Raw genomic sequence first — 287,394 nt, 5'->3', positions numbered from 1 at the left:
CCAAGCAAATGCTCCACGCGTTGCCGCTCTAGCGTTGCAGCCACGGAGAAAATTTGTTTTCAGAACGCGCGCCGCGTTCTAGAAACGCAGCGCTCCCCCATCCACCGCTACCATCCGACTCTCGTGACGTATTGACAGGGGAGAGGAGGTGATGCGAAGGCCTTACATTTTTTTCTTGGTGGCTTTGGTTGAGGCCCTTGGCGCGTTTAGATTTAGCCTTACCGAGGCGAAACTAGAACGCAGGCGAGAGCGTTCGCGGCAAAGGTGCGTGCGGAAAACGCAAGCATTGAGAGTGTACAACAGGGGGAAGCTTCTGGACAGGACGCGTTGGAACGCATGTGAGGGCGTCGGCGGGCAAATTATGCGAGAAGAAAGAAAGCGCAGCATTTCATTCATTTTGCAAAGACAAGATTGGTGGTAAATACGAGTTTACTGAGGAGTTCGTGATAATGTGCGTGGTATTCTGTGGAATTGCCTTATCTCTTGAAATACGACAGACTTGGTTTCAAGGGTAGAGTATAAGCTTCATAGTTCGCGATACTAAAGAATGATACGCACTGTACTACGATTGCCCAGGGGGGGAGTTACTGTTCAAATTTTCCTCATATGCAAACTGATGGCTGGTCTGGTGTATACGCGCGCGTTTCTTCGTTATGGCATGAGCACGGGGAAGTGTTGCTGCCCGCCGCCCGGGGTGCTGTGAGCCTTCCCTGGAGAAAGACAGAGCATTAAACGACAGGTTAAAAACGCGGAAGGTAAAAATTGGATAAGTTCAATGGAAAAGAAGCATAGTGTTGAACTATATCGATACTGGAAAGAGCAGATGAGTAAGGAAGCGTTTTATGATAACTCAAGAGGCAGTGCCCTACTTTTTGAAGCTAGGTCAAGATGTCTTAGAACGCGCAGCTATAGAAAGAAATTTAACGAACAAGAAAACACACCTGTAGTGTGTGGTAAATCTGTAGAAACAATAGGACACCTCATACTAAAATGTGATGGTATCCATCCCGATGTCGGTGCGGGCACAGTCACGCTTCCTGAGGCCCTATAGGGTTTAGAGATAACAATAGTCGTGTAAATAAATATGCGCTGGAAATGAGGAAATAGCGATTGGAAGACTGGTGGCTCAAAAGCTGAGAGGTGACATAAAGTTAAAAGTGTAGGACGACGTATTTAAAGAAAATGGTGAATTTTAATAACTTACAATACAGTTAAACAAAAATAAAGAAGCTGAGCACGGTGGCAACTGCCATCACCCCGTTTCAAAAAAGACGATCGATCGACCGATCGATCGATCCATCCATCCATCCATCCATCCATCCATCCATCCATCCATCCATCCATCCATCCATCCATCCATCCATCCATCCATCCATTTATCCATCCATCCGTCCGTCCGTCCGTCCGTCCGTCCGTCCGTCCGTCCGTCCGTCCGTCCGTCCGTCCATCCATCCATCCATCCATCCATCCATCCATCCATCCATCCATCCATCCATCCATCCATCCATCCATCCATCCATCCATCCATCCTCTAGAGCACCTTGAGGCCACAACATACGATGTGCTGCTTGGAATCTGGAAAGGAATAATGGTGCCAGCGCTAACTTCTGTAAATGCCATTCTGTGCGTAAAATTGGATATTTTCTCGGGGCTCGAAGTTAACAAAGATGTGTAGGCTGGTTGGCTTTTGGGAGCCCGTGTTAAAACCGCAAATGAGGCAGTGCAAGGTGACATGGGTTGGGTCTCTTTTGAAATCAGAGAAGTGCAGAGAAAAATTAGTTTTGAAGAAAGGCTCAGGAACATGGATAAAAATCAATGGGCGGATAAAGTGCACAAGTATCTCCACCTGAAGAGCGTGGGCACAGTATGGCCGAAGAATGCAAGAAAGTCGGTAACCAAGTACAGGGTAATTGAAAGTGTAAATAGACAACCAGAAGTCGTCGGAAAGAAAGTGAGGGAAACAGAAACAGTGAATTGGATGCAAAAAATGGAAACAACAATGTCCATGAAGATTTACAAAAATGAGAAAAAGAAATTAGAAGGGGAAATTTGTACGATAACGTGAAGCGAAGTGCCTTGCTATTTGAGGCTCGAGCTGTTCTCTTAAGGGCAAAAACATACCGGAGGAAATATTCGCGGCGAGATGAGACATGTGCATGCTGCAGCAAAAATCCCGAGACCACTCAGCACATCGTAATGGAATGCCCCGGAGGTAACGACATCTTCCAGAAGCGCCTGGATTTCAAGTGGACGAACGCATCAACCAGTCAGCAGTCAAGAGAAGCAACAAGACGTTTAGAGTAGTGCTGGAAAAAAAAAGCAGGGAAGAAATTGATACGCTCGAATCCTCTACAGGTATAGGTAGCGATACAGAGTAGATAGAAAAGTTCTGATCAAAGAAAAATATTGTGCTGACGTATACAAACTTGCTAGAATGAAAGTCATGCACCGTTTACTTGATTTAATCAAACAGGCTAGATGACCATTCGTATCCGCTCCGTCTCAAAGGGGATGCCAATAAGCTATCAAGGTCATCATTCTCATCATGATCTTATCTGTAGGAAACATACATCAAGGCGCTTGCATGCAGGCTCCCTAGCGCTCTCTGCACACCACGGGGGCCGCTGTCCTGTTCACGCGATTGATCCTCGGGGTACGGTTTTAAACGCCGCTCCATCTTCACAATGCTTTTCTTTCATAAGAACTTTTCTATCTACCTTGTATCGCTACCTATACCTGTAGAGGATTCGATCGCATCAATTTCTCACCTGCTTTTTTTTTTCCAGCACTACACTCGACGCAAACTTAACGACCATGACTTGTGCAGCCAAAGCTGTAGGCGCCCAAAGGTCTGTGCATCCATTCTTTGCAACTTGAGGCATACAGGAAGTGCAGCTATCGCGCAGAAGCGCCGGACAGATGTAAATAAATAAAGAAAACCATTTTTAAGCAAGAGCATTACGAAACAAGTATTTAAAATGCAATGGCCAGCCTTGATTGCACAGGTACTTAAAAATAAAGACTACACTTCCGTGTTTGCGACGTTATTCGAATCCAAGCAACCTGTCTCACTGCTCGATCGGAGAGAAAGCGTAAGCTCTTTAGGATTCTAACAGCGTTGCACACAAAAGACTACAAAATGTATGAGGCGCTACTTGCAATACAATCCAAAACATTGTCGCGAAGCTCTTAAGTTACAGCGGTGTCGCCGGTCGGAAATCCCGTCGCGTTGACATGACGGATCACACCGTAAGGCTTTGTGCATACCGTTGTGCTGTTGAAGGATCATTGAAGAACACTTTCAGAAATTACATGTAAGGACGCCTATTGCCGATAACCACCCAATAGTGTACGTCACGTGAATATTCAATGAAGTATCGAATGTTGACGCTGCGAGACTTTTTCTTCATGGTCGATGAGTGAGTTCCTTAAATAAAAGAGAAAAAAAAGGAAACGTCGAAATTGTTTCCAGCAGTGCTTCACTCTTTGAATTTGGATAATGACGACCACGAGCATTTCGCTCATGCGGAAGGTTTTACAAAGGAGTGACTTGTCTTTTTCGTCGTCACGAGGGTGGCATAAGTATCAGACGCAAGATCACTGAGGCAATGGCAGTATAGCCACCTACATACACCAAGCCTGAATGAGCAACAGAGACTCGTAGAGCTAGAGATTGTTGCCTAAAAAGCGTCAGTTCTTTAACTACTTTTGGTTGAGCAGATGCAGTTGCTTCTTCGAGGTTCTTCGATATGCATATTTGTGTGTTTTGGCAGCAGTTTTCCTTACCATGTGATCCAAAGTCGCGGTCGCGACACTCGCCCCCAGCGCGTTGTCTCTGTCAGACAACCGTCAGTTGTCTGAACAGTCCCTCCATGGGATAAGTACTGAATTTCCTCCTGAGGGTACGGATGACGCCTCTTCTCACCAGAAATTTTACTGTCGCCACTGTGGTCCTTGTGGAGATGAGGCCAGTGCATATCTCCTCTGAGAAGCTGCCAGAACGAGCAGCGATTGAACAATCTTGAATGTTAGTAACATAGCCGCGAAATTCGTTTTGTAGCCTCAGTAGTTGGCCGTCGTCCTGAGGGGGAGGGGGAGGGCGTGGGGGCGGGGGAGGGCGTGAGGGCGGGTGAGTGTCCATCTCATCTGCTGGTGAGGTGCTCCTTGGGTGGACTGCCTGCCTCCTTCTGACGCGCACCCCAGCCCAGCCAATCATAACTTCAGCAGCAGACGAACTGGACATGTCCACTAGACGGACTCTTGCAGAATGGCCCCCCCCTCCCCCCCCTCAGCTTTGATATGTACATTTCTTAGTTAATTACATTTTAGGTAATGCAATGAATGTAGGACCAACCGTTCATAGCTTTGATAAAAGTTGATTGTGCGGCTTCCCTGAAAACATAGTTGCCTCGTGAATTCTGAACTTGTTCTAGCGCTGCAATGACGTTTAGCGAGCACGACAGCACCGCAAGCAGAACTTGTGCTGCAGTAAAGTTGGATGAATATGCTTTTCTTTTTTTTCTTCAGCGGGGGGGGGGGGGGGGTGGGAGGGGCGTCTGGTTAATTGTATAGTCATTCCTTTCTAGCGTACCAGAACGGAATGACTATAAAATGAGCAAGGCCTAGAGATACGCCACAAATGTGCCATTGATGACTGTGTTGTCGGCGAGTTAACGTTCCAGAAATTGACTGCGGTCATTTTTGAGAACGCGGCGTGAATTAAAGCATGAGAAATGGCTCTGTCATTGTGCGAGAAAGGGTGGTGAGCCGCTCACAGAGGCCAGGCCGTTGCAACGGGGCAGCGGGCGGTGGTCACTGCGGTTGAGTTGAGATGCGGCTAGGTGCAAGCTCGTCACCCGCAAGATAAAAATGCCTCGGTAGGAGGACGTTTCATTTCGAGCTGCAGCGTGGAGAGGGAGGCTCCTCAGTTCCAATAAAGGGGAAAGAGAGGAAGGGGTGCCTTGGCTGCACTCTTAAGCAAAATTACACCATTTTGGCACACAACGATAATTGTCATCAGTCTTGTCCGCATTTCCTTTTATTTAACGTGGCGAGCCCGGTACTTTCCAGGAACGAACGGCATGTGTGTTATCAGCATGCCATAGCATTCCCGACAGGAAAGTAGAGGGCGCGTCGTATTCAAGAAAGGAAACGCAAACAAGACAGATGACGATTATTGTTGTGTGGCAGAGATACACCCCAAAAGGTGTACCTTTGCCTACGCTCTTACACTCTAAAAAATGTTTACACCCTTTGGGGTGTGTATCTGCCACACAACAATAATCGTCATCTGCCTTCTTGCGTTTCCTTTTTTGAAAACGCCGCGCCCGCTACTTTTCTGTCGGCAATGCTATGTCATGCTGATACACTCTTAGAAAAATCTACGCCCTTTGGGGCGTACCTTGTCCCACAACATTAATCGTCATCTCTCTTGCCCGCGTTTCCTTTCTTTAACGCTGCGAGTCCGGTACTTCCCAGTCACAAACGGCATGCGCGTTATCAGTGTGACACAACATTCTCGACAGGAAAGTAGCGAGCGCCGAGTTTTCAAGAAAGGAAACGCAAGCAAGGCAGATGACGATAATTGTTGTGGGACAAATATACACCCCAAAGGGTGCAACCGTTTTAAATGTGTAGGCGTAGCTACACTCTTTGGGGTGTATCTCTGCCACACAACAATAATCGTCATCTGCCTTGCTTGCGTTTGCTTTCTTGAAAACACCGCGCCCGCTACTTTCCTGTCGGGATGCTCTGTTATGCTGATAATGCGCATGACGTTCGTTACTGGAAAGTACCAGACTCGGCGCGTTAAAGAAAGGAAATGCGGACAAGACCGATGACGATTATCGTTGTGTGGCAAAAGGGTGTAATTTTGCTTAAGAGTGTAAGAGCGTGCACTCTTACATTCTAAAAAAATGTTTACACCCTTTGGGGTGTATATTTGCCACGCAACGATAATCATCGTCTGTCTTGCCCGCATTTCGTTTCTTGAAAACGCTGCGCCGGCTACTTTCCTGTCGAGAGAGCATTCTCGACAGGAAGGTAACGAGCGCAGCGTTTTCAAGAAAGGAAACGCAAGTCAGACAGATGTCGATATCGCTGTGTGGCAAATATACAGCCCAAAGGGTGCACATTTCTTCAAGAGTGTCTGGCGTCGTAGCAATAATCGAAAAGAAGCGGGAACAGCGAAAGGTGTCCTCTCAACGCCACACTTCGCGTGCGCGCGCTTAATCATCACGTGACAACCACCGCGCTGCCACCTCAAAGATGTTGAAATGCGTGTGCATTTCCACAACCTCGCCATTCCACTTCGCAGACCCACCCAGGCATGAAAAAAAAATAATGCTGGCGTGAGTGGTGTTCATCGTGGCCGTGGAGTGTTTCGTTTCACAACGCACAATGCTGCCCATCTTTACGCCACCGACAGTATTATTAATTGCTTAATTAATTTTTTCATGCCTGAAATCTACCAACAAATGGGACATTACATGATAGGTAGTAATAAAGAAATATGGTTGGTCACTTTAGGCGTTGGGACTTGAGAAATCTTCTTCCTCAATGTCAGTGTCCAAACGACAAACGGCGATAGTGAGGGTGACGTTAGAAAGTCGAGTAATTCATTCGCTTCTTATGTGCGCGAAAAAGGAACGATGATATGTAGAACGATGATATAACGCAGAATGGACATGTGGTTGTTAAACAGCATTAGGAAGCGTTAGGCGGGAGAAACGACGTGCTGGATCGACGACGTGGTTACCTGGAGGCAATGAACGAGAGACAAAACAACCCGAAAAATAATAAAGAAAAATAAAATAATAAAATAAAAGGCGTTCTCCCGACTGTTTGCCTTTCGCCCACAGTGGGTATAGGCCACGGTTACTGAGGTCACTGCCATCGTCATCGTTTTCAGCGTTGGAAATCGGCCGCCGACCTCTCTGATCCACACGACTGTTCTTTTAAGTCATGGATTCTGCGAACAAACCTGGTGGCGAAACTTCGATGTCGGCGCAGGAGCACACGGAGACCAAAAGCCGGAAAAACAAAAGGAAACAGAAGCCGCGAGACGGCAAGCGACGAAGCACGTCGTCCAGCGACGATGGAGCGGGAAAGTGAGTCGCGATAGTCTTAAGCGGTTGTCCTGCCGAGCGCTCCGCTGAGTTATTCCTCGCGAGCGAGCGAGCGACAGATTCGGAAGGTCAACATAGGCAGCACAGCCTGCATGTTCGACGTTTCTCTCTTTATTTTTTTTTTCGGATGTATTTTGCAAAACTGGGGCCCTATAACGCAAAACTATTCCAATCTCTTTTTATGCCAATCTGCTGATGCCAAACTTCTGACGTCAAGCGTTATTTTAACCTCGCTATCAAACGCTCTCCTCGTTTATAGGCCCTTCTTAGTTTCAGTTCAGAGCGAATAGCACTGCATACCTTGACAATTTTTTTTCGTATCTAATTGGCTGACTAGAGGCTAGGAGAACGCAGAAGTGTAAAAGGTTTCGTTGGGGACGAGTTAGCGTAGTGAAAGTGTAGATAACCGGATGAGGAGGATGGTGACGGCGTCTGCGATTGGCCCGCTCCCGCTTGCTCAGCTTGCAGTGGCTGGTCGAAAATCGTGGTGGCGTGGAACGGAAGCTTAAATAATGCCACTAAAACGGATCCCAAAGTTGGCAGAGTAATGTCGTATACATGTCGAAAGCGCCTTAACAACGTTATACTGCCACGTAAAAAAAAAAAAAAAAAGGAAGGAAAGAAAACGGGAACGAATTTTTTTCTTTCCAGCCGCTCAAGTAGCCAGTGTCAGAGCAATCGATGGATAGGCATCTATTCCTTCGGGAACGGAGTAGTCTCGGGCTATGCTGTAAAAAAAATTGTTTTGTTCGGCATATTATGCATTCTTAATGCGTAAACGTAATGCGTAAACGTAAGGTTTGTCACGTCGCGTGACAGAAAGGCAAAGTGGGGCAGCCCGAAAGTTTTTGACCAATAGCGGCGGTCTGATGGAGAAAAAGGTGTGCAATAGGAAATTTTTCTGTTCTTCGGTCTAATTATGCGTAATCAGTATGTACTCGTGATATACGGTATTCGTGACGTCGCGTGAGAGATAGGCGAAGTTGGGGTAGGCCGAAGCATTTTTGACCAATCGTGGAGGACTAGCTGATTGCAGAAACGGAATGAAAAAAAGTATTGAATAGCTTTACATTATAGCTCGCATGACATACGAAGACACAATGTCCGTTCCGATTCTGTATAATTGGTTAGCTGCGTCTTCTGGGGATTTGGGAGGGAGAGAGCGAGGAGGGAGGGGGTCTCTTTTGACTATTGAATGATGCTTCAGAATGCGGGTTCTTCATTCTACTCCTATATTTTCCATAGTATTTCCGCTAAATATGACAGCAGCCAAGGTGGGTGGTCGAAACTATTTGAGTAGACGGGAAATACGGCGGGCTCTGACGTTGCACGTGTATTCAGCTGGTATGGTAGTTATGGGCAGAATATGCTTTTGTCGAAGCTTCGCGCTTCACTTGAAGCGTTCGTGCTGATTACTTTATTGCGCGTTAAATTTATAAATTACCATGCGATCATATCTTCATAAACAGATGAATGTCTGAATGCATGCATAAACCGTGCATGGTTATATTGCGCTCAGTTTTACACAGACGATATAAGTGAAGGACGGGACGTGGACGGACGTAGCACACGTCCTGTCCTTCACTTATATCGTCTGTGTAAAACTGAGCGCAATATAACCATGAACGTTCACCAACTAGCCCCCTTCATTGCTTTACTAAGTGATAAACCGTGCAAACTTCTGCATTTGTAACGCGATTTCCTGTTGCAAATATTCAACTTGCAAAGTCACAAATTAGTTCGAAGACAGAATAAAGTGTTTTAGCCGACTACACGTAACGCCCCTCATTCACATACTGGCAGAACGGGCGTGTTTGCAGCTTCCATTGAAGTGGCACCAGACTGCCGTTTGAAAATTTGTCGGTTGAAATTTTTCCGCAGTCAACATTTCAAATGTTCGGAGCGAGCATTACTGGCATCTGTATACTCTTGCCCAAACACATTGATACGATCGATAGCAAGTCTATGGGCTGTCTTTCATGGAGTCTATAGATTTTCTAATGACAGCCTGCAGAATTGTGGGCGTACACTTTCCTCCACAGATGTATATAGACCGTTTGTAAACAAGGTGTTCGTGACACTGTATGAAACACATCAACAAAAAAGCAGAAAATTCTTAAAGAGCTAACGTGCGGAATATTGTGTAATAAGTAGTGTATTAACAAACTAAAACTGTTTAACGTCTACTGACGATCAATACATTGTGCATACTTGCATTTTTAAAGGTATGCAGCAAGACGAGTAAATCTATACGCAGGGATCGAACCAAGGTATAACTGCGCCTGTTTTCTGCAAAGTTTAAATGGCAGCGCTTGACGGACGTCGCTTTCTCGACCCAGTCCGCCATTTTTGTACGTGGTATCCTCCGAGCTAACGCGGAATCTTTTTGTTCACAAACGTTCCGGTATGTATAACTATGAGACTACTACAATATGCGAGCCTGAATTCCGATTTGCGCATATATCGTGTTTCCTGTACAATTAGTGACAGTTCATTCATTAAGATTTAAAATATTCCTTTGTTTTGTCTAATACTTCGCGAAAAAGTTATTTAAATTGTGATTGAAAATGCGGTCATGGAATTTGTATCCTGCATCGTAGGCAGGCGGTAGTGAGGTGCAAGCAATTCAATACGTTGCTTTCTATGAAGACATGGCAAGTTTCTCGCATAATCTCGTCAAAACAATTATTTTTCAAAGGTTAGATAGTTAATCCTAACTAATCATAACTTTACAACAATACAAAATTTTGATAGTCGAAATAGCAAAAGCGAACTGTTAGCAACATGGCAACAGGCTTATCCCTCTTCCTACACTGCATTAGTCTCTATACTATACGGTTTTGAAAAATTCGCTCTGTGTATTATAGCATACCATCTGTAGCGTTCGTTGCAAGCGCTGCATTCTGACGGATGCCACTGGCGTTTGCTTTTCCCAGGAGCGCCGACTCTGCCGCGTCGCACACGCCGAGCTCCAGCAAGACTCGGAAGCACTCGAGCTCAGACAAGGGGGCGCGAGAATCTCAAAAGCCTCCAGAAGCGGCCCCTGCTTCTACCGCGGCGCTGCCGTCCCACACCTCTACCACGCAGGATGCACCGAAGCCTCCTGCGGCTAAAGTGAGCACGGTTTGCTGAGGTCTCGCATTGCGGTAGCAAATATATGGACGATCCCTGAGCATTTTTGCCGTCGCCGTCGCCGTCGTGTTCCGCATAAAGCTCAGGGGTGATAACACCGTCGCCGCGTGGCGTATGCTGCATGTGTGAGTGAATGCGTGCGCGGCTAATTCGACGGCCGTGACTCAATCTCGCGTGCGCAAGTGAAGAAAGAGGGGAGGAAGCGCGCCGTCTTTCCTTAAGTGCAAGGAACCGGGGGGAGGGGAGGTAAGGGGAGGGATCGTTGTACTTCAAGAGCAACGCATGGCCGCGCGTGGTCGCGTGGTCCTTATATCGAAAGATATATACTTTGGAGACAGAGTCTGGGTGGGCCGACGGCTCGTAGATTTGCGTGCGCTGTGTTCTCGCCGCTCAGTTTGCCCTGAAGCGATAGACAGCACGAAGGTCACTTCGCTCGCTGCTGCTGCGCGCGCTTCCTCACGCCATCGTTTTGACAGCGCGTCTCCGCGGTCATCAAGGGTGACGTGTGCATGCTTGCGTGTGCGTCCTGACGTCATGCTTGTTAATTTAGTTAGTAAAGCGAGTGTTCACAATTTTACACGGCCGACAAAAGTACTATCGCTACTTCGTGTGGCTGTCTACTAATTTGCCATCGCAGTCGATGCTTCACCTCTTGGGCAAAACTGCGGCTTTTTTTTTCCGGAGTGTGCGAGTCTTCATAGAATTACCCGTGCGCTTGGGAAAATTGTGCGGACGCAAATTCAAATTTGCGTCCGCTCCGTTACTTCTTACCTCATTCGACACTCCTGTGCCGCCTAATTGCAAATGAAGTGTTGACAACTTGTCTTTCTGCAGTAACTGTTGTTTTCTGTCTAACTCCCTTTTTATGCCTGTAATTCATTCTCACAGGGTACTCTCTCTTCGCTTCCTCGTAATAGTTAAAATTATGTGCCCTGACTGTCCCATACCTGCAATGTGCATTATGGGGGACGTCGTAGTGGCAAGCTCTGGATCAGTCCGAAGGCCTGCTGTTCTTTAACCTAATGCATCATAAGACAAGTTGCTTTCGCAATCAGTCTCATCCGGAATCCTGGTCTACGTGGTGATAATCGAACTCACAGTGTCGCTTTCTGGATCAGAAAGCCAAAACTATACTGAACTACCACAGTGATTCTCAAGGAGATTGGATAGTATTCACCGTGGAGAACAAAACTGTGTGGAAATATTTGAAAAAGCATTTCTCCAAAGGAGATAATTGGCACTATAGGTGGTCACATGGCGTAGCGCTCAAAACTGTGCGCACGTGAAGTCGTGGCCGTCCGAGAGAAGTGACTCAAAGGGCCACGACCTGTAGAAACGCTATAGATTACAGGTTGCATTATGTGGCGAGTGGTTACTGATCTTGATGACAACTGAGAAGGGCTACTTACGCCGCCATGCTTTGTGCTTACTGAAACAAAAATGAAAGAGATGTGGTCCACTAAAAAGAATTGCTGTCATTGACTAAGTCAGAGGTGAAGAGATAGATCTTAGTATACACATGCGACTCCAGAGATTACATTCTTATTTTACCGTAGCATCTATCATTTCGTTGTTATGATCAATATGCGACATGCAAGGCGTGCAGTAATGAGTGTGAATACATTAAGCCCCTCATATCGCACCTTGCACGTGCCTATTTCCGACTGATAGTACATTACGGTCTAGAATGTCGCAGGGATTCCGGAAGCATCATATGACTGATGATGTTTTCGGTGTTCGGTATTGCAGTGTTTTAACAGGCTAGTAATTTAGTACATCCTTTCAAAATAATTATTGATAATAACTACATGTGCAAGTAATTCTTCTCAGGTTTTAAGTTGCTGAATGACGGCTCCATTCTTGGCGTTGGATAGCTGAAACAAAGCTCGGCACTTACCATTTTCCCCAATAAGTTATTCGTGATGACTATAAGTTGCATTCTTTTATTTATTATATTCATCTATTAGAACACAGCTTACGGAAGGATAGCACGTTGCAGGCATACTTGATTCCAAATAAGTTTATTTGAGCCGTTATTCCTACGTAGAACTTTGGCGTACTGATTTCTGATTACTCCAAGCATGCTTACAAGTACATGATAAGCGCTGACACAATGCCTGCTCGCATTCTCTGGATACAATGTACAGCGCACTTTCCCCCCAAAATGCATGGTGTGCGAGTAACATAAAAATTAAATTAAATTATGGGGTTTTACGTGCCCAAACCACTTTCTTATTATGAGGCACGCCGTAGTGGGAGACTCCGGAAATTTGGACCACCTGGGGTTCTTTAGTAACACTACATTCGGGCCTAGCTGGTACATAATTCTGAACTGAACGTTACAGCGCAAACATCTAGGACGATCCACAAAAAGAAAGACACGACACACACTGGCGCTGACTAACTTCATTTTTTCTTTCGTCGTCGATGCATATATATAACTAGGCCACACCACCGCGCAGGCGCCGAGAATACATTACTGACATCTGCCAACTTATACGCAAACGTAGGAATTCAAATTCTGATGGGTGCACGGACAAAGATGTGTCACTAATGCAATTGTTGCCTTGTCTTTTTATGTGGTAGGCCTCTAAGGCAAGCCGCGCATGTTCATTCTTGCTTTTTCCAAGAACGTGCCCCTAAATCTAAGTACACGGGTATTTTCGCATTTCGCCCCCATCGAAATGCGGCCGCCGTGGCCGGGATTGGATCCCGCGACCTCGTGCTCAGCAGCCCAGCACCATAGCCACTGAGCAACCACGGCGGGTGCGAATAACATACGTAATGCAATATCACGCTCGTTTCGCCAACTTTGAGTGGTCGTCTTTCGCGAACAGAACTCGGTACGAGATTACATCTGGAAGTGAGTTAAGGTTCGGATGTCGGCGACCCCGAAGCACGAAGCAGAAGTACTGAATGTCACGAGATAATACCAAATGGCGTAATTAGGTATTAGAAAGCGGTATGTTAGATGGCCGGGAGACCGTAATAATGATCATAGCGAAGCCACGAGCGAATCGAAACGACGCAGAATCGGAGCGTCGCGCAAATTAACATAGCTAAAACGAAGCTTGGGCAGACTTACTAACAACAAAAAAGTGAACGCTGAAATCTGTAGGAGAAGCTGCTCATGGCTTCATAGTTCTGAACGCTGCGAAAGGCTTGAATATGTGTCACATTCTTTTACTGCTTCGACAATGCGTCTTATGCCTCGCACCTTTTTTTAAGATGCAGCGTCCTCCTCCAGCGGGTACTGGGCCATCGGCGACAAATGTTCGCGTTGCCCGCGCCAGAAAACACGCTAGGTGAGTCGAAAACGCGAAACCGGCGCAAGAAAACACGATAGGTGAGTCGGCCAGGAGAGGCACTCAATCCAATCCAATCCAGTCCAATCAGGGCCGGTCCGGAGCGTTGACAGACGCTGGACGAGCGCTGCAGACAAGGCGTGGTCCAATAATGTGATAGACCAGCACAGGTGTAAACGTGTGCTATTTCAGGATGACTACAGCACGAATAGAACCTTAATGAAAATACTTGCTTCGCTCAATAACGAAACTGCAGTATAACTAAGACGTGCATCGATCAGTACAGCACGCAAAAGAAACACAATACCAAGCTCAAAACAGTAACGCAACCGACCTGCGCGTTCTCTCGGCAAGATGTATGCTCAAAGACCCCTAAAAAGCAGTTCACTCTTCGATTTTCTTTAAGAGAGGAAAACACAAGCAAAACAAGTAATGATTTATTTCAAGGAAATCGTTAAGTACCAGCCACAAGAGTGGCAGCTGGCTAGACAAAGTACGACGACAGTTGCCCGGATACTACGATCATAGGTGACAAAGATAACGATTTTGGTACGAGGGCCTTAACTGGCACGAAGGCTCAGTGGTTATGGCATTCTGCCTCGGAGCAGGAGGTGGTAGGTTCGACCATAGACCGCAAATTGAGCATTTCTATAGGGTTCAACGTTATTCAAATGCGATAAAATTGCTTTTTATTTCTGAAAATTTGAAAGCCATTTGCTCACTGCCCGGACAACATCGTTTTTCTTTGTTTTTTAATGCTATTCGGCATGTACATGTAAATGTCATACTTTTGCACCGAATGGTGACCAATAAGCTAAATATGCGGCTTTTCCTTTTTTTTTTATCTTGTCTGCACCACAGACATTTCGCGTACCCGACTGCAGCTGTGTCCCGAATATAGCCTATCCAAGTTTTTTTTTTTGATAGATCGACTGCATTGTTTCTAGCCAAAATATGGTTGCTCGATGCTTGGAGTCACATTTCGTTGTCATTCATTCGCCGTGTGAATAATGTTCATTTCGGGTGCAGGGCATTCCTGGCGACTGTGGTGACCACCGCCGTGATCATGATGGGTGTCGCACTGGCGCTGGTGGGTGTCATGCTCGGGGCGTCACCGCCGGACGTCCAACACGTTTGCCCGCCACCCGACAAGCCTCTCCCTGAGGACACCGTTCTGGTGCGTTAAACTAGCCTCGAACGATGAAGCCTTCGCCTAATCAAGATTTCAGAGCGTAGCCACATGGCACCAGACAGATGAACTTCATTTTTGACAAACGACAATGACAGTGTCCAAGTCAAGAAAAGAAACTAAATGAAATGGAAGACCCCGCCATGTCCCTTGTTCAAGGTTGCAGACACTGTTGTTATTGAGGATGCAATTAAAGCGACAATCAAGGTGGACTATGCTCTAGGCGCATTCGCTTCATCGCAGTCCTGCAATCGTTGGTGCATATGCGTCGCGCTCGTGGAAGGTTGGCAGGCTTCCAGCGCCGTGGATTGGATTTTGCTGCAAAAACGATGAATCCAAATTAATGCACCGTCACGCTCTTATCAGTTAGCCCTGCCGAAGCCAGCGCAGGGTTTTGGCTGCAGCTGCTGGCGTCAATGTTGTGCGCACACCGCTCTAAGGACGTTAGCGTTTCTCTTGAGCTGCACTGTGCATGCACTGCTCCGAGCGGAACGGGCAGTGAAACGTCAAGCGCACGTCATCCAATGGGCAGTCTTAGCAGAGCGTTGCTCGCGTTCGTCTCCGCTCACATTTCAGGTGCACCGGTGGCTGCATGAAGTGCGTAGGTTTTGCATCTTTAAAGGACCCCTTACCAGGCCTGGCCATTTTGAGCCGACAAGCGCAGTGTATACAATGTACGCCAGCGATCGTGTCTGCTAAGTATTACATGCCTGCGCGCCGCGGAAAGAGCTCATATTACCAAACGCCGTTTGCTCTTCTTCTCGCGGGCGCCGCGCTCCCAGTCGGAGAGTCGACGTCAGTCGTACAAAAGCGCCTACGTGCATGGCAATGCTTTGACGTCATTCGCAGTGACACGTGACTTTGAGAATTATTCAAGGCAACATAAGTTATTTAATATGTTGCATACGTAGACCAATTGAAGTTTAGAGAAATAATAAAAATGGCTGTGGATTAGCTAAGGTTAAGCCCAGGATGCGAAGCATACTAGCCTTTATTTTAGTTGTTGAACCGCTGTTTAGCCTGGTGAACTGCTGTTGCTGGGCTATATTTGGTTCGGCTAGACGAAGAAACAACTCATGCGTTACTCTGCTTCGCCTTCAAGAGTGGAACGCGACAGCGTTCCCGTCGACCCGCCAAGGGGTGTAAGACAATGGGCTACGGCGCAGCGACTACGCGCCCCGCATTGGACGCGGTGAGCGTCGAGCAACGCAGCGGCCTGAGCAAGCGACGCACGCCTGAGCCTTAGAAACAGCTCGTTTCTAAGGCAACACCGCATTCACTAGAGGCGCTTTTGTACTGCTTTGAAGCATCGTACTCGTGGCTCAGTGGCAGCGTCTCCGTCTCACACTCCGGAGACCCTGGTTCGATTCCCACCCAGCCCATCTTGCAAGAGTTAAGCCAAAGCCACCTAGAAACAAGCATAGCTGCTTATATACCGCCGTGACGCCGCGAGCGACGGCGCGAGTTGGAGCCCCGTTTCTCCTCTGTCGTGACGTCACGGTGTCACGTGGTCAGCCTTGAAGGCGACGCCGCGAGCGACGGCGCGAGTTGGAGCCCCGTTTCTCCTCTGTCGTGACGTCACGGTGTCACGTGGTATTGAAGGCGACACCGCCGCGCCTGAGGAGCTGGGTTGAGCTCTAGTAATATATATGCTTCGCATAAAAGATAAACACCAAACTTCTGCGTGTTTTTGTTTTGCTTTGTAGCGTAGCGAGATGTACTTCCGTTTCGTCTGCTTGCTCCCACGCTTGCGCGCAGAGAACGAAACTATGTAATTTCTTACCGGGTTGCAGCGCTGCTTTCATGCGGTTTCATCCTGTCGCGTCTGCCTGAGTGCCCGTGACACTGGCATTGACTTATACCGCTCATCAGGTGTTCTCATGCAGAGCCCGTGTTCCCGTGTTGTTTACGCGACGAGGAGTCCTGCATTGCGACAGTGGCTTGACAGCTGCCATCGACCCATATGCCGACACACCATTGCGCAGATACGGGCTCTGCATGAGAACACCTGATAAGTCAGATAACACCTGATAAGTCAGATGCGCAAACGCGCAGTGCGCAGATGCCGCTTTAGTGGTCGCAAATTCGTTTAGTGTTATAAATTCAGTAGCACGTTATAATTAAGTTCTTGTTCATGGCTGGTTGGTACATGCGCTGAACGTGCCCATGTGGCACGTACTCCTCCCGACGCCGACGACCCTGCCTCTGACTGAGGGCAGAATACACGCTGTGAAGCGACAAGCCTTATTTGCGCGCGCGCCCCTGCGACACGAGTCAACGAATGACGACAAAAACTGGCTCTTCGCCATTACCGACTCTGCATCGGCTACTGTGATCCCGTTTGGACGGAAGCTTACGCGGCCCACGAAGTAAAGCGCGTCCTCCTCTTTAGTACCTAGGCAAAGGCACGTTTTGAGGCGGAAGAGAGGCCAGATTAGCCAGCAAAAAGTTTTCACATTTTTTCCTAGGGAATTTTTTGGTAGGGCGAACGCTAGAAAGAAGTTCTTGTCAGTAGCGACCAGCTTAGGAGAAATTCTACGCCTGAATTTCAATATCAACCTACCGATATGTACACCGATATTTTAATGCGACAGCGTTAAGGAGCTTGTGTCGCAGAAAAGCCGGTGTGGTCGCTGTCGGCGGCGTTGGCCATGAGCAAAAAATCCCGGAAGGCAATTCATAAATAAAAACAACTTGCATGATGGGCTGGGTGGGAATCGAACCAGAGTCTCAGAAGTGTGAGACGCAAACGCTACCACTCAGCTAGAGGTTCGATGGTTCAAAGCTGGACAAAAGCGCCTCTAGTGAATGCGGTGTTGCCTCAGAAACGTGCCGTAGAAAGTTATACTGCGGTGTATATCGGCAATTATGAGCATGTAAATTACAGAAGTCGCAGTTAAACGAGTAGCGGAGTACGTTTCCGCTACATTTCTTCTGCGCTTGGCGCACACGCAGAGCCATCTTGCGGCAAACACAGAAGACCGCCTCCTCGCAATGTACGGCGCTGCCGCGACAGGTGGCGCACCACTCGCCTGCTTCTCCCCTTCGTCTCGTTTGAGCGCATTGGGGCCGTGCGGGGACCGGTGCGAGGATGCCACAATAACCTTGCGTTTAATAAGTTTTCTCGCACTCTCCCCTTCCAACTTCCAGCGTGCGTCACTCGAACCCTCGTGTTTAGGCGACGCGGCTCCTCTTTCCTCACACAGCGCGATTTCTGGGTGCAGCGTCCGATGCGGGACGCCTCTGACGTGATCGCTGCGCCGTAGCGCGTCTGGTGGGAAAACGTCCCCTGCGATGTGTGCCGTGCTGCTGGCGAGGAGTCATGCGTCTGCGTGGTGCTCCCAGGCGAGATAGGGGACGATCCCATCGAGGCGTCAGCCCCATGATCGCGTTCGCCTTCATGGCGCGTCGCGAATGATAGGGCGGTGCGAACGGGGTGCGATAACGCTATCGCGTTACACTCTTGAAGGTGAAGCTTAAGCGTCCTCCGATTTTTTCACAAACATGCTTGGATTTACTTTATCGGCATGTATTACCTAAAAAATTCGATCCTCTTTCTGTCAACAAAATTGACAGCACGCTGAGAACCTTTTTTTTTGTTTATTGCAATAAACCCTGGTTTATTGCAGAGCCCTCGACAACAAAGCGAGTATCGGCTGATTGTGGAGGGCGCCGAGTCACAATGTAACACAACCATGTAATGAAAAAGTATGGAAGCCAGTCGCGCTCGTGGCGACGATCCATTAAATGTCCATCTGCACCTTTCGCCCCTTCGTAGCCCTGCTCTCTCCCAGGCATTCATTGAGGCAGCCCCCTGTTTGCCCATGGTTGGCGCACGTTTAAGAAAATAATTGCATTTTCTTGAGCGTATGCGCATGTGATCTTGTCTAACTGCACGCAGTGATGCTATTCTGGCGTGTCGACACGTGGTCCATAATTCGTGGTCGCTCAACTGCATAATTTCCCCCAAAGGTCTTTTCACATGTACGCTTCTTTGCTCTTTTTACTCTTTTGACGATGTAATAACTGAGTTCATATTTAACGTCAGCCTGCGTTCCAATAAATTTAGTTGAAAGTTAGCGCTTCTGTCTGTCCCGTCTTTCTCTCGTCTTGTATTCCTCTTTGCGGTAGTCCCAACTATGGAATAGTACCAACTAGCCAGTTTGAATAGCATGTTTTTGTTTCAATGGAATCTCCAAGACAGTGTGGTGAATGGGGTAGAGCTGCCTTTTCGACGATGCCAGACATTTAGTATCACTACTCATATACATTTCTTTCTCTAACTATCGTCTCAGGCTCATGCAAGCACCTAAACGAAGGTCGACCCCTAATCACATCCATGCAACGGCATCGTCTTGCGTGCAGCTGGCTACGAAGGGAGGTCGTCTAGTCGGCCGCACGGTGACCGTGGGCGGCGTGGCCCTAACGCGCTTCCTGGGCGTCCCGTTTGCCCAGGGCACGGCGGGCCTTCGCCGATTCTTGGTGCCGCTGCCTATGGGTCCCCCTCAGGACCCGTGCGCGGTTCTCGAACACCTCGAGCCGCGGCCTCCTTGCGCCCAGTGGAGCAACGGCAGCGTCATCGGCTCCGAGGACTGCCTGCACGTGAACGTGTGGATGCCCGCGGCCACGACCGGAGGCAACGGCACTGGCGGAGGACGGGCCTTGGTGGTGGCGGTCTCCGGAAGCTGGTTCGAGACGGGCTCCAACGACGACCCCGATTGGCCACAACTGGCTGCCAAGGGTGAGCGTTTCGCGACGGCGTATCGTGAAGTACTGTGTGTAATGCGTTGTCACCATGTTCTTTTCATGTCTCTGTAAGGAAGTGGAAAACTCAGGGTATAGACACTTTTCTAACGTTATGGGGACCGTTTCCTTGCAAGTTTCTGAACACTTTTGCGCCAGATGATGCCTCTACACAAACAGGAAAAATGTAGGAAGGCTACAAGAACAAATGAGCACAAATATCTCGCACTACGCTATAACGTTAGTAAGGAAGCCAACATTTTGATACTTTGATACTTAATGTCCACCGAAACACGGCTTTAAGGAAGAGTTCATTGTAGTATATGACGCGTTTTCGTACGTCACCAACCGGCCCTGACCACCTGCTTTGCGCTGGTGAAAGAAAACTAGCCATATGACACCGAAACAGTAAGCTTATCCGCTCTGTACTGCTGAGCCTCAAACTAATTGTCCCGTTGTGGTGGTGGTGAAGAACAACAAGGAAGTGTCATAATTGGGCGTCACAAATGTATTTGTTGGGCGAACGCAGTGAGTACGGAATGTCAATTACCGAGATGGCCCAAATGAAGGAACTAGTAAAGGAGGGCAGCTTACTTTTAGGAAGGAAACTCATAAGAACATCAGATGTAGGCCTCGTTCCGAGCGTGAGCCCTCTGGTTCGTCGCATTTGGGACGTGGTAGCAGGGGCCTTCCTCTAAACAGTGTTGTTTCGAAACAGAATTGTGTTCAAGCTTAACGGCGACGTAACCGATTAAAAAGTATTACTCATCTATTTGGAGTGAGCGAAGTTTAAAGCTAGGCCCGGAATTTTCATTCCTATTTCGTCAGTGACTGTTTAGGAAACTGCGCTCCTAGCAGTAGAGCTGATTTTAGAAGTAGTTATCTTATTGATTTACAATCACGCAACCCTCGCACGTAATGCTTCACGTTATCACTGTGACTTCCACTGAGTAGTATATATATGGCTCTGAGGGCCGATGATATAGTCTCGCTTGATTATGGCACGGTGGATAGGTCTCCGCCAACCAAGACATTTGGGACTACACGGAGGAGCTGTTTTGTACCTCTATCTCTGCCAGACAATTCTTTGCTTTCAGTAACTAGCTCATGCCCGTAGCCAGTAGCAATTTTGCCCGTAGCAAAATTGTAACGCGCAGTATGCATAACAGGCATATATCTGTCGTTGTTACCTGGCTAAACGTAAACTTGCGGCAGCCTGCATTGTATCGCAGACATTCATGTGGTCGGGTGTGGCAGTGTGGCGCGTTTCTCTACCGTGTTGGCTGATTTCTGCGCCATGTGCTTGCCGTCAAGTCTGTTGCGCGTATCTTGTCGAGATGTGTCATTGCGCCTTGCCTGTCCATCAAAGCTTCACTTGAACTAATTCCGCCAGTGCGCTGAATCTGTATATTTTTTTTTACTGGCATCACAGACGATGTTTAAAGCTCATTGATGGCTGGACAACGTCATCGTAAACCGCTTTCGTCATTTTCATTCGGATTCCTTCGCTTCCTCTCCGAGCTGTATATAAGCTGTGGGTCCTGTACGACAAGACTCACCGTTTCTTATTTGATTACTCGATCAGTTCTTTTCAATGGCATTTGCCCCACCCTCGATGGCGAAGGAGCCGCAACCAAGTGACTTCCTTGTGCCTTGTCATCATGCTATAGCATTGATTTCTATATGGCACACTATATATGATTTCTACATGGCACATGTATGATTTCTATATGGCTGTCGCAAGCACAGTCATGTGCCCATGTAGACTCATCATGACTCAAGAAAGAACGCGAACACAGAGGAACGATTCCTTTATTGTTATGCTGTTCGTCCGTCTCTGCGTTGTTTAGATACCGTGGTAATCCATAATAAACCCGATGGGGGACATCGCGTGCAGGAAACGTGGTCGTGGTGGCGCCCAACCATCGGCAAGGCGTGTTGGGATTTCTGCACCCGTCTCCAGTTGCCGGCGTGGTTCAAGACCCGGCCGTCGATGACGTCGTGTCTGCCGTGCAGTGGGCGCTCGACAACGCCAAGTTCTTCGGCGCCGACCCAAAGGAACTGGTGCTGGTAGGGCGTGGGTCTGGTGCCTATCTGCTGTCAATGGCCTCCAGCAGCATGCCCAACGGTATGGCTCTCCGGGCATTCTACCATGGCGTTGTCTATGGATCACTGCTCCCACTCGATCCGGTGGGTGGTACACATTGTCATAGCGTTGGCGTACCTGACCGTGATGTAGTATAATCTTCGTTGGGAAAATCCTTGAAAAAAATTATACAGCTATGTAACACATCATGTGATACTCAGATTCAGATTACCGACTCAAGGGATCATTGATGATGCATTGATACTTAAATAAATGAATGAAGGTATGAACTGCTGAGCTGATATGTGCGCGAAATACCCAACAATTGCCTCAAAATTAAAAAAAAAAGAATCTTGGCAAATTTAACTGGTCTAAGGATTGGCCAGATTAGCAACTATAGACTGACAACAAACAATATGATTAGCGGAGCGCTGTAATGTCGCATTAAACCCGCGGTCCTTTCACTGACGTGTGGGGCTTAAGGCGCCACACTTACCGTTGCAGTAAAAATAATTTTGCCACCTTCAAGACTTTCCTGGCAGCTTTCTAACTTGCCTAGTCAGTAGCCTGCGTTCGGAATCGTCGCACCGGATGGCAATTCCCTCGCCGAAGTTTGCTCTCACTGTTCTCAGTTTTCCTTAGCGGTTGCCATCTGCACAGATGAACCGCGATGCATCGGCCCAGTGCGCCTTGATGAGCTTTCCACCGTGAGAGTTGGCCTACGAGTATGAACGAGCCGCTCGTGTCTGAACGATGCCCTTCGCATCGCGGAAGTTTCGGGACGACGTAAGCACCCATCATCGCTAAGGCGTCGAATCAGAAATAACTATTTTTCTGTTGTTTGGTCAAAACATGCATAATCTGTGTGTACACGTCATATCAGATGGGGAGCCATCGCGGTTTTCGTGACGCCGCGTGACAGACGGTTGAAGTGAGGGTGGTCCGCAAACGTTTTTGACCAATCGCGGAGGGCTGTTTGAAGAATTGGAATAAACAAATTTGGAATAGTTGTACATTATAGTGCTGCATGTCTACTATAGACTGGTCAAGCCGCCTGGGTATATTTGTAGCATAAACGACACCAGTTTAAACACAATGTATTTCATGGGGTTGTAAATTGAGTTTTCATGCTTAATACAGCAAAAATTTAAGGGGAGGGTGTTCAAGTATTTGTGTTTATGAGCCTTAATAACGAATTCTGGTATATCCGAGTGAAAGTACGGACCACGTGAAGAAGGCACGGACACGTCTGCCGTATCTATCTGCAGAGGAAAGCGATGACACAGCAGCTTTGACGCGGACGCGTCCCATTGTCCGCGACTTTGACGCGACGGTTTAGAGCGACACCGCGTTCTGCCCACATGTATGCGCACGCAGTTGGACAAGAACGAGCCGTACCGCAGCCTGGCTTCGGCGCTTGGCTGCAATGACACCGCGGACAAAGGCGCGAACGTGTCGGCGTGGGTGCCCTGCTTCCGCGCCGCGACCGCCGCCGACCTGGTGAACGCCGCGCGAAGGTTTTCCGAATGGCCGCTGCGGTTCGCGCCACACGTCGACGTCCAGTCGCTGCTGACGAATCCCGCTTCCCGGACACGCACGGTCATCGCGGGATTGGACGTGGCCGACCTGCGGGACTTCTTTGCGCAGCGCATCGTACCGCTCGCGCAGGTACTGCATAGCTTTTTGTGGTAGTAGGGGAAGGTCCACTCATTCAAGCGTCACTGGTGTCTTGGCCCCTGCCGCGAGAGCTGCGAATCTGGCGGCTAACGATGAACCAGGGACCGAATTCACGAAAGCGTTTCTTTCGTTAACTGCCCTTTGCCATTGGTCAGCGGCTATCGCTAATAATATCACCGACATAAAATTGGCTGAAATTTTCTCTTGCGAACGATTCTAGCGTAGGATCCTTTTGCGAATACGAGTCTAAAGCTTATTATGTGCTTTTGAGAAAGAAAACAATATCCATCATCTGGGCAAAACTATTCTAATACATGTGCCATGCACAGGGACAAGCGGATATTGAAGATCTGCTCTGAATGCTTAGAAGCCGTCGCGCGTCTTGAGACGATAGTATAATCTGTTCAAGAATCGAGCATTGCGGAGAAATACTGGCTCCGAACCCCGGATAGCTCTTTCGGTCAACACTTGTGCGGGCCTTACTCCCGACGCTTCTTTCTTGCGATAAGAATGTATCGCTCGCAAATGGAGTGACAACAGCTCTCACAAGATATGACAAGAATTTTCGCCGATTTCTCCACAATTTTACGCTGATCTGCGGCAGTAATTGAACACGTGGTAACAGTTTTCACAGGCGCAACCTGAAAGCCTGCTTCTTTGCAAAACTAGTTATTATGGGGAGAAGCGATCTTATAAACACATTGGACCAGCCGGTGTTTCAGGAAGTTACCTTTTTGCCCATGTGACTGGGAACGTTACCATGGTCCATTAGAGAGGTGCACCAGCAGGTATCGAATCTAATTCCTCTTCATTCTGTAGTTTCAGCTCAACCCATTGCATGAAGAGGACATTTATAAACCTGCATGCGCTAATGATGGTATCGACATCTTAATACTATACCATATACAGCGTGTAATACGTTGATGACTCGCTCCAGCGTCATGACGATTATCACAAAGCTGATATGAGAGCTGATATAGGTTATAGGAGTTGTTCCGGTGCTATGATGATTATATCATTTATTTGTGTGCAGTGGAATTGTCGCAGTGAACATTAGTAAATTGTTAACACAAGTAAACTTATTAGAATGATAACAAGTAGAAGAATCAGACTATGGCAGAAATGAGCAATCAGTAAAGCAATGTGGGAATAAAAGTTTTGTGCCAGGTGAACCACATTAAACGCAACTATTGGCCATGTGATCGAGTTATAGATGGCAGCACCGTTGCCGCATTAGTGTGGATATGTGGTCCTCAGAACGCACTGAAATGTACACGAGGGCGCTTCGTTGTGAGCGCTTTGAGCCGATTGTCTGCTAATGAAATGCGCCGAATGTAGTGAACTGATAGCGTATTTATTGACCTCCAGTGCCGCATTTCCGCACCAAAACAGGCAGAACTTTCCAATTACACGCGATAGAAGTGGGAGCTGTTATTCAGCAGTATACGGCTGCTCAGCCACAATGTTTCTGTTCCGGCGCCTCCTTGTTGAGCCTAACCCGTGTTCGGCTTGCATTTCGCCTACTCTTTTTGCGTTTATGCTGCATTGTCTAACTCACGCCCTATTTCCTACTAATCTTGCACTAGCTACAAAAACACCGGTATTCCTGCACAATAAAACTAAAGTGGCACTTAATAGAGACTCTGCTTTGCTGCCCAAATTTATTATATATCCGCTTTTTGTGTGTTTTTTTTTAATTCTTTGTGAAACGCGAAATAGTTATTAGGTTCGTAAATAAGCTACGGTATCATGTACTCATGAAGCTGTCTTCGAACGCTTGACTGCACAGTACTATATTGAGAGCAAATGCTGGTATGTTGCTTTCTTTATTCAGGCTATACATAGGCTATACATGACCGCTATTTGTTGTCAAAGTATGATAACCACCGGCAACTAATGTCATTACGTTCTGCATCTAGCGATTGATATGCCACATTATCCTCATGTTATACTCTATTTCTGGCTTTCCTTATGTATCATAGAAGCAAAGTACAAATGTGACACAGTTACTTGCGAGGCAGGATGATTTTCACGTATTGGGATCATAACAACATAATAAGGGTCAACCCCAGGCTCAGCTAAGGGTCATCGCGTAACTGCTAAGCGATAGTCTCGCAATTATACGCCTACAATCAAATGTGGCTCCCGATATGATGGGGACAGATTTGATGGGGACAGACGCGACGCGCCATCCGCTCATCGCGTCTTTTATATAAAAACATGTGCCGTAATGTTTGTAACTAAGAAGTTAGGTAACTCATTTAATCAGTTATTGGACTGCGTTGGCTTTTCGAGCAAATATTATTCGGTTTGGCAAGATAGTTAATCTTTAGTGACGTGATCCGTCTAACCTTTCAGGGCACTCAAAAAGTGTTTAAAGTAGCAAATTAAAAAAAAAAAGGAAACTGTATATGGCAAGTTTTCTTCCCCCCCGCCCCCCCCCATTTTTTTACCAATAGCTATACTAATGGGAGACGTCGTGGCAACAGAGTTCCACCTCTATCGAAGTTCTGCAATCGTACTGTCAGTCGGACCTCCAAGTTCATGACCATCACGAACGAATTTCACGCTTACAACTACTGCGGTAGGGGGACAAAGAGCACCTACCAATATATTATCTGCGGTCATCCTTGCTTTATTTACGTTCGAAGAGACAAGGACAATGATTCTCCGTCTGTTTCCTTTTTCGAATGCCTAGCGCGACGGAAATGCTTCCACGCCGGAGGCACTTCTCGACTACGCGCTGAACGTGTTCAACGTGCCGAGCTTGGAGAAGTCGCTTCTCAAGAGCCGGTTCAAGATTGCCAGCGTGGAAAAGTTGGTGCGCCTACTTCCGTGTTCGACGCTGCGCGCAGCCAAAGCTGCGGTCGAGGGCTACCACTACCTCTTCGACTCGGCCATGGCCAGCGGGCTCCTGCATCCGCCCGTGGATATCCCACAGTTGGCGCAGTTCGTCAGCCTCGGGTAAGCAGTGTGATTTCAGTGAAAAACATGTTTATGCGCACTGATACGACGAAACACGCGGGAAAGCACTACACGTGGAGTACGACTTGTCGCATCGACAAGGTTGTCCAACGAGCTTCCCTGAAGTTACCAACAGCGGAGGTCTTTTCCGGAGCGCGCCCTCTCGGGGATACGACCACTTTTGCGAGTTTGTGGCATGACTCACGGAGGGCACGTGAAGGTATACACTGCGGCGCTTACGCACTGTGCAAAGACAGCGAGCTCGGCGCATCACCGGGAACGCTGTCGACCGTAAAAGCCGGCGCTTCCTACGGAGTCATGCAAAATCTCGCGAAAGTGATCGTATCCCGGACAGTGATCTCTGAAAAATTAGGGCTGAGTGCCATATATTCTGCTATATACGTAGTCTCTTTCTCCAAAATAAAACACTGCTGTAAGTCTGCGCTCGTGTGTGCCAGCCTCTTCTTCGCCCTCGCCTTGTGCGCAAAAAGCTGAATTCATGTCCTACCAACATGCCCAAACCGTCACCATATCGAAATTACCGTTTTGGGGGTCACTCCCTCCATTACGCCTAGTGACTTACCCTATAGTCTAAAGAAAAAAAAAACCGCAAGAACCGCAAGAAACGCAGAAATATCTCGAAAAATGAGCTGATGCATCATACCGCTACCGAAAAGTCGCAGTTTCACCCGAAAGGCGAAGTGCTGATAGCGATAGCCAATTATTCGACAACTGCTCGAAGTGACGTTCGTATTTTCATCGAGCGTACAAATTGCAATAAACATTCGCTCACTAATACACTTGACAGACATGATAGCACGCGTACACAGGCGAACATGGACACTCGATGATCACGAACTCTCGCTAACCCAAGCTGGGGTGATGAGAGCGCAGCCAGAAGGGAGTGAACGCTTCGTGCTACCACTCGCTTCAACGTGTTTCCAAAACCTAAATTCACGACCTCCAGCCATAGGCGTGCGGGAAGACAACGCACATGAAGCCACTAGTAATCTCGGCTTGCCCAACATTTGCGTCTGACGCCGATTGCTTCCAAGATAGGGCGCGCGGGCTGCGTAGCCGCTCTACGGCATTCGCGGCAAGGCTAGACAAGAAGACGGGCGCTCTCCTGCTCTCCCCCCCCCCCCCCCCCCCAACCTTCTTGCGTGCGCTTCGCAGCGTTACCGTGCCCTCACCTCTCACCGCTTCCTTGCGCACTCATGATCACGTGACCTTCAACAAAGGCATGTTATAACGCAGGAATCAATGCGCATTTAAGTAACAAAAGCGTGACACCCGAGACCGTCGTCTGTTAGCCGATTTCCAGGCCGAAGAATGTGTCACTACTATTGACCTCTTCACGTCGCTATTGAACCAGCCCTGCGTCTATTCAAATACATTGGGCAGTCATACCACGGTTCTAGGTGATGGGAATTATTTCGATAAATGATTGCAGTGTAAGTGGACTTTGTGTGCCATTGACAGCGAATGCCATTGTTTTTCTCGGTGTGCATCAAGCACGGCGCCCCCGCTGGCCGACAACAGCCCATGGCAACCTCTGAGCGAGCTCAGCAAGACGCGCTTCATCGGCAAGGACGGTCACGAGAACTTGACCAACTTGGACAGCGAGTGCAAGATTTAATATATTAATGCTTGCGGTTTATGCCGCCATCGCACTGACGAGCCTGTTTTGTGCATATTCCGGTTCCTTTAATAAATATTGAAAAAGTTCATAAAGATCCAGCACAGTATGCATTGCTGAGCACTTTTCGGGCAAAAATGTGTGTTAAAGCTTCAAAATCACGTCCAACCTGGTCTGTCACCCACTGCGTGGGAATAAATCAAAGCAACATTATACTGATAATCAGCTTACTGAGCACAAGACACACTGGTCCTTTTTATGGTTGATCATTCTATGTTGTTATTTCACTTTTCGTAATGCAGTTTCTAGTACAATGTCTCACTGGAGTAACGAGTGTGCTGTCAATGTGTTCGACAAACATTGCGACGTAAACGTGTTGGGGAAAGGAGGAGGGTGGGTGTATAGTTTAATAGTATCCACGAAGGAAGTCAATAAGAATTGTAGCCACCCCTTACGTAACTTCTCTTGATTTCCTGATGAATCAGATGGGAAACAATAACTTCAAGCGCATCCACACTTATTGTGTTTCCTGCGCTAACGTCCCGTAGAAAGGCAGATGACATCAAAATGTTCTCAATTTTGTGTTCTTGGCTATATGTTGACCAGTTTTGCTAAATAATTTGAATATCTGCAACCTCTACGAACAGCTTCAATTCGTAAATGCTAGGAATAAATTATAGAGGGCTACTTCGCGTGCGATATTAGGATCACTGTGTTTACGACTTGCTATCACATGATCTGCATCTTGCATTAACATGCATGTTGTTTACATGCAAGTTCAATTATAACATTCAAATATCCACTGAAGTTTCACTGATGCTGCTGCCGCAGAAAGAAAGCAGAAGCACTTCAGGTGAAGAATTTTAAGCACTTTAGACTCATAAATGACTTCCTTTCTTCAGCCTCATCGTGCATAATTAGTGTGTACACGTCATATCAGATCAGAATTTTTGCGCGTTTCGTTACGTCGCGTGACCGACAGATGAAGTGGGGGTGCTCCGAAAAATATTTTACCAGTCGTGAATAGGGCTAGTGGCAACGATGGAGTACATACAGATTGAAATAGCAACTGACAAAAACAATGCGGCGACAAGGCGCTGGAAGTTCACGCTGCGATGCCCGCTTCAGCGGAGTCAGTCGATAAAACAGAAATGCAATACGGAGCTTCGTGGAAGTTTTCGCTAGCTTTTTACAGCGAATCTGAATACGGCTAGCCGGTCCGTCCATCCGTCTGTCGCCTGTACGCCAAAAACTCCTCCAGCGCTACTCCATGCCTATGCGCGAAAAAAAGGAGACACGCTATTGGCTGCGCCAGTAGTGAACGGGTTGCTCTGCGTGGCAGCCGAGCAGGCGCGCAGCAGTTTCCGCCCGGCTACAAAATGGCTAGGCCACGCGTCATACGTACTCCTGAGGAGCAGGGAGCTTTCGATCACCAACGTCGCGAGCAGAACCGCGACCGAGCTCATCTACGCCATGCCGATGCTGCAGACCGGGTACAAGAACAGGCTCGTGCAGCCGAGCTGAATTAGCGACTGGGTGCCGAGGATCCGGCAGCGTATACTAATCCGTCGTTCAATGAACGATCGGGATTAATCCCCATCCAAATCGAAGTTTTTGCAATTATACACCGCCGCAAATATCGTGTTTCACAGTGGGAATGGAAGGTAATTAAAGAACAAGTTGACGACATGCTAGCACGAAAGATTATACGACCTTTATCCAGTTCCTGTGCTTCTCCTGCCGTTAAATTAATTATTATGGTTCCGTTGGCTTTTGCCTTGGTTATTGAGCGCTCAATAAGATTACACGCAAGGATGTGTATCCTATTCCTCGAATTGGCGACGCCTTAGATCCACTACAAGGAGTGGAATATATTTTCCAGCCTTGATCTGCGATCAAGATATTGACAGACTCCCATGAACGAGGCTGACAAAGAGAAAATCACTTTTGCCACGCCGGACGGACTTTATGAATTTGATGTAATGCCATTTGGTCTCTGCAACGCTCCAGCCACGTTTGAGCGTATGATTGATACTGTTCTTCGTGGCCTAAAATGGGAGGCCTCCGGATTAATACTAAAAAGTGCACATTTGCCAGCAGAAGCATCAAAGTCCTGGGTCACGTCGTTTCAAAAGACGGCATCTAACCAGAACCTGAGAAGATTGCTGCTGTACTTGAATTCCCTTGCCGATCGAATCAGGAAAACATTGCGCAGCTTTCTCGGCCTGGCATCTTACTTTTGCCGTTTTATACGCAACTTTGCTACAATAGCAGCTCTTCTACATAAGCTACTGGTCCCCGGCGCCTATTTCACATGGTCTGAAGACTGTGAGTCGGCATTTCAAGCCCTTAATAAGCACGTCACTTCAGGACCGGTGCTTCGCCACTTTGATGAGAGAGCGCTCACAATACTCCACACTGACGCAAGTGCACAAGGCATCGGAGCAGTGCTCCTGCAACGGGGTCCCGCATCTCAAGATCAGGTTGTGGCGTACGTCAGCCGGACCCTGTCGCCAACTGAGCGGAACTGCACCATGACAGAGCATCAATGCCTGGCTATTGTTTGGTCCATTCAGAAGATTCGGCCGTAACTCTACGGTCGCCACTTGACTATCGTCACCGACCATCATGCTGTGCTTTGACTGTCATCTATGAAGAGCGTGTCAGGACACCTCGGACCCTGGATACTAGCTGTGCTTACAAGAATATGAATTCACAGTAAGGTACAGGCGTGGCAAATGTAGTCATAATGCAGAAGCACTGTCTCGATGCCAACTTTCGCCCTCTCTTGATCCTGCCTGCTCCGCGTCTACACCGCCCCGCTCTGACGCAACGCCTGCCTCACACCAGCTCTCGCTAACGTCACTGGATCAAGCTCAGCTTTCTTCACGCTCCGATTTCACTTTCCTGCAGCGCGCAGACTCCTACTGCCGAACTCTCATTGATCGACTTCGCGGCTTAACTAAACCACCTAACAGCCGCTTGCGACGCCAGCTTCGCCAATTGCGCCTTCAATATGGGGTGCTTCGCGGTTATATTTATCATCCAACGGGTAACAAGTGGGTCCAGTCCTACCTCGCTGCCTTCATCTTCGAGTTTTAGAAGCTTTTCAAGATGATGTTACCACCGGCCACTTAAGCTTCCACAAGGCCTACGACCGCATCAAGACCCGTTGCTTCGGGCCTGGATTGTCCACAACGGCAGCCAAATACGTTGCCTCATGCGCCTCGTGTCAGTATCGTAAACTCTCCACATCCCCTCCTGCCGCGTTTCTCAATCCACTCCCATGTCTGACCGAGCCTTTCAAATTCGTTGGTACTGACTTATATGGTCATTTGCCGTTGACGCCCTCCGGTCACCGTTGAATCATTACTGCGCTAGACCAAATGACAAGATACGCCGAGACTGCGCCTCTTCAATCTGGTGCTGCTTCTGAGGTTCCTGACTTTTTCTTGCAATCCAGAGTCTTGCGCCATGGTGCTCCTCGCGTTCTTTTGACTGACCGTGGCAAGCCTTCATGTCCCATGTTCTGGAGGAAGTCTTTCGGTCGACGAATTTGAAACATAAAACCAATTCTACATATCACCCGCAAACGAACGGCCTTACTGAGCGCTTGCACCATGCGCTCTCTGACGTGATTTCTGTGTGCTTACGTCCTGACCACACAAACTGAGACAGCATTCTTCCTTTCGTTAGATTTGCCTACAATACTGCGACCCAACGGACTACCGGCTACAGTCCTTTCTTCCTGGTGCATAGACGATCTGCGTCCTCGGTCTTCAACACAGAATTCTTTTGCTCTCCTGTTTCGCCTAACGCCTCCCTCCCAGAAGAGGTTGCAGCTCGAGTCGCGCATTGCCATGAAATTTCTTGTCGAAATGCCGAAGCTACTTAAGAAGGAAGAAAACGTCACTACTGCAGTAAACACCACGACATCGCCTTCTATCCTGGAGACCAAGTCCACCTATGGACACCTATTCGAACCTCTCAACTTTGCGAGAAATTCCTTCACCGGTACATTGGGCCCTACACCGTCCTACAACGAACTTCCGCAGTGAATATCTAGTCACTCCGCTTCACGCGGTCGCAGACCGCTGTCGTCGTAGTGCAGAATTTATCTCGTCTCCCGCATAAAGCACTTTATTCCCCGTTCGGCCGATCTTTAGATTGCGGCCAGACTGGCCGCTTCCGTGATGAGGAGGGAGGAATTAGTGTAAGCTCATTTAACGTACTTCATCGTTCTCATTTGTATATAGCCACCATCATCCCTTTTCTTTTTCTTCAGGATGGAGCCTGGGCAGTGTCTGCGGTGTAAACGGGTGTGCTAGCGCTGCCTGTCCTGGTCGTCTTCCGTCTTGCAATATATAGGTAGCAAGGTCCTAAGACGCCAACAAACACGAGACACGAAGGACGACATAAAGGGAATTACCTGTATGTTTTAAATGCATTGATGAAATGATAAATTATTCGATGTGAAAGCGGAAGAAAGAGGAACAGGCCGCAGGCGGGATACGAACCCACGTTTTCGCATCATACGTGCGATACTCTTACCAATTGAGCTACTGCGGTGCCATTTTCACATTCACTTTCTAAGCTGCTTATGCCTGTCTGCAAATTGATGTGAAAGGGGCAGAAAAAAGAACAGGCTGCAGGTGGGATACTAACCCACGTTCTCGCATTACGCGTGCGATACTCTTACCAAATGAGTTACTGCGGCGCCATTTTCACATACACTTTCTGAGATACTTATGCCTATCTACTAGAAGTAACCCAGAGAGTGTTATCCAGCGCTAACACTCACGGCCATAGCAGTGGTTGTAGAACAGCCTGTCTAACCCAGGCGTCATGTAGTAGGTGAACGTTTTGGGTGAAGCCAACTACTCAATAAACTCACACATGCTACCTATAGGAATCCAACCCGCCAGATTCGAGACCATTGCTATCTATTGAACGAGAAGACAGGGAACCGAGAACCCTGATTTTTATCAGTGAGATCATAAGCAGCCAACAAGCAATGACACAACAACATAGGGGAAGCTATTTATTATTCCTAATTGGATTAAAGAAATGCATAGACATACAATGCAAATGAAGGTGACCTGCGCCGGACCTCAGCCAGTTTCAGTTCACTCAACGAAGTGCTGAACGCGGTTTTAATTGTGGATCCGGGACCTCAAAGAGGTGCGACGTAATGCTAACGCATATCTCGCACATTTACCGCTTATTCACCACTACATTCTTTTGTTCAGTGACTGCTGTGGTCTCACGCTCAGCTGCAACAGCAGTTAATGCCGCCGGTGTAGAGGGAGAGACGCCAGCAGCAGAGTAAGAGCACCGTACGGGACACTCGACGGTGGGGTGACCATCCTTGCCACGTCGAGAGGGGCGTTGGCATACTTCTTTTTCTTCATTATGAGCGTCACAGTCACCCTAGAACAGTGCGTTGCACTTTGTACGATAATGACCACTGGAGCCACACCGACCACACGCACGTTGTAAACCGCGGTAGACGAACGTCACTGGATGACCAGATATTCGCAGGTAATTGGGGACGGGATTCGTGGCGCTAATGATTACCTTGCTAACAAAACATGTGCCCGTGAGAACCCCAAGCCATGCGTCATAAGACCACTGTTAAAGAGGCAACAACTTGCCACTCATGACCAGGCAGGCCGCCTCTTCGATGAGAGTCATAGAAACCATGCTCTTGACGGTATCGTGGAATTTCAGGCCTCCCTTGTGCTGAACGCAGTAGGCATCCAAAAGGACAACTATTGAGGCAATCGCGTCGACGACAGTCGCTGGACAACTCCCACAGGGACGACAATATCGAAAGCTTCAGTTTTCGTTTCAAGCAGACGCTTTAAGCTCCAAGGTGTGATGCGGCTGGTGTCAACAGGAGCTCACTGTCGTCGGGCGCAGTAGAGAGACATGAGGCGACTTGCACCAACATTTAATAACGAAAAATAACGAGAAAAACTAACGATTTATATCACGTGTTAATAAACCTTCCCTAAATGCTCGAACAACGTACCTAGGTCACAGGGGTATGATCCCCCAACTTCACGCAGCTGTCCGAGCTCGGTGGCGCTTGGTAGACTAGTGGTGCGACGTATAAATAAAACCTCCTTTGCGGCACCGCTATCAAAGTACAGGGTGAACGCGAGATACGCCAGCCGCCTCGGATTAAACCGGTGGCTCGCTCGCATTCATATTTCATAATGGGCACGTTTTAATACGGCGGTCGAGTGTATTACTTGCCTGCAGACGACCGCTTACTGCAGCGCCTTAGCAGAACACGTAGAATCTGCTCGAAGAAACAGTGGCGCCGCCTGACACGGTGGTGGTGGTGGCAAACTTTATTAAAAGGGGGAAGGGGAAAGGGGGAGATGGCTGGGGGATCTGGCTCAAGTAAGGCCCTGGGCCTGCTTGGCCTTCTCCGCACCAGTTCAAACTGTCGGTCGACGTCCCCGGAATTGAGCCAGGCTGTCCAGTCAGTCTCGCTGCTGACGGGGGGATGAGAAAACGGGAGCGAGGTGCATTCCCACATTATGTGTGTGAGTGTCCCTGTTTGTGAACAGAGCCTACCTAGGTCGCTTTCCTTTCCCCGTGTGATTTTGTTAATGTACTTTGGGTGTGGGTATGTGTTTGTCTGGAGTCACCTAAACGCGACCGCTTGCGTTTTATCGAGTTGCTTGGCCGGTGGTGGGAGCGCACGATGCCTCAAGCGATGCCTATGGGCTATTTCGCGATGTCACACAGGGATCCTCGTCTCTCTCCTCCTCGTTCACGCCGCCTGCATCCGCGGACGAGGCTCGGCGCGCGAGATCTCAAGCCAAACTGTGAGCCGAGGCGTTGCCGGGCACAGCCCCGTGAGCGGGGGTCCACACGAGGGTTTTCAAGTCGCTTAGGGGGCGCCGCGTGAGGACATGGTACACCTGTTTGGAAATTCTACCGTGGACGAAATTGCCGATGGCCTGCTTGCTATCGCTGATGACGGTATTCGCTTCCGTATGCATGGCCATGACAATCGTGGTTTCCTCCGCTTCCACACTGTGAAGGTGAAAGCATATATTCTCTGGGGGAAACAAGGCATGCGCCATGATCTGCTGTTATAAGAACATATGGTACTGTGAATCCGTTCCCGCAGTTTAAACACTTTTCACTTTGCTAAGAAGTAGGCAACGTGTATGTAATCTGAACGAGACAAGTAATAGTGCATCCAAATGAGGCATGCAAATGCATGCTGCAAGATTTGCTTCGTTTGTTTGAAATTTGACCGCGAACGCATGAGCAGCGAAGCAGAAAGAGTGATATATACGAGGTACTCATTTAAACAACATAATCTGTGATCTTCACTATACTACCTTCATTTCGCAGCAAAAGACACAGGTAAGAATGTGGTGAATAAAGTTTTTTTTTTTATGTGGTAGTATGTGCAGGTATGATTACGGCTAGGCAATTTGCTTAGGCGAACTTTAGACACGTAAACAAAAAGTGTGTGAACTTGTAAGAAAGCTTTCAGACATCCAACTCTTATGCAATACACCAGGCGGGCATACTGATGCGCACCATGCTTACGCGAAAGTGATAGTTTCAGCAAGACGAGTTTCTGAGATTGAGCGGCAGTATATCAGCGATTAGCACATCCCAATTTGCGGTATAGTCAACAATTCCCGAATTACCTTCGCTTGTACGGGCAGACTGCGTAGAAGGCATGCTGCTGGGTAAACATGTATGCTACGTTAACCTACGACGATACCCACACACAGTGAACTCCGTCACATGCAATCTACACAGCCGCCACCGACGCTTTCAAGCAGCTGGCTGATTTAAGCACAAGTAGGCCTACCGCTACCACCGAAACACTGGGACGTTTCGTCTGCGCTTTTAAACTCAAACACTCAACACGTCACCGTCAGAGCAGTGCGACAAACGCATGCACATGGCACTGCAATTTCAAATTTCCGTACCGACAGGTCACAGCACAACGGCACAATTACCACGTAGCGTGGTTGGAACCGCAGACAGATATGCCGCATCTAGCGCACGTCCGCTGTGTTTGCATTCGGCGACCCGACGACTGTGCTGCATGGAAAAGCTCCTTCGTTCCTAAAGATCTCGTGTGATGCATTAGGTGGCGTACGAAATCATTCCAACGTCTTTGGTCATCAAAAGAAAGCCTTTCAGTTGGTGTGAGTGTGGCGAAAGGATACTGATGCACAGAACAGATTGCGGCGATTGACGGCGCCGTTAAAAGGGCCAACTGTTCCCTTTTCGAAAAGAACCCTACTGCTTGATTAGTAGAAAGAATGTCACACAGACGCATAACAGCATAAAGAAAAACATTTGTTTAATCACACAACTAGAGCACGCGCTGTGTCGTTGCTCCTGTTGCTTAGAAAAAATTGAATTTAGGCCACCCCCAGATTTAAGTTCGCTATGTGTATTCTATCTCTATCAGTATTTTTATATTTTGTCTTAGATTGTTCCTTATCGCTTATAAAGCTACAAATCATCTGCGCTTACACTATTATAATGATTAAATGTCTTAACTTTGCAAATTAGGCATTTTCTGCAGATACACTTCTCGCGCAATGGGGCGAGGTACTCGCGAAAGAATGCTTACGCCTTAAAAGATAACCATAGTTTTGCCAAAATGTTTTTTTTTTCTCGTACAGGAAGGCATGCTTTGCTTCTAAATTACCACACGGCGATATCACCGGTTCGTGCTAAGAAGCTTGACCCCTGAATTCCGCAGTATTCTGCATTAAGAGGCGACCTTTTCAAGTGAAATGACCCTACGAATATTAATACGATAGCGTTAAGGGCCCCATGTCACAGAAAATACGGTGTCGGCGTCCCGCGCCAGGCGTACTGTGAGCGAAAATTGCCACATAAATTTAGGTATACGTATATCCAAGGCCTTGCTATATGACGCGCGGTATATGCTGGTTATATTGCACACCATTCTATCACGAAAGTTGCTCATACCTTAGCTTACGTTCTTGACAAAGTTATTCCTCGGAATTTTGAGAATGACAGTCCACCAACAAATTTCAGAAACTACCGAAGCACATGCCTTTTATGTGAAACATTCTTAGGCTGAAACACCAAAAGTGCAGAACGATAACAGGAACCTCAAAATGAAGCAACAATTTGGCGCGGCTGTGCACAATCTCCAGGATCGGCCCACGCAAGAGGCCGCGCATTTACCAGAAAGCTTGGATCCGTGTAAGGCCTTCGCCGCAATCGTTTCTCCGTAAAGATTATGGTCACATAAGCTTCAGTTGCCAGAAAACACGAGAAACATGTCACGGATATTTGAATGCTGTCGCGTTCCACTCCTCAAGACGAGTAAAACTTTAATTCCCAAAGTAAGGGTCCCAAAGGACACTCGGCTCGGAGTGGAGCTGGTCTAGGTCTGGCCGTCGCCGTCCGTTGTCCGGTGTCACGCAGGGGGGCAGAGCGCGCGCCGAGGTACGGGGGAGGCGAGGGGTATAGGAGCAGGTGTTTCGCCGGCGCGCGCCCTTTCATCCCATGGAATGATGGAAATCAACCTTATTCGAGGTCCTGCAGGCTACGAGAGCTTTGGGCTCTCATGGAGTGGGCGTCTCCCACGAAGGAACCGGGAGGTTGAGTTTCCTGGCGGCGTCGTGGACCTGCTGGACGGCCCACAGTTGGGGAGCTAGTTCTTCGCTCCGGATTGCTTCCTTAAACTTGCGCTTGTCCTGTTCGCAGTTTATGTGAGCTTGCGAGCACGGCCAGAGTAAATGATTGACGTTAAGGGATGTATTGCAATTGGTGCAATAAGACTTGTCGTAGAGCTCAGGCATGTAATGATGTAGTCTGTTTTGCGTGGGGTATGTATCTGTTTGTAGCATTCTGAGTGTGACCGCTTGAGCTCGAGTGAGCGTGCGGTGTGGCGTGCTATACTCTCTACGTTGTAGGTAGTAGTGTTTCGTGATTTCATTGTATGTAGTGGGGGCGTCCTTGTTCCCATGCATTCCGCTCGGAGCGAGCGGCAGCGCCGACGTCGCGCAAATCCCGAGCTTTGAGAGCGAGAAGCGCAAGCAAAGCGCCAGTGGAGGGAAGCCGCTACCGCCGAGGATCGAGAACGGGAAGCACAAGCCAAGCGCCGGTGGAGGCAAGCCAAACAACCCTTCCAAAAGAATCCAACCAAGTTAAGCGCCAGCAGAGGCAAGCTAACCCTCAACTTCGATAATAGGAGGCTGAGCAGAGAAATCGACGCAGAGAGAGATTCCTCCCACGGAGGGTGCTGATGGACGATTCAAGAGAGAATTCCTAGACCGTGAGTGCGGCCACAGCTGCAAGGTGTCTGATAGACTTTAGTTTGATCACAACCTCACGCAACTGAAGAGTGCGCGCAATCCGGAATCGAAGCTCGAATCTAGCAAAACAACGACAACGAGACAAAAGGCTCATGAAAATCGCGCTAAAAACGAGTTCAGACGTGACTAGCTTCGCTGTTTTGACAGGTTTCACTGCGCGGAAGTGGCTTTACTTTTTTTATTGCGGTAGAAATTATATGGACATTCCAGGCGGATTTCTGCTGTCGCCGTCCACGTCACCGTGAGGTTCCGTATGAGTGAAAGCGTGTGAGCCGGCAAAACGCGGTTCAATATCGCGCGTGCGAGCGTGGAACACGGCCCGGATGCGTATTTCCGATTGCTAGTAGGTACAGCGGGGCGTGGCACTTGCGAAGTCGACGGACATTTGCGCGCATGCGCGAGTAAGAGTGGGGGCGAGAGAGGATATGTGGGGACTTTTGCTTGAATATACGACTCTGCTCAGGCACTACGGAGGAGTTTCTTAGCGCGTGTTGTATGCGCTTGTCCCTAGACGTGCCGGCAGAAGTCGTGGGGCGAAGTAGTGCTGAACTTAGCATTGCAAGTTGGTGGCTCGACGCAATTATATTTATTCAGTCGTGTTTTTACTAATTAAAACAACTTGTCATTATTGCGCGTTATTGGCGGTGCCTCCAGGACACCAAAGCGGCAACGGGGACATCAAAGCTAGAACCCGGACGGGTCCGTGGGTTGGGGCTCGCAGAGGCCTGCGCGGCCCCAACCAAGGGGCCGCCCTGCTTCCAGCTTTTATCCCCCTGCTACCCCTTGGGTGCACCGGAGATCGTGCGCCGCCTGCTTTATTATAACCTCAGGTGCTCTCCTGAGGCCTCCGTTTGCCGGTTACATGTGCCCTCTTGGAGTAGTGCTTGTAAAAAATGGTATCTATCGTCGCGACTAAAAAACAAACCCGCGACTTATGCAACACCAGTCAGAACCTCACCCCTACAGACACAGTGATTACCAAATGGGGTGTCCGTACCCACCACCTTACCGCGCGCGCAGCCAGCGGCGGAGCGTAAACAAACTGGACCGCACTCCGCAATGCCGGCATGCCTAGGGGACAAACGCATGCAACACGCGTAAAGAAGCCTCCGTTGTGCCTAGGCAGACTCACATCTTCAAGGAGGAAAGGCCAACAGATTTTCTCTCTCGCACCCGCTCTTAATCGCGCCTGCGCAGAAACGTCGAGCGCCGTGAAAAGCGCCACGCCCCGCTGTACCTACAATACACGCGGACATGCTCGCGGACAACTTTTCTTGGCTATGAAGCGAAGGCTACGGTAACAAAGCTCGCCTCATTCGCCGCTGCTGGAAGTAGTCCCACAGTTTTGTTCACGTTTTCTCACGTGGGAAGTAGAAATCAATATTATTTTTTTTTACAGCACATAATTTGAAACGATACGTAACCTTCACCAGTCAGCAATTGGTATTTTATTGTATTTTTAATTTGCTCTTTCGAGTTTGCGCACACGCGAAACTGTCGCAAGTTTTACACATTCATCAAACGCAAAATGGTGCCCGTGTCTTCTGGCGAGTGTTTGCCGCTTGTTGTCCCGCCAATCAACTCCCCTGGGAGGCTGTTGACCAGCGTTAGCAACAAAATACTGTTGAAGCATACACACACACACACACACACACACACACACACACAAACACATACAAAAACGTGCTTGCAGCGTCTGCGCAGAAACCAAGCGAACCCATCTGGAAATCGCAAACTTCGGAATGTACAAACGAGTGAGCGGGCGGGCTGATTGTGCGCCGGCTCTACCGACGCCGGCGTCGATTGCGCTTCCAAGTCCTAACCGATGCCATACGGCTGCTTCGGAGCTCTGACGCAGGCTGCGATGCTCGCTGTTCAGAACTTGGCACATGTCGGATGTGAATAAACATTGATTCAGGCATAGTTAATTGTATGTGCCTTCACTGAAGTAGTAACTGGTGCGGCGGGCCCGGGAGACAGCAAGAGCCGCAGGAGCCCTGGACTAAGGGCGCCTCCCGCACAAGCAGAAAGGCACCTGCTTGTCCTTTCTTTTTTTTTTTAAATAAATATTTCTTCTCCTCCTCCTCGTTCACTGAAGTAAAGAGGCGCGAGGTTGGCGAAACCGAAACCGGTGCCGAGCGCGCCAGGAGTACGTACATTGCGCACGAATACAGTCATGTGCAGTAGCTGCGCCCCCGTAGCTTCACTTCATAGCCAAGAAAAGTTGTCCGCGAGTATAGCAATTGTAAAAAATTCGCAGTGGCTTAGCTCGGCTATGCCAGGATATACGTAGCGAAAGCTAAGGCATAGCATGGTTAGCCTTGGTTAATCTTGATTGCAAGTCCAGGTTAGTCTGGTTGTCTAGCTGTGCTGCGGCGTTTAACCAGTCATTCGGCGCGCTGTTCGTCTGCTTCCTGGGCGTTTCGTTTCCTCTTCATCTCGTTCCGATGTCGATTCCAGACCTCCTCCTGCTTATCAGAATTGTCGCCGTCCATACTGCCGTCTCAACTGTGGTTGCGGCGCACGCGAGCTCTCCTTTTCAATCCTCCAACATGCTATGAGGCATGCAACGCAGCTGGCGAAGCGAGCGGAGGCGAGCGCAACGACGAGGAACGCGGTACACACACACACACACACACATACGAAACGGCGGTGGCGGAAAGGTGCGGCGCTGAGCAGCGGCGGAACACCTGTGGCTCGGTGCTGCTAGTGGCGCATGCGAAGTAGTTACTAGGGAGCGAAAGTGAGAGAGAAATATCCACGTAGAGTCACGCGTTCTGATGCCACGTGCCTCCTCGGAGTATCGCCATGGCGAAATCGCAAGTTCGTGGCCAGCAAAGCTTTCGCTTTAATATCCGCGGCGAGGCGCGCGTTGTAACCTCATCTGCCTCCTTGGAGCACCGTCACGGCGAAATCGCAAGTTCGCGGCCAGTAAAGCTTTCGCTTTAAAACGTGGCCCGGATGCGTGCCCTCTCCTGTGGGGCGCGACGCAGGGGAGCGAGGTGAAGGAGGAGGGGCGTTCGTCTCCGGTGGCTGCTATGAAGCCTCGATTACTCCTCGCCCACCGCTCCGTACAAAGTGGACACAACCGCGGCAAGTACCACGGCGTTGCCACGCGAATCGCGGACGCCGTAGTAGACGCCTTTGGCGGACGTCGTAGGGACGTGTTGCCGTGTGTCTTGAAAGCGGTCTGCGACGTGGTTAAAGTGCGCGCCCGCGTGGGCCTAATTTTCAAAGTGATCTGCGATGCTTACAGAGTTCGCGGAGTGCCGGTATCTTCGTATGTGTTGTGCTTTCGACGTTTCGTACGCGTTGAAGTGACATATGCACGGAGGTCAATTGGCTCGCGGCTGCTGCAGCGGTTCCTAAACCCAGCGTTTTGACAGACAGTTTCCGCCGTCATCGACCGATGTGTGTTCATGTTTACCAGTGCGCGCGTGACACCGTGCTGGTCAATTTAGTTAAAACGCGTTGACCGGCTACTTGGTTGGAATCCATGATAGAGTGTGTAAGCGCGACCCAACAAAGACGTAGAATGAAGCAGACACACAACAACAGTGCTGTCTCCGTGCGTCTGTTTCTTTCTACGTCCTCGTTAAGTCACGCTTACGCATCGTATCATTTTTAATTCAGTTAGTAAGCGAACGTTTACAAGTTTATACGGCCGATAAAATTACTATCCTTACTTCGTACAGCTATCTACTAATTTGCTATCGCAATCGATGCTTCACCTTTCCGGCGGAACTGTGAATATTTATTAATTTGCTGGCTAGGTGCAACGCGGCGGGGATCGAGGGGGCGTTTAACAACGCGTTACTTCAATCGTCGTGCGAGCCAACCATGGATTCTGTACAACAAAGAGTGCTAAAGCTAGAACACCGCAAGAGTTCGTGTTTCGAGTTGGCTGCATCTTTCAGAAGCTCCCTGGTTGTTCAAGGAGGCTGGACAGATTTTATAATTATATTTCACGAGAGAAGGGGAGAAACCTAAGGTTTTGTATGAAGAAAAATAAGCCATGCATACTTCGCGCAACTCTTAGTGCGATAATAAAAATTGCAAACAGGAAGATAGTTTTTTTATTCTAATTATGCTACAGGAAAATGTCGCGGAGTTCGTGGACAACTCCTTTGTTATGGTGGCGACGGCGCGAATTCTGAGTGTAAACCATATAGATGCATGCATGGCAGCTTAATCAAGCACGCACGATGAGAATCGGTCCATGTCAACCTCCATTGATGTAATTTTGTTTAATCACATAGCTAACTGTGTTGTATCGATGTTCGGTGGGGCCACGTTTATGTAGAAGTTATGTAACATTACATGATATGCCATGTTTACGCTATTTACATGCTACATTTATGCACTGACGTCGCTTGTGTTGAAGCAATGCACTAGAACGAATTAAGTTGGCTGATTAATTTCTAGAACGTGGCGATTGTCACTGCTACGTTCGAGCATATCTATACCAGTTACAGGTGCGAACACAGCAAGGGGTAGTTGTTCTCGCAGTGGAGGCGAAACTCCGGTTAGGGGCATAAGTGTTTCAGGTTTAACCAACTCCCACCGATCGCAAGACCACGATCAAATGAACCCCCTGATTGAGACTTTTGTCGTGTATATTTTGTTGTTCCTCTAAAACAGAATTAGTGCCGCATGAGCTCTGTTGCGAAAATTTGTCCCCGCTTAATTAACGCATTTAAACCAAGTTTGTCGAGCGATAGCATGGTTTTGCTTGCTTTATTTGGGAAAGGACACAGACGCTGCTCGGCGCCGTCAGCAACTATACCGCATCTACAATTTCGCTACATCACACAGACGCGCCTCGGTGCGGCAGCAGCTGCGAGCCGAATTAATCTTCATGCTGCGTCTCGCTTCAGCGTGAACTGTACCAGCACTCGGAGAACTTTGTATACATCGCAGATCGCTTTGAAGATATCAGTTTGACCTTGGCTGAGCTTGAAGGTCAGATTTACGGAACCAGGCGTTTTCTGGGTTTGTACCTTCAGTAGTAGAGCTATTGCTTTAAAAACCAACGTCTTCCAATTTCTCCCAGAGTAAAACCGGCGCGTTTTTCAACACTGGGGCGCTGTAGCGTAAAACTATTTCAAACTTTTCTATTCCAATTCGGCAATCAGCCCACCGCGATCGGTCAAAAACATTTTTGAACCGCCCCCACTTAACCTGTCTGTCACGCGAAATCACGAAAACCGCGATAGCTCCCCGTCGGATATGACATGTGCACATTGATTATGCACAATTTGACCGAACTAAACAAAAATAGTTATTTCTGATTCGACGCCTCTTGACAGGCTATTGGTCAAAAGTTTTCGGGCTGCACCCACTTGACCTGCCTCTCACGCGATGTCACAAAACCGCAAAAACTTGCCGCGTCAAAGTGACGTGTGCACGTTAAAGATGCATTAATATGTCGAATAAAACTGAATTTCCTTGTGAATAGCGGCAGGCTGCCCCGTTCCGAAAAGAATAAAAGCTGGCTGCCGCTTATCGCTCCGGCACTGGTTACTCGCCCCTGTCGAAGAGCATGGGCTTATTTGCGTGCAATAAAACTTTTTGCGTGGCCGTGTAACGATTTCGTGAACTTTCGGCACGTTTACGACCTCTTTCTTCCAACTCTTTGCTGAGGATCCGTTTTAGCGTCATTCTTAAGCTTCCGCTGCATGCCGTCGCGATTGTCGACGAGCCACCGCAAGCTAAGAGAAAGCGGACCAATCGAAGACGCGGGCACCACCCTCTTCATCCGGTTATCGATATTCAGTGCAGTGGGTCGGCCCCATCGAATCCCTCTCCACTTGAGCATACTCCTCGCCTCTTGTGAGCCAATTAGATAAGACAAGCCGCTCAGTGCAGGCAATGCTATTCGTTTTTAAAGCAAACAAAAGTGACCTCCTATGAACGAAGGGAGTATTTGATTGGTTGGTTCAGACAACCCTGCGGGTGACCGCCCGATGCTTGTGTAGGCGGTTACACAAATTTGACGTCAGGAGATTGGAATAAAAACATATTGAAATAGTTGTACGTTATGCGGCCCCTGGATTGCACGGGGCACGCTGGTTCTCGATGAGAGTCACTGGAACTCCGGTGCAGACGTTGGAAGTGTTTTGGGTCGCGCTGGAAGAGAACTAGGTTTACCTGCAATGGCTCTGAGACCTACGAGGCGGTGCTGGAAACACGCTGGTTCTTACAGGAGTGAGCTGCCTCGCACTATAGAAACTGCGCTGGCTGAGCTTCTCTCGCACTGGTTCCAGTGCATTTTCAGCCAACGTAAAGTGCCGGCAACGCTGAATATTCCCTTCTTGATTCGATGTTATCCCAGGACTGATGCCCTAAAGAGCGCTATATTTTGAGGTCACAAATGTCTATTCCGTTTTGCTGCTTGGAATAAAGATTCATGAGCTGGTCTACTAGGCTTGTGCAAGCTTATGACCTAGAAAGTCACATTCGTTTGTCGCGTTTCCCTTTTGACTGTGTGGATAAGAGGATTATCGAACATTCTAAAAATAAGAACGTCAGGGTATAGCGTTCATGGAACATCTATTGAAGCCAGAACGTAATTAACCTTTTACAAGTTTTTTCTTGTAGTGGCGTAGAGGACCTCAGAATATTTGCAGCAAATACTCTATTGAATGCACAAATGCTATCTGCATCGACGACGAGAACTCTGCGATAGAACGGCGCCGCGGTAGCTCAATTGGACAAATCCTCGTCCGCGTAATGAGAAGACTTGGGTTCGTATCCCACCTGCGGCCAGTTCTTTTTTCGTCCTCTTTCATGGAGGCGGCACGCTCCGCCGTACAAAAATTGGTTGGGTACCGCTTTATCTCGCTGCGCAAGGTTCGTCACGCCATTTCTGGACCGGTCGTATCGAATGCTCTGGGCCACAGCCGAGCAAGCGTGAAATTTCTGCCTGAAACACACTTTTAGGCCCTATAACTCCTTATGAGTACCAGTATGAGTTTGATAAATTATGCCTATAATATGGCGCAGTGAGCTCTCTCAATCGGAATACATCCTGCTTGGACGACCAAATGTGCTGTTGAGCCAGGCCTCCCTGAACTCAGCGCGAGGCTAAATTTAGCTCCGCTTGCGTCATGCGTGGCGCGACAACGGCTCCATCTGCGCACGTGACACATGCGTGATCGAGTCATGGCTTATTGCTTCTACACAACGCTACCAAAGTAAGGCGCATGACTACTATTCGCGCATTCGAAAGCTTACATGCTTAACTTATGGTACAGCTACTGAAGGCAATATACGGTGTAACCTTATATTCATGCTCGCGTAGTGGGCACGCGTAGGGGGCGCGCATAGCATAACTGGCATAGCTTTTTGGCTTGCTGCCCGAGTCTTAGAAGGGTTTGTTGTGCCCGACTCTGTTGACGTCCTTTCTGGACGTCAAACGCTGGCCTCCGTGACCGAGCCAGCACGAAATTTGTATAAATATTGCGCACTTTTAGCCATTACAATTCCTGGTGTACTGCCGCTCCTGAGTACGAACGTACTCCGGAGCGGTAGTACGTTTTTACGACAGTAGTTCTCTCAACTTCAAGCGACAGGCTAAGCGCAGATTGTGTCATGCACAGCGCGACAACGGCGCCATCTGTGAACACCACACATCAATGATAGAGTAATGGCTTCTTTCTTCTACACAAATATGCCAAAGTAGGAAGCGTGGGTACAGTCCAGTTGCAAATACATAAGCAATAATGCTATAACTTGCTTTCGTTACACGCAGGTATAGCAAGCCACACTCTGTGACATATCTTAAAGACGTTGCACGCCAAAATAGCAGTTTCGCGAGAAAGGCGAGGCACTGACAGCGATAGCAAGGTTTAGCTTTACGTTTGAACTCCTCGAAAGTTGTTTTAACTATATGCTGGTATTGTGGCCAGAAGGAAAGGTGGAAGCATCGCCGGCCGCAGAGCGTAGTAGCAGATGAAGCCAGCATCAGCGGCGCTGCTGTAGCTACTTAGTTAATCCTTTGAAGTCAGGAGAACGCAGAACAAAATTAGTTTTGGACAAAAACTCAGGAAAATGGATCAGAATAAAAGGGGGGTTAAGTGCACAAGTGTCTGTACTTGAAAAGCGGGGACAGTAAATGGAGGAAGAGGTCAAGGGAACTGGCAACTAAGTACAGAGTAATTGGAGGCGTAAATGGACAATCAGGAGCCATCAAAAAGATAGTGGAAGAAATAGAGACAGTGGAATTAATGAGAAGAATGAAAAAAAAGAACGCCACGGAGATTTCCAAGAATGAGAAGAACGAAATTAGAAAGGAAAATCTGTACGATAACAGAAAGGGGAGTGCCGTACTATTTGCGCCTACAGCTGGTTTCCTAAGGGAAACAGAAAACCCGAGCAGTCATTCCTAACAAGATGAGGCATTTGTCTGCTTCAACAAAAATCCGAAGAACACTGAGCATCTCCTATGGGAATGCGAAGAGATTCACACAGTGATGAGACCCGTACGCAACGTACATCTTGCGAAAGCGCTTGGCTTAAAGTGGACGGAAGCACCAACAGGTCAGCAATCGAGATAAGCTAGAAACATCTAGAATCATCATCATCATCATCATCATCATCTTATTTTATGGTCACTGCAGGACGGAGGCCTCTCCCCGCAATCTCCAATTACCCCTGTCCTGCGCCAACCGATTCCAACTAGCACCCGCAAATTTCCTAATTTCGTCGCACTTCTGTCGTCCTCTACTGCCCATCCTGTCACCTTAATGGTCCAACGGTTATCTACTCTACGCATTACATGACCTGACCAGCGCCATTTTTTCTTCATGTCAATTAGAATTTTGCCTATACCCGTTTTCTCTCTGATCCAAACCGCTCTCTTTCTGTCTTTTAAAGTTATGCCTAGCATTCATCGTCCCATCGCTCTTTGACCAGTCCTTAACTTGTTCCCAAGCTTCTTTGTCAGTCTCCAAGTCTCTGCCCCATATGTCATCACCGGTAAAATGCACTGATTGTATACCTTCCTTTTCAATGATAACGGTAAGCTTCCAGTCAGGAGCTCACGATGTCTCCCGTATGCGATCCAACCCATATTTATTCTTTTGTGAACTTCCTTCACATGGTGAGGGTTCCCTGTGACTAGTTGACCAAAGTAAACGTACTCCTGCACAGACTCTAGAGGCTGACTGGCGATCCTGAATTCTTGTTCCCTTGGCCGGTTATTCATCATTATCTTTGTCTCCTTGGTGGAAAAAAAGTAAAGCCAGTTCTACGCAGTGAAATCTGTCAAAACAGCGAAGCTGGTGGTCGTTTTCTCAGGTTTGAATTCATGTTCAGCGCGATTTTCATGAAAGTCTTTTGTCTCGTTGTCGTCGTTTTGCTGCATTCATGCTTCGGTTCTGGATTGCACACACTCTTTAGTTGCGTGAGGTTGTGGTCAAACCAGAGTCTATCACATACCTTGCAGCTGTGGCCGCACTCACGGTCGAGGGACTTTCTCTTGAACCGTCCATCGGCACCCTGCGTGGGAGGAATCTCTCTGCGTTGACGTCATTGCTCGGCCTCCTACTCTCGAAGTTGGGGGTTAGTTTGCCTCTGCTGGCGCTCGGCTTGGGTTGCCTTCTCTTGAAAGCGAGGGTTGGCTGGCCTCCACCGGCGCTTTGCTTGCGCTTCTCGCTCTCGAAGCTCGGGATTTGTGCGACGTCTGTGCTGCCAGTCTCGTGCGAGTTCCCGCCAAGCAACTCCGGCTGGTCATCTTTTGAGCACAAGAAACAGCACCCAGTACACTAGCAGGCGTCTCACAACGGCGGCGTGATTAGCGCTGCACGTGCTGCTGCAGGCGTCACACCTCAATGGCGCACGACATGCGACTGACAGACAACCGTCGGTTTCATTCAATGTCCAGTGACATATCAGATAACGCTAACTTTACTGCTCAGAGCAGAGAATGCGCACAGCAGCTCAGCAGGAACGTTACTGTGCTATAGTGTCCGTGCGCACAGCGCTCATGCCAGGAGCAGAACGCTGCCGTTTTACCGTGACCGAGGCGACTGAGCAAAGCCTCTGTATGTCACTAAATGTGCGTCACAGGGTATGTGCCTATGTTCAATTGAACCTCTTTCACGCCAACTTGTGTCACTGGGCGTGAGCTACTGCGTATCTGTGAACCTTCAGTAACCCTCCTTGACGCCAACTTGGGTGTCTGGGTATGTGCCGCACTTCCTTGACACCAATTTAATTGTATAGCTGGGTATAGGACGCTTTGCAATGAACTTCAGCCACGCCAACTCGGTTCACTGGGTATTTGCCACTATAGGTATGTGTCGCTGTTCAATCAATCTTTGTAAAAGCTCGTCCTAAATGAAAGAAACCCCTTACAACTTATCCGGTGCTGGTCGGAGTCCAGCTCGCGTCAGATGTGTTAATATGCGCGTCATATATACGTTTGCATTTCCAGGCGGTGCCGCTAGAAGGCGCGGCGAGTACAGAGGGATGCGCGAGAGAAAATTCCGGCTGCATACTCGCCTCACACATGACATGTTTCGGCATTTGCAATACTGTGTCGGGCTACACTGCTTTAGTGCTGATCGCGTTAACGTGGACATTCTTAGTGAGAGAGGTTCTGCCGGAATTTTTTATAGCGATAGCTCTACTAGTCCATGTACAAACACAGAAATCGCCTGGTTCCATAAATCTGACCTTCAAGCTCAGCCAAGGTCAAAATGAAACGCCCAGAGCGCTGACGGCGCCGAGCAGCCTCTGCGTGTTTTCTGTTAATGCCATCTCGTGCGCCCCCGAGGGGCGCCGCCTGTAACGCTACTGGCACGCTCATCACGCCAACCCCCTGAGACTTGATTGACACTTTAGAAGCTACTCAAAATCATGCCTTCCGTTATATCTTATCGAATTATGACAACACTATCAGCCTTACTAACTGGAAATTATCCATTGGTCTGCCCCTTTTAGCATCAAGACGTATAATTTTGCAACTCTGCCTATTCCATAAATTGTACTATTACTTTCCTGACCTTCAATCCTCGCTTTTATTTTCACCCGTGCGCTCATCACATCGTCTATTCAATTATTTAAGTATCCAATGCCTTCATGGTTCTACAAACGCTTTCAACAAATATTTCCTTCCCTTTGCAATAGAACAATGGAACTCGCTTCCGGAATCCGTTGTTGTAGAGCGACACCCTTCGAAATTTCGAGAGTTACTAACCGCCCATATTTTCAACTAATTATGCAAAATCCTGTGTGTTTTTTTCAGTGTCATTTGAGTTGGTTTTTTTTTGTTGCTTTGTACATGACCATTCCTTCGACGTTCGTATTATTGTTTTGTATTGGACGTTCCTTCGACGTTTGTATTATTGAGGCGATGCGCCTCAGGCCGCAGACGCTGCACGGGTTTACAAACTGCAGCTTGAGGAAGCCGCACTCGAAGTCCCGGTCGGCTGTCGCCTACGGGTAACGTACGTTGATAAGGGGAGTGCCAACTATAACTCAGTGCAACATAGTGCAACCAATAACGACCATCCAAATCATACTAAATGCATTCTTGGAAGCCACCTGAGTTGGTTCTTTATAATGTTAGAGCGAAAGCACTACTACGCCATGTCTGGCAAGGTCATTCATCGCGTCGCAATGACCTTGAGCCGCCGGAGCGCAAGGGTGGCACGTGTGACGTCACGCCACCTGGTCCACTGCGGAGAGGCGTCGCAACTGCTCTCGCTCGGGGTTTCGCCGCTGCGGTACCACGTGACCAGGCCAGGGTTTAACGGCTGTTTCGCCGGCGCTTGCTCGCTCAGCGTCGCCATGGATGGCGCGCTGGCTGGGCCGTTTATGTGAGCGCTTGTGGCAGGCTGAATCTAATGATCCAGTCAATATAGCTAGACGGCAGGCTGCGAAATCTCAAGCAAACGCAAAGTTGCCTGCGGAAACACAGGATCAAAGGGAGGCCAAATTAGGACGTTATAGATAAGCTCACCAAGCGCGGAAGCGTGCCAAGATCGAAGCTACTGCAGCCGCCGCCGTCGTTCAGCAACACGAACAACAACAAGGAGAAGGGGATGAAGCCGTGGATACATGCAACAGCACCCACAACGAACGTTTGACGAGCCACACCCTTCGGCTGGTGGCAAGCCTCACTGCGACGGCCAGGTTTCACCGCGAATTCATGGACACCCTGTTAGGCAGCGTCTGTTACGTGTGTGAAAGATTGTAGCCTAATTTTAATCAAACACCATGCACATAGCCTTTGGAAAAGCAACTCGAACATACCTTTCGCTAGAGATAACCAGGTTTACAAGAGTTAAACGTCAGCGAATTTGTTTTTCTCTTATTTGCGGTAAGTTCGAACGTGATGATAAATCCAGAGTGTGATTCCCAAAGCATAACGCTTAGCTATAGAAATATACTGCACTTCCACATAAATTTTTTTAATTCGAAGAGGCATTCGCTCAGCTGGGCAGGCACCTCAAAAGAATCAAAACAACAAAATGAGTGTAGCTGCGAGACGCTTGTGACAAACGAGTGGAAAGAATAAGAAAAACGTGTGAAACGCGTTTCATTAATGTAGTGATAAGCTTTGCCGCTGCTCTTTCTGTAAATTCTATTGTTTGAAATAAGATTCAGTGCTTCTTACGGAACGTTGTCTCGCGGCTTCCCATGTGAGCAAAATTTTCCACGTTCAGATAAGTATTTACATAAAATTTTCAAAAGAAACTGGTGATACTCTTGTGGTTGAAACGGAAGAGCTCTACGTGGGTGTACTGTACGCGACGTCTTCTTTCTAAGTGCACCAAGTAGCACAGTCTACAATAGTACATAAATTATCTTACTGCCATTTTGTAATTTCAAGAGTTATTCTAATGAAACGGTAATTAGCCTCTACGCATCGCGAAACAGGTTTTGTTTGGTAGAGCATTACTGCTATTAAAGCGAAAGCTTTACTGGTCGCGAACTTGCGATTTCGCCGTGGCGGTACTCCGAGGAGGCACATGACGTCAACCGCGTTCCTCGTCGTTGCGTTGGCCTCCGCTCGCTTCGCCAGCTGCGTCGCATGCCTGATAACATGTTGGAGGATTGAAAAGGAGAGCTCGCGTGCGCCGCAACCACAGTTGAGGTGGCAGTATGGACGGCGACAATTCTGATAAGCAGGAGGAGCCCTCGAATCGACATCGGAACGAGATGAAGAGGAAACGAATCGCTCAGGAAACAGACGAACAGCGCGCCGAACGACTGGCTAAACACCGCAACATAGCTAGACAACGAGACTAACCTGGACATGCAATCAAGATTAACCAAGGCTAACCATGCTATGCCTTAGCTTTCCCTACGTATAACCTGGCATAGCCGAGCTAGGCCACTGCCAATGTTGTGGACAGCTACTAAGCCGTAAACATCCATGTTTTGTGTTGGGTGCAAATTTCAGGAGCTCCCTTGTTGTTCGACGAGGCTGTACAGATTTTATAAGTATATTTCATGAAAGACTGGACAAACCGAAAGGTGTGTATGCGGAAAAACAAACAATGCCCGTATTTCGTGTGCAATTTAGTGCAGTAACAAAAACTGCAATGAGGAAGATAGGTTTGCATTCTAGGTATGCTGCATGAAAATGTTGTGTAGTTCAAGGATACCACCCTTGTTATGATGGCAACGCCGCGAACTCTGCGTGGAAGTCAGCTGGATGGGTGCACGGCAGTTTAATCAAGAACGCCCTATGAGAACCGGCCCATGTGGAGCATCATTGATGTAAGTCCTTGTTTAGTCACATAGCTAACTCTATTGTAACACGAGCTCGGTACGAGTGGCGTTTATGTAGACGCCATATAACGTTTGTATGTCATGTTTACGCTATGTACACACTGCGTTCATGTGATGACATCGCTTGTGTAGAAGCAATGCACTAGAGTGAATTAGGCTGGCTAATTTATTTCTTGAACGTAGCCATAATCACTGCTACGCTCGAGCATATCCGTCCCAGTGAGAGGTCCAAACACACCAAGGAGTGGTTGTTCTCGCCGTGCAGGCGAAATTGCGGTTTGGAGTGTAAGTGCTGGGACGTGCTATACGTAACGCTTCAGGTTTAATTAACTTCCACCCGTTGCAAGAACATGATCAATTGAAACTCCAAATTGACACTTTGGCATATGCGCTTTCGTGTTCTACTAAAATAAAGAAACACAATTTGTGCCGCGTAAACCCTCTTGCAAAAACCTGCCTCTTCCAGTGTCTCCTAGCATGAAACCGGCGCCTTTTTCAACACTGGATCCCACGGTGCACACCGGTTCTCGATGAGAGTCGGTGCGACTCCGGTTCAGTCGGTGGAAGCGTTGTGAGTGGCGCCGGAAGATACGTAGGTTTACCTGCAATGAAACTGGGCCTTACTCAGTGGTGCCGGACGCTGGTTCTTACTCAAGTTTGCTGCCGCGCACTGTAGAAACTGCGCTGGTTGAGCTTCTATGGCACTGGATCCAGTGTATTTTCAACCAACGTAAAGAGCCAGCACTATCGAATATTCGGTTCTTGATCCGATGTTCTCATCAATTATTAACCCTTAAAGGCCCTTTTCGGGGTATTACGTAAGGGAGGGGGGGCAAGAACAGAAGTGGTATGGAAGTTAAAATTAATAAAATAAATACATATTAAGAAATCAATCTTATTCCATGATTCTAGTCACGCGTACCGTATGTATGCTTTTAGGTCGCAAATGTGTATTCCGTTTCACTTCTTCAACTAAAGATTCTTGAGCTGCTCCACTGCGCTTATGCATGCTTATGACTCAGAACGTCATTTTCTTTTCTCGCATTTCCCTTTTGACTGTGCGGATAAAATGATTATTGAACACTTTAAAGAATAAAAGCGTCATGGTATCGTACATGCAGCACCTACTCCAGCAAAGACTGAATTACTCTTTTACACCAATTTTTCAAGAGGTGGAGTAGAGGGCCATAGAGCATTAATTCGTAGCGAATCGTCCATCGAACGGGCGAAGGCTCTCTGCATCGACGGCGAGAACGCTGTGATAAAAACCGCACCGTGGTAGCTCCATCGGTAAAAGCCTCGGCCACGTAGTGGGGAGACATGGGTTCGTATTCCACCTGCGGCCATATTGTTTTTTTATTGCGAAAGCAATACTGCTCGCACTTTCGGCCCATCGGTGGTCGTGGCGCTTCCTTACGCAGCTGTGCGTCACGTGACCATGTGACGTCACGCCAGACCAAGAGACGGGGCCCCAGCTCGCGGCATCGATGGTGGAGGCGAAGCCTTGCGCGCCGCTGCTGCGGCGCTACCGAGAGAGGTCGCTCGCTGGTGTGACGTCACGCCAGACGGGGCCCCAGCTCGCGGCATCGATGGTGGAGGCGAAGCCTTGCGCACCGCTGCTGCGGCGCTACCGAGAGAGGGCGCTCGCTGGTGTGACGTCACGCCAGACCGAGAGACGGGGCCCCAACTCGCGGCATCGATGGTGGAGGCGAAGCCTTGCGCGCCGCTGCTGCGGCGCTACCGAGAGAGGGCGCTCGCTGGTGTGACGTCACGCTAGGAGGACAAATGGGGCTACAGCTCGGCTCCTCGCAGTGGTCGGCGCGCTGCCTTGCGCTATGTCGGATGATGTATAGCAATAAGTTTAACAAAGGGCAACCATGTCCACACCATCAGCCGAACCAAGGCGCAGCCAAGGGTATTGCTTTCGCAAACTTCCAGGCTTAACCAAGCTAAGCCTTCGGCCAATCTTTTCATGCGCTTTTGGTTCCATTCATTTATGTTTTTCAATTAAAAGCACTATAGTTTCCCTAATGCCTTTCATGATCACATTGTGTGCTAGCTTTTTTATGAATGTTATTTATATTGTCACGTACGAGTTTATGCCGCTGTGGACAAAAGGACATCGTGAGGTGAAGAGGAGGTTGAAGTGTCTCGACGATCGGTAGATGGTGCCACCTTGACAACTGAGCGGCAACCTCGTAACTGTGTATATTGTAAATACATATATTTTCTCCCCCTGTTACAATATATATATATATATATATATATATATATATATATATATATATATAATGCAGTGTAGGAACCACGCTGGCGCAGGCAGGTGCACCATCCGAAACGCCAGAAATATATTGGGCAAAACGACGTTTGTCGTACTTCTTTCTCTAAGATTAAATATATATATTCAGGGCGAGAAATAAAGAAGTAAGAAAGAAATCGAGACATGTCGACGTATTAAGAGAGCTGGCAATGTCTGCGTGAGCTTCCTTCCCTTCCCCCTTCCCAGGCATTAATATCAGTGATCACCAAGAATTGAAGCTTCAGAATGATCTTCATTAGAGTGACTATTTTTGTATTGAACCGATTTCTGCTTCTATGAAAGTTGGTCTCACGGAATATATAGAAAGAGCTGCTCAAAGGAAGGAACGGAAAACCAGGGAAATTAACCAGGCTGCACCTGGTTTGCTAACCTACACTGGAGGAAGGGGAAGGTCAATCATCTTCAAAAAGTGCAGCAGCGCTTTTGCCGCTCGCAGCACTGATGACGATCTAGGTATTTCTTTTTCTTCTGTAAATACTCTGTCGTGCGGTCGGCTTTAGGCACGGCTCAATGTAAGTTTTAAAACGGGGGCAGGTTATCGGGATATGCTGTATGGTCTCGTCGCAGTCACAAAAGCTAAAAGAGGCACTGTGCATCATGCCTATACAGAAATAGTAAGCGCTCGCGAGAGTGACGACCAACCCCAAGCGACGCACATTCTTGTGAATTACAATTTTTGAAAGTACTGTTACCAACAAGTAGTAGAAATTTGCACGCTGCGTCAAGCCTTGACAATGACACACGTGCACGCTGGACTTGTTTGCAGGTGGAACGTGCCACTTCACCGGCTCTTTCCTTGCCAATGAAGCCGCAGTGACTCGGTAGCTACTGAAATTTGATTTTGGTGCGTCGTTCAACGTGCGGTGGTGACATTATTCGATTTCGGATATCGCTGTTCCTGAGGGCTAACACAGAGTGATACCACTGTTAGTGAGTGGACTCGACTGCAGTATTGGAGAGCTGCATTTTTCTCTGCGATGTTTCTGCGCCCTCACCCCCACCCCCACAAACACACACGCACGCAAGCATGCACACGGAGACGCAAAACGAATAGCATATCAATGGAGCACACACGTTTCTAAAAGGATGTTGGAAAAGAACAAAAAATTAAAAAGAAACGAGCCAGACGTCTGAGTTTACGCCCAGGCTGTCGTGTCCGCTAGGCGCGTGTCGAGGGAGCGGAAGAACGAACGGAAGCTTGGCGTCGATACCACGGACGTCCTTCTTATATTTTCCACAACACGCAGTATAATATAGGTCACGCAGGCCGGCACTTCGTCGAGGTCGAGGTGAGTAAGTCACTGTCTCCAAATCTACTCGCACGCTGCATCTGCTCATGTAGTAGCCAGTGTACGAGAATAGTCACTTGATGCGCATGCGTCCTCGTTAAAGTTCACCTGCTGCTTGTCCCCTCAAAGTATGCGTCATGCCCCTTCAGGTGGCAGTTGCTAGCTTCCTTGTTGCTTAACTCATATCGTTCTATTAAGCGCATGTACGTTTTTCTATCAAAATAATACTGCCAGTAATAGTCATAATACTGTTGGATCATTGGTATTGTAGGACGATCAACGATCTATTTCGTCATGAATTTTCTGCGGTACATAAATTCTGAGTGGCGCACTATGCATAAGGCACCGAATTCCAAAGGCGCGTCCTTCGTAAGTGGCCTTTGCCATTGGCTGGCCGCCTTCGCTAATAATATTATAATTACGTATAATATAATGAAATTTTATATGGCTGCGGACATTTATTTGTTTGACCAAGAGCAGGCTAATCATGATTGAGTAGACGATGAGGACGGCAACCTTATAACCGGGTGAGGACTGTTCGTTCTGGGCATAGCTATATATGCATATGCCCTTGTAAATAAACCTGTATATAGTCGTTCCCGTTCCCATTTTTTGTACACGTAACACGTTTGGTGGAGGTTTCCGGTCCCTGTCGTCGCCACGGTGCTCCGCAGCACACGCTCTTTCTCGAGGTTTTCACCATGATCTCCCGTGAATCGATTTCGAAGACACCGGCTGCCCTACCTACCACAACGGCTTTCGGCACGCTTTTCGTCCTCAACATATCCTGGCTTCTTCTCAGGCCTGAAGGGTAACGACGTCGATGACTGGTTCAACCAACGCATGAGAACCAACGCATGAGAACTAACAATATGTGGCAGCCTACTATCATGCTCACGAGCGGTATGTTTTACCTCAATGGAACGGCTGCAATATGGTTTCAGACCCATGAACACGAGCTCACAGGCTGGGACAGCCTCAAGCAGAATATTTGCGGCTTATTTAGAAACTCCTCGGGTCGACAACTCGCTGCCAAGGAGGAATTACCCACTCGTGTGCAGACATCAAGGGCGCCATATGCCACTTATATAAAAGACGTCTCACCTCTCTGCCGGAATGCCGACGAAAACACGAGGCGGACAAAGTTGTGCGCGAGCTTAATTAAAGTTGTTGCCTATGACGCCTCCAACTTGCTTGTGTTTGCCATTGTTGAGGCTGTTGACCTGATAATTGAAGAATGTCGCTGCCAGGGACAAGCCAAATGCCGACGTATCGCACATCAGTTCCAGCGCCTGCCAAACACCGCAGCGACATCATAGTGTGAGGTCTCTTTCTACCCAGCCAGCACCTTTAATAACGTTACGCGTATCGTACGGCGTGAACTCGAGGCGGCCTCTCCAAGTACTCTGGAATCTAAGTCTTTGGGTCCTTTTTGAATTCCAATATATGCCTTATCCAAGTCGTCGTCCGAAAAGAGATAGCCACCATGGGCATCTACTATGTTTTCTCGGTTCCTAGCTCCGACATTCAGCCACACTTTGCAACTCTACATCGACCTACATCAGACTTTCCTCCTCGATTTTGGAATCCCCATGCATGGCGAACACTCGACGACAAACCTAAATGTTTTCATTGTCACAACGTCGGCCACATATCCCACCACGTACTGCTGGAGTTGCTGGAGTTCTACATCACAGATAACTTTTCCCAAATTCATTATTGTACCTGGCCACTATGTTTCCTACGTGCCCAGCCCTGACCACATTTCCTCTCAAGAACATGTGTCTGAGCCCGCTACTCTCACTCGCCTTCACCCCAACATATTCTCAGGCGTGGGCAGCGCAACCCGGACGAAGGCCAAAAGGAAGTGCACGATATGAGCGCGGACTTATAACTGGTTTATTTTTTCAAACAAGTGAATAAATATTTAAAAAATAAACAAGCTGTTAGTCTGCGCTCGTACCATGCACTTCCGTTCGGGTTGCGCTGCCCACTCCTAGGAATATATTCAGTCACCAACTCGCTCCTCTTGCTGTGTTAATTCACCCCAACGTCGCCAGTGTAGCTATCCCTAGCGCTGCCGACCATCTCCTGCTGATCATACTCCCCGACCTTTCTACGATGCTGTGATGTGGGAAAATAAGCAATGCATCTCCTTGAGGTGGCGCTGTATTGCTTCAACCGACCAAAAATCCTCTGTTGGTGATCCCTACAAAACAGAACCTCCTGGATGTAGTGATCGACGGTATACAAGTCAGTGCAGTCATCGACACGGGGGCACAGCTCTCTCTCTCTCTCGTGAGGGCTCATTTTCTCCGAAGGCTCAAGAAAATTCTGACGCTTGCGATGACTGAAGTCGTCCGTGTCACCGATGGCGGAACAGCTGCCGTCGTCGGGATGTGCATCGCCCGTGTTTGTGTAGCTGATCGCCATACGGTTGTTTTATTCGCCATCCTTATGACATGCTCACATGACATGATCCAAGGCATTGACTTCCTTGACACCTCAAGTGCTGCCACTAGGCACCTCATTCGCCTTGCTTACGCCTTCGATGAACACGAAGTGGAAGCTTTCCCGGCGGCTGCTTCCCTCGGTTCACCAGCTTATCAGCAGTGCTGTCCTTGCGCTAACAGCGCCAACAAGTCGATGATCGCTTCTGACTTAACACCTCAGCAGACAGAAGATCTCAGCCAGGTTCTGCTTTCCTACATCGACATTTTCGACATTAGCGGCCATCTCATGGACCAAGCTACTGGTGTGACTCATCGCATAAATACAGGCGATGCGCTTTCTATTCATCGGCGCCCATAATGGAAGTCCACCGCTGAGCTTCAAATTAGTCAAAGTGAAGTCGACAAGCTGGTCGCCAAGAACACCACTGAGCCATCTTGTAGTCCTGGGCATCAACTGTCGTGCTGGTCAGAAAGAAAGCCGGCACGTGGCCATTCTATGGGGATTATCGACACTTTAACAAAATTATGAAACAGAACGCACACTCTCTGCTAAGCGTTGATGATGCCCTTCACTGCCTGTATAGTGCCCGCTTTTTCTCCTCCATCGTCTTTCGCTCTGGGTAATGCCAGATTGCTGTTGATGATATCAACCGTGAAAAGACGGTATTTGTAATACCTGACGACCTTTACCAATTCAAGGTCATGTCAATCGAACTTTGTAACGCTCCGGCCAGCTTTGAGCGCATGGTGGACTCTCTGCCCAAAGGCTTTGAATGGCCCGCACGTGTTTGTTATCTGGAAGGCATCATTTTCCCCCGACTTTCGAAACTCATATAGAGCACCTCTCAACCATCCTCGACGTTTTACGTCTAGCCGGACTGCAGCTGAGCTCGACAAAATGTCAATTTGGCCACCGCCATATTACAGCGCTTGGCCATCTCAAAGGCGCTAATGTACAAAGAGACACTGGGGAAATCTGCGCAGTCAAAAACTTCCCGGTTCCCCGATCTGCGAAGGATGTCCCTAGCTTTCTGGAGCTATACTCACACTACCGCCGCTTCGTAAAGAGTTTTGCGGACATAGCCAGGCCACTTTCTGACCCTTTGAGGCAAGGCGTTCCTTCTTCCTGGGGCCCGGATGAGGCTTCTGCGTGTTCGTACAACATCAGCCTGGTCACGACTCCTCCGCTACCTGGCCACTTAGACTCGGCTGCACCTACCGAGCTCCGTACCGATGTTAGTGGCCATGGAGTCGGCGCAGTATTAGCCTAACGCCAACGTGGTCATGACAGTGTCATCGCGCATGCAAGCCACCTCCTATGTGCCATTGAGCGTAATTATTCCTTTACTAAACGCGAGCGTTTTGTCCTCGTGTGGGCGGTTGCGGAATACAGACCCTACTTATATGGACGACTCTGCTCTCTAGTTACCAACCACCACGTGCTGTACTGGCTGTCCTCTGTCAAATATAATCTCGGACGGCTTGTTCGCTGGGGCCTGCGCCTACAAAAATGTGGTGGTTTACAAATCCGGCCGCCTGCTGCAGGTCGCAGATTACTTGCCTCGGTATTGGGTCGACAACCCTGAGAACGCTGATGAGGACACCAACCACTCAATTTTTTTCGTGTTGGACGGGACTTACATCAGTGAAGAACAAATCTACGGTCCTTTGTTGTGAGAAATCATCAGTCACTTGAAATCATTGCCCAATGACACGTGCACCCGCAAACTTAGGCTTCAGGAGAGCCCTACACAGTCGCAATTTTAAACATCACGGACCGGACTTCCTATGGTTGTGTCTAGACACAACGATAAGAGAGGGGGTCATAAGAGGGAGTGTCCTCATCGAACTTCACGATGCCCCCACTGCCGCACGCTTCGTCGTATCTCGCATCTGTAAGCGTGTCTGGCTTCGTTTCTTTTAAACAGGCCGTGCACGCCCCGTCCGCCGTTACCACAAAACACCTCCGCTGTTACATGCTGGTCACCTTCAGTGAATCGACATAGTCGCGGAACCATTCTTTCGCATTGGACAATACCATCTTTGCCCTTTTCCCACATATACGTGGGCAAATAAATGAATAGCCGCGGCTACTATTTATGCTACGCGCTACGCGATTACTCTAGCTCTGCTGACCACCTGTGCAACTGATGTCGCAGACTGCTTGTTACCTGACACTATATTGCTTCACGGTGGCCTGAGAGAATAACTTACTGACCATGGCCAGTACTTTCTCTCAAGTCATCGCCAACATCCTGCGTTCCTGTTCTATTCAACCCAAACTGACCCCTTACCTTCCCCAGACCAACGGCCTCGCGGTACGCTTGAACCAGGCTCTCACAGATACGCTCGCTATGTATGTTTCACTGGACTACCATGATTGTCACCTTGCTCGTTCCTACGTAACTTTCGCATATAACGCATCACTGGAGGCATAAGTATACATAATCGTGCTGGCGAGTAAGAGGTAGGCCGTCAGTGCAGCAGGCGGAAAAAATTTTGCAGGAATGTGTCATCCAGGGCGGCAGCGCATTCTTCATTGGGTATATGGATGCCCGATCGACCTTCCAAAGTTATATGCTCATCGCGCAAGGGGTTCATTACGCTCCAAAACTTTTTAACGTTAGTTTTTAAAATAGATGGAAACACGTTGCATAGAAAGAAAAATTTTGCGTTCTTTAGCGCTGTCACGTACGTACGGAAGGCGGGCTTGTAAGCAGACCACCATGTGTCAGTTGGCGAATGTTTCGTAGAGTGATATAGGCATTTTTTTTTTCGGTTTGATAGGCGCTTCAAGTGGGCATTGTACTAAGCAGGATCAGAATTGGAGCTATTGATGCGAGGTGGAATGTACTGTTTACGTTGTTCCTGAGCTTTATCGGCCAACATGTTCCAATTGTACTGAAGCGAATGATTCTCGAAATTCGGCAGGAAAGTGTCAAGAAACGCAGTGAATTCGCTATTTATGGCGGTAAAGTGTTAAAAAATTATGTTGATTCACTTGCCAAAACCAGTATCTGATAATGAGGAACGCCGTAGGGGGGGCTCCGGAAATTTAGACCACCTGGGGTTCTTTAACTTGCACCTAAATCTAAATACATGGATGTTTTCGCATTTCGCCCCCATCGAAATGTGGCCGCCGTGGCCAGGATTCGATCCCGCGACCTCGAGCTTAGCAGCACAACGCCATAACCACTAACCAACTACGGCGGGTGACGGTAAAGTATGCTTTTAGTTATTCTGTGTTTATTTGCTTTGGGAGTAGAAATGTTAATTGAAAATACAAATATGCAGTGATCACTTATACCACGCAGGTCTGTAATCTTTCAGATTGTATCCCGATCGGATGTCAAAACCAGATCAAGGGTGTTTGTGGCGTTAGACGATGCAAGTGTTGGTTGTGTTACTACTTGCGGCAATGAAAAAAAAGTGGAGCAGGAGTCTGAAAAGTCACCTAGCTTGTGTTAAAAAGGAAGAGAGTGAAGAGGGTTTATCGTTCCAGGTTATGTCTGGAAGAATAAGATTTCCCGCAAAAGGATGAAGGAAATCCTATGCGAACAAAAGCAATACTATCGCGTAGTTCATGGAAAAATGCAGATGGTGCAGAGGGTGAGCGATAGCAGACGCCTATGATGATTTTTTTTTCGTTACCAAGAGTTACGGAAGACCCGACATCCTTTACAAGCGTGTAGACAATTGAAGACGGAACCATACAGAAAGATGTTCACTAAGAACGGACACTCCCATATAGCCCAACGGCCGAATTAACTTAGGCGTGACGATTAACACTAGGCGTGACGTGTTTCCGGCTGCGAGTTTTTGCCGAGTGTCCCCTCTTGTTGAATTTCTTTCTGTCTGACGGAACGTCATCTGAAATTGCCAAAAGGATACCACCTCCTCAACGCGCAGTACAATCGCAGCAATAAGCACGAAATTGCACAGCACCACGAAACACTTCCATCTCGGTGACATGAGTAGGCAACCACGTTTCAGTGAGAGCAGTGATTTTCGCAGAACATGTGTCAGTCGCAGACGCTAAAAATAGTATTTCTTGGAGGCACTTCTGACGTTAGATTATAAAACTGAAACTCGAGGAAATGAAAAACACGATCTACTGCGAAGTACGTGGCGGAACAGGACTGCACGCTCTACGTTATCACTAGGGGCCCTATAACGTAAAACTATTCCAATATATTTCTATTCCAATCTCGTGACGTCAAATTTGCGTAACCGCCAACGCAAACACCGGGCGGTCCCCCGCAGGGTTGTCAGAACAGACCAATCAAAAGCTTTCCTCGTTCATAGGAGGTCACTTTTGTTTGCTTGAAAAACGAATAAGATTGCCTACACTGAGCGGCTTGTCGTATCTAATTGGCTGACAAGAGGCGACGAGAACGCTTAAGTGGAGAGGGATTCGATGGGGCCGAGCCACTGCACTGAAAGTCGATAACCGGACGAAGAGGGTGGTGCCGGCGTCTACGATTGGTCGGCTTTCCCTTACTTAGCTTGCGGTGGCTGGTCGAAAATCGCGGCGGCATGCAACGGAAGCTCAAGAATGACGCTAAAACGGACCCTCAGCAAAGAAGAGTTAGCAGAATGAGGGGGTAAACGTGCCGAAAGTGCTCGAAAACGTTACACGGCCACGCAAAAAGCTTTATTATACGCAAATACACCCATGCTCTCCGTCAGGTGCTAGTAGCCAGCGTCTGAGCGATCGGCGGCAGCCATCTTCTATTCCTTTCGAAACGGGGCAGCCTGCGGCTATTCCGAAGAAAATTCAGTTTTGTTCGGCATATTAATGCATCTTTATCGCGTACACGTCACTTTGACGCGGTGAGTTCTTGCGGTTTTGTGACGTCGCGTGACAGGCAGGTGAAGTGGGTGCAGCCCGAAAACTTTTTACCAATAGCCGAGGGCTAATGGCGAAAAGGTGTCAAATCAGAAATAACTGTTTTTTTTTTCTGTCAAATCATGCATAATCAGTGTGTACACATCATATCAGATGGGGAGGTATCGCGGTTTTCGTAACGTCGCGTGACAGACAGGTGAAGTGGGGGTGGTCGAAAAAAGTTTTTGGCCAATCGTGGAGGGCTGATAGCAGAATTGGAATAGAAAAATTTGGAATAGTTTTACGTTATAGCGCCCTTGGTTGCTTCAGTTCTTAAATTTGTTGACAATTGGCATTGTACCCGTATGATTTTTCGTTGAGGATTAACTTAACACAATGCAGTTTGAAAGTTTGGTAACTTGGCTCCTACCCAATGCTATCAGTTTTCTTCGCGTGGTTAGTGAAGCAATTGACAAATTCTCACTTATACTGATGCTTTCATGCTTGAATTGGCTGAGCAAAGATAGTAGTCTTTATTTGGTTTTGAAGCTTAGAAACTTCACAATAACAGGGCTGGACTTACTAGGCATAAACTTACCTAAGCGGTGCACACGTTTGATAGCATCTGCAGGAAATGTGCCGGCAATACTACTTATAACTGTAGTTATGTTCGATTCTGTTTCCTGCAATGTCTCATTACTATCAGGAAGACCGTGGAAAACTAGACTGTAGCGGCGCTACCGATGTCCCAACTCATTTAAACGAGATTCCACAACTACATTTCGAGCGCTAACTTCTTCAATTGTTTTCCTCTTGCAGGAAACTTTCAGACCGATATTATTAACGTTTTCAGACTTTTCCTCTATAGTGCCTTTAGCCTTCTCACAATACCAGAAACATTTGACGGAAGCGATTTTTGTTCACCTCTCATGGCCTTAAGAGGAAGCTTTAGCTCGGGCCCAACTCCGACGCGGCCTATTCAAATACATGTAAAAACGCAAAAACGTTTTTCTGAGATAACCCCTGGACCGATTTTAATGAAATTTGTTGCATTCGAGAGAGAAAGTTAAATTCTAGTGACTGTTGGAAGCGGAATTTTGATTTAGGGCTTGAATTTTCTTAAAAAGATTTTCAAAAATTCAGACGTTTGAAAAAAATAGAAGCACGAAGTTTACAAGCTAATAGCTCTGCATCAAGAACAGATATCGCGATTCTGTAAACGGCATCCATTAGACCATTCAAAGCGGACAAATTTGATACGTCAGTTTACATCTTACGTGATTTTGTTACGTTGTTTACGAAGGTTCTGCAAAAGTTGTAATTACACATTACTCCATTTTTTGAGGTTCATGTGTAACATATCAATTTTGTCCGCTTTAGATGTGCTATCAGGTACAGTTCACAGAATTGTGATATCATTTTTTCTTGCTGAGTTACGGAGTTGTAAACTTGATAGTTTCGTTTTCTGAAAATTTGCGATTTTTGCCAAATTTTTATAAAAATTTGACGACCTAAATCGAAAATTCGAAACCAACAGTCACTAGATTTTAAGCTTTTCTTTTAAATGCAGCAAACCCCGTCAAATTCGGTGCAGTGGTTGCCGAGAAAAACGAATTCTCCTTTTACATGTATTCAGATAGGAGCACCCGAGCTAAAGCTTCCTCTTAACATCAGCAGTAATCCCCGTCTGGAGATTAATGCTGTCCGTCTGGATGGGAAAGGCAGGTTTCCCTGCCTTTTCTAGCCTTATTTCTCTCTCTTTCTCTCTCTCTCCGTCTGGAACTCGTCTCACACGCGTGCCTCGCGCGCGACAGGAGAGGGCGCGCTTCCGGCCCGTCTTCCTCGCCCGCCCACGCGAGATTGAGCCACGTCCGCCGGCTCAGATTCGCACGCGTTCACTGGCACATACAGCATACGGCTCGCAGCGACAACTTTATCGCCCATCGACCTTATATGGAAGCTCACGTCGACGGCGACGGTAGAAATGCGCCTGGGGTGTCCATGTAATAGCCATCGCATTAACACACTTTAAGCCTTACAATTGTTGGGGAGCTCAGGTTTGAGTTTGAAGAACTATAGATAAGACAAATGCTCGGCCGCATTCACATTTACATGCGCCCACGCATGCACACACGCACACAGAGCTGCATGCGCACACAAACACGCGTATGCTCGCACACGCATACACGCACTCGTGCGCACGCATATTCAAATACTGAGACGCGAACATGCGCGCTCATGCAAATACAAGTACACACGCACGCACGCTCAAGGTGTGCACACCCATATGCACTTCCTCTCCTTCCCTGTTGCGTCACAAAAACATGCGCTTGAAAACAGGCTGAATGACACTCGCTCTGCAATTACCGTTCAAAACTCCAGCTGTTATAAATCGCTTTGCGGTTTAAATTTCGGGCTTCTTCAGGTCGGCTATACTTTCAGGCCTGCTATAGAGCAAGTGCAGTTGAAAGGTGAAATTGCATGCTAAAATGAAAGCAATGATAGTAGGAAAGACCAGTAATCATTAAGTGAAAAGCGCGCGCACGCACGCACGCACGCGCACGCACGCACCACCCCCCCACAACCCCTCCACCCCCGCACACGGAAAAGATACAAGCTTAAGAGGGCGTTCGGTTGGACTCCATGAGAAGTCTCTGTACTACGGAGCGCACATCCCTATGGGTGAATCCTAGAGTAGAGGCCACAGACGAAAGGGTCGAAGTGAAATGCGATCGCTGTAAACGCTTCGCACTTCTGGCTAAACTGTGACCTTTGTTTTTAATCTTTAAAACTGGTAGCCTCCTTATCGAGGCCATACCAGGTAGGCTTGTTATAAATTGTGAATATATAACTTGAAATCACACAGTTCAATAAGGATAGTCAAATATAGGTCATGGCGACCCGGGAAGAGTCTATGTAAAGTATATTCTATTTGCAAAATATACGTTAGCCGATAAACTGCTTAAAGAGCTAAAATTTTCCGAGTTGGTTGTTAAAAAAGACTTGTGCCTCACACAACCCCGCCAAAAAAAAAAGAACAATCTGCAGAGGCTCTTAAGATTGCTCATGTTTGGGAATGCAAAAACATTATAACGTCATGCTAAAAAGGTAGGAGCTAAAATTTTCGGTGGGTTGGTAAAAAAAGCTGTGCCTCACACGTCCCGCGCCCCCCCCCCCCCCAAAAAAAAAAAGGAAAACTAAAGTCAGCAACTGCAGGCTGGTTACGTGTGCGAATGCGAAAGCTTTAATTATAACGTCACGAACGAGCTCATTTTATACATTCATGATGTGGCGCCGATAAAGAAAAAGAAATGGACATGGGCAGGACAAGTAATGAGGAGGGAAGATAACCGATGGTCATTAAGGGTTACGGACCGGATTCCAAGGGAAGGGAAGCGTAGCAGGGGGCGGCAGAAAGTTAGGTGGGCGGATGACGTTAAGAAGTTTGCAGGGACAACATGGCCACAATTGGTACATGACCATGGTAGTTGGAGAAGTATGGGAGAGGCCTTTGCCCTGCAGTGGGCGTAACTAGGCTGATGATGATGATGATGTGGCGCCATCTCCTCCCCATTGGCTGCGCTGTCACGTGCCGAATGACGCATTCACTAGGCTGCACCTTTAGTCAGCCGGAACCATGGAACCGCCGTGACGTCGGGGAAGCGTGCTCGTCTCCCACCCGGGAGGCCCGGGCTCAATTCCCACCCACCCAACGCCATTAATTTATTCGTTTACAGGAACCTCTCTGGGAAATTAGACGTCAATCCGAGCATTTTTTGACGTGCGTTGACTCCTTTGCGCCGTCGGCCATTTTTGGTGCCATCTTTCGGTCTCGCCGACGCCGGCGGATTTTCGCATAATGGGGCATATATAATACTTTCGCTTTAAAAACACTTGCTCTTGTGGGCTAAACAGGTATTTGTCAAATAACTTTTCTTGCGGAAGCTACCATTCCCTTTGAGCACAACTTTAAACGATCGAGGCTTATGCCGCGAAAGAACAGAAACAAAATTTTTTTTGGGTGCTACCGTTGTTTTGGTTGTACTGAAGAGACGAGGGAAAAAAATGTCATGTAAATGCTAATGCTACGTACGAATAGCAACACCCTGCTCGCAAATTTGTCTGCGTTGGCCCATGTAGAAGTTACAGACGTACCTAAGTCTCCTTACTGCATTGAATGCGACAGCATCCTTACCCTTACGCGCGGTACTTTTCACTTGATCATGTGCTCGAATAGGACAAAGTCAATTTTGAGGCTGGGCCACTGAGATTTTAGGGGTGAGTAAAGTTAATTTTGGGGTGGGTCAGGTTGGCTTTGAACGTGTGTCAACTCAATTTTCGAATTGGGTAAAAGCAATTTTTGTGGTGGGCCAAGTCAGTTTTGGGAGTGGGCCAGGTCGGTTTTGAACGTGAGTCAACTAAACTTTCGAATTGGGCAAAGTCAATTTTTTGGGTGTGGGCCACGGCGTCCGTCCGACGACGCGGCCGTTCACCGTCGGGTTTCGCAGTGCGTGTCGCAGCAGGTCCAGCACCCGGAACGTGATATCATCCCTTGGTCACGTGGGTTTTCTTGCCATCGGATGGTAACAGCGGGCGCTCGCGGGATTTTCTGCTTCATGGGGCATATAAGGCTTCCAGAGAGAGAGAGAGAGAGAGAAAGGCAAAGGAAAGGCAGGGAGGTTAACCAGAGATTATCTCCGGTTGGCTACCCTGTACTGGGGGAGGGGAAAGGGGATGCAATAGGTGAGAAAGAAAGAAGGATAAAAAAAAGGAAAAAAAAAACCTAAGCACACACACGCACGTACACACGAACTATTTCTGTGGGCACTGTCACGCAACCCGCAACGCGAACATCAGCGCGATCCGCTATGAAGGCGCTGCTGCGATACTTGAAAGACACGGGACTTTCTCACAAATTGTGACAGTACACTGTGTGGCGCAGGACTGTGCGGTGACACTGCGTAAGACTAGGAATGCCATTGCGGTTTGCGTGATAAGGCTTCCACCTTAACAAACAACCCTACGTTGTTGCCTGCATTACCACGAATACTTTGGTTCGCTTACAAAAGCGAAGAGAAGTGGGAGGACACCACGGAAGATGGGTGAAAACACCCATGCTCGCGTGCAGTAATGTTATAGCGCGAGCAGTTGCGGATGGCGGCTAGTGCTTTGCGGCAAGTTCACAGATGGCTCTTGACATTTTGAATCTCTCCTACTGCAAACACGTACCCGAGCGAGAAACCCAAATGAATAGCTGGGCTGTTCTGGGTGTGAGGGGCATTATCTCTTAACTCTGAAAAAAGAGGCGTGGCGAGCAGTACCACAGGCGCGTACACAGCCAGGCGTGGAGGCCTAAATCAGACATTCGGTACCAACAGTCACTAGATTTCGATTTTTTTCTCTTTTAAATGCAACAATCCTCATGAACGTTGGTGCAGTGGTTGACGAGAAAGAGTTCCCTTTACCGTGTATTGAATTAGGACACGCGTGTACACGACCAAGACCAACAACCCCCGCCACAGCTGCATTAACTAGTTCAACTCACAATTTATCTAACACATTGAATTGGTATAAGGAGTCACAACAACTGTCAACTCAGTTCCTACGAACCGAATGAAGCGTGTAGACCGTTGTCGGAAGAATGCGTTTTTGCCATGTACAACAAACTACCTGCTAAAATGGTCCAGAAATGCGCACTGCAGCCGCAGCAGTAGCGGCTACATAGCTCTCCCTGGCCGACCTCGTCGAACGGCCACGCCGCGTCCCTTCTTCAGCATGAACGTCCCAACGCACAGACGGACGGTCACGAAAGCGCCACGATAACGCCTGTTTGCTCGGCACCTTACCTGAAACATGCGTGCTACTAACTGCCAGAACGTTCGGGAGGCGGCACGTTCAAATGGCGCCTCTTAGATCGTTTCTCTATGGCCACAATGTGGGCGTGAGGCAGAAGGTACCACGTGCCAATCCGCTAGTCGGTGTTTATAGACAGCAGCGCTTGCCACCCGATGAAGCCACCCAAAATTCCGTACCTCCGGTGGCTGGTACAGCGACGTGAGCGTGTTCCATTGACGCTCTTGAGCTCGAGCCTTTTCGCAAACTTCTTGATGATCGATCGCCAGCCTTCCGCCGATTTTCGTTTGCGCTTTTGCGTTGCTGCAGCCACTCCTTGACGAAAGCCTCTGGAACAGTTAAGAGAGAATTATATTATTGGGCGGTTACATGGACGTGCCAAAGCAACACCTTGGTCTAAAGGGTGACGTTGGGCACTGCAAATGGCTCCGGATTTGATTAGCCCACTCGTGGTTGTTTGAAGTGAGCCTACAGGTTCCAACTTCACGGATGCTTTTCCATCATGTGCACGCACACCGGACTGCGGCTGCTCCGACCGGCGATCGAAGAGGCAACGTCGTGCTTATTAGGAGAACACCATAGCATTCACAGACGCACCCGCGCTGGTTTGGCAAGATGGGAAATGAAGTCTCAAAAGATATTCTAAAGTGAAGCTTGACCACGACGATCTTACGATAACCACGAAAAAGCTTTGTCGTTTGCCAAGCACTACGCGAGCGTCTGTAATGACCGATTTTACCGCAAGTTTTGTCCTCGACTTGTGCCTTTGTGTCAAGGGTTTGAAAATGAAACTTTAACGTATTGCAAAGTTTTATGGCAGATCAGGATATCAGTACTCAGAGAAGTGAAATATTTTTGCAAGCAACAACGAGCTTTTATTTTCCAAATAGCGTACCACTTTTATATAATATACTGGACGTCCATGTAAAATTTATGAATCCCAAGAGGCACTCGCTCAGCTGGGCAGGCACCTCAGAAGAATCAAAACTGCCAAGTGAGCGGAGCTTTGAGACGCTTCCTACAAATGCGTTGAAAGAAGAAAGAAAATGCGCGCAACTAATTATATTAGTGCAGGGATAAGCTTTACCGCTGCTCTTTCAGGGAATTCCAATGTTTGGAATAACATTCAATGCTTCTTGCGGAATGTTCTCTCGCGGCTTCCTATTTAAAAGAAATTGGCTTAACTTCAGATAAGTAGTTGACAAAATTTAAAGAACAAACTAGTGACACTGTTGTTGATGAAACGGAAGAGCTCTGCGTGGGTATAGAAACTGTGATGGTTTCATCCAAAGTGCACCAAGTAGCACAGTCTGCAACGTACACAATCATGCCATCACCACAGTACTGCGAAAATTGCCTTACTGCACTTCTGTAATTTCAAGAATTAGTACAATTAAAGTCTAATTAGCATCTACGTATTGCGAAGCACGCTACGTTTGGTAGGTACTGACTGTCATTCTGCATCCGACTCTCAAAAGTGATCTTCCTTAGGCCGATCCCTTTTGGAGGCTTCTCATTGCTGGTTGTGTAGCCTTTCAGAGCCTTTCTTTTGCTCTTTTGTCTAGCTGCAGTCGTTCCTCGACGAACGCCTCTGGAAGAGTTAAGGTAGAAATAAATTAATAGGGTACATATGGACGTGCCAAAATACCGCATCGGCGATGGAAGGAGCCGTGGGGCTCAGTGGATGGCTCCGGATTTCTTTAGCCCACTCGTCGTTGTTCAAAGTGGGCCTACAAGTTACAACTTGACGGATGTTTTTCCATCATATGCACGCACATCGGATTGCGGCTACCATGGTCGCCGAATGAACATGCAACGTCGTGCTGATTAGCAGAACACCATAAAATGCACAGACGCACCACCGTTGGTTTTGTAAGAGGGCAGGTGAAGTGTCGAAAGATCTTCAAAAGTGAAGCTGGAGCAGCGCCATCTTACAATAACCACGAAAAAAAAAACAACAACATCGTGCAGAATGTACAGTGTGCTCGCCTAGCACTACGTGCGCCTTTGAAATGACGGATTTTACAGTACAGAGTGTCCTAACTTCTAGCTTTGTGTCAAGGGTTTGAGAATGAAACTTGAAAGTATTGCAAAGTTATATGGCAGATCATGACATCAGTACTCAAATCTATGATTTTAGCAAGAAACAACCAGCTTTTATTTTCAATATAGCGCAGCACCTTTATTAACAGAGCAGAAGCGCTTGAGGTGAGACAGGACTCTAACTGTGGCAGCGCTTCCGCAGGGGTGAATACCAGAAAGCACTCACTTCAGCTTCGTTGGTAAGAAGCTGCAGGGGCTGCTAATATGTGAACTTGCAGTTCTGACTTTCAGGAGAGCGTATAGAAAAAGGTTTTTTTATTCCATAATTTATGTACAGGACATCGATCTGTTCAGATATAAAGTACGTGCCCCTCGCGTCAGCTCATTTATGTAACTTTCTTGTTGTAAAAATTATGGTGTTTAACGTGCCAAAGCCAATTTCTGATTATGAGGCACGCCGTAGTGGAGGACTCCGGAAATTTCGACCACCTGGGGTCCTTTAACGTGCGCCTAAATCTAAGTAAACTGGTGTTTTCGCATTTCGCCCCCATTGAAATGCGGCCGCCGCGGCCGGGATTCGATCCCGCGACCTCGTACTCAGTAGCCCAACACCATAGCCACTGAGCAACCAAGGCGGGTAACTTTCTTGTTTTACTTAGCATTAATGTTAATTTATGAAATATTCTATCTCTACAGCAATACTGGTGACAGCTGTAGAGCTCTGTATATATATATATATATATATATATATATAGATTATGGTAACGTGCTTTGTTTCAGAGGCTTTGATCAGATGTATTTTGGAAGTTCTCTGCGTAAATGTAGAAAGTTTCTATACAACTGAAGAACATGCCTTTGCCGTACAGTGGCACAGTGGCAGCACAGGTCATTCTGCACTATGACATCTGTTATGGATGTTGGTGTTAATCTTGTGTGTGCTACAAAGCAATGTTTGTAAATATTGATTGGGTAACGAACGATACGAACACGAGAGGTGTTCAGTCATGAAATACAATGTGAAGATAAAGCACCCATATAAGTATTGGCTTTTCAGTACCTGACTAAACTATACTTATTCAATGAAAATGGGGATTTACAAGCAAACAAGGGCTACATAACAGCGGTTCACATAACGTCTTCTTGGTTTATTTTGGTTAGAAATTATGTTTATTTAAAGGGGCCCTGAACCACCTTTCGGGCTTGGTGAAATAACATAGACCGCGGGTAGCATACGCTGCTGCGCACATCTCAGCCAAGTTCTGCTTTCCCACGCAGTGCGTGGAGCTTACAGGCGGATCGCGAAGTCCCCTTTCTCTCAAACGCTCTCTTTTCAGCAGGAGGCCCTGTCCTCACTCTCTTCTATATGCACCATTTCGTCATCTGACGCACTATTTCATCATTCCCTTAGACGGCTGCTATTGGCCGATAGCTGACATCAAGCTGCGGTCGGCTACGTGGCGTAGATACCGCGGTATCCAAACACAAGAACGCCCGTGTACCGTGCATGGAGGCACGTTAAAAAAACCCAGGTGCTAAAATTAAGCCCCAGTCCCTTACTACAACGTGCTTCATAAGTATATCGAGGTTTTGACACGTGCTTAAGTGTCAGAATTTATTTCAAATAAGTAAGTTCCACAAGATTAAACGTATTCAGAATGGAGGACCAGCACCTCATGTAAATAAACGTCACAAGCTTTAATTTCTCTAAAGATTAGCTTCACATTATGCTTCGTTATTTCGCACCCTGACATGTACCGAGAAAATGAAAAAAAAAGACATGGAAATAGTGGTTCGCATGCACAGATTACGCGGCTTTCAACACGTAACCTTGGCGAAGTTATCAAGACGTGACATATGCAATCGCGAACGCTTCTTTGTGAGAATGTAAGTCGTTTTTTTTCTTATTTTTTAAGATTTTGGAGTGGCTTCTTCTGGACAGTCATGGGCTTCATGTCACTTCTGCTTTTTATGGCTTGATTGCTGCATCACCCCAGCAGATAAAAGATGAGGCAGTTCTAAGGCTTCGCAGTCACAACACTAGAGCAGCGATGGTTATGATATCTTGCGAGCTTTAAGCGACCGGTGTCAACTTGCGGCGAGGTTTTCCCGCTCTTCTGCGTACAGAGATAAAGCCTTCCGGAAACCACAGGGCGACATTTGTCTCTTTTTTTACGTTTGAAATCCTGGGTTAAGAGCGGTGTCTTCTTTACCACTTTTTTTTTATTCCTGCGAGAACGGGTGCTGAGCAAGGGCCACAATTCCTACGTAGCTGCGATGCACAGCAACTTTCACTATCTTCCCTTCAGAAAGAGCGGGGAGCCACGACAAGTCGAAATAAAAATTAAATTAATTATATCGTGGGGTTTTACGTGCCAAAACCAAGATCTCATTATGAGGCACGCCGTTGTAGGGGACTCCTGATTGATTTTGACCACCTGGGGTTTTTTTACGTGCACCTAAATCTAAGTGCGCGGGTGTTCTTGCATTTCGCTCCCAGCAAAATGTGGCCGCCGTGGCCGGGATTCTATCCAGTGACTTCGTGCTTAGCAGCGCTTTACCAAAGCCACTAAGCAACCACGGCGGGTGGCAAATCGAAATAAAATTGTAGCAAAAGAAGGAAGCGAGAGCACTATAGGTGTTAGTACTTGTGTACATGACATCGTTTTGATGAGCAACAGATTGATGAAGGTGGGCATTCCGACATGACCCCTCCCGCTGAGTCATTACTCCACTTTCTCGCGTTATGGGTGCCCAAAAGCCAAAACTAGCCAGCGCTGTGATAATCACATTCTTTCGCACCTAATCCCAGGTACGCATACTCGCCGCGTACTCAGCTCGTACTTATACATGCAGATGCACAACATATACAACTACACAAACACTTGCCAGTTGAATAAACTGCAAAAACGCGGACTAACTCAAGCCCACACACCAGACGCACCCGCACGCACGCACGCACGCACGCACTAACACACACACACCTGAGCAACAAGGAACGACCCGTGTGGCTTAGTGTGAACGAGTCCGGTTGAGTAGAGCTTTTTTTGTGTGTCTGATTTTGAGTGAACCCGGTTGTGCATAATTTTGATGAGTCTGAGTGAGCCGCACAGTGTAGAAGGGGACCATGGACTACCCAGTGGCCCGGGTAGGTGGGAAAACGACTAGATTTAGGTAGGCACATAGGTAGATACATAAGGTTTTGGCCCACGGGTAGCGCATGAAGTACCGTAAGAATGGTAACGCAATAAAATAACCCCAAGAAGTTCTGGAAAATCATCTTTCCGAGTAATACAACTGTTCCTCTGCTGGAGGGTTTGGTCGTTTAGGATTGCGCATGCGTTTTCAACCAAAACATTTCTGCTATGTTTATACAGTAAGGTGATTCCAATAGGCTTTTGCCGACAGAAGTAGAATGCCCGTTCACAAAGTTTATCACCATAACAACTGCCACAATTTCCTCGCTAATCACCAATCTTAAGGTACCTACTTCTGCAGAAGTTGACGGTACCAACTCTGGAATTTTGAAGCTCACTGTCATTTCTTTTAGCTCCGTTTCACTGTTTAACCTTTTCTACACCTCGCAGCCTGTTAGGACTGAATGAATAAAGAAGTGTCCCGATGTTAGAAACCTTTGCTCTCATATAGATCTTTGTATGCCTGCATTTCACTATCTTGCCACAACTAACAGAATGGACGTGGTATTCCACCCCAGGGAAACGGATGAACAAAGAATGACTTTCGTCTTTATGAAATTTATCTTCTTGTGTCACAGACACGGCTGCCATTGCGATATCGACGTTAGGCTGTGCAGACACACATGCAAATCCGGATGTTGTGTGAGCTCCCGCTAGGCCTTTGACGCGACATTCGCGTAGGGCATTGAACGCGTGCCGGAACGTTGAGATCTATCAGAGGCTTACACTGGAACGTGCAAGCAGGTCTCTGACTGGAAGACTTTCGCAAGCGGTCGCCAAGGGTGCAGCTTCAGTTGCTCCCTGTCACTGACACTGCACCACGCGATATGACGGCGGAAACACAGTAGATCAAAATGTGTGCGCAAACAAAAAATATACCGTCATGCTTCTTGGATGTTCGCTAAAATTCTTCATAAAGCGTGACGTCCACATTAACACAAAAATCTGAATTAAAAATTACTTTAAAAACATAATAATAGGTTCTGCTTTATTGGTCAGATAAATTCGATAGATTTGAGATGGCGTAGAATAAATTGGTGAAATACAAAAAAGAAACTCGAATGTACCAAAGTAGCTTTGGTTCGCATTTGATTATTTCGAATTATTATTGTAGACATTTTCAAACTGCATACACATGCCTGTTTTTAGAGTAGATTTTAAAAAACTGCATTTCGTTTTTAGAGGACAGCTGTCGTCGTCGTTGTGCCAAATGTGATCAAATTTAGCAGCAGCTTGGAAATTAATCCCATTTGCAACTTTATGTCATTCGCAACTTTATGTCAATTTCTTGCGCGCGTGGCACAGATATTACGCCTTCCAGCTACGCTTATTGGGCAAGAAATGAGGAATCCACATACAGCTTCAGTAGGTTACAACAGCATGCCAATAGCATGGCGCTCTTTGACCACATGTGGTCCTTGGGCCACAAAACACTGCACTTCATAATCATAAGAAGATGCCAGCAGAAACAACTGGAATCCCTTCGCCAACAGCAAGCTTTACCAAGAAAATGTATGTGGAAACATCCGCTAGGAGAAACTTCATCTTGTATTTCTACAGAAATATGGAAGCTGCAGAACGTAAACAGCAGAGGGTGCGCAGTACACGTCGGGCGCATGGAAGTCGTTCTTTGGTGTCAGAGACTGCTCTAAAGTATGGGTACGACAAAAGCTAAAAAATGAAGTGAGCTTCACTAAGTTTCACGTTTACTAGTGATAAATGACTCATTTGAAAGCGCAGTAGTGAACGAAATTAATGCCGCGGTGTCATTTTTTTCCATGTTTGAACATGCATACCCAATGAAAGTGATAAACGTAAAGCCGCTTTATTGCAATTATACATGCGCGTTCTGAATACATTATTTTTGGCCGTATTACTTAGCGACGTGACATAAGGCAGCGTAACATTCAGCAGCAGAGAGCGGGCAGTGCAAGATGTCTTCGTAATCATTCTTCGCCTCGTGCTGTCTGCATCAAGGACAGTGCTCTATTAGCTTTTGTGATCGGCCACGTGTACCTTTGTTGCTTCTTCATGCACTGCAACCTACAGGAAATATCCAAAATTAAATTCAATATCAAGCTATGTCATACCAAAGAAACTCTCTTTAACTGATTCAGTGGGTAAACAGTGACGAGGCAATGAGTCACGCCAGGTGTTTTTAGTAACACTAGAGTTGGGAGAGTAGGAGAATATCGCAGGTAGAAAAAAAGAGCACAGATCGCCGAGCCTCATTCCTTTCCCACTATTCGCTAAATCGCTGATAACGTAAAGAACTTGTAGATTTATTTACGAAACTGCTGACATCATCTATGTGTCATGAGAAAGAATGCAGACGATTTACATCAATCATTATTAACACTTATAAGATCGTTACAAAGCCCGTCCCCGGTATCTTGACACCCAGAGTTCAAAGTTGCAACGTGTCGATCTATGCCAGGGCTTTTGCCAGCACATAATGGTTTCATGATTACGGCCATTACCTCGGGGTCATTTCCTCGCGTTTTATAGAAACAAACGAATGTGTAGCACAAGTTTAGCGATTTCGACGAACTGGTCTAAGTTGATGGCGTGATTTTTGCAGCGCGAAACGCTGAAATGCGGAAAGAAAAGTAAAACAACGAAGGGTTAGCGATAGAAGAAAACACACTCCTCGTGTTTGTCCTTCCTTCGCTACCCCTTCGTTCTTTTCCTTCAGCACGTCAGTGCTTAATGCTACAAATGATGCTTGTTTCTGTAGCAATGATGACTTTGCCCTCCCCAGATTGACCCCTAACTCACCTAAAATACTTTGTTATCTATCACGTAACAATTACATACTGAGCACGCAAAATTCAGGAAGGGATACTTTGAGCTTCATCTTCTCCGCGCTAGCACTTAAATTTTTTCTCCCGGATGATTGTAAGCAAGGTTTTGAAAGAATATGTGACTAATTGTACTCAAACAGCGCTGGTATTTTATGTCCCTTCAGCTGCTACTCTGCACAAAGCTGTGACCCTGGTTGAATAACCGCGTTGCGAAGCCGCAGAAGGGAGCCAGTGCTTGTCTCAGGTGCTCAGTACGCTTCGAGAACAGGTCTTCCAGTAGTTTAGTAGTTGGTAGTAGTAGTAGTAGTAGTAGTAGTAGTAGTAGTAGTAGTAGTAGTAGTAGTAGTAGTAGTAGTAGTAGTAGTAGTAGTAACAATAGCAAATACATAGTAGTAGTAGTAGTAGTAGTAGTAACAATAGCAAATACATAGTAGTAGTAGTAGTAGTAGTAGTAGTAGTAACAATAGCAAATACATAGTAGCAGTAGTAGTAGTAGTTGTAGTAGTAGTAGTAACAATAGCAAATACATAGTAGTAGTAGTAGTAGTAGCGAGTATATAGTAGCAGTAATAGTAGTAACAGTAGCTCATGCATTTATTAGGAAAGGGGAAAAAGAAAGAAAGACCTTGGTCATAGTAACGGTCTCAACTTTGGGTGGGTAGCCCAACTATGCTCATGGAGCAGATAGACATAAAAATTATGATAGAAAGGCTGCTTAGCCCAGGGGCTCCTATATCAATGCATATGAACGGATAAATTGTTTTTCTCGGCAAACACAGCACTGAATTTGGTGAGTTTTGCTGACTTCAAAAGAAAACTTTGAACTTTATTAACTACAGGAAGCATATCTTTTTTATTTAGGCGGTCAGCTTTCTCATTAGAAATTGATGAAAATCGCGAAATTTCAGAAAGCGAAACTATCATGTGTACAATTCTGTAACTCAGCAATGAAAAACAATATCGCAATTCTATAAACTGCGCCTAAAAGTGTGTAGTTTTAGATGCTCTACCCGATGCAGTCTAGAGATTCACAGAACTCCGATATCTGTTTGTGGTGGAAAGTTACGGAATTCTAAACTTCATGATGCTATTCTTTTAAACTTAGCAATTTTCAGCAATTTTCGAAAAACATTCCAGGTTTTAAATCACAATTCTACTTGCTACAGTCATTAGACTTTGTCTTACTTTGTCAAATGCAATAAATTTTATCCAAATCGGTCCAGCGGCTCTCTCACAAAAGGATTTCTGAGCTTTACGTGTACTTAAATAGGCGGCATCGGAGTTTACCGCGAGCAAAGTTTCCTCTTATGTCGCAATTATCGAAGGATAATTGTCAACTGCAAGCGATGGCTTCCCGATAGACCTGTTAAGGTAGTCTGCTGGTATGAGTTATTGGTTATTTATATTGTGCTAATGTAACGAGGACAGTGGGCTTTGTGTCATTTTACAGCTCCCAGGATCCTTCCGCGTTCCAAGCCACTTTAAAACCTCGTAAGGAATATATCGTACTCTGGATGGCAAGATCGACCAACCAAGTCACAAGATTAGATTACACAGCCTCTGGGATCAATTCACGTTTGATTACACTGGCTACTGGATCGGCTCAGTTTTTTTGGCCAAGCATTGGTTCGTGCAAAGTGCGTGGAAGTGCCAAAAAGAAAAGTGCCACTTTGACGGAATGTTCAAAGCGACACTCCTTCACGTACAAAGGACAGAAAGAAGTGACGTGGTTAGATGGCGTCGGAGTGCCCTTTGTATATATACACGAATGAAGATATAGAAACGTGCAAAGTACAGCAATACTGCACAGAGAACTCGGATTCATACTTGCATTCTAACACAACAGTACGTTGCCTGGAGTCGGGGCACTCAAGACTTCAACGCTGTGTTAGAGTTCTCCAGAATTAGGAAGGGTGCTGACAGCAGTGTAGTGCGGAAGGAAATAATTTGAAGAAAAGAAATGGCCAATGATACCCATAGTCTGGAATTTTTTTACTGTACCCATTTTAAGTACAACACGGCAGTGGGCCACTCATCTTACCTGAGGACACAAACCGTCTGCGTATAACCCTTCGCCAACGTGAAAATAAATCATCATCATCATCATCAGCCTAGTTACGCCCACTGCAGGGCAAAGTCCTCTCCCATACTTCTCCAACTACCCCGGTCATGTACTAATTGTGGCCATGTTGTCCCTGCAAACGTCTTAATGTCATCTGCCCACCTAACTCTCTGCCGCCCCCTGCTACGCTTCCCTTCTCTTGGAATCCAGTCCGTAGCTCTTAGTGACCATCGGTTATCTTCCCTCCTCATTACATGTCCGGCCCATGCCCATTTCTTTTTCTTGATTTCAACTAAGATGTCGTTTACCCGCGTTTGTTGCCTCACCCAATCTGCTCTTTTCTTATCCCTTAACGTTACACCCATCATTCTTCTTTCCATAGCTCGTTGCGTCGTTCTCAATTTCAGCAGAACCCTTTTCGTAAGCCTCCAGGTTTCTGCCCCATATGTGAGTACTGGTAACACACAGCTGTTGTACACTTTCCTTTTGAGGGATAGTGGCAACCTACTGTTCATGATTTGAGAATGCCTGCCAAACGCACCCCAACCCATTCTTATTCTTCTGGTTATTTCAGTCTCATGATCCGGATCCGTGGTCACTACCTGCCCTAAGTAGATGTATTCCCTTACCACTTCCAGTGTTTCGCTACCTATCGAAAACTGCTGTTCTCTTCCGAGACTGTTAAACAGTACTTTAGTTTTCTGCAGATTAATTTTCAGACCCACCCTTCTGCTTTGCCTCTCCAGGTCAGTGAGCATGGATTGCAATTGGTCTCCTGAGTTACTAAGCAAGGCAATATCATCAGCGAATCGCAAGTTGCTAAGGTATTCTCCATCAACTTTTATCCCCAATTCTTCCCACTCCAGGCCTCTGAATACCTCCTGTAAACATGCTGTGAATAGCATTGGAGATATCGTATCTCCCTGTCTGACGCCTTTCTTTATAGGGATTTTGTTGCTTTCTTTGTGGAGGACTACGGTGGCTGTGGAGCCGCTATAGATATCTTCCAGTATTTTTACATATGGCTCATCTACACCCTGATTCCGTAATGCCTCCATGACTGCTGAGGTTTCGACTGAATCAAACGCTTTCTCGTAATCAATGAAAGCTATATATAAGGGTTGGTTATATTCTGCGCATTTCTCTATCACTTGATTGATAGTGTGAATATGGTCTATTGTTGAGTAGCCTTTACGGAATCCTGCCTGGTCCTTTGGTTGACAGAAGTCTAAGGTGTTCCTGATTCTATTTGCGATTACCTTAGTAAATACTTTGTAGGCAACGGACAGTAAGCTGATCGGTCTATAATTTTTCAAGTCTTTGGCGTCCCCTTTCTTATGGATTAGGATTATGTTAGCGTTCTTCCAAGATTCCGGCACGCTCGAGGTTATGAGGCATTGCGTATACAGGGTGGCCAGTTTCTCTAGAACAATCTGACCACCATCCTTCAACAAATCTGCTGTTACCTGATCCTCCCCAGCTGCCTTCCCCCTTTGCATAGCTCCTAAGGCTTTCTTTACTTCTTCTGGCGTTACCTGTGGGATTTCGAATTCCTCTAGGCTATTCTCTCTTCCACTATCGTCGTGGGTGCCACTGGTACTGTATAAATCTCTATAGAACTCCTCAGCCACTTGAACTATCTCGTCCATATTAGTAACTATATTGCCGGCTTTGTCTCTTAACGCACACATCTGATTCTTGCCTATTCCTAGTTTCTTCTTCACTGTTTTTAGGCTTCCTCCGTTCCTGAGAGCCTGTTCAATTCTATCCATATTATAGTTCCTGATGTCCGCTGTCTTACGCTTGTTGATTAACTTAGAAAGTTCTGCCAGTTCTATTCTAGCTGTAGGATTAGAGGCTTTCATACATTGGCGTTTCTTGATCAGATCTTTCGTCTCCTGCGATAGCTTACTGGTTTCCTGTCTAACGGCGTTACCACCGACTTCTATTGCGCACTCCTTAATGATGCCCATGAGATTGTCGTTCCTTGCTTCAACACTAAGGTCCTCTTCCTGAGTTAAAGCCGAATACCTGTTCTGTAGTTTGATCCGGAATTCCTCTAGTTTCCCTCTTACCGCTAACTCATTGATTGGCTTCTTGTGTACCAGTTTTTTTCGTTCCCTCCTCAAGTCTAGGCTAATTCGAGTTCTTACCATCCTGTGGTCACTGCAGCGTACCTTGCCGAGCACGTCTACATGTTGAATGATGCCAGGGTTCGCGCAGAGTATGAAGTCGATTTCATTTCTAGTCTCACCATTCGGGCTCCTCCACGTCCACTTTCGGCTAACCCGCTTGCGGAAAAAGGTATTCATTATACGCATATTATTCTGTTCTGCAAACTCTACTAATAATTCTCCTCTGCTATTCCTAGAGCCTATGCCATATTCCCCCACTGACTTGTCTCCAGCCTGCTTCTTGCCTACCCTGGCATTGAAGTCGCCCATCAGTATAGTGTATTTTGTTTTGAATTTACCCATCGCCGATTCTACGTCTTCATAAAAGCTTTCGACTTCCTGGTCATCATGACTAGATGTAGGAGCGTAGACCTGTACAACCTTCATTTTGTACCTCTTATTAAGTTTCACAACAAGACATGCCACCCTCTCGTTAATGCTATAGAATTCCTGTATGTTACCAGCTATTTCCTTATTAATCAGGAATCCGACTCCTAGTTCTCGTCTCTCCGCTAAGCCCCGGTAACACAGTACATGCCCGCTTTTTAGCACTGTATATGCTTCTTTTGTCCTCCTAACCTCACTGAGCCCTATTATATCCCATTTACTACCCTCTAATTCCTCCAATAACACTGCTAGACTCGCCTCACTAGATAGCGTTCTAACGTTAAACGTTGCCAGGTTCAGATTCCAATGGCGGCCTGTCCGGAGCCAGGTATTCTTAGCACCCTCTGCAGCGTCACAGATCTGACCGCCGCCGTGGTCAGTTGTTTCGCGGCTGCTGGGGACTGAGGGCCGGGGTTCGATTGTTGTATTCATATAGGAGGTTGTGGCCAAGTACTGCACCAGGGTGGCCAATCCTGCTCTGGTGAGAGAGTGCGTTACCGGTTCTGGTCACCGGGATCAGGCCGCACTCCAGGCCTGTTTGTGCAATTTTCTCAACACACGGTTTTTTTTTTTGTATTTTCCGGTGGAGAATAGCGCGGCACCGGGATTTGAATCACGGTCCTCTTGCACAGGAGACGGATACTCTACCGTCCCCGTAGGAGTTAAATTAAAAATTAATTTATGGGGTTTTACGTGACAAAACCACTTTCTGATTATGCACGCCGTAGTGGAGGACTCCGAAAATTTCGACCACCTGGGGTTCTTTAACGTGCACCTAATTCTAAGTACACGGGTGTTTTCGCATTTCGCCCCCATCGAAATGCGGCCGCCGTGGTCGGGGTCCGATCCCGCGACCTCGTGCTCAGCAGTCTAACACCATAACCACTGAGCAACCACGGCGGGTGCCGCAGGAGTTGTACGCCTCATTTAACCTACAGTGGTGGCCTACTTGGTCAGTCAAGGTGGACCAATCTGAGCTCGGTTATACCGCATGGATGGCACTCGGCTAGAGAACCTGGTATTTATGACCTGCACATGTGAGTGTGAGGCCATACATATTTGAAAATATATATTATTTATATTTATAAATATATATTTTTTTTAGGAGGGCTCCCGTACAGTGATAAAATAAAGGAAAAGACATTAAAAGAAAGAAAAAAAAAGAAAGAAAAAGGGGCGGAAAAAAAAAAGGAACATAACAGGTGATTTGAACTCGTGACCCTTCGATGTTGCCCGGAAAGATAGCTCAGTCGGTTGGTTCGTCAGGCCCCAGGCTACTTTCAAGCGCCACAGCTGCTGCTCCGAGCCTAATTCCTGAGAAGAGCGAACTCGAGCGGCTTTAGAGGCTAGGAAAACTGCCTTAGAATATTTAGACTTGAGGGAAAGCTTCGTTAGCAAACGATAGCACGGCAATCAGCACTCGAATATAATTATAACCCTAATACTAATTGTAAATATTCATCTCATCTATGGGATCTAATGCGCGCGCTGTTGCTTTGTCTCTGCGTGTAGTACAGTTAAGAGAGCCAGTTTAAGGGCGGAGAAGAAGAAAGAAGAGAAAAGCAAAAACTGCAGCGCCGTGGTTTTAAAGCGCACCCGTGGTAGAGAAACGGAATGCGATATGAGCGTGCGTAGCCATGATACGCACACGACAAACTGCCTTAGAATATTTAGACTTGAGGGAAAGCTTCGTTAGCAAACGATAGCACGGCAATCAGCACTCGAATATAATTATAACCCTAATACTAATTGTAAATATTCATCTCATCTATGCGATCTAATGCGCGCGCTGTTGCTTTGTCTCTGCGTGTAGTAGTTGAGAGAGCCAGTTTAAGGGCGGAGTAGTTGGAAGGCATACTTTCTAGGAAAAATGGCCGCTCAAGGAGAAGAGCGAACTCGAGCGGCTTTAGAGGCTAGGAAAACTGCCTTAGAATATTTAGACTTGAGGGAAAGCTTCGTTAGCAAACGATAGCACGGCAATCAGCACTCGAATATAATTATAACTCTAATAATAATTGTAAATATTCATCTCATCTATGGGATCTAATGCGCGCGCTGTTTCTTTGTCTCTGCGTGTAGTACAGTTAAGAGAGCCAGTTTAAGGGCGGAGAAGAAGAAAGAAGAGAAAAGCAAAAACTGCAGCGCCGTGGTTTTAAAGCGCACCCGTGGTAGAGAAACGGAATGCGATATGAGCGTGCGTAGCCATGATACGCACACGACAAACTGCCTTAGAATATTTAGACTTGAGGGAAAGCTTCGTTAGCAAACGATAGCACGGCAATCAGCACTCGAATATAATTATAACCCTAATACTAATTGTAAATATTCATCTCATCTATGGGATCTAATACGCGCGCTGTTGCTTTGTCTCTGCGTGTAGTAGTTGAGAGAGCCAGTTTAAGGGCGGAGTAGTTGGAAGGCATACTTTCTAGGAAAAATGGCCGCTCAAGGAGAAGAGCGAACTCGAGCGGCTTTAGAGGCTAGGAAAACTGCCTTAGAATATTTAGACTTGAGGGAAAGCTTCGTTAGCAAACGATAGCACGGCAATCAGCACTCGAATATAATTATAACCCTAATACTAATTGTAAATATTCATCTCATCTATGGGATCTAATGCGCGCGCTGTTGCTTTGTCTCTGCGTGTAGTACAGTTAAGAGAGCCAGTTTAAGGGCGGAGAAGAAAAAAGAAGAGAAAAGCAAAAACTGCAGCGCCGTGGTTTTAAAGCGCACCCGTGGTAGAGAAACGGAATGCGATATGAGCGTGCGTAGCCATGATACGCACACGACAAACTGCCTTAGAATATTTAGACTTGAGGGAAAGCTTCGTTAGCAAACGATAGCACGGCAATCAGCACTCGAATATAATTATAACCCTAATACTAATTGTAAATATTCATCTCATCTATGGGATCTAATGCGCGCGCTGTTGCTTTGTCTCTGCGTGTAGTAGTTGAGAGAGCCAGTTTAAGGGCGGAGTAGTTGGAAGGCATACTTTCTAGGAAAAATGGCGGCTCAAGGAGAAGAGCGAACTCGAATGGCTTTAGAGGCTAGGAAAACTGCCTTAGAATATTTAGACTTGAGGGAAAGCTTCGTTAGCAAACGATAGCACGGCAATCAGCACTCGAATATAATTATAACCCTAATACTAATTGTAAATATTCATCTCATCTATGGGATCTAATGCGCGCGCTGTTGCTTTGTCTCTGCGTGTAGTACAGTTAAGAGAGCCAGTTTAAGGGCGGAGAAGAAGAAAGAAGAGAAAAGCAAAAACTGCAGCGCCGTGGTTTTAAAGCGCACCCGTGGTAGAGAAACGGAATGCGATATGAGCGTGCGTAGCCATGATACGCACACGACAAACTGCCTTAGAATATTTAGACTTGAGGGAAAGCTTCGTTAGCAAACGATAGCACGGCAATCAGCACTCGAATATAATTATAACCCTAATACTAATTGTAAATATTCATCTCATCTATGGGATCTAATGCGCGCGCTGTTGCTTTGTCTCTGCGTGTAGTAGTTGAGAGAGCCAGTTTAAGGGCGGAGTAGTTGGAAGGCATACTTTCTAGGAAAAATGGCCGCTGAAGGAGAAGAGCGAACTCGAGCGGCTTTAGAGGCTAGGAAAACTGCCTTAGAATATTTAGACTTGAGGGAAAGCTTCGTTAGCAAACGATAGCACGGCAATCAGCACTCGAATATAATTATAACTCTAATAATAATTGTAAATATTCATCTCATCTATGGGATCTAATGCGCGCGCTGTTTCTTTGTCTCTGCGTGTAGTACAGTTAAGAGAGCCAGTTTAAGGGCGGAGAAGAAGAAAGAAGAGAAAAGCAAAAACTGCAGCGCCGTGGTTTTAAAGCGCACCCGTGGTAGAGAAACGGAATGCGATATGAGCGTGCGTAGCCATGATACGCACACGACAAACTGCCTTAGAATATTTAGACTTGAGGGAAAGCTTCGTTAGCAAACGATAGCACGGCAATCAGCACTCGAATATAATTATAACCCTAATACTAATTGTAAATATTCATCTCATCTATGGGATCTAATGCGCGCGCTGTTGCTTTGTCTCTGCGTGTAGTACAGTTAAGAGAGCCAGTTTAAGGGCGGAGAAGAAGAAAGAAGAGAAAAGCAAAAACTGCAGCGCCGTGGTTTTAAAGCGCACCCGTGGTAGAGAAACGGAATGCGATATGAGCGTGCGTAGCCATGATACGCACACGACAAACTGCTTTAGAATATTTAGACTTGAGGGAAAGCTTCGTTAGCAAACGATAGCACGGCAATCAGCACTCGAATATAATTATAACCCTAATACTAATTGTAAATATTCATCTCATCTATGGGATCTAATGCGCGCGCTGTTGCTTTGTCTCTGCGTGCAGTAGTTGAGAGAGCCAGTTTAAGGGCGGAGTAGTTGGAAGGCATACTTTCTAGGAAAAATGGCCGCTCAAGGAGAAGAGCGAACTCGAGCGGCTTTAGAGGCTAGGAAAACTGCCTTAGAACATTTAGACTTGAGGGAAAGCTTCGTTAGCAAACGATAGCACGGCAATCAGCACTCGAATATAATTATAACCCTAATACTAATTGTAAATATTCATCTCATCTATGGGATCTAATGCGCGCGCTGTTGCTTTGTCTCTGCGTGTAGTACAGTTAAGAGAGCCAGTTTAAGGGCGGAGAAGAAGAAAGAAGAGAAAAGCAAAAACTGCAGCGCCGTGGTTTTAAAGCGCACCCGTGGTAGAGAAACGGAATGCGATATGAGCGTGCGTAGCCATGATACGCACACGACAAACTGCCTTAGAATATTTAGACTTGAGGGAAAGCTTCGTTAGCAAACGATAGCACGGCAATCAGCACTCGAATATAATTATAACCCTAATACTAATTGTAAATATTCATCTCATCTATGCGATCTAATGCGCGCGCTGTTGCTTTGTCTCTGCGTGTAGTAGTTGAGAGAGCCAGTTTAAGGGCGGAGTAGTTGGAAGGCATACTTTCTAGGAAAAATGGCCGCTCAAGGAGAAGAGCGAACTCGAGCGGCTTTAGAGGCTAGGAAAACTGCCTTAGAATATTTAGACTTGAGGGAAAGCTTCGTTAGCAAACGATAGCACGGCAATCAGCACTCGAATATAATTATAACCCTAATACTAATTGTAAATATTCATCTCATCTATGGGATCTAATGCGCGCGCTGTTGCTTTGTCTCTGCGTGTAGTACAGTTAAGAGAGCCAGTTTAAGGGCGGAGAAGAAGAAAGAAGAGAAAAGCAAAAACTGCAGCGCCGTGGTTTTAAAGCGCACCCGTGGTAGAGAAACGGAATGCGATATGAGCGTGCGTAGCCATGATACGCACACGACAAACTGCCTTAGAATATTTAGACTTGAGGGAAAGCTTCGTTAGCAAACGATAGCACGGCAATCAGCACTCGAATATAATTATAACCCTAATACTAATTGTAAATATTCATCTCATCTATAAATCAACACGCCAAAAAACCAAATATAACAAAAAAGACAGGATACGTTTTTCAGCTCACAGCTCTCGAGTGTATGCCCAGTAAAGGGAAGAGTATTTCGATGCTGAGTGCAAGATGGCTTTTTGCGAGTTCGTAACCAAGAGACCTTATTTTTTTTCTGATTCTATATAGAGGGGAAAAAAATGACTGAGTCAGCTTTAAATGACAGATCAGGGCCTGTCCCGTGAAATAATCGCTCGAGCTTTTCTGACTGCATAGGTAAACAGGTAACCGTACGAGACGTCGCCGAAGCTCTCCGCACGTAGATTTCACGGAGACGGCCGTGCGCAGCTCTTCATAACCGCTACCCGCACGCACACACTCCTACGCACAGCTGAGAGAAGAAGCAGCCAAACTGCACTCGTGCCGCGTTATTTCTAATTCTCATCCTCCTCGCCCGCCTCCTCTTCCTGGCATTCGTTCAGAGTGACCTGGCTGCAGCTTGGGGGGTCACGTTGCCATGAGCATTTTTGCTTATACTGTTGCTACAACGCGAGCTCCTGCACAACCCGAACGCTGTTTAAGAAACAATATACGAATGCATACTAGCAAGGTGTGTACAATTATGCAAGTCCCACGTGCTGCGGGAATTAGTAGTTACGCGAAGCGTTTTGAAATAAGACGATCTCGCTCGCGCGATAACAGCTGCGAGAGTGCGGCCTCAAGAAACTTCCGGTCACGAGCCTCATCAGTCGACTTGCGTCGGAACACAAAGCGCGTTTTTCAGTTGTTTCACTATGAGGGAAGTCTATAATTAGGTTTTCAGATAAGAGACATGGGCATTACGCCTCAAGACTAAAACAAATTTTTTTAGTATAACTTACTCCAATCTTGACTTGTAAAATTCTTGTTATGTACTGAGGAAAAGTGTCGAAAATCTGCAAGCTTAGATTTTAACGCACTCCTGCTACCTCGATGTCACCGCTGAGAGTCCTTTATTGTTCGCTACATTTAAAGGGCCGCGCAACTGAGCAGAACCGGAGGCCTTCCAGGGCCTATGTTTGTAAGCAGTGAAAGCTCTTGTCATCCAGCATGGTTGGGGGCTCAACAAACACGCCCATTTTTAACGCGACAGCGTTAAGGAGCTCGTGTCGCAGAAAAGCAGGTGTCGGCGTCAGCGGTGTTGGCCGTGAGCGATAAATCCCAGAAGGCATGTCATAAATAAAAAACATCTTGCAAGATGGGCTGGTGCGAATCGAACCAGGGTCTCCGGAGTGCGAGACGGAGACGCTACCACTCAGCCACGAGTTCGATCGTTCAAAACGGGACAAAATCGCCTCTAGTGAGTGCGGTGTTGCCTTAGAAACTTGCCGTAGAACGTTATACTACGGTGTTTATCGGTAATTATGACCATGTAAATTACAGAAGTCGCAGTTTCACGAGTAGCGAAGTACGTTTCCGCTACATTTCTTCTGCGCTCTGCGCACACGCAGAGCCATCTTGCGGCAAACACAGAAGACCCCCTCCTCGCAATGTACGGCGCTGCCCCGACCCGTGGCGCGCCACTCATCATGATCGCGTCCGCCTTCATGGCGCGTCGCTGCCCGGTTGTTTGGCTCGCGTAGATCGCGACGTTTGGCTCGCGTAGAACGTTTGAGTAGGCGGCGCGAACGGGGTGCGATAACGCTATCGCGTTCCACTCTTGAAGGCGAAGCTTAAGCGTCCTCCAATTTTTTGTTATTTCTTTTTAAAGGCGAGCTATTGTGTGTGTGAGGAGAGAAACAGAGCAACGACGTCGGTGATGACGGCAGTGTGGCAGCGACGGTGACAGCGTGATGACTGATCTTCAGCCATTACGGTGAAGAAACACCCCAAGTTTCGTTACGTCTCGCAAAAATTCCGAAGGCGCCTCAATGCACGTGAACGGCTGGAGTAAGGTTGACTTCTATTCTAACGTTCCACGCCTGCATCAGTTATGCAATGGAAGCTGAATCACGCGCGCCCGCTCTCACGCTAATTATTACTTCAGAAAATTATTGACATATCCCGTGCCGCACGCGTCAGTTGTTGGTTTTGGCACGGGAGAAGTCGGCACGAGAGAAAATCGCAGGTGTTTGTCGCCATCAGCGGAATGATCAACCAGCACGCTTTGCTAAGATGCGATGGTCTGCTTTACCAACAAATTAGTTTGGAGTTCAACTAGACTGTTATCGTGATTGAAAGCAACGCTGGCGGAACGAGCGGGAGAAAAACATTCAAGCTTGTAAGGAGAAAGGTTTACTGACAATTACATGGGCCACAATTTGCAATCCTATGGTGTTAGGCTGCTAAGCACGAGGTCGCGGGATCGAATCCCGGCCACGGCAGCCGCATTTCAATGGGGACGAAATGCGAAAACACCCGTGCACTTAGATTTAGGTGCGCGTTAAAGTGCCAGGTGTTAAAAATTTCCGGGGTCCCCCCCTACGGCGTGCTTCATAACCAGATCGTAGTTCTGGCACGTAAAACCACATAATTTAATTTCAATTTTAAACCCTCTTAATTTTTGTTACTAGATATGGAATATTATGAGTGTCTGGCATATCGTATGTCCTGAATAGAATAAATGTTCAAAAGATCCATCGCCCATTAGCACTTCACGTTTCTACGAGACCTGAATGTCGAATTCCTATGAACAGTCATGCAAGTGGGCTTGCGTAGACTCCGTACAAAATTTACACTGTCTTCTAGTCAAGATATATCTTGACGTTGCACCAGATACTATCGTTAAGCGACAAATGCTTACAAATATTACAGGTGAATGTTTTCAAGAATTTCCTCTGCACAGTATCACAGAAACGTCTGTCTAATGACTTGACTGGCTACTTGTTAGCTATCTTCATTTAGCACTAGTAACTATAGTCTGGGATCCCAAGGCAAAATGATTTAAAGAAAGCAAATAAAATGAAAGTCAAGCTATCCATCGAAAAAATATTCTTTTTCATATATTGCACAATGGTGCTCTTCGCGTCATAATGTGCGTTAAAAACGAGATATTTGCATCAAGGACGACAAATTTTCTGCTCTGCAAAAATGCTTGAACACTAGAACATGCGTTTGTAGAAGGCTGGGACCCGACATGCCACTGCGACGTCCTAGAGCGAACAATAAAAGGAACAAGTTTCCAATCACCCCTATACAATTTGATTCGAGCGTCTTCATAACGCCTGTATAGTGCTGCATAATCTAATGATGCTCTTGGGAATTCAGATTTTGCGTAAAAAGTTGGCAGTGACTTTATCATACGCTAAAGAGGATGAAGGCGAAAGCGTGCGCACACGTGAGACATTCATTAAATTACTTGACATTTTCATTCGAATGCGTTGTTACCTCCTGTTACTTGTTTTACTCCGCCAAAGGTCGTGGGCTAGATTGCCTTAATGAACTTTATTTTAATTAACTGCGCCCTAAAGAACTTCGCCCTAATTAACACCAAACGTCCTGGGTTCGACTTTCACCAATGGTCGACGGTATGACTATCAATCACTAAAGGTCGTGGGTTCGAGTGCCTTCATTAACAATATCAATTAATTGTACCTTAATTAAATTCGTCTTAATTAACGCAATGATAGTGGGTTTGGCTCTGGACCTTCACGACGTCAATTGGAATCCAACTTGGAGATCTGGCCATTTCGCCCATATCTCTAAGTCGGGTAGTCGGTTCGTGCACCTTAACTAACTTCCCCTCAATTAGCAGCAAATGTCGTGGGTTCGACTCCAACCAAGGGTGGTGGGTTCGATTCTCGACCTTCACGACGTCAAATGGAACCCAACTGTAGATACTACCGGTTCGCCGATATCTCCAAGTTGGTTCGCTTGAATTTCGGTGCCATATAACGCCGGACAACGGATTTTTCGACCCATGAGGCATCAAAGGCTCCCTTAATAAACAGACGTAGTTAAGAAAGCACAGGCAAATATGAGTTCAGTTTTACAGAACTTTATTGAAAACGTGGTGTGTGTGTGAAAACAACACCGCGGACTACGTGAGCGTTCCCAGTGGGCGTCTTTTAATAGCTATTTTGAAATGATCCCTTTGAAACAGCCTGTAAACTGTGGAAGATTTCTATATGTTTTGTGTACCTTGTGTTGATGTAAACGACGAAGAGGCGATAAAAATAAAGATTATATAACCCAATGAGTAAGGACAAGTGCTATATAGTGCTAGCAGGCGCTCGTTCGAAGCCCAGTGGGCACAATCTTTTTTTCTTGAGGTGGCCCGAAATGAGGCCATGTAGGAACCTGTTTAGCGCAAATAGTGTGCCTGCTACAAGGCACGGAACGCGTAACATCAAAAAATGAAAAAGAAACAACTCGGTAAACGTCATGCAAAAAAAAATTGCCCTCATCCGGCTGGCGCGACGTCGAACACGATCTTTAGACGATGAGCGTCAAGCATAAAGAGACAGCATTCGAACCTGCGTACTGCTGCTATGCAGCTCCCTTTGATTCAACGCGTTTTGTACGAAAGGGGAGGAGAGGTAAGGCAGACGAACGATGACAAGTTTGCGGTGCGGGATGCGAGCAAGAGGCGATTTGTAATGGGCGCAATAAAAAAATATACGGAGAAGAACAAAGCGTGCGTTCATATACTATAGCCGAGGTGGCATAGTTTCCCAAACCGGTCTATTGCATAGCAGCACGCTCGAGTGGAGCTATAAATGCGTTTTCTTCCTTTTATCTGGAATTGTTGAATGTAGATCCAACAGCTGGGATTACGAGAATAATAACATACAGATAGCGTGGGTAGAAAGAAAAAAAAAATGACGTAAGCACAGGCCTCACTCAGCTGGGCGCGGGCACTGCGACTCCTTGTTCTCGTTGACTTTTCTGCCTATACGCAATGGAGGCCTGAAATGGATTCGGGCAGGGCTTTAGGAAAAAGAGGGGCCGCGGAAACGGGGACGGACGCATTCACGCGCAAACCGCCGACAAGAAGGCCTTCCCCTTGTTCGACGGCGCGCAAACTCCGCGCGTGTCGGAAATATGGAGGACAGTTCGGTGCCGCGCACTACACCGCGTTTGGCCGAATGCTGTAGACGGCGTTGATGCAGCAGCGTCAACACCACCGACCCGCTTCCTCGGCGAGGTGCGCGATCGACGCGCTTAGTTGGTCCGCAATGCGCTCGGCGCTATTAGACAGCTTTAGATCACGGGTGCGCAAGAGACTTGCGCGTACGCAAGGACAAAAACTCTGCAAGCGTACAAGCAGCGGCAACTGGGCGACTTGAAATATGTTCGTGATCTCAACAACCAGACCAAAACGAAAAAGAAGAGGCGATCTACTAGATCCGCTACGGTGTTTTGCTGAGAGCGGGTAGCGTGCGCGAGGAGCACTCACACAGTTTGTGTCCCAAGATTATTGGGCAGTTTCAGAAATACGAGACCTCAAGTTAGTTGAAGCCATTCGCCAGGTTTACAATGGAACATTTCATTTGTGCAGAACCAAGGAATTTGGGGAGGGGGGAAGGGGGGGCGTTGTTGGGCAATCAGTTAAGCACGATAACTTTAAATCACCTAAGATGAAGAGCAAGACATTTTAGGATTTGGCATTTTAAGGGCAGCGTTGTACTGTTAGCATACATGGCCTATGTAGCCTCTATCCATCCATTCATGGAGTTTCATAAAATAATTACAAGAGAGAACTCTGGCGTTGGTGTCTACGGGAGCTGCAAGCGGGTCGGTTCAACCACCGTGAGAATGATGGGCTAGTACAAGTATCTGTCTAAATTTCGTTCTTGTCTTTATTGCGATAATAAATATATGGACACTCCAGGCGCATTTCTGCCACCAGCGTCGCCATGATGTTGCGTATAAAGTCCAAAGGCAATAACATCGTGGCCGCGCGCCGGGTGCTGTATGTGCGGGTGAAAGCGTGTCAGGGTGAGGCGACGATGGCGGCTTAGTCTCGCGGGCGCAAGGCCGGAAGGCGGGGAGGAAGCGCGCCGTCTTACGTCGCGCGCAAGGCACCTGTTGGAGGGAGAAGGGGCGGCGTTCTACTCCAGCTACTGCTGCGCATGGGCGCGGCCGCGCACGTCTGCGCAGATCTTATCTGGGTACAGATAAGATCAGCGATGAGTACAGCGATGAGTACAGAGCCTAGGTTCGCTGTGGGCTCATAGCTTGGTGTGCGCTGTGTCGTCGGTTATATTGCGTTGAAGTGAGAGTCAGCACGAAGGTCAATTCGCTCGCTGCTGCTGCCGCTCTTCCTCACGCCAGTGTTTCGACAGCGAGGGTCCGCGCTCATCGAATGAGACGTATTTACGTTCGCCTGTGCGCGCGTAACGCCACGCTTGTTAATTTGGTGATCCGCCTTGGAGGATAGCGGCTATGGCTGTTGCGTTGCTAAGCACAACGTCGCGGGATCAAATCCCTGCCGCGGCAGCCTTATTTCGATGGGGGAAAATGCAAGAACGTCAGCGTCCCGTGCATTAGGAGCACGTTAAACATCTCTTGATAGTCAAGATTAATCCGGAGTCACCCGCTACGGCGTGCCTCATAATGAAATCGTGATTTTGATACATTATAGGCAATATTCCTATAACCAAAATAATTTAGTTAGTAAGCGAATGCTGACCGGTTTGTACGGCCAATAAAGCTACTATGCTTACTCCGTATAGCTGTCTACTAATTAGCTATCGCAAACGATGCTTCGCGTTTCGGGTGAAACTGCGACTTTTTTTTTTTCTGAGGGCTTCGTGACTTTGTAAACTCGTCACTTTCAACAAAGTACTGTGAATTAAATGAATATTTGACAGTTACTGAAATTGCCCGATGGAGGGATTCCAGCAGAGCACCTGTAGCACAGAAACCCGATAGTGAGAGGCTTGCACCACGGAAACGCCCTTCAGAATTTCTCGCGGACCAGGTAGTGCGTTGAGACGCTTGACGTGTTAAGCTTTTGTCACCTCGACAGGCTGAACCATTGGAATTAGTAGAAATTAAGCACGTTCACAGTATCTTCTGCATTTATACAAGTATAGATTGTTCTGAAATTCAGGACACGCAAGGTGCGGCGCGGGCTTGGTCAAAGATATCACCACCGTAAATGGCGGTGCTGACATCGAGGCACACTACTGTAGCTGTCTTGCACGCGCGCTCGGGGAGGGGTTCGAAGCTTGCATACACATGGCAGAAGCAGGACAGAGAAGAAAGGCGACGCGAGAAACTCGTTTGGACATTCCCATCGCGTCGCACGTGCACAGTGCGCTCTGGAGCTCTCTGGGCTTCGCCACATTGACCTCTTGAGACCTGTAATTATCGGCGACCTCTCCGCAAGAGCATTGCGCAAAAGTGCAGCGCTTACCCTTATACTAACGGGCGAGTCTGGAGGGGAAGGAAGCAGGGAAGGAAAAAGTGGAGAAGGAAAGGCAGGGAGGTTAACCAGTTTAGCTTAACCGGTTTGCTACCCTACACATGGGAGAGGGAGTCTGGAGGGGAGATAGATAGAATGGTAGAGACGCCAAGAATTGGTAGAATCGATGCAGTCGCAAAACGAATGAATACTAAATATCCTTCCACTCTTTGCTCACAGTTCCCTACAGGAGAGGGGAGGAAAAATGTGCGAGAAGGCAAGGAAATGCTGCTGCTATAGACACGACTGCGGTTGGGGGCAAGCTGAAGGTACGGTATGGTACGTTTCAGCTATTGCTGAAAAATAATGCAAATTTGTCAAGCAGACAACTCAGGCTGGGGGCGCACACGCAAAGCCGTATTAAGTCACCGTAGGCTCGAGGCGACACTACGGAAGTGGTCGCCCGTCAAATCAACATGTCTGTGCGCGTCGCGGTATCTTTGAGGCTGGGCCGCGGGTTCGGTCCCGACCGTGGCAGCCGCATTCTGACAGAGTGAAATACAAACCGCCCGTGCACTTAGGTTTAGTTGCACATTAAAGAACACCCGGATGTCAAAATGAATCTGGAGTCCGTCACTACGGTGTGCTCCATAAACCGATTGTGATATTGTCACGTACAGCCTCGTAATTCAAATATAGTTTAACATTTCTGTAACGAATGCGATGTGCCATGTGAGGCAATGACAATGCTCTACCCCCTCAGAGGGGTCGAATAATAGCACACAACAACGCCTCAAGTATACGCGTCTCCCTGTATGTTCTGTATACTACGCAGAAAAACAGCAATGGTGCACGCAAGCTAACGTTTAACATCAACTCACCGCTCTCTTATTGGACTAAACGTCGAAGAAATTAAGCTTTTGCTGTCAAAATTTCCGCTAATTATTATCAATCAGTGGAAACAGTGGAAAAAATATGATCCTCCAAAGCACAATCGTGTCATCAGCGGCCGTGATCAGATAGCGCCCACTCGACGTCGGCGCACTGAATAGAGCTGCAGTCCGCGCCTTCGCGTTTTAGCCCGCAACGTTCCCAGTTGCGTAAGCGGTCCTAAATTAAGTTTTCTTCTTCTGTATGTAATTACAATTATTAAATACGCCCGCTTCATTAGTGCCCTTCTAGCGCTCGCCTTCTTCTCATGTTCACTGGATGGCGTAGACATCGTCTTGTTTTCTTCAAGAACGTGAGGCATATGAATGAGGTAGTCCAAATATATATATTTGAGAAAATATCCGAGCGAATTGAGCAGTGAGAAACTAAAGGGCTTGTTTTAGTAGAGACCAGTGGCTCAGTCACGATAGGCCAGATGAGAAAGAAAAGCAGAGCCTTTCTACCCTTCACCCCGTGGAGGTCCTATACTTCCACAAACCAATATGACTCCCACTTCTTTTACTCCTCGAAAGAAGATTGATCGTTCTCACATCGAATGTTCATTCCAACAAACACCGCACGAAACAGTTTAAGGCTTGTTGCGCATTAGATTTCGACGAGCTTGAAAAAAATAGCAGCACTAGATTTACATTTACGTAACTCTGCACCAAGAACAGATATCGCAGTTCTCTATACTGCATCCGCTAACGTCTCAAAAGAAGACGAATTTAATATATTCATGAATTCGTTCCATTGTTTACCATGGTTTTGTAAAAGTCCTACCCACATATTAGTGGCGAGCTGTACAGCCATGTATAATACATCAATTTTGTCCGCCTTAGATGTTCCTTTAGATGAAATTTACAGAATCCTAATACGATTTTTCATTGCTCAGTCAAAATTGAAAACTTAACGGTTTAGTTTTCGAAAGATTTGAGATATTTACCAATGTTTATATTGGCGGCCTAAACCCAAAATTCGCTTCTAGCAGTAACTAGGGTTTAACTTCGTCTAAATACCACAAACTTCGTCAAATTTGGTGCACTGATTGCAGAGAAAAACGGTTGCTTCTTTCACGTGTATTTAGATAGGAGCCTCTTAGCTAAATCTTCCTCATAACAAGATTCCCTACTAAGGCAGCTAACACAGCTGGGCTCAATATCAAGATACTGAGATGGTGCTATAGAGACGAAGGGAGTGCTCTGTCGTCTACTCTTTGTAACTCGTGTTTTTGACCCAATAGCGCAGCTTCCTTGCCGTGTTCTGGCTAACCTCCCTCTCTTTCTGTCTATTCTATTCCTTCTTTATTTGCTTCGTTTAATTATGTTGTCGGAGTGTTCCTCTCCATTTTTTTTTTTTTTTTGGTTAGCCTCCGCTCACCAAATTACTACGGTTGCTGTGTACAACCCGATATTTTGTTGCACTTCTCTCGTGATAAACTTTCAATACACCTAAAAGATTTATATAATTCTTTCAACTTCATTTTACAACTCACCATGCAGATGTGTTCGTTGGCGTCACAGCGGGAGCGATGATGGCTTGCTTCTGGAAAGAAGGACACTGTGTTTTGTGACACCGCAGAAGTGATTTTCTACTCGCTTTTGTTAATAGTAATATAGTAACAATATATATTAATTGTAATGTATATATGTGTATACAATTAATTAATTAATTAGTTAGCTAATTAATTACTTATTTATTTAATTTACAATACCTCAAAGGCCCCGGGAGAGGCGTTTTACATGTGGGGCGAGGTATTCCAGATGTGTTAAATGTTATGCAACTTCTCGATCGTTGCCCTGAAGTCGTTGCTACTGGAATGGAGCTCAACGTACGACAGCGGGAAGGCCATTCCAGTCTTGAGATGCATTGACAAAAAAAAAAATTAAGAAAGGTGCGCAGTGGCTCGAAGTTGGCGGGTATACAACTTTGTCGTCATTGGTGTGATCTGAATGACAATGGGCTGGCTTGATGGCAGGAGTACAGGGTGACGTGTGTTAAAGATTAAAAAGTAGGCACAGACGTTGTGCTGCGACGCGATGAAAGACTTTCAAGGTTTGCACGAGATTTTAGTTCCGGGGCACTTGAGTTATATGAGTAATCTGAGGAAGCTGAATCGGGCTGCACATTTCTGTATACGTTATAGCGTTTTATTAAGATTACATTGGTGAGGGCCGCAAACATCATATGTGTATTCAAGTTTCGGTCTGATTAATGTTTGAAGGGCGAGCAGTCGGGTGGAAGGAGGTGCTAGATAAAGGTTACGATGTAGTCAACCAAGAAAGCGGTTAGCTTCATTTTTAACGGGCGTTATGTGGAACGATCACTTTAATCTGACTGCAAATTAACACCTACGTAGTTGTATGCACTTACACATGGCACTGCTGAGTTGTACATCCGATAATTTGGTGGTGAATAACATTGCCGGTGGTGAGAAATAAAGTATGGGTGTGTTGATCATGTTTAATGACATGAGCCACTTGTAACACCAGATTTCGATTCGATGAAGGTCTGACTAAAGTGGGTGAATGTCAGACACGTTGTTAATTGGACGATAAATGACGCGGTATACTGCGTAGGGTCTGATGTTAGAAGAAATGTTACTCGTTAAGTCGTTGATATAGATTAGGAATAACAGTGGGCCAGGGAACGTGACCTGAGTCACGCCTGATATGACAGGATAGTAGGAAGACGACTGGTTATTGGCGTGAACGGATTGCTGGCGGTCACTTAAGAAGTCCCGAATCCATTGAAGACCAAGGGAATGAAGGCTAATGCACGGAAGTTTAGAAGCAGGTGTTTATGTGGAACTTCATCAAGTGATTTCTTTAAATCTAAAAAACAAGAGCGTCGACCGGTACGTGTACGTCAACACCAGAGCTAATATCATTGATGAAAAGCGTGAATTGGGTATCGCAGGAAACATCTTTCTGGAAATCATGTCGATCTTTATTAGAACAGTTTAAAGGTATTAGAAATTTTAACTACGTGAGAATAGATAACACGTTACATTACTTTGGGGCAGACACACGTGATGGATATGGGGTGATAACTTTTTGGACGATGATGTGTTACCTTTCTTTGGTATTGGAATGACCTTACCCACCTTTATGTCTTGCGGCATCACCCCAAATGAAAGAGATGGCTGAAATGTATGCGCCAAGCTCATACTTCTTAAATTTTTAGTATTCTTCAATATTTTAGCATTGATGCCATGTATACCAGTGAATGATGTTAGCGTTTATGAATGCATGACTTTGGCAATACCATGGGCGTCGAACGTGATTTCAGGCATGATTGGATGATTAACAGGAAATGCATGAGATGGTTCATTATCCGGTTTTACTGTATAAACTGAATTAAACGTCTCATTTAGTACTTGCACGACACAGCGTTCTGGGATTAAAATATTAGGTTTGTCTTGCACCACAATGTCCAATCAAGGTGTCGTGGTTGTTGGGTTAAGAGTTTTCCAGAACTGTTTGGGGTTATTGCGTGGCATGACGGGCAAAGTAAATAAGTAAAATGAGCTCTTGGTTTTAACAGCAAGAGGTGGAATAACTTTTCTGTGGTCGGATATTTATCCCCAAGCGCATTCGGTATTTCAGGTCTTTGCGCACCGTAATGGACGCTTCTTTTTGTTTTTAAGTCGCTTCGGTCATAGGCGCCGAGTTTTCAATCTGCCGGGGCGACGGGAAATTCGCACCCTCTTTTCTTTCATTAGTACTTCCCTCCCCTCGCCCCCCCCCGCACATGCTCCTTGGCAAGAGATATACGAAGACGGAGAGGCAATATACGTAAACATCAGTTTTATTTGTTTCTAAAGTCGAGTGAATATGCTAAGAAGAATGACCGCACGTTTCTTAATACACCAAATAAATAAATGAAGAAAGAAATTGAAAAACACGTACGTTCTTGGAAGACATTCATAGCTTAGACAAAGTGAGAGAAAACACTCGGGAACATGAACAAACTAACAATTGAAATATTACAAACCCATTACAAACCCTTCGTTTGTAAGAACCACTAGACGATACAAACATATCCACAATAAGCTAACAATATAATATTTGAAGAAAGATCATAAAGTCTTCGTCTTTCAAAGATGTAAACGAACTACCAGACTCGATACAGAACACTACTCAAATGGCAGAGGGTGTAATAACGAAGCGGTAAAATGCAGATGTTATGAGATGAGATAAATTGAGGTCAGCCGCTATGACAGCTTGGATAATGCTGGTGCATTATACTGCGATGAAGTTAACGGTCCTTTTATGCAAAGGCTGCCGCACAATCGAGAATGTGGAAGAAAAGGTGATGCGTGCAAAGAGGACACAAGAGAATACATAATGCATAATGAATCCTTACCAACTAGCTCAGCTTTCTGTCGTTCTAAGCTAGAATGTGGTTCTACGCACAGTTGATTTTTGAATAAACTCTTCCGGGATGTCTCAGATTTATTTTGCGGGTGAGCTCTTTGTGCCCATGGGGAACTGTTAGGTGATTTACCCGCGCTTGTCCCATTGTTGACCTCAGGTACGTTTTATTACGCGACGGAGGCATGAAAACGATGCCTAAGATGTGCATGTTGGGACTGAGATAGTCGAAGCAGTCTTGACAAGCTTAACCACCTTGGGCAAAAGATGTCGCAGATGCTCACAGTTATGACCCGAAAGAATCGCTACAACATCCTAAAACGTTTTCAAGTGTGTATTGCGCTGCTTTGCAATATTTATGAGCAACCTACCGTGAACGTTGAGCCGTTCAGTCTCAAGGTCTTGGTAGTATAAATTCACCAGGTACATGCTTTCGCCATTCCCAGTCAAAAAACTGCTCAATCTGTGTCATGTGCTGCCACATTTCTGTTGGATACCTGTAACCCAGCGAGGAATCTACTGTGTCAGATACCTCGTAGAACAATTTGGCGGTACATGTACTCGGCCGAAGGAAATAAGTGAGGTACAGATCCGTTGTGATACCGTCGTGGAGTCTTACTTTGCCTTGGCGCAGGAGCTTATTTCTCTTTAACATTCAGTTACAACTCACGCGCCTCTGCATGTGTCTCGTTCCAAAACCGGCAAAATCCTACCTTCCCAAGTCCGCTATAAGTCTCCCTGGCAGCCTTGATCATTTCTACAGCGAAGCTATATGAGGCAATGGATCCGTGTATTTTTAGTGTTAGTCAACGAAAACTATCATCAATGGCTCATACCGCCATAAGTACTCATATGCCCGTAAGCAATAAAAAAACGCAATGGCTGATATCCCCGTAAGGCAGAGGCTCCCAGCACTCAGCAACACGAAGCGAACAGTGCTTACATTCTTTCTGATCACGCATACAACATACAGAACAGCATGCTTAATCATCAATGGCTCGTATACCTGTAAGCAGTGGATACTCCCGAGAAACGAATTTCGATTGTGTTCTGCAGTTGCTACGGGAAGGACATATATAGTAAGACAAAAAAATGAAGTTCTCAACGGCTGTGCCAATGTGTGTACCGTTCGCACAACGGACGAAATTGTTGTATACACTGTGTACACCCAAGAGCAAGATCGAGAAACTCATGTCAACGCACTTTGAATGGATCAGAGACGACAACACTAAGCCCATCATCGTCGTTGGTGATTTCAACATCCACATCTCCACATCGGACAAAAAATGGCTTGCGCAATTTGGTCTGCAGGGCTTCTGTTTCATGTGCCAGACAAACTGCGCGAACCCCACCACTCACCACCGGTTGGGCATGCATAGATTTGACTCTGGCTAACAACGTGTCCAAGGTCATGCCCGAGCCAGTCACTCTGTACCATAGCGACCACAAGGTTATGGTCACCACCATCACGTCCGAATAATATTGACTCAGCTATCAAGACAATAAATGTGAGCGTACTTTTCATCATGATGACCACAATTCAAAATTATGAGTTCCTACCTTTATTTAAAGTTATGTGTCACCTCTGTGTCGTGTGCTAAACAGCTTCGCTGGTCATCCAACTTCACCGAGTAGAAAGGCTCAAAATTTTTTTTCTGTTGAATCAAATCTCATTTCTGCTTTCTGCAACACAGTACTTACTCTTTTCACACAAACACGAGTGTCAGGAGCTTGAGAATGAAATATGTGTCGAATTTTGACAGCGCTTTCAAAAAATGCACTGCCTTTGGCTCCGGCGTCTTCCCGTTCTTATGCTAGGCCACGAAGAAACGAGATCAGGTCGCTATGGTTCTGAACAAGCCACTTCATCAAAGTGGACCTTAGCGTTCACCTCGTGGGGAAAAAAATGCACGAGATTACGCTGTAATCTTTCTGAAATGCTTGGAACATATCTAGGCGCTTAGGGGAGCATGTAACAAAGTTTATCATTTCTGATATCATGCTCAAGAAATCGTGACACATTTCCACTTTCTGACTGAGGTCCTGCAGCACCACGTTAAGTATGTGCGCAACTATACGTACTGTGCTCGCGGCTTCTCCTGTTGTATGAGGGCTTGCAGCCCACTGCGTTGTCCTCTCATATTTGCAGCGCCACCATAGCATCGCTCATGGCAATTGTCGATGTTACTGTTACCTTAAGAAGGGCAAGAAGACTGGCTGCTCTGGTGTACACAGTGTTATAAAATCCACAGAACAGCTCAAATTTTTCGAAGCTCTTTCGACCATACGAAAGCAGATCGACACTTGCTCCTTGGCAGATATGTCCGCTGTCTCATCCATGGTCAGGGCATAGAGCGCTGCTTCACAAACCTCATTTGTAAGTGACCGGATAACTCATGAGCCAAAACTTCTAACATATCGTTTAAAACGGCGTGGGAGAGCCACCTGTACTTGGTTTGAGAAAGCCATGATTGCAGTTCTGGAATGTCATTGGCGCGAAGTTCCAGAAGCTGTCTTAGATTACTTTCTGCATCATCATGGCCATCCCTTGCCTGCTAATTAGTGGAATTAACATAATATCGCTATCAGCGTTTTCTTGCGTCTTCCATTTCTTTTTGTTTCCGAAACGCACAAGCAGCTGCTACATTCATCCCCTTTTTCAAAGCTGCAGTTCCGCCCATGGCCGCACAGTGCAGATTCGAGGCCTCATGACTTTTGAATCGTATAAGAGCTTCCTTCCGGTTAGAAAACCATTTTGCACAAACGTCCAGCGAGCGTCCTTATCCCTGGATATATTTGGAAGAAAAATTTTCATCTCACAAGGAGCGCGACAGGTCTCACAAAATACCTTGTCCGCTGACGCGTCATACAGAAGCCATTGTACGCACGTTTCCAAGCTGCTTGATAATGCCGATCCTGTTGTGCGCTACCGTCAGGGGCTGGATCCTCATCAACAATTCGCACACTTGCAGGGTCAGTGGCTACATTGGCAGATGTCGAGCTTGTGCCGCTAAGGCAAGCCTCGGCTGGTTCAAAAATGGACGTTGAAGTTCCCATACCGGGTGAAGTGCGTGTCCTTTCGTCATCCTCTTTGGGAGGTCTGTTCTTCTTCATGACACACCTGTCCAATGTTTTTCATGGTTTCCTGAAATACAATACCATGAAGGTAATACCGCCAAAAGAATGGAGTGCCAAAAGCGTGTGCCGGGTTTAAGAGAAAAAATACTGGGGGCCAGTCTGCTCTGCGAAGGTGGAATGCCAGCGAAGCTGTTGTTGGGTTCACAAATTTGCTTTATTAATAAGGCATTAATAATTATTAATATACGGTGCATCATTGTCCAGTGGGTGGTAACGCACACCTGTTATAACGGGCGGATTAGACGCTTGGCAGCATGCGTCTGATCCACCCAATCCACCCACCCAATCAGGGAGAAGGGACGTTGACGGTAGAACACAGAAGGCTGTTGTGAGCGGCTATCAACATGCCACCGCCACGTTCCTTTAATCGGTCACGATGGAACATACTAACATCGGGAAAACAAGAAGCCGAATCAGCATCGGGAACTGACGAATCCAGCCAAGTTTCTGTTAAAATGACAAGGTTACAGTCGGTTGTTTCGGCTATGTGTGAGAGTGTGTCGTGCTCTAACGAAATACTTCTGATGTTGGTATTCTGTATCAGGGATAAAGCAGTACGCGTAAGGCTTCTGTGAGCAGAAACATCAGGCGATAGCTATCGAAGCTGTGCAACGACTTTATTTCAATTGAATCAATAACATGGATAGTATTAGCAATTACTAGTTTGTTATAAAGTAGTTTGAGTGGTTTTCTTTGTGCTTTCCTGAATTCGACGCCTTTAATTAAATGTTTATTGATGAATTAATAATGAACATGGCTTATTGCTAAATAAGAAGATTTGTAAACGGCGTTTTGATCGCTCTAATCAAATGCTCTTTCATTTCCAAGCAAGAAAACATATATATTAAGCTTGCTAAAAATTTATTTATCCGTCCTACGTAACCGTAAAGCAAGGGGGTTTACCTGAAGCGCAGTGTACTACGGATAATGCGACGAGATCTTATTTTTCATGTGTGCCCAAAGCTCTCGAGCATAGAGACACGTCGCAGTTAAGACCACTCTCTATCAGAATGGTCATATTATTAAAGCATATACATCTAACTGCCTGAAAGGCACTGCTAATTTCCTGGACGGCGTCGTTCAGTGCAAACCCCCAGAGACACGCGAGAATGGCGTGCTGCTTTCTAATGGGGAAAGACACCTTGTATAGAGTAAGCCAGTTGCTAGCGAAAGCGTCGCAGGCAGATCTGCTTGCAGCTTATTCGCCATCTGCGTTTGTGGTTGTAACAAATGTGGCAGCATGTAACAATTTGGCAGCATCTAACCACCTACTCCCTTGATAACAACCCTGTGGAACTCGCAACTACTTACAAGTACCTTGGCATCAATCTTCAGTCAAACTTATCATGGAATAATCATATTAATCTTACCCTTGCCTCTTCAAATTGTACTCTCGGACTTATTAAACATAACTTAAAAGAAGCCCCAATGCATGTTAAAAAACTAGCATACACAACATTAATCCGTCCTAAACTTGAATACGCGTCTGCCATCTGGGATCCCGAACAAACTTATATCGTCAGTAACATCGAAGCCTTGCAGAACCGTGCTGCACGATTTATATTTTCAGATTATTCACGTTACACCAGCGTCACCTCGTTAAAGAATAAAGCTGACATGGACAACTTAGCACTTCGCCGTAAAATTTCTCGCCTAACACTTTTCCATAAGCTTTATCACCATCCATCACTTCACAATGATTTCTTTCAGTCACCAACAGTTATTTTTCCACGCCGTGACCATCCATACAAAGTCAAACGCATTAACTACCAGTCATCCCATTATGCATATTCGTTCTTACCGCGCACAATAACTGAATGGAACGCCTTACCATCAGTCATTGCCACGGAACCAGACTTGACTAAGTTTCAACATTTAATTCGCTCACGACTTGTCGACTAATCGTATTATTATTCTTTTTTGGGACTTTTACAGTGTTTTCGATGTTTGTCGGTGTTTTTCATTGCAGTTGCCTTATGTTCTCCTAATATGTACTAATGTTTTCTCTGTAATAATTGTGACCTAATTATCTTGTATATTACCTATGTTTCACTGTATTATTACTTTTGTTACACTCTTTTGTTTTTAGTATGTACTAACTATGACCAGTGCTTGTGATTGCCCCCCCCCCCCCCCATGTAATACCCTCGTAATGAGGGCCTTTGGGGGTATCTTGAATAAATAAATAAATAAATTTAGCTTGCACCAGAGAAGGCAACCACGGGCAATTCGAGTAACTGGCACCGACCAAACAGAACGTCACCGCGTTGAAGGAGGGCCTCTAACGGAGAAGCAGACACATGTGAAACACGTGAGAGGACAAACACGTGAGAGGAGCGAAGGCCGAATCTAGAGATTTCGTCTACCTTAGAAGTGACCTTAGAATATTTTCGTACGCCTGCAAGACATATCCGACGGACGCGAGGCGTGCTAGATAGAGTCGGCCATTATAGTATACGATCTGTCGAATGGTCAACCTGGGGATAACCCGTTGCGCAGCGGGAAGCAGTCCAATACCGTGTCCCCGAATGGGGGGGGGGGGGGGGGGGCGAGAGAGTCGGGTTACATTAACGCGCAGTCCGTCGTGCCCTCGCAGCACTGTTGCGGACGCGTGCAAGAATCCGGTAAACGCGCCTCGTGACGTCAGAAGCGCCGCCATGTTGCGGCACTGGCAACGCGGGATCCCTCTAGCTGGTACAGCGCGCGAGGCTGTGGCGGCGCCGCGAAGGGCGCAGACGCGTCAACACCCGCGGAGCCAACTTGGAGATGGAAGCTAAGAAAAAGAAAAGAAGAAAAAACAAGGCATCTAACAAAGAATCAACAAGTGAAAGTCGGTACGTGGCCGTGGCACAGAAAAAGATGAGTAGTCTCGGCGAGGGAGGAAAAAACGCCGAAGGTCCGCCCCTGGCGGCATCGTCAGCCAGGCCGCGTTACGCCATGGGAAAAGCGAGCGAGCGTGTTTTGCGAGTTAATCTGCCACCTCGAGCGTCTTCGAGCTTTCGCTCTTTCTTTTCCGGCTGAGGGGGAGTAGCGGCTTCGCAGAAGCTGGGCCCTTGACGACGACGAGAAATCGCTAGACAACATTTCGCAACTCCCACTCGGGGGGGAAACCGCCGGTGGCTCGCGGTGTGCGCGCGATTTTTTAACGCTCCTTGCGAGGGGGGCAAGCACACGCAAAACAGAGTCGAAGCCGAGCTTGGCAAGTGGACCGGCGCACCGGGACAGGCCTCCATTGATGCACCGCGTGTTGAGAAGAGCAGTGCGTCTCCAGGATTAACTTTCGTGACAAGAGGTGAGTGAAACAATGTATATACACACGGCGCCTGACCGCAATGACATTGAAAAGCGCGCGATTTTACCTTCCTCTCTGTCGAAAAGGGTAGGTCGGCACCTTCAATACCCCCAACGTTCTTGTGGAGAGGTTTCGGTTTTCATTGGCTCAAGCCGTTCACGTCGTACAAGGCTTTTGCGTGTCAGTTCCCGGGAATCAGCTGTTTGCAGGGCGTTCGGAAGAAGAGCATCCCGATCGATCGATATCGCAATTAGCCGGCAGTTTTTAAACGACACCTAGCAAGAGCATTGAGCATTAATCGTGATGGTGACTTCGCGCTTGTATGGCCTGTAAAGTGACTCGAAGTAGGCAATTGAGTCAAGGGAAATGAATGATTACAATACAACAGCGGCACGAGCGATAGAAGCCTCAGCCTGCATCCAACACTTCCACGAGAGAAGCTGTCAAAATGTCGCCCAGGCAAAGGCAAGTAATCTCCTTGTCAGAAACAACTGGCTCAACGACAACGTCTCCCTCGATCCCCCGTGGTTGATCCTGTCGAGTTAGGGCATCATGTGCGAAGCGCTTGTTCTATAACGGTGAGGCTGGTGTCAAAGGGTTCACGAGGTGCAAATTTTGCCGCGCGTACGCCACAACTATCCATCGGGTATCAATAGCAGCAGATTGACGCCGGGTTTTACGAGGAAGCTACGGAGAGCGCTTGCACAACAAACCTGAAGGAAAAGAACGTTAACGTACAAGACTCCCGGCGCTTTGCGCGACCACGCCTCCCGCTCGTTTCCGTCTCTCCGAGACGTGGACGCAGTTAAATCTAGGAGGATAAACCATCATAACACGTGCGCTACAGCCTTTGTGTCACAGAAAAAAAGGAAAAAGAAAACAACAATCAAAGCTGAAGTGCTTCGCTTCTGAGTGTTTCAAGTGCGTTACAAACAATTTATCGTGGCGAGTTTGGTGGTAGTAAAATTTGCAACAGCGAGACGTAAGTGATTTTCGGTAAATTAAATAATAGAACACCACTGCAGCTGCAGGGGAGAATTCAATCATATGCCTCGTTTCTCTAAGTGATTATTTATCTTAGTATATTTGTATTCGAAAACCAGACAACAAAGGGGGAAATGTATGTGCTCAGCGACAGAAATGAAAGTAAACGTGCTACTACGCATTAGCTTTCTTCTCACTTTGCTTGGTTTTCTTTCATTGGACCCGAAATAATTCTCGATACAAATATAAACCGTACCGAACATCACGTAAGGCTCAAAAGCAAACGAAGAAACTGCAAGAAAGAATCTTACTCTCTTCAAAATTCGATTGCGCGCGAGTATTCTCTGAAAGCGTGGCACAAATTGCCCACAAATTGCATTCTCGTCGCTGTTGACGTCTGCTGAACTTGATTACGCTCGAAAGTTTCGATCTCTTGCCGCAGTGGCACTGCGGCTCCAAATATTTGTCACTGAGAAGTAAGGTGTAACAAGGGGTCTCCTCGTTCTTGTGCTTCTCAGGAGGCTTGTTTGGAAATATCCAATGGCATTCCGTAATCTCGATGCGCACATCCAGGTGCGCGCACCTCTCCTTTCCCTCATTCCGTCATATAACCCCTTTCCCTTCGCTCAGGTATAACAAACCGGACATGCGTCTTGTTGACTGCCCTGTCCTGCATTTTCTTCCCTCTTTCTCTCTCACACATACAGAACGACCGAAGACGCTCCAACCTGGCAATTGGTGCAAATCTCGTATAAAAATAAAGACAAGTAGGTGCTTGACTAATGAATTATTCGGCACATAATAATATACTGCAACACGGACCCATAAAGCACGACTGATTGTGCGTTACGCCAGTCGCTCCTTTAAGTGTCTAGAAAGGCAAAAAACTAGAACTCTACTTCAGCGGCTATTCAGAACTGTGATAATATATATGTATACAGGAACTGCAGTACGCATCTAGTCGCCTTTATATGTCACTCTAAGCGAAGAAAAGGGGCAGTTGGCGCTTCTATACGTCATCTGTCCAGCTAACTGACGATGTGCAGTGATGTATTTTATTTTCATTTATTCATTAATTCATTCGTCACAATACGAAAATATTGTACAAATAGAGCAATTACAAAAAGCCGTTACAGTGTTCCTCCCTTTTGGCAACGGTAGTGACAAATCAACAAATAGAACAGAAACCACTTAAATAAAAAAGAAATGTGAGCGAAAGCGCAGAGCACATTGACCGTAAGTCGAACTTTGTACAACTAATATGCACATGCATCGATAATGTTGTGTGAAGAGCAGCACAAGACGAACCTGGGACTGTATTGGTGTTTCGACTGATGTTTTATCACCTCCAAGCACATATTCGAGGAGCAACGCTAAGGCGTTTCTGAGGCTTAGGCTTGTGACATCCATTTTGACTTTTACGAAGCCATTGAGGACCCGTGCCAACGGGTCTTTTTTATCATTGGCAAAATATAAATATTTGTGCAGGTAGAAACCATTCATAGATCGTGTACCTTGTCGTATTATACGGACTAGAGTATCAACATATTATTAGCTTCCGCGTCTGCTTCCGGCCCGACAGTGCGCCACTCGCATTAAAGAAATTAAATGAAGAATGTATAAAAAGATAGAACCGAAGGTAGGGTTCATTCAACTATGCCGGAGTAATTGCATTGACGGAAAACCCGGTGCCTAACTGATACGACGCCGGCTGCTTAGAGCACAAACAGCAAAATGGGCGAACAGTACGGGAAGCAAGACAGTGAAACAAAAAAAGAAAAAGAAAACAAGAAAGAAAAACAAAAGATGGAGATCAAGGGCAGGGTTGGTATGGGTCTATAGTATACCCGGTTAACTGTTTATTTTGGCCCCATGATCTGCCCTGGTGACGTGAAATATAATTGACGCCTCCCTCTCATTTTCGGTTTACTTACGAAGGAAGGTACGGACGTCTGAAACCGTTTTCGAGCAAAGTTTGAGGCGAGAATCTAGCTTTGAACATGGCACGGAGAAATAGTTCAGCCTAGACGGGAATTTCACGCGCGTCAGCGGACTTCGCGGTAACGAACAGGTTCAGTTACAAGGACGTGTACTTGCGCGCGTGATCGGCTTCGTCAAACAGGATCGGAAAGCGTTTAGCATCGCTGCATTTAATTTTCCTCGCAGCGACTGTGCCGGCCGGTATACTTTCTCGCTACGATTCACAAGCGCTGCGAATGTTGCTATAGCTGAATTGTACACAGATAGGTGAGTCATAATTATTCAAGCGTGTCGGTAACGATTCAAGGAAAGTTTAGCTTCACGCCTTCTTAAAATAATCTTTACACTCCGCAATCTTAGGTTAACGCTTTAATAAGCTTAATGAACATGAAACTGCCGCTGAAGAAAAATTGTTTGACTTTAACGGGCACTGACTGTATTATTTTGTATCTCTGCAGAGGACTGTACGTAGATTAAGGAATTCACATCTCTGACGCAATCCCCGGAATCCACACAATTCTTTTCAAGTAGATATGCCTTGCAGTCTTACCCACTAGAATTTGTAAATTACAATACGTGCCTTAAGGTAATTAGGTAAACACTTAATTAGTAAATTTTTGTTGATTAGTTGATTATGCATTTCAATTTATTGTGCAACAATTGTCCGCCTCTTCGAGTAAACTTGCTCATGACCTAGAATTCAGCAACCTGCCACAGGCAATTAAAGAGAATTGGATTGTTTGCTGAAATACCCTGTACACACGTTGTCGCTCTTACGAGTACAGTAGAGGACATATAACCATGCAATGAAAGCAATAACCCATTAAAAACGTGAACTCCGCCGTTGGATGCGGGGTGCGTGCGGTATGCTCGAAGAGTTATTACCGCACGAACGCCGAGGAGTAGCAGCAGTAGCGTTACTCGGCTTCTCGGGTGCGCGGCGTGTCAGCCCCCTCCTCCCCCCTCTTCCCCTCTATCTTTTCTTTTTCTTGCCGCTCCCTCCTATTTCTTGACGCACATTTATTGGAGTGAATGTGAAATAATTTAAAAGCCATCGTTCCCATTTGAGTCTGTGATTCTGCCTTTATTTCCATATTTTATGAACTACAAACAATTGAAATTGCTGATTTCTATGAATCTCTAATTCTGAATTTAGCGTTTCAGGCACTGAATAAAAAATACGCCTTGCTTGGCATATTTCGGTAGTGAGTTCAATAATTGGGAGCCCTTGGTTGAAAGCCTGTCCCATAATTTTCAGGATTTACCGCGCTTGATGTACACGGTGTCCCAGCAAACGTTCGCCAAGCTCTCCGAAATAATATATAGAACATATGAGGACGTTACCAATGGTATTCTGTCAGCATAGACGTACTGCAGCAGGAGAATTCTGTTTCATACTTATGATAGTTAAGAAAAATATGACGTCAATAAAATGCGCATTTCGCGAGGACCACCTGTAGAGCGAAATATATAAAGACTCGCTTACTCCTTGACAGCGTGATATTCGCCGCGAATTTAGCATCACTGCTGAGCTTAAATCGAGGCGGCTTGATGCCTTAGTGGCTACGGTGTCGCCCTGTAAACACGCGATCGGGGGGATTAAATCTCGGCCGCAGCGGCCGCATTTCTATCGGGGGCGAAATGCAATAATGCCCATAACGAACTTGTTAATTACTGAAACGATGGCGCGAATCGCGACAGAAAAGTAACAATTGTGTTTCGAAAGACGAGATTCAGTTGTTTTCAGTATGCTACGGTGTCGCGTAATCCCCCCCGCCTTATAAAGAAAACGCGCGAAATGTGAAAACAGCCACGTGATTACGCGTCCTTGCGCCGCGACACCAGTGATTCCAGGCGTTGCTCGAAGGAATTAACTCGGCTCAACGCCTGGCTCGCCGGCCACGTGAAAGTGGCGAGGCATCGGTATTGACGTTGGTCACCGCAAACTGCGAGCTGCCTTTTCCGCGTGAAGCACGAAGCGAATGCAGCGCGCAGCGGCATTGAGGAGGAGGAGGAGGAGGAGGAGGAGGAGGAGGAGAACCAAGGCATTGAGCAGAGTTAATTCTTCCGAGTAACGCCTAGGACCACTGGTGACCTGGCACGCAGACGCGTAATCATGCGGCGGTTTTCATATTTCGCGCGTTTTCTTTATAACGCGGGAAAAAAAAATTACGCGAGACATAGAACACTGGAAATAACTGAGTCTGGTGTTTCGAAGCACAAGTATTACTTTTCTATAGAAAGTCGCGCCATCAATTCAGTAATCAAAAAGTTCGTTAATTAATCGAATCCAATTACCCATATTTCAATCATGAAAAAGAAATTCCTCCTGATGCGGTACATCACTGCTGACAGAATACCATTGGTTGCGGCCTCGTATAATCCCTATTTGATATTTAAGAGCTTGGCAAACGTTCGGTGGGACACCCTGTAGAAAGCAACTAATAAATTACATTCAGCCATTGATCCCGCTGACGTTGGTAATTACGGCGAAAATTTTCTTTGATACATTAGCACACGTTAAATGGCTCGCCATTCATACCTTCGAGAATGGAGCAGCTATTTTCCAGAATCTGAGCAAGGAACGCAGCCTTCGAGCTTTCTGGTCTTCGAGACATCTCTGTACACGGAAGCATAACGTTGAGAATGTGTGTGCAACTTTTAGCTACAGAGTGAGCAAATAGAAAGAGAATGTACATTTCACAGTAAAAAGAAATGGGGAGACGAGCGAACGTTAGATTTGAAACCTCTGTCAACGATCATACCACCCAACTCATCTTTCTTTGTATCCACTCGGGCTCGGCGTTTGTCATGTACATCTTGCTGTGTCCCGTCTGAAATTTCCCCTTAATATAGTAGCATATAATACTTGTAACTGACCAGCCCATCTTGCTTACTTCACAGCCGCAGTAGAGCCTCAGTGCAGTAGTGGATAATCTCAAAGTCATCCGTCATTAATGTAAAATTTTTAGTTTAATGTGTTACTGACGATTTTGTCACAGTCTTTCAAACTTGGCCTTTCAGCTTAGCTGTTACCATTTCAGAAACAACGCTTGAACATTCTTAAAATTCTTGCGTCCTGTCCGCGTAATGCTCGTTGTTCCTCTTCTACATTGCCTACTACCACTGAGCCTAGAAATCTAAACTAAACTATTATCTTAATTTTTGAGCTGTTAAACTTGAGGTGAGTCTTTCTGCAGGACCCACAAACCCGCGGTGGTGATTCATTCCGCGGATTTTACATATAGCGAACATTTACGATATAATGACCCTTTCTCCAGCTGAAAGCGGGTACGTTTACTTTAGGTGACACTGAATGAAGGTTCTTCGCTCAGACGGGAGCACTTATGTAGATATGTATGCTGATATGTTGACCCATTGCGCACTCTGAACAATAGCTACCATGAAGGTACCATGCGGTTACCCCTTGCCTGAGTACCATCCAAAAAACTAAAATTGTTGCTCCTGTGTCCTGGTAGTCTTCTTTGGTAATATATTTCAATCAGGAAGCACGAGAAATGATGTTGCAGCAGTGTCAAATTTCTTGAAACGCGGTGATGAATACTGACAAAGTATTTCACTTCCGTTTATTAATTTAGCCAACATCGCTAACGCAAAGAAGCAAAATCTAGATTTAGAGTTTTTGGTTAAGTTTTGGTTTTTTCAATCTAGCATTAAATTAAGACAACGAACGCCACAAAGCCCATGAACGATATGGCACCAGTGACGTGAAATTCATCAGGGAATGTTCCATAACTCCTGCTTCTCCAAAGACTTGCAGTACTAAGGATTAACGCAGTGATGAGGCACTGAAATCAATCAGCACTCTCTGACCGGTGACTCAGGGGGTGCCTGTATAGTCTCCCCTTCGCACTCTGCGTTAACGAGCATGCATACGGTAATTAGGTACTTCAAGAAGGAACGAGCTTCGAATACAGATGATATTTTCAACCACAAGCGACACAGTAGCGGAGTGCACTGCTGCGTCCATAGCGGTTGGCATGGATAAATTCAGTCGCGATGTGAGACAAGGCTACGCATGCAATGACCAATGTTTGACGAACCACGCAAATTCCACCAAAATCTCTGTATCTCTTTCGAAGCAGCATGCGCGCGTTGTCGACCGTGCGGCGCTTCGGGAACGGGCAGTGCGCGCACATATTGTGTGACCACCTCACTTCCGGTGTACGCATCGGTGTTAATGTGGCTTAGGCAAAGTCGAGGACCAAGTGCATCGGGAAATTTGGCGTCTCACCCGCCCTGGCCTCTTACCGCAGCAGGTGCTCGGCGATGCGAACGCAGTAAAGATAGAGGAGAACGAACATTATAATTACGACGGGCATACACTTGCCACGAAATGAATTGGGCAGATATAATCGCCAAGGTTGCCCGTCATGGCTAAATGACTACATCGCATCGCATTTCCAGGGCACTTCTTCGGTAAACAGCTTCGTCTTTCTCTCCTCTTGTACACTTTCCACGTGTTTAAGGAATTTAACGGTTTGGAGGTCGAATCGCTGGGTAAACTTTGCAGTGTGCCTATGCATTTAGGAGGTCTGCAGCAGTCTGTCTATGACTAGAGTCTCCGTTCCTTTTCTTCTGTGTGTGTGTGTATTTGACACTCCCGTGCAGCTCAGCACAGAGGTAAGTAATATGCAAGAACTACTTAAGGCAGCTTACTGACACGTTAAGACCTCGATCTATTAATGCGGAGGCTGTTAACCGCTCTTCCATATTCATCGCGCAGCGGCCAGTCTTGCAACAACAGACTTGTTTGCTGTCGCACGTGAATCAAGTGCCGCTCAAGAATAACGCGTGGCGCTTCTTCTCACAAGAAGCGGCGGACGCAGCCACCCATTTATGAACGGCCTATAGGGAACGCTCGTTTAAGCGACAATGAGTTCCTGTTTTGGTGCGGATCTTCTTGCCCTTAACTGCCACGAAACGTGCGGCAAAGCGTTTCACTGCTGCGAGCAAGCGAGGCGGCCTCACGTTCAACAAGTCATAACAGTCTAGACACCACATACGGCAGCACGAGGCCGGTCCTTGAGAGCGCGTTGATTGTTATCCCTTGCCGCGCGGAGCCGCAGTGGCCGCAGGCCAAGGCGAATCTTTGAATAACACGGAGGACTTCACCTTGAAAAACCAGCTTTCGACTCTGTTCTTTTCTAGGCGGTGCCGTGTAGAAGCGAGCAGCAGCGTCATGCTTGGTCTTTTGCCTGTTCGACAGAGAACAAACAATAACGACGCGTGTTGAAAACAAAAAAACGAACAAACAAAGAATGCTAGAACGAGCGTGCCTTGCCGGAGACAGAGAGATAGGAGAGAAGTAGAGAAGGCAACAATATTAACTGGGAGAGCTAGCGTCTGGTTGGCCACCCTACGCTGGAGGAGGTGAACTGGTGAATAGAAAGAATAGAGAGAGAGAGAGAGAGGACTTCGGTGAATCAGTTCAGGAAGTATGACAGGGCACCAATAAAACCATCTGAACTTTGACATCCAGCTATGCGCAAAGTATTAGATTAGATGGTTTCTTCAGTTCGCTTGAGATTCGTTTATCTATACGTTGAGAGTCTCTGTCTCCACATAAAAGTTGTTCCCAAAGAATTTTACCAACTGTTTCATCAAAATTGTGCTTCAATTGTGTTTCTTTTATATACAGCGTGATGTTTACATATTCCTTTCACTGTTTCATACTGTTACCTCAATGTGATGTGTCTTGCGAATTCAAAACCATGTACTGCATACCTGAACTTCAACAGCAGCAGCAAACTTTGTCGTGTCTGGAAGTCATTTGAGTTTGCTCTCGTTACTGTATTAAAAATAAATGAACCTCATGTTTCGAAATTATAATATATATATATATATACACACACACACACATATATATATATATATATATATATATATATATATATATATGTGTGTGTGTGTGTGTGTGTGTGTAGGCTAAAACGTAGGCACCTTCAGACATGACACAGCGGTACCGCACCTGCAGTCAGTAAGCAGTAAGTAAGGTTGCGCTATCAATGTCGGCACAGGGGTTGCAGCAGCGGGAAGCGTGTGGCCGAGAAAAACACACGCCCGAAAATAATCGGCTCGGCAGAAGGAGCCATCTTTTGACAGACAGCACGCGCTCAGCGTGCACTCACGCACACGCACTTTGGAGGCATGCAGTGGAGGGCGACCCGCAAAGACAATCGCGCACACCGTCACACCGGTTGTCACACCGGTAGCTAGCTACGCCAACATCCATGCTCAAAGGGGGCAATGGAGGATGACTCGAGGTATAACGACGGGTCAACGCAGTTCCTGGACAGACTACTGCATCTAACATTTATTTCGGGTCAGCTTGAAGTCCCTCGAAGTTTGTTTAATTTTCTTGCAGACTTGAATTACCTGCGGACGGCGGGGAAATGTCCAGTACACTGTAAAATAATTTGCACCCTTAAAAGTAAAAAACGGTGCAAATGTGTCTATAATCCACACCGTTAGGGTGTTATTTATGTAATTATGCTACTTCATATAAAAGTATACTTTTATAAAGTAGCATCGTTTGGTGACCAGGGTGAAGCTTTTGCACGGTGGCTTGCATTAGGGACGCTCGCTACCTCATCTGAGACAATTGTACCGTCAGTTTAATTTTATAGCGTTTGTACCTCCTCCTCCTCGCGGATCAAATATCTGAAAAGTACTAAAGACATACTGCGCTGTATACATGTATGGACGAAACGTAATTGCATTTTTCCAATAGGAATCGTGTTAACTCAATTTCTCAATACCCACGAAGCTTTGTTCCTAACAAAACCAATATAGCACTGTTTTTTTATGCTCAATATAGTTAGATATTCGCAAGGAGAAACGATTAGGAACGCGCGCGCTTGTGCGCGTGTATGTCTGTACCTTGAACAATAGCAATGTGGTGGTGCATGTGCGGAATCGAGTCAAAGCGAACTTCTTCCAGTATTACATCACGTGACAGCACGTTGTTGGATTTCGCAGTGTTCTCATGATATGCAGTACACAAGTCTGCTCTTTCTAACCGTAGCAGTTACGCTTTGGAAAATCAAATGGAACCGTTTTTTGCAGGCAGTTACATTCGAAATGGACTCGCTAGGATTGATAATGGCAAAGAGCTCAAACTGGCATCAGATGGAAGCTCTTTTGCAGGATGTTACCACTTCGTCCCACAGGACCGATGGGTCCTACTAAAGCATGTCTTTCTGTTTTTTAACGTGCAGGTATCCGAGCAACGAGCATGCGCACCGGGATACTGGGCGCATTGGTAGTGATCTCCTTTGTGAGCACAACTGCTGTCACTGCAGACAACACGACCATTCTCGTGCGAAGCAAGAGGCAAGGTAAGCACTGAATACATATCCACTCATTAGTAACGTACAGTCGAGTGGCGACGATTTCAACTTGGTTGATTCGTAGTCGCAGTTAATTAAACTTCGGTGCGTAGCTTACAGTGTGGACCAGCAGGACTTGGTGCACGCCATTTATTTCACCGTCCAGCAGCAGGATGGTGCAACGGTGTTACTTCATACATGCATGAGGTCTTGGTCTGAGCTGATACGTGCCAGCTCACAGGCATAAAGGTTACTGAAGGACACCTCCTTCACAATATTTGTGCATATTTCTAGAAACCATACACAAGCACATGCAATCAATGCCCGTTCCGGTTGTTGAAATAACTTCAGATTCAGATAGGTCTACCCGAACTGAGAAATCATGCCTGCTTCAACGGAACTTTATTAACGAACGTTTTTTTAGGTAAATCCATTTATCATGAGGTTTATTTTATTCGGCTGCTTTAAAAATGCTTCATCGGCAATATCATACATCCAAAAAGGTAACGTATGCACCGAATGAGGTTGGAGAAAAAAAGAAAAACGTGCCTCCATTCCACCCTGTGAAAGCGGATGTACAGCGAAGCTGGTGCGGACGTTAAACAATTAGCACCACCGCAACTGAAGGTAAATGACGTGCGTTACACAAGCACCATCACCACAAGCGACTTACGTCACACGCGCGCGCACGTGTGCGGAATTACACTACACATCCTCATTCTTATAGGCCATACGCCAAGTGCCAGTGCTTTGGGATTGTTATTCGAATATGCGAGAAACCATAAATGCGTTATGCTGAAACCATAGAAATGTTACTTTATTGAAGAAAGTTTACAGAAAAGAACCCCTCTGGATGACGTTCAAGGACGCCCAAATTCTTCTACGGGAACTTGAGAATCATATAATGACAGAAACATGTTGCATCGTCTTTATTGAAACAATGTTACAAATTACACCTTTCGAGAGAGTGGTCCATAGCGCTGAAATGAGCATTTCGATAGGGAAAACGTAACAGAAGGAGACGCATTGTTTTCTGAGCCTTGCTAAACGGCAAGAACCGGGTATTTGCGGTCGGTGAAAAATGTTTGACAAAATAAAAAAAGACGCGCACACACGTGCAGACATGCACACACAAACACAGGTACACAAGCGCATTCACGCAAACGCACATACACGTCAGGTTTGCACGGGTGCCCTCAGCGTTGATAATGGGGATGACCTTTACAAGGAGCACAAAAAAATGTTGCTTTGATACAAACGCTCAGTTCAAAATTTTTAAGTAGTCAACAATAGGAACAACCACACTATCATGTTGCGCGCAAGGTTGTTTATTATTTATTTTATTTTATTTGAAAGAAGGGAAGTTAAAGGTACCAAAGCAGAACCAGTGGCTCACTTTGTAAGTGTAGGCATACGTTGTCGTTTGCAACGACTTTTTTTGTGTTGTTTGGTGCTATTTCTCGCACTTTCGACGTTTAGCGGGAAACTGCCTACTGTTAGTCGTGGCATCGAGATTTTGCTTGCGTAACCGCTTATGATCGTTTATCTAAAGTTTCAACGTATCCAGTGTCACTTTCGATGAGCACGTGGTAGTTCTAAGATGTTGTTTACAATACCGAGCATAAAACGCAGCTTTTGGTTGACAGATATAGCGGGTCGAAAGAAATGGTCAACGTGAACTGTAGTTTATTATCGCAACTATATATTAGCGATGGTCACGATGGTAACTAGCGCCGAATGAACATTTAGATTGCCCCATACCTGATGTAACTATTAATGTTTTATAAAGTAACTAGTTTCACTGCTAGATCCACGGACGGGCATACTGTCATGTCGAGAGCTACAATAGTAAAAGGAAACAACGAGGGAAACAAAAACAAAACAAAAAGATTTGAGTAGCTAGTTGCCGTGGCTCTCGAGAGCTTCCCTCTTCTTCCAGGCATCAGGTCGATGGCAAGTTTCAGCAATGCACGCCGTGATTCACTGAGAGCCTCCAAGCTCGTGTTTTAGACGTGACCTTCATGGCAGGGAAAAACCTGGCTCACAACGAGCGGGCACAAGGTTGACGCCACATATAGAGGCTCACATGCGCGTGAGAGACGCATTAGGAATCCATACGCGGAGAAAGGAGTGCTCTCGCACCGGCATGCTTACGTGCTGCGCTGCTGCTACTGCTACTGCTCCGTCACGTCTCCCGCAAGGACAAATCGCAGGCATTGCTTGTCTCAGTATATGGCACGAACGTGTATTCACAACATTTCCGAGCCAAGCTTTTCTACCCAGCGAAGCAGCAGCAATTTCCATCCCCATTGCCACTCGAATAATATTCGGGCAGTCTTCATCCTTCTCGTCCATAAATATGCGGTACATTCTGTTTAAAAAAAAAAAATTGAATGTGAAACCAAAACGTTTTCATACTGAAAACAGTGCCAGCATAGGACGGAAGAACAAAACGACAGGTATTTTGAGCTATTGTCACTACGAAACCTGACCAAGAACACGCGTTTTAGGAAGCAAAAGATTGCCCTGTTTGCACAGTTTTGTTGATATGACCGAACCCAAGCTCTTACAACATTATTCTACTTCCGAAATAACAAGTGTTGTTAATGTTACTGGCACGTAAGAACAAGATGTAAATGGTACCTTTCTTCTGTCTCCTGGTCTAATTTTGCTCGATATTTAGGGTGCACCCGTTGAAGCTTGCCCAGGAACTCACAGCAACCACCGTGTTCAAACCAGCACTGCAGTATTTTCAATTTCGTTTCTTGTCGCTTGTGCGGGTACCGCACTTGGTCTCGACTCTTCCGGGTTGTTGTCGCTCGACTCTAACTGCTGGTCATGATGTTGGCGGTTTCGCTAGTGGTCGTGGAACAGGCGGGATCAGGCTGGAAGTCGCGACCAGCATTCGCCCTGCCTGTAGCGCCTGTTTCAGGTTGGTATAATTACGCATCACACGACTGGAAGTCCGCTACTGTCACGAAGAAACACAAGCAGATAGCGTAGTATTTTTCTTCGGACAATCTGATGGCCCTGAAAACACTGGTAGTTGTTCGAAAGCGTGCGGAAATTCTCTTCTCCGCATGAAATTATAACTATAATAAGATGTATGACGTATTGCATGAAGACGTATTAGGTGTGAGAGTTAAGACTCCTATTCTTTACCGCGCTGTACTGTTCCCCATTTCGATGCAGTGAAATTGGTGTCTCCGGGATTTATCAGAACAAGCCAAAGTGGTGTGTGCGATAGCTGGTTCACTGTTGACATCACATATATGTCCAATTGACAGGGAAAATTCAAAAGGCAAGCAAACCTAGCGCCGCAGAGGAGTCGTTGACATCAGAATGAGAAACGTAATTTACACAATGCAGGTTCTTGGTTCATTAGCTCTACCTTCCCGCAAGGTTGCCGCACTGCAGCTGTTAAAGCGAGGATAAACAGTCAGTGAGGGGCGTGGACGTTACGCTACCGCTTATATTTGCCTGAAATCGACAAGTGGAGTTTCACCTAACCAAATTGTGGAAACCTTGTTTCTGTGGGCGGCTTAGCAATGTCGGGGCCCCGTTCCATTTGTACGGTACATTCGTTTATGCTTGCCTATAGCTTAGCTTGAAATCGAGTCTATGTCAAAAATACCAGTATTTTTTAAAACTAAACTTGAGACTTTTTGGTACGAAATCAGTTTTCTCTTGAAACTTTCCTGAAATTGTTGTCCGAACTGTTGTCCGGAAGAGTCGTACCCAGCTGCACTTGCAAATTATTTTTTTACTTGCTGAGATCACTTATACAAGTAGGCTTTGAACGACAGAAATATCGGGAGCCTGAAGCGTGCCGCTTGCTTTCTAAGTGCCCCGCGTGGTCCACTTGAATGTTGCAGTGTCGCTAGCAGGGGTGTAACCGATTTACCTACCCCGCTGTAACTCAAGAACATTGAAAACGAGATCATTGTACGGAAAGAGATGACACTGCACCGACCGGTGAAAACAAAAGTAAATGGTTCGCTCTTAATGGTTTATTCAGCAAGGCAAGCCGATAATAATATAGGTTAAGTAGCGGGGGAATAACGGCGATGGATCGGGTGCATCAGACAACTGGGCGCTGGAGTTTGTAATAGGGCACCGGATCCAGCTTTACGCAAAGATACGGATTGAAGGAATAAAACTCCGAAAAGCTGGCTGGCAATGTTTTCCGGATCCCTTGGGTTCTTTTTCCAGGTTTTTTCGAAAATCTGTTTACAGTTTTTAGAGGAAACGCAGACGTCAATACACCAACTAGGGGAATACCGGGGAATATGTGACTAAAAAATCATAAATATGTTACTGGCTAGACTAGCCAGAAGTGGAGTTAACTGCTTAATTGAGATACAAACTCAACGGGATAAAAACAAAAAAGTTTAACTTACATTTTTGAATTTGGCGTGAACATCAAATGAAGTTGCGACAACCTCATTGATCATATCTATAAATATTTTTTATATTATTGTTACCCTTTATGCACCCAAGTCATGATGATCTGAAAAGTAATCTTCCTGGCATCATATTTAAAAAATTCGTTGTATATTGGTGAGGCTGCATTTATAATTTCACTTCTGCTCATTTTCTTTACCAGGCATTCTAGGGTCACTGTTCAAGCCTATTCTGGATGCCGGCAAGCCCAGGCAACAGGAGGAGCAACAACAGGGTGCCGACTATCCCCACGGAGCGCCCATCCAAGACAAGAATGTCGTGAACAAGTTCTTAGAGAACCTTCAGCGCTCGCAGCACAACTTCAACGTCCCGCGAAGGCGCTCCTCCTTCTTTGGACCAGCCATCAACGCGCTGAGGCAGTTTCAAATATGCACCACACCACTTACAACACCCGGCAAGTGCCGCTACGTCAGGGAATGCGTGCTTCCCGCGTTTCTGGAGAACTTCGACGTATTTCTCCGTTACTCTTGTGTGATCGGCAATCGCCACCTCGGCGTGTGCTGTCCAGACGAGTTCTTCGGCAACATCCTGAGTCCGCGCAAGCCTCTCTTTCCCATTATTAGCGGACTGCTTAACATCGGCAAGAACCCATCCAGACCGCCGCCCGTCCAGAATCCAGACTACGACGATGGTCCCGGTGACCCCAACATCCACCAGCCGTTAACGCCCGACGAGCAAGTGGACGGGCACGGTGGGGTGCCGCCAAACAATCAGCCGGTGCAGCCCCAGCCTCCAGTTAATCCCCAGCCTCAACCCCAGCCACAACCGCAGCCCAGTCCCGCACCACAACCGAAGCCAGTGCAGCCGAAACCAGTGCAACCGAAGCCGGTGCAACCGAAGCCGGTGCAACCTCCGCCGGTGCAGCCGCCACCGGCGCAGCCCACACCATCGCGGCCTCTACCGAACAACTCGCCGACAGCCAACGCACCTATCCAGTTCCCGGATGACGACGAGGAGGAGGCGGAGGGGCACGATGCACAAGCGCAGAAGCCTCCGTCCCGGCCCCAGCCTGACGGCGGCCAGACTAGTGAACGTCAGAAGCCGCTGCCTCCGGTGCCACCTGGACTGGCCCAACTGACGAAGTGTGAGTGGAGCTCTTTGCATATGGAAGGCACCCAACAACGGCCGGCCGTTTCGGCAGCAAGTGTAGTGAATATGTGTGGTTTGGATTTCTTGTTGCAAGGCTTCTAACTCGTGAGTGGCACCGTTGACTGCTGTGCAAAGGCACAAGGTGCCGCTCTCACGAGGTGTCATTAATTCCCACTACCAGTCTACAGGGAATTATAGGGAATCGCCGAGAGCTCTCTTTGGAGAGGAAGTTTAGCGCATCCCATTCAATTTGCCGCCGGCTTCACCGGCTGTCACTGCAGTCCTCAGAGGTCGATGGTGCGGTGAAGGCTTAGTCTAGTTTTCAATGTATGATTGACGAAAAGTGAGGCAGCATCATGTTCGACTGTAAAGGATTGATAGCAACAGCGAGGAAGGAGATGACAGAGTGTTGTGTCCCACTTTTGCCTCTTGATGCCATTCGCATCTTGTATTTTCTGCTGGTTGTACTTACCGCCTTCTTTTTATTACAGCGTGCGGCTTAAACTTCAAGACTAGGATCGTGGGTGGTACTATCGCCAAGCCTGATGATTGGACATGGATGGTAAGTACGAGTCCTATCAAATTATGGAGTTCTCCATGTTCGTGTTCTGTAAAAAAAATAAAAAGAGTGGTTATACTATTAAGTGTTCCAATGTGATTTTTGTGCACCTCTGCGTTGAATAGCGTCACATGAACGTGCTTTCAGCTGAAATAGGCATGACTAAGTTTTGTCATTTCATCTGCTGGATCACGTAATCGTAAAGACGTGGCTACGCGTTTTACCGGAATGTACATGGTACCACAGGTAGCCATGCAATAGTTACGGGAAAAACATGTAAGCTGCCGTGCGAGTACCGCAGAGATCTAACACTGTTATCGTGCATACTTGTTTCGCTCCCCTTCTGCCCTCCTACAATGTAAAGCAGCACCCTAGAGAGCACTTAATCTCCTGCCATTCACCCTGCCCATCTAAGTAACTACCTCTTTCTCCGCAAGCATTTGCAGTACCACTAGCACTACACTTGTTACCGTTAACGACTTAGCGCGCGTGCTCGTACACCTTTGAAAATCAAATTCGTATCTGAATTTAAATGATGATGAACTCGCCTATTGAAAATAAAGCAAGGTATATATTGATGCGCACACGCCCCCAAATTTCTCATACACCGCATATGAAATCATTCACGCCAGCAACTGTGTAACGTCTATAATTATGTCTCATAGACATATCCCTTAAAATTGGGTATCTGATCAGCTTGCGGGACATGTTTATTGTGTGACCAGCAGATAGTACGCATAACGACTCTGAGAGATGGTGGAATGATAAATTCTTTGGTTTAGTAGTCATGGAGGCTGATTTTGTTTTTTTGCGGTGTGGCCAATTTATTTATTTATATTTTCATCATGCACGGCGTTCGACGAACAGTGCCTTTCGGCCGCATCAGTATATGGTGATGCTGAGCTTTTAAGGCGATAGCGTTAAGAAGCTCATGTCGCAAAAAATCAGGCGTCGGGCGTCGGCGTCGGCGTCCGACGTCGTTCCGGCAAAAATATTTTCGTACGACGTATACACAAGTTTTCCATGTAACGCAAGGAATTGACTGAACTTACTGAATTTCTGAAGCTAAAACACGTAGAAAATCGTAAAATACGACTTGCACACAACCTACAGTCATGACAGCTCTCGTATTGTAATTTGAGTATGCGAGAAAATATAATTATGCTACGTGAAAACTCAAAGAAACCGCTTCACACACGCACAAACCGGCCGCGGCGTTCACAGACCGGCCCCGGCGTCCGCCATATGCGCGCGCCGGCGCGCGGGTGGGTATCTTGGAGGCCATGGAGCGACGCGCCCAGTCCTTGCAATACCTCCAGCTGGCGCTCGCCTCCGCCGCAATTTGGGCTTAGTAGTTGGTGGCGCAACCCACGGCCCATTCCAAAGGGGACGCTCATAACATCCATCCATCAATTCATCGCGGCCCACGCAAGAGGCCGTGTTTCTACTACAAAGCTCGTCTTCGTGCGTAGTGTTAGCGACCAGCGCTTCCTGGTAAACATTGTGGTTACACACGCTCCAGTTGCCGGAAGCGTGAGAAGCAGTCAGGGATCTTTGAATGTTATCGCGTTCCACTATTAAAGGCGAAGCTTTAGCATCCTCCAAAATTTTTATCGTGGTTTCTGTCTGGTTCGACTAATGTTGATTGGCTGGCAATTTTGATTCTAATTTCTGTAGCGGGCTCGAGGGAGTTTCCGTTGGCGATGTGGCTCCATCTTTGACTTCGGGATCAATGTGACACCCTTTGGCTGTGGTTGAAAAACTTTTGATGCTGTTTTGCACGAAGCATATCTACTACGTATGGAGGCAAACACGCGCCGAATTTCTTTCATTTTGCAGGCTGCTCTTTTGCGGAAGGCGGATGATGACCAGTTCTGCGGCGGCGCTTTGATCAGTGATCGATACGTCATTACAGCGGCCCATTGCACTCAGGGGTGAGCCTTTATAATTCTGTAGCTTTTGGTACTTATGTGCGCAGCAGTGTACCACATTTTTCTTTCTTATTAAACTTTTAAGTTCTTATATCTCTGTGGCCGTACAACCGCAAGCGGTACGTTTGGAAGTTGTTTTGTACTCCGTAGCTTTTGCTCAAAGACAATTCATGCGTTAGTCTCGTGCGTGACTAGGCGTCCATTTTCTCGACATTGCAGTGGTTTACTTTTGCATACATCTTTATTTTCCATATGGGCGAACTGGAATGCTGAGAACCGTTTTGCTTGCAACTTATGCATTTCAACTCACTTCACCCCTCCCTAACTTATTCTTACGTATCTCGTTCGCAGCCCTAACGTAACTGTCTCAGAGCAGATACAATGCTGATTGTCTAGTTAGAACTGAAGTAAAATGATATTTTCGGCACTAACTCCTTAAATTGCATAATTTAGTCCCAGTTCTCTGTAATTTCGGTCGATTTTTCGTTCTTTTCCCAAATACAGCAAGAGACTTGGAAGAGCAGAACGAAACTGCCGATTATGTAGGTTTTATATTTGTCTTTTGCACAACTTGTGAATGCTGGAATGAAATCCTTCAGCACGTGCTCTTACTACGCCGAATTTTTAGCAGTCATTGCCGTTTGACGCTGAGAAAGTTGCAAGATGTCTTTCCCCTTCATGATATTTGCTTACTATTTGTTCCCTAGAGGTCAAGCTTCAAGTCAATACGACGTCCCCAAGGCTGTACAAGAGTTATTTTCAATTACTGGGCTTACTTGTCATCTGTATAGTGCTTCCTCACTTTGTTTCACGTGATGTGTTGTACAGCGTTGCGCGTTAAAATACCCCGCTGCACTAATTCTTCAAACCTGAGAACTCAGTGAATTGAATGCGGCGCCTTTCAATGTTTAGAACAAAAACAGGAACAGCGCAACACAGGACGAGCGAGTAAACAGGACAGAGCGCTGCCGCTCGTCCTACTCCTACTTGCTCGCTCGTCCTGTGTTGCACTGTTCCTGTTTTTATTCTAAAGATGAACCAACCAGCCCCAGTGAACACACTGCTAACTTTCAATGTTTGAAAAGGACCTGAATTAACGGCGGTATATAACCCGCAATGTTTACTTTACCCAGCTTACGTCAAAACGACGTCTCCCGTGAGCCGGGATAGGGCCTATAGCAATGTTGTGTCTATTTCTCCTCTCTTAGTTTTCCCTTCCGTGGTGTACTTGCCGTAACTCTTTAGAGTCTGCATCTGACGAAGGGGCCCGAGAGCCACACAGGGCGGTAACAGGTCGGGCAAGATGCGTTAGCAACCGCCGCTTCCTCGTTTGCTGAAAGTCTAGAGGCGTCTTGATGAGGGTGGCAGAGTTCGCCCAGGAGTGACTCATGGTCATGAAAAATTAGACAGTGGCTGATGCCTGCGTTCTGTCGCGCAGTTCTTGACGCCGTAGAGGTGTCAATTAAAAAAAAGAACCGAACGCAGGAGAGTAGAGCAAGCGATCTTTACTGTGAGTTTGCGGGCTCCTTGTTGCCTGAAAGGGAATGATATTGGGCTCGCACGTTCGGGACATTGTTGCCTACAGATTACGAACTTCTTATTACCGAGTCCTAAAAGTGTTGATTCGGGTGAGGTAGAACAGTGAGTTCATTGCAGGGAAGACAGCGCCAACACGACTCAAAGCGATCAGAAAGCAGAGACGTGAAACAGTGCTGCCTTCCATTTCCTTGAATTATGTACCACACATACATGAGTTTAAGGCATGAGAAGATTAAAGAAAGCAGGTTTCAAAAAACATGCATTCAATGTAAACAGAATTGTTAGTAGCAGCTATGGCGGTGATGTGGCACACACGGTCATCATAGTGATATTGATGCAATCGCGGGCACCTTGTTAGCATACGCTTTACTGAAGCCGTGCTGATGGATAAGTGCTGATGATGCCACCTCTGTCGTCGCGACAGTTCCGCGCGGGGCCCACTCAACCAATGGCGACAAAGCAAGTACCGCAAGAAATATTAAAAAACTGCGTCTTTGTTCACACTTCGTACTTCTCTACATTTTCGATTTTTAAATCTGTAGTGTGCAGGCAAAAAAGCGTTTCATAAGGCACAAAAGGAGCGCGACGAAGTTGATGCTCACAATAAGTGTCACGACTTCGATCTCGGTGCCGCCACGCAGACTTCGACCGCAGAACATCACGGTGCGGCTCGGAGAGTACGACTTCAAGCAGAACACAACGAGCCGGCTGCCTCGAGACTTCAACGTGTCGCGCATCCGGCAGCACCCGGAGTTCCGCAAGGACACCTACCAGAACGACATCGCGCTTCTGCGCATGAGTCGCCGTGTGCGCTTCTCCGAGAACATCCGGCCCATCTGCCTGCCCAAGAGTCCCGACGAGTCCTTCCTCGGCAAGCTGGCCACCGTTGTCGGCTGGGGAACGCTGTCCTTCGGTGAGTGCGCGTGCAACGAGAGAGACGAGTTCTTTGTCGGCGCAGTCGAAAAGAATAACGACCTTAGTCACGATGTGCACATTATCGTCATTGCCGTTGTTATCATCTTCATCATCGTCGTCATGGCACTGCACGACGAAATCCTCTCAGCGTTATGCCATTGCCCCTGTACCGCGTTGGTCGTCTGCGTTTTACGTCTGGAGATTCCCTAATTACATCCCCAGCCGTTTGTTAATAAAATTGACTTCTCTATCACCACCCCTTCACTCACGTACACCTACGAGTGTTAACATGTGATGTAGCGGGGAAAGAGAAATCGCGATCATCGATCTACATTTAGCTTAAACCCTCGTCTACACGGAATCAGCTCAATAGACGTATTATGTATAGTGCTCGAAATACTGCGAAAGATACTACCGTGTTCGATGTTTTCTTATCTACGAATCCGCTAGCGGCTGTTAATTCACGTATCGAAATTTCTTAACCTTGTTTAAAAATAAGCCACTGCTTTTAGTTACAATTTAAGTTATTTTCTGTAAGTGGCGGAGTGCCTCTGACGGCGCAACCTCCAACATTAGTAACTCTTCGTAAGTGCGGTAATGGACCAGCAATCTAAATTCAGATGCTACATGCTAGAATTTTGTTTTAGGGTTCATTAATGTGTTTTCATCGTAATATACAACTGTAAAAGATTATTACTTATCAGTCACGATTTCTGACTTTCTAAAACCAACGACGACAGTGCCAGCGTCGCACGCTGGCACGCTGGTACTGTTGGCATGTTGCCTTCGTAAACAATCATCTAGGTCATAATCAGGAGGCCTGAGGCAAGGCCACTGCAAACTGATTTGCATCCTTAAGAGTGCGTTTTGTTTGCAATTCACACCCTTGCATCCTTTAGGTTTGTAAGGGTGCGACTTATAGACTTATCTGAGCCCTTAATGAACCTTAAGGCTGTAAAGTATAAAATGGATGGAGAAGGCCCAAGATAATTTTTTCGGAGGATCCATCGGTGACTACTTTTGGAGGTTATACGAATCGGTAAGGAAGTCTTGTGAGACCAGCAAGCACAATAAGCAAAGTGTGTGCTAGCGGTGGCGTGCATGCTGCTGCTGATCTCAGCCTGCAGTTAACTGAAAACTACGCCGGAAGAACGCTTCTGCGTAAAATACTTACCGGAGAGGAATATAGGAAGAAAATGCCGCTATAATTTACCACGCTGGAGCAAGCAGCCAGTTCAGAAGCGTACAGCCACTATCTGATGATGTCAAACAAATCCCCACGTTTTTGTTTCTTTTTTCTTTCTTATTCTGTGTGCAGATCGGCCCCTAATGCGTTAATGAATACGATTTTTTTGTCTGTGTTCAACCAGCACCTTCTGCCCTTGTGCTACGGAACAAAAAAGAAGAAAAAGAGGGAAAAGAAAACAAGGACAGAAACATCTTGTTCTGAGTGCGCAAACAAAGCACCGTCATTTCCGTGTTTGGTAACGCCTGAAATCAATCACTGCACGTGCAGGCAGGCTGCCAGGGCAACGCTGTTTGACTAAGACCGTCGAGAAGGAATACTGAAACTCACTCTCGCCAAGTAAACGCATTCATTCGGAGTGGAACCGACGGGGGGGAAAATAAGAAATGCCTCCGCGTCATCCATGGCGACGAGAAAAAAAAGAAAGACCGTAACGTCTTTTTCTGCAGCCTCGAACGCTCACTTCTTAGTAAATATGTTTCGTTTCAAGCGCCCGCTGTCTGGGCGGCGCTCTCCGTGAGTTGACTCAACCGCGACGGGGGCCTTGTTTACCTTGAGTAACGTTTTCCTCGCTCACAGTGCATATAGGAGCTGTTCCCGCCATAACGGCAGCGCATTAGTGCGCATTTTCGGTATGCGTGCACACCTGTACGCGCGCACCTGCACAGAACACCACTGGTATCGTCGCTGCGCCGGCTGTAATAGATAGCTTTAGTATTGTGTGTGTGCGAAACGCATGCGTAAAGACTTTGCGTTAGCGAGACGTCAGTATTACTTTCGCCGCATTGCAAAGTGTGAGGAGTCAATAAGGAAATAGGTTTTTATTTCTGCAATGCTGCGCTGCTTAGCTGGCAAACACAGGGACACGCACGTAAATGCGAAACTTAGTACTGTGTCTCATCTGGCTCATCTGGTGCAAGGTTTGTGTTCGTTTCGTGTTTACATGGCACAACCCCAATGCGTGTCGTACGTAGGCATGTGGCGCAAATTCTACAATAATTTCGTGCCATGTCGACCAGCCCCTATTTAAGTGCTTCTAAATAAGAGAGCGGAAAATACACACAAGTAATATAACAATTGTTTGCACTGCACTCTTTTCAAGCAATGAAAAATGATCAAACTTTCGAACTCCGTGGTTGCCTAGTGACTATAGTGTTGCGCGATCGAGTACGAGCTCGTGCGATCGAATCCTGGCCATGCATGGCGGCCGCATTTAGATGGTCGCGAAATGCGATGACACCCGTGTACTTACATTTAGGTGCACCTTAAAGAACCCCTGGTGGTTCAAAATATTCCTGATGTCCCCACTACAGAGTGCCTCACAATCAAATCGGGGCTTTGGCACGTATAACCCTATAATTTAATTATAATGTAGTGTTACTGTCTACTGATGTTATGTTATAGTACTGCAAATATTAGTATACACCTAACCAATTTGACGTTGTTATTGGAATTTTGTGTTCAAACCAAGAGTACAGACTTTGGGGCTAGTTGGTTACACATAGCAGATCACGATCAAGCGCGCACAAACAAGGACAAAGTGAGGAGTAGACAACTCCTCCCTGTTGTCGACTCCTCACTTTGTCCTTGTTTGCGCGCGCTTGACGGTGATCTGCTGTGTTCAAACGATTGTGCGAAAATGCGAAAGCATTTTTCATCATATTAAAGCTGCTAAATTGCAGTGCACTTTGAGGAAGCGTATATGGAGTGGTGCGATCATGTCAGCCACAAATTATGTCGGATTGTCGATACACCTTTCAAAGTTGCGTAATTTCATTCCGACACACTTTAGACTGCACTGAAAGAAAGTCAAGGCGGTGGGACGTTATTTCGTGAGGTTTTGTGTAGCCGGTGCCGTTTTTGTGTAGCCACGTGTAGCCGGTGCCTATACGTGGCACCGGCTACTTTTTACAGCGAAGCTGTTTACCTTTAGCCCCCGTGTGCACCCCCCGCATGCGTTCCCAGACGGGGTCACCCTGGGCGGCTTGCGTCCGCACCGTGGACAGGAATGCGCGCTCAGGCAACCATTTGAGGGAAAGGGGGAGAGTGTGGTGACGGCCCTGCAGCAATGTAGAAGGGCAGGGGGACAGGGGGGAAAGTATGGTGATGGTGCCTGTGCACGTGGTCTGCGCTTCTGTGGTTATAACGTCACGCTCGTTGGAGGTGCCGGCGCTGCTGGAATGGAGACGGGTAGAGGACAGGGGGAAATAATGTGACGATGGCCTTGCAGCATTGGAGATGGTTAGGGAAGATGCAATTCGTAGCGATGTTCGTAGCAATTGCTACAAAGGAAACCCATACGGGTTTCGCGAAAGAAAAGCCTCATAGTTGAAGAAAAATTCGTCCTGGCGCTGCGAACACGTGGATGTCTGATTTTCCCTTTATTCAGCCTCCAGTACCGTAAATCAATCACTGAACGAAGGACTTATTTTTCGAGTGCCATGTAAATCGCTGTGGAGTTTCAAACTGGTTTATTTAGTCCGAGCAAGTCCACCGAGCGAGGGACTTGCTCGGTGCCCCATTTACACGGTCATCAGTCGCGGCAGATGACAAGGATGAGGGAGAATAGAAATGAAGCAAAATATTTCACTACGTGGTATACTCTCCTAGGCCGTATTGATGTAACGAAACTGCTGCCACGCCATTGCTTTTCGCGTTCCGTCAGTGATACGACCAACGTTCCACGGATGTTATGACCGAGATCAGTTGGCAATGAACGGTGTATGCCAAGATATGAATAGATGAATAGAGTTGAGCGAATTGAAGCGTCATCTACGTGATATCTACTATATGGGCTGATTGAAAATAACCTCGAAAGAACAGACCGGTGGGCAAGCTGGTTCTGCATAATTTTAAATACAGACCAAACGTGCACGCAGGACGACAGAGAAGACGAAAACGCAGCGCTGTGTCTTCGTCTCGTCTGTCATCCTGCCTGTCCATTCGCGTTGTACCTGAAGCTTCAGAAAGCTTTTTGTTCGTGAGTGCTCTTTGCTATGAGCTGGCCACATTCGTTCATAATGTGTTCAGCACCAGGACCGGCTCGAACTTGCTATTATGAACTAGTTGGGCGTTAGAGCAAATGTTACGAAATCCTGATGTTGGGTATAACCTTCACGAAGGCCGCAGGTCAGTGGCGAAGAGTACTTAGGAACTAAAAAACCGGGTCACGTCAACCCGTGGGCCCGTATTGACAAAACTTTTCGTTAGTGCGTGTTCCTTGCAATTTGTATGTCGCCTTTGACAATGATGTGTCCAGCTGGAAATTAATTAGCTGGAACGTTCTCTTACAAACAGTTCTAGCGAAAAGCTTTTTCAGAACACAGGCCCTCCAGCCAAATTAACTGAATTTTCTTTTATAAGTGCTTTTGCCACTAGCCAGGCGCCTTCGCTAATTGTACTTCCATCAAGATTGACTTCACTTTTCGCTCGCGAACAACCTCAGCGAATGTGAAAATTGTGAACACGGGCCCCTTGTTTCTAGTGGACGATACTTTTCAAGCTGTCACGTTAGCGGCGGTTCAAGTTACGAAATACTTTATGCCTGCGTTGTGACACAGACGATGCCTTTTGCGATTTATCAATGCGAATCAAGCGCCATGTATATTGTTGCACGCCGTTCTTCTCTGACTGTCCCTTCTTTTGCGTCCAATGCAGGTGGTCCATCGAGTTCTATTCTGCGGCAAGTATCGCTGCCGGTGTGGGACAACACAGAGTGCAAGACCAAGTTCACGCAGGCCATCCCCAAGATATTCCTATGTGCCGGCACACGGGAAGGTGGTCAGGACGCCTGCCAGGTGAGAACGGGGCTTTGCCGTAATACCTCGAAGCACTGAGCATGCATCGCGATGTAGTAGTGCTTAATTTAAGACTGAGCTCTCCTACTACAGGTCGCGTTTCAATAAACGAGTAACGAGAATAGTTTCTTTCGGCATCCGTTCATCGAACTAATTTTGATGGGGTTTGTTTGCAGTCGGAACGAACAGGCGGCTTTGTTTATTTGTCTTAAACTGCCTAGCAGCAACTACGCGTTCTTTCTTTTTCTTTTTGGTTCTTGTTTTATTTTTTGTTATGGTTTAATGATTATCGCCCTATTAATGTGATTACTTACTCGCAAATGAAGTGAAATGTTCTTTTTATGCTTTACCGTATACCTAGAGCTTTCAATAAGTTTAACCCGTTCTTTTACAGTACTTTTGCATTAGTTTACTTTACGTTACTTCTTGAATTGTCACAAATACAAAAGCTATGACAAGATTAAACTTCTACTGCACTTGGAAAAACTTTGGAGCCAAGGCTGCCCTCCAACCCATTTCCGCTTTTTTATATATGTGACGGTTCATGGTCATTCAGCAGTATGACTGTGAATGAGGAAGAAGTGCGCGAAACTCGGAAATAAAACCCAGTGCTCAGGTCGACATCATGGCCTCTGCGTCACATTAAGCCTACCAGTTCAACCTCAGCAACATGATGAGCACATCCAAAAAGGTGGTCGATATCACAAAATACAAGAGAGAAAAAGATGACGTCCCTGTGGATAAATGGCTACTCTACTTTGACTCCAAGGCGACAACCGCAGTATGGCTGGAGCGAGGCAAGTCAAACCACTCAGCGATCACCTGGAAGGTGAGGCCTTCCGCTATTTGACCTGGATTTCCGGCATCTGCAAATCATGGGATAGCATCACAGAAGGCATGCTCGAATGATTCACTGCGCCCGTCGGGCATCCATTCCGCCGGTTCACACATCGTCGCCTGAAGAGATCTCAACCCATCAAGCAACATTTCAAAGACAAATTACGAATAGGCCGCCTCGCTGACTTGAAGGATGCCCACATCGTTTCAGGCTTGACTTACGGCATGCCTTCGGAGATGGAGAAGCATCTTGCTGCGAAGACATTCTGAACGCCAGCGATGTGGCTTTCCGCTGCACTAGAAGCAGATTCTTCTTTGCAACGCGCCTACAGTCGCCGTTCTGCAAGGTGGGTAATGATAAGTATGGTCCTGCTGAGAAGCGACAAGGCTCGGCAGGACCACGCCACGCATGCCTCCCGGTGAGTGCCGACACGGCGCCTTTGCTGGATTGAGACGACAGCTTTAATGGCACGACGAATGCCCTCGCCGTGAAAGCGTTTCCGCCATGGCCGCCGACCAGGAAAACGAGGAGAGTGACCCAAAGCTATGCTGATACGGTTTGATGCCCTTGTGAACATGAATCCTGTTAGCGCGACACGAGATACAGGAGCTACCATTTCTTACAACGAGACTGTGTTCAAAGCTCTAAAACTGCAATTACTCAAAGATCTATGCATGACCGCTCAAGAAGTCAGGTCATCAAGAAAAACTTTGGGTCGCGTGCAAATAGAAGTCCAAATAGGAAAATTAAGAAAGTCAATCCAAGCAAAAGTGCTGGGAGGCATGAAAACACAACTATACTGGGCATGGACAATGCCTGCTTTTTTGCTTTTTCAACTGCTCATTGAAACTCAACAACATGACTTTGTACCAAGGCAACAATATTATCCAATCCGCTCCGACTTAGCGAAAGCAAGTCTTCAGCGTTGACGTTTCTTTATTGCAAGGTGTTGACGCGACCCATCTCGAGGAGTCTGAACAAGCAGCATTGACGGACGTCCTCCAATATTACAAAGACATTTTCTCGAACTCGGAATTGGACTGCGGGTGCATCGCAAGTGAGCAACACCGTATTACAGGGACCAAAAATGTTGCCATTCATCAATCACCATGCCGATGCCCCCAGGCCGACAAAGCGGAGATTGCATGACAAGTTGCCTGTCTTGGCGAAAAAAGTGTAGTACGACCACCTTTCTCAGTTTACGCTGCACTTGTTATTGTAGCGGAAAAGAAAACCGAAAGCCGTACCCGTTTGTGCATCCACTACCGGAAACTAAACGCCGTTACGTTGCCAGACTATCAGCCTATCCCCCGCATTGATGACGTGCTAGATAACTTGGGTGCCTCCCAATACTTTCCAACTTTAAATATTACACCACGTTATAGGCACGTTCAAATGCATGAAGAGAACATTTCGAAAACGGCTTTTCTAACATCTGATGGCCATTATGAATGGTTAGCTATGCCTATTGGTCCAAAGAATGCCTCCGCCACACTTGAAAGGGCTGTAAAATCAATAATCACAAAGCATGATTTAAAGAATACTAACTACTCACCAGAGCAGGATTGGCCACCCTGGTGCAGTACTTGGCCACAACCTCCTATATGAACACAACAATCAAACCCCGGCCCTCAGTCCCCAGCAGCTGCGAAGCAACTGACCACGGCGGCGGTCAGACCTGCGACGCTGCAGAGGGTGCTAAGAATGCCTGGCTCCGGACAGGCCGCCATTGGAATATGAACCTGGCAACGTTTAACGCTAGAACGTTATCTAGTGAGGCGAGTCTAGCAGTGCTATTGGAGGAATTAGAGGGCAGTAAATGGGATATAATAGGGCTCAGTGAAGTTAGGAGGCCAAAAGAAGCATATACAGTACTAAAAAGCGGGCACGTCTTGTGCTACCGGGGCTTAGCAGAGAGACGAGAACTAGGAGTCGGATTCCTGATTAATAAGAACATAGCTGGTAACATACAGGAATTCTATAGCATTAACGAGAGGGTGGCATGTCTTGTTGTGAAACTTAATAAGAGGTACAAAATGAAGGTTTTACAGGTCTACGCCCCTACATCTAGTCATGATGACCAGGAAGTCGAAAGCTTCTATGAAGACGTGGAATCGGCGGTGGGTAAAGTCAAAACAAAATACAGTATACTGATGGGCGATTTCAATTCCAGGGGAGGCAAGAAGCAGGCCGGAGACAAGTCAGTGGGGGAATATGGCATAGGCTCTAGGAATAGCAGAGGAGAGTTATTAGTAGAGTTTGCAGAACAGAATAATATGCGGATAATGAATACCTTTTTCCGCAAGCGGGTTAGCCGAAAGTGGACATGGAGGAGCCCGAATGGTGAGACTAGAAATGAAATCGACTTTATACTCTGCGCGAACCCTGGCATCATACAAAATGTAGACGTGCTCGGCAAGGTGCGCTGCAGCGACCATAGGATGGTAAGAACTCGAATTAGCCTTGACTTGAGGAGGGAACGGAAGAAGCTGGTACATAAGAAACCAATCAATGAGTTAGCGGTAAGAGGGAAACTAGAGGAATTCCGGATCAAGCTACAGAACAGGTATTCGGCTTTAACCCAGGAAGAGGACCATAGTGTTGAAGCAATGAACGACAATCTTATGGGCATCATTAAGGAGTGCGCAATAGAAGTCGGTGGTAACGCCGTTAAACAGGAAACCAGTAAGCTATCGCAGGAGACGAAAGATCTGATCAAGAAACGCCAATGTATGAAAGCCTCTAACCCTACAGCTAGAATAGAACTGGCAGAACTTTCTAAGTTAATCAACAAGCGTAAGACAGCGGACATAAGGAACTATAATATGGATAGAATTGAACAGGCTCTCAGGAACGGAGGAAGCCTAAAAGCAGTACGGAAGAAACTAGGAATAGGCAAGAATCAGATGTGTGCGTTAAGAGACAAAGCCGGCAATATCGTTACTAATATGGATGAGATAGTTCAAGTGGCTGAAGAGTTTTATAGAGATTTATACAGTACCAGTAACACCCACGACGATAAGGTGAGAGAGAATAGTCTAGAGGAACTTGAAATCCCACAAGTAACACCGGAAGAGGTAAAGAACGCCTTGGGAGCTATGCAAAGGGGGAAGGCAGCTGGGGAGGATCAGGTAACAGCAGATTTGTTGAAGGATGGTGGGAACACTGTCCTAGAAAGGTTGGCCGCCCTATATACACAATGCCTCATGACCTCGAACGTACCGGAATCTTGGAAGAACGCTAACATAATCCTAATCCATAAGAAAGGGGACGCCAAAGACTTGAAAAATTATAGACCGATCAGCTTACTGTCCGTTGCCTACAAAGTATTTACTAAGGTAATCGCAAATAGAATCAGGAATACCTTAGACTTCTGTCAACCAAAGGACCAGGCAGGATTCCGTAAAGGATACTCAACAATAGACCATATTCACACTATCAATCAGGTGATAGAGAAATGTGCGGAATATAACCAACCCTTATATTTAGCCTTCATTGATTACGAAAAAGCATTTGATTCAGTCGAAACCTCAGCAGTCATGGAGGCACTACGGAATCAGGGTGTAGATGAGCCATATGTAAAGATACTGGAAGCTATCTATAGCGGTTCCACAGCCACCGTAATCCTCCACAAAGAAAGCAACAAAATCCCAATAAAGAAAGGCGTCAGACAGGGAGATACGATATCTCCAATGCTATTCACAGCGTGTGTACAGGAGGTATTCAGAGACCTGGAGTGGGAAGAATTGGGGATAAAAGTTGATGGAGAATACCTTAGCAACTTGCGATTCGCTGATGATATTGCCTTGCTTAGTAACTCAGGAGACCAATTGCAATGCATGCTCACTGACCTGGAGAGGCAAAGCAGAAGGGTGGGTCTGAAAATTAATTTACAGAAAACTAAAGTAATGTTTAACAGTCTCGGAAGAGAACAGCAGTTTACGATAGGTAGCGAGGCACTGGAAGTGGTAAGGGAATACATCTACTTATGGCAGGTAGTGACCACGTATCCGGATCATGAGACTGAAATAACCAGAAGAATAAGAATGGGCTGGGGGGCGTTTGGCAGGCATTCTCTGATCATGAACAGCAGGTTGCCATTATCCCTCAAGAGAAAAGTGTATAACAGCTGTGTCTTACCAGTACTCACCTACGGGACAGAAACCTGGAGGCTTACGAAAAGGGTTCTGCTGAAATTGAGGACGACGCAACGAGCCATGGAAAGAAGAATGATAGGTGTAACGTTAAGGGATAAGAAAAGAACAGATTGGGTGAGGGAACAAACGCGGGTAAATGACATCTTAGTTGAAATCAAGAAAAAGAAATGGGCATGGGCCGGACATGTAATGAGGAGGGAAGATAACCGATGGTCATTAAGGGTTACGGACTGGATTCCAAGGGAAGGAAAGCGTAGTAGGGGGCGGCAGAAAGTTAGGTGGGCGGATGACATTAAGAGGTTTGCAGGGACAACAAGGCCACAATTAGTACATGACTGGGGTAGTTGGAGAAGTATGGGAGAGGCCTTTGCCCTGCAGTGGGCGTAACTAGGCTGATGATGATGATGATGATGAACTACTTGAATGACATTGTAGTGTTTTCTAACACATTTTCGAAGCATGTAAGCCACTTGCAAGCTTTATTGGAAGCCATGAAGATTGAGAATATTTAGCTGAAGCTCAAGACGAGTCCTTTTGCTGAGAATTATATTGGCTATCTTGGGCACAGTTTCTCAAGGCACAGTGACACCCAAAAGGAGCAAAGTTTAAGCAGTGTTGCTGTTTTCAAAACCGACATCTCAGAAGGACCTGCACCGATTTCTAGGAACCATCAATGTCTACTGGCAGTACATTCCCCATGTTAGTAATATTGTTTATCCTCTTACGAGGACATCCAATGGGAATGGGACGTCTAACGTGAAATGGCTTTTATTGAAATTAGGAATGGATAGCCTAAAAGCCAATACTAAGAATAATCAGCGCCGACAAGCCATGTGTTGTTTACTGCAATGTTTTATTGATTTTCTTTTTCGCAAAGGGGAGCGCAGAAACGCAACGCTTCTGCGCTCCCCTTTGCGAAAAATCCTGTCAACCTATCTAGTCTAACAGCTTACTATTCTAAAGGTTGAAATGTAGGCATTGGAGCTGTCCTGGAACAAAGAGATGACGAAGGAAACGAACACCCTGTGGCTTATTATTCCCGAGTATTGCTGAAGCGCTAACAGAATTACGCAATAACAGAGCTCGAATGCTAGGTCATAATTCACGCTGTCGAAAAGGGACATTGCTACCTGCATGGAAAGTCTTTTACTGTCATAACTGACCATGCTGCCTTCCAGTCGCTTAAGGACAAAAAATCTGCACGCGCGCCTGTTCAGGCGATCCTTAAAGCTCTCTATGTACGACATCAACATCAGACACCAGAAATGTATAGATGAAATTGAAGCAGACGCGTTCTCTCGGAGTCCTGCCATCCAACTTCTTTCCATACCAGAGCTGCAAGACCACAGAGATGACCGTCCACATTGCAAGCCCACGATCCAAAATGGACTCACCATTGACAGCAGAAAGGGAATTCAGAAAGTATATATCACTCACGCCCTCCGACTGGGACGTCTAGAGAAAGCCCTCCGCCAATTCGGACATGTTGGAGTGAAGAAACCCTTGCGATTACTTTCACCGCAGTATTACTGTTCAGAAATTATCAGTGATGTTTCTACATACGTCCGTTATTGCGATACATGCCAGAGATGCAAGAAACCAAAAAGCAAGCGATTTGGGTCACTGGAGTCTCTGCCACCTGCAGAACAACTTTCCGACCTACTCGGCATGGATACTATCGGAGGCTTTACAGGAGACGGCTCATCAAAGAAGTTCGTTCACTTGGCGATAGATCACTCCACGCGTTATGTGTGGGCGTTTGCTCACAAAAGTGCGACATGTGTTGCCTACATATCTTGCCTACAAAACATCGTCGCTGCTGGATAGCCGAAAACATTTCTCTCTAACCGTGGAACAGGATTCACTGCAGGCATTTTGAAACCGTTCTTGAAACACAACAATATTCATCAGCTCTTCACATCGTCTCAGCTCCCGCAATGCAATGGCATGAATGAATTAACAACACCGCCTATTGTGAGTCGACTCAAATTCAATATCAATGAAGAGCCTCGAGAACCATGCATTGAACATCTTTCGGAAGCCGTTCATGAACACAACATGACTCCACATTAACTGACAAGATATCCACCTTCTTTTCTTGTGTATGGAATGCCTTCTTATCTTCCACTGCATAACAGCGAGCCCGAAAATCTTTCTTTTTAGTTGCTATACAATCCCACAGACGGAGTTTATTGCGATATCTGTTTTTGGTGAAGGCTTTCGTAGGTGCAAACTCTGCGCTCCATTTACTTATTCAGAAGGTTTCGTAGATTTTCGACATGCTTTAGAGGGCTCGAATCGAATTTTTGCTTCGAGCAGTCGGTGCGGTTCAGTTTTCTCCCTTAAATGCGTCGAATATTACATAACTTGCTGAAGTGATTGTCTCAGGATAGCATATCTGAATTTCACGTCTATTTCGTTGTGAAATGAGATCAATAGATGTATTTCTGTTTTAAAGGTTTGAATTGTTGGCTACAACTATAGACTTTATATAGTGTCGACAGGTACTGCATGAGTCTAAATTGTCAAACGAATGAAGGGTTCGGATGGGCCCACTGAAGCCTGTCAGCTGTTTAGCAGTTCACTTCCAAACGTTGAGCATGCGGTCGAAGGTTAAATAGCACGCAAAAAGTAATATGTGTTGCACAGTCTTGGGGTATGAAATCACACTTGAATATTCCACAAAGCGAAGACAACTAGAATGTAAGTAAATTATTAAAAATACAAAAATAAACAATAAAGACAAATAAGAAGTAACAGGAGTTTGTCGTCAGCTTAAATTTCATTCAAAGTCAGGTGCCAGCTACTCTCGTACGTAGTACCTTAAACTTTGCAGTGCCAAACCCGTAGTTTGATTTTGACTAGTCTAGCTTTGTCACTGCAACGTCACAGTGTTACAAAGCTTATTCGTTTAATTCGCGCTAAAGACAGCTTCGCGTTGAGTGACAAGGAAGACTTCCATGAGGGAAAGTTGGTTATTATTATATTTCTTGGTGCGGAGGACGGGGGGTCGTGTAAATAGGTAGAGGTACGTTTCCTCAATACTGTCTCAGCACCGTAGTATGTTCTTATCTTTTGCCGTGATCTTCTTTAATTGCGCTCGCCACACTTTGGTCGCAGGGGCTATAATGGTTTGCCACGAAAACAAGAAATCGACACAAAATTAGAACTATGCGATTCCAACTTCGCTTGCCCTTCAGACCGCCGAAATGACTGCCATTGCAGGCATCCTCCGAAGAAGCGGTGGTGTTGTGCAAGTCATCGCGAGATCAGTGCACCACCGATTAGCTCAGTTTTCGCCATTACTACACACCACGCGCGCTGCAACACCTTGCAGTCATGAGACTTATGAGTGAAAAGATATAAGTAAAAAAAAAAACTTCTGGAACAAAACGTTACTTCAAATATGAAACTGAGTTATTTTGGAAATATCTAGCATACTACAGCTTTTAGGTGTCTGAAACAATTGTATGCATTGTTATTCCGTTAAAGCAAATGAAACAAACACGACATCGGTAAAAAAAAAAATATGAGGTAGCAATTTCAAATGTTATCCCTAGTTTGGATCTAAACATAAGGCATCTGTTAGTTACTGCAAACATATACAGTTTTGAGAAAGAATACTTTAAGGAATACTATTTCCCTTTTTTATCTAAATCTCTGGAAAACATTCAGATGGAGGATTTGTTGGCTTCAGAAGCCATAGACAAGGTATTGCTCGTGCACGCAAACTTTGTATTTTGTAACATGTTCCTAGTGCAACATTGGCTAATGATCTAAATTGCAGATATCAATGAGTATTCTAGGTGAAATTTGCATGTAGCATGCGTTTTATTGAGCTTTGCTCGTCTTCTTTTTCGTGTGTGTTTTTGATATATGAATTGGTCATCATTGCGAAATTTACCCCGTAAGTTCTCAGCTCTTTGAAATGCGAAAAAAGAAATTGTTTCCAGCTTACAGATGAGAAATGCCGAACTGAAATAGATACATGATGTCCACAAATCACTACTCAATATTTCAACCTCTAACTACGGGAGGAACGTTTATTTTTGACAATTAGAAATTTCTACAAAGAAGCCCGTGAGCAAGACTTCCCTGATAGGATAGTGCGCTTGTAATCTCTGAGGCCTTGGCATGATCTGCTAATGTGACCTCATGAGAGAGAATGGTGCTACGATAATCAGCAACGCACATGCCAAGGGGTCGCTTTTCCTCTGTCGTATTTCTCAATGTGCCGCCCAATGATAATTTCCGACATATCGATTTTCACTCAATTTGACCATAATCAGGTAGTGCTGTGCAAGCTTGAGAAAACTATTAGGGTGCACGGGTAGCTCATACAATTTCCTGGTGGCGTTTTGCGGCAGGCTGCTGTCTGATCGCTGTGAGGTAACCATTGTGCGCCGCGGCGTGTGCGTGTTCACATGGAATGAGCAAAATAGGATGTCGCGGTGTTGATTGTACGAACTGTGGGCATTGTTACGTAACGTTTTCTCTCGCGACGAGCCGGCCTGCGAGTTGTAAAGAGATGTGCACGCAGAAACAGCACGTGTTCTAATGGGAAGCCTTCTTTTTTTGTTTCAGGGAGACTCCGGAGGGCCCCTGATGGTTGAAGGTGAAAGCACTCAGTGGACGTTGATAGGTGTTGTGTCGTGGGGCATAAAGTGTGCCGAAAAGGGCCTGCCGGGTGTCTACACGCGGATAACCGAGTTTCTCGGCTGGATCTACGAGAATGCTGTGTGACACACGCGCGAGGAAAAGGAGTCGAGGAAGAGATCAACACTCACAAGCAATCAACTCATGTTCAGTCATCTTCATACTTCTCACCTGCGAAGGAGCAATCCTAGGAAGCCGTTTCAAGAGTGGAAAACGACGGGGGCCATTCATCACATAGCTCACGAACTGGGTATACTCTGTAACGTCTCATCCGTGCTGAAAAACAGTTTTCAGTGAATAAAATGATGAAATTACATAAGGCAACTGTTTTACTGCTGCCTTCATATTGAAGAACACTTGAATGTTTTCTTCATTCATAAAGAGTGCTTTAGGTGCATCTTAAATCAGATATCATCGCCTACACAGCTGTACCTTGTTGGTGCGAATGCAATATGCACAAATTACTCTCGTGCTATTTGCGGCGCTGAGTAGCGGTTTTTGTCGACAGCACAACGTTCTTCAACTCGATGTTACGCTGTGGCTATTCGCGACTCCAAGTAAGCGCTCGCTACCTAGCGGCTGGGCCGAGAAGCAGCCGATCTAGTTTGAGGCATAAAGCGAAAGGCGGTGTCCCATCACGGCATGTGCTGGATACCTCGCAGTTGTCAAATCGCCGTGATGCCACCTCGCACAAGCCCGAAAATGAAATAAGATGGCTGTCGAAACACTCTTGTTATGTACTATTCTGCGTGTCATCGTGGTGGAAGAACAGCATTGTACGATTTCATCGTTTCTAGAAAGAAGCAGAAGAGGGTCGTAGGAGAGCGATTTGGATAAGGAACTTCCGTGATAAGAAATTCACGTGTATAACGTTCTTGCCGCGAAGACCCCCCCCCCCCCCCCCCCCCACTCGATGCTCCTCATGGGGCCTGGAGCGCTTATTGAAATAAAATAAATATCATAGCACATTTGCGAAAATGATTACAAAATTTGCTAAAATGTTTAGAAGCGTATTCACAAAGCTATTAAGAAAATGATAGCACATAAGCTTGAGAATAACAGCGTTTGATGTTCAACCAAGACCATCGTGACGTCACTTTTCATGGAAAGGTTTTTGACAAATACCTCAAGGCGGCTTGTTCCTTCATTTCCATATTCCCCTGGCTTAGCCTCATCAGGCATCTTTCTCATAACTGCAAACCACACAAAATGCACTCGACGACGAAAAAAGACAGAACACACAGATGTGCAATCCCAACTGCAGTTTTAATGAAAGTGGACACATCCCAAATAAAATTTAAGTTATGTGTGCCGCTGTCCCTTGTTTGCTTTTGTTCTTCTTCGCCCAAGTTCTCTATCTTATTATATTTATTTTTGTTCCCAACGTTAAAGTTGATTCTCAAAGAACGCCTTTTGGAATGCGTTGAAGCCGTGAACACAAATTCGGAAGCCGAGCTGCGCAGCAACACAGAAGATGCGTTGTAAGAAGCGTTCATTTCAAGGCGCAAGCAGTAAATTTAGTGTATGTACTCTGAAGGTGGCTACTTCGAAAGGCGAAATAATTATCTATTTCGGTATATAGGTGCAAGCAAGTTATTTTTACGGAGTTCATGACCTTCCAGAACCGATCTTACATATTTGCGTTTCTCTATTTTTCGCGTATAGAACAGTACGCAGAAAGCCATGCACCATCAAGTCCTTTTAAAAATTTCAGTCAGCTTCCAAAACAAGACGCAGTTCTTCTAAACCATGCTTCTTTTTTCTAACTTGAACAAAGTTCTAAAGATCTCTGAACGTATGCATCCGACGGCTTTAAACTAGGCTTATTCGTAATGCGCATCCTTACAGGGAGAAGTCCACTTCTAGAATTTATTTATTTCAGACAGCAGCATCACATTCATCCTTATTTTCAGCGTGAAAATAACTGAAAATGCTGCTTTCGTAAATGAACAAGCGCCCAGGTAAGTTAGTAAATTTTATTTTGTTTCCAGGTTGCCCTGAAGGACCTAAGCGTTATATCATGGGCGTGGATACATGATAATGTTATGAGCCACCTATCCTGTGTACGAAAAGAAGCAGTTATAATATAGCACATGACAAGGCGAATAATATCTATCCCGGCCCACTATATTTGTTGTTGTGGCGCCGTTAGCTGTCATTGTGTAAATATCGTACATAAACTTTTTTTTACACCTTCCTGTAGCATCTTTGCTGAAGGCGCGAATAAACACAACAGTAGACATGCAGTATTGAACCAGAAGGGCGAGCGCAGCACGAGGTAAGAAAGCAGCATAACTTAAATAAACATTACAATTGATTAAGACGTGTGCATCTTGCACTAGCAACAACAAAATTATGTGCCAAACACAATAAAAAACAATCAGCACATGCAAGTAATTATGCAAGTTAGGAACAAATACCATGACTCAAATTTATTGCTGTGAAACAAAAGGCAAAACAATTTTATTCCCAGTTCAGACAACGAGGTAACAAAGGAAATATTGTTGGCTGATATTAAACAAGATGGAAAGGAATTCCACTTAGTATGGAGAAAAGAAAAACTTTCACGTAATACTCATGATCTCTTCTTGCTGGCACATAATGTGGCGGTCTGAGATATATACTTTTCTCACTTTCTGTCAAATCGAAGTAGATAAAGTGCAGCAGCTTTGCTCGGCTTCTCTGTCGCCTTTCCTGCAGTTCTTCTAGTTCGAGAACTTGCTCCAATTTGGTTACGCTGGTTTCCCTGCAATAATGCTTGCACATAAACCGGACCACGAGGTTTTGCACTCGCTCTAACCTCTTTATAATGCCCCCTTGGTGAGGATCACACACAATAGCATGTTCCAAATGATGTCGCACAAGTGCCTGGTAGGCTACTATAGCTGCAGCTTCATGGAAGCGGCAAATTTCACTTAACTAGGATAACCGGATGACTAGCATTTTTAACGAACATGTTTGCGTGGTTGTTAAAGATCAAATCGTTAGACCAAATTACTGCAAGGTATTTAACACCGTACACTAGCTTTAACGCAATTATTGGTAATTTCGTAAACATCGTTTTGATGCGAAAGTATCAAATGGCCCTCGTAAGCATTATTATTTCAATGCGAAAGCATCAACTGGCCCATTGATCAATAAAGCCGGCGTCTGTAGCGGCGCAACGGCACCTAAATTCCCATTGGCTGCGACGCCACGTATGGCGCGCGCCTCCACAGAGCGGAGGGGGCGAATGCGAACACCTTCTGCCGTAGTAGCGCGCCAGTTGTTGCGTGAGGGGAGAGTGGATAGCCGCAACGCCACGCCACCAGGGCGCCGCGATGGAGCATGCTGATCGATTTTGTTAGCGCGGAAGTTGCCGGCAAGCTTGAGAAAAAGGGAGGAGATAGCTGCGTTGATGGGGCATATGCAACCCTTTGTAGCGTAATGAGCACCTATCTGTGCTGCCGAAATGGATTGCGGGGAAACCGATTTTTCATAAATTATCTATGCACGCTTTGAAGCGCACACGTCCGCCGGTTTAGATCTGGCGCCACATTGATGGCATGCTGCGAAAAAGGGGGCGCGCCCTTTAATGTCCACATAAAGAACAAGGAAAAAATAAAATATATATTGTTCAAAAATATAGCTGTGAGTTATGGTTGTTTAGATTGAAAATATGTATGTAAGAGAAAAAATTAGCTAACATTACTCAAGCGCAACGCCAGTAGCGTAGGTGCCGCCACATGCAATAATGCCTCTTCGTTCTTTTTTTATTGCCCATGTTGAAATGATTTCGAAACTTTCGGCAGCGGTGGCGAGGGTTCGTTGGTGCTGTTCATTTGCTTAAAACGTCGTTTCTCACGAAACGTCCCAGATCTGAAACGCGACCGTCGTTGACTTCATTGAAAAAGAATTGGACTAGATTGCTAATGTGTGATTAAGGCTTTGCGTAAATATTTTCGCCGAGAAAAAAATATTTTTCACGTTAAAGCACGTGAGCGCTCTATGAAGTTTTCGTGAGGAAGCAAAAGTTGTTGAAGGTGAATTCTTTATTCAAATCTGAAACTAGGTGCAACATCAAATTTTATTTTAGAGCATTTTATTCGCCTCCTTCTTTCACACGAAATCATAATTGAATGCATGTTACAATTTTGCGCACTTATATAGCTCAGTAAAAAGCAAGAAAAGTTGCGTTTTCAAAAATTTTTGCATAAACTGCGTTAATTTGTTAGCGACAGTAACTTTTATCTCTTTTCGCTTGTTGCTGTAGCGTATGCTAACATTAATTTGATATTATGAAGTGCACTGTAAAACAAGGGAAAGTGGGCCTGTGGCAATGAGAGAGACAACGACGACGAGAGAGAAAAACCTTGTTTCGGTGCTGGATCGGCTTTACTGCCTCTCGCTGCTCCATTGTTCTAGTCGCGAACGCTTTCCGTTCAAAGTGCTTCGCGGCATTTGGTGGAAGGTGCTAGAGCTTTTTCAAACCTGGAACTCCGAAGCCGGGCGATCCTTGTCACATCTCCCGTGCCTGAGGAGACTAGTCCTACCGATTCACCTCAGGCACCACCTCCGGTAGTCGGTCCTGGTGCGCCATGCCAACGGGATCCTTCCATATTAAATCGCACTGACGATCATGACGTAGAGGACTGGCTGTCATCGTGCAACCGAGTGCCCACAACAAATGGACTGAAGCTGACAAGCTTGGTTACGTACCATTCTACCTTTCGGGGGTCGCCCATCTTTTGTTCCAAAACCATGAGGCTGACTTTTCCACTTGGGCAGCATTCCAAACGATACTTGAAGAAGTCTTCGGTCGCCCTGCTGTGCGCAACCTTTAGGCTGAACAACAGCTTTGCTGTCGTGCCCAACAAAAGGGCGAAACCTTTACCAGCTACATTGAAGATTGACGGCTACATTGAAGGCATAAAAGATGACGCCTTCCAAATGCTCTTGGCAAAGAATCCTCAGACGGTCAACGGCCTCATCACGCTTTGCCAGCGCTATGAAGAGCTACGCCAACAACGCGCCGAGCTCTGGCTCCGGACGTCGCGCGTTCAGCTCTGAGTGATGGTGTCAGTGCTACTCCTTGCAGTTCAGCAACCTTCGACCAAGTCAAGCAATTTGTACGAGAACAAGTGGCACGCCAACTCTCTCTTTTGCCAGTCAGTTCAGCGCTCGAGTGGCCCTTGTCTCCCGATCTCCGTCAGATGATACAAGAACAAGTCGCTAACGCCGTACCACTTACTCATCAACCGCCTCCTACGCCTGTTCCACTTATGTACACTGCCGTTGTCGCGAATCCAAGGCCTCCGTCTGCAGCTATTCTATCCTGACTTACCAGCGTCTTTCCCTCACCTTCGCAAGCAGCTGCAACATATGCACCTGCAAGCAGCTACTGGCCGCCACAGCAGCCCGTGCGCCCACCTCGCCAACATTTTAATCCGTCTCCGCCCGCTGTTCTCAATCCACGGTGCACCCATGACAACCGGCCTATCTGTTATTCGTTCGGCCTACCTGGGCATGTAGCACGACTTTGCCGCCGGCGCGAATGATATCCTTCGGACTTTTGAGGACCTCATTTATTTCCTGCGCACGTCCTTGATGTTTATGCAGAAGACATTGCCGTTCATGGCTTGTAGACACGGGAGCAGCAATATCAGTGATTTTGGACCAGCTTCGTCTTAACCTTAGAAAAGTCGCGACGCCATATCGTGCCATTTCATTACGTTGTTTCAAACATTACCAACTAGCCCGTACCCAAACCCTGCTTCAGTATATTTCATTACGTACCGCAAGCGCTGCGCCGATTGAACCCTTAGAGAAGTGTATTGTTACAAGCGACACTTTATACCAGGTTGAGTTCGTTGTTCTGCCTCGCTGCTCCCATGCCATGATTTTAGGATGGACGTTCTGTCCTCTCATCATGGCGTTGTAGATTGTGCCCGTGCTGAACTCGCGCTGTCACCATTGGGCAACAACGTTTTTGAAGATGCTGATGACGCTTCGGGTCGTGTGTTCATCACCACCGACACCGAGATTCCTCCATACTCTGCCGCACTTGTACCCGTTTCCTGCGTTGGGTTTTCCGACTCCACAGTTATTTTCACGCCGTCTAAGCTTGTTGCTCGCCGTCATCCCTTCTTGCTTCATTTTGTCCTTCTTGCTATTCGACAAATTTCGAGCGCACTTTATGTATGGAACCTGTTTGCTTGCCCTGCTAGCCTGCTCGACGATGAGTGTCTTGGTTATGCTGACGAAATCGAACCAAGCTTCCTTTACGATGTGCCTGACGATGCGGCTCCTCCTCCGGTTGACGCTATGGCCCTTCAAGTTTCTCCTCCCACGCCGCCGTGTGACCCAACATTTTCCCGGTGTATTGATCCCAACCTCACTCCAGGTCAGTACGCCCAGATCGTCGATCTCCTTGACAGCTCTCGCACGTCATTCTACCTACAACAATCTCGCTTAGGCCGTACTTCCACTGTTGTCCGTCACATCGACACCGGTAACCATACGCCTTTACGCCACAGGCCGTATCGTGTATCCGCCACGGAGCGTAGCGTCATCGCTGAGCGAGTTGGAGACATGCTCCAGCGCGGCGTCATACAACCTTCGCACAGTCCCTGGGCTTCTCCTGTAGTGTTGGTCAAAAACAAAGATGGCACAATTCGCTTTTGTGTGGACTACCGGCGACCCAATAGGATTACCCGCGAGGACGTTTATCCACTACTCTGTATTCACGACGCGCTAGACTGCCTCTAAGGCACCGAATTCTCATCTTTACACTTACGATCCGGATACTGGCAAGTTCGAGTGGCTGAGTCAGACCGTCCAAAAACGGCCTTCACCACACCTGACGGTTTATTTGAATTCACAGTGATGGCATTTGGCCTGTGTAACGCGCCTGCCACATTTGAAAGAATGATGGATAACATTTTGCACGGCCTCAAATGACAGATATTCCTGTGTTATCTAGACGACATCGTTATCTTTTCACCGTACTTTCCTTTCCACTTCGACTTGAACGCGTCATCAAGTGCATCGGCGATGCTGGACTGCAGCTTAACTTGAAGAAGTGTTGCTTCGCTGCCCGGCACCTGGTCATCCTCGACCATGTCGTGTTGGAAGAAGGTGTACTCCCTGATGCAGCGAAACTACAAGCTGTTGCCAAGTTTCAGCGACCAACAACCTTGAAAGAACCGCGCAGCTTCGTTGGGTAAGCGTCATACTTCCGCCGCTCCATCCGCAATTTCGCCATCATAATAGCACCTTTAACGCAGCTTCTTCGTGATGGCCACAACCTTTCGACCTGGTCACCGGACTGCGATGCCGCATTCACAAAGCTGCGTCGTCTCTTGACGTCACCACCAATCCTGCGCCATTTCGACCCAAGCGCTCCCACTGAAACACACACGGATGCCAGTGACGTCGGCCTTGGTGCCGTTCTTGCTCAGAGAAAGGCTGGCTTCGATGAGTACGTCGTCGCGTTCGCCAGTCGTGCACTCACTAAACCTGAATCGAACTATTCTGTAACAGAAAAACAATGTATGGCTATAATTTGGTTCATATCTAAATTCCATCCGTATCTCTATGGCCGTCCATTTGACGTGTTAACTGATCACCATTTGCTGTGCTGCGTGTCGTTCTTAAAAGAACCATCCGGTCGTCTTGCTCGATGGGCCCTTCGACTGCGGTAGTACGAAATTCGAGTGCTGTACCGAGTGCCTTGTCTCGTTCGCCACAAACAGATGAGGTTAGCTCCCCGAAGGCCTCATTGGCCAAGTCTTCCCTTGCTGCCACGGACATTCTTCTGGGGCAGAAAAAAGACCCATGGTCCATGCTGAGTTTCTTGTTCACTCCATCGACACCCACTACCAATCGCGCATTCCGTCACCAAGCACATCACTTCTCCATTCGCGACGGGCTCTTGTACCGTCGTAATTACCTCTCGGATGGCCGCAAATGGTTGCTTGTCATCCCTGGACATTTGCGTTCGGATATTTGTGCAGCGTTCCACGCCAACCCCCAGTGCGCGCATGCAGGTGTACTAAAGACATACGCGCGTCTACGCCTTCGTTACTAGACAGTTTTAGTTTAGCGTACGCAACTTATAGCGTACGCTATAGGCTAAGTGTAGCGTACGCTAAGCAGCGCATGTTTTCTACAACTTTAGTTGGCCGGCGATATCTTCAGATCTCAGAGGCCACATGCCGTCGTTGCGGCGATTTCCCGCCTGTAGCAATAGGTGGCGCTGACATCTCGACCATTTATTTCGTTAGGCTTCGACTCGTTGGAAACGAGAAGCGATCTCAAAAACACAACGAGGTTATCCATTATCCATAAGCGGCCTAAGGCTAAGCGAAAGCCGTTTACAGAATCATTTGCTACGAACGAAGTGCATTTTACAACAGCAACGCCAAATTCAATTCGAAGCGGGCAGCCGGGACCGCCGCCATGTTTTATGCAAACTCCGCAAACCACGCAAAAACGCTAACGCTAACTCGTTTGCGTTGCGTACGCCCGCTATACCAGCTATTTCGTTTAGCGTTCAGCGCATGCGCAGTGACGACCCGCTATTTTTTAGCGTACGCAATGGTATAGCGTACGCTATACTAAAGCTGTCTACTACTGGCGGGGGAGTATCGCTTATGTCATTATGTCCGCTCCTGTCTCGTTTGCCAACGCCGCAAAGATCCCTCTCACCATTCAACCGCTCCATTGCAGCCTTTGCCTTGCCCAGCACGTGCTTTTGATTGAGTAGGCATCGACATTTATGGACCTCTGCCAACCACACCAGACGGCAATCGCTGGGTAATCGTGGCCATCGACCATCTTACGCGCCATGCGGAAACTTGTCCTTTGTCCAGCGCTTCTGCACGTGACGTCGCCTGGTTTCTCCTGGGCCACATCATCCCATCACCACGGAGCTCCCAGGGAATTACTCAGGGGCAGAGGCCGCGTCTTCTCTCCGACGTCATCGAGACTCTCCTCAAAGAATGCCGCATCATTCATCGCACCACTACTGCATATCATCCACAGACTAATGGCATGACCGAGTACTTTAATCGCACTCTTGGTGACATGCTGGCCATGTCATCCGGTCAAAGCAAATTGGACCATGTTCTACCATTTCTGACCTACGCTTACAATACCGCCACGCAGACTACCACGGGATTTTCACCCTTCTTTCTCTAGTACGGATGCGAACCCTTTTCCACAATGGATACTATCCTTCCGTACCGCCCCGACACCACAGAAACCACTACCTTATCCGAAGCTGCTGCACACGCAGAAGAGTGTCGCAAGCTATCCCGTATATTTACATCAGAAGACCAGCAGCCAGAAGCACCATCGTGAAACTTACCATGCTCCTGTATCCTATGCTCCGGGCTCGCTAGTGTGGCTTTGGGTTCCAGCCCCTACCCCTGAACTGTCACTGAGAGAGAGAGAATGAAGAGGAAAGGCAGGGAGGTTAACCAGATATGAGTCTCCGGTTTGCTACCCTACACTGTCACTGTCACTGAAACTTGCGTCGAAGTACCAGGGCTCATACCGCGTGATCAACCAAACGTCTCCAGTTAACTATATCGTGGCGCCCCTCGAGATACCTTTGGATGATCGCCGTCGAGGACGCGAAATTGTGCATGTCCAGCGTCTCAAGCCGTTCTATGATCCGCCTGCGTTCTACTACTCGTAGGTCGGCGGGACGGCTTCCTTTTCCGCGGGGTAGATAACTGTACTGTAATATAAGGAGCAGTGGGGCTGTGGCTATGAGAGAGAGAACAACGACGAGAGAGAAAAGCCTTGTTTTGGGTGCTCGATCGGCTGTACTACTTCTCGCTGCTCTATCGTTCTAGTCGGGAACGTTTACTGTTAAAAGTGCTTCGCGACAGGAGAAATATATATTTTTTTTAGAAAAGTAGCTCCAAATTTGGCAGGCAATAACTTTTGTACGAGATTCAGGGCAACTTTAGACTCTCACGACAAAGATGTCAGATAGCCCAATATGCGAAACGACATCTTAGCTTGCAGATTAGAAATATTTATTCGACAATATTTTGTTTGAAGCGAGAAGGAGAAATTGTTGAAGACAACCAATATCACCAGTAGGCACTGCGTATATAGGTGCCGCCGGTCTCCTCGTCGTCTGCTCGTCGTTGTCTGCTTTCCTCGTCGTCTGTCGCCGACCGGACGGCGGCTAGTGTTTGCAGCTATGGCTTATCGAAATTTTCAACGTTGTTTTGTTTTCCGCTATTTCAGTACTGAAATAAACACAAAATAGCTTTCCTCAATATTTCCGGGGTTTTCTGTTTACCCTTACATTTGTACTCATGTGGTTATCATATCAGAATAGCATTGTCCGTTGACATACACAGAAGGCTGCAGACAACGCTTCCTTTGAGCGGCTTTCAATGGAAAGTTGACAAACGAAGTCGCAACGAAAGCACATCGGAAAGAATGGTCCAACGCCTTGAGAATCGATGCAAAATACAAACTTGTGTACCACGCCTTCCACAATCAATGTCTTGCAATTATAAAGGTAAGAAAATCTTGTTATCATTAACTTATGATTTGGAATCTGCGCAGTTCAGCTAGAACACCTGAAATGAATTAAATTTTTCCACGAGACTTATATTTGAAGGCCCCACCTCAAACGATGCATGCTATATCAATTGCGTGATGTTTTCTTGAACAGACTGAGGTTTTCTAATCACCTCACTACACAGTGGCATGTTTTGAAGTATGTCAGAAAAGTAAAAAATTTTAGACATTCAGACCGATAGAATGCAGTGAAGCTAACACGCGCTTTTTATCGGAGGCTTACAAGCACGCTTGGCACTACTTTTCAAGAAGCAAACTTCCACCATGCACGTTCGGGCCAAGGAACTGCCACAAACGACTTATTGCAGTGAGCGGCAACTGACAACTGTGCGTCGTTTGACCGACATAGATCGGCGTCTTCTTGCGCAGCGCTCAAGGCCTGGGTGACGATGTGACTATTTGTAAGCATCACAAGCAACTTTGCCTTCACCGATACACTTCTGAGATCGCTTCGAACTTGTGTTCGGACCGCCGTGACTCAGGCCCTACTTTGACGCGGCCTATTCAAATGCATGTAAAACGCAAAAACGCTTTTCTGAGATAACCCGTGCACTGATCTTAATGAAATTTGTTGCGTTTGAGAGAGAGAGTTAAATTCTAGTGACTGTTAGAAGTGTAATTTTGATTTAGGAGCCGAATTTTCTTAAAAGTTTTTCAAGGATTCGAAAGCTTGAAAAAATAAAAGCACGAAGTTTAGGTATTAATAGCTCTGCAATCAAGAACAGATATCGCGGTTCTGTATACGGCACCCATTAGACCATTGACATGACATGACATGACATGAACTTTATTTGAGTCCTGAGGGACTGTGATCTTGGCGAGCTAAAACCGAAGGCTCCCGAAGATCAAGTCAGTGGCGCCGCCCACGATGGGACCGGGAGATGTAGTTCCGCCGCAATATCGTGGGCCCTCTGGACAGCCTGGAGTTGAATGTGGAGATTGCTGCTCTTGAGAGATTCCTGCCATTGTTCTTTCGTTATGGGTGGAGAGACGTTAAGGGCTGGGCACAGCCGGAGCATGTGTTCAAAAGAGCATGAGTCATGACCACATTTGGGGCACGACTGTGAGTGGGCAGGATCTATCCTGTTAAGAGACCGAGGAGTGGGATACGAATGGGTTTGCAGAAGTCTGAGTGTGCTAGCCTGAGGTTTGTTCAATTTAGGATGAGGGGGTGGAAATGTCCTCCTGCCCAGTCGATAATGGGAAACAATTTCGTGGAAAGTACACAATGGATCTTTGTGGATGTTGACCTCGTTACAAGCCTGGCTACCCGCGACAGCGCGGTACGTGAAATCGCGCGCTCTCCGGTGGGCCTGCTCGTTAGGATTACATCCAAGCGGGTTAATTGAGCAATCAAGATGGGCTGGGAACCACGAGATGTGGTATCCTCCTTCGCTGCTTTCCCTAGTCCTTTGAAGTGCTTTTATCAAAATACTGTTCGCCTGTTCGGATAAGAGACCGGACGAGAAGGATCTCACCGCCGTGCGCGAGTCCGAGAAGACGATAGCGGGAACTTTTGAGCTGTGAAAAGCCAGAGCGATCGTCGCTTCCTCCGCCACATGGGCAAACTTCGTATAAACAGAGGCTGCATTGACCAGGTTGCCTGCCGCGTCTACCACCGAGACAGCGAACTTATCTCCACTGTCATATCTGGCAGCATCGACAAAAAGGACATCTAGTTTTTGCTGATTTATCTTTTTAAGGATGGACCATTGAAAGTGGACAAAATCGCTGCCATTTTATATGTTACATGAATTTGTTATGTTGTGTACAACGGTTAAACTTTTTGAGATTCATGTGTAACACATCAATTTTGTCCGCTTTAGATATACTATCATATGCAATTCCCAAAATTGTGATACGATATTTCCTTGCTGAGTTAGAGTTGTAAACTTGATAGTTTATTTTTTGAAGATTTCTTATTTTGCCTATTTTTAATAAAAAGTTGACAATCTAAATCCAAACTTTGAAACATAGAGTCACTAAATTTTAAGTTTTCTTTTAAATGAAACAAACCTCGTCAAATTTGGCGCAGTGGTTGCCGAGAAAAACGAATTCTCCTTATACATGTATTTACATAGGAGCACTCGAGCTTTGCTGCCCTACACTATTGTTGGGAGATAGGGGTTAGAATGGGGATAGAGACGAAAGGGTTAAAAGAAGCACACACAGACACAAACACGCGAAGTTCGTTCCAGTTAGAAACGCTCACAAAGGCCGCTATATCGCAAGAAGCGCAATAGCACTTGCACGGCCTTCTTCTGTGACGTCAGATCCTGTCGATGGTGCAGAATTTCTTCTCCCGATAGCGGTCGGTCGTCCAGCTGGTTGAGTTCGTGGCGAAGGGATTCCCTCTGTGGGCTGTACTGCGGGCAGTCGCACAAAATATAGCCAATCGATTATTCATGGCCGCAGTGGTCACAGGTTGCGGTGTCGGCCATCCCTATGCGGAACGCTAGGCTTTAGTAAAAGCAACGCCCAACCACAGTCGATACAAGAGCGTGGCGTCTCCAGGGCGAAGTTTTGATTAGAATCAAAGGCTTAATGAGGAATCAAGGGAGTATAGCCGGGAATTCCTGAAATGTGGCTCATTCCACTGCAACGTGGTGAACTGCCGAGCAAGCAGGTGGAGCTTCCGTGCCTGGTCAGTTCTATAAAGTGGTATTGGTACGTGCTGGTCCTCGGTATGGGCTGAATGGGCAGCTTGATCGGCCTGTTCATTGCCGATAATCATGTAATGACTTGGAAGCCATTGAAAACTTATTTCATGGCTTGCATCACTTATATAGTGCACCGTCTCTGTAATCGGAAATACTAGCTCTTCATGCGGTCCGCGTCGTGAAGGTGACAGTAGAGATTGCAGTGCCGCCTTTTAATCGCAGAAGATCGTCCACTTGTGTGGCGGCTCATCACCGATCTAACGAAGCGCTTCGAACTCTCCTGCCGTCGATGTTGTCGCGTGCGTCGTGTTAAATTTGATGGTTGTAACTTTCGCCGGTATCAGGATTGCCGTAGCGGAGCTGTTTGGCAGGACAAATACATGAGTGGAGATTTGCATATAGTGACGATAGTTCTCGTACAAAAGTAGTCACGTGAGTCGTTTAAGGGCTGGTGGTGATAGACCAGATTTTTTCGTGATGCCACATATTATCAGGTTGGTTTTTGACTGAGCGAGGCACCATGGAGGAATTGAAGGTTTCGCAGCAATAGTGAAACAAGCTGGCAATGATTCACCATGTGCGGTTATCGTTTGGCTGAAAGAGGTGCGTGGTCTGTCTGCTCGTAGTGAGGCTAGGTGGTGGCGAGGAGTCCTGGCAAGATGCCCTTTATGGGACCTCAGCGCTACAATTTTAATGTGTGTCTTGACAAAGTTGTCTCTAGTGATTTGTACAGTCGCCACTGTTGGTGCACTCTAAAGCAGCCCTAGACAGATCCGCAGCATTTGAGCCTGGACACTTTGTATTGCGCGTAGATTCAATTTGCCTGTGTGGGTTACTGCTGGCAAGCTGTACTACAGAAAGCCGAAAAAGGCACCCTGTACCAGTTGTAGCATAGCACTTCTTGACATTCTCCAAGTCTTGCCAGTGAAAAACGTGAACCGGTGGCAGATGCCTGTCAACCGTTTCTTCACGTATGATATGTGAGGGCTCCCTGACAAGCCCCTGTCGATTATGACGCCTACAAACTTGTAAGATCTAACATATTGTATTCTTTGGTCATTTCTCATTATGCTGTAGTTTGTCATGGGTTTTGCAGGCCTCGATTACTGAGGTAGATAGCAGTTTGGGTGACAGCTCTCTGAATTCTCGCTCGCACACGTAACCATGTTACTGCGGAAGTCCTTTTGCAGATGTCATCCGCGTAAATTGATAGCCGGACTGTGCTTGGCACGTCCTCAAAGATAGCAATGGGGGTTAGATCAAATAACACAGTGCTAAGTAGACCGGCCTGGGGGACTCCGCGGTAGCTATAATGTAGAGAAGTATGGACTTTCTCGGTGCTTACAGAAAGGATCCTATGGAGGGGTACCTCGTGTCCATTGAAACATCCGACCACCCTCTCCTACCTCTTCGAGAGCCGGGAGGATTGTTTGATGCGTAACGTTGTCATACACCCCTTTAACGTCGAGGAACAATGAAACGCATAGACGCTTACGGCATTTCTCCTGCTGGACGTAGGTGACCAGGTCGACGGCGTTATCGATTGATGATCGACCTGGTCGAAAGCCCGCCATGGCGTCCGGGTAGGTTTTGTGGTACTCCAACTACCACTCCAGACGTCCTAAGACCATCCTCTCCATTACTTTGCCCACACAACTTGCCAAAGCGATCTGGCGATATGATGAGAGGTCCAATGGCGACTTGCCAGGCTTCAACAGTGTGTCAAGGCAACTTGTCTTCCAGCCTATGGGTAGCATGCCATCTCGCCAAGATTCATTGTACAGCTCAAGGTGAACAACTCTCGCTCCCTCACCCAGGTGACAAGGAGCTCGGTAAGAAATTCCATCGGGTCCTGGCGCTGATGTACGGCCACAAAAAGCTAATGCAGCCTTAAATTCGTGGATTGAGAATGGTAGATCCATTCGGTGATCACGTGGTGGCGACAAGTACTCGAAGGCGGTGGAATGTTGCAAACTGTGATTTGGCCGGATAATCTGGCGCAGAACTCCTCTGCCACGTCAATCTCCGGTCTCTTTATACAGAGGGACAGAGCCTTGAATGGGAGCCGCTGTACGGGGGGTGTCCGGAAACCTCACGCCGTTCCTTATAGTTGCGATAAAGGCTTGACTGGATCCAGCGTCCCACGGAAGGCAGTCCAACGTTGCGATGATTCGAGCTTGTCTAATTGGCGCTAGGTCTTCTTTTGCGTGCCTCTGGCGGTCCGCAAATCGTCCATTGCCTTCATGCGTCGGTACCTTCGTTCAGGCCGTCATAGAATTTCTCGAAGTCGTTCTAGTTCCACATCAAATTCCGTCAGTTTCGAAGAGCATGTGAGAGTACGCATGTCATGTGTAAGAGGCATGCGGCACAGAAAGGAAGAAGAGGACGATGTGCACGTATCGGTCCGAACAGCACGAGCCCTCGAAGCGCATGACCCGAGCTGTGATCGAGGGAAAAGTGGCGCCGAGCTGGCATTATTAACGTGGCTCTGGGCCAAGAAGGTTGTAGCGTCCGCATCGCACTGGAAACGGGGACCATAGAGGTTCGGTCAAGTCCGTGACGCTGGTGGTCCAGGGTGGGGCCGTCGACCGCGGCGACGTTCGAGTGAGGCTCCTTGGAACTGCTGCAGCCTCTCACGGCAGTGCCGGACACTCCAGGAAGGATCCCCCTTCAGTGACAGACCAGTACGTACGATAATTCCCGGGGCGTCTCGTCGTCACTTGAAGAAGTAGCGGCGGAACCGGCAGTTACGCCTAACCAGTGAGGCCGGGGTGCCACATCACCAACGGAGTTTGGGATACCGGCATCAGAGACGGACCAGTTGACTGGCCAACAACAAGGCAGCAACGTTTACGGAGTTGGCGAGAACACCAACTATGATAAAGATCCAACACGCATCGGACTCGGAAGAAACGTGCAACGACAAAAGTCTGCAAGAAAACGCTCCTTTCTGATAGCATCACAGCCATAGGCTAGGGTTGCCTGACGTTCTCATAGAAAACGCCTAGCACTATCGTAGACGGGGATAAGGACATGTTTGGGTTACATAAGTGCTACCATTCCTTTATTGAGCTTTATTTTCAATCGAGTTTTGAGTTTTCGAGTTTTGAGTGTAATTAAAATCTGGTTGCTGTGATGCTCTGCGTCTCTCAACTCCATCTCTAGTAACATCCACACGCTCCGAGATCGGCGACACACGACAATTGGCGAGCCCGCCAGCATCCGATCTATGATACGTTCCAGGATTCTATTCCGGCCCTGTCACTGATCTTGGTGGTTTAGAGATAGAGTGGGAACGTTTGGCGGTGATAGCTGAAGATTTAAACCTGTCGAAGGACGAGACGATGTCGTTCTTCGAGAGTGCTCAACAAGAAAAAGAAAAACAACACGAACGAGCGTGCGAAGAGCACAAAAGAGAAAAAGAAATTTTAGAATTGAAGATAAAACTAGCAGAGATAGGGGCGGCCTCTCGTAATGGCACGAGTACACCCGGATTGGCGTCATCCGACTCACCTTCTTCCAGGCCAAGACAGATTTGCCCTAGGAAATTGATGGCACCTTTCGATGAGCGGAAGGACGATCTGGATACGTATTTGCATCGGTTTGAAAAGATAGTAATTGGGCAAGGCTGTGACAGGAACGAGTGGGTTAATGCTTTAAGCCTGTGTTTAGTGGGCGAGGCTCTGAGTGTCTTTGGGCGTATGCCAGCAAAGGAGTCATTAGACTATGACAAGGTGAAGAAAACTTTATTGCAGAGATTCAGGTTGACCGCAGAAGGGTTCCGGACGAAGTTTAGGTCATGAAAGCCTGAAGGTGCAGAAGGAGTCAAGCAGTTCACGCGTCGTGTAACAAATTGTTTTGGGAAGTGGATAGAGCTTTCCGAGACGGACAAAACGCATGAAGGGGTTCGCGACAAAGTCATGGGTGAACGATTTTTTGCCAGGTGTAGCAGCAGTTTTAACGATATGCCTTAAAGAGAGAAAACTACAAACTGTGGAGCAGATGGCAGAACAAACAGACCAGTTCATAAAAGCACAAAGATTGTGAAATTTGGAAAAGGGTGACAAGGATGCGCACATGACAGCAGTAGGAGAGATGAAGAACCAGGGGCAAATTAGTAGACAGAGGGGACGCCAGAGATGTTTTCTATGTAAGCGGTTAGGTAATTTAGCCGCGAGCTACCGAGTGAGAGGTAATCGTCACTAAACGCTGATGGTTTGCCAGTTGTTCCAAAAGAAAGGTCACAAGGCAGACAAATGCAGGACTGGACCCGTGGATAAGACGTCATGTACCATGAGGTCAAGAGAGGATGGAGAGAGAGAGCAAGACAAGCCTGCAGTGGAAGGCGATATACAAGGACGCAAAGCGGGAACAACGTTTACGAAGTCGTCGAGAACACAGACTATGATGAAGATCCGACACGCATCAGACTCGGAAGAAACATGCGAGAACAAAAGCCTAAGAAAACGCTCCTTTCTGATAGTATCACAGCCATAGGCTAGGGTTGCCTGACTTTCGCCTAGAAAATTCCTCGGACTATCGTAGACGGGGATAAGGACATGTTTGGAATACATAAGTGTTACCATTCCTTCATAGACTTTGTGGTCTCCGACTATAACGGTGCTCCACCGGCAGTAACCTAGACCACCGCGCGGGTCCGAGGATCTGAGCCTCTCAGAGGAACGATCAGCTCAGCCACGTGTGTAGCGTGTGCCCTAAGCGACCGCTCGTTCGGCCTCCTCTGGGAGCCAAAGAGAGCGCCGCAAGGAGAAGGCCCAAAGTACAAGGAAGGCGTTTATTAGACGACCACCTTGGCGTTTACGATAACTGTTACACCCGTATCGGCGCGGGGCCCGTGAGCCCAAGCTCCCGCATGTTAAGGGTGACAGTAAGTCTGAGAAAACGTGGTGACACACTGCTATACGGGAGGATGGCTCCCAACGACCATGCTACCAGGGCAACGTTCCTTCTTCTCGGAGCAGCCTCTGAGTGCGACTGCGCTCAGTACGACCGCGCACGTCAAGTGACCCGCGTCTCTTTGGCGTAGCCTCCAGAACAGGAGCAGCGAATAGGTACGCAACCGCCTCGGATCGAGGACCTTAGGCAAGACCGGCCAACCCAAGGAGTGACCGGGAGAGTCGGAAGTCAGCACGCACCGTTTCGGTGTCCGAGAGCTTCTCCCCACGTTGCCACTCCTCGGTCGGCTTGAGCCACCAGGACAGAGGGAACGCGGGTTCCCACCCAAACAGACAAATCGGGTGAGCCCCTGGACCGTTCGGGGGCGGACAACACCAAGTGTTTTACGGTCCCGCTGCTGTTCGGTTCCCTCGGTAGAACGAGAGAGAACGAAAGCGGTGGACCGCGTGAGCCAAGTTCGAAAGCGACCTGAAAATGCTCAAAACGTGCTGCGCTATGGCGCCGCAACGAAATGGACAACGCAGTCCCCACAAGCTTTATTTTGAGTCAATTGAGTTTTTAGTTTTCGAGCTTTGAGTGTAATTCTGATCTTATGAGTAAACTGGCAACGTGCACCGGAATTCTCGCAAAATTTCGGCATTTTCTGCCCGAACGCATAAAATTAATTATTTACAATGCGCTGTTTGTATCCCACCTAAATTATTGTTTCTTGGTTTGGGGTACTACCACTAAAACAAATATTAATAAAATATACATGCTTCAAAAGAAAGCTGTACGCTACATTGCGAACGTAGACTACCTTGCTCACACTCAGGAACTGTTTGCTCGTTACCAAATTTTGCCGATTAATACCGTGTACGAATATTACTTAGCATTAAAATACAAGCGTTGTATCCAAAATAACCAGCTTAGTTTTCTTGAATTACCCTGTCTCAGTCAAAATCTTTCAGAATACTCCTTTCGCAGAAAAGAAATTTGGCACATTCCCTTCTCCCGTACAATGTACGGGCAACAGATGCTCCGACATAGCCTGCCCACTGTTTTGAATAAATTATTGTCAAGGGGTATAGTTCCTGAAACATGTTCACTTGTTGACATGAGAAGTGCACTAATTCACTAATATCTTCATTATGAAAGCCGCGTTCATGTATTTTTTTTTCGTATCTTGCTCTGCGATGTATCCTGTGTAATTTTATCTTGCTGCTATGCATGTCTGTGTTTTTTTTTTCTTACTGTTATGCTGTGTTTTTTCTGTTTATGCTTTGTCCACAAACTCATGCATATACGAGATATTTTTGCCCTTGTTAAATAGCCAGAGTGTTACTATGACTTTTACACTTTACGTTTTCGCTGTATGCCTTGTACAGGGGGGCTCGGGCGTCCCTCAAGTGATTGTGTTCACTTTTTGCCCGGGCCTACCCGCATCGTTGATTTTTTGGCGATGTAAATAAACTTCAACTTCAACTTCAACTTCAGCTTCATTAAAATCTGTTTCCAATGCTCTGCTGCGTCTCCATAACCCCATCTTTAGTAACATCCGCACGCCCCGAGATGGGTGACGCACGACAACGCATAATGTCTTGCACCGTGCTCTTTACTCGCTCATCTAAGTCGAAAGATGGATTGGCTTCGCGGTGTTCTTCCATGACAGACTAAAATTTAGTCCAGTCCACTCTTTGAATCGTATCCTGTATTTTGGAAGGAGACAATCCTCTGATCTTAACGTATGTGGGGATATGGCCGCTTCCGTGCGGCTCTATGTCCGCAAACCACCCAGCACGTCTGACAAGGCTTTGTGGGACAAAAGCCAAGACATTTGCTGTATGTGGAGCCACGTAGAAAATGTAGGGCTGTCATTATTCAACGGCCAAAGTTCATTACTGGAGGCGCAACATACCGGAGCTCTGCCTCTGACGTTGATCTTCGAACTTCCACAGAGTCTATGATGGGCATTGAAATCTTCAATAATGACCCATGAATCGGGAGTTGAGGACAGGATGTCTCGTAGTCTTTTGTGACCAAATCGACTTGGCGGAGGTAGGTAGGCGCCAAAATCAGTCAAGGTACAATTATTTTTCTTTACTGTTAGGCATATATATTGATTACCGTCATTAGGTGGCCCAGGCAGATGAATGTAAGTGAGCTCATGGCGAATAAACACGAAAACCTGTCGTTGTCGCCAACAGTTGACGACATAAACGACTCATATCTAGAAAGCCTGATCGTGTTCGATAAATTCGGCGCGCAAATGAAGATAATGGGAAACATATTAGCATAAACGAAGCGACGGAAATTCGAAATTTGCGCTCTGAGTCCGTGGGTATTCCACTGCAAAATAGCTGCTTTTCTGCCCTCATCCCTGAAATACAGTGGCTGGGAGCCATGATCTACTCAAGGGTTGCCAGTACCGGACACAGAGCGTCCAGTACTTGAAGCGCCCTTCTGCCAGACGGTGTGTCCATGTTGTTTAGGAACACGCGAATGGCATTCATTAAAGGCCTAAAAAGAGCTACTTCTTGCTCATCAGTTTTCCGCTACTCCTCGATGCAGCACCTTGTTGTGTTCGGGGGGGGGGGGGGGGGGGGGGGGGCTTCTGCTGTGGCTCTTCTGCCGGCCGTGCAAGCGCAAGTGGTGGCCATTCCTTCGTAGAGAGAGATCTGGAAGTTTGCTCCCGTCGAAAATCGGTGTTTAGCGTGCTGGAAACTTCCGCTGACAATGCTGCTTGGCGAGTCGACTTTTTTTGAAAAGCTGATATTTTCCGTCGTGAGGACCTCCGATGGTAATGTCTTCGCCGGAATTCGGCCTCTTTTTGGGTAGAGCTGTCTCCCATCATCTGCTTGAAAATGGAGATCTCTTTCTTGATCTGGGGACAACCTTTGGAAGAAGCGCAGTGATCGCCTTGACAGTTAGGACACTTCTATGTGGTTGCGCAGCAGTAGTCTTCTTAGTGGGGTTCGGCGCATCGAGGTAAAACTGCGGAATTCTGGCACCCTTCACATGGCCAATCTTCTGAAAGTTGAAGCACCGCATTCGTCTTTGAATAAATGATCGAACCTGGTGGCGAAAGTGGCCAACCTATACATCTTGGAGGGAAGACGGTCACCTTTGAACGTTATCCTCGCACAACGTGTGTTACCGAGGCGACCAAGGTTCACAATGACGCTGTGTTCACTTGCTGGTTTTATGAGAACTGGGAGGTCTGCGTTAGGTGCTTCATGGTCAATGTCATAGATGACTCCTGTTATTGTGGCACCATTCGCTGGCACGATGGATCAGATCTTGAGATTACCCAGGTGCGTTACATGTTGTATGTGTTCAGCGCGCTCTGGTTTAATTATCACATCGATTGCCAGGACCTTTCTTCGAGTGACTATTCTGACATCCTTGATCTAATTTGGCACGGTGTTTTCTAGATACACGGAGAGTGCTTGCCTGTGGAGGACGCGTCGATTGCCAGTTGCGTTGGGTGGCACAAACTGGATGGAGAGAGGTCATCGTTGAGGCACAGTTTTCACGGTGGTCGCACTTGACGCCGAAGATGCGTTCATAATTCTTCGTTTGGCCTTTAGGTGCAGGACAGGTCCAAAGCTGTCTTCCGAGGATTCGTCACCTGATGCGGAGTACACTTCTGTGTCCTCGCTATCGCTTGATGTATTTCCTCGCTTCCTAATAGCGATGTGCGGGATGTTGTACATCCGTCACCGCGATGTAGGGGGCGCTAGACCCCTCAAGTGCAGTGAGAAGTCCATAATATCACAGAGTTGTTGTTGTTGTTGTAGCCTGTGGCACGTGTGGCTCCTACCCACGATGGGGGATTGGCCAAGAAATGGGTGGATTATTCCAAAATTATATAGAGCATAAATTTCCTAATATCTATGGGAATAGCATTGAATAGGGTTGAATTACCGGCTAAAATAAAATTAGGAAGGTGCTGTTGAATGAGTAATAATTAATTTAAAAGTAATAAAAAAAATTGAATTTAGCAGGGCATTCGTTTAGATTCGGTAAGGAATGTTTGGACAGCGAAGCATGCATCCCTGTGGCTGAATCCCAAAGTGGACGCCCCGAACGAAAGAATTGCAGGTTCTGTCAAGTCCAGGCCAATTCTCCGAAAAGGTATCTCCAACAATCTTTTTCTTAACGCAGCAAAGCGGCGACAAGATAGAAGAAAGTGCTGTATCGTCTCCTCCTCTTCACAAAAAGAACAGAGGGGAGAGGGAACCAAACCCGACCTGTGTAAATAGAAATTTAGGGAGGGAATGCGGCAGCGTAATTTGGTGAGGCAGACCTCAAGCATCTTTGTGTAACAAGATTCGCTATGCCAGGGAAATGCCAGGTGTTTATACTCTGGAGAAGCTGTCAAATGTGGGTTTGATAAGGCTAATCTAATTGATCTCATCCGAAATCTTGCCGCCGTGATCTGTGCTGTCACTGGTAGAATAGGAAGAACAGGGCCGGATAGTGATGCATGTGCCAGTGAATCGGCAGCTTCATTAAAAAACAAACCTTTATGACCAGGCACCCAAATCAAATGAATACATATCACATGGGCCGGAACTAGTAAGTGGAAGAGTTTTAGCATGGGTGACTCATTAGTAGCGGTAAGGCAAGAACATACAGAAAGGGAGTCCGTAAGAATAGCAGCCGTTGTAAGCATTTGGTCTAATTTACGTAACGCTAGGATTACTGCTAACAACTCGGCCAGAAAAATAGGCACAAAATCAGGCAATCTTAAAGAAAAAGACCAGTCGAGCACAGGACAAAATATTCCAATGTCAGCTTTTTCCACACACTGTGAGGCATCTGTTGCAATGATAATGTTTGTTTCTAGGGTGCTTAGGTGGTCTTGCAACATGGCGTTTAAGATGCCGTAAGGGAGTAGTTTCGCGTGGTTCGGGAAAATGTCGTCGAACCTGATCTCTGGGTAACTTGAATGCGTATTATTAGGAATCACATCACGAATTTGCACGTTTAGTGGTTCAAGTAATGTTTGCACAAATATAATCTGTGGTCTATGAAACCTGAGCCAATGAACAGGAAAAAATGATTCTGGATCGGAGATGAAAATAATTTGAGGACGGTTTAATGGTGATTCATATAGCCTTAAGAAGGTCTGAACGGTCAGAAGGTGAAATCGGCATAATATGGGTGAGATTCTTGCTTCCATGTATAATACGGCATTTGCAACGTATTTTGGAAGGCCTAAGCACAGACGTAGTGCCTCTCGTTCTAACAAAACTAGCGGCCGAAGCTTGTATGATGGAACACCTGAGAATAAAACACATCCAAATTCTAACACCGGACGAACGTACATTTTATATACCATCAAGAGGGATTTTCTGCGCATACCTGTTCTTCGATTGCTTAACTTGCGCAAAATGCCCATTGTACGAGCTCCTTTTGTCGCAATATATTCAATATGTGGCCGCCAGTTAAGATTTCCGTTGTAAATAACTCCAAGGTACTTTAGTGACTCTACTTGTGGGATATCTTCGAGATGGTAGTTCAGCGATATGTATACTGGGTCTTTAACTGGAAAAACAAGTATAGCACACTTATTAGCATTCAGGTTTAAGTGTAAGCTATCCAGCCAGTGTTCCAGTTCCCTTAGATACGACTGCAAAATTTCGTAAAGAGAGTATATGTCACTAGCCATACCAAAAAAGGCAATGTCATCAGCATAAACGTAGGTACTGACTACTGGGTGAACGGGGATTCTGCTCAGTAAAATATTAAATAATACTGGAGAGAGTACCGATCCCTGAGGCACACCTCTTGTTTGCTTATGTTTTCTAGAAGAATAGCCGCTTCGAAAACAATAGAATTCCCTGTCTTTTAAAAATTCATGCACCCATGCTACAATATAGCCTGGAAAACAATGGCTCTGTAACCGATTTGTTAAAATTGTGTGTTCAATGCTGTCATAGGCTTTACATATATCTAAAGTCACTAAAGCCGCGTATTGTTTTTTCTGTCTGGCGATGTTAATTCGACTTTCAAGGTCTACATGCGCGTGCCATATTGAATAGCCAGATCGAAATCCGATTTGGCAAGGACTCAACAATTGATTTTCGTCAATAAACTCTATTATGTGGCCGAGAAGCACTCTTTCAATAAGTTTCACTATGTTTGATGTCAACGCAATTGGTCTGATGTTGTCGATAGTGTACCCTGCCCCTTGCTTTTTAAGTAACGGAACAATTTTGGCGATCTTCCATTCTTGTGGAATCCATGCATTGCTAACAGAGTAGTTTACCAAGTTCAGAAGCTCACGTGGAGCTTCTTGAAAGAAAATCTTCAACATTGCATTTGTTATTCCGTCCGGGCCAGGCGCTGTAGTTGGCAACCGTAACATAACTTGTGCTACTTCCGAATAGGATATCTCTTTGTAGTCTGATAATGCAGGAGTAAAAACAGAAGCTTGAAGGCGCGTTGCGAACCGGTTCTCCAATCCTTTAGCCAATAGCTCTAAGGACTCCTGCATTTCCTGTGAGGTATAGACGATTGAGTCTACATTAACGCTCATTGGGAGTCTGTTTCTAAACCGAAGGTAATTAAATAAAGCACGTTTGTTTTTGGATTTAGATAGATAATCGAAATGGTTTTTATCGTACTCATCTTTTGCGTTTTTAATAGCACGTTTGAAGGTTGCCGAAATAAATTGATAATCTTTCCAATTTTGTGGGCTCTGATTATGTAGAAGTTTTTTCCAAGCAGCTTTCCTTCTTCGATAAACTCGTGTGCACTCACTGTTCCACCAAGGACTAGATGGGGAACGCTTAGAGGTCTGAATTACAAATTCAGACTTTTGTCGGGACATCTGTAGCGCTGAACAAATATTCAAGCCAGTTTCTTCGTTATTACTATTAGTTAATGATGCAATGGTGGAGCGCAAGCAGTCTTTAAATTTTTTGCAATTCACAAATATCCTGTCGTGTCGATCAACTGATGTTAAAGGGCATGCAATTTCAAAGTATACTGGAAGATGATCACTGTTTGTACCGAAATCAATCGTAGTCCAAGATGTCACGGCGACGCTTGTGCTAGAAAACGTCAAATCTAACACTGAGCGAGATTGCCCACGGATAAAAGTAGGTCCTCTGACATTAAGGCATGAAAGATTTTTATCTATGGTCCAGTCCCATAGACGTGTCCCACATGCATCTGTTTTGTAACCCCATAACACGTGATGCGAGTTGAAGTCACCAGTAAGGACGACTTCATTTTTGCAGCTGGCAAGCGCACTATCCAATTGGTATGTACTGTGTACGCCCGTAGGGAAATAAGCATCTATAATAGAAAATGAACGGTAGCCTGGGATGCTAAGGTGCACTGCCAAAATTTCACATTCTGGAGACATTAACCTGAAAGCTATTTTCGCCTTATGACAGAATTTAGACGATACAAAAATCATTAAACCACCTCCTAGTGAAAGGCGATCTAATCGAAAAGATCGAAAATCTTTAAAATGAAAATTTTTCTCAGGAGTAAGCCAGGTTTCTTGTAAGATTATGACGTCAGGATTAAGTTCAGTTGTTAAGTAATTTAAGTCTGTTGAAGCAGAGAACAAGGAACGACAGTTCCACTGTAGCACTTTTAAAAAAGCTATGGTGATGATCTAATTGATATTCAGCGACTATCGTCGCGATAAACTTTCTTGGATGCCAGAATGAGAAAAAGAATTACCCTTTTTGTTTTTGTTATAAGGACAAGAAGTAGTTACTGGAGACCCAGTTCGCTTTTGCGGCCTGATATCATGACCCACTTCCATGTCGACCTGCGAGTCTGACTGACGCGAAGAACAAGGATCGGATCCTACAAATGTTGGGTCCGATGTGGTACTCGGCGCTAGAACTGAACTGGCTACCTGTTCTGCAGCACAAACAATCGATTTGGTGATTGGTGCGGCAGCTGTTTGCAACAGCTGTGTCATCTGCGCAGTAAACACTTGTGAAATACATTCGATAACACTTGTGACAATATGTTGCATAGCCTTTGTCATAGCTTTTTCTACTGCTGATTCAATAAGTTTAGGCAAGTTGTCTTCATGGAAAGTAGATTGCCTCGCAGTGACGCCAGCGTATCCAAAGGCTCTTTCCTTGACGACTGCAATAGCTTCTCGCCGCGAACATCGTCGCCTGTCAATTATCTCTAGTAACTGTATTTCGTTAGCTCTAGCCGAGCAGCTTCCATAGTCAGCCGCATGGTTTCCTCCGCATAGGCAGCACGTCTCGGTTTCAGCTGTGCATTCATTGGGGGAATGATCGGCACCATAGGCGCGGCAGCGTCCATTTGATTTGCAGCCTCCTGCACTATGGCCAAAACGCCAACAGTTTCGACACTGAAGTGGACGCGAAGCGAGAGGTTCCACTCTAAAAATAAGTGGCCACACTTTTAGTTCAGATGGGCAGGTCATGCCAGCAAACGTAGCAATAACCGATTCTGTGGCAACTTTTTCCCCGTTTACGAGTCGGTTACATCAGCATACCGCTATCACGCCAGCATCAGACAGTTTCTCCAGAGTCTCAGTTGGGCTCAATCGAGAGTCTACGCCCCGGACAATGCCTTTAGTGCATGCTAGATGAGGAGGAATGAACGCACTCACCGGGACAGATGCGAAAGTCTTACACTTTAAGAGGTCTGCAACACAGGTCGAATCTGATGACCTACAAACTATACCACCTCTTCCAAATTGTCGGACATCGCTTATCATCTGGAAATGCTGCGTCATGGCTTGGAGCTCGGCCTGAACAGCTTGTGGGTTGTTCAGCCGGATGAATCCACCGTTCGAGGGCACCAGCGCGACAGGGATGCTGCTAACACCGCTGCGGAAGAAAGATTGCAAAGGCAAATCATCAGGAGAAAGGGAGGCTGACCAAGGGCTGGGCCCTTGCCCAGGAGAGTTTTTAGACATCAGTGCTGATTCAATCACGAAATAAGTCCTACAAAAATTAGATAACTGAGATAACTGAGATAACTAGGTCAAATCCACCCAAAACTCAGCCAAACCACCAAGCAAGTTCCAGCTTGGGCACACCGGGGCGGAGAACCGAACGAGTCCACGGGTCTGGCGAGATGTGTTCCGCAGGAGGAGCACTTCGTCTTCGTTCCCCAACGCAATGTAGAAATTTATAGTGCAGTAGGAGCAGGCAGCAAGTGCAGTGTCACTCGCAAATATGCACTGCATGAATGACGCACCACATCTAATCGTCACTCGCAGAAAATGAGTCGTAAAAGTATTTCCGACAGGGGAGGAATATCCCGACAGGCAGTGGTCAGTAGGTACTGTCCAGAAAAATGACCATTTTAGCTGTGATATTCTGTCTTATGCGATGGACCCGTCGTTCGCGGCAGGTCGATTGATGGGAGTGCAAAGCTGGGGCCATCCAACCGAGCTTGTATAACTCGTGAATCGCGTGCTTCTCCATTTGGTCCAGGCCTGGTAATGTTGGATTTACAAGTTGACCTCGTAACTGCATGCTTTTTTTCGTCATGCAATCAATCACTCCGGAACGGCGCTGGATCCACAACTACTAATCAAGCGAGCACAAGGCCACTCCCCCTTAAGAAACAAGCTTTTGCACGCGCACACAAAAGCAAGCGCTGCTGCTTCCGAGTCTTTATCACTTGCCCTTGGCCTCCCTTGCCCCTCAACCCTTCACAACTTTAAATACAGCCATTCTGTAATGCTCAAAGAAGTGGTTGATAAAACACGATAACAATCAACTGCCTAAACACGCGAAACTTTAAAAAAACGTCATGAAAAACAATATTGCCACAGAAAAACCATGCACAGGGGCCAGTACCCATTGAGGCTATGAAGCATCCAGGACAAAGATTCATTCACTGAGGTTAATCACTGCCTCCAGTTCCCAATTTTATCCCTACAATTTCCACGGGCACTGCACTCTACTGAGACCAAATCGACAATGGTTAGGAGGGGGCATAGATCACTTCAGCCCTCATAAATTGAAGATCGCGACAACCCACGCATGTCCTACGGCTCCTCCTACTGTTCCTAAATACCTGACAGCTACCCCTCTCAAAAATCAGAGAAATTGCCTGCTATTCCAAACACACCGTAATATAATATTGCTACGCGAAGGACGAATCAGTAAGACGAGCCACTATTTACAGGTTATATTTACCACAGCGGTTGCAGCAATGACTGGTTAGATTCACAGCGTGAGCCCAGTTTGTTCTTCCTCCTCTTTTCTCGAGTGACGGCGCCCAGGCGCCTCGTTCAAAGAATCAAAAACGACACGCGGGTAGCATAATCCCCCGGCGGCAGATGCGACGACCCGGAGCATCTAAATGTCATCACTCGGTGGGTGATAGTGCTTCAGTCGTGTAACGTGCACGATATAACTGGACTGAGAAGCAGAGGGGGCGTCAGGGGCGATTTCGTAGGTGACGGGAGTCACGGCACAACGCACTCAGTACAGGCCTGTACAACGAGACAGCAGTTTTTCGGACAGGCCGACCTGACGCGACGGAGACCATAGAAGCACCAAAGAACCAGGCGGGAAGTGCACGTCTCGGCGTCGCCGGTCGTACAAACGCCTTTGACTCTCTTGGCATTCAGAAGGCGGTCACGGGCAATTTCCCTTGCGTGGGCACAGCAGGCGATGGAGTCAAGTGCATATTGACTGGTCGGTGCCGCGTGAACAGGGAGGTTTGTGTCGAGGGGCAGTGCTGTTTCTCGGTCGAACAGAAGGGAAAATGTGGAATAACCGGCTTTGTCGTGACGCGAGGAATTATAAGCAAATGTGACAAACGGTAGAGCGAGGTCCCAGTCAGTGTGGTCTGAAGAGACATATTTCGCGAGCATGTCCGTGAGAGTGGGAATGAGACGCTCCGTGAGGCCATTCGTTTGCGGATGGTATGACGCGGATAGCTTGTGCCACGTGGTACAGCACTGCAGGATGTCCGCGACGACTTTTGATAGGAATGTCCGGCCACGGTCTGTGAGAAGTTATCGCGGAGCTCCATTTAATAAAATCACGTCAGGTAGAAGAAAATCGGCGATATCTGTGGCGCTGCTTGTAGGAAGCGTTCGGGTGATGGCGTAGCGCGTGGCGTAATCCTTGGCCACAGCGATCCACCTGTTCCCCGAGGTAGAAAGAGGAAAAGGGCCAAGTAAGCCCAAACCAACCCGAAAGAATGGTTCCGCGGGATTGTTGAGCGGTTGAAGGTACCCAGCAGGGAGCGTCGATGGTGTCTTGCGTTGCTGGCTTTTCTCCCAGGCAGTTACGTGTCTTCGAACGGAGGGAGCAAGCACTGGCCGAAAGAAGCGTCGACGGATCCGGTCGTAGGTACGTAACACCTCCAGGTGACCGGCAATGGGGTGGTCGTAAAGTTCGTGCAGAAGAGCCGAGCGCAGATGTTTAGGGATTACAAGGAGTAATGCGGGGCCATCGGAGTGAATGTTGTGGCGGTAGAGTACGCCATCTTGAAGTGTGAATAAGCGAAGGCAACTGTCGACAAGTGACGATTTCAGGCGGTCAATGATGATACCCAAGGACGGGTCACGGCGCTGCTCGTCGGCAGTGCAAAAATCTAGCAGTGGAAAAACAGAGAAAACACAGCCGTCGGTGTCAGTATCAGACGTAGAGGTCGCGTCTTCGACTGGGTGGCGAGAGAGGCAATCTGCGTCCAGGTGTTGTCGTCCCGACTTGTAAGTCACTGTGTAGGGATATTCTTGTAGTCCGAGGACCCAACGCCCGAGCCAGCCAGTAGGATTCTTGAGTGACGAAAACCAACAGAGTGCACGATGGTCTGTGATTACTGAGAAGGGCTTGCCATATAAATATGGGCGGAAAATTGAAACAACCCAGACGAGAGCAAGACATCCGCGCTCGGTAGTCGAATAGTTGCGCTCTGCAGACGTCAGGAACCGGCTAGCGTAGGCTATAACGCGGTCGTATCCGTGTTGGCGTTGGGATAAGAGGGCGCCGATCCCATAACCGCTGGCGTCGGTTCGGACCTCTGTAGGTGCGGACGGGTCAAAGTGGGCCAAGACCGGTGGATCGGTGAATCATGATAAGGTGTGAAAATGCGGCTGCCTGAGCGGGACCCCACGTAAAAGGCACGTCTTTCTTCAGAAGTTCAGTGAGTGGTCGAGCGATTGCTCCGAATCCTTTCACGAACCGTCGGAAATAAGAACAGAGCCCCGCAAAACTCCGTATGTCTTTGACAGACTGAGGTACAGGAAAAGCCGTTACTGCTCGAACCTTCTCCGGGTCGGGTTGTACTCCGGAAGCATCAACGAGATGGCCTAGCACTGTAATCTGTCGGCGCCCGAAGTGGCACTTCGATGAGTTTAATTGGAGCCCAGCCTTGCGGAAGACGTCAAGGATATTTGCGACGCGCTCAAGGTGCGTCTCAAATTTAGGAGAAAACACAAGGACGTAGTCGAGGTAACTAAGTTGACCATTTGAAACCTTGAAGCAGAGAGTCGATCATCCGTTCGAACGTGGCGGGGGCATTTCACCTTGAATTGATAGAGGCCATCTGGTGTGACGAAAACGGTCTTTTTTTGGTCTTGCTCATCGACGGAAATGTGCCGAAAATCATTTCAAAGGTCAATGGACGAAAAGTATTTGGCACCGTGAAGACAATCAAGAGCGTCGTCGATTCGTGGTAAAGAGTAAACGTCCTTTTTAGTAATTCGGTTTAGGTGGCGGTAATCAACGCACAACCGCCACGTGTCATCTTTCTTTTTGACGAGTGCGACCGGCGACGCCCAAGGACCCGACGAGGGCTCAAAAATGCCTCTGGCTTGCATCTTGTTGACTTCTTACTGAATAACTTGCCGCTCTGCAGTGGACACGCTATACGGTCGGCGGCGAGTGGGAACAGCGTCACTAGTGTTTATCCGATGCTTAACAAAGGACGTCTGACCAAGTGGTCGATCATCAGTGTCAAATATGGCGCGGTAGGAAAGCAAAAGGCGATAAAGGGCAGCTCCTTGGTCAGGTGCGAGGTCCGGAGCGACCATGGGACGTAATGGGACGTCGAGGTTCAAGGCATCCTGCGGGTAATCAGGAGGATCTGGCGACGCGTAGGCTGTAAAAGTAGTGCCGTGGTCGTCTGTCACTAACCGGAGCGTGGCGACCGCTATGCCTTCAGGTAACACTTCCTTCGTCAAGCCAAAATTGATAACGGGGAGATACATCCGATTAGCGGCAAGGGTTACGACGGAGTGTGGCACAGAGATGTCCTCCTGGCGCGCGACATCACGAATGGGTGCGACGACATAGTCGGCATCAGGCACGGCTGTCGTTGAGGCCAATTCGACGAATGTTCGGGCTTTTGGAGGTAAGCGAACAAACGCTGTAGTACAGATGGCGTTCGGTTGTTCGGGGCGAACGTCTGAAAGAGGAAGAAGCTCGAGGCACAGCGTACCGGTGGCACAGTCAATGAGGGCAGAATGCGTCGTCAGAAAGTCGAGCCCAAAGATTAGGTCATGAGGGCAACTGGTCAGGGCGGTGAACAGGACTAAAACTTGGCCAGCAATTCCTATGCGAGCAGTGCACATACCTCTGACAGCAACAGTGGCGCCATTGGTGACGCGTACGGCTCGAGTGATATAGCAGGCGCAAGAACTTTTTTGAGGCGACGACATCGGTTAGCGCTCATTATGGTTGCTTGGGCTCCAGTATCAATTAATGCCGTCAAAGGAACACCATCAACGTCTACTTCAATTAGGTTCGTGTTGGTGAGCAGCGTCAACGGAGGATCTGGACAGGACGAACGTGATGCCGCACTACCTCCAAGAGCTGCATGACCTAGTTTTCCGTCCGTCGGTTTGGCGAGGAAAAGAGGCGAGGTTGGGGTGACGGGGAGCGACGGCGTTGAGGCGACGGTGATCGCACGGAGGAGTGGCTGTGAGGGACATCAGAAGTAGGGTACAGGCGGCGAGGTGAATAACGGCGAGCGTCGGTGCATGGGCGAGGAGCAGGGAATGAGCTCCAGTACGGCTGCATCCAGGTGGTGCGCCAGTGGCGGGATACATGACCAACGCGGTGGCCGCGGAAGCAGATCGCTTTGTAGTCTGGTGTTCGCCATTCTGCAGGGGCCCTATAACGTAAAACTATTCCAATATGTTTCTACTCCAATCTCCTGACGTCAAATTTGCGTAACCGCCGACGCAAGCACCGGGCGGCCACCCGCAGGGTTGTCTGAACACACCAATAAAACGCTCTCCTCGTTCATAGGAGGTCACGTTTGTTTGCTTGAAAAACGAATAACATTGCCTACACTGAGTGGCTTGTCGTACCTAATTGGCTGACAAGAGGCAAGGAGAACGCTCAAGTGGAGAGGGATTCGATGGGGCAGAGCCAGTGCACTGAAAATCGATAACCGGATGAAGAGGAGGGTGGCGCCGGCGTCTGCGGTTGGTCGGCTTTCCCTTATTTAGCTTGTGGTGGCTGGTCGAAAATCGCGGCGGCAAGCAACGGAAGCTTGAGAATGACGCTAAAAGGGACACTCAAGAAAAAAGAGTTGGCAGAATGAGGTGGTAAACGTGCTGAAAGTGCTCGAAAACGTTACACGGCCACGCAAGAAGTTTTATTATGCGCAAATACACCCATGCTCTCCGGCAGGTGCGAGTAGCCAGCGCCTGAGCGATCGGCGGCAGCCATCTTTTATTCCTTTCGGAATGGGGCAGCCTGCGGCTATTCAGAAGAAAATTCAGTTTTGTTCGGCATATTAATGCATCTTTAATGCGTACACGTCACTTTGACGCGGTGAGTTTTCGCGGTTTTGTGACGTCGCGTGACAGGCAGGTGAAGCGCGTGCAGCCCGAAAACTTTTGCCCAATAGCCGGAGGCTAATGGCGAAAAGGCGTCGAATAAGAAATAACTGTTTTCATTTTTTCTGTCAAATTATGCATAATCAGTGTGTACACATCATATCAGATGGGGAGGTATCGCGGTTTTCGTGACGTCGCGTGACAGACAGGTGAAGTGGGAGTGTTCGAAAAAAGTTTTTGACCAATCGTGGAGGGCTGATCGCAGAATTGGAACAGAAAAGTTTGGAATAGTTTTACGTTATAGCGCCCCAGGATTGCGTGGTCTGGGAACGAAATACTGGTCATTACAGGTTGTGTACATGGGAATGGGTGCCGAATCAGGTCGGGAGACAGAGCAGGCGATAGGGATGCGAAGGTTTGCAATTTCTTGCCGCACAACTGCTTGAATAAAGGAAATAGTGGGGGCCGCTTGGTCAAAGGTACCGTCAGGGCGTCGTGGATGAAGGGGGGCCGGACTCGCCGCTTCAATCTCACGGCGAATGATACGTGTGACGTTCTCTTGAAGTGGTCGTGGGGCGGTAAGAGCGGCGCAAGAGGGCGTGGCAGGGGTGTTTGGGAGCCCGGAAAACTGTGGGACCAGGCGGCGGCTTTTGGCTACGTCGTTAGCGGTGGCATTCTTTGATGATGGCGTCGACGGTAGAAACGTCATTATAGACGAGCAAATTGAAGGCGTCGTCCGCGATGCTTTTTAGGATATGGCCCACCTTGTCAACCTCAGTCATGTGCTCGTCGACTTTCCGGCAAAGCGCGAGCACTTCATTCATGTAGGAGACATACGATTCGGTCGACGATTGTACACGGGTGGCAAGCTCTTTTCGCGCAGCCTGTTGGCGACCTGGCGGGTTGCCAAATAGATCGCGAACGTCGCGAATAAGGTCGACCGATTCGTTACAGGGCGATTCGATTGCCTTTTGTTTAACCTCGTAGCCTCGTAGTCGGGACAAGGACTCCGTGAACAGCTTGCACTTCATTTAGGCCATCGGCCATTTACCAAGTACGTTCTGTGTAGGCATCTCCAAACTCTTGATAGTTCGAACCAAGGCCATGGTAGCGTCTATGAGAGCCCGAGTTTCATTTCCCGACGAATCCGGCACGCTCTCTTTCTTAACTACGCTCTTTTCAGAAGACCTCACTTGACTACTCGTGCGTGCATTGCCACCGGAGATGCGTCCCTACTCGCCTGGCTTCACGTGCCGCGTGTCGTATGCGAGGCAATATCGATTTTACTATTCATTTCTCTGAAATCTTGCGCGGCCCCTGTGTGGGGTTTCCGAAGGCCAGCGCGCTTCTTGCCTTTGCGCCTCGGAGCTTCGCGTTTAACAGCCGCTGTGATAGATGTTGAAGGTTCTGCCAGAGTTGCGCGTTTTCCCTTTCGTCTGCTCCTTCCCCGTGCTTTCGAAACTATCGCATTTCTTCTTTGCGAACTTATTGGAAAAGAGGTATTGGTATTTGACCGAGACATCCTGCGATGCAGCTGCCTACATTTCCAAGGTGCCAAACGGGCCCTGCATGCGTATCTGCACCACTGAAGACAGGTGCACCGCTTACGTCGACGTACTTACCGAAGAGGGAGAAAACCCTTGCGCCCTCTTGTCAGAAGTAACGGGACAAACCATATGGGATTTGCCCCTTCCCCACCACCCCCTTACTTTAAAAGTGGGCGCTTTTGGCTGGCAGCTGGATATTCCAATAAAACAACAGCTTAGGCCAAATTTTATTTGTGAATGCATTAGCCACGTAAGTAATGCTTTTCTTTAGCACGTGGTGATAATTTCTTTTGCACTAAAAAGAGCAGTGCCGACAGATTTTTTAACCATTCGTAAGGTTCACTTTCATGAAATGTTCAATATGTATGATTAGAAGCTGCTGAAGATTTTGTTTTATTCACGTGTGGCTTCTCTTAAAACAGCATCATAAACTTCCGTTCTTTACTGGCATCATTCTGCATAAGAGACATCAGCTGTAGGCAGCCCTTACCTTCGGTGACCGCACTTTCTTGCTCGCTGCCTTTGGTTTCATTTGCTTCGCTTTCCTGTCTAATTATGAAGTAGACATACTTCCATGAGCTCAATGGGGAACCATCAGCAGTTCTTTTCCCGATTTTCAAGGTGAATAAACGGTCCTGAGACGGCTCTCATGCGAAATTCTTGTGGTATCGCTTATTTTTTGTCTGTAGTCGCTGCCTGCGAGGGCTATTCATGCGATTATGTCTAAATACAGTGCGTAGTGATGAATAAAGTATTGCAACTGTTTAACATCATGGCATGGCTGCTGATCGACCATCGCATCTCGAGTCGGTAACGGTATTACACAGCTCCCGTTGTAGCCTCGAAGCCAGTACCATATTCACGTTTTAAAGAGGGAAAAGAAAAAAATGCTGACTATGCCGTAATCGAGAGCAGATGTAAGCATGAAATGGCTACCGCCAAAACAGATTGTCTGGAGTAATTACGGCGATTACTTTCAGTGATCTGCGTTGCGTCGGACGCTGTCGGTCTGGTTACGCAGCGTGGCGCCATCTCTCGAAGGACACGGCGCAAAACTGCGCTTCGGAGCTCACGGACCACTGGCGTTGAATGAAGCTCAGGAAACCCTGTCTTAGCGCCAAAAGGTGACAATTAAGCGTATGGCGCACTGTACCTGTCTTTTGAAAGTGTCTATTCGCGCTTTCCAGATACGCTAGCGCCGCCGCGCAGATTTTTTCGGAAGCCGGGAGGGGGTTATGGATTTCCCGCTCACGCGGTTTCTGCAGCTGTGTTGGCGTATTGGTACTCTTCGATATGGAAAAAAAAAAAACTGTGAACGAGCGACGAGCAACCGCATGTGCAGTGTACCACAATGCACAAATTGTGCAATATTGGGAAAAGTAAGGCTGCACCACTTTCCAAAAGAGAAAAAAAAAATGGAGGAAAGTTGTGGGCGATCAAGCTCCGCATCGGGAAGCCAGTGAGCGAAGAAATGGTCGTATGAAGCGAGCATTTCAACAAAGGCGACTTCTTTTGGGGCCACCTTGGTGAGTGTAATTGACTGTTGCTCAATGATTTCATGTTATTTTTGTGGCGAGCTGATTGTGAAACTTTGCCTTAAAAACAAGTTGAAACCCTTACGGAAGCAGCTGAAGAGAAACGCCGTACCTTAGCAAAAGACCCCGCTGCGGTCCCACGAAGCAAGAGTGAGGCCTAGGGTTGGCCGTAGAAAGCCCTCCACAAATTCCCAAAGCAAATTTTAGTACGCAAGTGTCACCGTTTATTAAATTTTCTGCCTGCACTGCGCTGTTTCGGCAAATATTCTGCGACGGTGCCTGACGCTGCGTTGCGAGCATTGCAAACTAGAGAACGTGTTCCGCAAATGTTCTTAGTCGTTTTGTGTGAGAATGAAACAAGCGGTCTATGCGCAAGGCGTTCGCTGCTTTTTTTGGCCGTAGTGAAAGGTGTGTACCGATCGGACGTCGAACGCAGGCGTTTCTGATCTTCTATTTTTGTTTGGTCTTAAAGCATCTCTTCTATAACAGTGTTGCAGGAAACAAGGACCCGGACTACGTACCGGAAGCAGTCATTGATGAAGACTGCGCATGCGAGCTTCGCTACAGCACGCGTAAACGCTAATCGTGCTGGAAACGGGGTGCGCTGGCACACCTCATCGTCTCGTTCATATATTGTAAATTGGCACTACTGAAATGTCTCTGTTCTCTGGCATCTTTAACAACCAATCCGCAACTAAGCCGGTGCATGGAGCCGTGTATCTCGTCGTGAATGCACACAACGTTTATTTGATCCCCTTCAGTGACGAATTATGACGACTGTCGATACGTATCGACATACGACATCGACACGATACGTAGATAACTTTATGCCAGTGTGCTTGAGACTGCACTAAAAGCAAATCAATGTGGCAGAATGACTCTGTGTATCTTATGATGGGTCATCATAATTACAGAGCAACTAAATATTTCAATATTGTAAAGTCATTCATGCTACGTTTCTTCAGAAAAAGGATTTAATCACCCGCTTGAATTTCATGCACAAGTTATTTAGTGGCCGCAAGCATTTCAAGAAAGAAAAAAATCTATTTCTAGGTTACTACCGACATGCCTCATGTCAAACGTCACGCAAGACACGGTAGTGTCTTCACCAAAGCGGGACTCTGTAACAATACATATCACTCAGCAGTAAAAGGGAAGTAAGTTAGGTTAGCAGAATGTTCAATTTACACTAAGCTTAATGTTTGTGCTCTATTTCTCGCTACCATTGCGCAGAAACGGCAAAAATATGTCACGTCCACAAATGTGGACGCCCTGACCGAAGGGATTATGCAGCGGCATGGGGGGTACTGCGCTTTGTTTACATCCGAGCGCTACCGGTTAACTGCTTGGTGTCAATTCTTGTACCTCGCGTATAGATTACAAAACGTGAGGAAAAATGGTGACCTTTAGGCGCCGGTTACATTGCAGACTTAAACTTTTATAGTATATATGCGGTGAGCCTTTCAAGGCGCCTGTCTGCAGGCAGAGGGACTAGACCTGGACAGCCACGCTTGTTGTCTCCCGTATTTCACACCATATTATATGGCCAGCGTTAAACGTAGCTTCTTCCTCTACAACACATCTCTGCGTTTCCTTAGCAAAGTCAATGACCGCGCTTAGAGGTACAGAGGCCCGTAGACCGACTGCTTCTGGAGATGCGCGCGCTTTCGTATCGTCTCCGCCATCGCCGCTATCCCCGCCATATTGAAACGTTCTCCGCGCCACCTATGGGCAGTGGGAAGTGCGAATCGGAAACGACCAATAAAACTTCAGCGTTCTAGAAGTTACAACTTGAGTGATATTGTGAACAAAGATTAGGAATAACTCGAAAGCAATATTATGACTAACTTCTTTGGGCAGTAACTAGCGTATGTAATGGGATTCTGTACAAAGGGTTGGGCGCCAGAGGCTGCATTGATGAAGTTTTGACTGGTTGCCCTGATAATCTTGTTTTGCTCTGGCAACTATCCCCGCGTAACGGCTCTGGCTTTTGGTTCAAAGTCACTTGAAGTTTGCCAACAACGGAGGCTGAAAATATTTCTTGCTAAAAATAGCTGCTAGGAACTAAAACGATTTTAATATGAAACAGGCTCGATCGATAGCTGCATCAACGCCACAATTCAAAACGGTAACTGACGTTCGTGCCGTTCAAATCGTACGTTATTTTCGGCAAAGTACGAACCCATCCATTATATAAGACAATCACTTATCGAACTGAAATAAAGTGGTGATGTTGCTGTCGTTCTTACAGACACGATCCGTAGTTCTACACTCGAAAGCTCTAATAACTTTAAAGTCATTCCACGAGAAAAGTCCTAGACCTCAAAATCGGCTATCGTTGATTTTCATGAAAAAAAAAAAAAAAACTTGGACTGGATAGCTAGTGTGGGTGAATAAGGCCTCACCAAAGTATTTTCCTCAAAAAAGACAATTTGATCATGTGAGCGCTCTTTGAAGTTTCCGCGAAGAAACAAAAGTTGGTTGGAGGTAATTCTTTTATTCAAGTCTTAAACTAGGTGCAATAGCGAATTTTATTTTAGAGCATTCTATCGGCGCCCTTCTTATATATGACGTCACAACTGAATGCATTGTACGATTTTCCGCATTTGTATGGGTCACAAAAAAGTTGCATGTTCAGAAATATTTTGCATAAACTGCGTTAATTTGTCAGCTACAAAAATGCTTCGCCCTTTTTGCCTGTTGCAACAGTGTACGCTAAAAATAATAAGAATATAAGGAATATACTGTTTTATGAAAAATACCTCTAAAGTTGGCAAAATTACACTTTTTTGCGAGATTCAGTCCAAATTTAAGTACTAAGGATCTCCACATAAAAATGTCAGGTAGCTCAATATGCGCACTGACCTTGTGAGCTGTCGGAAATTTTTATTCGAGTACATATTGTATGATGCGAAAAAAATTGTTCAATTCAGGCAACCAATATCACCAGTAGACACTGTTTATTCGAGTAAATTTTCTTTGAAGCGAGAAAAAAACATGTTCCAAGTAGACAAACGATATGACCAGTAGACATTACCGAACTCAGACTTCACTGCACAATGCCTACGTGTGACCAGATAGTTTTCGGGCTCACATATGCACTCCCGCTCTTTGCCGGATGAACGTTGGCTATATCGGCTATGTCGCTTGAGGTCAGTCAACAAATCGTAAATGACCCATTTTCGTCTGTTAACCACTTGTCATTTTTGTGGATATGGGCTGTCAGGTTGGCGAACGCAGCATCCATGTTGGCGTTTTGCAGTGACAGTTAATGGCCAACTTGGTTTCCTGCTCAGCACGGAGGCAGGAGACTCACATGCTTACTTCTTTTCTGCTGTTTCATACTACAATAAGTACGGCTGCTGACCAGGCCGCAGACTAGTCATTGTGCCTAGTCATATGGGCGTGATTGGCAATCAACTCGCTGACAGTGAGGCAAGATTGGCCTTCTCTTCCTCTGATGAAGTACGAATTGCCTACTCGCGACCTGACACCAACTCTATGATCAAGGCACTCACGCAGGACCTTACAAAGGCATACAGAGCCCACGATGGCAACATCCACAAACGCCTATATATGATCGCCTATATATGAGGCGCACCTCATCGGCCAGTCTAACAGCCCTGATTGTGAACACTGCCAGACACCTGAAGCGCTCGAACACATACTGTGCGATTCCCCAGCATATATGTCAGTGCGATGGACGTTGGAAAGTTCCCTAGCCAGCGTTGGCAGGCAACCACTGTCGGAGGCCGCTATCTTTGGCCCATGGCCTGACACTGCAACTTCAATGCGAGCAACTAAAGTACTGTTGAAGTTTCTGAAGGACACCAAGCCAGACGAGCGGCTCAAGCAGGGCAACTGTCTCATATGCATAAGCACTCACCACTTCTCTTATTATCATCACCCATCCCAGTACTTTTACTCCCCTTCCCTCTTCCCCAGTGCAGAGTAGCAGACTAGAGCGCACTAGCTCAGGTTGACCTCTCCATCTTTCCTGTCAATCTTCTTTACTTGAATACTTCAGTGTATGAGGTGATGGCAAGAAGAAGAGTTGTAACGGTCATTGGTATGAAGTGGTGGAAGAGTCGCGTTCCTCTCACAGCGGTTATCATGCTGAATCTCAAACCGAGCTCTGTTCTTTTTCTTTGTATTTTGGAATATTGTGTCCCGATTACTGTAATTCCCTTCATAATACTTTTGGCCCAGCCAAGCAGGTCCTCTAGTGTTTGAATTTGGCTGTAATATGGCCACTGCAAGCTTACTCTTGCAGTGGGCGGATGAGATTAAGAAGTTTGCAGGGACAACGTGGCCACAATTAGTACATTACCGGGGTAGTTGGAGAAGTATGGGAGAGGCCTTTGCCCTGCAGTGGACGTAACCAGGCTGATGATGAAGATGAAGCTTACTCTTGCTGCCAGACGTTTCAGTGTGCCGCCGACACCATCGTATGCACTTTGCCCTGTGAAGTGGCGAAGAAATGTCATTCTGCCAATAGACTGTGGCCCTCTTCGTGACAGCAAAGATTCAAAACGTAGTTTTTGTTTTTATAATGTGGTGAAGCTTCATCAGAGAAATAATGAGTTTTTTTTACTTCAGGTAGACCTTGTTTGCCTACCTAAAGCACTGTACTCTTCAATGTGTGTACCGAGACTGTATCATGCTCCAAAGAGTCTGAAAGAACAATGGAATACCGTGCAGGGAACTGTCCAGAGTTGCGTTGGTCCTTGCAAAAATAGACAGCTACGTGGTGTATTGTGGCTTCAGTGTTAACCTAGTGGTACAACTGTGGTGTGCCATGAAGTATAAAGCTAATTTTCCGCGAAATCCAACACCATGATGGCCATGTGCTGACTTTGGTTAAATTTCTGTCCCGAAGGTAGTGAGCTTGGTGCTTACTCATGAAATGGGAATCTTAAGTTGATTCCACATATCTGTGAACTTCTCAGAAATTTCTTCTGGTGTCAAAACAATGGTTTCAAGTCGACAGCGGGCCCCACTTATCGATTGCTGGACATGTATGTTGTCTCTGCTCTCGATCACATGGGCAAGACTTTGCTGAAGAAGGTACTAGATACGTGTGATTTGTGGCAGGGCAGGATGCTCATTCGCTGAAAATGCAATCTTGGTTACCAAGTCGACATACAAATGTAGCCGAGAGCTCTTCAGTTGTCTCCTTGGGCCACTAGAACAAAGCATTACTTTAAAGCTCTGATAACTCATGCAATGTGGCACTACCACCTCCATCAGCCAAAACGACGAACGTTGAGAAGCCACACTTCAAAGCGAAAGTGTGCTTTCATTCTTCACACATTTTCTTCAAGTTCATCAATAATAGACGCCATTGTTGGCCCTTCAAAGTGTGCTATAGGCAATAAGACACTGAGTTATTCACATAGAATGTTGTGATCAATAACTTCGCTTCGTCACTAACTGGGTGACCACGCCATCTTCGACTATAGAATGCCACTTGGAGCCTTGACTTTCATTGCCTTGCGAAGTTGTTCCGATGCACCAACAATCTCCATAACTTTTTAACAGACCGAGATTGGGTGGCTAAAGTTGGGCACTATATTCTTTTGTCTACTTTATTCCAGGGAAGCCTCTCTCTTTATATATATATATATATATATATATATATTTGCAGGTCTTGCCTCAAGCAGACATAATCATTCAGGAGGAGTTCAGCGCCCTCGTGTTTGTCAGATAAATGGCTGGCACAGTTCCAGGGACGTAGCCGTTATTCCCTTCGCTTTTTCTCGCAATGTTTCCGCTTTCCTTTTTTTTGCGTATTACTGTCGCCCGTGCTGCAGTTGTTAACGCGATTGCGTTAAGGGCCTCGCGTCGCAGAAAGACCGGCGTTGGTGGCCGGCGTCCAGCATGAGACGTCGCTTTGACAAAAAGTATTTCAGACCACGCATTCGCAACCACGCAGCTCTCCATGTGGCGCAAGGAAATGACTGAACGTATTGAATTTCTCAAGGTAAAATACGTAGAGAAATCGTAAAGTACGACTTACAACCTGCAGACATTATAAATATAGGACAAAACATAATTCTGTTACGCGGAAACTCAAACACAAACCCCTTTTAACGTGATATCGTTTTCCAGCTGCCGTTTGAGGTCTATCTTAGCAGGAGCGGCGCGGCACCCTCGGTGCCTTGCACACCATCGAAAAGTAACCACAGTGCTCGCCTTATGTATAGCGTTCGTCGCCAGCGTTCCCCGGTGAACATTACGGTTACTTAAGTTGCAGTTGCCGAGGAGCGTGAGAAGCACTCAGGAATGCTATCGCGTTCCACTCTTAGAGGCGAAGCCTAAGCGTTCCCCCAATTATCTTCCTTTTACACTGCTCCCAACACGTCCTTCCAAGGCCTCCATTTCTGTTCCAGTATCACTAGCTTAAGGCTAATTTTCACTACCTCCGGACAGAGCGTCGAGATCTTGTTCCGACAGCACCAAATTTGTCATACTTTGAGTACTGTATAATTGGCGCTTGCAAGCTTCACAAATTCGTTTTCCTGGAACTAGACCGAAGGTAGGGTGACCATCAACAACTGCCAGTGTGATGACCATCTACCCTTGGCAGTGTTTCCCATGTCTGAGAAATAGGTCTGAACCACACCATGGCCCCAGCTAAAGCTTCTTCTTAATCCTCCCTGCCTTTCCTCTTCATCTTTCTCTCTACATTGCACTTGTGCGGCAGGGCGCTTCGTTGAACGTTGAACTGAATGCATCTTCCACCCACGTAATACCTATTAAGGTCGTGTCGCAGGGAAGAAAGGACTTCCTGTCGAGAAGTATATATTTGCGCGTGACAGCTGCTGCACGGCGATGGGGATCGTCCCTTTCGGCCCACAACGAATGCCCAAGAGTTGGCCTGAGGGAGACGGAAGATTGCGCCCTTTGTTCAAGCACCGTGTAATGCAGTGGCCACTTGAAGCGATGCTGACCTCAATCCCCCTTGGAGAGTCGAATATGATTCGGCCTGAAGTCGTCACCACGAAGCAAGAAAGATGACCTCCTCACTGGAAAAGACGATGTTACGGCTACCACCAGTAGTTACGGGGACGGGGTTTCGGTGACCTTCAACATCGTTTGCTTGGAGCTCGAACCAGGTTGACCAACGAAGACGGTTCGGCAGGGAAGGCGAGGTGATGTAAAAACAATAAAAGAAGTTTAATACATCATTACGGGTGAGCAGTGTACTCCAAGACAAGAAAAAATTCGGGAACGTTCGGCGTGCGTGCTCCTGCACGTAAGGGCAAAGAGGTCTCCACGTGGCGGCTCGCTGGCCTTCTTATACCCTCCACCATCCTGGCAACCTTGGTCTCTCTTGCTGCCTGGTAGAGTGCCTCGTCAGCACATGTCGGGTCAACTCACACAGAGGAACACGGAGAGAACCCACTCCGGCGTAGACAGGTTGAACATAGGCCCCGTCGGGTAACCCACACAGAGGAACACGGAGAGCAACAGCGCTTTTGGGGTAGAAAGTTCGAACGTAGGTCGTGTTACGATCGACCTGTCAAGTGTGAGGAAAATTCAGGCATGCGTTCCCATGACGAGATAATTGCCCTGTTCCCCAAAAAAGCGAAGAGAAGGACGAAAAGAAGAGCCGAAGGGCAGGAGATCGTCAACTTCAGAAACTTGAAGGCACATATACTTCCACACGCTCCCTAAGTTTTCCAAGACATCGACTACCACAATACCACAAGGGGTTATTTAAGGCCGTCTTGTTCCCCGTGTTAGGCATGTTATGATCAACCTGTCAAGTGTGAGCAACGTTCAAGCGGACGTTCCCATGTCGACATAATTGACCTCTTCCCCGATAAAGCGTCACCCCTTTATGCCCTGAGCAGACACGGAGGCAAGGACGTAGAGAAGAAAACCCGAAGGGCAGAAGCTCGTCGACTGCAGAACCTGACGAAGGCACTGACACTTCCACAGGCTCCCCAAGTTTTCCAAGAAGACATCGACGACCACAAGAACGCAAGGGGTTGTATAAGGCCGTTCTTGCCCCCGTGTTAATCAGAACCACTCGAGACTCGGAAAGTGTCAATAACATGTACCAGTGAAGAGAATACATTCTGTCCTACTTTTTTTTTTTTTCATTGTTACGATGCCCGCCTTCGTCGTCATTTCCTGATTCTTGCGGTGAAGACTCACCTCACCCGGTCAAGATCGTATTCGTCGCGTCGGGTCAGCCCCCACGAAAAAAAATAAACATGGAGAGAGCCACTCTGGCGTAGAAAGGCTGAACGTAGCTCACGTCCTGGTCAACCCAGGCAAAGGAACACGGAGAGAAACCACTCTTTGGGGTAAAAAGGTTGAACGTAGGGCAAAAGAGAGCCGGATTTGCACTGGTGCATAATCCTGTCGCACATACCCGACGGACAAGTTTTTTCATGTTGACGAGCGTGACGATAAGGCACGCGATGTCTCCGGAGTTTGGCATTCATTCCATTCATTGCCGCACAAAGTGAACCGTAAAAGCGACGACTTGGCGCACTATCTTGATGAGCAATCCAAAGAGAGTAGCGGATGCTACGTGACGACCGGCTAATCAAAGCGAATACAGCACCTCTTTCCGCCAGGGCTCCTACCCGCCCGAGGTGACCTGACTGCACCCATTCTTTCGTCGAGGTTACTTAAAGAGCCCGCCTTGTATCTTTTATTCAATCTTCTCATTTCATTCCTTCGCCATCTTGTAAATAAATTGTTGAATCTTATACAACGCAAATTCCTCATCTTTCCCCGGTCGCTTCATCTCCTGACGCTCAGGGCACGTCCAGCTCGGACCACTATCACTGAAGTAATAACGGACGGCAAGCCACGACGACCAAAAATACGGCGCCGGATCATCGCTTATATGCTCCTCACCCTATGAGAATGGTAGGATACGCGTGTAAACGCTGCCAAGGAAAGCCCGTTTGCCTTCCAAAGACAAATGCCCTTGTCGAAGCGCTTCCTTCTTCATGAGGCTTCGCTTGTCCACTCACTGTTGGTCGCAGTAGTACCACATATGACTGAACCTCTGAAAAAAATATCCAGAAAACATGAGAAGAAACTAGGCACCGCTCAGCGGACGATTCAGAATAAAATGATAGGCACGATGTTAAGAGAAAGATTGAGCTCGGGAATTCCTGTATAAATATACGGGAAAGGAGCAGTCGTGTCTCTCGGTAATTACTATACGAAATTTGATGAGGTTTATTGCATCTAAAGGAAAAAAAAGTTAAAATATTGGGACTGTTGGAAGTTGATTTTCTATTTAGGCCTTTAATGTCTTTTAATAAAAATTAAGAAAAATCATACATTTTCAAAAGACGTGACTAACAAGTTTACCGCTCTTACTCAGCAATGAAAAACGATAGCACAAATATGTAAATTTGACCTAATAACACATCTAAATTGGACAAATTTGATAAATTATACATGGTTCTCAAGTCCGTCCCTAATATGTGAGTGGCAGCTTTGCAAAAAGCTTGTAAGCATTGTAACAATTTAATCTAAAATATAAATTAGTTTATCAAATTTTTCCTTTTTGGATGCTCTGGTAGATGCAATTCACAAAACATCGATATCTGTTTTTGGTGCAGAAAGACAAATTTATAAACTTCGGGCTTCCATTTTTTAAACACGCAATCACACAATAATCCTTGCAATAAATTTCAGGCCATAAATCAAAAATCCGCTTTTAATAATTTACCTTTTTCTCTCAAATGCCAAAAACTTCAATCAAACCGGCCTGCGGGTTATCTCAGGAAAGCATTTCCGCGTTTTACATGTATTTGAATAGGCGGCGTCGCAGTTGTGCCGAGCTAAAGCTTTCTCTTAAGAGACGGCAATACGAATTAGAGTGCCGAAAAAGTGTAGAATGACAAGAGTGACATTATTGTTAAGTTCAAAAGGAAGGAATGGAGCTGAAGGAAGATTACTGCTGCTCTATTGGAGTAAGGGACTGGCTGCCATTAAAGTGATGCGATTTGGGAATTAGTCGAAATAAAACGGCGTCGACGGACGAAAAACCGGGGAATATAGTATAGAGAACCCCGGGAGAGGTTTCTGCTCCAGCAGTGAATTTAAAGATAGACTGATGATGATACGAAATGAGTACCACTAAGTATGGCACCAGGAAAGAAAGTCCTACATATAGCGGTACCGTGGAAAACATTGAAGTGGCCACAGGGTTGGAGTGACCGCTTCTCTGAGCACTCGAAAGCGCGAACTGACTCGACCGAACGCCGCAGTGGTTACGTGTGTGTTCGAACCAGTACAAAATTACGACAAGCCGTACAGTCCAAGGACACGTGTGACACGTGTCTGCAGCGGGCCCATAGTTTATTTCCTGCTACTAGCGGCAGATGTCGTCGACCAATGCCGACTTACGAAGGCCAGCACCTCCATGCACGAGGATGCTAATTATAGCTGTTTACATCTAGAGACAGACTTCCAGAAAGTACGAACAACTGTCTGCTATTAGACGCCCAGAAACAAAGCAAGTTCTTTTCCTCACGTGGCCTCTTCCTTAAATGCTAGTGGCAGTGTTGAGGAACCTAATTTTGAAAAAAGTAAGCAACCGATTGCTGCGCGACTTCATAGACAATATGCTTTGACTGAAGTTCAGTACCACGTGTTTTGAAGTTGTGCTTGGTCGCATTGTATTCGAGCTATGTGCAATAATCGCTAGGTCTGCAAGACTTCCTGACTATAAACAAACAGCAGCTGTTTACCTAATGATGTAAAGGCAGCTTCGCAACATTGCCCATACGGAAGGGAAGAACGTAACGGCAAAATAATCAATCCTACATAATTACGATTCGCCACTTCAGCATAATTACATTGGAGTTTCTTTACTCATGAGTGATATCACAACTATAGTATCTCAAACAAAAGATGATATAACGCCGAACTCATATTTTAGCCGCTCACTTGCTAATTTCAATCAGCGGCCGTTCGAACTAATATATCTAAGGTCATGCAAGTGGCAGATGTGGCAGCCAGCTCACTGACCACCGCTGATAAGTGAAGTAGCATTCTCAAACTGGTTTCGTACGAGGCTCTCAGTGAAACAGCGAAGGGCCGGCCGGAATATAGTGCAGTACTATCAGAAAATTGCACAGATCCTTCCTTTTTTGCCACCACTCGTCAAGCAAAGCATTCCAAGGAGAATGTAAAAACGGCGAAATGCTTCGCCAGAGTTAAAACCAGAGCCAAAGCCAGAGTTAAAACTCTGGCTGTCGAATCTCTGCACAGCATACCCAGTCCTTGTGCGCGTTCCGGCGCTGTGTAACACGTCTCCCCTTTCCGCCCCGGCACGAAATACTTCCGGCCCTATCCCTTCTCTGGGTTCCGTTTCGGGGCAAACCACTCGACACGGAAACGGCGCCCATTAAAACCGCGAGCCTATCGCGCTCGAAGGCACATCCCAATCCTCCTCTTTGCTAGAAGAGTGTAAGCCCGTGACGTACGTACTTCTGCTAGAACTTGCATTATGCTCTTAGCTCGTACCCAGCCATACACGCTGGGGGCAAGAAGAAAAAAAGAAGGAAGAGAGGAAACGAGATAAACATTTCACAATCGAGCGGTGAGCGCGTGCACGGGGCAATTTCCCAGCACCACGAGCCTGTCTGTACGAGGTGAGAGAGAGAGAGAGGATCGCCGAGACACAAACAAGCACGAAACGAGAAATAAGGCGCCTCGAGCAACGGAGAAGCACCTGCAGCAGCAAGCAGCGGCAGGCAGGCAGCACAGGAAGAGGTCGCCGGCGGAGGAAATCGCGCTCCGAGCAAAGCGCACACGTACGCACACGCACCCGCGCGCGCGCACACACACACACACATACACCGACGCACACACAAGGCGAGAGAGCGCCACGGCGAGGGATATCCTTCGGCGACCTTGGCAAGAAGGCACCCCCACCGAGCGCCCGTGGTGCTCGCCGACTTGACCGGTCGGCCGCACGCGCCCGTTGGGAGTACAGGTCGCACAAGCCGCCACCACCGGGACATCGCCGAAGAAGATGCCGCGAAGTTTGGAGGAGGACCGCTCGGTCGGCGTCGTCGCGCCCGCAACGAGGTGACGGCCGCCGTCGGAGAGACGAGAGGTCGCCCGCCGCAGAGTTGGGAACTAGCGTGGAAGACGGAAAGCGCTTGTGATGACCCGCGCGGCTCGCCTGGTCGTCTTCGCGCTGTGGGGACTCGTTGTGTGTGGACCGTGTGTCGCGGGATACGTGTGGAACCGATCGGACAACGAGCCGATTTACACGCAAGGTAGGGAACGATGATGAAGCTCTGCTGCCTTCTTGATGTACAGTTTTTCTTACCTTCTTAATTAATTCTATGACCTCCTAATTTGTTTGCAATGTCTGCATTACGGCTGAAATTATTTCAATTTTCTGACCTCCTTCTCTTTCGAAGGACCCGTTGGTCCTTTCTTTATGTCTTTATCCGTTCCACCTATGTGGCCGGGGACAAAAGAACGCGCCCTAAATAAAAGTCAGAGCTTATGATCTGGTGTTCTGATAACGCACCAATGCCATTTGCTTTCTTGTATCACTGACCGCTTTTCATCCTTGGCTGACGCAGCGTACTGGCGTTTCCAGATGAGTAGGGGGCACCGGTGTGAAACTGAAGTGTGCCATAGCGTGTGGTTCACTTTATGCGAAGAGTGACCATGTACTGGTCTATCAGCGAATTGACAGGTTTTTCAAGAGAAATGAAAGCACTAACAAGGACGTCATAGACTTTTGGTGACGGGCACCACGAATATTACTAATAATAATATCAATTAATATTAATTAATAATACTCGCGTTTAGTCCATGCCATGGCGTTTCTTCTTTTGCTGGTGAGCTAGCTCCTTTGAGTAAACGAAATACATTTGAGGTGGAACACACTGCGTCGATAGCGAGCGTTTCACGTCCCGACTTAGCACCTAAGTAATTTGCTAGCATTGAGCTACTGATATCATCTTCTATAGGTACACTCTTCACATTAATAAAGCCAAGGAATTTTTAACAATCCAAATAGACATCACTACCAAATTGAAATCAGTCGGTCTGAGCAGCTTTTCTTCCCGTCGCGCAGCCATGGCGTGAAGGTTATTTTTTACAACGAAGCTGTTGCCCCTAGTCTGTCAGGAATTTTCGTGTCCGCGCGCGCGGTGCTCCCTCAAAAATGTGGGCCCATCCCGGAGACAGTACAAAGATGTCAGAAGCGCACAGTGGGCTCCTCCTCCATGAGGCATCACGTGACGTCATCAGGTGACGTCATCATTTGACGAAGACGTGATCGTGTGACGTTACATTTCAAGTGATGACGTCATCAGATTACGTCATCAGGCGATATCGTCACGTGACGATGGCGTCATTCTAGTAGTTCCAATTACATACAATCCGAAGTTATCTTGTCTGCAACTTTCGTGCAAGTGGTACTTGAAGAATTCTCTGACTCAGTTTACGTTGAAAAATTGAATTAGTTCAATAAGGCACTTGCGCTTGGCGGAGGGCCTTGAGGAATGACCATGTATGTTGCATTTACGCACACGTGCGTGTGTGCGTGACGTACGTCGCTAGTAGCCGTGGGGCTTGCCTAACGTCGGCAACAGCTTCGCTGTGCATCCAATTTCACAGGGTGAAGTGGGGGCGCATATTTATGACGAAAGCTAGCCAACTGCTAAAGATGTGGCTCCTTCTACTGCGGTTACTGAAACCTTTACCACATCCACTCATGTTATGGTGTTACTACCGTCACCGCTACCAATACCATGCACAACGCAGTATATAGTTGCTAAGAACTTCGTAATGCTGATACCATTTTTCTATGTGCGTTTTTCGGAGATGTTCCCCTGAACTTCTTGTTCGTTTAAATGCGTTAGTTCGATTCCGTAAATTATCTCAACCTGTGTATAAGCAAGTGCAGCTGTTCTTTTACCCCTCTCTTTTGAGTTGGCAGTCGGTCTCATAACCTGGCTCATCGATATAAGCTCGCATAACTTTAACGCGATTATTATATTTCACCACTAAATTTGATATCACTTTAATGAAATCGGTATGAGTTTCAGAAACCCGACCTATGCACTAAAATGAAATAATTTAAAGCCAGTTGACAAAATGCGAAAGACAACACCATCGTAACCAAGAACGTGCCCTATTATAAGTTAAATATTTGTATTTTTCCCACTCCAGATACAAAGTGCACGCATATTATGGCACAAGGCAATGACTACATAAAAACGAGTCATCGAAATCAGTCCAGCAAACTTTGGTATAGTTGGGCGTTGCTGTTCTCAGAAGTATCTGACTAGGACCTCACAACACTGATTTAAAAAATGGTGTCAGCACTGACTTAAACCGACAGCTTTCGAGCCCAAATGTAGAGCAAGCGAATGTCTTTTCCTTCAGTTTTATAATCCTGCCGTTGCAGAAAGCAGGCATCAACTGTTCACCCAATACGCGAAGTGAGACGATTTAAGTTCGAATCGGACAGTCGCATCTTCATAAAGTCAGAATGACAAATTCGTCTAATCAGTCGTGCCATATTTTCTTCACGAACTCCCCTCCTCACCCTACTCCTTCAACGACGCTTAGAGCGAGATGGCCGAACACAAGTTGACCCAGAGCATCTGGAGCACCGAGTCGACATTGTTCCCAGCTGGCCCAGGCCCTCGGAAGGTGCGTAACAAATTACTCCTGTGCACCTTGACTTAAGCTGCTACATGCGGCCTACTTCGACCGCCCAATTTGCTTCACGCACCCAGCACGCTGTCTTTGACGCGGATACGCGACAGGCGACAGCCGCTGTGACGGACAGTGCGCGGTCGCCTCCACGAAGAACAAAGTGGTGGCAAGTGCATTCCTCAATCCTCTTGACGGTTCGGTGCAGGCGCGGCAAACTTCAGTCCGACGCTTCTTAGATTTGCGAGCTGCGGACGGGGCGGAGGAGCCCCGACGCGGCTAATGACAAAAGATAAGGTCGAGCGACCTGGCGACTAGGGAGTGCTAGTCTAATGGACGGATGCCCTAAAATTGTTGAAGTGAAAAAGTACTCAGTGGCCAGCGCTCCTTAAAAGCACCGTTCTATCCACTGTATACGACGCACGAAACTTAAGTCGTTTCCCTGCTCACCCCATCCCATCACTGCCTCCTCGCCGTGTCTTCTTAGAGCGCTGGAGTGTAGAGCCTTTGCATCCATTTTCTGAAGTCGCCTGCACTAAACAGGTTTCTTGTGGGCAGCTGGAGCGTGGCTGAGTAACTGCTGTATAACAAATCTAAGGTTCAGAAGTTGCGTTTGCAACGACCAACTCGACTACTAGAGAAACTTGGCGCGGTCCCAATATAGCTAGTCGGCGCGCGTTAATCGCATGCGTAGCTTCACCAACACGCTTGGCGCATAGGGAATGTGCCGCGCCGAGTATTCTAATTGTGTCCGCGTCATTCCTGCCTCTACGTTTATTGCACACAATGTAAGCATACGTGCGTGTCGCGCGAGGCCTACTTACATCGCCTTCTGCGAAGTACGTGCTCTCACTCTTTCATATTTCGAAACTCATTCTTTCATATCGCGAAAGGAGGCCTACCTCCTTTTGCGATGTTCTTTGTTTTTTTTTGTAGGGCTAAGGTAAAAACAGTAGCAGTGGCTAGGGTATGCGTGGAAACATTTAACAAACAAGAAGAGGACGACGGAGGACACGAGAAACGCGGCGCACCATCTTGGAGCAAGCCAGTCACCAAGCGAGTCGGACGCTTCTTAGTTTTATCGAACGTTGTTCCTCCCGCAAAGGCGTCGATCTCCCTTAGGTATGTTTGTATGTGTTTCAATAGCAGCAATAGCAAAAGACCGACACAAGATAGACAACGACGAAGAAGGGTTGAACGAGACAACTACTGGCGGACAAGCGACGCAGGCGCAACCTACGCACACGTCACCTCCGGTACGGCCGCGGCTTTCGACCTTCATTGCCAATCACGTCTTGTCGCTGCATTTACAAGCCCGTATTGAAATATTTGGTGGGTATGAAACACAGTTTGTCGGTGGGATGTTTGTCCACCTGCCTTTCGCCCGTCATGCAGTGCTTCTCAAATATTGAGCCGCATTTCTTGAACGCTAGGGCAAGTGGAGAGAAACATACACCCCGAAGTAGGATTAAGAAAGAAGCGTGTTATGTTTGCAGCTGAAACCATGGAGCTTTTGCAACGCTGTATATGCCTATCGCAGTTCCTTGTTAAACAGAAAAGTTGTAGTTGCTTCTTCGAAACGAAGCGGAACGGATTCTTTCATTCAACTAACGAAACAAAACAACGGACGGCCTCACAAGTCTAGATCCACATTAAAGTTCGTTCCGTCAGACTTCCCATATGATAATATTCACGACAGAAAAAAAGGTACTGTAATTGTTTGGCTAAGATTCAGTTGAACCTCTTCTTCCTCCTGTTCAGATCAGACCTCAACGTCCCTGGACTTACCGGATCCGTCAAACTACGCTCGCCCCCCGAGCCGCCCTGCCGACACCCATCGCCACCGGCACACTCCGGTCAGCGACAGCAACGCCATTTCCAGGTTCATCGACAAGCTGCAGCGGTCTCTCGAGCGTTCGACGCAGTTCGGAAGCCGTGCCGACTACCACGCCTGCCTGACGCCCAGTGGAAGCAAGGGTGGCTGCACTCCCGTTAGACTGTGCGTGTTGCCCGTGTTCCTAGACAGTCTGGACATGTTCCTCAAGTACACGTGCGCTATAGACAATGACCACATCGGCGTGTGCTGCCCGGCGGAGTTTGTGGCGAACACGAACATACCTCGGCGACCGGATGGCACCTTCGTCATTTCCACCGTCCTGAGCCCCAGCCCTTCGCGACCGACTAGAAGAACGACGGCGCACGTCGGCTCGACGGGTGGCTCGCGGCCTGTGCATCCTGTGTTGCACGAGAAACCGCGTTATCCGGACACTTCGGACCGCGGCGGTACCGACCATGTGAGTTTTGTGACAAGTCACTAGCACTCAATATAGTATTTCGTCGCCACTTCTCCTTATTTCTCTTCGCGACTTTCCCGAACCCTTGATCGCCCCCGTGAAAAAGCAGCCCAGAGGCACGCTCCACCCATTCGCGTCTAAACTCTTCCTTATCATTAATGCCTCTGTAGCTTTGTTTTTGCTAAGGCTTTAAGTATTTCTTGAGGGAGTGGCCCGTTTGCCACCAAGAACGCAATATGGCTGAAAAAACAGAAATAGGCCAGCAAGAGTTTGTGAACTGTGTCCTTTTATGCTAGACAAATAGATTCAAGTCGAAGGGAACGAGTGGCGAAGCGCGTTGGTGTCAAAGCGAATCATTAAAATGTACCTGTCGTGCCTGTCAGTTAAAAGCACATTGAATACCAAATATTTGAAAGTGCTATGGCTTTCACAGCGAACCGGTAGACACAGGAAGTGGCGTATAAACGTAGTCGGAACAATGGGTTTTTTTTTCAACGAAGAATGATAGGAAATTTCACAAAGGTACGGCAGTTATTTATATTGCCACAATATCTGAAAGGGGGGGGGGGGGGGGGGAGCAGGTTTTCTTGGAGTATTGAAAGCAGGACGAGTTGGTATTCAAAATTGACAAAAAGTCGCTCAGTAAACGAGGAATGAGAAAACGACTGCTGACCAGCAACTGAGATTTATTGCAGAATCTTGAATATCTAGCATAGCTCAAACACATGTAAAAAGTTTAAAGATTAGCGGTCAAGTACTTCGTATCTAACTTATGCGGCACCACCACAGAAAGCCACACAACGCCCATGTCACCGGAATTGGGAATAAAGAAAGTTTCTGCACTCTACCACGAAGTCCTATCTTTTTGTCTCGACAACGTCTTCGTATCAGACGGCCAAAAGTTGCATTCTTGTTTTTTGCACGAGCAGCTCCTCTTTTACACAAAAATTATGGATGAACCCGCCGTTCCGTCTTCCGGGTTGAGGACGTTTCCGAAGTTGTTGTTTTTTTTTCTCGAAGTGCATGAGAAGGCACAAAGAAAGCCAAATCGCGCACTTAAAACTGAAGTAAACAGACATTTTCTTAGTGCCTCAGCGACAAAAGCAAAGTAAATCAAACGACAGTCATCACACACAGTTTTTAAAACACTTCCAGAGACATTGAAAACACAGCAGTAGCTAGGCTAGCGCAATGAGCACACAATGAAAATACAATATCTGGACGACTTTTTTCGCTATTTGAAAGAATTTATGCAACATTGACCTCGCACTAGTCGAACCCACTTCTTTATTAATTCCAAAGCAACTAATCTTTTGTGCATTAGGCACCTCATTGAATCACAATGATGTAGCTGGAGCGAAGAGAAACGAGTAAATCTACTGTTCTTGAGTGGGTATCGCGACACCATGTGCTTTAAACGCATAATTTTTTGTGACGAAAACATTCATTCCGAATTTAGCAACGGAGATGAGCAACGTTCTTCTTGTGGCGCAATTTGTACGATGCAAGTCGCCAGCCGTGGCGAACACAATGTGGATTGAACGAAGAAATTCAATCTTTGACAGCTACAGAGTCCTTCGTGAACCGATATTCGTCAGAAACGAGATCAATAGCATTTGGAGGCCAGCAGCATCGTTCGGCAGTACTAAGATAGTATTATACGCATGAAAGTACGATAGTTTGTCGACGTATTTGCGTGCGGACAAATGGTATTGTTCGAAAGTAACGTTCTGTGCATCTTTTGTTGTTTGAAACTTGTAATATTTGTTCCGGTTAGAGTTATAACCATTACGTGCAGTTTCGAGGCAATGTCACGGCGAATTTCTATGACGGTCTGGACAGTTGATGGGAACTTGATTTAAGCACCATCTGACTTCCTATAGGCGCATAGCAATTTAGGGCGCTGTTTGTATGTATAATTTTTTTGAACTATTGCTGATGTTCAGTGCGCCCAGACTTGAATTTATGCTCCAATGCCTGTAGTTTTGTGTTTATTTTAGAAGTGGATGAATATCAACTTTTTCGAATGTGAATAGAATACGGCTAGTAAGTCTCTAATATTGAATAGAATATCGAATTGTAAGACACAGACGCATCAACTTACATCACAAATATTTTTTTTTTTCAGTGTACTTAGTCCCAATGCCTGTACTGACTAGCCCAAGAAAGAGGGATAACTGTCACATAGAATCAATTTTAAACCTACGATCATTAATTGTTATAAAGAAACTCATGAATAGCCTTTTAACATTTTTGGAGCCCGGTTGCAAATGAACTAGCCAATAATGAATGGCTACTGTATGATTAGCTACGTAAAGTTGTTCTGTAATATTCGTTTAGTATTTGAAACTTCAAATATTCGCCCACATGTAGGTTATCTTGCGCATGGCATGAATATCAGCTGTAATTCTCCACTGCGACCCTTTCTTTTATGAAGTGAAGGAAAAACGAACTTTCAGTACAGTCGGATTATCCGCAAGCACATTCTCTGAATTGGTCTGCGACGGGTGTCTAGTTGCTCAACACTTGCTTGATAAAGCAACCTATTTGTCAAAAGAATGAAGAGTAGGAAAGCAAAAAGGTCTAGAAACTGATTGCGCACTTTTTATTGATTGAACACATAGGTCAAAAGATGGGAACATTGCGAGCGGACCAATTCAGTGCATCGTAGCAATAGAATGCGCTTGCGAACCTACGTGTGCACTTTTATTCTTGGTTATACGGGCACACAAAATCTCTTGTTCTTCCGACGTTAAAATACAGCTGCATCAAACAATTTTCTTGCGGCGAAAGAGGCACGTGGCATCAACACCTAACAACGGTGGCAGGCCGAGCAGCAATCCCGGTGCCAAGCCGAGCGACTATCCCAGTTCCAAGCCGAGCGACTACCCCGACAGGAAACCAAGTGGCTACCCCGTCAGCAGGCCGAGTGACTACCCCGGCAACAAGCCGAACAGCCGTCCCAGTAACAAACCGCAGGACGGCACCAACACCAACCGGGCCACAACGAGGCGTCCTGCCGTAAGGCCCGGCACGGACCCTCATTCGCCCATGAAGAGGAACGCGACAAAGCCGGAGCCACCAGAGCTGCAGCAAATGCGACCGTGTGAGTGTCGTCGAATACCGAGCAATCTTACTTACCGTATTCACTCGAACACAAGGCGGCATCGAATGTAAACTGAAGCGCGGAAATCGAAAGGTACTGCATGTGGGAGCCGGCGCGAAGAGGCAGCCTCCGCAGCCACGGTTTATTTAGGCCGGCCAACTCGGGTGAAGTGCTAGCGTGTTCTATTCTCGCGCTACAGGTACGTGAGCCCTCTTATTCTTCTTCACCGTCTCTGGCGCGATAGTTGCGCCGCTACAGTTCAATACATGAAAACAAAGATCCTAACCGAGCAAACCAGACTGACATCAAAACTAAAACGATTTGCATTCTTACACAATGGTAGTTCGAAATGACATGACGTTATATAGTCCCAAATGACACGAAAAGCTCATACGACCAACCTAAAATGCTCAATGTCGAAACGCAAGCTCAGTCGCTGTCTCCATAAACATCGGGTTATTTCTTGCCACTTAGTTTTTTTCAAACAAGGTGCCGCTACCCATTCCGTATATTGCCCTTAAAGTGCACCGCTTTTTTTAGAAGGTCGCGAGATCAACTTAGGCCCACGTACCCTTGGCAGGCATTCACGCACCCACCTTCCAACTTGCCACAAGTGTTTATTGGTCCGCACTTGACCTCACGCGGTACTGGTAAGGATTGCATTCGCTTTCTTAACCACTCTTATCGTACCGTGATGTAGGTAGAGTTCTTGAACACATGGCTAAAAGCAGTATGACAACGTGAAATTTCTTTCCAGATTCCACGAAGCACACAAATGATTTCAATAAGGCCCCAGAATTCGGTCTATGATATTTTATAGAAGTATTTACTTTAAGTCGAATTATTACCGTAAAAATAACTAACCGAACTTAACGTCTGGAGTAACACTTGAGCGTGGGCGGTATAATTATCGATGGTTTCGGAATAGTTCCTACCAGGGGAAGGGGGAGATTCTGTAATCTAGACTGATATTGAAGTACAATACGCCTTCCGCTTTCATGAGTGTGCAGCAGAGATTCTAACCTACCGCCTCAGGCAGAGCAGCGCAGTACCACGAACACTTAACCACCACGGTGATGCAAAGCTCGTGCAACGACTGTTGCCATCAGAATGTGACGCCGACTAATCGCAGTAGGACATTTTTCTACGGCCCCAAGTGGACGGACATACCGAATACTATGTTGCTTAATTTGCAGGTAAAAAATTGAAACAAACAAGCAAATGAATGAAACAGAAATACGCCTTTGCTCAAAATTGTTGTTGCCACAGTTTTTTCATGGACAACATGCACGTATTGAGGCTTTCAAATCTGCCGCCGCTTTTTCTTGCTTTCCGTGCCAGTGACTCTGGCATGAGGGTTATATTACGGCATCTAGGTTCTCCTCAATGAAAGAATTTAATTAGAAACGTTATCCTGCCGCAGCCTCCCGATGGAAAGGCAATGATGATATATTCAGACAACGTTACACAGAGTGGCAATGTCAGAAACAGAAGCCACTAACATGGCGTTGCGCAAATATTTACACACAATTAGAATGGCCGAAAGACAAAGATGGTTATTTTGATTTAATCTGGAGAGTTAGCCTAACTGAGAGTCTTTCATTCTACTTGGGTGAAAGCTATTGTAGACAGGGTAATCACACAAGCATACAAAACGACGCAAACTCTGACGGATGCCACACCTACACGCTCAACTTATTCACAAAGTCTAAGAAAGGCTTGCAGATCTTAAGACTACCAATGAGAACCGCAGCTCCAAACTCCAATCGCGCGGCAGGGATAAAGCGACCGTCATATATTCTCTCTTAGATAAGTATGGCAGCAGTAATATGGTACATTTTGCATGTCCCTGGAAACGTTACGCGTTCAGCGCATTGGGAAGTCTATTTACTGAATTTTGCGCTTATGGTAGCTCTTGTTGGCCACGTTGGGTCCAATGCTGTGAGAGCATGCCTGTTCTTCTCTATTGCGGCCTCGCGCCATAGCCAATGCTATACTGATCAGTTTTATAGAAATGATTCTACTTAAAGCTTGGCTCAAACAAGAGCTTGCTAATTTCTTAATGTAGTAATGAGGGTAAGTGAGGTGACGAACTGCCTCGAATCATTGTCTGCGCTCTTCTGTTTCGTGACCGTGAGTGTTGTTAGAACACTCGTTTTATTTTAAACCGCGAATGCTAAGCTATTAGCCTTTCTGTACTCACTACACTAATACTAAACCTGTAAATTTACACACAAACATGAGCGAGGGATTCATTTCTGTGTTGTGATCAGCGCATTTGTATGCCTGAACTTCAACTGTGTGTTCTTGCCAAAAATTTATTCGCCTTTATACTACCCCTCTTTCTACTGTTGCACCTTGCTTGATTTGCACCTGTAGTGAACTACTTCTTTTAACAGAAGGCCCCGCTGTGTCCATGGATAAAGTTCGCATTTTCTGATGCACTCTTTGCTTGTGAGCTGTTCGTTTCCTATAACTGGACTCAGGAGGAGCAATTCTCCATTTGCCACTTAAAATGTTGCCTCTTTTCTTTTTTCACTTTCTTCACTTTGTTTATATATTTTACTCTGGTCCCATGTATGTTGTACGATCCCAAAATAGCTAAGCCAATAAACAAGTTAACCGATATGATGAACTGCACTAAGCTAAAATGGCAGCATGGCAGACCACGCACAGAAATATAACGTGCACTGTGAGGAAGAAAAATCTGTGAAATGGTTTTTTCCCGAATGAGTCAGAGAGAAAAAACCCGCAGGGAGAATAACCGACGCAGGCGTTCTTTCAACGAAATAGAATGGTCAGGAAGCGCAAGGGGTGAAAGAATAAAAAAGGCCCATACAGCTTCTGCCGGAACACGCACCACGTAAACAAAGCGCGTCTTTATGATGTAAAACACAACAGACGCATTAGTGGCGGCACTGGTACATTTTCTGATTTCAAAACAGATACTTCATTTTAAGGGCACATTCAAATATTGCTCCATCAACGTCTTAGCCGTACTCAGATGCACAGCTATGTTCGCGTCGAAGTAACATTCTCTTTTGTTTATTCAGCGAAGAAAAGCTTAACATAATCAATTTTGCACAATATTATAACAGCAATTTACTGTGTCATTTTCAGCATGCGGAATTCCTGTACTTCACAAGAGAATCATCGGTGGGAACGAAGCCAACCCCAACAAATGGGCGTGGATGGTAAGTACGACGAAGAAATTTGGAATTCGGCTGGCCCTTGCGCCAAGAAACAATATTCATCAATCAAATTTGGAATTCGGTTGAAGAAGGCGCAGCACGTTGGACAGCGATAGCAGTTGAAATATTTGGAATCCGCGCTATGTATGACTTCATTTCGCGACTTGAGCACAACAGGTGTACAGTGTCACCCATGCCGTCGCGTCAGCCATAGTCTCAGGTACAATGCAAAGTTGGAAGAGTGCAATTAAGCCGCTTTCGCGGTCGATAAAGAGCGAATGCAATAGATAGATTTAATCTTAAATTTAATCAGAATAAACTGCCTTGTGAGTCGAACCTTATAAGCAAAGGAAGATACACGAGTTCAACGGCGGCAACTGTCTATCGATTGATTCATTCATTCCTTCATTAATTCGTTCCTTGATTTATTAATTGATTGACAGCGCTTATTCTCACGAAGCAGCAAGTTCGCTATGAGATACGACGTAGATGCTGTTGAATATTTGCGACCCCCGTGCAGCTCCTTAAAATATTCCTAAAGTGCAGCACACGAGCGTTTTCGGATTCCACCTGCATTGGAACAGCCTTTAGCACTGAGCCGCAGCGGCATGCGAAGTCTGCCTCTTATTCGAACGGCCGATTATGGGAGATATGAAGAAAGGGAACTAAGCTGTCTAGACTTCGTAGAACCTTTACAACCGTAACATCTTAAATTGACTGCCTCATGAAAGAAGCTTTGTTTCGCTGTTATACGATGCCACAGGCCGCCCTGCTGAGAAGAGAAACAGGCGAGCTCTACTGTGGTGGAGCCCTCATCAGCAACAGATACGTCATCACGGCTGCCCACTGCACAGATGGGTAAGTTGCCGGAACTTAGTGTGAAGCTACAGTTCTAAATAGTGTCGGGATCACCGACCTGCTTCTCATATCTGATCGGAAAGGTGAATCAGCAGCAGCCCCCACGTGACGGCCCCTCGTTGGTTGTTGGTTGCAAGGTGGCCACGTGGTGGTCAGCGCACATCTGAACAAGTGTGGCAAGTCAGCGCCGAAAAGGATCAGCGGGGCAACTGCTTCGGGCCACTGCGGCGATCGCGTGTGCGTGCGGCGAGCGTCACCGCCGGGACCAAAGTTCATTGGCCACCGGACAGTGACGTTTGCAGGGAGCCTGTACAGTTTGTTTATCAGTGTAGAGTTCGTATAATGTGCGCTCAATGTATTGTAATCTGTTAAGTTCGTTTAATATATTGTTGTTTGTTCACGTCAACCCCCGATGCCTCTTTCTGGTGAGGACTATCACGAACTCTGCAAAGAAGTCAAAGCGTTTCAACATGCGATTGCGTGAAAGGGCGGAAACTACGCACGATGTTTTATACTGCGGCAACTAGTTCTAAAGTATAAGCGTGCACCATTAACGTGGACATTAGAATGAAGGCCAGTTCAAGATTCATCTCAAATTTGTCCTTTCAGTTTCATGTGTCTGTTGCTTCTGACAAAACTTTCTTAATCAAGATTGTCGTCGCGAATGAACTGTATGGAAATGGTCGTTATTTTTTCAGCTCGAAGCCTCATCGTACAACCGTTTTCAACCAACAAAATATTAGTAATTAAAAAAAATTCCACACGATGAGCTTTGCTATCTAAATAGCGACCCACGTCCTATAGAGTAGGTTATTTATGAGCTGCATAAAACCTAATAAATATTCGAAGGTTAACACAGACGTCTAACGACGCAAGCGTATGGTTCATGTCTAGGAAATTAATACAGAATGTAGCACAGACACAAACAACACAGAGAATCATCCTTTAGGGCGCGAATAAAGTTTTGCAGTTTCGTAATTGGCATTGCCGCAAAGCAATTACTTCTAGTACTGTTCGCCGAGAACAGAGAAGATTCATTTAGTGCTGGTATCCACGTGGCAAAGGCGTGGCATGCCCGTGTCATCACAACAGAAGCTCGCATAACATCCGCCGTTCTTTCATAACGATTCAGCACGTGGTAAATGTCACGCTCGAATGATTTAAGCTGCGATAGCGGAGAGCGTTGGAAACTTTCCTCGCACGTGGTAATGGTTTGGGACGTGTTTCCTAATAACGCTCGCACCTGCGGCTCTGGGAAGCACACCGTTTCCCACTATATTAACGTTAGCCGCTCTATTCTTATCGATAACGTACTCAAACTGGCCACAAGCGTCGTTCACCATTCAAGCCTGCGGCAGTGGTGGAACGGTAGACCCAACGTACGTGGTGGGCAGACTACAGGAGCCCACTGCTTAACATGGCGTTCGTTGCGTGCCTGGCATGAAAAGAAGGCGTCCCGTGATGCGCTTCATATCCGGATGTCTAGCCGACCTGACGCCATTTCGTGACGTTGGCCTTCGCGCAATCCAGAGAAACACAGGGGAGGAACTGCGTATTCAGTTTCCGGAGCGTGGAAACGCGCTTCAAGCCATTTGTTTGCCTCTGGAAGAATGTCAACACGTTCTCTGGCCCTGACCGACCTTGAAAGGAACACGTATGCGGAAAGCGAACGAAAAAGGCTTTGGGAGCGAAAAGTAGAAGCTAACAAAAGCAGGAAAATAACGACGCGCAGCCAATTACGTTGTTATGAGTGGAAAGGAAACGTTGAGGGTGTCATCGGCAGCCACACAAAGGAGACCCTTCTGATACCGTGCGCGTAGCAGAACACGAGTTGTCCTCGCTGTGAAGACGTCACTTGGTCTTTCGAGGCGTCATTCGATGAGCAAGACCGACAAAAGTACGGGATGCACTCTCGAACTGGTGCTTTAATAACGCCTTCGAAAAGCGTATGTTTACAAGTATGAAGAGGTACTAGGAATGCAGTACGCTGTATTGTCTTAAGTTTTCCGAATGCTGAATCACAGATGCAGTCGACAAAAACACGGATTGCTTTTGTAGTCAGCCATGAGCAGAGAACTGAGCGTTATATTCGTATATTCCAACATTCGCATTCCCAAGTGGCAAGTACAAGGCATGACGAGGTCGCATTTTCTTGTGTTCATTGGCCGGCATTAAAGTGGGATGAGTAGGGGGGGAGGGGGGGGTGAGGGGGCGATGTTCGATTAGTTCGCATGAAAAAAGAATGAGTAAAAGAACAACAAAGAACAACGCACACAGTCATTCGTTTTCTTCGACGAAATGATGGGAGAGTTGCCGCAAATTCTTTCGACGCTTTCGCTGCTGCGAATGGATTAAATTGGCTCGATAAGTCCACCGACGCCGTTTTAATGACTGAACCAATGAAGCAACGTTAAGGCCAAGCTGTCGCTGTCATCTACTCGGGGCCTACATTGAAAGGGAAGCGGTAGATTGGCACTCGCCTCCGCATTCGCACCCTCACCACGACAATCTCCGACACGAATGGCAGGTGCCTGAATGTCCAGAAATGGCGAAACACCCTTACACTGAATTTTGGTGTTTTAAGTGCCAAAATCGCGATTTGATTATGAGGCACGCCGTGGTTGGGTGACTCTTGATTAATTTTTACCACCAGGTAATCTTTAACTCGCCCCCAATGCGTGGGACACGGGCTTTCTTGCATTTCGCCCCCACAGAAACGTGGCTGCCGCGGCCGGGATTTGATCCCGCGATCTTGTGCTTAGCAGCCCAGCACCATAGTCACTAAGCCACCGCTGAGGATAAACGCCCTTAAGTTAGAGATGTTCTGCGAATAATACCCGAAATGTCATTATGCCAGAACTGTTCGAAATAGGTGACGCCAGCTGATCGTGATGTTGACCCTAATATTAGCGAAGGCCTCAGGCCAACCACAACCAACGCTTACGGATCAGAAAAGGGATCGAATCAGCAATGCTTTCCTTTCGTCAGTTCTCTTTACAGTTGGCCATCACGTTTGCTACTAATATTTAAAGCATCAGAGCTTCGTGGAATTTGCTCTTACAAATATTTCTAGCGCTCGAGCTATTCGAGAGTACGGGCCCACTTTTCTTATAAAAGGAGGATCAGCGTTTACGCTTGGCATTTTTCCCACAGCTTTCCTAAAGACCAAGGGGGAATCGCTTCACGTGTCTTCGAATTTACGTGACCGTCTTTCCTATTTAGGAGGTCAGGAATCGAGTTCCCAATGCTTTTCGTTCGTAAGTGCCCTTAACCATTGGCCGGCCGCATTCGCTAACTTTATGTCCAAAATGTAAGAAGTTGTTTGTGGACACGTGGCACTGATAGACTATTGCAAAACATTTCTGCATGTTGCAGAGTGAATGGTTGAAAATGGTACGCGATCCGCTATCGATAACTAAGTAAGCCCTCGATTGCGTTGAAACTGGAATCTTTGACACAATTCCCAAGCCCTGCGTGTTCACACAATGGTGTGCATTATACGATACCGAAATCTCACTTTCTGCTCAGCAGCCTAATTTTACCTACAAGGGAGAAGTATGTTTGCAGTTTCACTTCTCTTTTTGTGCCGGCAACATCTTGTGTTCCCCAAGGGACAAGTTAAAGCCCGCAATGAAACTTGAGGACTCCTTATAGCATTTTTAAGAGAGACTGGTTTGATGGACGTGTAGTGAAACACCGCAGTGATATTGTGAGAGACGCTCGGACAGAGAAATTGCAGACCTTGATCGCATGGCTATACCCGCCTGTTGCAACAATTCAACACCGCCACCATCTTCACATCAACTCGACGTGTAGTATTAGCATATGTTCAACTATAGGCCTCCGTCGTCGCCTTTCTAAACCTGAAAACGGCCACGTTAAACATTTTGTGAGGTTGCGTGTGCCTTTGTGTGCGGGTGTAAGTGCGCTATTATACGGGCACATTAGACTGCAGTCATATTGAACGCATTGCAAGGAATTTTGCGAAGAATTTCGATTCTCAAGCTCGTGTAAAAAAAACATTGATGATTTATTCATGTCCAGGATTTATTTTCATAGTTTCAACTGTACTGTAAAATTAAACCTACCAAGAAATGGCTGCTACAACATTGCTGACAATGTAATCTTGTCAACCGTGCCTAGTGTAGGTGAGCCTTTACCAACATCTAGTGGTAGCCACGTTTGTTAGAATAGTTCATGCATGTTGTGAGATGCATGAACTCAGGTCCTCAGTAGAATGATTCCAGTAGTCGTTAAACTAGTAATGCAAATTCTAAATGCGATGAGCATCCAAGTTATATTTGAAAGCGTACCTATGCCGCAGGGCAAGCTCTTCGAAGGGTAAAGTGGAAGGACTAGTTATACTAAGCATTCTGTCGTTCACGGGAAACTTGTGCAATGCCGTCTATCTGCGCCTATACTTCTCGTAAAATTGCTAATTAGAAGCACATTTTATATTTTCTTGCAGGCTCAAAGCCGCCAACATAACCGTGAGGCTGGGTGCCCACAACATGCAGGAACCATCGGTGAACGTGAAAGATGTTGAGGTGTCCCGCATTCGAGCACACCCCAGCTTCCAAAAGGACACGTTCATGAACGACATTGCAGTACTACGGCTCAAGCGTACCGTCACGTTCAACGAGTACATCCGGCCTGTCTGCCTACCTGAGCGTACCGACCAAAACTACTTTGCAAAGACAGGCATTGTCACCGGCTGGGGAACGCAGACTTTTGGTGAGCACGGTTCCTGGAAAAGACAAGAAGAATGTGTGGGGGTAGATAAGGATGACCACATGCGATAATTTTCTTTTTTCTTAATTTTACTTGCGACAGCAAGTTTTACCTAGTGCTTCTACAGGCTCATCGTGACTATTGTGCGCGTCATATGGGACTCTGAGATGTGTAATCAATCAAGCATTACTTCGGATAGCATGCCATATTGAGTGTTTTCTCTGGTACGTGTATCTTGTCTGAAGTTTCTTGGCGACAGAAGCGTAATCGCGCAGAAGGCAAAATAGATCACAACAGAAATGTGAACTCTCCCCCTCCCCTCCCAAAGAAAGGTTTTCGATAGCGTGCATTTAAATTATAGTGTACTAGAATACCCTTTGTAGTAAAGCGTACTCTAATTGAAATTTTGGAGACAACAGCAATCATTCAATGAGTGCATGATAGATGGCGCCACAATACCTCGCCACGCCGTACAAAGGCACCTATTCGCACTATAAGCACAATTTCTGCTTCGCGCTTTTGAAGGGGCGATTTATAATCAAGAGCATGAACTCTTGAACTAGCTCTGTTCAGTGGCACTGTGGGCGCAAAAGCTGAACTCGTTATCGCGAGTACTTTCACTCGTAGCTTTATGCACGGAGCCTGTAGGGTTTTATCGGCGAATTGGTTTGCGGTTAAGTGTGCAGCAAACTTTGTGAATCGTAGTATTACGGATACCATGTCATGGTCCGACATGGTGTCGCCTAACTTGACCGCCTCAGGCAAAACTATAAGCAAGTTTTACCCATTTTCCCCCTCCGCGAGAAGTGAATCTTGTAGATTTTTATTACTTTCGTCTCCTTTCGGCAGCAATGTTCTAGCGTTGTCTTCGCGGTCTTTCGAGATTGGTTCTCGATATCGAAGAACATCAAAGGCTTGCCATGTCATTGACTTGGGTTGGCGTGCCTTCAAGCAGCACACACCAGCATACGCTCTCCTTCTTCCTTGGCAGCTCGCGCATTTAATCGACTGAAAAATTGTTTGACGTACACCAAAGCACGAGCACGTAGTTTTATTAAATGCAGTGACGGCAAATAAGCGCAGTCAGAAATGCATGTCCGTCGTACTGGTTCTTTCTTCAAAGTGGATAGCGAGTACATTACAATCACTTGCACCACAGGCACGTTTAGGTCTACAGTCGTGTTTAATATGGGCTATAATATGCTCCTTGCGCATGAGGGGACCCCAGCACTCTACGCCGGCACCGACAAACTAAACATTAGGAGAAAAAAATTACTCACGAGTGTGACATTGGTAATGCGAATAGCAGTAGAGCAATGTAGTGAGAGATTATATTCCTGAAGTCGTATTTGTTTATCACGTGTAGTGGTAACTATCAGACCTCCGTAGATTCGGCTATATGCCAAATACCCCGAGAGAGAGAGAGAAAATAATGTAGAGAAAGGCAGGGAGGTTAACCAGAGGTAGTTCCGGTTGGCTACCCTGCGCAGGGGGAAGGGTTAAGAGGGATAAAAAGAGAAACAGAGTGGAAGGGGGAGATAGAAAGAAAGGGAGACAAGCACGAACAAAGCGCGTACACTACAGAACGGTAGGGGGCGGCATTCATAGAGTCTGTCGCGAAGCCCCGTAGACCGCAAGAACGTTAATAGCGCGAGTAAGGCCTTCAACGCAGATGTTCTTTCGGAGCATTGGCCTAAAGCTTTTAGTTCTGAAAGTGGACGATTGTCCAGCTGGTCCAGTACCCTGCACATCACTTGTCTCTCAGCACTGTATTGCGGGCAGACACAGATAATGTGTGCGAGCGTCTCGTCGATGTTACATGTGTCGCACGTGGGGCTGTTGGCCATTCCTATGAGGAAAGCATAGGCGTTTGTAAAGGCAACGCCTAGCCACAGACGGTAAAGCATGGTCTGTTCACGTCGTGGTAATCCAGGCGGGAGGTGCATCCGTATGTCCGGAGACAACGAACGCAACCGACACATGGTGAAAACATTTGAGTCCCACAGGGGCAAAGTACACTCACGGGACATCAATCGCAGCTCAGCCGCAGCGTCTGTTCGCGAAAGCGGAATGAAGACTCGTTGACCACTTTCATGCGCAGATCGGGCGGCTTCGTCGGCTTGGTCATTCCCGCTGATGTTACAATGTCCTGGAAGCCACTGAAAGATTATGTTGTGTCCCTTATCGTAGCTTTGATCATATATGTGCCGAATTTCTGAGGCCAGTTGTTCATTGGGTCCGTGGCGCATTGGGCTTCGTATGCACTGAAGGGCTGCCTTGGAGTCACTGAAGACTGTCCATTGTTGCGGTGGTTTCTGCTTAATGAAATCAAGTGCAGCACGGATTGCCGCGAGTTCTGCACCCGTCGATGTGGTCACACATGAAGTTCTTAATTTGATTACCTCAAATTGTGCCGGGATGATGACTGCAGCAGCAGCGCTGTTGAGTTTTACTGAGCCATCTGTGTATACATGTTTCCGGAAGCTGTGCACGTTGTGAATGTGCTCCAACGTTGCTTGCTTCAAAGCTTGCAATGGCGCTCCAGCTTTCTTTCTGACTCCTGGAATTGTCAGTTGCACTTGCGGCCGGTGCAGACACCACAATGGATCTGACAATCGTGAAGCGGGCGTAAATTCTGATGGCAAGTACGATTGATGTCTTACAATAGTTTTAGCAAAAGTTGAAAGTAGCTCGATATCGTCTCTCTTTGCTATGGCATTCGCTTGCCAAGGTGATCCATAAGCATGGAGGCATGAAGACGACTGTGTGACGCTGACGCAGTAATGATGGAATGGCGAACAGGAATTGATATCGGTCGAATGACGAAGGCGTATGATTACAACAGCTTGACGACCAAGGGATGTGGGTATTTAAACTATGACGATGGTATAACGACGATAACGTAACGACGTCATGAGGACAATGAATGACGACTGTATGATGACGATGGAGTTGCGATGATGATATGACGGCAACCCAATAAAGAAACGGGAATGAAGACGACAGTACGACCAAAGCGGCATGATGACGATGGTATGACGGCGATAGCATCTGTGTGACGATGACCCGACGACGACGGCATAACAACGGCGACATCACCACAATTGCATGGCTACAGCATGAGTACAGTAGAATGACGCACAAGGAATGATGTTGATAGATCGACGGAGGTGGTACGACGACGGGATGACGATACTGAAATGAGGAGACTGGTTCCACGCCAACGTGACGATGATGGCATGACGACAAGGGTATGAGAGAGTCGTGTGTGTAAGTTAGAGTGATAACGATCAGACGACCGCGATGGCATCCAGACGACAGTATGACAATGAATGCATGACGACGATACAGTGACGGCGATGGCATGACAAGGACATGAGGGCAATCGGATTGCGACTAGTGTTTGATGAAAATGGCGTGACGATGACTGTATCACGAAACCTCTATGACGACGACGGCACGACGAGAGTTGGATGATGAAGCATGAGTGGCGATTACGGCACGACCACGACGGCATTATGACGATGGTTTAACAATAGAGGAATGATAACAACTGCCTGACGATGACGGCATGACAAGGACGGCGAAATAACGAGTCAACGACGAAAGTATAATTACAATAGAATAAAGAAAAAATATTGACGCCGATAGAGCGAGGAAGCCGGTGGGACTACGACGGTGTTACTGAAGTAACGGCAATGATGAAACGACAGAGTGACGACGACGGCATGACGACCACTGCGTGACGACAATTTCGGGAAGACCACGGGATGATGAGAGTCTGATAAGAAAGCTGGAATGTTGACGTCGCAACGACCACGACAGCATCACGACCCCGAACAGTGGTCCAAGCTATTAGACAACTTGGACCACTGGGTTGAAGTAGGAGTGACGGCGGAAGCATGACGAGAGTGAGATCACGAAGCTGAAATCAAGGCGATTGAACGACCACGACGACATCACTATGGCAGTGTGTAAACAAATGCATGACGACTGTAGACAAGAATGGGGTGACGACTACGGCATGACGAGTGTCAGATGAAAAAGCTGGAATGATGGCAATGCATCGTCCACGAAGGCATCGCGACCACGCTTGTAATGGGCTTGTAAATGGGCCCAAATAAAATGAAATGATATACTTAGTGACCTATATTAGAAAACATGGGCCACTGAGTCGGGATAGAGAGTAGGACAGCGACAGCATGACGAGAGTAAAATATCACGAAAATTGAATAAGGACAATGGAAAGACTGCGACGCATTACTACCAGGAGCACATACCTAGTGTCCCAAGCATGTAGACAACTTGGGTCACTGGGTAGGTTTAAAAGGATGGATGAATGGATGAATGGATGAATGGATGGATGGATGGATGGATGGATGGATGGATGGATGGATGGATGGATGGATGGATGGATGGATGGATGGATGGACGGACGGACGGACGGACGGACGGACGGACGGACGGACGGAAGGGCTATAAACGGCTGAACTAGGGAAAGAACGCCTTTCGCATTGTTAAGGTTACCGCCAGTTGTTACGGAGACGGTGTTTTGGCGACTTTCAAAAGCGTCTGCTTGGAGTTCGAACCAGGGTGACCATCAAAGAGGGTTCGGAAGGGAAGGCAAGGTGATGTAAACAATAACAAATTTAATATATCATTAGGAGTGAGCAGTGCGCTCCCAAGACAAGAAATATAGAGAAACAAAAAAAAAAGGACAGAGAAGATCTGTCTCCACGTGACGGCGTGCTGGTTTTCTTACACCCTCCACCATTCGGTTAACTTTATTCTTTCTTTCTTGCTGGCATAGAGGGCCTTATCAGGACACGTCGGGTCAACCTACACAGCCCATACATATCACACGGGGTCAACCCATAAGGGAGAAACCACTCCCTGACCTTGAGGGGGTGAAGTAAGTCACATCGGGTCAATCCACACAGAGGAATACGGGGAGAAGCCACTCCCAGCTGTAGAGGGAGCAAACGTACGACAAAGCACAATAGGATTTGCACAGGCACACAATCTCGTCGCACACACCCGGCGGAGAAGTCTTTTCATGTTGACGAGCATCATGATTGGGCACGTCGTGTCTCAGGCATTTGGCATCCCTTCCATTCATTGCCGCACAGCGCGAGCTTTAACAGCATTAATGAACACTGCTCAATTTACTGGCATTTATTAAACCAATTTTTCTTATGTCGGCACCGCCTTATGACCTTGCAGTCGCTCAAACCACGGGCAGCGTGTTGAGTAGAAAGAGTTGTTACCGCGCTAATTGCGCAGACTGAGGCCATTGCCAACTAGGGGGTTTACTTGCACACCTCGTTCTATTTCATTGTATATACAGGGTATCTCCGAAAAGGAATACCAGTTAGTCGATTAAAAAAGTTATTGATCATATCGGTATGACACATTAAAATGTTTCAAAATATGATCTTCCTTCGTCGATACATAGCTTCCAGCGAGATTTCCAGGCATCGAAACCGTCACGGTAGGTTTCCACAGGAATGTCCTTTGAGCTTTGGTGCAAGGCTCAAAGAACATTGACATTTCGGGACAGTTGACTTTGTCAACTGTCCCGAAATGGTGTTCTCTCGCGGGAGTTTTCAAGAACGGAAACAAAAATATGTCTGGGGAAGCTACGTCAGTATATAAGGGTGGCTGGGGAACCATTGGCAGCTTTGAATCGGCCAGGAAGTATGATCACAAGGAAAGCGGTGTGGGGTAGCGCGTTGTCATGGTGAAGTTTCCAATCTCTCGCAATGTCAGGCCGGGCGCGATGAACCTTTCGTTCGAGTCTCTTGAGCACTTAAGCCTAGAATCCGTCGTTGAGGGTTGTACTATGTGCGTTACACTAATAGTGGACGAGCCCCCTGATGTCAAAGAACAGAATGAGCATGGTCTTGACCTTTGACTTTCTCCATGTGGCCTTCTCGGGGTGAGGGGCGCCGAGCTGTGCTACTCAGCCCTTTGAGTTTTTGTTTCGGTGTCTTATTCAAAAACCCAAGGCTCATCACCTAGCTGTGATGAAATTGCCTAAGAAGTAAAGGTCCCTTTCACAAAAGTCCCAAAGTTCCTTCCACGTTTCAACTCCCTGCAATTTTTGGTCATCCGTTAACACTTCGGAAAAATCTTCGCGCAAACTTTTCGCATGTGCAAATGATTCGTGAAAATATCGAGAACGATACTTTTTGGAATCTGTGCCACTAAACGGGCATTTAAACTGCGGCCTGAGCTCAAAATATCCCGCATACGTGTCACATTTTCGTCGGTGATGGTCGTTGATGGCCTTCCAACGCGGGCTTCATTGATGGCCCCTTCAGGACCTTCTAAAAAGGCTTTGTGCCACCGGCAGAATTGACGTTCCGACAAACAATTATTACCAAAGGCCGTGTTTATCATAAGGAAGGTTTCCACTGCGGATTTGCCGAGTTCCACAGAAAACGTAATGTCAATCCTTTGTTCCAACGAGCGCTGCATTACGGCTTGCACGAGAAACGAAAACGAATTTCACGGAAAAAGCCTGTCCTCACTCTCCAGACGGTTGCAGACGACTAAGCGACCGCGTGTGCGTGAGCAAACTTCCCCCTCGATGAATCACAACCAGTCCTAGCCCGCTGTGAAGCATACCCGTTTCACAATATAATCACTGACATTACTTTTCAGACAGAGCCTGTATATGTAGTACTCAAGAGACTTAGCTTATGCAGACATCTAGTTTGGTGCAGAACTGAAATAGCCCTAGACTTTTGTTTTGCTTGCTTCTGTATTATGTTTCTCGCATGTACACGAGAGCCTTACATCAGAGCATATTACTCACTAATTACTAGCTGCAAGTTAGCGTTTAATTCAGCTGCTTTACCGGCCGCGATAGTCCAGTTGCTATGGCTTTATGCTGTTGATCTCGAAGCCGATGGTTTCATCAATTCTGCGGCAGCTGCATTTTGGTGAGAGGAGAATGCAAAAATGTTCTTGATCGTTATAAACGCCCGTTATAAAGATTCCTAGATGCTCAAAATTATTCTAGAGCCTCAGGCTCACAATATGAAATGCCTCATAATCACATCGTGGTTCTGACACATAAAACCTCAGAACCTTATAAATTTAATTTCTAGCTGCATTACATTTTTTTAAACTGTCTATTTCATGGTTGCAACTGCCTCTTCAGTGGTCAGGTGTATACCAGCAAGTGAACCTGAACATAAACACGGAATCTCCGACAATCATTGTTTTCCGAGAATCAGTCGACGTGAGCCGTTGTACCTAAAATGTAGCGGCAGTTTATAGCCGATGAAGTATTGTCTGCCTATATAGTAATAATGTGTGCTTCATTTTGCCGACGGTAAACTGTATGCGGGTAGGGAGTCGGAACAAGGTTAGAAGAACAGCTAAGGCTTCGAACCTGTTTAAAGCAGTGTTTGTGAAAGACTCCCATTTCAGGACCCACTGAAAATTATAAAGCTTCGTGTCACCCCAGTTTCTTGAATAAGTCTTTTGTGCAGACAGCAAGAACGACAATTATTGGCATGTCATACTTACGCACGTCACTTTTCATCAATGTTTAAGGCATTCAAATCCGGCTGCATTTTAGTCCTCCTTTTCTAAGCATATTCAGAATGCCATGAACACTTCTTCGTTTAAAGGACGTCAATGTGTCTCTTTTAATCTAGCCGACAAGCTCACTAAAGACAGCCTACCACTTGCCTACGGTTACGGGTACGATTATTGCAAGGAGCTTCGAAATTGTTCCACAGCGTTATATGCTGTGGATTCTGTCTTGGCTGAAAGAGACGTCTGGCTTTGGATGTGACTGATAGCAGCCGCGGCTACGTTCAATGTAGTTAAACATTTTACCTAAGTCAAGGTCTGTTTGCAATGTTATAGGTGGTAGTGTCAGTACTGGGGGATACAAATTCCCAAAACAACAAACATCTTGAGGCGGAGCACATGGCTATTACAAAGTGACCCACCAGGACAAGTATTTGCCAGCCAAGATTAACTTTCGGTGGAGAATCTTGTATTATCCCTACAACGTTCAGGAGAGGGCAGTAAAGTTCCAACGACGTTTCATCAGTCTTTTGTGGCCAGAAGTTAGAAGGGGCATTAAAAGGACACCGCCGCGCGACCCGGGCAGGCTTCTTCTGCGGGGTTCTCGTCTTTTCATCATCATCATCATCATCAGCCTGCTTACGCCCACTGCAGGGCAAAGGCCTCTCCCATACTTTTCCAACAACCCCGGTCATGTACTAATTGCGGCCATGCCGTCCCTGCAAACTTCTTAATCTCATCCGCCCACCTAACTTTCTGCCGCCCCCTGCTACGCTTCCCTTCCCTTGGGATCCAGTCCGTAACCCTTAATGACCATCGGTTATCTTCCCTCCTCATTACATGTCCTGCCCATGCCCATTTATTTTTCTTGATTTCAACTAAGATGTCATTAACTCGCGTTTGTTCCCTCACCCAATCTGCTCTTTTCTTATCCCTTAACGTTACACCTATCATTCTTCTTTCCATAGCTCGTTGCGTCGTCCTCAATTTGAGTAGAACCCTTTTCGTAAGCCTCCAGGTTTCTGCCCCGTAGGTGAGTACTGGTAAGACACAGCTATTATACACTTTTCTCTTGAGGGATAATGGCAACCTGCTATTCATGATCTGAGAATGCCTGCCAAACGCACCCCAGCCCATTCTTATTCTTCTGATTATTTCCGTCTCATGATCCGGATCCGCCGTCACTACCTGCCCTAAGTAGATGTATTCCCTTACGACTTCCAGTGCCTCGCTGCCTATTGTAAATTGCTGTTCTCTTCCGAGACTGTTAAACATTACTTTAGTTTTCTGCAGATTAATTTTTAGACCCACTCTTCTGCTTTGCCTCTCCAGGTCAGTGAGCATGCATTGCAATTGGTCCCCTGAGTTACTAAGCAAGGCAATATCATCAGCGAATCGCAAGTTACTAAGGTATTCTCCATTAATTTTTATCCCCAATTCTTCCCAATCCAGGTCTCTGAATACCTCCTGTAAACACGCTGTGAATAGCATTGGAGAGATCGTATCTCCCTGCCTGACGCCTTTCTTTATTGGGATTTTGTTGCTTTCTTTATGCAGGACTACGGTGGCTGTGGAGCCGCTATAGATATTTTTCAGTATTTTTACATACGGCTCGTCTACACCCTGATTCCTTAATGCCTCCATGACTGCTGAGGTTTCGACAGAATCAAACGCTTTCTCATAATCAATGAAAGCTATATATAAGGGTTGGTTGTATTCCGCACATTTCTCTATCACCTGATTGATAGTGTGAATATGATCTATTGTTGAGTAGCCTTTACGGAATCCTGCCTGGTCCTTTGCTTGCCTGGTCCTTTGCCTGGTCCTTTGCTCGTCTTTTGCTGCGCTACAATTCTGGTAATTAATAATTTCCGATACCTGTCCATGATTATGCTTCTGTCGTCGGCGCTGGTGATATTTTGGTAATTGTATAAACCAAACTAAATAGTGAGTTGGTCATTCATTGTTCTTCTCAACTTCCTAAATATACTCATCATCGCGTACGCACACGATATGAACTTCAGCTTAAACTCACATTAATTTCCGGCACCGCGCAGTTCGCAGATTTTCTCGGCGATCGCACTAATGTGATTCACCTCTCGTGCGGTGCCATAGCACACAATCACATTTGAGTGGCTGAGATCTGGCAGCTGTACTAGTCCAACCAGAAGTACGCTAGCAGCAGCATAAACCACTCTACCGAGTTGTGAACTATCGCTTTCTAGGTGGCTTAGGAAGGGCATGACCACTATTCTTTGCATAATTTGTGGCAATGCTGGTATTTTTTGAGCTACCATGCCATTAACACGAGATATCCTTGTCAGCTACTGCGCAAATTATTGGGGAGCAAGTTGATGTTCTAATGCAGTCATCGCGAAATAACGCCCGCAAAAGTGCAAGATTATTTTATGCTTCAAAGTAATTCTGTATTCTTTGCGGCTCCTTGGACTCCACAAGTATTCCCGATGACTTTAGCGCGATGACCATTCTGGCTTGTTCATTACTATAATAGTGTGAAATATGACAGAAATTACAAAAGTAACTGCTTTGGCGTTTGTTGGGGAATGAATTTCTCTTTGCTATGCATTACAGAGTTCTGTAAAGACAAATTACCAATTATTAGAAGAATAGACTCTTGGAAAAACAGTGACGTGTCCAAAATTGTTGCTCATTGAGAATAGGCAACAGCGCTGAAAATGTGCACTTGCCACGCAGGTGGTCCTTACAGCGACGTTCTGCGTGAAGTGAAGCTCGTAGTCTGGAACAACACCGAATGCAACGGCCGGTTTGCGCAACCAATCACTGAGGTGTTTCTCTGCGCTGGACCTAAGCGACGGGAAGGAGATGCCTGTCAGGTGAGAATAGAACACAACTTATAAAACAGCGTAGTTTAGTAACATCTGCTGTCGGGCTAGTTGGTACACGGCTTTTAGAAATGGTTTTAGGCACAAGAAAGAAGGCACTGACAACAGAATAAAAGACACGTACATGTGCACTCTCATCAGGGACTTGAATGTCCCCCAGAACCTGGACACCTGCAGAACGAACCGTTTGCTTCCTACGCCTGGGTGGAAGCAGAAGACACTGTTGCCACTGGAATTGGGTCGTTTCAGCAGCCAATTTCCTGAGACCTTGAAGTTTCGTGGGCGCAATCCAGGAACATGTCCATGTCTTTTATTCTGTTGTTCGTGTCTTATTTTTTGCACCTAAAACCATTTCTATAATACAGCAATTTAAACATGATGAAGGCCTTGGCGTTTGTCCCATTTTCTAGAAGACTTTCAATTTCGTTGGAGCAATTGGTGTCGTTAATGCGAAAGCTCCCTGAATGATACATCAGCTCGTAACTACATGAAAGGAGAACTTCAGCTTGCAGCCGACGCCGCGTTCTTTCATGAATGCCTCTCAAATAACGGTGCAATCTTCTCAAAGAACGTTTTAATCGTGATGCGCAGAACGTCGTCTCGGTTCGCTACAGTTTTCTGCAAGGAGTACCCGCGCCGTAATGCATGCACAAAGGCCACCCGCCGTGGTTGCTCAGTGGCTATGGTGTTAGGCTGCTGGGCACGAGGTCGCGGGATCGAATTCCGGCCACGGCGGCCGCATTTCGATGGGGGCGAAATGCGAAAACACCCGTGTACTTCGATTTAGGTGCACGTTAAAGAACCCCAGGTGGTCGAAATTTCCGGAGTCCCCCACTACGGCGTGCCTCATAATCAGAGAGTGGTTTTGGCACGTAAAACCCCATAATTTAATTTTTTTAATGCACAAAGGCCGTCACTCTCAGAACGGTGCTGTTCAACTTGTTACGATGATGAAACTTTCTTGGGCGGGCTTCAGATAACTGATAGAAAAAGAAACAAGCGCTTCTTTTTCATGCAGCGCGTGCTAGTCATCCTGCAGAAGCCGCAGGACCGTGCCGTATGTCGCGGGAAGTATCACGGTGAAAAGACGATGCTCGAGAAGTAGCGCCTGCAAACGCGAATGACACATTAAAGTCCTCATGAATATCGCACGTCGCGAACATTTCCTCACGGTCGTAAAAGTAAAACGACATGCATGCCATATTAGACCTAATCGGTAGTATAGAAGTTACATAACATGAATAAAATGCCCCGGAAAAGCTGACCACCGTTTCAATACGTGGACGTATGCCTGGTCTTGCTAGTGAAGCCACGAGGCATGTGATGGTCACAGTCGGGGACAAATGTATGCAAAGCTTCATATTAGCGCCATGCGTCATTCCAGAAACAGTGCGGTGCAGGCCACTGAGTTGAGAAACAAGGAGCCACCGTGAGAAAACCCGCCACCGCCAAAGTCATACAGAAAGCACAGAAGCATTTTAATCGCAAGAGCAGAAGTTTAAATGCCTGCGACGTACATTTAGGTCAGACCCAAGAGTTAGGACGGTTCTTTGCTGTGCTAGTGGCCGGTCGTATAAATCCCAGTGGGATGCATAACGCTCATCTCAGCCTCACACTTTGTTGAGGCGGTCAACGATTTCATTGCTAAAGGCACAATACGCAAATAAGTTTGTATTCACTGGCAAAGTGAATAAAAGTTAGACTTCCAAGGTTTCTGAGGAAGCGCTGTGTGTTTGCTTTATAGCCCTGTACATGCTGCTCTTCATCTTCATCGCCCTATCTTGATGTCCACAGTAGGACGAAGGCTTCTTCCTGCGATCTCCAATTACCCTTGTCTTGTGCTAGCTGATTCCAACTTGCGCCTTAAAATTTCCTAATTTCATCACCCCACCTAGTTTTCTGTCATCCTCAACTGCACTTCCCTTCCCTTGGCATCCATTCTGCGAATTTAATGCTGCATCGGTTACCTGCCCGACGCATTACATGACCTGTGCAGCTCAATTTTTTTGTCAGGTGCCACTCTTAGAGTGGCGCCTGCCACCGACAAAACATTTCGAGGGCTAGTGGGGCTATACCAGTCCAGGTGCAACCAAATTAGGAAGGCTCACTAAACTTCAACAATGACACTCCCTCAGCAAAACAGGAGTTGACCTCCCTGGTGCAGTATTCGGCCACTACTTCCCTCATGACTACTGCAATTAATCCATGGCCCTAACTCCCCAGGGGCCGTGGAGCACCTGCCCAGGCCGGCGGTCATAATTGTGACGCGGCAAAGGGTGCTAAGGGCCTCGGGATCCATATGGCCACCACTGGAAACTGAACCTGGTAATTTTTAACACGCGAACCCTCTCAGGCATTATCAGGCATTGCCTGGGAGATTATCGGCCTTAGTAAGGTTAGAAGAACAGGTGAGGTTTATACAGTGCTGACTAACGACCACGTCTTCTGCTACAGAGGTCTTCCAGATAAGAAAAGAAACCCGGTCAGATTTCTAATCCGGAAGGACATATCGGGCAATATTGATGAATTATGCAGCATTATAATAATGAAGGGGCAGCAGTCGTCCTAATAAAGCTGAATAGGCGCTATAGAATAAAGGTGATACAAGCATATGCTCTACCTCCGGTCATGATGACGAAGAAATAGTACATGGCAAATCAGTTCTACGGAATTTTGCAAGGTGGAGGAAGGTTCATAAAGGAAAACTTGACAACCACCCCTATGTATCACGAAGTTGCAAAGAAATCCGACACGAGATCCAAAGAAACAAAGCTTCGTAGCTTCAGCTATGCAACTTTGTGAGAAACCCTTGCGGGTTTCCTTTGTAGATTCGTGATACATACGAGTGGTTGTCAATTTTTGCTTTCTAAAACATAAGAGTTTTATAAACACCTTCAATCAGCAATGAGAAAGGTGCAAACACATCAAACTGAGACATTGGCGACCATAATGCAAATGTGGGAGGAAAACAGGCTGGGGAACAGGTAATTGGCAATTACGAGATCGATTCTAGGAACGCTAGACGACAGGTGTTGGTAGAATTCGCGGAAAGAAATGGGTTTCAAGCGCATACCTTTTTCAGGAAGAACAGCAACAGGAAGTATACCAGGAAAAGCCCTAATGCTGCTCTTAGGTTGGTGTAAGCATTTCCTTTCTCAAAAGCATGCATTGTAGAGGGACAGAGAGCTCACATATGAGCGATTCTTTACTACTTCCCATCTTAACTTCTTAAATCGAACCTTTCGTTGCCTCTTCTCGCGACTTTCCGGGCGCTGCTGTTGTGGTCTTGCTCGCGCATGCCGCTGGGTTTCTTGCAACACCACCAGATCGCGCTCGCCTCCACGCATCGCGGCCGGCGCCATCGCGGCAACGTTTCACAGTATGTTGGGAGGCCACGTGTTGTGCTTGCTTTCTTATGCGAGAAAAATGTAGCTGCTCGGCGGTGCATGTTGCGTGCTGGACTGTGATAGCGTAATAAGCATTGCAATCTTCAATAGCCTGATGAGAGCACTTTCAGTTGGTGGTACGTATATAGAAGGAGTACGAAAACACGCGGCAGCAAAATGGCTCCAAAGCGTGCACTCAGCGTCGAGGACACTCCGGGCCCGAAAGAAGCGTCGCGCGGAATAGGAGTGTCTTGGCTATGCAGCGAAGCGTGGTGCAGACCGCGAATGTATGTATGGAATGTATACGTACAATTATAAACATTAATTCAATTACGTACAGCCCCATATTTCAAGTTAGGTTTAACACTTCTGGCACGGTGCGATGAGTCACGTGAGGAAATGATAATGATCAACCCTGTCAGAGATTATGAACAATGACGCACAACAATGCCTCCAGCAAACACGTCTCCATGTGTGTTCTGTGGACTGCGCAGACAAACAGCAGGGGTGCACGCAAGGTAAAGTTTAACATCATTTCACGACTCTAGTATCGGGTTAAACGCTGAAGAAATTACACATTCGCCGCCAACGTCACCGCTAATTGGCGTCAATCAAAGCAAACAGCATACAAAGCTTCGCTTACATCGATTCCCACAGTGCGTGGGATCCGCAGATTTTTTTCTTCCTCCCTTCACTATGTCACATGGGCATGTTTGTCCGACACCCTCGTGCGCAAAACATTGCCGCTCCTTCTGTCAAAGCTATTGGCTCATTCAGTGGTTCAGTGCTTCAAGTCGTCAAGTAATTCGGCCTCGCCCTGCCATCCGCTTGCTGCCTTTTGTTAACTAAGTTTTGATTGACAAGCGAATTATGGGGACTTCTTCTGTTGTTTGCAGACATTTTGCTGCTCGTCGTGGCGGTATTTCTGATAAGCGCCGTGCTTTGTATTGTAACATGTATAATCAGCTGTGAAATAAGCATTAGGCGCCATGCGGTGCCCTGAATGGCACCGTAACTGTGACAGCTTAGCAAACCGGAGCGTGCGTTCCCGTTCCTCACGAATATGCCAACACTGCCACAACACTGCCACCCCTTTATCACTCCTCTGTCGACGTGCGCTAGGGATATTATCTCTCAAAATAGTGTCGTGAGTGCCATCGCTCTAAAGCTCGCTTTTAGAGCACATCTCTAAAGGGGCTAGTAAAGTGCGACGCTATCGCCGCGGGGGCAAGCGTCGTTAGACGCCGGGCGCGTCGGAGCGCGTTGGCGGCGGCGCCAGTGCGTCGAACCGTCACTCGAACTACAGACTCTGTTGTTCTCGCCAACGTGACGTAACGTGTGCGCGCGTTCACGCTACGTCGGACTATATTTAGGCCTTTAGGCGCTCGTTACTGGGTTGAGCGTCGGCGTCAAGTGCGACAACACCCGCGTATGTACATATATATGTAGATTCATGTGCACGTTAAGGAACCCCAGGTGGTCCAATTTTCCGGAGTGCCCCCACTGCGGCGTGTCTCATAGTGAGATCGTGAGCTTGGCGCGTAAAAACCCATATTTCTTTTTTTTTTCTCGGCGTGACCGCGCGAACGCGCTCGTGCAACTGCTCGCGTGTTCGCCGTATTCTTCCACAGCTGGCTCTGATGCCGATTGTCACGCCAGCGTTCCCATACTCTCCTTCCCCATGTGAAGATGCTGACGGCACTGGCCAGCTGCCATCGGTGCGGTGATTTCCGTCTCGAATTCTTTGTCTCAGTACATCGCGAAATGAAAACACACATCGAGCGGCGCTCAAACTTTGCACTAGGGAATATCGTACCCAACGGACTTTTTTTCTTTCAGCTTTGGTGTTATTGTATTTAAGAAAGAAAATGTTTTGTGATGCAAGAAAATTTTTTTGCAGAAACAGAATACCGAATTATATTTGCATTAGACAAAGTTAGTTTGTGCAATGTTTATCATAGGTTCATTTTACCAGAAAACGGGAACGCCTTTACATACGTCTCATATTGCCTGCTGTAAAATTCGTTTTCTTTTCAAGAAAATAATCATTTTAGCTGTGTGTGGCGTAGACCCTGAACATTCTACAGAAACGTGGGGTAGATATTTCGAAATATGTCGTGGAAAATGGCGGGGTTGCTGTCAATTCTCAAGAGTGATGCATGCCTATTAGAAACGCAGCAATAGCGTATGTCAGTATTTCTGCGCTCGACGTCACTGATTTTCGCATATGCGCTATGGTAAAGAAAGCCCGAAGTCTTGTTCATGTTACGCTAGAAATTTCCTTGAATCGCTTGCATTAAAGAAATAAATTGCTATATATAACTACCACCCACAACATGGGTCTAAATATTTCAACATGTAATAGGTACCAAGCAGTATTTAAATCACAATGCACAGTCACAATGGCACGGTCAGTACATTTTACGCAGTCATCCTAGTGTTCCTTATTGACGGTAATTGTGTCAGAGATAGTGTTTGCTTATACAAAGTTGACGTTGGTCTCAGGATCAGAAGGAATAGTGCGCATAAACATTGCTGCTAAGATATTTGCATAAACTGGCGATGTTTCTAAGACAAAGTAGCTTTTCTGTGATTAAAATTCATGCAAACAAGCAATTTTCTACTTACCTGTATAATTCTTTATGCGAAATAGAATGTGGCATCGAAAATGTGGCTTTCTGTTTATTGTCAGATTGTACATCACACGCGTAGTGTAATTTTTCTGTAAAAATGCAAGACGATAATAACGGCAGCACACACAGGTGGCATTTCTTAGGGTATATACCTTTGTTTTACAGAAAGTGTTTCCTTTCGTGGCTTTTCTCTCTTGATTGAGATATACGATAGAAGGGCTACTTAGTGTAAGGTACTTAGTACAAGGCGGACACGTGAGTAATATAGTCTGTGTAAAAAATGAAAAGGACGTGATAGTCTGACCGGTAGTGACGTTCTCTAAGCCTAGTACGCAGAAATTATGGAAACTCGGTAATAAAAAATATTGCCTTGACAGCGGCCATTACAGGGTCATAACCTTTAAGTCATCCTGCAGAACAACAGGTTCATAATTACGTTCAGGCCAAGAATGTCGTTGCCCGCACGAGCAAATTAAATGACTGTCTGTTTTCAATGATCTTGGTCTCTCCACGCAGTTAGCATTATAGCCGCTGTACACGTCACCCTACAGTAGACTAGCACAAACATTAGCTGACGAATAATTTTAGTAATTCGGCTGCTCTCTCTCGTGAGGGCATCGTTCGACACCACTTACCTCCCAATCGTGTTCACCCTCCAATCCACGCCGATACAATAAGTGAGTTTTCTGTTTACCCATTTAGCTATAGAACATGAGTGAGCTCACGGTGACTATGCCAGCCTTGGCATACGTTTATGACTGCAGTAATGATTGATTGATGGGCCAGGAAAGTGTCTTTCTAATCTCGATGCCCTCTCTTGCAGGGCGACTCTGGCGGCCCGCTGATGGTGGAATCAAGGTCAAAGCAGTGGACCCTAGTCGGCATCGTTTCCTGGGGCATAAAATGCGGAGAGCCAGGCGTCCCTGGGATCTACACTCGCGTATCACACTTCCTCGACTATATTTATGAACATGCCGTTAGTCAATGACCACCAGCCAATGCCATAACAAGAACAAACTCACTTCATTGTCGACATCCCAAATTACACATCTCATTGGAGCATGTTCACATCTTCTCTTGGCATCATACACACGATTGCACTGATTGGATTCACAATGAAGTCAACATACGCCTGTGCTAGCGCAACAGCGTGGATGTATCAAAGGGTGCAGAAACGTATACTCAGCATAACACATGTATATTTTAAATGCTAAGATGTAGAAGGAAAAAAACCTAATAAACATTGGACAGTAGTAGCAGTACTATAGATATCAGAGCAGATATCACTTTCCAATGGCTGTATAGGATATGAATGGTAGACATCCAAAGGCAGCAAGATCAAAGAATAACATGCTTGCTCATTTTCATCGAAATTCAACGCTATTGCTGATACAATGATGCACGTTTACCAAAGTGATTTCATTCGAAAAGAACTTATCACTGCTCCACTTGAACTCTCCAAGTGGAAGTAAAATCAAGTGCTATGAGAAAATTTATGCAACCTATATCAGTAGATTAAATACATGATTGGTAGGATCTGATTGGTCCCAAGTAAACAAAAAGCTGATTGTATCTTCACTATTAAAAGAAATCGTGAATTTGTGAACTACTTAGAAAAATTGTTAAGGAAGCTTTCGCTAATGAAAAAAAAAGTCACAGACCTGCACGGCACACGCAGCACAGTCGCAGCGTATGCTGGAGGAGCGACCCCATAGAAGCTCCATTTTCAGCACCACGCACTACAGGGTCTTCGCGGCGAAGTTTCACTTACAAAAGCATTAAATGGCAGCGTACAAGCAGAAATCGCAGCTTGTCACACAGGCCTCCACCGCGGAACTGTAAAGTAAGCTTGTATTACCCATTTTGTTTCGGCATTTCATCGAAAACGTTTGCCATCGTCACACTTTCTGACTATGCCATCATTTGTTTAGCAGACGGACAACAGTAACTAGGCTTAAGACGTCGGTTATTGCGAAATATTCGGTTAGCTTTGCGTATTTGAATATACCAAATAGTTCATTTTAGATTTTGAATCGCATGTTGTACACTTACTATTCGTATTAAAAACTTCGAAGTATTCGCCCACGCCTACTGAATATACGTGCAAATACACGCACCACAGGCAACAGCGCTGCTGGCGGTGCCAGAAGGCACCGCGTGTCCAGGGGGAAACGCAGTAGAGGAATCCACCTGCATACTCGCCCCATACATGACGCGCCTGTGCGTTGGCTAAAACGTGCGTCGCTGCACTGCTTTCACTTCTAATCGCTTTACGTCGACAAACATCGCGAGATAGCTTCTGCCAGAATTTCTTTTGTTGCTATAGTTCCGTGTTCCGAGCTTTTCAGCTTGCTATAGAATAAAGGAAAGCTGATCGTGTGGTGCAGTTAGTCCGAGCATCAGTGTTTCAAAGGATAGAAAGGTTACATTACTTAAAAGACTTGGATCAATTATTTTGATCTGTTTTATATCATTTTAGCATCGTCAAAAATCTTTCATGGCGCTGATTAGCTGCCAGCTACTAGGGTGGCGGTGACGCTGTGGATGTCGCTGATGAGTCATTTAAATTGGAGATAAGCAATAGACGTTTAAAGTACCGGTGAAAAAAAAAACGGGGAAGAGATTGACACGACCTCATCTGGTACAGGCATAGGTAGCGGTAAAATGTACACAGTCGAAGTTCTGAGGAAGAGATAAAGAGATTAAGGAGGCGTATACGTAATTCCTAGAATGAAAAACACGGTTAGCTTACCTGATTAACTCAAGCAGGCTAGCTAACTATTTGTCACCGCCCCGTTTCAAAGGGGATGCCAATAAATCATCATCATCATCATTATCATAAAGTGTTCGTACACGAGTAAGTGCCAGATTTGTTGCTTCAAGAGCGAGTGTCTCGCTCTGCAGACAGATTATCTCTACATCTGTATAAGTATGTTCAACGATTTCGTTAGCAATGGCTTTCAGTTGCACTGATGGGCACTCATGATACTTGTGCATTGAGAGGTACACGGGCACGTACTTCGGCGAGCTGCAGCCGCAGTATTTAGGGATGACAAGGGGCCTTCGTGAAAACCTGGGGTTTGATGTAAATAATTGGTAGTGTGTGAATGGTGAAAACTTTCTCAAAAAATTACTTAATGTTGTTCGCCTCGGTTCCGCGCTTTAATCGAATAGTAGCTATTTGAAATGTCGAACAGTTATTTGAATAGTGCACATTGTAGCTGTACGTCATAAAACTATGGTGAACCGAAAATGCTAAACTCTCACTGTGATCATATTGCTGTAAGGTAGGAAACATTATTTGTTATAGCACGCCTCTGCGCCCAGAGAGGTGGACTTTCTTCGGATAAAATGCGATTCCTTCACCACATAATTTTCCCTCAGACAAGGCAGTGAACAGTCGATATTAATGGGAACAATTCATGAATGCTTCATCCCTGTGTTGTCTTGAGGCAAAATCCGCATACCTATCACTGCAGTATTATTTGGTATAACAGTAGCCACGACTTTCCCAACTATAAAAAGTCAGCTTTTTCGGTCAATCGTCACCGCAGACAGCGCGTATTCCAGTTTTAATCTCGATGATACACGCAGGTATTTCTGGCCCGTGAGACTGCGTTAATAAGCTTAATCCTGTTAATACACAACATCTATGTTCTGAAGAGTCCTTGGTAAGGGAACAAACTGCTCTTTCGTTATTAATGATATATTTGTGCTTTTAACACACCGTATTCAATAATGGGCAGTGCAATAGTAGTAACTAGCTAAAAGTTGTGATAGCATCAGAATAAGACTTTTCTATGTTATTTACGAAAACTGATTATTATTCCGCATTTATGAATATTTGGTTCGAATTCCTTCCGGCACATTTTTATTCGTATTTCATTCGGCCTGAAAAGTTATTTACAGTTCCCCTACAAGTAACTTAATAAATAATACTCAGCGTTTGCGAGGGCCGTTAATATGGTTTCTTAGACACTGTGTAAAGATACGACTTAAACTGGCCTTAGAACTGGTTACAAGCTTATATTGTTTAATTAACGTCAACTTTAGAACCAAACAACGTATTTTTAGCACGAAAAAGAGCTTTAAAGCGTATTAAGTTAACAATATTGAGATAGGATATAAAACACAAAAACGCGGTATAATAATAATAATCAATAAATTAATCAAATTAATCAAAGATGTTTATTAACTTGCCCGGGAACAACCTCGAGGGTCTCGGTGCTGGTGCACTTGCAAAACAATGCACAGGAAAAACAGTGCGCGCCCACGTACACAAATAAGCAGGCGCTCACACATAAAATTGAGTTCGCGAATACAGATTAAGGAATACAGAGTTGCAAATGTGTACTCGAACAGGATACAAAGCAATAGTGGAGAAACAGAAAATGGGATTACAGAATGACGGAACACACAACAGATGAGAGCTTTAGGTCAGCTATTGAAATTCATCTGCAAATCCTTTCAGGAAAATATTAAATTTAGGCATGAAGATGTCCAGGCACTCTGAATGGGCGTTATATGTCTGAAGCATAACTGTCGCCTGCACTCTAGATAGAGGGCCACAAAAGTCGAAAGGCTGAAAGGCGCGTTGTTTTCTTGCGCTTTTCTGCGGAATGTAAAAGCGCACCTTAGAAACCAAGTGCGAGCAGCAGATTTTTCCATGTATTAATTTGGGGAGAAAAAGAACGTCCGATTTGTTTCGTCTGCAGGTGAGGGTAGGTAACATGAGTGTGTTTGTCAGCTCTATGGAGATGGTAGCTTTTTTTACGGAATCGATGTTTAAATATAGATGCGAATTTTTTCGCACATTTTCGAGAAGTTCACCATTTGACCTACAAGTGCCGCCCCAAACGATGACGGCGTACTCGAGAACTGGAAGGCACACGCTCTTATATAAAGTTCCAAATGACTCTGGTTGTTTGAAGCCTCTCATGGTGATGATAAACTTCATTGAAAGGGGGAAGGGTAAAGGGGCACGTGGCTGAGGGATTGGGCTCAAGTAAGGCCCTGGGCCTGCTTGGCCTTCTCCGCCCAGTCCACCAGTTCAAGCTGTCGGTCGACGTCTCCGGAAGTGAGCCAGGCTGTGCAGTCAGTCTCGCTGCTGACGGGGGGATGAGAGCCTCTCATCACTCGACATACTGTCCCAAGCAATCGAAGTGCATGCTACCTCGTCTGTTGAGCGTGGGGCGAGAAACTCAGAGAGCTTTCGAAGTACACTCCAAGGTCCTTTGTTCCCTGAGCTCTTGACAGGAGAACGTCTTTAACGCTATAGGGAAATAAGGTCATGTTAGTCTTCCGCGTGAAGCTTGCAATTTTTGTTTTTGGTGCGTTCATGCCAAGCTTTTTTCCAGCGCACCAAGACGCAAATATCGCAATGTCCTTCTGAACAGCGGTGCAATTACTAACATTTTTTACCACCTTGAAAAGTTAGTTAAGGACAATTGAGACATTCACCCAATCGTAGCACTTGCTACAAAGAAAACCCATACGGGCTACTCGAAAGGAAACTTAGAAAGCTGAGCTAATTGGTAAGGCTTCATAACGCAAAAAAGAGGTGAGGTGTGCAGACAGGACACAAGAGTAGAGAAGTGGACAGCACGAACGCCGATTGTCGACATTGATTGGGTGGAGAGATGGCGTTTTTCTGCAGAAATCAGGCATATGTATTGGCTCAAATGTTGCCCCTGTTCTTAGCAATATTTACCTCAGTAAGGTTGACAGCTGCTTAGAGAAAGCCTTAGGTCATAGCGTTATCAAGATATTTCGTTACGTTGATGATTACCTGATTTTCTGCAATAGGGAAGAATTTGATTCCGCTGCTACCCCAGTAAGTGAGCAATTTAAACTTTATGGAGGAGGTTTAAAGTTTACGAAGGAATTTCCTCAGCGACGCGTAATTCAGTTTCTTGACATTTCCTTGGTCTTCGAACAAAATCACGTTTGTTGGCAGTACTCCCCAAGATCTTCGAAGCCGTTGCTAAACTTTCAATCCAAGTATTCCAAAGTAGTAAAAACGGAATTGCCATGTCGTGCCTTAAGTCTTTCCTCACCAGATCCTGCATGAACAAAATGAGCGCAAGTTTTAATGCGCAGGTCCGGCGCCTATTACAAGCATGTTTTCCTAGTGTAGCAGTGGGCACTGTGGCTGAGCGCCTAAAGAAGTCGGTTTCGAGGGGGACGGACGTGATTACAGAAACCAGTCATAGCAAAAAAAGAGTAGTGGCTATTCCGTACATTCATGCAGTGTCGCACAGGCTTAGAAAAGTTGCAAGTAGATATGATGTTAATGTTGCTTTCACTGCTCCCAATAAGCTAGGTAAGATATGCGCTGCCGTACAGAGGAAAAAGAAGCAGGTAAAAGGCAAGAAAAGAACAGATATTTGTCCAGTGAAGCACAATAAGAACAAATTTTACTGACTGTCGTATAGGTGTGGTTTATAAGATTCCCCTTCTCTGTGGCCACTTTACGTAGGGCAAACGGGACGGTGTATCAATCAGAGGCTAATTGAACATAAAAGGTCGTTCACCAGTGGGTCGCCTTCTAATCTTTCCCTACATTGCCAAGATTGTAACTGCACGCCAGAGTTAGATGAATGCGCGATATGTTACAGACATAAGAATGAAGATACGTGTCTTATGGTAGAGGCATGACATATCTATGATGGTGGAAGTGCATGCGTGAGTCAGCCTTCGATTACTTTACATAAGGAAGAGATTAAGTGCCTTAACAGTTATCTCTCGCGCAGACCGGCACATGTACCCGACTGACACGTGGTGATATCATTCCTGAGCTTGCGCAGATGAGTTTTGTGTCTTCTTTCCTTTTTCGCCTCAGTGCTCCCTTCAGTTGATAGTCGGCGTTCGTGTTGTCCACCTCTCTACTCTTGTGTCGTGCCTGCACGCCTCACCTCTTTTTTTTTCTCGAAAGGAAAGCCTCGCTGTTGAAGAAAAATTTGTCTTGGTCCGGGACTTGAACCCGGGACCACCGCCTTTCCGGGGCAGCCGCTGAGCTAACCAGGCGGCTAGCAGATGGAAGGGCGAAGTCAAATTTGTCAACAACTCGAAGCAAAGGCAAGAGTTTTACGTAATAGTTCTGCGGAAACCGGCAAGGTGGAGAGAAGTAATTAATTACGGGAAATTGAGACATCCACCCAATCGTAGCACTTGCTACAAAGGAAATCCATACGGGTTAGTCGGAAGGAAAACCTCGCAGTTGAATAAAAAATTCGTCCTGGTCCGGGAATCTAACCTGGGACAGCATATAACAAAAGTGAATAGTATTGCATGACTGCCGAAACGTCGTTAATAAACAACGAGAAAAGAAAAGGGACCTGGACAGACCCTTGAGGAGCTTCACTTGTAACCGCGTAAAGTTCTGACGACTAACCTTATACGCTAACGTAGCTGTACTGGTCGCGTAGGCAGCTTCTTATCAGCGCAATGACAGAGGGGTGCAGATCAAGTTTTAAAAAAAATTATGGGGTTTTACGTGCCAAAACCACTTTCTGATTATGAGGCACGCCGTAGCGGACGACTCCGGAACTTTCGATCACCTGGGGTTCTTTAACGTGCACCTAAATCTAAGTGCACGGGTGTTTTCGATTTTCGCCCCCATCGAAATGCCGCCGCCGTGGCCGGTATTCGATCCCGCGACCTCGTGCTCAGCAGCCCAACACCATAGCCACGGAGCAACCACGGCGGGTCAGATCAAGTTTTGTCAACTTTTCAAGGAGTATTTGGTGCTACACAACATCAAACGCCTTACGGAGGTCAAAAGAAATGACATCCAGCTGTTCTTTCTTATACACTGCTTGAGAGGCATGCATCATGAGGCTAACCAGGTTCGTAGTTGTGCGGCCTCCCTCCCAACCATGCTGCTGAGGAATGATAGTATTTTTAATAGAAGATTAAATTATTTAGTGCAGAGTTCACTCGAATAATAATAATAATAATAATAATAATAATAATAATGTTTATTGCCACACAATATACAAAACAACACAAGCAGGCCGGTCTAAGCCTTAGTTGGCTTGTAGGACCGTGCCAATGAATATGATAGACAAGGCAAAAAAATATACATAAATTGATGATGAAAAAAAAATAAAAAAGTAAAACGAATGGCAAAAAATTGAAAAGAGCAAGATTATATTTGGTTATCTACATATAAAAAAAATTGAAAAGGTAAATATTGCGATGCAAAAAAAAATGTACAGGAGGTTAATTTTACTGTAGCTGCTTTAAGAAGTATTTGAGCGTGCTTTTTGATGTCGCGTTAAAAATTTCTTCTGGCAATTTGTTAAATATGTCAGGCACATAAGCATAAGTAATAGTAATAATAATAATAATAATAATAATAATAATAATAATAATAATAATTACTGTAATTTACTTCTGTATAATGCAAAATGCCTTCTAAACGAAACTAGGCGAAGAGCCGTGAAGCTTGATTCCAAAGGTATCCAAATAAAATGTCAGACAATATTGAACAAGATATATAAACTTCTCTTTACGAAGCCGGAGGACGTGAAGTGAACTCTTGTGACACATTATTGGCTTGTAAGCCTTTCACCAAATATGTAGGCTGCCTCAACTGTGAGCTCACAAGGAAGCTAATGTGAAACACTGAAGTCAATACCAACGTCAGCTTCTTAGGCAGCGACATAATAAAACCCTATAGAACTCAGCTTCCTTCCGCGGCAGGCAAATAACCTTGTATAGTGGTTAAAAGAAAATGGCAAATCCTGCCTGCTGAATGTGTATCACATGGCGTTTTTTATTTATTTTTAATTTTTAAACACAATCTTTAAAAAATTGCCGGTGTCAAATAGCACAATTCCATTCCTTGCGCAGAATCACTTCAACAGGCGGACACTAGTAGCGCAAAAATCTGAAATCCTTAATCACATAATTCCCCCAATATCACTAATTAGGTATCCAACTAATTGATTTTGGGCATATATTGAAATTTTCTGCATTTGTAGCCAGTGAATTCTGAAGGCATATTCACTTCGAAAGAATCCGTAGGGTGACGTCAGTTTCGAGTTAGTTTTGCCAAATTTATGCGACAAAATACATAGTGTCCCAGTTATGCATATTCTTGAATGCACAAAACAGTGTCTTGTTACGAAAGTAAGCGGAAGAATCGTGCAGTCTTATCGCAAGTTTAAAGGCGCCTACCTAGAAACTGGTGTCACCCTCAGAATTCGTTCACTTATATGGCTTGAAAAATAACCAGCTAGAAATAGGAAATTGCAATCCAAACATAGGCCATAATGTGATTAGGCAAGTCTTTATTTGTGAAAATCTTGTAATGAGACAATTATGTATTTCGATATATTGTGTAAATAATGCCCACCACTCCAAGCAATCCAGTACAAGGACTGAAGTAGTGCTATCTGCTGTGGGTAATGTAGAAGATTGTGTGCAGTTTCAAAAGAACAAAAAAAAAAAGGACGCGAGGTAAATGCAGGTTTAAAGTTCTCAATAATCGAAGTAACACAACTAAAGCGCGGCAGCGAAATCTCTTGGCTTGTAAGAACAACCCCGATGCACCAGTCAAACAGTGGAAGGCCGCTTTGTTTTTTTTTTCTTCGAGGGACAAACAGAACTGGAAATCACTTTCTTGGCACGGCATGTTGCAGCTTCTCAAGACGTCTTTCAACTGGAAGGAGCAGCAGCCACACGTCACGTGAGTTCGAGGTCACCGGTCGATGACCCTAAGACCGACGTAATCGATAATTGCCAGAAAACGAGATGAGGGAGGGCCGAACTACCGTGCACCACTTTCATTACATGCCGGCAAGAAAGAAAAAAAGTGAGCGCCAACGCTTTCCGTGTCCGATGACTGTTTGCTCGGACACCGAATTGACTCGACGTGGAAATGCCATCGGAGAGTCCTTTGCAGAGTGCAAGTAAACTTCCAACGCACATCAAAGGTAACCGTGTCCACGTCAACTGTCGGAGCGATGAACGGCAGGCGGTCATATAGGAGGGCCGCATACGCTTCTTCGTTCTTGAAATTGCGTGGTCTAGTAGACCCCATCGGCACTTCTTTCGGTTATACTCTCGCTGGGAAGGCATTCTATTCTTTTCTTTCTCCGAAGTGCAGAGACACGTTGAAGGGCACATTTGCGCGAGGCTGTGTCTGAGTTTTCCCCCCTCTCCCTTTTATTTTTATTTTCTTCGATAACCTCGCTTTCCGTCCAACGTCGCGGGCCTTCACAGTGCCCTTGGATTGTTACGAAAAGACGTGGCAATGAAAGCGATGGCGTTGTTGGCTTTTATTTCTTCTGCATTCCGAACTGCTGCCTAAAATAAAGCATCCTTTAAAACATCGGCCGCTTAGGACTTGCCTGGTAGAAACCTCACCCGCGTATAACGCTTTCGAGCACGTGCTTAAGAAATTTTCCGAAATGACTCTATTTTAACCATGCATATTTTACTCACTAAGGAAATCAGCCCTAATGTTCCCCTATATTTACTGAATTTGATCTTCGTAACATTTGTACTTATCCCAGGGGCAGGGGACTAAACTCTGCGCCGTTCGTAAAACACATGTAATGGTGTAGAGCACTTGCATATATAATTTACTACTAAGGCCATAATAATCCAAACTATATGAACTTCACCTACACGTTTATTTATTTATTTATTTATTTATTTATTTATTTATTTATTTATTTATTTATTTGCACCTATTGCATTTACACTATACTTACAGGAGGGTCAAGCAATAAAAAAGCAGAAATCAAAAAGATCTGCAATATAGACAATATACAACAGCATAAATTTAGTACGGTGACGCATCCTTTAGCAACAGTACTTGAATAACAATCTCCTTTAGATTGCACACAAAAGAATCGCAAGAAGATCGAGGACTGTCATAGGTATTTAGCCAAACATATCTGAAAAGGTATGAATACATGATGGCAGTGCCTTGAAGCGGGAGATGATTCCATGTTGTGCAGATTTTCAGGCAGAAAGCACATGAGTACTTTACGAATAGAGCCTGAAGTTTCAGTGAGCCGTATCCTCATAGCGCCTTTCTAATGCGTGAGCATTCTTTGGAGAGTTGCCCAGCAAATTATGTCCATCACGCGAAAAGTACCTTACATCTATACAAGAATGCGTAATTAGCGAATTTAAGACATTTAATTGTTATAATAGTGTAAATGTGGATCATTGCTAGCTTTATAAGTGATGAGGAACAACTGAACCCCCGACCCCCTTAAGAAAAAATACTGATGAGAGAGAATATCCATATCATCAGCTTTAGGCAAACCCTAACGATAGAGGGGACGCTATAAAAATGCGCAGGGAAGCATATTAGTAAGGGTGCGCCAACTGAAATTTGGGGTGGGCCAACTTGAAGTATAGGTGTGGACCAACTTGAAATTTGGAGTTGGGCCATCTTGAAATTTGGGGGTGCGCCAACTTGAAATTCAGACGTGGGACAAATTAAATTTGGTGGTGGGCCAACTGGAAATTTCGTGGTGGGCCATCTTGAAATTCGGGGTTGGGCCAACTTTAAATTAGGAGGCAGCCAACTTTAAAGTTGGGGGTGGGCCATTTTGAAGTTTGCGGATGGCCTAATTGAAATTTGAAGGTAGGTCAACATGAAATTTTAGGGTAGGCCAACTCAAATTTGGAAGCACGCTCACGCATACTTACAGAACTGCACTTGAGTTTCTGCATAATTTCTTCCGTTTATTTCGCTCATGCCGAAAATGCAGCCAGTGGTGCTTTCTAAATGCGATTAAAAAGAATTGATCGCCTCTGTCTTAATACCTTTCTCCCCCTCCCTTTTTCTTTATTATTTTGCTTTTATTAAAAACAAAACGCTCTCAGCGCTTGCGCGGTAAAGCTCATGGGCAAATGGTCCTTTAATAAACCTCAGCGTGTTGTTCATGTACTCTTCCGTTCCCTACCACATTAGCGATCGCCTTTGCACATACGTTACCATGTATATTAGAGTGATGGACGCCCGCCTTGTGCCTGTGGTTGCTCTTACGGCAAATAAATAGTAAAGTTTGAATTAAATTCTGACGAACGTGATTATTATGATAGTAAATTTTGTGGAAACGACCAATGCCAGCTATTTTACGACAACGGAAAGTAGGGAGAGGTCAAGACTTATCTTCAGTTACGTACCACTGGCAGTGTGGCGTTAATTCTACGAAACAAAATGAACGGCATAGTTCTGCACTGCCTCTAGTTCGTTGGTTATCTTAGTTCGCAAGGGTACGTCTCATATGGCTGATGAATGCTCTAAGTGAGGCCGAGTATAACTAGGACAAAGTAGCTTTATTTGATAGCCCACGTGGAGCCATAAAATGTCCATCTAAAGTAGCCTAATTTTTTCTCGTTTCTTCATTTTTTTTTTGCTTTTGTCATAATAATTTGAACGTGTTTCCAGATAATTTGTTAGAAACGTAATCTCTGAGTACCCCCTGCCCCCTCCCCCGTAAGACAAAAGAAGTTGTGCGGCTTAATTTAGGAAATGGAGTCTGGAGCGTAATACACATCTCCCACATTGTGTTCTATACTCCCGCTCGCAAGTCGTTTGCAGCACTGCCCCATAATAAGAGGGCATGCACAGGTGATATTATTGCGCCGCGGAATATAGTTCTGGCCCCAACTGTCTGATTATGGGTGATATTAGAGACCCTTGTTTTTGCGTGGTACGCGATAAGTTACAGCGACATGCGACATGTTAGATTTGCACGTGCACGTCGTATACCGCGAATTATTGTTGCTGTTACGGGACAGCCACCCTATCCGTGATTAGGTAGCAATGCGGCAGAGCTTAACACTACAGACCACCCGCTTCAATGCGGATTCGCGCTTATCCCTGGCTCTCCGTCCTGACAACAAGAAGTAAGTGCCAAATCCATCATCGTTTAGTCTGATATAACGCTGAAGGCAAAGCATTAGGTACGTTTTGCCGTTATTGTTAAGATTGATTGTTTGTCCTAATTTTATAGTACTAAGATGCAGCTTTAACAGCCAATGTGGTTTGATTTTCATTTAAGAGATGGGCGCTATAGCATTACAGCTGGTGATGCGCTGACAGTGCTGAAAGCTATGAAGGCCTAATGGACCGCTGCATCAATTTACTACCCAGCTGCTATATGGTACGTGATGACGGTGGCGAGCGAACGCAAACAGACGTCGACGAGGCGCGGGTGAACATTGACAAAATTGTTTACCCTTACTACTCGGTAGAGAGGTCACAAAGAACAGCTGCGAAAGCTGCGGCGCGGGCCGCATGTGTCATTGCGGAGTCACGTGTGTCATTGAGGAGGTCGACCTACAACGCCATACGTTTAATTCACACTGCGGCTTGTTATGTCTTGCAAGAAGTCTGACTCCTCCGATCGTATAACTTAATGCATTACCACGTGTACAGCACGAGTTCGCCTCCAAGTGTTACAGGAGTGAAACGTGCTGCCGAATTTCGTTCAAATGTGGGAACATTTTGCGCTATAGATAGGACATTGAAACGGGGGAAGCTGCTGGCGTGGCGGGGTGTTCGTATTTCAGTCAGTTCAAACAATTTTTCGCATTAGCATGCGAAGCGTGACTTGATCGTACCGCTGTGCAGAGAGCGCATCTCCCCAAGCAAGCGACGGGGTGCGGACGCCCTGGCTCCTTTAACGAAGTGCTGCTACTACGATTTTGCCGTTCTAACCACTAGCTCCGCTGTCAATGTCTGTGCAGTCGGAACGAAATTCCTAACTGTAAACGGCGAAACAAACAAATGCGGGAACAGCGAACAAAGCAGCATGAGCACATTTGGGCGTATGCGGACGCGTGTACCTAACACCGAGCACGACAGAGCGGTCATGGTGCTAAACAGCCGACTAAGCACGCGTATACTAAAACTTACCGGGACCCTCCCATGGAGAGCAAGTTTCGACAGAGTCCCAGTCATCATGTGTTTGGGCGAGTTTTACTTTGAAGGAAGGTAAAAAAAAGAAAAACTTCCGCGTATTTTAGTGCCTTGCAGCAAATGACGTATAAGTGCGTAAAGGCGGTGGTGCTACGTCAGTGCAAGGCGTGAAAAAAGAAAACCATTCCCTTCTTTTACAATGCCGCCTTGAAGAGGCACATTGTTTTGACACTGTTACATTCTATTAAGGATGTCCGGCACCCATCTTACAGCTTGAATAACTTTCCATTTAATACTGGCACGTTGCGCAAGGTGCAAAAGAAGAACTTTCGGCAACAAAGTATTCGCGTGCTGACAATTTTCTTCCGTAAATACGGCTTCACGCAAGACCGTGCCATTAGCATAACTTGCAGTGGAACATCGTTTGAGGTTGAGTCTAGTGACTTCCTTACTTGAGTATTTTAAAACGAGCTTACAAATAAATTTAGACACTAACACTTATAGTCATTTGCATAGCACAAACAAACATTTACGATCACAAAAATCTTATTCAAGACTTGAACAACTACATTTAGCAGAAATCTAGGGAAATCCAGGAAACCTTTTCAGCCCAGTTAGGGAAGAACTGGCTTCGGGGGCTGGCATCACTGCATGCAGTGTAGTCATCGTTTTCGCACCATGGGTTCTTGAATTCTCTCAGTTTTTTTTCAACACTCTCATGAAGCTTCTTAAGTGAGATCGCATAGTTCACGTGGATGTGTAACATATGCAGTGCACCTCTAGGTACTTATGCTGAAGTTCCTATATATTAAACAATTTGAAAGAAATGCACTCAATATTCAAGTTTAGGGAGGAGACAGGAATGTCAAGAAGTTGCTAAATCCGAGTTACACCATCAGGCCATTATTTAATCTAGGCGTTCTTATGCTTGTTCTGCTTACCCTTCACGTACTCCTTAAATCGCACATTCTTGTTCTGTGTTTCCGTGTCTTCAAGTTTCTATGGCTTTAGTGTCGATGTTTGCGAGTGTTGTGCATCTCGCGTGGCACTCAAGAGAGACCTAATTTGCATCTGGCCAATAAATTTCTCCTTCTGAAACTCCCCCCCCCCCCCCCCCCCGAACACACGTCTTTTCAAAGAATTAGCTTTAGAAATGGCGTCATGGTATGCTTTGCTGCTCGTTGATTAATTCTAATACGATCATCCCCTTCATCACAATTGCACAAATGTCTGTGGTGCCGGACTTCTCTAATTGTAATTTCAGAGAAGTAGCCGGCTTCACCTAGAGGCACTAAGAATTCCTTGAATAAACCTAACAAAAGAAGTTGACAGTTTTGCATACCCTCGGCCACGCAAGCATTAGCGCAACCATGATTTCTGCCTGGAGGTGGTAGTGAAATTTTGGCAAAAAATCGCGGTTGTGTATATACACGCTTTTCCGCGTATTCAACCAAGAAAGGCAACCTTCCGGGATATGGGACAAGCGTGAGGAAGACTGGTGGTGCTGGAGAGGCAGCTGCACTCTAAGAAAAAAGAAGGAGGAACTGGGCTATCGAGCTTGCTCTTTTTGGAGCGTAACTGTGATGCCAAAACCATTTGTTATTTTTGGGTGTAAGTGCGAGGGCAGGAATTGTTATTCCCCAGGCAATTGCTCCTTTAAAGATTAACCGTGACTCTTTGCCGGTGCTCAAGGGAGCAATGGTCACTCTTTCGGATACTCCTCAAAGAGCCGAATAAGGACGTTAGCCGTATGTACGATCATAAAAAATATTCAGCCATAAAAAAAAAGAAAAAGTGCCGCAAGGTCGGATTCCAGCTAATGTCGCCACATTCACAAGTAGGATACTTTAACCAATACACCACGACAACATTGTTGACGAGGCAGAATACTGGAAGCATGCTAAGCATCACGGTGCAGGCGCGACAATGAAAGATACTCAGCACTCTGTGTGTGCTATGCGGGAAGAGTCTAGCATTGGTTGTGGTTGCAACCATATGCGACTGCAAAGAGAAAACAGCCCGATTAATCCTGGGACAATTTGAATTGACACACATTACGTAAGGCACGTGTAGCGAAAACGTGACACGGTAGAGGACAATGAAGGCTAACTTACTTGTCGCTTAGCGTGCCCCGTTTGAACTACGTATCGTTTCATTTAAGCTTGCAATCTCCTTGGAGCAGAATCAACTTCGGTACGATTGACCAAAAACTTCTGACTGCCCATCAATGAATCGCGCGTTTAGTGTGCATCGTTCGCTTATAGTGCAGAGATGAAGTGCCTGGCTCGTTATATTTCCGCTTATAGGTGTCACACATCTTTTCTCACGAAAAGGCAAAGTGCTGCCATGCATTTAGTTCAATAAACAGTGCCCGAACTTCAGATTATTCACGTGTTCTAGATTTAGGCGGATAATACCATTTCTGCCACTCCATTCGATGACACGGGGAGAAACAGGCGGAGTGCATGGGGAACAACTGCTGCCGTTCATCCTGCCGTTGCTCTCTTTCTGACAAGGGACTGGACACTTGCCCTCTGAACTTGGAACACGGCACTCGCACTCCTGCAATTAGCTCCTCGAGGGACGGAAGCACCTATTTTAGGATCAACTGTCCACTTGCTCCTGTTTTCTTCGGTACTATACTGTGTGGAGCGACGTGCGACGCCTAATCGCCACTGCTTTCTGTTCCTTTCTCTTAAAGGGATGGCTTCGTCCTCGTAAACGCCGTCGCCTGGCCGCTTTCAACGTGCATTTGATGTGCAACGAGGGTACGGACTCATTCGAAATTTTAACGCAATATGTTATTTTTTACATGCGGAGTGGCCTTATACACGGCGTGGTCGCACAGGTTCACACGCTACTATTCGCTTAAATGTGGCCTCTACAAACCACTTCCTTCATAACCTGTAATTCACACGCACAGCCCTGGGGTGCGTGTGATGAACTATATCCACTATTGCAGGTTTATACATAGTTTAAGATTACGTTAAGATTACGTGGCTGCACCTTCGAGCTGCGTCACATGCTTGGACCTTGAAGCCGCGCCGCTGATGCCCTGCACCTATGTAAGAAACTGCTGTTACTCTTCCTCCGGAAAACACTGGCATACGCCAGACATTTGAATTTCCTGTTATCATGTATGCTTGCACTTGTTAATTGTGTGCGCTGTGTACTATGTGAACGAGTGTGCCATTTCATGGCGGCGTTGCCCTGGCCAGAGTGTACTAGAGACTTTTTCACTGTATCCTGGTCATTTCTAGTGTCATGCTAGGCCACGGTCGCGCTTCAACGCAGCAGCAACGCAGCATGCGTTACTGTAGTGTTACAGCGCAGCCGCGGTTAGGTGTATGGCCAGGAACACGCCCGCAGTACGCATTAGAATATTTATTTCGCTCTCTCTCTGCAGGGTCTGATTGACCATTTGCGAGGCTGGTGTTACAGAACGCTCATGGACAGGTCATTAAAGAGAGTCGACGCAAAATAACGAATTCCAAAAGCCGCACACAAGAAGATGCGCAAAAAGTATGGAGAGCTGAGCAAGTTGGTGCGGTTTCATTCTTGAAAACTGCGCTGTTCATGACGGGAGTAGCGTGATAAATTTGACAAGTGTGGACGCAGCATCGCAAACGAATTGATTGAAAGGAAACACACAAAATATGTCTGTTTGGTCGGGCCTCCTACATACGGAAATACTTACATGGGCCAAAGTGATGAACGCGTGAACAAAATACTAAGGGATCATGAGCAGTTACTAGGAATTGCGGCATATTCGGGTCAGCATCGGAGGCAGTCTACGTATACAGCTAAGGAACTGCCGAGGGAGCTTCGACGTCATGGAGCGCGTATATAGCCGTCTGGAAGACGTACGGAAGACGCTTCTGGGACGTGACCTCACAGTGACAAGAAAAGGTTGAGAAACGCAGACATTATTCCTGTATTTTTAAGTCGTTGCGCCTGAAAACCTATGAAAAATACGATGCAGCTTAGATTAAGGGTGTTGGATAACCTATCTACGTTTTCTTTTGCGAAGACAACATTCCTGTCGGCTTTCCAAGCGTTCTGCTCAGCCGCCATTTTGTATGGACAGGAAAGTAGCCTGCATCGTTTTTGACTACCATGCTGTCTTCTCGAAGCTGTTTAGTTTGGTGTCTTCGTGAGAACTGAAACGAGACTTAAGATGGCCGCTGTGCGCTTAGCAGTCTACGGTGAGTACTGGAACACAGCCAATGAATGGGTGACTCAAACAATCCGTTAAGTGGCACAGAACATAGTGGCAGATGTCCAGTGGGGAAAGCAGACGCAGTAAGTCAAAGAAACTGTTAAATACCAGGCAAACCTCTCCAGGATTCATTTAATTTCTCACTTTTTCTCTCTCTCCCTCTATGCTAAATATTGTCATTTCATTAACAAATAAATGTGCTTTCGAGATGCCTGTCAGTCGACATTATATTTTCAGGTTTTATACAGGAAGTTGAGTTTTTGTTACGCAGAACAAAACTGGACGTACTTGGTCAGCCTATATAGTTTGTAAGAACCACTTCATGTGTATTTCATATAATGTTCGTGCATATGTTACATTAACTCAAATCTTTCAGGCGCAAATCGTCTTCGACGCAAGGTTACGTCAACTTTCCAAAAACTGCCAAAAGACAACTTTTCGTGGAGTTGGGGGCCAAACGCTGCGGGTGGCCCGTTTGTGTTTCATCTGCTTTAGTGAGTATCGGTGGACTAGAGTTTCCAACTGAATTTATTCTTTTGGAACACACCACCCACAACATTCACCTCGGGATCGATTTTTCTGGCTAATGTGGTGCAGTGTTAGACTGCAGGGCTGGTGAAATTTCTCTTCGAAGTCATGTGATAGCACCAGTACCAGAAGTATATGACGGGGACTAGCAGGGACTTTTACCGGCTCAGATTACGGCATTTATTCCGGTGACTTCCGAAGATTGTCCTCCGCATCGCTTTCATGGATCAATTTAACCATACTACCCTACCATGTTGTAGAAAAAGATATACAGCTTCCTCGATGCATTGTGTAATGTGTAGATGGTCGTGCTCACGTGTGGACGTTGAACACGTCTTTGGAGCAAGTTTGACTGCCTACTGTACTCAAACTGGCCCCCTTTCCTCAGAAGCGACTGTCAGTATTCATGCCATCGACGCTTCTACCGACGCGAGGGCAACAAATCGCGACTACTCCTTGGAATTGTACCGCATGCTCAACAAGTCGCTATCCCCTTCAGAGCGTAAAGAATTACCAGTGGTATTCGTTCGCTATGCGCCAGTATTCGATTTTGCGCAAGACGATCACGCAATTTAACTTCCTGATTCGAGAATGCAACACCGCATAAACACGGGCCAAGCGACGCCTATTCGCCCGAAGCTGTACCGTGTCTCTCCTGCGGAACAAAAAGTAGTTGACGAGCAAGTTCAAGAAATGCTGCGGAAATGCTTTGTTCAGGAGTCTTTGAATCCCAGGGCGGCTCCAGTAATACTAGTTGAAAAAGACGACAATTCCTGGAGATTCTGAGTTGATTATTGAAGACTTGACAAAGTCACAAAGAAGGACCTATACCCCCTTCCACGCACCAACGATGCTGTCGATTGTCTTCATGCAGCCTCGTGGTTCGCCTCCGTTGACTTATGGCTGAGACACAGGCAAATACCGATGCACCTTACAGATAAAGACTAAACTGCCTTTGTGATCCCAGACGGGCTCTTCGAGTTCAATGTGATGCATTTCGACTTATGCAATGCGCCAGCAACTTTGGTTTATGGTCACAGTGTTACGCGGATTGAAGTGGGAGTTCAGCATGCGCTATCTCGATGATGTAATCATTTTTGGCAAAACATTTGAGGCGCACAATCAGCGACTTGGCTTCGTACCACATACCACATACAACCACATACATACATCCCAGTTGAAAATGACGACAGAGGTTGCCTTCAGTACTACAGAAATTTCTGTTATACAACAGGATTTTTAGGTAGTAACTACAGATTCCTCATGGAGTGACAGACATGATGTACAACCGACATTTCTTGTTGTGACTACAGAAGTACACTGTGTCGTATGTTTGTTGTTACAACAGAAAGCTGAAGCACTACAACAGATTTTTGTAGTACTACAGAAAAATTGGTCCTCATGCACAACAGGCACCCTGTTGTCCCAACAGCAATGTTCCTGAAGTAACCCGACTTCTATAGTGCTACAGAGACCTGTTGAAATACTACAGAAACCTATTGTGGCAACAGGCCCCCAATTGTCACAACAGAAGTGTTCCTGAAGTAATGCGACCAACTTCTGTTGTACTACAGAAAAATGTTGTATGGCAGAAACCTATCGTTGCAACAGGCCCCCGATTGTCATAACAGAAGTATTCCTGAAGTAATGCGACAAACCTTTGTTGTACTACTGAGAACTGTTGTACGACAGAAACCTATCGTCGCAAGATGTACCCAATGATGACAACAGAAGTGCTCTGAAATTATGCGATGCTACAAGCTTCTGTAGTGCCCAGTTGAAAAAGACAGTAGGAATTCCTGTCGCAGCTACAAAAATTTCTGTTGTACGACAGAAGTTCCTAACGTTTCTGTAGTTTCGACAGACATTTCTGACGTCATGACAGAAATTCTGATGCCGCAACAGAAGCATTCTGTCGCGAAGGCCAAGAGTTCTGAAGTCGCAACAGAAACTTTTTGTCGCGACAACAAGAGTTCTGAAATCGGAACAACAGCTTTCTATCGTGACAGCGACTCTCTGACGTTACGACAGCAATTCTGACGTCGCAACAGCAACATTCGGTCGCGACGGCCAAGAGTTCTGAAGTCGCAACAGAAGCGCTTTCCGTCGCGGCCCTTTAAAATTAGGTGTCAGTTTCGCATCGGTGGTGTACACTACTTTTCTCTTGCGCGGTATTCAATCGTGCTTCTCTGAAGCCGGCAATGCTGATAGCACCGACACCGGTATTAAAGTCAACGTGGCCAATTGTTATAATTGTGCCGTGACGACGCGGCACCAGCAAAACCTTACCGGCCTCCTCCAAATCGACCGCCTATCAAAATCATACCATCTGCTGGAATGGCTGCGTATCCTTTTTTTTTCGTAAGATGTGGCACACAGGCCTGTGGACTTACATGGGCGGTTACACTGACACATTAGTTAATTTTCAAGAAATATTGCACAAGCTTATGCGATGCGGAAAAGAAGTTTTGGGTTGTTCCACAAAGTTGCGTGAAAAGCTGTCTCGCTCGGGTCTCATTAATCTGGTACAGCGCTGCCGTGAGAAGCCAGTATGCTGTGAGAATGAATACTCATCCACGAGTGTTTATGTAGCTATTTTGCATTGAACACATGAATTATATGCGCGTTCAAAAGTGTAAAGAGCGAGAGACAACTGTCGAAATTAGCAGTAACAACCCTAACAGTGTCCCCGGTCACCGTTGTCTATTTCTGAATTTCTTATTCAATATGGATATCATATAGTAAAATCGATGTTCTAGCACTCCACGATGTACCTGTCAATGGTAACAACACTTTTGCTCTTCTAGAGAGGCGGCAGTTGACGTGGTGGAGTGAAAGCGCATCTTGGCTTTTAAAATGCAAATGTAAACAGCAACGCAGACAGCGATTTTTACTGTTGACATAGCCAAACTGTACTGGGCTTTGGTCTTGTGCATTTGTTTGTGCGTCAATTGGTCATGCGCTTATTTTACCTTAAAAATGTCCGTCATCCATTCCTTCTCGCAGTTAATCAAGCACGTCTTGCGTCACACCTCCCTTTAATTTTTGTCACGACAAACTTTGCTCAAGAACTACCGTTATGGGGCTTCCTAAATGAACTTGTTGACACTATTTCATTCTTAAAAGCCAGATTCACCCTTGAATATTTGTTTACCGTTAATCGCACGCCGCTAAATGTAGCATTTATAGATAACCTTTTCCCTGAACCTCTGTACCGAAAGCCGTATCTGTCTATTTGGTCAAGATGTTCTTTGCAGTGTCCGTAGATTGTGCATTGCGCCAGCAGCGAAAACGTTTTTCTTTAAGCTGCACAGCTCCACACTGTCAGTTAAAACGTGGCTTCAGGAAAAAGGACTGTATGTACCCTGGAATACAAAGTGTAGGCTTTGCAATCAACCCGAGACAATAGAACATTGCTTTATAGTTTGTCGTGACGCATCTCATTTTTGGGACATTTTACAAAAAACTATCAAAAAAGACTTTCCTCTCACATATTATGGTATCCGGTTCCTTCTTTCCAATAAGACAGCCAGTAATACACCATACGATTTGTTTATGTTATTAGGACTTTATTCATTATGGAAAAGTTGAATGATCGACAGACATACCGAGCCACCTCGCTCGACAAAGTCTATCTTCCGAGAAGAGACTGCTCAAATCCGTAAGTGTGATGGCTACATTTTATCCCGTACCTGAATGGATTTCGCATCTGGACGCTTGTGTTTATTTGCCAGAATTTTGAACTGTCATTGGACTGCATACTATGTGTCAATTTGTTTCTCATGTATGATCATATGTAATGTAACTGTATTGGTTTGTCACTACTGATAATTCCATGCAATAAACAAAAAAAGAAGTTCGGCGTGGTGCAGTTGTACGATGCTGCGCTCGGGATCCTTAGGTCCCAAGTCCGGATCCCGGGCGGGAAGTTTTTTTATTTTTTTATATTTATCTTTTTTTGTGGTAATAAATTTACATAACCTTAAAGAGGTCTCTGTCAATTTTTAATTAAATATTGATCAGGAACTACAAAACTTTCGACTGCAGGACGTAACACTACAGACAACAGAACGACAGAAACAACGTCCCAAAATACGACAGACTGAAACTTTCCTGTTGTGTTTTTTCAAGTGGGATACCACATACAAAAACGCTGGACTGGCTTCAAACTCGAATAAATGTCACTTTGGAGAGCGCCACACTGTCGGACTCGAGTTTCTTGTCGACAGAGATGGTACATGACCTTACCCTGAAATGCTCGCTGCAGTGCGCGATTTTAGCCAACCGAAAACAGCGAAAGACCGGCGAAGTTTTCTAGGCCTGTATTCGTATATTTCCGCTGGTTTATTAAGAACTCGGCCCAACCTTCTCACCCACTCCCGTGCCTCGATCTCAAACACAATGCGCACGTATGGACTACAGAGGGCGAGGACGCGTTACATGAGCTGAAGTGTTTCCTAATTTCTGGGCCAGTCTTGCGCCATTTCGATTCCGAGGTCATTACTGAGCTACACACTGATGCTAGTGATGTGGGCGTTGGCGCCGTCCTCGTTCAACACCATCATGGTCACCAGCACGTCGTTGCGTATACGCAAGTCGGACACTGATGAGAGCTGATGATGAGAGCTGACGAGACACTGACACTGCCACCGAATTGGAATGCCTGGTAGTAGTGCTTCGCCATCCAGAACTTTCGGCCATATCTGTCGGCTTGCCATTTGAAGATAGTGACGGATCATCACTCCCTTTGCTGGCTTGTTCAACTGCGGGACCCTTCTGGACGGCTGCTACGTCGGGCGTTAGGCCTTCAAGAACACATCTTTTTCTGTCGCCTACAAGGGCGATCGGTGTCATACCGATGCCGACTGCTTATCTCGTCTACAGTAGTCTCAATCCAACGCTAACGACGACGACTATCTTACCAGCTTTACCGAGTTTTCTGACGTCAGCGTCTTTATTATATAATGTGAACTGCGTCGCGATCCTACACTACTACTCATATTGGAAGCTGCGAGCACTTCAGGTCAGACCACGCCATTTACGCTGCGTGACGGCCTGCTTTACAAAAAATTTACTCGGCTGACGGCGCTTCGTTGCTCCTAGTCGTTCTCGGACGCCTGCGTACTGCGGTTCTTCGCGCCATGCATGACGACATCATATCGGATCATCTGGACTTGCTTGCACACTTCATCGATTACGCCAGCGCTTTCATTGGCCAAAGCTACACTCTAAAAACAGTTGCACCCTTTGGGGTGTTTATTTGTCCCACAACGATAATCGTCATCTGTCTTGCCCGCGTTTCCTTTCTTTAACGCTGCGAGCCCGGTACTTCCCAGTCACGAACGGCATGCGCTTTATCAGTGTGACGCAGCATTCTTGGCAGGAAAGTAGCGAGCGCCGTGTTTTCAAGAAAGGAAACGCAAGCAAGGCAGATGACGCTTATCGTTGTGGGACAAATATACACCCCAAAGTGTGCAAACTGTCTTTAGAGTGTATGGAAAAACACAAGACAGTACATTGCTAGCTTTCCAGCTTGCCAATATCATAAAAAGCCGGCGACGCCTCCTGCAGGCTTTCCGCAACCAGTGAAACCACCCACCTTACCATTTGAAAAAGTTGGTATCGACTTGCTCGGCCCCTTTCCCAAGAGCTCTACCGGCCACCGCTGAATTAGTGCGTGCGGCGACTACTTGACGCGCTATAAGACCGCGACCATTGCTGCGGCGCTTACCTCTGCTACCACCGTCGATGCGTCGTGCTTTCTGCTTCATCATTCTGTCATCCGGCGCCACGCCGCTCCACGTGTTGTTAAAAGTGACCGTGGACGACAACTGGCCATTGTTGAAGACCTGGCGTGCCTTTGCGGTTCTACTTATCACCATTCAACGCCATACCAGCCACAAACGAATGACCTTACCGAACGCACAAAAGAAAAAGTTTAGCACAAGTGACTCGTGGCCGAAGCGACAAAATAGCGACACGCGGCGCTGCCGTTACCGAGCGCGCCGATAGCGAGAGTGCCAGGAACATTCCATTTTCCAAAGCAGGGGTGGCCGGCAGAAAGCGACCCATCTTAATGCCCGCCTGGTAAATGATGTCTTAAGCGTTACCTTACGGCAGAATCATGGGCTATCGTGGGTGCGCAGAAGAACCCGTCTTGTTTTGTTTTTCGTTTGTTTCTTGTTGTTTTCATTCTGGCGTTGCAAACAGATGTGTTTTAATGGCAGTTTTCTTTAAGATCAACAATTTGCTGGGCGATACACTGTCAAAGGCCATGTGCAGCAGCGCCTACGCCAGACGACATCAACTATCATCGCTGATAACGCTCGCGCATAAAAAAAAAAAATGGGCTCACGTACGCTGCCTCGTTGGCGCATAGCTTCGAAGAAAAGGGAGGCATGGGATGCGTTTCGAAATGCGGGCTTTAAAGCAGATCTGTTTCTGCCAGCCACCCCTACTTTGGAAAGTGGAACATGCTTCGCACTCTCGCTTTCGGCGCGCTGAAGAACAACAGCGCCGCGTGTCTCAATTTTGCGGCTTCGGTCCCCACTCACTTGTGCTACTCTTTTTCCGCTGGGACTGTACGCTCACCAATCACGCTGTCACCACACGCCTCAGCTGATCACAAGAATTCGGATGCCTTGCTGCCCTTCGTCAACTATGCATACAACAGAGCCAAACACGAAGTAACCGAGTATGCGCCTTTCCATCTGCTGTACGCTCGCCGTCCCCAAACGTTCTTGCACACAAGTTTGCCATTCACACTAAACGAAGACGCATCCATTGCACAGACGTTGTGTCGTGGCGAAGAAGCGCGTCGGCTTGCTCGCCTATGAACGCTCTCTTCGCAAGTTTCAACCAAGGTACGCTATGACGCCCGGATACCTGTCACTTTCGTTCCAGGCGATCACATCTTACTGTGGACACCTCTACAGAAGAAAGGCTTGTATCGCAAGTTTATCTCAACGTATAGCGACCCATTCGTGATACTCAACTGATTAAGGGACGCCAACTATGTAATAGCAAAACTGACCTCCAGTAATCTCCCGTCGCGGAAGACAGAAGCGCCTGAAGCATTACCACCATAGGGTTCCCGAATCAAGCACTACCAATCATGTGGTTCTATAACTCGCTCGGCGAGCTTCTTCTGAGCCGGAGGAAGATGTTGCGCTGCGTGACGGATGGATGGGTGGATGGATGGATGGATGGATGGATGGATGGATGGATGGATGGATGGATATGTGGATGTTATGAGCGTCACCTTTGGAACGGGGCGGTGGGTTGCGCTACCAAGCTCTTGCTATTATACCGCCTAATGTCCTACCTAGGTTAAACAAGAAGAAAAGAAAAAAAACACGATGAACTCCCACGGCCAAATTTTCTGACCCTCTATACGAACTTTGCTTTTGTACGTCTCCGTTTTTTGTCGTTTCCCTACTTTTCTTCCACCAATCTTCCAATCGCCTCCAAGGGACCCGAAGAAGAGGAGCGCCATCTGGTGGGGCTGCAAGGAACCCAGCAGCCCACGCGGCGTTTGCTTGCCGCGTTGATTGATTGTGTTTTTGCGCACGGACAAGACAAATTCATTGGGAGAGTATAGAGGTATACAGCTTCGCTGTCATGCACAAAAAGATCTGCCTCCCAAGCGAACCTTGTTCACAGTCAAGGGTATGTCAGTATCCGAAAATTTTTAATAACGAATCCAAAGGCTTCAATCCAAAGCATTTGATCGTGTTCCTCACTGCCGCCTCATCTCTCAACTCTCTTACACTAGACTCACTAGCGCTATCTTGCAAGATAGCGTCACTGTTAGCGTTTCCATCTTTTCGCAAGCAGTTCACAGTGGACAATAATTTTGCTTCTTTTTCTGATGTCACATCGAGTGTTCCAGAGAGCAGCGTAATAGGCCCTTTACTTTTTCTAATTTACATTGATGACCTGCCTCCTAACATTTCCTCTTGCATGCGATTGTGTGCTGACGACTGCATCCGATTCCGCACTGTTGAAAGTCACGATGACCACGTAATCCTCCAAAAGCACCTTAACCTTGCTTATGCCTCTTGTGGTAACCAGCGCATGACGCTGAACTCGACTAAGTGCAAAACAATTTCTTTCACTCGTAAACAGTCACTTTCTCACTTCACGTATTCTATAATGAACGTTTGGCTGCCCCGTGCGGTGTCATGTAGATACTTACGCTTGCATCTTACATCCAACCTTTCGTGGAAATTACATATTACCAACATATGTGATGAGGCGTCCCTAACACTGGGCTAGTTACGCCAAAATTTGCGTCCTTGCTCAGCTCATGCATGCAAATTGGCATATTTAACCTTCGTACGCGCACAGCTTCGTCAATCAGGTTGCCTCATCAAGGGTAATTAATTTCACTGCTGGATGACGTACAAAATAGAGAAGCTCGATTCATTTCATGTAACTATAACCACCATTCCAGCATAACAGCACTTAAACCAGACATTCCACTCCAAACATTAAGTAATCGTCGTTCTGTTGCTCTTTTACGCTTAATACTCAAATATATTCATAGCGTAATGTCATTCCCACTGCCATTTGACAAACCATTATGCACATTAATGCGCCTTCATAATCACCTCAGCATCAAATGCATATTTGGTAAAACTAAAGCTTTCAATTCTTCGGCTTTGCCACAAACCATCGCACTTTGGAACGATCTTCCAGATACCATAGTACCACTAAGCACGAACTCTTCCGCGAGCATTTGTATGCACATTTTACGAGCTCAAACTGTAAAACGATGCCCTTTTTTTCTCCTTACTGTCGCTCTTCTTTTGTCTTGCTCATCCCGTACTTATTTGCATAATCCTCCATGATTCAGTGCTCCCACCGAAGCCTGTGATGTACCTTTGAATAAATAAACAAATTCTCAGAATCGAAAGCCAATTTGGTCTTCGAATTGAAAACTCGCTCTTCGTAGGTAGAAATATTTTTCGAATATTTCAAGCCCCCGACTGTGCGCGAATAAGCATAAAGCTGAACCAAATGCTCAATAAATTCAGTCCCGACGGCCACAGCAGAAATAAATACATCAGAAATTGCAATCGTAGTGGAGCGTACCACGTCGCTCAGCCAGTCAGACTTTTCTGGCTAAACCGCCATCATGCGCCTTCACCAATGAGTCCAATGTATGTGAATAAACAACTTTATTCCTCCCAATGCTTTGTTCGGGCTTTTAATAAACAACAGTTCATAATGGGATGACAGAAGCTTGTCATTAACTGTCTAACTTGTCACTAATTAAACTTGTCACTAACTAACTGTCACTAACTTGCGAATGTCCTATCATGTGAAGATTGTTTATATCATTAGTGAAAGCACGCTGCTAACTATTCGAAAGCGTCTTTTCGACATGTAGTCAACATTTGATTCGATTCGCCTTTGACACTATTTAATTCACATTTGATTTGATCTCCGATTATGCACACCCCTATTGACAAGAAGGAACGTAAAACAGCAGAAGATTATGCATACGCGTATGTAGATATCGCTGACACCGAGCATGAACCGAGAGTGGTCGTCATCAGCGTGGCAATGGCAGTTTGAATTAGTTGTTTACAGTCGGCGTCCATCTTTATCTTGACTGGGAGGCAAACAACCCGGCCAGCCATCGTCAAACCTTAGCTGCAAAGAATTCGGGAAAACTATTACAGACCTCCAATGTTATTTTCCGTCACCACGCGAAATGAGAGATACCAAGAGTTCTTGTTGTAGACATGTGGCGTATGCGTCACGTGAGTCAGATAAAACGCATCTGTTTACAAAAAACGGCAGGCCATTAAATGCTTTCGGTTCTTTGAGCTCGGGATTTTGTACTTCGTATCACGGTCGCCAAGCTGAAAATAAAGCTGCTTCAAGAGTTTGTGAGTGACACCGATGAACAAACTAACAAAGGAAACAAAAAAACACGCCGAGTCCATGTCTTCTTTTCTTGTCTTGTTACATGCACTGTTTCATAGTCCACATACTTCACATAGAACGTTAACCGGCGTGTACCATAAGTGAGCGGCTGTTGACAGCAGAGGTATTCAGCAGTTCAAATTACTTACTGCATTGAGCAATGCACTGGCGACAATTGTGGCGCCAAGTACCACGCCAGTAGATGCCGTACTCGAAGCTTTTATGGAGGGTCGCAAAACAAGCAATTGATCTCATCGTTATTACATGATGGTAGAGTTTCGTGCCGCACGTAATATTCAAGAACTTATACCTTCGACGCTCTTGTCACAAATGGCCATAGACGTAGAAGTACTTGTGTTATGCCCGATTCTTCGTAGAAACAGTTTCTTAAACCTTTGCGAATAGCGTCTACGGTCATAATATTTGGCCACATTAGCAAGATGCGACAGCAGGCTCTGACCACCTCAGCAAACACTAAACGGAGAAAAATTCGCCGCAAGGGGAAAGCTTGAAGTGATCAACAGCGCAAACACTTGCTCGCCATTGTTGATCACGTGAGAAATACGATACTGACTATTTGTGAAACAAAGTAGACTGTCCGACAACGCCCACATGGAAAAAAAAAGAAGACGGACACTGTAACGACGCTGGACAATAAAATATTTCCTTCAGGCATGCCACCAAGTGGTTTCAGCTCTCCACTGTTCTTATATTCCGTTATTTGCATGCGAGAAGCGAGCGCACGCCGTGAGGCCCGCGTCCTAGCCGTGCTCCCCCGTGTTGGTGAACTTCGCGAGTCACGCACCTGCGCGCCGTGCCACGCGAGCAGTGAACCTGGCAGCGAGAGCGCTGTGCGCAAACCGAAGCAAGCGCATGCAACCGGCCGCTCGGTGCCTTTGAGATGGCCTCCGAACAAACAGGCGCTCCGCGCAGATGGGATGTCGCCGACCAGCCAGGCGTGCGGGTACCCCTTGGCGCGTCGGCGAGCTGCTTACTCTCGGTCACACCACTGGGCCCGTGAGAGACAACAGGACAAAAGACAACAAATGTGAGAAGACTGAGCCGAAGAAAAGAAAGGAGGGAATGCAAGGTGCTCAAAGTGAACTCGGTGTTCCAGCGTTGCAGGCAGAAAAAAAAAAAAATCAGTACCAGCCCCCGTTTTCTCCCTGCATCGAGGAGAAGGACCACCGATGTCCCTTTCTCGACAGGCCGCGCAGATCCTGCTCGTTTCGGCGACGACTGCTCAGCGAAGCCTCACGCGCGGTCCCCTCCCTCTTCGACGACGTGGCAAGGAGGAGAATCCGCGTCAGTTGACGACTGCAGTGCGCCGGCGTCGGCGACGACGGGATCGCGTGTCCAGCTCGCGTATCATTGTACACCGCGCGAGTGAGCGAGCGCGCGCGCCGCGCAAAATGGAACAGCGAGCCGGCAGCGACTGCAGCGCGGCGGGCGGGCGTGCATGCATTACGCGCACACACGTACAGACACACACGCGCTCCTCGCTATTTCGCTCAGCGACGGCGTGCCGTGCATCGCTTGCGTAGCCTAGCGTGCCGCGCGGGGAGGGGGCCGACGACAAACGTGCGTGGAGTCGCCAGCGTTTTTTTTTTTTCTTCTTCTTTCCGCTCCAGATGTGAGTGGAAACAATGGGGGGAGAAAATGAGGCCAGGGAACAGAGACAATGTCAACGGCGATGAGTGCCGAAGACGATTGCCGCCCCGGGGCTAAATGCGAGCGGAACCCTTTCGGACGATCCTGAGGGAGGAGGGGGGGGGGGGTCTAGAGGGAGGGGTGTAGTAGTGGGGGACAGACACGTTTGGTCGGGGCTCGCACCGAGAAGAGTGTGTGCCTCGTGTGTGTGTCTTTCTGTGTTCTTTTGTTCCCTTTCTTGACGCGTTCCGAATGCGACTGCTGCACGCGATGGCCGTTTCACGGATGATTGCGGTCCAGGAATTTCGGGACCGCATCGGAGGTCCTTGCCTTTTTGTTCGGTTACATCTTCCGCACCGTAGCACCCACTTTGAGCTGGTCAAGGCTACTTACTCTGGTCTGGTCGCCGAATTGTTGTGCGCGAATGATGGTAGGAAACTGGTTCGGGTCTTCTTTTGTCCACCGGTGGGGGTTTTCCTGAAGCGAACTCGTTCCAGATGCCCTTAAGCGGCGAAATGTGGAAGGCTTGTCAATGATTGAGACGCGCATGTAAAATGGCGAAAGAGCAGTCGTCCCGATTGCTGTTCCGATGCCTGGAACGTAGCTGTCGCCCTACATAACCGGTGACGACGTGTATTTACTTGCCATTGTCTCGAAACCCTTTTTTTCTAATGCGCTAGCTCTTTCAGATAGCTGAAGCGGATCGTACCATCCTCTCGTGGGGCTACATTCTGATCGTATAAAATGCCACATTATTCGACTGTCGCAATCAAAATAACCAAGATTTTGATCGTCATTGTTTCCCTGTCACTAAGAGGCACAGTGTCTAAAAAATAACCTTAATTTTGGAAAAAGCTTGAAACAGGTTCTTAATTTATTGCTTTTCATAAGCACTGCAACAAATGTCAGGGTGAAGGGTCGGGAAAGAGCCGGGTTGCAGCGGTATAAGAGGAAGCGAAAATACTTAAACTTAAAACAAACGAAAAATCACCGCAGGCAAGTTATTCAGAGAAAGAACGTGGTTTTCTTTAATTGGCCAAGCAGGTCGCCGAGTCACCTATCAAGCAAGCACGCGATTCTTCTCAGGAATAACATTGCTGCACATTTACCTATTCAGTGTGGTTCCTGAATGTTAGCCAAGCCTTTCTAACTTCCGCATATTTGACAAAGCCATGATGCATTTTAACATGATTAATGGCGGCATATTTTATCAAAGTAAGCGAGAGATTTGCATCAGCGATACATGCCCGGACCTGTACCGCATGGAGCATCTATTCTTTTATAGCATATGTTTGAATTAGCATGCATTTCTACAACGCCATTTCTGTTGCATAATTTCTGTGGTTAAGTATATTTTCACGCACGCTGACACCTTCCTCACAAAAAGGGAATGCGCCTGCTCTGCTTAAACTTAACTTACGAGGGACGCTTTTTCATGTCCTGTCGCTACTTCACGTCATTTCACGTCCATTTACACCACAACTATGAACCGATTAGCCCAGCAACAAGTGTACAGACGAGAAAACAGTTGCAGGTTTTCGGAAGATTTCTGAGTGGCGTCTTACAGAGTTCTTTGCTGGAAACGGATAGTCAAGAGTGCGCAACGTGTGTTTATGAAAGTGCAAACTATAGACAAAGAAAACAACTGTCATTTGCAAGGACAGTAATGGTACATGATATGAACTACGTGTGCAAAAGTGACCATGGTCTGTAGTAACCAGCCACGTCGCGACCTCATATCCTTTACATACTTTCCGCACTGTCTTAGCAACCATACTGCTCTGCTTTGAAACAGAACATCTTGAAAACACCAAGAAACGATGTTGTCGAAAATGTGTCGCCGTCAATGGTGAAAACACCAACCTGCGCTGCATCTTACAGTTTTTGATCTGCATTTGTTGTTCCTGATATTAGCTAAATGGATGCTGAATCCACTCCAGGTCGCGTGCAAATTGAGTATGTACTCAATTACCAAATTCCGGGTCATACCAGCTCTAATATCAAAGCTGCAAGACGACGAAGTCTGACTCTTCAGAGCCTCGTTTAATTTATTGCGATATTTAGACAGTTAACTTGAAGCTGTTTTATCTCGCTTCGCAACCTCACATTGCCGATTTCAGGCGAGCAAACGTTCGACGCCGCTAATTTCTGCAGCTTATAAGGAATTGCGGACCACGGGACATCCTCATCGAGCACAATATCTGAACAGTTGAGTGCGCGTAGGTCAGTTGAGTGCGCGTAGGTCAACACATAGGTCAGCTTACGAGAGCAATGACCGAGTTTTTTTTTTTAATTATATTAGACAACAACAATCTCGATGCGAATATCAGCATGCCATCCATCGCGTTTTTTGACTGAGAGTTTGATTTCTCGGAAAAGTGGATTTGAATACTGTTGATATCATCATTGTTCTTTTTTCTGCCATACTTTCACGCATGCGTGATTTAAACTTTGCGTTTACTTATATTTTTTCTATTACTTCCAATAAAGTTTAGCTGTCAGTTCAGGGCAAGTCTTTCGTGGTCCTTAATTCTGCCTGCGTGTCTGCGTGCGTGGCCGTTCTGATACGCGTTTGAACCAGCTAGCCCTAGTATCCCTCTTGCTAATAAATTACGGCCAGTTCGACGCATTAATTACCGAAACTCCACTTACGAAGACCGAAATTTTCGCTCCCGTAGAACGCGCCCGTGAGGAGCGCCACTGTGCAGGGTTCGCCACCGGACGAACATAAAGCAAGTGCCTTTAGCAAGCCTCGATCTCTTTTAGTTTCGTGCTAAACCTCCATGGTTGGGCGCAAACTTGTTCTGAGGGCGTGACGCTTGCTCTTTTGCGTAAATTCAGTCTCACTTTTTACTGCGTCAAACTGAGTCATGTTTGTGCATCTATGGATCCGAATAGACTTGATAGACTATGTGAGTTAAAAAGGTAATTAATGTAGTTTCATAGTTCATTGTGCTATTATCACTTCGATGTTATTACACCTCAGTCGCTTAGTTATCTCGTTGTCACCAAATTATATCGCCTCTTTCCTACATTTAGAACGTTGCGAAAGCGTATGGGTGGCTGGCGGACTGATTTTACTTAGTACTACTAGGTACCTAATACTACTAGTTGCCTATATAGTACGGCGGTGAAGTATTACGCAAGTCACTCGCGTCTGCGTGAAAGTAAGTTCCGAACACAATATCAGGTAGGAAACTGTGAAAGGACTTCTTGGTAATTATAATCAGTTGTTTACTGGGTGCGATATGATGCTTTTTTTTCGTTGCGCCTTAAGTGCACGGATAGGAGCATCCCGACTTCGATGGCCGCATGATCAGTTGCTTGAATAGCCCACTGTCCGTGTTAAAGAAAAGTGAGAACCTGTACACACACGCATATCGACCCTCTGGGTACCCAAAGTCGTTTGAGCACGCAAACTCTAAATATATAACAATAAAAGTATTCCTGAATTCTGGTGACTTAAAATTTACTGCGATGACAAAAAAATAAAGCACTCCAACAAAAAAGAAAAAGAAAGAAAGAACTGCTCCTCTATTTTTCTAAATGAATTTCTTAAAACTTGTTTCATTTTTAGATTTTTTTAAATACCTTTGTCACATAAGTCCTCTGGCGCTAAGCCGACGTGTGTGGCATATATTTCTTGCGTTCCCTTTTTTTTAGTGTACTTTTAAGCAAGAAATCAATAATTGGATCAAACTTCACTATTTGGGATTCCTATAGACCGTTTCATCGGGCGAGGAGGATAGGGCGCGCGGAGGGCCTTTCCTCCTCTCTGGCTTGGGCGATCCGGCGCGGCGCTGCTTGAAGGTATTGCTGTCGCGTGCTGCGGAACGATTTCGTGATGTTTTAGATGGTACTTTGTGAAATTTACGCCATGTCCGTTCATATAAGGTCGTCAAGGAAGCCTTTCGGTGCATCGGTAACTACAGTATATAGGCGGAAATATCTCTTGGTGGCGCAAAAATGTGACGCGTTTTATCAGCCGCGGCGTACGCACATTATCAGTCACGGTGTGTGTATGTGTTGTGAACTATTTTGCTTATATCAGTTTTAATTCAACAAATAAAACCGATGTCTCTGTATTAGCAGCATGAAATGGTAAATCTGCTCAATATCTGATCGCCTGGCGTAGGGAGTAAAACATAAAGCATAAGAGCGCATGCTCGTGCACGGCCGACCTAAGGCAACCACGAAACATCTAAGCGGCAGGCGCTATCAAATATGTGTGATGCACCGGCATTTTTCTCGCGCACTTCAAGTCTAGTATAGGCTTCAAATTACCATATGTCTACGCTAGCTTTCCTGCATGAGGCCGATGGCGCTGCTCAACACAACGATCACTGCGGTTGGTGAGGCCAGCACGATACAAATGTAAGCTGTGTGCTTCGGCAATGCCTTTTTGGCCTGTATACAGCCATAATATGTGAGAGGGATCGGATAAAAAGAATGCGATGGGTATTTATGAGGACAAAATTTCCGTAATACGTGTGAGTGCGTCGTAGAGAACGGAACGAACACAACCGAAAAAAAGAATTCAGTTATCCTCTTTCTCGAAAAAGCAAGAGAAAACGGGCTAACGCAGCAATAGGACTTCGCATAGTCACGCCGCACAGCGTTTATAAATATATAACCGCTGATGCCGTATGCTTGGACCATGCGGTATATAGAACAAAGATATATGTAATCCAGCACCCACTGCTTAGGACGCTCGCGCAGTTCGTAAACAGTCCCTTTGCTGGATAAGCGTAATTCAGGCTGTAAGGTATGCTGCTATTACTTGCAAAACTATTTTATTCAGGGGCGGAAACCTCATCCATCGAACCAAGTTGTCACGCAATGTAACCTGCAGCGAACAGTTTGAACGCTTGTCAAAGTATAACATCACAGCTCCTATCGTAGCAGAACGGTACCCGCGCTCAAGCTGTTACGATCGTCGCGTATGTTTCATGGCTCTTAAACCGCAGCTTAGAAATAGAGGATAATACTGCAATAAGGCCACATTAATGATTGGAACATTAAGAAATACACTATTTATCTCCGAGGCTGATTGTAGGCTCAAATATGCGCACACACATCGCGCTGCGTGTTCCGTCCACCTCAACGCCAGCAGGAATTCCGGCCATGACGCCTTAAACCACTTCAGCACGTCTCACAGAACCGTTTACCACGTAGAAGACGCACGTCATACTAAACAGACCGCACGACCGCGAAAACAAACGCCAGAACCTACCGCCGAGCGTATACCTTCCATGCAAAAGACCGCTTTCACCCAAGCCAGTATGGCGCTGCTCATAGGCGGCGCCACTGCGCTCACAATATGGCGGCGCCTACGAAAAAACGGTCTATACGCACACGCGGTGATAACCGAGAAAGCCGCTAGCAGTTCGTTTTAGAACACTCCAATAACATAGACGCACTGATTAAAAAAAAAGGACTTCTGATGGCTGTAGATTTTGAATTTTGCCCTTGCGGTCTTGAAGCTGTTATTAACGTGGCAGCGTTAAAGAGCCCGTCTTGCAGAAGGTCCGGCGTCGGTGACCCGCGTCCGGCGTCGCACGCCATTCCGGCAAAAAGATTTACGAACCACCTATATCCAGGCCTTTCATGTGACGCAAAGAATTGACTGAAATAATTGAATTTCTCAAGCTAAAATACGTGGACAAATCGTAAACTACGACTTACGCACAGCTTACTGACATGATAGTTCTCGGAATGTAATTTCAATATACGAGAAAACACAATTCTGTTGCGCGAAAAATCAAACAAACCGCTTTCCAGCGTTTCTACGATGCATAGACCGAAGACAGCGTCCACCATTTGCGCACGCCGGCGAGTAAATATCTCGGAGTCCACGAAGCGGCGCGCCCGCTTCCACGAAACACTTCCAGATGGCGCTCGCCTCCGCCGCATCGCGGCCTGCCCAAGAGGCTGCGTTTCTACCAGAAAGACCGCCTTCGTGTATAGCGTTCACCGAGAGCGTTTCCTGGTAAACATTACGGTTACATATGCCGCAGTTGCCGGGAAGCGTGAGAAGCAGTCAGGGATCCTTGAATGATATCGCGTTCCACTTATAGAGGCGAAGCTTAAGCTTCCTCCAACTTTTTTCAAAAGGTCACCATAACGTCAACAAGTTTCAGTTACCAACTTCAAAAGAGTACGCCCTCCTAATGAGTAAGCGTATTTACGGCCCTTATTCGTAACTTTCTTGCTGTTTTATAGCAGTGATTTAATCATGACAAAAATCCGGCCGTAACGCCGCAAAGACTTTGCGACTAAATACCGGAAATACGCATGGGAGTGAAAGGCCATATCCCCTGAACGTTGCTAATTGAAAGTTGCTGAAATCCGGTGGGGCTTGTGCAAAATATACATATATATATATATATATATATATAAGTTACACAAATTGCATTGCGAACACTGCGGTGAAGATCGGCAAAGAGCCGAAGGGTCAAGCTTCAAACTCATTGGATGTGCAAGAAATAAAATGCTACGCAACTGTTCTATAGAGAAGAGCGCGCATTTCTACAGAAACGCAAGAATGAGAAGAAAAAAGAAAAGAAAGAAAGTAAGGAAGAAAGGCGCCCGGCAAACAATGCTGTCATAGGGTCACGTCATAATAAGTTGACATATTTTCCCATGTGAACAACACGAAAAATACTTACTGTCCGTCATAATTAGCACTTGTAATTTTAACAAAGAGGAGAACGCTGAAGCAAAGTTCGTCTGCTTTTATGACAGCGTAATAAACATGGATGAGCGGGATTGCATAAGGCCGCGTGTTTGTGCGTGCACGATAAGCATGTGGCGGCTTGTTCTTGCATGCGCCATATTGATAAACCGGGTGCCTTGTGCAAGTACGTAGCGTCTGCGTAAGGCAGTTCACATTATAAGGCGTTCGCCAAACTGCGTAGCAACGTCCGTGTTGCCCTGCCTAACAACACAAATACTCGAGAAGAATATATACCGCGCAAACCGCGAGCACTAAATGGACCGCCATCACTCCTCGAAAGAAATAACAACATCGGCTGCTAAATATAGTCGAGATCCTTCGAGCTTCGCACTGTTCCACTCAGCAGTCTGGCACTTACGACGAAAAACCACCACCCGGCGCAACACGCACTGCGCTCGTTCAATTCGCCTTCAGTGAACTCGTGCTCGGGGCGCGTTCGTCACGTGACAGCACAGGTAGGCGCGGCGCATTCAGAGCACGACCAAGGTGCAGTGAACGCCGCAACAGCGACCGCGCTTTCGCCCGCAGCGCCGGTTCGAACAAGAGAATCCCCCCTTTTTTTTTCTTTCTTACGCGCCAACTCTCGCTTATCGCGCGTCCGTGACTGTTACACGCGGCCGGCGCGCAGAGCCCTCCGCGGCGACGACAAAGAGAACTGGAAACGAACATGGCGAACGAACGTCCTCCCCGAACCGCAAGCGCCGAAATCCTCATCTGGCAGATACCAAGTTTCCTGCAAAGGCGGCGCGACATAGCGGACTCCGCGCGGAGCCGCTATACCCGCGCCCCTGCGCGCTTTTTATCAGCTCACCTTCGAGACCACCGCTCTCCTCTCCTCACGAGCAAGGAGGCGTGTCGGAGAACGGATGATTTCACGCTACAGATACCGAGCACAATGCATCACAGTCGCATGACGCCGAATATTTCTGCTTTCTTTTTCTTTTTTCTTTCGTTTCTGCAAGTTCCTCTTCTTGCTTGACTCGCGCGCACTTCTCACGCCGGCGAAGGCTCTCGCGTGCTCTCGTCTCATCGTACCTCGGACCAGCGTGCGCGGAGAGCGCGCTGTAACTGACCCGTCTTCATCGGACGCGGGCCATTTAAGCCGCAGGCCCACTACTGGCTGTTATGCCACAGATGTTACGGTGGCTGCCTCTGTGGCAGCGGCTACGGCGGTCACGTCGCTTATGGCTTTGGAAAATAATCGTGTATACTTACCTAACGAGGAAATGAGAAGGCCTTTGTGCTCAGCGAGCCGACCGAGACTAATGCACTTGAAGGCTAAAACAATGGATAAAGTAAGTATTGGTTTCGGCGGCTCTGGGAACGACAGTTGTGTTGAGTATGCGTGGAAACGGCGGAGACGTATTGTGCACGTGCGGGGTATCGGAGGAAGCGGTATGTAATTTCTTGTGCTCTCGCTACAGCCACGTTGTCTACCAGCAACAAATAAAGCGGCCAAACATGGTTACCCACCTGTCCGCGTTTCTCGTGTTGTGGAAACTGTTAATACTGTGAAGAACGCGTGCGCTACGAAGAAACGGAGCTATGTCATCAACATTTCTTTACAAAGCCTGGTGGCGATGCGACGTGTACAGCCTTGATAACTGTAAGTAGAGGTTCCCGAGTGGAGTTAGCATTAGCAGTTTCGAGGGCCACGTGTCCGTTCCCGAATTCAGCTGACTGTGTCAGTACACATCTCTTCTTATATCATATTATAGCACGTCAGTGACAACTTCCGCCATACTCTCAATACCGAGTCGCTGTTTTGCCTCGCGGTGAAGGTAGAATTGTGACTAATGGAGTATATCTACTCAGGAGTACCAAAACATAAAGCTTGACGTTTGACGCGTCTACACCTCTCGCACAGAAGTGATCAATCGTAATTGAGACCTTGGGAAAAGTCATTGTGGTAGCGTTGAACTGTACGATACACCATTTGTAGTGTAAGAACTAGCCACATTACACAAGTGCTGGCTCTCCAAACACCATGACGTGACAGCCCTTACCCGTGTAAATAAACTACGAAGAGGGGTTTTCCTCTTCAGCGCCACTGCGTGCACTGGAACCTCACTCCAACACGAGCGCGACAGCTGCGTAATCAATCAATCACCCCCACCATGCAGGACATGCGAGCGCTGAGAGAGCTCCCGCCCAGTCTATCCGGCCAGGTGTCCTTTGTCCTTTGTGAATGTATTTTGCCCTGTAAATGCTCGTTACGCTACACGCTACAGAACAGGCATTCGGCTTTAACTCAGGAAGAGGACCTTAGTGTTGAAGCCATGAACGACAATCTTGTGGCCATCATTAAGGAGTCTGCAATAGAAGTCGGTGGCAACTCCGTTAGACAGTATACCAGTAAGCTATCGCAGGAGACAAAAGATCTGATCAAGAAACGCCAATGTATGAAAGCCTCTAACCCTACAGCTAGAATAGAACTGGCAGGACTTTCGAAGTTAACCAACAAGCGTAAGACAGCCGACATAAGGAAGTATAATATGGATAGAATTGAACATGCTCTCAGGAACAGAGGAAGCCTAAAAGCAGTGAAGAAGAAACAAAAATTAAATTAAATTATGGGGTTTAACGTGCCAAAACCACTTTCTGATTATGAGGCACGCAGTAGTGGAGGACTCCGGAAATTTCGACCACCTGGGGATCTTTAACGTGCACCTAAATCTAAGTAAACGGGCGTTTTCGCATTTCGCCCCCATCGAAAAGAAGAAACAAGGAATTGGCAAGAATCAGATGTATGCGTTAAGAGACAAAGCCCGCAATATCATTACTAATATGGATGAGATAGTTCAAGTGGCTGAGGAGTTCTATAGAGATTTCTACAGTACCAGTGGCACCCCCGATGATAATGGAAGAGAGAGCAGTCTAGAGGAATTCGAAATCCCACAGGTAACGCCGGAAGAAGTAAAGAAAGCCTTGGGAGCTATGTATACAGGGAAGGCAGCTGGGGAGGATCAGGTGACAGCAGATTTGTTGAAGGATGGTGGGTAAATTGTTCTGGAAAAATTGGCCACCCTGTATACGCAATGCCTCATGACTTCGAGCGTACCGGAATCTTGGAAGAACGCTAACATAATCCTAATCCATAAGAAAGGAGACGCCGACGACTTGAAAAAATATAGACCGATCGGCTTACTATCCGTTGCCTACAAAGTATTTACTAAGGTAATTGCAAATAGAATCAGGAACACCTTAGACTTCCGTCAACCAAAGGACCAGGCAGGATTCCGCGAATACTACTCAACAATAGATCATATTCACACTATCAATCAGGTGATAGAGGAATGTGCGGAATATAACCAACCCTTATATATAGCTTTCATTGATTACGAGAAAGCGTTTTATTCAGTCGAAACCTCAGCAGTCATGGAGGCATTACGGAATCAGGGTGTAGACGAGCCGTATGAAAAATACTGAAAGATATCTATAGCGGCTCCACAACCACCGTAGTCCTCCATAAAGAAAGCAACAAAACCCCAATAAAGAAAGGCGTCAGGCAGGGAGATACGATCTCTCCAATGCTATTCACGGCGTGTTTACAGGAGGTATCCAGAGACCTCGATTGGGAAGAATTGGGGATAAGAGTTAATGGAGAATACTAGTAACTTGCGATTCGCTGATGATATTTCCTTGCTTAGTAACTCAGGGGACCAACTGCAATGCATGCTCACTGACCTGGAGAGGCAAAGGAGAAGGGCGGGTCTAAAAATTAATCTGCAGAAAACTAAAGTAATTTTTAACAGTCACGGAAGAGAACAGCAGTTTACGATAGGTAGCGAGGCACTGGAAGTAGTAAGGGAATACATCTACTTAAGGCAGGTAGTGACCGCGGATCCGGATCATGAGACTGAAATAATCAAAAAGAATGAGAATGGGCTGGGGTGTGTTTGGCAGGCGTTCTCAGATCATGAACAGCAGGTTGCCATTATCCCTCAAGAGAGAAGTGTATATCAGCTGTGTCTTAGCAGTACTAACGTACGGGGCAGAAACCTGGAGGCTTACGAAAAGGGTTCTACTTAAATTGAGAACGACGCAACGAGCTATGGAAAGAAGAATGATAGGTGTAACGTTAAGGGATAAAAAAAGCGCGGATTGCGTGAGGGAACAAACGCGAGTTAATGACATTATAGTTCAAATCAAGAAAAAGAAATGGGCATGGGCAGGACATGTAATGAGGAGGGAAGATAACCGATGGTCATTAAGGGTTACGGACTGGATTCCAAGGGAAGGGAAGCGTAGCAGGGGGTGGCAGAAAGTTAGCTGGGCGGATGAGATTAAGAAGTTTGCAGAGACAACATGGCCAGAGTTAGTACATGACGGGGTAGTTGGAGAAGTAAGGGAGAGGCCTTTGCCCTGCAGTGGGCATAACCAGGCTGATGATGATGACTAGCTGAAGCATTGATACCACGTAATTACTTATCTTTCCATTAAGAATCATAATTCCCGATTTTTCGTGCTAAACTTAAGGCGTGGGTTTGTCGCTGCGTTGCCACACCTATTCGTGAGTCTCTACAAATATCTTGCATGGTCGGCGAGTCAATGTTAGGTATGAGGCTCCTCTGGCGCCCCCGGCGGCTCTCCTAATCATGTCTGCGTTGTGAGGCCTGGTAGAGTCCAAGAGTGCTGTTCTTTCAATCAAGCGGCATAGTTACCGCACGTGCTGTGTCACGCCAACATGTCGCAAACGTGTTCAGTTATAACACTGTTTGATAATAACACCGTCCGGTGCGTAACCACGCTGATTATTATTATTATTATTATTATTATTATTATTATTATAATTATTATTATTATTATTATTATGACGATGATTAGACATCTTGGATCGCTGGGATGGCGAAGAAAGCGTGACGACGACGGCATAGCAAGAGTCAGACTACGAAGCAGAACTGACGACGATGGAACGACGACGACGGTATTATGACCATGAGCACATATCTAATGGCCCAAGCTATTTGACATCTTGGGTCACTGCGATGGCGTAGAAAGCGTGACGACGACGTCATAGCAAGAGTCAGATTGCGAAGCAGAACTGACGATGATGGAACGACGACGACGGCACCATGACCATGAGCACATATCTAATGGCCCAAGCTATTTTACATCTTGGGTCACTGGGATGGCGAAGAAAGCGTGACGACGACGGCATAGCAAGAGTCACATTGCGAAGCAGAACTGACGACGATGGAACGACGACGACGGTATCATGACCATGAGCACATATCTAATGGCCCAAGCTATTTGACATCTTGGGTCACTGCGATGGCGTAGAAAGCGTGACGACGACGGCATAGCAAGAGTCAGATTGCGAAGCAGAACTGACGACGATGGAACGACGACGACGGTATTATGACCATGAGCACATATCTAATGGCCCAAGCTATTTGACATCTTGGGTCACTGCGATGGCGTAGAAAGCGTGACGACGACGGCATAGCAAGAGTCAGATTGCGAAGCAGAACTGACGACGATGGAACGACGACGACGGTATTATGACCATGAGCACATATCTAATGGCCCAAGCTATTTGACATCTTGGGTCACTAGGATGGCGAAGAAAGCGTGACGACGACGGCATAGCAAGAGTCAGAATGCGAAGCATAACTGACGACGATGGAACGACGACGACGGTATTATGACCATGAGCACATATCTAATGGCCCAAGCTATTTGACATCTTGGGTCACTGGGATGGCGAAGAAAGCGTGACGACGACGGCATAGCAAGAGTCAGATTGCGAAGCAGAACTGACGACGATGGAACGACGACGACGGTATTATGACCATGAGCACATATCTAATGGCCCAAGCTATTTGACATCTTGGGTCACTGGGATGGCGAAGAAAGCGTGACGACGACGGCATAGCAAGAGTCAGATTGCGAAGCAGAACTGACGACGATGGAACGACGACGACGGTATTATGACCATGAGCACATATCTAATGGCCCAAGCTATTTGACATCTTGGGTCACTGCGATGGCGTAGAAAGCGTGACGACGACGGCATAGCAAGAGTCAGATTGCGAAGCAGAACTGACGACGATGGAACGACGACGACGGTATTATGACCATGAGCACATATCTAATGGCCCAAGCTATTTGACATCTTGGGTCACTAGGATGGCGAAGAAAGCGTGACGACGACGGCATAGCAAGAGTCAGAATGCGAAGCAGAACTGACGACGATGGAACGACGACGACGGTATTATGACCATGAGCACATATCTAATGGCCCAAGCTATTTGACATCTTGGGTCACTGGGATGGCGAAGAAAGCGTGACGACGACGGCATAGCAAGAGTCAGATTGCGAAGCAGAACTGACGACGATGGAACGACGACGACGGTATTATGACCATGAGCACATATCTAATGGCCCAAGCTATTTGACATCTTGGGTCACTGGGATGGCGAAGAAAGCGTGACGACGACGGCATAGCAAGAGTCAGATTGCGAAGCAGAACTGACGACGATGGAACGACGACGACGGTATTATGACCATGAGCACATATCTAATGGCCCAAGCTATTTGACATCTTGGGTCACTAGGATGCGAAGAAAGCGTGACGACGACGGCATAGCAAGAGTCAGAATGCGAAGCATAACTGACGACGATGGAACGACGACGACGGTATTATGACCATGAGCACATATCTAATGGCCCAAGCTATTTGACATCTTGGGTCACTAGGATGGCGAAGAAAGCGTGACGACGACGGCATAGCAAGAGTCAGATTGCGAAGCAGAACTGACGACGATGGAACGACGACGACGGTATTATGACCATGAGCACATATCTAATGGCCCAAGCTATTTGACATCTTGGGTCACTGCGATGGCGTAGAAAGCGTGACGACGACGGCATAGCAAGAGTCAGATTGCGAAGCAGAACTGACGACGATGGAACGACGACGACGGTATTATGACCATGAGCACATATCTAATGGCCCAAGCTATTTGACATCTTGGGTCACTAGGATGGCGAAGAAAGCGTGACGACGACGGCATAGCAAGAGTCAGAATGCGAAGCATAACTGACGACGATGGAACGACGACGACGGCACCATGACCATGAGCACATATCTAATGGCCCAAGCTATTTGACATCTTGGGTCACTGGGATGGCGAAGAAAGCGTGACGACGACGGCATAGCAAGAGTCACATTGCGAAGCAGAACTGACGACGATGGAACGACGACGACGGTATCATGACCATGAGCACATATCTAATGGCCCAAGCTATTTGACATCTTGGGTCACTGCGATGGCGTAGAAAGCGTGACGACGACGGCATAGCAAGAGTCAGATTGCGAAGCAGAACTGACGACGATGGAACGACGACGACGGTATTATGACCATGAGCACATATCTAATGGCCCAAGCTATTTGACATCTTGGGTCACTAGGATGGCGAAGAAAGCGTGACGACGACGGCATAGCAAGAGTCACATTGCGAAGCAGAACTGACGACGATGGAACGACGACGACGGTATTATGACCATGAGCACATATCTAATGGCCCAAGCTATTTGACATCTTGGGTCACTGCGATGGCGTAGAAAGCGTGACGACGACGGCATAGCAAGAGTCAGATTGCGAAGCAGAACTGACGACGATGGAACGACGACGACGGTATTATGACCATGAGCACATATCTAATGGCCCAAGCTATTTGACATCTTGGGTCACTAGGATGGCGAAGAAAGCGTGACGACGACATCATAGCAAGAGTCAGAATGCGAAGCATAACTGACGACGATGGAACGACGACAACGGTATTATGACCATGAGCACATATCTAATGGCCCAAGCTATTTGACACCTTGGGTCACTGGGATGGCGAAGAAAGCGTGACGACGACGGCATAGCAAGTCACATTGCAAAGCAGAACTGACGACGATGGAACGACGACGACGGTATTATGACCATGAGCACATATCTAATGGCCCAAGCTATTTGACATCTTGGGTCACTAGGATGGCGAAGAAAGCGTGACGACGACGGCATAGCAAGAGTCAGAATGCGAAGCATAACTGACGACGATGGAACGACGACGACGGTATTATGACCATGAGCACATATCTAATGGCCCAAGCTATTTGACATCTTGGGTCACTAGGATGGCGAAGAAAGCGTGACGACGACGGCATAGCAAGAGTCAGATTGCGAAGCAGAACTGACGACGATGGAACGACGACGACGGTATTATGACCATGAGCACATATCTAATGGCCCAAGCTATTTGACATCTTGGGTCACTGCGATGGCGTAGAAAGCGTGACGACGACGGCATAGCAAGAGTCAGATTGCGAAGCAGAACTGACGACGATGGAACGACGACGGTATTATGACCATGAGCACATATCTAATGGCCCAAGCTATTTGACATCTTGGGTCACTAGGATGGCGAAGAAAGCGTGACGACGACGGCATAGCAAGAGTCAGAATGCGAAGCATAACTGACGACGATGGAACGACGACGACGGCACCATGACCACGAGCACATATCTAATGGCCCAAGCTATTTGACATCTTGGGTCACTGGGATGGCGAAGAAAGCGTGACGACGACGGCATAGCAAGAGTCACATTGCGAAGCAGAACTGACGACGATGGAACGACGACGACGGTATCATGACCATGAGCACATATCTAATGGCCCAAGCTATTTGACATCTTGGGTCACTGCGATGGCGTAGAAAGCGTGACGACGACGGCATAGCAAGAGTCAGATTGCGAAGCAGAACTGACGACGATGGAACGACGACGACGGTATTATGACCATGAGCACATATCTAATGGCCCAAGCTATTTGACATCTTGGGTCACTAGGATGGCGAAGAAAGCGTGACGACGACGGCATAGCAAGAGTCAGATTGCGAAGCAGAACTGACGACGATGGAACGACGACGACGGTATTATGACCATGAGCACATATCTAATGGCCCAAGCTATTTGACATCTTGGGTCACTGCGATGGCGTAGAAAGCGTGACGACGACGGCATAGCAAGAGTCAGATTGCGAAGCAGAACTGACGACGATGGAACGACGACGACGGTATTATGACCATGAGCACATATCTAATGGCCCAAGCTATTTGACATCTTGGGTCACTGCGATGGCGTAGAAAGCGTGACGACGACGGCATAGCAAGAGTCAGATTGCGAAGAAGAACTGACGATGATGGAACGACGACGACGGTATTATGACCATGAGCACATATCTAATGGCCCAAGCTATTTGACATCTTGGGTCACTGCGATGGCGTAGAAAGCGTGACGACGACGGCATAGCAAGAGTCAGATTGCGAAGCACAACTGACGACGATGGAACAACGACGACGGTATTATGACCATGAGCACATATCTAATGGCCCAAGCTATTTGACATCTTGGGTCACTAGGATGGCGAAGAAAGCGTGACGACGACGGCATAGCAAGAGTCAGATTGCGAAGCAGAACTGACAATGATGGAACGACGATGACGGTACAATGACCATGAGCACATACCTAACGGCCCAAGCATTAGATACCTTGGGTCACTGGGACGGCGTAGAAAGGGTGACGATGACGGCATAGCAAAAGTCAGATTACGAAGCAGAACTGACGACGATGGAATGACAACGATGGCACCATGATCATGAGCACATGCCTAACGGCCCAAGCTGGTATAAAACTTGGTTCACTGTGTAGGCGTAAAAGGACGGATGAATCTATGGGCTCAAAATGCTTGAAGTGGACAAAGAATGTGTTTGCCAATTTCGGCACCATTACGGCTAATGTCGGCGTGAAGTACAGGATTTGTGTTAGTGTTAAGGTGCGACGCACATTCTACAGACAAACGCGCACCGTTCGTAATCCGTATTGCGCGGGCCACTAAAAAATAAATTTAAAGCTGCTACTAACAAGACAACCCGAAACGACGCTCTAGGCTCAAGCCCACCCTAGCCACGTGATCGCTGTATGCAATAGTCTCCTTCACCGACATCATTATCATTATCACCCGTTTTTCAGTCTGCTGCGTAACGAATACTTCTAGAGTTCTCCACTTACTCCTGTCTTACGCCATCTGAATATATCGTGTCGACACATCTCCCTTTCGTTCCCTTGGCACAAAGGGCCCAGATTACAATATTTTTCGTTCGTAAGTGTTGTTTGCCATTGGTCCCGCCGCCTCCGCTAATGTCCAGTATCTGTACTGTCTGATGCTGAACTATCTTACGAACAATTCTAGCATAGAACGTTTTGGTTAATGTGGGCTCAATTCTGTTTACGCAAGAGGAAAGCTGTTATCAACTCTACACATGACAGGATCTGCGCAGCTTTGCTTCTTCTTCTAAAGGTCAATGCAATACCACTAGCCTCCGTTCCCTTAATTTAGGAGCTCACATTCTATAACAAATGCATTCTTGCTATACATTCGCAGAAACCTACGCAATACATTATAATAATGGGCAATACAACATTTGTAACTGCTATGTACATTGTCACGTGGTGGTGACGTTAAGAACACAGTAGCAATACTGTGAACGACAAAACAAACTTTTATTGGGCGAACCTGTGCCCACAAAACAGGCTACAGTTATAGCAATGAAAGCGGCGAACACAGTCGGCGATCGTCGGAAATCTCATCAGCGGGTCAAGCGCGTCGACATTTATAGATCAGTCGTCGAATGTTCCAGATTAACCGAAGGAACCCGCGTGTCTTCCACAAAGTTCTACACTATTCGCGTCGCGCATACATGCAATCAGATTACACAAGTTGCTGTGAAAGACAGTGGACGGAACGATCGATAACATTCCAGAAACTTCTTTTACATACAGGCGCGTCCTGCGGTGCGCGATATCATTTGTTAGGCGGCCAAACGTGGTCGCCCGATAAAGATAAGTACATGTGTCATTACCCCCCTCTTAAAAAGCATCGACCGGATGCTGCAAACAAACGAAAGTAATAAACAAAAGCACTCGTAGCAAAGAAACAACAAAAATAAGGAAGTTTGTCAGCGTCCGTAAAAGGGTTTAAGGCGCACCACGTGGACCATTTCAGATCGTGCGCGGCGCCGCTGCGAATGCGAAATGCCGTCTGGCACGACCTCATAGTCCAGTGCGCCAATACGTCGAATGACCTTGTAGGGTCCGAAATACCGGCGCAATAGTTTCTCACTCCGTCCTCGTCGGCGTATCGGGGTCCAAACCCAAACACGGTCGCCGGGCTGGTACTCGACGAAGCGTCGTCGGAGGTTGTAGTGTCGGCTGTCGGTACGCTGCTGGTTCTTGATCCGCAGGCGGGCCAGCTGGCAGGCTTCTTCGGCGCGCTGGAGATAGATAGCGACGTCAAGATTGTCCTCGTCAGTGACGTGCGGCAGCATGGCGTCGAGCGTCGTCGTCGGGTTCCTGCCGTAGACCAGCTTAAATGGCGTTATCTGTGTTGTTTCTTGCACCGCCGTGTTGTAAGCGAATGTTACGTACGGCAGGACCGCATCCCAGGTCTTGTGTTCGACGTCAACGTGCATCGCTAGCATGTCGGTGAGGGTCTTATTCAGCCGCTCCGTAAGACCATTCGTCTGCACATGGTAGGCCGTTGTCCTCCTCTGCCTTGTCTGACTGTATTTCAGAATGGCTTGGGTGAGCTCCGCTGTAAAGGCCGTTCCTCTATCGGTGATGAGGACTTCTGGGGCGCCATGTCGCAGCAGGATGTTTTCGACAAAGAATTTCGCCACTTCGGCTGCGCTACCTTTCGGCAGTGCTTTAGTTTCAGCGAAGCGGGTGAGGTAGTCCGTCGCCACGACGATCCACTTATTTCCGGCTGTTGACGTCGGAAAGGGTCCCAGCAAGTCCATCCCGATCTGCTGGAATGGTCGGCAAGGAGGCTCGATTGGATGTAGTAATCCGGCTGGCCTTGTCGGCGGTGTCGTGCGTCGCTGACAGTCTCGGCATGTTCTGACATAACGGGCGACGTCGGCGGTCAGGCGCGGCCAATAATACTTTTCTTGTATCCTCGATAGTGTCCGGGAAAATCCGAGGTGTCCAGCGGTCGGATCGTCATGTAGGGCGTGCAATACTTCTGGACGAAGTCCTGACGGGACCACAAGAAGGTAGTTGACGCGGACTGGTGAGAAGTTCTTCTTCACGAGTAGATTGTTTTGAAGCGTGACGGAAGATAATCCTCGCTTAAATGCCCTGGGGACAACGTCGGTGTGCCCTTCCAAATATTCGACGAGGCCTTTTAGCTCTGGGTCTGCCCGTTGCTGTTCAGCGAAGTCTTCTGCGTTTATCATTCCAAGGAAGGCGTCGTAATTCTCGTCGTCTTGCGGCGGTGGGTCAATGGGGGCGCGTGATAGCCAATCGGCATCGGAGTGTTTTCGTCCGGACTTGTAGGTTACAGTGATGTCGTATTATTGTAATCTGAGGCTCCACCGCGCCAGTCGTCCTGAAGGATCCTTTATATTCGCTAGTCAACACAACGCGTGATGGTCCCTGACGACTTTGAATGGCCTGCCATAAAGATAAGGGCGAAATTTAGCTGTAGCCCAAACGATGGCGAGGCATTCCTTTTCGACTCTGTTTCTCCTCTGGACTAGAACGGCGCCGAGGCCTAGGCTGCTGGCGTCAGTATGGATTTCTGTATCGGCGTACTCGTCGAAGTACGCAAGTACCGGCGGCGACTGCATGCGTCGTTTGAGTTCTTCAAATGCGTCGGCCTGCGGCGTTTCCCACTTGAACTCAACATCACATTTAGTTAGACGTGTCAAGGGCTCGGCGATGCGTGAACAGTCCTTGACAAAGCGCCTGTAGTAGGCACACATGCCAAGGAATCTACGCACTGCCTTCTTGTTGATGGGTTGCGGGAACTGCGGGATTACAGCTGTCTTTTGCGGGTCTGGACGGACACCAGATTTGCCGATTACGTGGCCTAGGAACAGAAGCTCATCGTAAGCGAAGCGGCATTTTTCCGGCTTCAGAGTAAGCCCTGACGACTTGATGACCTCTAGTACTGTCGCAAGACGCTTGAGGTGATCGTCGAAATTTCCGGCGATGACGACGACGTCATCCAAGTAAACTAGACAGGTCGGCCACTTCAATCCTGCTAATACCGTGTCCATGACGCGCTGGAACGTTGCAGGCGCCGAGCACAGTCCGAATGGCATAACCTTGAACTCGTAGAGGCCGTCTGGGGTGATGAAGGCCGTCTTTTCGCGATCTCTTTCGTCGACTTCTATTTGCCAATAGCCAGACTTGAAGTCCATCGACGAGAAGTATTTAGCGTTGCAGAGCCGATCCAATGCGTCGTCTATTCGTGGGAGGGGGTATACGTCTTTCTTCGTGATCTTGTTCAGACGACAATAATCGACGCAGAAACGTAAGGTTCCGTCCTTTTTCTTTACCAGGACAACAGGGGATGCCCACGGGCTTTTCGACGGCTGGATGATGTCGTTGCGCAGCATTTCGTCGACTTGTTCTCTTACAGCTGCACGTTCTCGCGGCGAAACTCGGTAAGGGCTCTGGCGGAGTGGTCGAGCGCACTCGGTGATTATGCGATGCTTGGCGACTGGTGTTTGTCGAATCCTCGATGACGTCGAAAAGCAGCCTTTGTATCGTCGGAGCAGACTTCTGAGCTGCTGTTCCTTAAGCACGGGGAGACTTGGATTAATGTCGTAGTCTAGTTCGGGAACCATCGTCGTCGGGGTAGATGCGGCGGAATCCGAGATGACAAACGCATTACTGGTTTCCAGAATTTCCTCGGTGTACGCGATCGTCGTGCCCTTGTTGATGTGCTTGAACTCGTGACTGAAGTTTGTCAGCAACAATTCAGTTTTCCCTCCGTGCAGTCGAGCGATCCCTCTTGCGACGCAAATTTCACGGTCTAGCAGTAGACGTTGGTCGCCTTCGATGACGCCTTCTATGTCAGTGGGTGTTTCGGTGCCGACCGAAATAACAATGCTGGAGCGAGGCGGGATGCTCACTTGATCTTCGAGCACACTCAAGGCGTGGTGACTACGACGACTCTCCGGCAGTATCGCTTTATCTTGCGACAGCGTTATTGACTTCGACTTCAGGTCGATGATTGCGCCGTGTTGGTTCGGGAAGTCCATACCGAGAATGACGTCTCGTGAACACTGTTGGAGGATAACGAAGGTGGCAGGGTAAGTCCTGTCATGAATGGTTATTCTTGCCGTGCAGATTCCAGTCGGCGTGATGAGGTGTCCTCCAGCGGTTTGAATTTGAGGGCCTTCCCATGCAGTTTCAACTTTCTTCAACTGGGCCGCGATGTGTCCACTCATTACGGAGTAATCGGCCCCTGTGTCCACTAAGGCGGTAACTGCGTGGCCGTCGAGAAGCACGTCGAGGTCGGTGGTTCTTTGTCTGGCGTTGCAGTTGGGTCTTGGCGTCGGATCACGGCTGCGTCGTCTTGAACTGAAGCATGAACGTCTCGTCGTCAAGTCGTCTTTCGTCGGTGTAGTCTTGGCTTCCTGACTTCGTCGGGACGGCGGCGTGTCGTCATTACGTCGTCGAGATGGTTTCTTCGTCGTCTTCGTCGGCGGCGGAGGATCTTCGTCAGTTCGACGAACAGCAACCGCACCTCCATCGGTTGCTGCTTTTAGTTTTCCGGATATGGGCTCGCAGAGCGGCCCCGGGCTGGGCCGGTGTATGGTCGGCGCTGCGGCGACAGGTAGCGGCCTGGTGACGGCGAACGGGACGGCCGTCGAGGGCTCCACTGAGTGGCGGCGAGGTAGTCGACGATGTCACGAGGGCGTTCACCTACCCGAGGGCGCGGTGCGTTGAGGGCGAACCCTCGCAATCCCAGGTCGCGGTATGGACATCGGCGGTACACATGGCCGGCTTCCCCGCAGTGGTAGCAGAGCGGGCGGTGGTCAGGAGCGCGCCAAACGTCTGTCTTCCTCGGGTAGCTGCGCTGGGCGACGGGTGGGCGTGCTGGCGGCGGCGGCAGTGGGCGATGGAATTGCGGCGTTACAGGGCCCTGGCGCGGTCGTGGAGGGAGGGCCTCGACGGCGGGCGACGGCGGTGTAGGTCATCGCTTCTGGCTGGGGTTGCGATGATTGTGATTGTACCTCGGGATCTCCGAGCGATCGCTGGACTTCTTCTTTGACAACTTCAGCGATTGAGGCCACTTGAGGTTGCGATGAAAGGAAGATCTTCTGAAGCTCCTCTCGTACAACTGCCCGGATGGTCTCGCGCAGGTCGTCGGTGGCCACTGATTGAACGCCGGCGTAGCTTGTTGGCTTGGTGCGTCAGTCGAATTGCCGGTTCCGCAATTCCAGTGTCTTCTCGATGTTCGTCGCCTCACGAAGAAACTCTTCGACGGTCTTCGGTGGGCTTCTTACCATTCCGGCGAAAAGTTCCTCCTTTACACCACGCATCAGCAGGCGGACTTTCTTCTCCTCTGACATTTCCGGGTCGGCGTGGCGGAACAGACGGGTCATTTCCTCAGTGAAAATTGCCATCGTCTCATTCGGCAGCTGCGCTCTGGTCTCCAGCAGAGCTTGGGCTCGCTCTTTTCGCACGACGCTTGTAAATGTTTGCAGGAAGCCGCTTCGGAACAGGTCCCACGTCGTCAAGGTGGCTTCTCGATTCTCGAACCACGTCCTGGCGGCGTCCTCCAATGCGAAATAGACATGACGCAGTTTGTCGTCACTGTTCCAGCTGTTAAATGCGGCGACCCTCTCATACGTCTCGAGCCAGGTTTCCGGGTCCTCGAATGTTGAACCGCGGAACGTCGGAGGCTCCCTGGGATGCTGCAGCACGATGGGGGACTCTGGGGCTGCCATTTGGGTTTCCTTGGTCACAATCTTCTTGGTCTTTTCAGGTAGAAGTCCGTGCTCCGGAGGCAGCTGTTGAAGACGGCGGCTTGCTCGATGTTCCGGGACAGCGCTGGTATTGTCTTTGCGGTCCGGGCTTGGATTACGGCTTGTCGGGGGCGTCCGGTACATGAACGTAAAGCACCTCCACCAGATGTCACGTGGTGGTGACGTTAAGAACACAGTAGCAATACTGTGAAAGGCAAAACTAGATTTTATTGGGCGAACCTGTGCCCACAAAACAGGCTACACTTATAGCACAACGAAAGTGGCGAACACAGTCGGCGATCGTCGGAAATCTCATCAGCGGGTCAAGCGCGTCGACTTTTATAGATCAGTCGTCGAATGTTCCAGATTAACCGATGGGACCCGCGTGTCTTCCACAAAGTTCTACACTATTCGCGTCGCGCATACATGCAATCAGATTACACAAGTTGCGGTGAAAGACAGTGGACGGAACCATCGATAACATTCCAGAAACTTCTTTTACATGCAGGCGCGTCCTGCGCTGCGCGATAACATTTGTTAGGCGGCCAAACGTGGTCGCCCGATAAAGATAAGTACATGTGTCAATATTTTGTTCTTTTTTTATACACTACTGCTATAACGAGACAAAGCTTTGCAATTTCGCAAGGAATCATGGTATGAAAAGGGAGGCACACTAAATTAGAGCATACGAGGATATGAAATGACAACAGGACTAGGTAAAAATGAGTTACCTTTTGCTTTCACGTATTCTGTAAAATATATATTCCAGATATATGAGAACCAAATTGAAGTTGACAAACTGAAACAGCAACGGCAACTTTCTCTGTTGCATGATACCAAGGATAGGCGGAAGGACATACACGTAACTTCTAGGGCCTTACAAATAAAGTAATTTATTTCTCTAATATAAGCTTTAGAAATCAAGAAAATAGAAGGTTATAAAATTATGCAGCGCTTCGCAAACTATGAAATAAAAATTAAAAGAAAAGGACAATGTAGACATAGTTAGCTGAACCGATAGTGAAGATAATCGAGCAATGCGCAAAGGTCTGATAATCTTCAAGCCGACAAGTTTCCTGATAACTGGTCTTAGGAGATCCATATGCCATGTGCATGTACCATTTATATACTCAATTACTAATGGAAAGAAGCAAAGGTAGACTACAGATATGTTATACTAAATACCTAAAGGAAATTGGGCAACTCAGCCGTTGCAAAGCAGAACTACAACGCATCTCATTAAAGGGCACCGATTTCCACGATGCCTTCAAGCCATTCAGAAATATCTAAGCGTCCAGATAAAAGCACAACACAAATCTTGACTGTATCAACCCCTGGAAACTCTCTAGATATGTACAATGGTAAGGTTGATTAAAAAATTAGCCATAAAAGTAACGCTAATTAGCAACCGCTGTAAAAAACACCTGCAATTATGGTCTGTCCTAGCTGACATTTTCAAGTGGGTTTTCGTTCACTTCAACACACAGGCATTCGGGCTTAGCATTTGGGGAAGAAACTGTTATCGTTTCGTGTAGTTAGGCGTATTTAAGTGCGAAACCAAAATTAAAGGGACACTAAAATGAAAACTGATTTCTTCTGCATCAGTAAATTACAGTTCTACAACACCAAAAACACCACTCTTACAGCGATAAGACGTTTGGTAGGCCAGAAAAAGCGCAAGAACGAAATACGGGTGGCGACGCCTACTTAAGTTCCCGCACCTGGGGACGGTGACGTCTTGTACTTTCATGGCATCTTCAAGGGCCTACTAATTATATATAGCGGCACAGGTTGACTACATTGTGTTCTAAATGGACCAAATATTAAACATGGCAAGTTTCGGGAACCATTATTCAGCCAACGCGGCCCAAATGCGAAAACATACTTTGGAATCCCTGACGTCACGCTGACGTACCGGCGCTCGGGTTTCGGCGCGAAATTCAAATACTGATACTTGGACCTTCATTTTCTCATCTAATAATCAAACTATTTTTTTGAAATGACTGCCTGCAGGGTTCTCAAGCAATGCTTCATTCGTGTAAACTGATTTATTGTTTCGCTTTAGTGTCCCTTTAAATGTTAAAATCTGTCAAAAGAGGACGCAAAAACATTCACCGGCGATTGCAATGCTCTCTAATGCGAAATTTGCGTGCATCTCTGTACGTGTTTTCCTTTCGCAGCATATAGAGGCAAATAATTTGAAAGAAGCATGTAGCAGAGTCGGCAATCGTTGAAAATCTTATCTGCGGGTCAAGCGTGCCGGCTTTTATACATGACTCGGTCGAAAGCTACCAGAAAGTATTACACAATGCGCATCGCGCATACAACCAGATTACTTTATTTACAAAATTGCAACCATATATTTTCACTTTATCAGTGTAAACCGACTTAGCTTTTCTGTGTGGTGTCTTCTTAAATTCATTTAATAAATCCACTTGTCTGCGTAAACGTTTTACCACGGCAGAAGTCTAGGACTTTATCTAGGTAAAATGGCGGCTGTCCAGCTCATTTGCCACTGGGGAGAACAAATGTTTCAGTTCTCGAAACTTGGAGCCGTCACTGCCGAGATGTTCAAGGATCTTATCTCCATGCAAGATATTTCTTGAAAAAAAAATCCAGGTTCCGGAAAATTCATTTACTGACCGTCGCTTTCACGCTAGCCTGGCAGCCCATCTGGCGCCCTACGCTCTTGCATCGGGGCAAGATTCGGCGCTAATCTTACAATGAAAGTCCCCGAACACATGCCGGAAAGCCGGCTTCCCCTGGCACTCTGTCGTTGTTTCCGTAGCCACAGAAACGGAAGTCCTTGCCGTTATCACCGCGACTTCATCCTGAACGCCCTTTCCGTGCGCGTGAGTGGCTTCAGTCGATTCTCTGGCTATGCGGTAAGCGGTGTATATATTCTAAATAATAACGAAAGTAATATCTTAAATTGTGCACCGCTGACATCTCCGCCGAAAATTCGATTTCCGACTTCAAGTCCCGCGGATCAACGACATTCAACGTTTAGGGATCACATCTGGAGTCTTCTGGAAGCAGATATGTGCACGTGCATGTCGGTTTATTCATTTCTTTAACGCGCCCAGCTTCTTCGAAGAATAAAGCGTACGCTCGTGAGTAGATAACGATTTCCGCATCCCACATAACGCCTTGTGGCGACCATGTGAACACAAGGGGGAACCGTGGAGTGAAGCCAATTGCGAGCAGCAAGCTGCATCCCTTAATTAGGTGAGCCAACATCGTGACTCTTGATGTTGTGCGACGAAATTGAGCGAATCTTGAGCTGGATGCAAAGGAAGATGTCGTACGTATGTTGCGACCCAGATATAGAAAGTTACATGAGAAATGTATTGCAATAAAAAAATAGTAGGCCCTACCCGCATCCTTAAACTTTCTAGTGGTGACACAAATCTAAGAAGTCCCCAATCTCATTCTGAAATAAAAAAGATACGGAAAGGTAGAAAATTACGCCACTCCTTGTAAGACTCATAAGTTCGTCGTGGTGGCTAAGCGCCATAGACTTCTGCTGCTTCTCCCGGTCGCGGCAGCTGGATTTCAACGCTGTAGAATATAAAGCCATTCCTGCGTTTAGATTTAGATGCACGTTAAAAAAACAGTCGGCATAAATATAATCCGGAGCTCCCCAGTCTGACGTAACTGAGAGTCCGTGAGTTTCTCTGCAATTTCAGATCCCATTATTCAATATTTAGTCATATGATTTGCGACACAAAATTGAAATTTCGCAGGCATGTGGGTATACGTGAGCTGACGCATGATAGGGGTAATTGGCAAATGTTGGGAGGTGCTTGCCTCTGGCATAGCACACGAGTTGAGATAACGATAATGATGGCGCTGATGATGATTATGATGATGATGAAATGGGGCTCACGCGATAACCACTCGTCGAAATGTTATCGGAGGCTTTTCGAAGCATTTGTTCTGAAGGATTATGAAACAGCTGTCCGAGTGGAATATTATAGCTCTGCAAGCTGGCTGTAAGAAACCCGTGTGTTTCATAATATTCGCCTTCAACTATTTACTATGTGGCGAAGTATGGCCACAGAGCGCGCGATGCCGGCAAAACCAGAAGAGGCAGGAGAGGCGCGAGCTCTGCGCTCGAAAGAAAATTTAAAAAAAAATCACTCTGAAGGGTTAGCCTTGGAAGAAGGTCGTGTCTTAGGTACTCCCTGTTTACGATACAAAACTATTCCATATACGTTAACGAATAACGCGCAGCTACAAATTGCGGCCGCCATGACAGCCAGCTATACTTTAATACACCCGACGCCGTTTACCAATTGGAGGCATCACTATCCTTGCAGTTGTTGCGCCCTGATCAGGAGTCTGCTGCGCACGCTGAACGTGTCCTAAGGCAGATAGCGTTGTTAGCAATTAGGTATTGTGTCACTCGTTATTATCACTCGAAATGTCGGGAAATTGAGCGTGCTCTTTTCAGGGTTTTCTTGCAGTTGGCCCGCCATCACTGTCGGCGTTAGCATCCACACAAGTTTCGAATGTGCTAAAGAAATTGTTTCTGTGAGTTTTCATAAAAACCCTGAAAGACGCAGAACGTTTAACCATGTTTGAACATATGAAACTTCGAAATAACTTTAGATAACGGGCGGCATGCCCAAGCCATTCCTACCTACTAATTCCTTAATGTTCCCTGGCCGCCTTCACGAAGTTATCCGTCATCAGGCAATCTGTCATCGCCGTCGATTGCCTGAACATTCTTAGTTAGTGCTCACGATCTAAAAGGAAAAAAAAAAAGAGCATGGCTCATTAGGTTTCGTCCTGCTTGCTTTACTTCTCTCGCAAACGCAGAGCAGACAGAACTTGAAGACTGCCGCATTGGTAGCGCGTTCGGCAGCCTAACCAGTGCACGTCACAAACTGAGCGGCGCGTGTACAATGCAAGAAGCCAGAGCATCTCTCTGGCGGCGATACGATGCCCACAAGTTCGGTAGTCGCTCTTGAAAGACGTTCGAAACGCGCGGCACGCGCCTAAGCCAAGTTTAGCCGAGCGACTCTATACCATGGGTATAATTAAAACTGAAATACGAGGGACAGGCCTGTAGCTCAAACTATACGCACGTACGGCATCTTGTGAAAAACCGGAAACACGTCCGAGTGCCCACGCCCTTCTGAGAAGACACGCCGCTATACAAGAGGTGCTCTGTTTGCCCAAACACGACCACACCGTGCCGCTGGCCGATCGCTTCCGCACCGTTTCCGAAGTCACCCGCAGGCTGCGAGGCAGCAGATAGCATAAATTTTTACCGGACGGAGAGACATCGCCGAGTTGCGAGCGCAGCGAAGCCTCCTCCGCAGTGCGACGTCGCCGATAAGCACGTCTTGACGACCGGCCCGGCCGCGAAAGTACCCTGCCCGGTGAGAGGACCGCTTTTTTCGGCAGGGAAGCCGTCGCAGGCAGCCGGGCGGGCTCCAGCCGTCGGCCAGGTCGCCGCCTATCAGTGGCCGCGGGAAGAAGGCTGTGTGTCGCAGCAGCAACAGCAGCCGCAGCCCGCGGGTGACATTCGGGCACCCCTGGCACCGTCTGTCCTGACCCGTTGAACGGCCCCGTGCCCGCGAATACGCTGCAACATCTCTTTTTCTTTTTCGACGAGGGTTGTTGTCTCGTCAATTCGGCATGCACAAGGCAGCTCGATTTACGTCGGTTGCCGACTCTGCCACCTTCTGCCGGGGCTTTCGCTGTGTGCCGTCGCGAGCAATGTGAGAGAAAACGCCGCATTCTATTTTAGCCGCGCATTACTCCTCATGCGTGTATTTGCATCTGACGTGGTGACATGTAACATATTTAGTAGCTTTCCTGTTGAACTTGTCGCATTGAACACATTTCTCGGGGGTCTTGTGTGCCTAACCACCAAAGTATACTTGAAAAACAATCTTGGTGTTCCCTTTCATGTTGCTCTAGAAAGTACCTGAAAATGCGATGCCTCAAAAGATCGCTGCAGAGTACAGCGAACGTGGAAAGGGGCCAGCAGAATTATTCGCTAATTTTGTAGCAGCACGAATCCCTCTAGGTTTTACCGTACGCAATTAGCCGCACCCTTTAGCACATGGTGTCTTGCCTAATTATGAAGCTGGGCTATTTGGTTCATCGATTCCACGTCTACGACGAGACAGAGAAAGCATGAAAGGGCCAGCCTTTGTCTTCGTGTGGTTCACAACTTCTCTTTTTACTTTTATTTGTTGTAGTCCAGCCTGTCCCTGTGGCACAGGTACAGTGCTCTGCAACACGCCCCACCAACGTTTATTTTCTGTCTAACCTCTGTTCTCTCCACTGCACGTGCTCTGGACCGGGCGGGACGCGCTGCATGGGCGGCGAAACTCGTTCTGATACGCGTAAATCTGTACGTTGCCGATGCGTCCACAGACGCGTCCTGGTAGAGGAAGCCTGTCACCTGCACGATCGTTGTGGTTCTCGCCTTCGGTGACAGAGTCGCGTGCGCCCCAGCGGAGATGTAAGATGGAAAGGGTAAATGAAAGACTGCAGAATGCCGCTTTATCTAGAACGATGGGGGAACTGGGTGTCTCTGCTGGAGTGCGCGTGCTTTTGTTTCTATTCCGCTCGGCAAGTGCCTTAAGGAGTGCATTGGCTCCAGACGACACGAACGCGAAAGCGTCGGGACGACACGATGAATGTTGTTCAGCAGCATAGCAAATAGTAATGGAAACTAGCCTGGGCTTGAGGCCTGAAGGGGTGACTGAACCCCCAGTGCGGGGCTACATTTCACGCAATCGGCGTTCATATCCGTTTAGGCCAGGTGACACTCGGACGCACCTCTTCGAGAAATAGTTCGGGGATGGGCGGGGCGCGGGGGGGGGGGGGGGGTGCACGTCTCTCGGATACAGAGAAAGGCCTCGGGTTGAGGAGCGTTGTCTTCCGTTACGGCCGAGCGGCTGCGTTTCGTCCGCTAAAGCGCTCTTCGTCACCGCCGCCGTGTCACCGGTGCCCGTGCCCACGCGAGTCGCATTCCTTCCGAACGAGCTCGCCGGCTCGTCGCACGATAAGACGTACGAGCCTGCGCGCCCTGTTCCCGGGCAGAGTATACGTTTTCGGAAATCCCGCGGAGGTCTCGGAGACAGCGGAAGTGGGTCAGATGCGGTGGGCCGCTCGCAGGCCCCGGAGACCGGTTGCCGCCGCAGCAGCAGCACCGGGCGATGCCGCCGCCGACGACAACGACGTCGAGTCAATTGAACTCGATTCCAGGGTCGCCTCGCGCGCGCTCACACGCACGCACGCACGCACGCACGCACGCGGCTTGGCGGCGAGTGAATCCCCAGCACTGCCTCGCGCAGCGATATATCCAGCGGCCGCGCGCCAGCGTGCCGAAAGGGGCCACCGGGTGTTTGCGTGTCATTCGAGCTCCGTCCGACTTTCAGCGTGCCCGTTTCTGGCCACTCGCTGGCCGGGCAAGAGGAGCTGGAAGACGGCCTTCCGCCGGCAGCCGCCGTTTGCCTTCGCACGCGCGGCGTCGACCGCCGCCCAGCGATCGAACCCGCGTCCTTCCCCCCGCCGCGGCATAACCTGGATGCGAAGCCGCGTGTGTAACTCTTCTCCGGAGGTCAACGAGTCGGAAACGGAGGCTCTTGGAAGCGCTGACATTGAATTAAGGGGCGAGGGGCCGCCGCCGCGGCAAGTGCCGTGTATACGGGGAACCGCCTCTGTTCCGTTATTGTGCGCGCCCTTGAACTTCCAGGAAGGGAGCGCGGCAGTAGCGGGAGAGGTCGGCAGGCGACCTATCTCTTCGCGCAGGAGACAATCGTGCGGGTGTGTTTCAATGCCGTGCAAGTACGGCTGCTTTGACAACGGTAGTACACGAGAATGTATTGATCATCCGTGCTAGCCATCTTCTGCAAGTTGCCCGTACATGTGCTCATACTACAACGTTCGCTGCATCATTCTTTCCTCGCTTAGACCTGAATGGCCTTCCACACGACGTCAGTGCCACCACCTGGCCATCTACATTCTCTGGTTGTATTGCTGTCATATTTAAGCAACAATATTTTTTCCATATACGCCTGTACCCACCCCTTATGCAATACGCCCAGATTGAGAGTCCTTACAGTAATAAAGTGGTGTGACGTGATCAATCATGCCATGTTCTAGTGGGATGGTCGAAGACCGATTACTATGTTACGATGGCCACTGGGGCTGAAGTTAGTTGTGATAATTTTGAAGTCACTAAGCGATAAGACAGAGTTTCAGCAATGAATGAATGTAAACTGGATGATACGCAACTGTAGCGGCGCTCGCAAAGCAAAACGGCGAAAATGCGAGCTACGGAAATTTCGTACACTATAGAAATCAGTTCAGAAAGAGTAAAAGCTAAGAAAGGGGCAGTTGAATAGAGGAAGGAGATGCCATTTCTGCGTTCCTGCAGAGAGCACAGCTTAGAAAACACATTACGAATACAGTTTGCCAGAAGTTGTTGGAATCGCTTTTGTACGAATGGAAATGGCGCATCAGATGGCATGAAAGAGAGTCGCTTTGTTTGCTTGACACGATACTTGAACGAATCAACATTCCATGTCCATGTCCATGTGCAGGTTGCGGAAGGTGTCGGTGCCAACCCTGCCGGAATTAGCCGTGCAGAAAAATATTCAAAAGCTACCGAATTCGCTGCTTCCACGCAACCGCCGAATATTGCTACAAGGTAAGTTAGAGAGAGAGAGAAGGAATAAATGAAGAAAGGCAGAGAGGTTAGCCAGGACAACTGTCCATCTGACTATGCTGCACTGACTGGCAGTGTGAAGGGTACAGTAGAAGATAAAGCGAGAGGAGAATAGAAGATGTCCGACCGAACTCCGTGAACACGCCTGACAACAATTACGGACTTTCATATGATCCCGATACATAAACAATATAATAAAACCGAGGACAGCTAAACACAACTTAAGAGTTGTGAATGTGAAGACATTAATGTCCAACTGAATGTAGCTGAGCGGTCCCTTGAGTCTTGCACTGTGAGAAATGTACCATAGCCGTACGTGCTGCCCGAGCCAGCAAGCACCAGCAGCCTGCGGTGCCAACGCCGCATGCCACAGACGTGGCGATGCCCGTCGGGCGACGCGTCTCGGCGGTGCCCTCTCCCCTTACGCAACACCTGGCGCGCTATCGCCGCGGCAGGAGTTCCCTTTCTCTCGCTTTACCAATGCCTCCTAGATAGCGCAAGGCCTGTGCACTTCGATCCATGACGTCATGCCACCTTGGCCGACAACCATAGAATCTAATGGGGATGATCCCGAGTAAGCCGCGGTGATTTTGACGTCACCGCATTCGTCACGCCGGGATTGCCAGTGGAAATTTTGGTCCAGTAGTATGACGTCATAGAGCACAGGCCTACTCTCTAGGAGGCGTTGGCTCCGCTTCGTCGAGGAGCGCTAGTGCCGAGATCGAGGGTGATGTGTCGTCGCAGCGATGCCCTCTCCCCTCAGGCAACTGATGGCGCGCTATCGCTGCGCAGCAGGTGTTCCCTTTCGTTCGCTGTGCTCCGTCGAGGCACACAGCTCGTGACGTGGCGTCGCTGCAGACGGCGATGCGAGCTTATCTGCCGTTTCGCTGCGACAGACGACAGACGCCGGCTTCTTCGCTCAACGGGCCGTTTGATGCTTTCGGAACAAAAATGCTTGAGTGCTGTTAAAGCAACTCCAGCTGATGTCAGCCAGGGCCGAGGTTCGTACTTTCCGTGGAGGCAGGGTCATCAAGTTTGCAAAGCGTAGCGTAGAGCGCTGTCTTTTCTGCACTGAAACGAGAACTTTCCCAAAGGCGAGCGATCGCCTCTTTGCGCCAACAGACTTCACATACGAGACTTCCGGCCGTTCCCATAAGGTAGGCATTTTCTATGATCGTTCAATGCCATAGACGACCTACGTGAGTTCAGTCACGCCGTGGTAAGCCATGCGGCAGGCGTAGCTTTAGGCGAGGAACCAGGAAACAAACGCGCTGGACAGCCTAAATAATTCCTTCCAATCAGCAGTCAATTGGCCCAACATCTGGCCTGCGATACTCGTAACCACTGCGAGCGAGCGAGCTCAACTGAATAGGTTCCCGAAATTTTATCGACGAGCGTTGTGGGAATGAACGCGCCACCGGTTCCCAGAGGGGGCAAAACGTCAGGCGCCCTCAGGAAGAATTCATCTTCGTCAAAACTTGGACGACACGTGCGACGACGTGTTAACGAACCCGCAATATTCAACCAAGCAACCAACAAATTTGCGTCAGCTGTCGGAGCTAGAAGAGAACAGGACTAAATGAGAAAGAAAAAGAAGGGGGGGGGGGGGGAAGAAGACGTCTCGGTGGGCGTGAAGGCCCGTTGTGGCAAGCGCGGCCCGTAACACCGGAGAAGGAGCTCGACAGGGGAGCTTGCTCGGGAACCGAAGAGTCGCAAGGTGTCAAGGCCGTTTCGGAACGCGGGGACAGTCTGCCGGACACCGTTTCCTCGAGCGTTGACACCTGGTGTTCGGCAGCTTCCTAGCGCTAAAAGCATCTCGCGTCGAGTACAACTTGCCGAAACCGTCTCACGTGCAGGTGAACTTGCTCCCTTTCGAGGAACCGGGCGTCGACCGTAGTTCTCTAGCGCTGTTGTTCGGAGACTTTTCACTGAATAATAACCCATCGATCGAAATTCTGCACTTCCGTACGCGTGCTAAGTATTAAGCAAGTCCGATGATTTGCAATCACAAAACAGGAAATGTGCTACTCGAATTTACGCTTGTATTGTCTGCGACACTCAGTCATCGCGCCGTCGTCGCTCTCCTTGTCTACGACGGGCCACGTCGTGCCCACCATTGTTGCAATGAGCGGACATTGACGTTAGCCGACATAACTGTCGTTTTGTTTAACCCCGTCGTCGCTGGGGTCGTCATTCGATGAATTATTGCTTATTGGTTTGGACTTGAACCTAAGCTTTGAGAGGCTTACTATATGTACTTCCTTCTTCTTCCCTCCCCCCCCCCTAGACCTCTAAAATATTTCATTCCCAAACACTTTGCTTAAGTATTGAGGATGCTATAGAGGACGCCACGTCACTTTTTTTTTTTTTTTCTGTGCCACCAGCCAGGCTGATTTCAAAGGGAACAGAGCTGTGATGCGTATAATAAAAAGAAATCTACACAAAATTTGCATCTACCAAAAAATTGACTCGGCACAACGTCAAAAAAAGAAGGACGTTTTCGTGTCAGCGTTAAATACACGCGCAAAAAGATAAGAGGAAGGAAAGCTTTTTATGTAAGAACATATTTACATTTCAGGTATACTCTAGGAGGTCGGTGTTTCTTGCCTGTGTGCCTGCATACCTAAAAACAAGAAAGGTGATTTCTTTTTTTACCTCGCATAAATTAACGACGTTGCTTGCTTCATTTACAAGATGCAATGGCCAGAAACGAAAGGCTTTCTACCAGCCTTCCCTAGAGAATTCATGTCAGGTAGTATAACTGACAAAATGCAAAAAAGACCACATATATATATATATATATATATATATATTGATATATATATAATGAAGGCCGGGCCCCGGCTGAAACGGCAATAAATCGCTTCATACACGCGTCTACTTTACTGTATATAAAATGCCCGGATCCAGAAAGAAATCTATCTTTCTGGTGAAGAATTCTTTCTGGTGTATGTATATATATATATATATATATATATATATATATATATATATATGCGGGTGTGTGTGTGTGTGTGTGTGTGTGTAACGACTGGACCAAGCAGTCATCAGTAAAAAACAGGAATCAAGGTCAACGGTTTCCTTCTCTGTGTCAGTGAGGAGGCCGGACGGGCGAAAAAAAAAGGGTAAAAAAAAGTGAGCTCCGTTAGAAAGCCGGCCCGTTCGTGTAGTACATACTACACGTATCGTGCTACAATGCGCCACGTGGGACTCGCTACTAGTTTGCGCTC

General features: G+C 46.8%; 3 protein-coding genes and 1 long non-coding RNA gene across 6 annotated transcripts; 3 read left to right on the top strand and 1 right to left on the bottom strand.

The window, feature by feature from the left end:
- The first annotated feature begins 13,982 nt into the window (after window positions 1-13,982).
- LOC129384881 (carboxylesterase 4A-like) lies at window positions 13,983-23,618 on the top strand. Its single transcript, XM_055070472.2, has 5 exons — window positions 13,983-14,741; window positions 19,119-19,494; window positions 21,394-21,686; window positions 22,960-23,250; window positions 23,589-23,618. Exons 1-5 carry the CDS (start codon window positions 14,631-14,633, stop codon window positions 23,616-23,618), a joined length of 1,101 nt encoding a protein of 366 aa, XP_054926447.2. The 5' UTR covers window positions 13,983-14,630.
- Window positions 23,619-95,990: 72,372 nt separating this feature from the next.
- On the bottom strand, window positions 95,991-247,290 carry LOC140218477 (uncharacterized). The gene is made up of 3 exons (XR_011894743.1): window positions 247,060-247,290; window positions 206,188-206,269; window positions 95,991-96,628 (listed from the first exon to the last, which is right to left on the bottom strand). It is a non-coding gene; the product is annotated as an uncharacterized lncRNA (long non-coding RNA).
- Window positions 105,643-141,720, top strand: LOC126530748 (uncharacterized). The gene is made up of 8 exons (XM_050178038.3): window positions 105,643-105,889; window positions 116,095-116,214; window positions 120,812-121,753; window positions 122,250-122,320; window positions 124,157-124,251; window positions 126,429-126,700; window positions 131,606-131,745; window positions 141,325-141,720. The coding sequence occupies exons 2-8, from the start codon at window positions 116,112-116,114 to the stop codon at window positions 141,481-141,483; spliced, it is 1,782 nt and encodes a 593-aa protein (XP_050033995.2). The 5' UTR covers window positions 105,643-105,889; window positions 116,095-116,111; the 3' UTR covers window positions 141,484-141,720.
- LOC126530747 (uncharacterized) lies at window positions 189,153-224,764 on the top strand. Of its 3 annotated transcripts, none has more exons than XM_050178035.3 (9): window positions 189,153-189,669; window positions 191,987-192,070; window positions 193,835-194,367; window positions 197,131-197,473; window positions 200,594-200,667; window positions 201,428-201,522; window positions 205,991-206,256; window positions 216,517-216,656; window positions 223,508-224,764. In XM_050178035.3, exons 1-9 carry the CDS (start codon window positions 189,555-189,557, stop codon window positions 223,670-223,672), a joined length of 1,815 nt encoding a protein of 604 aa, XP_050033992.2. In that variant the 5' UTR covers window positions 189,153-189,554; the 3' UTR covers window positions 223,673-224,764. The 3 variants fall into 3 exon arrangements, with proteins under 3 accessions (XP_050033992.2, XP_050033994.2, XP_050033993.2); XM_050178036.3 differs by having other exon boundaries at window positions 189,154-189,669; window positions 197,161-197,473; XM_050178037.3 differs by lacking the exon at window positions 191,987-192,070.
- Window positions 247,291-287,394: the final 40,104 nt, after the last annotated feature.

This window comes from Dermacentor andersoni, chromosome 5 (genome assembly GCF_023375885.2).
Source record: "Dermacentor andersoni chromosome 5, qqDerAnde1_hic_scaffold, whole genome shotgun sequence".
Taxonomy (NCBI): Eukaryota; Metazoa; Arthropoda; class Arachnida; order Ixodida; family Ixodidae; genus Dermacentor; species Dermacentor andersoni.
This window is presented reverse-complemented; position numbering and strand designations above follow the sequence as displayed.

What these genes read in the sequence shown, in the direction of transcription:
- LOC129384881 (XM_055070472.2), top strand. Translation starts at nt 14,631, where the DNA reads ATGATGGGTGTCGCACTGGCGCTGGTGGGTGTCATGCTCGGGGCGTCA. An exon ending in TCCCTGAGGACACCGTTCTG is followed by an intron (nt 14,742 to 19,118) that starts GTGCGTTAAACT and finishes TCTTGCGTGCAG; the next exon opens with CTGGCTACGAAGGGAGGTCG. An exon ending in CACTGCTCCCACTCGATCCG is followed by an intron (nt 21,687 to 22,959) that starts GTGGGTGGTACA and finishes ATGCGCACGCAG; the next exon opens with TTGGACAAGAACGAGCCGTA.
- LOC126530747 (XM_050178035.3), top strand. Translation starts at nt 189,555, where the DNA reads ATGACCCGCGCGGCTCGCCTGGTCGTCTTCGCGCTGTGGGGACTCGTT. An exon ending in CCAACAAATGGGCGTGGATG is followed by an intron (nt 200,668 to 201,427) that starts GTAAGTACGACG and finishes ACGATGCCACAG; the next exon opens with GCCGCCCTGCTGAGAAGAGA. An exon ending in GGGAAGGAGATGCCTGTCAG is followed by an intron (nt 216,657 to 223,507) that starts GTGAGAATAGAA and finishes CCTCTCTTGCAG; the next exon opens with GGCGACTCTGGCGGCCCGCT.
- LOC126530748 (XM_050178038.3), top strand. Translation starts at nt 116,112, where the DNA reads ATGCGCACCGGGATACTGGGCGCATTGGTAGTGATCTCCTTTGTGAGC. An exon ending in CGTGCGAAGCAAGAGGCAAG is followed by an intron (nt 116,215 to 120,811) that starts GTAAGCACTGAA and finishes TTTCTTTACCAG; the next exon opens with GCATTCTAGGGTCACTGTTC. An exon ending in GTGGTCAGGACGCCTGCCAG is followed by an intron (nt 131,746 to 141,324) that starts GTGAGAACGGGG and finishes TTTTTGTTTCAG; the next exon opens with GGAGACTCCGGAGGGCCCCT.